This window comes from Pseudophryne corroboree, chromosome 7 (assembly GCF_028390025.1).
Source record: "Pseudophryne corroboree isolate aPseCor3 chromosome 7, aPseCor3.hap2, whole genome shotgun sequence".
Taxonomy (NCBI): domain Eukaryota; kingdom Metazoa; phylum Chordata; class Amphibia; order Anura; family Myobatrachidae; genus Pseudophryne; species Pseudophryne corroboree.
The window spans coordinates 366,837,449-367,125,806 of record NC_086450.1 but is presented as its reverse complement, the minus strand read 5'-3'; the positions used below and the strand labels follow the sequence as shown (position 1 = coordinate 367,125,806).

At 45.0% G+C, this 288,358-nt stretch overlaps 1 protein-coding gene and 1 non-coding gene across 3 annotated transcripts; both read right to left on the bottom strand.

Annotated features, from left to right (window-relative positions):
* Positions 1 to 45,699: 45,699 nt before the first annotated feature.
* Positions 45,700 to 258,448, bottom strand: TRRAP (transformation/transcription domain associated protein). 2 transcript variants are annotated; one of them, XM_063934508.1, is made up of 72 exons: positions 258,228 to 258,448; positions 253,675 to 253,824; positions 253,018 to 253,067; positions 250,628 to 250,738; positions 242,460 to 242,564; positions 242,284 to 242,367; positions 242,052 to 242,108; positions 241,496 to 241,621; positions 240,125 to 240,202; positions 239,947 to 240,035; positions 239,150 to 239,246; positions 238,900 to 239,038; positions 236,944 to 237,022; positions 236,101 to 236,335; positions 235,606 to 235,924; positions 235,427 to 235,524; positions 233,822 to 234,016; positions 225,510 to 225,701; positions 224,006 to 224,171; positions 223,408 to 223,664; positions 222,512 to 222,712; positions 219,993 to 220,144; positions 214,830 to 215,029; positions 211,387 to 211,604; positions 210,815 to 211,012; positions 210,046 to 210,306; positions 209,553 to 209,714; positions 209,002 to 209,098; positions 207,756 to 207,877; positions 205,140 to 205,310; positions 204,933 to 205,001; positions 200,945 to 200,965; positions 199,776 to 199,895; positions 199,426 to 199,545; positions 198,863 to 199,033; positions 198,521 to 198,702; positions 198,229 to 198,427; positions 197,400 to 197,528; positions 197,019 to 197,285; positions 190,580 to 190,786; positions 189,931 to 190,086; positions 189,686 to 189,820; positions 189,438 to 189,548; positions 188,544 to 188,690; positions 182,643 to 182,856; positions 174,567 to 174,692; positions 171,696 to 171,842; positions 171,263 to 171,465; positions 160,658 to 160,779; positions 160,187 to 160,400; positions 159,399 to 159,578; positions 157,260 to 157,406; positions 156,926 to 157,045; positions 155,066 to 155,353; positions 153,260 to 153,397; positions 151,158 to 151,270; positions 150,010 to 150,145; positions 133,122 to 133,313; positions 129,613 to 129,808; positions 117,579 to 117,844; positions 112,074 to 112,174; positions 107,461 to 107,662; positions 106,230 to 106,394; positions 97,991 to 98,081; positions 97,288 to 97,487; positions 95,095 to 95,356; positions 82,560 to 82,785; positions 73,416 to 73,633; positions 66,357 to 66,541; positions 49,749 to 49,952; positions 48,762 to 48,956; positions 45,700 to 47,089 (listed from the first exon to the last, which is right to left on the bottom strand). In XM_063934508.1, exons 2-72 carry the CDS (start codon positions 253,772 to 253,774, stop codon positions 46,805 to 46,807), a joined length of 11,529 nt encoding a protein of 3,842 aa, XP_063790578.1. In that variant the 5' UTR covers positions 253,775 to 253,824; positions 258,228 to 258,448; the 3' UTR covers positions 45,700 to 46,804. The 2 variants fall into 2 exon arrangements, with proteins under 2 accessions (XP_063790578.1, XP_063790579.1); XM_063934509.1 differs by lacking the exon at positions 200,945 to 200,965.
* Positions 147,019 to 147,133, bottom strand: LOC134946865 (U5 spliceosomal RNA). The gene has a single exon (XR_010182443.1). It is a non-coding gene; the product is annotated as a U5 spliceosomal RNA (small nuclear RNA).
* Positions 258,449 to 288,358: the final 29,910 nt, after the last annotated feature.

Below are 288,358 nucleotides of genomic sequence, written 5' to 3'. Positions count from 1 at the left end.
ATGGGGTGTGGTAAGTTAAATGTAAACATGATTAGAATGTAGATAAAAGTGGGTCTAGGTCAGGGCTGGCCAAACCGGTCCTCGAGATCTACCAACAGTTCATGTTTTCCATGCCTCCTGGAGATCTGTAGAATGGTCAGTTAGGAATGAATGCAGCACATCTTAATTAGTAATTACTACAACTGTGCACCAGCTAGGTGGTCTGGAAAATGTGAACTGTTAGTAGATCTCGAGGACTGGTTTGGCCAGCCCTGGTCTAGGTGGTGCAGCACTGACTTGTCTGCGTTACAGGTCCAGCAGTGCAGCAGTTTTCTGTCCTGGTGGTGTCAGCAGATGTGGAGCTCTGGTAGAGAAATGTAATGCAGCGATTCTGGCAATGGTTACCCTAAACCGTAACCCCACAGTCTATCCCTATCCTTCTCCTCGCAACATAACCTTCATTTTTGGCATTCTGCAGAATGTAGGCATTGTGCACATGTCGATATCTTGCAGATGTCAACATCAAAATTTGACATGGTGACCAGAATCCGTTCCTGTGCTGTTTAGTGTATTAATGACACTCACTACATGCCCCATAATAGTCTGAAATTGGAGTGACCAAGAAGGACTAATGCGGGCTATACCTCTACCTGGCAATTCCTCGAAGCAAAACGGCAGACACTGATTATCGGCGATTTGTTAGGGAATCTGCAAAATACAGCATGTTAAAAATTTCTCACTCACTAATTCCAATATTTTTTGGAAATTGGTGACTCAAAATTTTCCAACGTGTTAGATTTTGGGAAATCAGGGAATTGCCCTGATTGATTGTAGATGTATGGTTCCCTTATAGCTTAGCTATTGTGAGTTATCACCCCAGTAAAAATGTGGGCAGTGTTGGTTGGACATACTGTATGAAGATCCTGACCGGATCGGATACGTCTACCAAGAAACAAACGCACTTGGCGCGCACACACACACACACACACACACACACACACACACACGTACAATTGCAGACATGAATGTGCACAAACAATCCTTTAAATAATTTCACATCGGGCAAGGAAGGACAAACCGTTACTTTTAAGGAATATAATGAATTGCTACAGCCTTTTTTGTCATCTTTACAATTTGGTGATACTTGCACATGAAAATGTCAGAGACGTAGAGTACCAGGAATTACTTGATGGACAAGCTGCTTTCAAGCTAGCTCAGTGAAGGCCGGCTGTACCCAGGAGACGTCTTCCTTCTGTGAAAGACAAGGTGTCTCCAAGGCTGAATTAATAATCTTCATGATCTAGCACCTGAAGTCTAAGAGGAAATCTGTCCTCGGAAATTGCTTCACAGCTTTAGAAAACCTCAATGGGGTGATAATCATAAAGTTCCCAAATTACATTTGATGTATATTCACACCAGAGATGCAGCAACAATACAAGTTTTTCTCTTTTTGTTTATTATGATTATTATTATGATTATTATTATTATTATTATTATTATTATTATTATTATTATTATTTGAGATTGTTTATTTCTGTACTGGAAGATCAGGAATTTGCACATTTACACAAAACCCAGAGAGGCTACTATCCAGGCGTAGCTACTGAAAAATAAGGACATGGTTGTACTAGCTCTTGAGCTGAAAACATTTATTGCAATTTTTTTAATAAAAATGGTCAATGCACTGGTTATTAATGGGCCATGCAGTGTCACGGTGATATCAATGCTTAATCCCCACTGACAAATGCATAAGGGGCAGTGCCAGTTTCTAAAACAGTAACAGCTATGTCCAATCAGCACTTGTGTCACTTATATACTTATATACTTATATATATATACTTATATATACTTATATAGTCCTGTATTCGTTTGAATTCTCCTGGGTTGTCAACTCAATCAAGAAACTATTATAGTTCTTTAGATCAGAGAGAACATTGAAATGGCTGCTATGGGCTAGAACTCTGGGTCTATTCTCATTATTTTATTAAAGTCTAACATTCTTAGCTACAAATTATCCAACTTGGTTTCATTAGAGGCATCATGTAAAACTAGTGGAGAAATCATATTACATAAATCTAAAATGAAATTAAAACGTGGACATTTAATTCACAGATATGAGTATTGCCATAAAGTAATTCATACAGCCTTGCCTTAAATGCAATTATCACAAGACTAAAAATGGAATATAAGATCAGTTTCAACATAGAATACATTCACAAATCTATAATAAAATATAATATATTAATGCTGTATAATGCCCTGGCTCCGTCATGTGCTGTGGTAGCTGTAAATGGCACTCGCTGTCAAAGGCATAGCACGTAACCATAGTGCCCGCATGTGAATTCTATGGCACCCCCTCATCCTAAAGTGTGCCAGGGAGTGCATTGTCCAGTATTGGGGTGGGGGTGGGAAGCTAGTTAAAAATAAATTAAATGTTAGGGTCAGTATCGGGTTATGGCACAGTGGGAAACCAATCAATTATGTTGGCGTGGCCTGGCTGCTTTGGGGCATCATATTGTAACACTTAATCTAGCACTTTTTTAGCACCTTAATTGTTTTTAACTACAGTATGTAACACTTTTTAACACTTTAAATATTACCTCTCACCTATGTACAGTAACACTTTCAACCCATAGCTGCTGCTTCTTACTAATGTAACACTTTAACCTCTCCCTAGTGTGATGCCCTGCGGCGGTTGGCTTGTGCTAGCCTTGGACTTGAACCTTAGTGTTAGGGACCCACCAGATGAGGACAACCTGGTTGCGGTTGGTGAGCCCATATTTTTGGCCAAAATGATGCTAAGCACCTCAGATTTACTCTATGTTATATTGCAGTTTATTATAAATACTGTATTCTGAATAGCAGTGTTTAGTAAGCCATATTACATTTTTCGAAGTGCTCCACACGTTTTCGGGTGAAATGTGTTTTTGGTGCGTTCGACCGAAAAATATTACTTTCGGTTTCGACTTTGCGCAGGTATCCAATTAGCAACGACTTAACGCCCACTTCATCCGTTAACTGTCCAATCGGCCGTATATGGGGAGGTGCCAAATATCGCTATTTAAAGCTTGTTTTTTTTCGGCGTGGGTCAGCCTCCATGGTGTATAGCATACTTGTATGTTTAATGTGGAGGTATTGCAAGAGCAAGAAGCAGCATATTTTTCCTGCCTTTTTACCCTTGTTTGGTGGAGAAGATTGGGGAATTGACCAATCTCTATTGTGTTGTCTCCTTCCCCCATGTCACAGGTCTACCCGTGCCCCAGGCTAGCCACAGGTGTATTTTAGGGACTTATAACATTATATCCAGCCACATGGGGTCACTTCCCAGTTTAATCCCTTTGCCATGTGGCCCCCGGGGGCCCCTCCGCCCACTCATCTGAATTTGCAATGTGGCCACATGGGCTTCCCTGCTAGTTAACCCCTTTGCCATGTGGCCCCAGGGGGCCCCTCCGCCCACCCATCTGAACTTGGGCAGAGGGACCCCCGGGGGCCACATGGCAAAGGGGTTAAACTAGCAGGGGAGCCCATGTGGCCACATAGCAAGTTGGATGGGTGGGCGGAGGGGCCCCCGGGGGCCACATGGCAAAGGGGTTAAACTAGCAGGGGAGCCCATGTGGCCACATGGCAAGTTCAGATGGGTAAGGGGAGGGGCATCATGGTGATGTGTGATTTTAAAGACCTCCCTTTCCCCATGTTGGGAGTCATTCACAAAGTTGGATCAGACCTGAGAGGACAGTTTTTTTGTTTTTTTTGGATGGGTTATATTTTTTTAATGTTTTTTTAAAATAAAAAATAAAAAAAAAATCTTTCTGAACCGATTCTTCTGTTTCAACTGCAGTGCTGCACATTCTATTATGTTGAAAATGTTCTGCTGCATGTTATGTTGTGTTCATTATTTTTCACCACAGTTGTTAGAAGAATGGTGGTCATTCCGAGTTGTTCGCTCATTGCCGTTTTTCGCAACGGAGCGATTAGGTAGAAAATGCGCATGCGCATGGTACGCAGCGCGCATGTGCTTAGTAATTTAACACAAAACTTAGTACATTTACACAGGCTCGAGCGACGTTTTTTCGACGCTCGAGTGATCGGAGAATGATTGACAGGAAGTGGGTGTTTCTGGGCGGCAACATGGCGTTTTCAGGGAGTGTGCTAAAAAACGCAGGCGTGCCAGGTAAAAACACAGGAGTGGCTGGGGAAACGGGGGAGTGGCTGGCCGAACGCAGGGCGTGTTTGTGACGTCAAACCAGGAACTAAACGGACCGAGCTGATCGGAATCTAGGAGTAGGTCTGGAGCTAGTCAGAAACTACAAAGAATTATTTAGTAGCAGTTCTGCTAATCTTTCGTTTGCACTTCTGCTAAGCTAAGATACACTCCCAGAGGGCGGCAGCCTAGCGTTTGCAATGCTGCTAAAAGCAGCTAGCGAGCGAACAACTCGGAATGAGGGCCAATGTCTAGTAAGAAGAGACCAAGGCCAATCCCTTCTCCAGTGTCTTCTAATCCTACCCCTGATAGTGATGAGGAGTGGCAGCCAGAGCCAAGACAGAGTTCAAGGGCTATGGATTATCAACAGACACAGGTATTTTTTTAAAAACCACTGTTTAACAATCCCACTACCACCCTCCCCCACCCAGGCTGGCACCTCATGCTCCCTCAACACACAGTCCCCCATCCCACAATCCCTCAACACACATGCACCCACCCCACAATCCCTTCACACACATGCACCCACCCCACAATCCCTCAACACACAGGCACCCACCCCACAATCCCTTCACCCACAGGTACCCACCCCACAATCCCTCAACACACAGGCACCCACCCCACAATCCCTTCACACACAGGCACCCACCCCACAATCCCTCAACACACATGCACCCACCCCACAATCCCTTCACACACCACAATCCCTTCACACACATGCACCCACCCCACAATCCCTTCACCCACAGGCACCCACCCCACAATCCCTCAACACACAGGCACCCACCCCACAATCCCTCAACACACAGGCACCCACCCCACAATCCCTCAACACACAGGCACCCACCCCACAATCCCTCAACACACAGGCACCCACCCCACAATCCCTTCACACACATGCACCCACCCCACAATCCCTTCACACACATGCACCCACCCCACAATCCCTCAACACACAGGCACCCACCCCACAATCCCTCAACACACATGCACCCACCCCACAATCCCTTCACACACACATGCACCCACCCCACAATCCCTTCACACACATGCACCCACCCCACAATCCCTCAACACACAGGCACCCACCCCACAATCCCTCAACACACATGCACCCACCCCACAATCCCTTCACAAGGGGTTCAAGGAGTCATGGGTAACGGTAGCTACAAAAACAGGAGGGAGACACACACACACACACACACACACACACACGCACACACAGGACTGGGCTTAGTACAAATTTACAACATAAAAGCTAGCGTGGACACAGAGGCAGGGAGGGGTTTTGGGGGATACTCACCGGAAAGGAGACTGAAGGGATCCATCATCATCAACCTCCTTCTGGCAGTAATGAAGGTGAGAGGCCATCTCGCCGCTGGGAAGGAAGGATCACGGGACCCAGGGACAGGTAAGTGAAGGGACAAATGATACGCCTTCAAGGAGTCATGGGTAACGGTAGCTGCTAAAACAGAAAGGTTGTATTTGAAAAAAAAAAATGACACAAACTTTATACATTTAAAATAGCAAACTACAGTCACATCATAGAAAATAGACAAATTGCATACCTGATAGGATGTAAAAATATAAAAAAAAAAAACCTCCAACAAGTAAAAGGAAAGATAAACAACAGCGCTTCAAACAGCAACCATTAAAAACTAAAGGCCAAAATTTAAACAACAGGTGCCAAACTCGGAGGAAAAACTCAAGTACATTCTTCTGCAAATCAAAAACAAAACAAAAACAAAAACATTAGTATGATCAGTATCATACACACACTAAAAAATAGAAAGGGAATTAAAAAAAAAAACTCACCAGTGAAGAATCCATCGATTAGTGCTTGACGAGAATCACCTCCTTCATTCATACCCTCGAGTGGTGCTGAGCAAATGTCCGAATCCCGCAAAATACCTGGATCTATATTCTCTGGATATCGGTTTGCAACACAGATGTTATGTAAAATGCAACAAGCGTTTACTATATTGCAAACTTTATCAGGAGAATATAACAGCATACCCCCGGACCTGTCTAAACAGCAAAACCGGGATTTAAGTACACTGAAGGTCCTTTCAATTACACCCCTCGATGCAATGTGCGCTAATTGGTACATATGCTCAGCATCACTTTCGGGATTGGAAAATGGGGTAAGAAGCCAACTCTTGTTAGGATATCCCCCATCACCTTTAAAAAATAACGGGGGGAAATGCATAAATAAGAAACAACAATAAAAATTAAAATTAAAAAATCACCCAACAGCCAGCCGTCCGGCATTTTGTCATCTTCAAAATCACGGAACAAGGATGACTGGCTTAAAATAAAGGAGTCATAGGCCGATCCAGGGAAGCCCACAAAAAGATTGGTGATTTTCATTTTGGCATCACACACCATCTGAACATTCAAGGAATGGAAAAGTTTTCGATTCCGAAAACATTCTTCCATTTGCCTTGGCGGTGCGAGTGCCACATGAGTGCAATCTATCGCACCCAGAACATTGGGAAAGCTTATTTTCTCAAAAAATGCTAATTTGACCACCCTCCATTCACTGACAGTGCTTGGAAAATTAATAAACTGGGTCGTTAATTTACGGAAAGCCGTAGTGACCTGAGTTAAAATACGTGTAATGTGGGCTGGGAAAAACCGTCTGTTTGGGACAAAACTGTCTGGAAAGTGCCAGACGCAAAAAAATGTAACGCAGCCAGTAGTTTAGACATACCACTGACTGCATGATTAGTAGGCACCCGAGGTTCAAGGTCCGGCTCCATCAAGTCACACAGCATATGGATTGTATGAGAGGATAAGCGAAAGTTCTTAATTACATCCACCTCGGAGAGATCTGCCAGCATACGCCTACTACGATAGTGGCGTGGGCGGGGAATTGAAACGCGCTCTACCTCACCACATGGAGCAATTGACTGAACACCATTCTTCATCTGTCCTGTCCTCCTGTATCAGTGAATGGCTCCATGATTGTAGACAGAGCTAAAAAGTTGTCAAGTAATAAAACCGCAAACAAAACGTAAATAACAGCAGACTGCACAATGCTGTGTTTCTCCCTGAAGTCCCAAGAGAGGAGTGACAGATTCCTGTCAAAACAAGAGCAATGCATCCTGGGGACTTTTGCATTGCATCATGGGGATTAATATTACAGTAACAAAATAAATGAATTAAAAATGCTTTAAAAATTATAAAAAGCAGAAAAAAACACATGGGAGACACTTTAACAAAAAACCCAACAAAACTCTAGACTTTTTTTTCTGGAAAAAATTAACATTAAAATATATTTTACCTACTCCTTGTAGGTGAAGTACATACGGCGATAAATACCTGTCAAAACGACCCAAAAATATAGGAAAGGACAAAATGAATACCATTCCGCGATAACCCTATCTTTACCCATTGGAAATCGCTTACGGGTGAAAGCAAAACCGATAGTAAACATATCACCCGAAAAACATGTAAATTAATATACCAATAAAATTTCACCCGGAAAACAGACCACGTGACCGCAAGTTAACGGTTCTTAAGACGTTATCGGTCCAAATTGAATACCCTAGTTAGAGTGTGTACTTGCATTTTCTTTTTTTCTATGTGTGACTACAAGTCTCAGCATGGTAGCACCTCTCATTATGTTTACGGGATACGGTCGTTAGGTTGACACAGCTTAGGTCGACATGCATTAGGTCGACATGCGTTTTTCACTTTTTTTTCCATTTTTTGGATTTTTTCATACTTAACAATCCACGTGGACTACGATTGGAACGGTAACCTATGCCGAGCAAAGTGAGGCACCTTGCCGAAAGCATGGCGAGCAAAGCGAGCCATGCGAGGGGACACGGTGCACTAATTGGGGTTTCCCGTCACTTTACAAAGAAAACAATGCCAAAAAAAACATGTCAACCTTTTGACCTGTCAACCTAGTACATGTTGACCTAATGACCACGTTGACCTATTATCCCTGTCGACCTATTGCATGTCGACCTTCCATTGTCTACTTAATGACTGTCGACCTAAGTTGTGTCTACCCAACGACCCATACCTATGTTTAGAATAAGGGGCTGCAGTCCAAGGCCCCTCTCATAAATGTTTTAATTATTACTTGGGAAGAAAAAGAGCAGCATTCAATTGTCATTGCCCAGATGATGTGAGTGGAGTTGTGTAGGCAGATTGGAGCTTTAAAGGGAGGGGCAGGGAGGAATACTAGAGGAAGGGTGGAGGGGGTGAAGGAAGAATTGGGGCCTGGGGAAGGGATTGATCACTCAGAGCAGAAGGGAGGAGTGACAGAGCCAGGGGAAGGCAGGACAGAGCAGAATGGAGGAGTGACAGAGCCAGGGGAAGTCAGGACAGAGCAGAATGGAGGAGTGACAGTGCCAGGGGAAGGCAGGACAGAGCAGAAGGGAGGAGTGACAGAGCCAGGGGAAGGCAGGACAGAGCAGAAGGGAGGAGTGACAGAGCCAGGGGAAGGCAGGACAGAGCAGATGGGGGGGGGGGGGGGGGGGGCAGGGGAAGGCAGGACAGAGCAGAAGGGAGGAGTGACAGAGCCAGGGGAAAGCAGGACAGAGCAGATGGGGGGGGGGGGGGGGGCAGGGGAAGGCAGGACAGAGCAGAAGGGAGGAGTGACAGAGCCAGGGGAAGGCAGGACAGAGCAGAAGGGAGGAGTGACAGAGCCAGGGGAAGGCAGGACAGAGCAGAAGGGAGGAGTGACAGAGCCAGGGGAAGGCAGGACAGAGCAGATGGGGGGGGGGGGGAGGCAGGACAGAGCAGAAGGGAGGAGTGACAGAGCCAGGGGAAGGCAGGACAGAGCAGAATGGAGGAGTGACAGTGCCAGGGGAAGGCAGAACGGAGGAGTGTTAAAAAATAGTTCAGCGCTCACCAAAGTTTGTATGGGTGAAAGAATTCTGGGGTATATGCAATTGCGGGCGAATCGCGGCAAATTATCGCCGTTTTTTTAATTCGACACAATTCACCATATTCAATGAAAAACGGATTCGACATTGCCGCGGGCGAAAAACGGCCGATTTGCCGGATTTTGCTGCAAATTAAAAAAACGGGAAAAAACGGGAAAACCCCGGGAAAAAATATGGCGTGGTGTCCCCCCTCCAAAGCATACCCAGCCTCGGGCTCATCGAGCTGGTCCTGGTTCTAAAAATGCGGGGAAAAAACTGACAGGGGATCCCCCGTATTTTTAAAACCAGCACCGGGCTCTGCGCCTGGTGCTGGCGCAAAAAATACGGGGGACAAAAAGAGTAGGGGCCCCCGTATTTTTTACACCAGCATCGGGCTCCACTAGCTGGACAGATAATGCCACAGCCGGGGGTCACTTTTATACAGCGCCCTGCGGCCGTGGCATTAAATACCCAACTAGTCACCCCTGGCCGGGGTACCCTGGGGGAGTGGGGACCCCTTCAATCAAGGGGTCCCCCCCCAGCCACCCAAGGGCCAGGGGTGAAGCCGAGGCTGTCCCCCCCATCCAAGGGCTGCGGATGGGAGGCTGATAGCCTTGAGAAAAATGTCAGAATATTGTTTTTTCCAGTAGTACTACAAGTCCCAGCAATCCTCCCCCGCAAACTGGTACTTGGAGAACCACAAGTACCAGCATGCGGGAGAAAAACGGGCCCGCTGGTACCTGTTGTACTACTGGGGAAAAAATACCCAAATAAAAACAGGACACACACACCGTGACAAGTACAACTTTATTACATACTGCCAACACACACATACTTACCTATGTTGACACGCCGACTGCCACAGTCTCCAACGATTCGAGGGTACCTGTGAAAAAATTATACTCACCTTCCAGCGTCCAGAGATAAATCCACGTCCAGAGTATAATCCACGTACTTGTTAAAAAAACAAACCGCATACCCGACCATGCCGGACTGAAAGGGGTCCCATATTGACACATGAGACCCCTTTCCCCGAATGTGCCGGGACCCCACGTGACTCCTGTCACTGAGGTCCCTTCAGCCAATCAGGAAGCGCTACTACGTGGCGCTCACCTGATTGGCTGTGCGCTGTCTGTGCTGTGACAGCGCATCGCACAGCTCTCTCCATTACTTGCAATGGTGGGAACTTTGCCGTCAGCGGGGGGGTTACCCGCGGTTAGCCGCTGACCGGCGGGTGACCCCACCGCTAGCCGCAAAGTTCCCACCATTGAATATAATGGAGAGGCTTTGCGATGCGCTGTCTGAGCTCAGACGCGCAGAGCCAATCAGCAGAGTGCAAGGACGTTGCACTCGCTGATTGGCTGAAGAGACTTTTCAGTGACAGCTGTCACGGAGAGGTCTCTGCATTCGGGGAAAGGGGTCTCATGTGTCAACATGGGACCCCTTTCAGTCCGCTGGCACGGGTTTTTGCGTTTTGCTATTTTGCCAAGTACCTGGATTATACTCTGGACGTGGATTTATCTCTGGACGCTGGAAGGCGAGTTTAATTTTTTCACAGGTACCCTCGGATCGTCGGAGACTGTGGCAGTCGGCGTGTCTACATAGGTAAGTATGTGTGTGTCAGCAGTATGTAATAAAGCTGTACTTGTCACGGTGTGTGTGTCCTGTTTTTATTTGGGTATTTTTTCCCCAGTAGTACTACAGGTACCAGCGGGCCCGTTTTTCTCCCGCATGCTGGTACTTGTGGTTCTCCAAGTACCAGCTTGTGGGGGAGGATTGCTGGGACTTGTAGTACTACTGGAAAAAACAATATTCTGACATTTTCCTCAAGGCTATCAGCCTCCCATTCGCAGCCCTTGGATGGGGGGTACAGCCTTGGGCTTCACCCTTGGCCCTTGGGTGGCTGGAGGGGGGGACCCCTTGATTGAAGGGGTCCCCACTCCCCCAGGGTACCCCGGCCAGGGGTGACTAGTTGGGTATTTAATGCCATGGCCGCAGGGCGCTGTATAAAAGTGACCCCCGGCTGTGGCATTATCTGTCCAGCTAGTGGAGCCCGATGCTGGTGTAAAAAATACGGGGGACCCCTACTCTTTTTGTCCCCCGTATTTTTTGCGCCAGCACCAGGCGCAGAGCCCGGTGCTGGTTTTAAAAATACGGGGGATCCCCTGTCAAATTTTTCCCCGCATTTTTAGAACCAGGACCAGCTCGAAGAGCCCGAGGCTGGTTATGCTTTGGAGGGGGGACCCCACGCCATTTTTTTCCTTGATTTTACCGTTCCAGCTATAAAAAAATAAAATAAAATAAAAATATTTTTAAAAATATATAAATAATACTTGTGCCTCCAAAAAAGACAAACCAAGTACCTAATCCCTTCTAATATAAATAGATATGCTATTACCAAAAAAAAAACCACCCAAAAAAACATGTTTTAATTTTTTTTATTGGTTTCACCCTCCAAAGTGTGGCGGATTGAAAATGACGAATTTACTGTCTAAAAGCACCGTTGTCGAATTTCCAAACTTGAATTGAATACACTTTGGTCGAATTGCAGCACTTGTATCATTGCAGAAAAGTCGAATTTGACAAAAGTCGAATTTCAAAAAGTCGAATTTTGAAAGTCCGTTTTTTTGACGGAAAGCACTGAATTGCATTGACGATTTTTTTTTTTGGCGAAAAATTCCCGAAATTCGACAATTTCGGGAATTCGACCGCAATTGCATATACCCCCTTGTGTACTACAACTCAGATATTCACATTATAAGGGATAAATATAATAACACATCAGTTGTAATTTCAGTAAACTCTGTGATTTATTTTATTTAAAAAGAGTAGATTTGTAAAATATTAAAAGACTTAATTGATTAATACCGGTATTAAATGGACAGACAAAACATACAAGACAAGACAAACATATAAAGCAATCCCTGTGGGTACACTTGCTTGCGGTTTACCCCACCGAGAAACGAATTCCTCTGAATAAGAACAATGTCTCTGTAGGGTGCACTATTTAATGAGTGCTCATTAATGGCAGTCTGGTGAATGCAGGGGTTAACAGTGGTGTGATAAGGCCAGGATCTCTCCTACCGTATTCAAAACACAGTCCTGTAATCTTGATCCCTGTTTTGGAAGTGTAGTAACGTCCTTGCTGAACGATGTAGCGATGGTGCTGTCTGCCGGCAGACACCCGTCTGTTTGGCTCCGTTGTATCTTCCTTCCGGGCGCTGTACAGAGTGGGATCGATTGCTCCGCGATCTACGCGTTTCACCTAGTAAGGCTTCGTCAGGATTGCGGTGTAATCGAGTTCCAGCCCAACGCTGTTTATAACACTCCCACGGTGTCAATTCACTTCCGCCATCAGATATAATGGCGGTAAAGGCTTCCTAACTCTTATTCTTTTGAATCAAATCATAATAAACACAAAAAGACATAATACATAAACAAACATATAACAGTTATTTGTCACAGTACCATATTCATTGATCTTTCATAATTGTACTCCCTAGATATCTAATCACTTCCGCCCTCAGATTACATGGTGATAATGGCTTCCTTGCCCTGATATCTTTACAATTTTATGTAAAGTGTTTAATAGTCACATGGTATGTTACACATATCAGAGCATACATCTAATTTACCTAAAAATAATTTTTATATCAGTCATATATAGAATTTCTCTCTGGAAACAGTAAGGACAAGTGAAGAAAAAACATGATAATAATAATGCATATGGGAGTACCCCATCTTATGCACCTAGTAGTAATCACTAATAATTTTTAAAAAGCTTAAAAACCAAAATCATGACCCAAATATGTCTGACTAACCAATAGTATATAACAGACTATTAGTAAAGTTGATTTAGATAACTAGAAGATAAAGTAGTAGATTTAAAATGACATTCTTAAATAATCCTTAGCATTCTTAAATGCTCTATAGGGGGTGGGCATGTAATACATGTGATGTTCTTAGTGAATGGGTATATTTCTTGATAATATCCTCACTAAAGGATCAGCCATGATTTATCAGGCTATGTAATACTTTGTGCCATGGTGATTCACACCTATCCAGTCATCATTATTTGTTATTACTTCAAAAAGGGTATGATTTCCATGTCAATATTAAGTCCCTTAGGGGTCAGGGTGCCTAGTTCATATATTGCCCTTGTTTCTTCTTTTGATAGGAGATCCTCCACATTTCCACCTCTCCAAGGTCTTAGAATTTGTTTCAGTCCCACAAATTGCACTAGGCTTGGGTCAGAATTATGTACTTCTTTAAAGTGTAAAGGTACACTATGAGTCTCACGTCCATTTCTTATATTGCACAAGTGTTCCTGGATACGTATATGCAGTCTTCTTTTTCTTTTTTTTGTCTTGCCCACATACTGTAGGCCACATGGGCACCACAGCATGTAGAACGGAGGAGTGACAGAGCCAGGGGAAGTCAGGACAGAGCAGAAGGGAGGAGTGACAGAGCCAGGGGAAGGTAGGACAGAGTAGATGAGGGGAGCAGGGGAAGGCTGGACAGATCATAAGGGAGGAGTGACAGAGCAAGGGGAAGGCAGGACAGAGAGCAGAAGGGAGGAGTGACGTAGCCTAGGAAAGGTAGGACAGAGTATATGGGGGGGGGGGACAGTGGAAGGCAGGACAGAGCATAAGGGAGGAGTGACAGAGCAAGGGGAAGGCAGGACAGAGCGGATGGGGAGGGGGGGGCAGAGCCAGGGGAAGTCAGGACAGAGCAGAAGGGAGGAGTGACAGAGCCAGGGGAAGGCAGGACAGAGCAGAAGGGAGGAGTGACAGAGCCAGGGGGAAGTGGGACAGAGCAGGAGGCTGGCGGGCAGTGAATGGAATCCGGAAACCAATGGGGGACGTCTCGGCTATGCACTGCTGAGATTGAGAAACAATCCTATGGTCAGTGGTGGCCAGAAAGCAAAAGAATGTGGCAGGAGTAGGTGTCTGCTGCATGAGCTGCACTGGCTGCTCCCCTTCACACTATTACAATAGGATGGGGAACAGAGAGTGTGAGATACTCACTAAGCAGTTTGTGGCCGGGGGATGAGATGCTGTGGATGTGTGGATGGGTGTTGTACCGCAAGTGATACACAGAGGAGGGAGGGAATGAGAGACCTGACAAGAAACAGCTCCAATGTATTGGGGTATATGCAATAAGATATGAGTTTGCCAGAGGTGTGGGATGTTGGTCGAGAATGCCCTTATTTAAAAAGCATTGGTTTTGCCGCGTAAATGATTGCCACTTTAAAAATACAGGCAGTCTCACACAAACTCCCGTACATCCGGCTTCTCGCACCCTATTACATTTAGCCCCAAGTTTGCACCTGGTTTTAATCAGCCATGTGGGATGCGGTCAAGATGCCGCCGGACGGAATCCCGGCGGTCGAAATACCGACGCCGGAATCCCGACCGCAACAATCCCGACATATTCTCCCTCCGTGGGTGTCCACGACACCCATAGAGGGAGAATATAATAGTGTGCCCGCAGCGTGGCGAGCGAAGCGAGCCCGCAAGGGGCTGCGTTCCGCCCACCACCCCTGTCGGGATTGTGTGGTCGGGATTCCGGCGTCGGTATTTCGACCGCCGGGATTCCGACCGGCGGCATTTACATCCCAGCCATGTAACCTGTGTAATTCATGTGTTTCCCAGATTATAGGAATGTTATAGCAACTGTACCTGCACAGCGAGAGCAGGGCGCATGTCACCCCTCCCTCAACAGCTCAAACTAAGACAGAATCACCATTGGCAACACCAGACATACGAGCAACCCATAGGTAGCTTAGAATGTCCACCACAAGTAAGCTGCTGAAGCCAGTGAATGTTTTATCTGCTCCTCCTCGTTGTCGACCCCAACTTCTCCAGCCTGTCAATCAGGCAGCAGCAGCACAGCAATACATGCGCATCGCAGGACCAGTGCATTACACCAGTGGGTCTCAAACTCAGTCCTTAAGAAGAACTAATGATCCAGGTTTTAAAAATAACCATGGCTCAGCACAGATGGTTAAATCAAATTGACTGAGGTACTAATTAAGTCACCTGTGGCCAAGCATGGATAAACGTAAAACCTAGACTGTAAGTGCTTCTTGAGAAAAGTTGGGAGCCACTCCATTATACAAATCAGTGTCAGAGTATGAATCGGGCCCTTAATTACTTATTTGATGGCTAGAGCTGGACCAAGTATAGGCTGGTGGAATGATAATAGGTATCAATCCAAGCATATGCATAGAGGCTTCCATTCACAAAGATGTGTACATCTCTACATGCTGTAGAATATACTGCCCAATATAATGCTTCAGCAATCCACTATCTCAAAACATCTACCGTAGGTTTTATTGCATGTCCTATGAGATACAGCCAGCAGTAAGGACATTGGGCCATGTAAAAATAAGAATTTACTCACCGGTAATTCTATTTCTCGTAGTCCGTAGTGGATGCTGGGAACTCCGTAAGGACCATGGGGAATAGACGGGCTCCGCAGGAGACTGGGCACTCTTAAAAGAAAGATTAGGTACTATATCTGGTGTGCACTGGCTCCTCCCTCTATGCCCCTCCTCCAGACCTCAGTTAGGGAAACTGTGCCCGGAAGAGCTGACATTACTAGGAAAGGATTTGGAATCCAGGGTAAGACTCATACCAGCCACACCAATCACACCGTACAACTCGTGATAACCATACCCAGTTAACAGTATGAACAACAACTGAGCCTCAGTAACAGATGGCTCATAACAATAACCCTTTAGTTAAGCAATAACTATATACATGTATTGCAGAGAGTCCGCACTTGGGACGGGCGCCCAGCATCCACTACGGACTACGAGAAATAGAATTACCGGTGAGTAAATTCTTATTTTCTCTGACGTCCTAGTGGATGCTGGGAACTCCGTAAGGACCAAGGGGATTATACCAAAGCTCCCAAACCGGCGGGAGAGTGCGGATGACTCTGCAGCACCGAATGAGCAAAGGCAAGGTCCTCCTCAGCCAGGGTATCAAACTTGTAGAACTTAGCAAATGTGTTTGAACCCGACCAAGTAGCAGCTCGGCAAAGCTGTACAGCCGAGACCCCTCGGGCAGCCGCCCAAGAAGAGCCCACCTTCCTTGTGGAATGGGCTTTTACTGATTTAGGATGCGGCAATCCTGCCGCAGAATGAGCTTGCTGAATCGTGTTACAGATCCAGCGCGCAATAGTTTGCTTTGAAGCAGGAGCACCCAGCTTGTTGGGCGCATGCAGGATAAACAGCGAGTCAGTTTTCCCGACTCCAGCCGTCCTGGCTACATAGATTTTCAAAGCCCTGACTACATCTAGTAACTTGGAGTCCTCCAAGTCCCTAGTAGCCGCAGGCACCGCAATAGGTTGGTTCAAATGAAACGCTGATACCACCTTAGGGAGAAATTGGGGACGAGTCCTCAATTCTGCCCTGTCCATATGGAAGATCAGATAAGGGCTTTTACACGACAAAGCCGCCAATTCTGACACACGCCTAGCCGAAGCTAAGGCCAATAGCATGACCACTTTCCACGTGAGATATTTTAGCTCCACGGTCTTAAGTGGCTCAAACCAGTGGGATTTCAGGAAATCCAACACAACGTTAAGATCCCAAGGTGCCACTGGAGGCACAAAAGGGGGCTGAAGATGCAGCACTCCCTTAACAAACGTCTGAACTTCAGGCAGTGAAGCCAGTTCTTTTTGAAAGAAAATAGATAGGGCCGAAATCCGGACCTTTATGGATTCTAATTTTAGGCCCATAGTCAATAACCGCCCTGAGCGATTCCATTTTGAACTTGAACTTCCTTACATAAGTGTTCAAGGATTTTAAATTTAGAATGGGTCTCACCGAACCGTCTGGTTTCGGTACCACAAACATTGTGGAATAGTAACCCCGTCTCTGTTGAAGGAGGAGAAACTTGATTATCACCTGCTGAAGGTACAGCTTGTGAATAGCCGCCAGCACTACCTCCCTTTCCCTGGGAGCCGCTGGCAAGGCTGATTTGAGGTAACGGCGAGGGGGAGTCGCCTCGAACTCCAGCATGTATCCGTGAGATACCACTTGTAGAACCCAGAGATCCACCTGTGAGCGAACCCACTGGTCGCTGAAGTTCCGGAGACGTGCCCCCACCGCACCTGGCTCCACCTGTGGAGCCCCAGCGTCATGCGGTGGACTTAGTGGAAGCAGGGGAGGATTTTTGTTCCTGGGAACTGGCTGTCTGGTGCAGCTTTTTTCCTCTACCCCTGCCTCTGGGCAGAAAGGATGCGCCTCTTCCCCGCTTGCCTTTCTGAGGCTGAAAGGACTGTACTTGATAATACGGTGCTTTCTTAGGCTGTGAGGGAACCTGAGGTAAAAAAGTCGACTTCCCAGCTGTTGCTGTGGATACGAGGTCCGAGAGACCGTCCCCAAACAATTCCTCACCCTTATAAGGCAAAACCTCCATGTGCCTTTTAGAATCAGCATCACCTGTCCACTGCCGAGTCCATAATACTCTCCTGGCAGAAATGGACATTGCATTAATTCTAGATGTCAGCCGGCAAATGTCCCTCTGTGCATCCCTCATATACAAGACGACGTCCTTTATATGCTCTATGGTTAGCAAAATAGCATCCCTGTCGAGGGTATCAATGTTGTCTGACAGGGTATCAGACCATGCTGCTGCAACACTGCACATCCATGCTGAAGCAATAGCAGGTCTCAGTATAGTACCTGAGTGTGTATATACAGACTTCAGGATCGCCTCCTGCTTTCTATCTGCAGGCTCCTTTAGGGCGGCCGTATCCGGAGACGGCAGTGCCACCCTTTTAGATAATCGTGTGAGCGCCTTGTCCACCCTAGGGGATGTCTCCCAGCGTAACCTATCCGTTGGCGGGAAAGGGTACGCCATCAGTAACCTCTTAGAAATCACTAGTTTCTTATCAGGGGAACACCACGCTTCTTCACACAATTAATTTAATTCATCAGATGGGGGAAAAGTCACTGGCTGCTTTTTCTCCCCAAACATAATACCCTTTTTAGTGGTAACTGGGTTAATGTCAGAAATGTGCAACACATTTTTCATTGCCGTAATCATGCATCGGATGGCCCTTGTGGACTGTACATTTGTCTCATCCTCGTCTACACTGGAGTCAGACTCCGTGTCGACATCTGTGTCTGCCATCTGAGCTAGCGGGCGTTTTTGAGCCCCTGATGGCCTCTGAGACGCCTGGGCAGGCGCGGGCTGAGATGCCGGCTGTCACGTCATCGAACCTTTTATGTAAAGAGTTGACACTGTCGGTTAATACCTTCCACATATCCATCCACTCCGGTGTCGGCCCTGTAGGGGGCGACATCACACTTATCGGCTCCTGCTCCGCCTCCACCCTCCTCATCAAATATGTCGACACAGCTGTACCGACACACCGCACACACACAGGGAATGCTCTGACTGAGGACAGGACCCCACAAAGTCCTTTGGGGAGACAGAGAGAGAGTATGCCAGCACACACCACAGCGCTGTATAACACAGGGATTTTCACTATACTGAGTGATTTTTCCCAATAGCTGCTTATTAACACAAATTGCGCCTAAATTTTTACCCTTGTTGTACTGGATACTGCAGGGGAGAGCCTGGGGAGCGTCCTTCCAACCGAGCTGTGAAGAGAAATGGCGCTGGCTGTTCTGAGGAAGATAGCCCCACCCCCTCAGCGGCGGGCTTCTCCCGCTTTTTATAATGTTAATGGCGGGGGTTTTTGCACATATACAGTGTTATACACTGTATTATGTGCTATTTGTGCCAAAAAGGTAAACGAATTGCTGCCCAGGGTGCCCCCCCCCCCCCTGACCGGAGTGTGTGGTGTGCTATGGGAGCAATGGCGCACAGCTGCAGTGCTGTGCGCTACCTTAATGAAGACAGGAGTCTTCAGCCGCCGTTTTTCATCTTTATCTTCCGTCTTCTGGCTCTGCAAGGAGGACGGCAGCGCGGCTCCGGGAACGGACGATCGAGGTCGGGCCCTGTGTTCGATCCCTCTGGAGCTAATGGTGTGCAGTAGCCTTAGAAGCACAAGCTAGCTGCAAGCAGGTAGGTTTGCTTCTCTCCCCTCAGTCCCTCATAGCAGTGAGTCTGTTGCCAGCAAATCTCACTGAAAATAAAAAACCTAACAAATACTTTATTTTCTAGTGAGCTCAGGAGAGCCCACTAGGTGCATCCAGCTCTGGCGGGGCACAGATTCTAACTGAGGTCTGGAGGAGGGACATAGAGGGAGGAGCGAGTGCACACCAGATATAGTACCTAATCTTTCTTTTAAGAGTGCCCAGTCTCCTGCGGAGCCCGTCTATTCCCCATGGTCCTTACGGAGTTCCCAGCATCCCCTAGGACGTCAGAGAAAGGCTATTAGACTAGAATTATGTTAATGAAAACATATAATCATCATAACCACAAACGTGTAAAGTAATTTTGTACTTGGAAGCAAAATGACATGGGTGATCTTAAAGGATTGTCAACTTTTGAATAACTTCCTATTAAGGTATAATTTAACCATATCCTCCAATGTAACACATAACTACTGAAAGTTGGGAGGTGCAGGTTATATCACTGTATCTTATAACCCTACATAATACCTGGGTCTAGCTCACGGGTGGATTAGGAAGGAGGCGGCCCATGCAGTCTCCATACTCCGTCCCCTTCTCTTGCAGACTCTACTGTGCATGTATAGATCTCTGGGAACATGGTGCCTGCAAAACTTTCCCAGAGATCATTCCACTGTACAGGCAGAGATATTTGAGAAAGTGTGGGCCAACCTTGACCGAGGTGCCCATGTCCATTGCACACCCTGCACCCATTATAGACCCACCCATAAGCCAACTGGCATGGCAGATAATTGCTCTGGGTCTTTCAATCCAGCCAGTTTCCTTAATCCAGATCTATAAGTTTATGTTGAAGACTGTAACACAGCATTTCTGCAGGCAAAATGAGCAGATGTAGGGGGTGTGGTATGTGTGACTGGGTCAGCATACCAACGCCGGGATCCCAGCAGTGGAATCCAGACGGGGGGTGGTGAGTGCAGCAAGCCCCTTGTGGGCTCGCTGCACTCGCCACGCTGCGGGCTCGGTGGCGATCTATGGTCGCCACGGGTTCTGTCCCTACTCTATGGTGTCATGGACACCCACGAGTGGGAATAGTTGGCATGATGACCGTCCGGATTGTGAGGGGGCGGGATGTAGGGGGAGGTTATGTGACCTCCGGTCACATAACTACATACTGATGTAGGAAATCTGCCACCTAGTACAGGTAAGGGAGGGGTGCCAAATTATTACGCAATAATACGAGGACGTACACAAAAAGTGATGCACCCACTGCAATGGTGTTGCCTCCAAATCTGTATTCATTTTTTTTTTTTACATTTCAGAAGCTAATGCAGAGCGGAGCACAGTGGGTGCACATGCAACAGCTTTGTGTGCCCAGAAAGGTCTGTATTGTTTTACATGGAGAGCTGTACGCAGCTTTGTGAATGGAGCACCCCCTATCCATATGATTGGTTTGATCACAGCGCGCTAGCAGCAGCCTATACTTGGTCCATCTCTACTTAGCCCACCTTTGGGGTAACATGACCTCACTGAAAAAAAGAGCATGATGCAGCATACAGAAAATAAATGTAAAGTAAATGGGTTATATCAGATTCATCAATTGTTTATGGATTTCACTGTATATGAAATATACTAATGCAGCATACCAATTGCAAGGCAAAATCCAGAGCCATTTCTGTGAATTTGGACCAATACTATATTAACATACCTCCCAACATGACCCTCTGCAGGAGGGACACAATGCTCTGCTCCTGGACTTTTCTCTTAATGTATGATTGTCGGCACCTGTGTTGGACAGGTTTATTGGATAAGAAAGGTGTTTCAGCACAGGTGATGGCAATCATACATTAGGAGGGAAGTCCAGGAGCAGAGCATTCTGTCCCTCCTGGAGAGGGTCATGTTGGGAGGTATGTATTAATGCCCTGTAGTCTAATAAATGGTAAGAGCTGCTAAATTATCATAGGGTCAGTGGAGCATGGACATCTGTGTTATACATTGCTCACAGCTGTGACACCAGAGAAACACCGCACAGGAGTGGCGCAAACTCCCTGGCGTGCATGACCTTCCCTACTAAACCAGCAGCAAGGGGGATTCCTGTGCACTAAGTGCAGCCCGCTAACAAGCCTGACACACACACAAGCAGGGGACGGTTCCCCCGCACGCCACTTTCTACACCTGGTAAGAAAACTTTACCTTCACCTATTTCATAGGTCTGCAAACTTGGTCCTCATTACCCCACACGGTGCATGTTTTGCAGGTCTCCTCACAGAATCACAAGTGAAATAATTAACTCCACCTGTGGACCTTTTAAAATGTGTCTGTGAGTAATTAATACACCTGTGCACCTGCTGGGTTACCTGCAAAACATGCACTGTGCGGGGTAATGAGGACCGAGTATGCACTATTTCCTTGATTTGTTTCTAGCAGAACAGAATTGATAGATGTGTTCATTACAGCAAAGCTCCTGTATATGGAACATACTGTACATCCAGATGGTTATACCCATAGCATTAGTTAAAGTGCTGCATACTACATCTTTAAAAACCTTCTTAAGTACTTTGCAGGTTGTTTTAGGGAAGATGGGTAGGATATTACTCTATAGACAGGTTGTTGTTTTCAATTTTTTTGATTTAGCAGTTTGATTAACTTTTAACAGGTGTTACCCAATTACAGAATCTTATTGCACTGCATTTACAATTTCATTGTTGCAATACTTTATATATGTAAATGAGTAACTCCATCCCAAACTTGACACTTAATGCAATGTTTCCCAGCTCCAGTACTCAGACTCCTGACAGAGCATGCGTTACAGATCCTCCCTCAGTATCACAAGTGAAATATTTACCATCACCGGCGGAGCCTTTAAAATGGATCAGCCAGTAATTAGTATACCTGTGCACCAACAAGGAGACCTGGAAAACATGCATTGTTAAGGATCCCTGAGGAGTGGAGTTAGGCAACACTGACTTAACCAGTACAGTCGTATGGGTTGTGACTGCTGCAAGATGGGCTCTCCCTGACACAAACACTGTTTCCCCATAGTTTAAAATGGAAAATCTGGTGCAGAACTGATTTTTGTGCTTGGTCAGCCCCCAACAGTGATGTACAGTAGCAATGCCACGCTATTTTATTCTCCCTCCAGGGGGGTCGTGGACCCCCACGAGGGAGAATAAGTGTCGGTATGCCGGCTGTCGGGATTCCGGCGCCGGTATACTGTGCGCCGGGATCCCGACAGCCAGCATACTGAAGACCACCCGCAATGTGTGACTGCTGACATTACTGACAATTTTGCACCTCAGAATCCTGTGTGGACAGCATTCTTGAACACTTACCCAGCACTGAAGTTCCAGCTAACTGAGGTGTAGTGGTTCCTGATCCACTGTGTCTCCACAAAGGCTCCAATGGCCTATCACTGCTGTCATGTGACTGGAAGGAGTGGGGGCACATTGATAACATCACTATTAGACTGAGAGAGGCCTGCCTAAATAGTGAAGAGAAAAGCAGCACTGACTGAGTGAACTCTTCTGAATTTATTGTTGTTTACCAATTCCTGTGCTGTTACAGTTTCTTGCCCAGACTCTCCAGTATATATTGGGGGTAATTCCAAGTTGATGGCAGCAGGAAATTTTTTAGCAGTTGGGCAAAACCATGTGCACTGCAGGGGAGGCAGATATAACATGTGCAGAGAGAGTTAGATTTGGGTGGGTTATTTTGTTTCTGTGCAGGGTAAATACTGGCTGCTTTATTTTTACCTTGCAATTTAGATTGCAGATTGAACACACCACACCCAAGTCTAACTCTCTCTGCACATGTTATATCTGCCTCCCCTGCAGTGCACATGGTTTTGCCCAACTGCTAACCAAATTCCTGCTGCGATCAACTTGGAATTACCCCCATTGAGTGGTGTTTTGCTGCATCCATGATGCAAATTACAATTTAAGTAAAAGTCGATACCTGTATTCTATACTCTCTCTGTGCGGCTCAGCTGTGCCGGGTGTTTGTGTAATGTTAATCTAACCTAGTGTTGCCATGTGAGTTATATAGATGTAGCTGCTTGTGATGGGGGTGGGACTTCCTGTCCAACCTGACTTGTTCAACATGACTACTTGGAACTAGCATCATACCTCCCAACTGTCCCGATTTTCGCGGGACAGTCCCGTTTTTTGGGGACTGTCCCGCTGTCCCACCCGCGGGTGCAGTGTCCCGCGGTGGGGGGGTCAGTTGGGAGGCTCTGTCAATCGCTGCTCTGCTTAGCAGAGCAGCGGTGAATAGACGCTGTGCGCATGCGCACAGCGTCTATTCAGTGGAGTCAGAGGGAGAGGGAGCATGCCAGTGGCTCACAGAGCGCTGGGCATGCCCCCTCAGTGATGAAAACGGGGGCGTGGCTCGCGATCGCGGGTCCTCCCGTGAAGCCACGCCCCCTTTTCATGGTTCACACCCCTTTTCTGGAGCGCGCGCGGCTTCGCCGCGCAAGTGTCCCGCTCCACAGTACAGTAAAGTTGGGAGGTATGCTAGCATGCAGTGTTTGTCTTCATTTAATACATCTGAAACAGGGTGTCAGAAGTTCCTGAGCCCACAAATGATGCTGATTATTGGTAGAACAGCAGCTCAAGCTTATGAGAAGACCTGCAGTGACAAGAAAAGGATAAGGATTGCATAGATATCAAGTGGATTGAATCACCATTGTGTTAAACTTGTCTGCCTTCTCTGGAGTGGGAGTACAACAACATGGCAACTAGCAACAATATTCCTCCACCTGATGGGATGCAGATGAGTGGCAATTTGTGCATCAACTGGGAGAACTTTAGAGCTGAGTTTGAAGATTTTTCTTTAGCTACAGGCCTGAATGATAAATCAGCTGAGGTGCAAGCAGCCACACTGAGGAGAGTGATGGGCAGTGAATGTCGTCATGTTTATAAGCACAGCCTGAGTCTTTCTGCGCAGCAACAAACAGATGTAAAAGCAATCCTGGATGCATTGGAGGCATACTTTAAGCCTGCAAAAAAACGTCATTTATGAAAGGTATATTTTTGGCTGCAGTAAACAAGAGGAAGGTGAATCCATTGATAAATTTATTACCCGGCTGAGAAAAAAAGGCAGCAACCTGTGAGTATGGCACATTGAAAGATGAACTTATACGAGTTAAATTAGTATTGGGCATAAATTGTGAAAACACACGCTGCCGTCTCTTAAGAGAGCGGAATTTAAATCTGTCAGCAGCTATTGAAATGTGTCGCACAGCAGAGCTCACTGACCAGAGAATCAGAGCAATAGATAGACAGATTGATAATGTCAATGTTACAGACAGACAACAGCACAGCAGGGGTGATTTGCTGGATAGCCCAAAGTGTACAAAACGGCAGCAGAACTCGCCAGCAGCCACATATACGGCCTGTAAATACTGTGGTAATAGGCACAGGCTAGGGAAAGAGCAGTGCCCAGCATTTGGGAAAACCTGTAGATCATGTGGTATTACCAATCACTTTGCTAAAATGTGCTTATCAAACAAGAGCTGGAATAAAGCAGGGAAAGTACACATAGTAGATGAAACACCTGGAGCTGATACCAGTGGCGTAACTACTGCCCCCGCAGTCCTCGCGGTGGCTTGGGGGCGAGGGGCTGCGGGGGCGCCACTGATTACAGCAGACTGACATGCGGACGAGCGCCCGCATGTCAGTCTGCTTTCTCCTTCCCGCCGCCGCTTGTTGGAGGGACACGGACGGCGCAGCGTGTGCCTCTCCTGTGTCCCTCCTGCATCATCTCCGGCGGCCGCGGGTCTAATAGGGGGAAGTGCCGTCTGTGAGCTCTAATTGGCTCACGGACGGCACTTCCCCCTATTAGACCCGCGGCCGCCGGAGATGATGCAGCAGGAGGGACACAGGAGAGGCGATCTGTGCCCTCCGTGTCCCTCCAATAAGCGGCGGCGACGGCGGCACTGGGGGGGATGTCTGGCACTGGGGCATATATGGCACTGGGGGGGGGATGTCTGGCACTAGGGGGGATATCTGGCACTGGGGCATATATGGCACTGGGGGGGGATGTCTGGCACTGGGGGGGATATCTGGCACTGGGGGGGGGATGTCTGGCACTGGGGCATATATGGCACTGGGGGGGAGATGTCTGGCACTAGGGGGGATATCTGGCACTGGTGCTTATATGGCACTGGGGGGGAATGTCTGGCACTGGGGGGGATGTCTGGCACTGGGGCATATATGGCACTGGGGGGGAGATGTCTGGCACTAGGGGATATCTGGCACTGGGGCATATATGGCACTGGGGGGGGGATGTCTGGCACTGGGGGGGATGTCTGGCACTGGGGCATATATGGCACTGGGGGGGAGATGTCTGGCACTAGGGGGGATATCTGGCACTGGTGCATATATGGCACTGGGGGGGGGATATCTGGCACTGGGGGGGATGTCTGGCACTGGGGGGGATGTCTGGCACTGGGGCATATATGGCACTGGGGGGGATGTCTGGCACTGGGGCATATATGGCACTGGGGGGGGATGTCTGGCACTGGGGGGGATATCTGGCACTGGGGGGGGGGGGGATGTCTGGCACTGGGGCATATATGGCACTGGGGGGGGATGTCTGGCACTGGGGGGGGATGTCTGGCACTAGGGGGGATATCTGGCACTGGGGGAATATCTGGCACTGGGGGCTTATGTGGCACTGGGGGGAAATATATGGCACTGGCGGCATATCTGGCACGGGGGGGAATATCTGGCACTGGGGGCATATGTGGCACTGGGGGGGAATATCTGGCACTGGGGGCATATGTGGCACTGGGGGGGGGTATATGTGTACCTGGCACATGGGGGGGGCTATATTTGGCACCGGGGGCATGTGAGTACCTGGCACCGTGGGGGAATATCTGGCACTGGGGTCATATGTGGCACTGGGAGCACAGCCCTAGCAACAAGGACTACCTCCTAGCAACGAGCATGACACCCAGTGCATGAAACACCTGACAACGAGCATGACACCCAGTGCATGAAACACCTGGCAACGAGCATGACACCCAGTGCATGAAACCCCTGACAACGAGAAGGTAATTGAAAAGTAATTAGAAGCCTTACTGTAGGACTTAATGTGTAATGGGCATTACGGTGTGTGGCATAATGTATCACGGACATTGCGGTGTGTGTCATAATGTGTCACAGGCATTACGGTGTATGGTATACTATATCGCGGGCATTGTGATATGTGGTATAATGTCTCAGGGTCATTGCAGTGTGTGGCATAATGTATCACGGACATTGCGGTGTGTGTCATAATGTGTCAGGCATTACGGTGTGTGGTATACTATATCACGGGCATTGTGGTATGTGGTATAATGTCTCAGGGTCATTGCAGTGTGGCATAATACATAACGGGCATTGCGGTGTGTGGCATAGGGTATAACGGGCAGGGCTTTGCGGTATGTGTCACAGGCATTACGGTGTATGGTATACTATATCACGGGCATTGTGGTATAATGTCTCAAGGTCATTGCGGTGTGTGTCAATGTGTCACAGGCATTGTATGTGCTATAATGTATCAGGGGCATTGCAGTGTGTAGCATAATGTATAACGGGCATTGCGATTCCTGTCAATGTGTCGGGGGCATTACGGTGTGTGGCATAATGTGTCACAGGCATTACGGTGTGTGGCATAATGTGTCACAGGCATTACGGTGTGTGGCATAATGTGTCGGGGGCATTATGGTGTGTGGCATAATGTGTCACAGGCATTACGGTGTGTGGCATAATGTCTAAGGGCCATTGCAGTATGTGGCATAATGTATACTGGGCATTACTATAAGGAGGAAAATGACAAATAATGTAAGGGGCATGAATCAGGATTATTTTTCTTTCCTGTGGTGGCTAACGTCTGGGCGTGCAGGTTGCAAAACTGGGGTATAAGGTAGTCTTTTCCTGCAATACCACGCCCCTTTATGAGAAACCACGCCCATTCCAACAAAACCACGCCCATTTTTTTTGCAGCGCGCGCCTTCGGCGCGCGCATATTTATCCCTTTCTTGCTCCCAATTATGCGGCGGGGGGGGGGGGGGGGGCGCCAAAGAATTTTTTGGCTTGGGGGAGAAAAATTTCTAGTTACGCCACTGGCTGATACCCATAGCGCTGAGGTGATTTATTCTACAGAATGTATTGGTACTATAAGATCAGAAGGCCAAAAGTGGTTTGCACATCTGACTTTGAATAATAAGAGGCAACCATGTCAATTAGACTTAGGGGCAACATGTGATGTTATGAGCCTGGAAGATAAGATTAAATTGGCTCCTAGAGTTCCATTACTGCCAAGTGACACTAAACTGAAGCTGTATTCTGGAGAGCTGATGAAATCATTGGGACGGTTCAGAACAGAATGCGTTGTTAGTGGACATACCCATGTGCTTACTTTTGAAATTGTAGAGGCCCACCAGAAACCATTATTGTCAGGTTCCACATGTGAGCGTTTGGGGTTGAGGCAATTTACTATTCCTTCTGAGCTACATAAGATGGAACATGATTTGTCTGGACCATTGAGGAAAGAGCAAATAATAGAGGCCTATGATGATGTGTTTAAGTGGCCAGTGAAGTCTGTGCCAGGGGAAGTACATTTTGAACTTGATCCAAGTGTTCCGCCATTCCAGTGTGCTCCACGCAATGTGCCTATAGCCCTCAAGCCGAAAGTGAAAGCTTTGCTTGATCAGTATGAAGCAGATGGGCATATTGCATCTGTGACTGAACCAACTGACTGGATTAGCAATATGGTCATTGTGGCAAAGCCTGATAAGTTAAGAATCTGTATTGATCCTACATTTTTAAATCAAGCACTGCGAAGATCTCATTATATTATGCCGACATTGGAGGATGTTTTATATAAGCTGCCCAAAGCAAAAGTCTTTACACTGGTTGATGCACGTGATGCATTTCTGCAATGTAAGCTGGATGAAAAAAGCAGCTGTATGACAACCTTTTGGACCCCTTGGGGTAGGAAAAGATGGCTCAAACTTCCTTTTGGAGTTTCCGTAGCACCTGAGGTTTACCAGCGAAAACAACACGAATTGCTGATTGGACTTAGCGGCATTGAGCCGATAGCAGATGATATTCTTGTGGTTGGCTGTGGCGAGACAGTAAAGGAAGCGGAGGCTGATCATGACCGCAAGTTGCTAGCGCTATTGGATCGTTGCAGACAAGTGAAATTAAGACTTAGTGTGAAGAAACTGCAATTTAAGTTGAAAGAGGTTAATTTTCATGGTCATATCCTGTCCTCTGAAGGTTTGAAAGTTGACCCTGAAAAAGTTAGAGCTGTCTTGGAAATGCCAAAGCCCACTGATGTAAAGTCCGTGCAACGTTTGATTGGGTTTGTGACATATTTGGCCAAATTTATGCCTCGCCTCTCAGAGGTATGTGAACCCCTGCGCAGGCTTCTGGACAGAGATTCGATATGGCACTGGCTTCCAAAGCATGATAAGGCTGTGGAGGAAATAAAGCATTTGGTCACAGTTACACCTGTGCTGAAGTATTATGATGTTACCAAGCCAGTCACTGTACAGAGTGATTCGAGTAAAACCGGACTGGGATGTTGCTTGATGCAAGAAGGACAACCAGTTGCATTTGCTTCAAGAGCATTGACTCCAACTGAGCAGAATTATGCACAAATTGAAAAGGAGTGCTTGAGCATTGTCTTTGCTTGTTCCCGTTTTCATTATTTTCTATACGGCAGGGACGTGATCACAGTGGAGACTGATCATAAACCGCTAATTGCCATCTTTAAAAAGCCTCTTCTGTGTGCACCTAAAAGACTTCAGAGTATGATGTTAACATTACAATCTCTGTGTCACCTACAAGCCAGGCCCTGAGATGTATATCAGTGACACTCTTAGTAGAGCAATAACTATGGATGGGGGTTCTGGAGCAGCTCAGAGTTATCACACAGTGTGCACCATGCATCCGGTAATGACTGACTTTGCAAAGATTAACCAGGCAGATTATCTGATTGTCACTGATCAGCGACTGCAGCAGGTTCAGCAGCACACCATGACTCATGAGAGCCTGCAGATTTTGAAGTCTATTGTACTGGCTGGATGGCCGGACTCAAAAGAGACACCAATCATAGTGAGGGACTATTGGTCATTTAGAGATGAGATCAGCGTACAGAATGGCATTTTGTACAAGGGGCCAAGAGTCATCATACCAAAATCTTTGAGATCCGAGATGCTGGCACGCATACATTCCAGCCATCTTGGAGGTGATGCATGCTACAGACAAGCAAGAGATACATTGTACTGGCCTAACATGCAAAGTGAGATTAAGAACTATGTTGGTAACTGCTCGGCGTGCAATGAATATGCTGATGCACAACAGGAAGAACCTATGATGTCACATGAGATACCAGTGCGTCCATGGCAGATTGTCAGCATGGATTTATTTACTTATGCAGGCAAAGACTTTCTGTTAATAGTGGACCATTATTCTGATTTTTGGGAAATTGAGCTTCTCCCAGACTTATCATCTGAGACTACAATAAAGCACTGCAAGGCACAATTTGCACGTTATGGCCAGCCTGAAAGAGTGATCTCGGACAATGGACCGCAGTTTGCATGTGAACAATTTAGACGATTTGCCTCTGAATGGGAGTTTGAGCATGTTACTTCATCCCCACGTTATCCAAAATCGAATGGTAAAGCTGAGTCTGCAGTTAAGATAGTAAAGATTTTGTGCAAAAAAGCTAGCAGTGATAATACAGACCAATGGAAGGCCATATTACATTGGAGAAATACACCCACCGAGGGCATGGGGACTAGTCCTGCACAGCGTCTGATGTCAAGGAGACTTAAGACATCTTTACCAGTAGCCAGCACTTTACTCTATCCGAGTGTAGTCCAAGGTGTGCCTAAATTGCTACAGCAGAGGAAGCAGATTTCTAAGCTGGGGTATGATAAATCTTCTAAGGAGTTGCCTGAACTTGCTATTGGTGAGCCAATTCGCATGAAGCCCCTTCCTGGAGATCGCACAGGCCGTTGGAGACTTGGTACCTGTGTGCGCAAGGTTGCACCACGCTCATATCTTGTGGATGTGGAAGGTAATTTGTACAGACGCAATCGTGTGGACTGGATTTGCGAGTAGCTGAAGGGACAATACTACATGAGAATGTTGGGCAGTCCGTTCCCGGCTTGATTATGGAGCCCAGTGATCGCGCTGAGCCTAAAAAAAAGTGGATCCCAGGGACCCCTCACTTTTAAAAATTGGGGTCCTACCTGTCCTATTCTGGGTCCCATCGGAATGAAGGTTATTATTAATCTTATTAATGATTCAAATATGAAACCCCACAACTTGATTTGGACACTACAAAAGTGTTGCAAGGGGAAGAAGGGGGCGACAGTGCTGCTGGGCTGTGTAGTATACAGAACACTGCTCCAGAGCTGTACCTAGACATTTTGGTGCCCTTTGGCAGAAAGTGAATTGGTGGTCCCCCTCCCATATTGGAAAGTATGGACAGTGCGCGCCGAAGGCGCGCATAAAAAACGTAAGGGTCTGGCTTTGTGGGGAAGGGGCTTGGCCACATAATAGTACCAATTCACATTACACCACAGAGTAGCGCCGCTTATACACATTACACTATGTAGAACCACCTATACACACTGCGCCAGGTAGAGCACATTAATACACATGGCACCAGTTAGAGCACATTATACACATTGCACGAGGTAGAACCGCCTATACACACTGAGCCAGGCAGAGCACATTATACACATTGCACCAGGTAGAGTACATTATACACTTTGCGCCAGGCAGAGCACATTATATATACACATTGCACCAGGTAGAAGCACCTATATACACACTGAGCCAGGTAGAGCACATTATACTCAATGCATCAGGTAGAACCACCTATATACATTGCGCCAGGCAGAGCACGTTATACACATTGCGCTAGGCAGAGTACATTATACACTTTGCGCCAGGCAGAGCATGTTATACACATTGCGACAGGTAGAGAACGTTACACACATTGCGACAGGTAGAGAACGTTATATACATTACGCCAGGTAGAGCACGTTATACACATTGCGCCAGGTAGAGCAGTATATAATGGCCACTGTGGGTGTGCATGTGATGGTCACTCTGTGGGTATGTGTGGGGGGTGTATGTTGCCCACAGTGGAAGAATTTGGTGTGTTTATAATGGACACTGAGGAGGTATGGGCAGAGTGTATGATGGGCACTGCCCCATCCTCCATATCTGCATCATTAGCTGCCGACACTCTCTTCCCTCCCACACACATACGCTCCCTATGTTAGTTGATTATAAGTATAACTTACTTAATCCCCCAGGGAGTGCAGCCGTATGCAGCCAGAGAGACACAGGCTTCCTCAATGATTGCGCTGCGCTGGCTAGTGAGCAGCCACTGTGTGTCATAACACAGCCCGCCCCGGCACCTGCTCGCAGCTGCTTCTTACTGTAGTTTGGAGCAGAACGGCGAGTACGCTGGCGGACAGGGAGGAGGGACGTCACGTCTCAGCCGCACTTGAATGGGGAGACATTGCCGGCAGCGCGATTGGATGGGGGGAAGCTGCGGGCAGCGCGATTGGACAGGGAGAAGCTGCGGACAGCGCGATTGGACAGGGAGAAACTGCCGGCGGCGATTTAATGGCGAGAGAGGCACTGAAGAACGGTATTGGCAGAGACGCACTGGTCAGTTAGAGACAGCGCGTCCTACAGGACCCGCTCATTTAAAAAAAAACAGTCCCCCTCTGCTTGTAGCACGTAAAAACGCGCCATAGCACGTATTTTGCAATCACTGCATTATACACATTCCACCAGGCAGAGCACAGGGGAAGGGGGGAAGTTATTACACACACAGGGGAAGGGGGGTGGGGGGGAGGCAGTTATACACACAGGGGAAGGGGGGAAGTTATTACACACACAGGGGAAGGGGGAAGTTATTACACACACAGGGGAAGGGGGGTGGGGGGGAGGCAGTTATACTCACACAGGGGAAGGGGGGAAGTTATTACACACACAGGGGAAGGGGGGAAGTTATTACACACACAGGGGAAGGGGGGAAGTTATTACACACACAGGGGAAAGGGGGTGGGGGGGAGGCAGTTATACTCACACAGGGGAAGGGGGGAAGTTATTACACACACAGGGGAAGGGGGTGGGGGGGAGGCAGTTATACACACAGGGGAAGGGAGGAGGGGGCAGTTATTATACACACTGGGGAAAAGGGGAGGGGGGCAGTTCTTATATCCCTCCAGTATTACCCTGCTCCTGTGCCCTGTGGAGCTTCAACAGAGTATCGTGGAAGAGGGGAGCGGGTGACAGGGTTTAGATTACAATACAGAGCGGCAGGTTAGAGGGAATGAATGGGGCGGGTCTGGTCCTGCAGGAGCTTCCCCCTACTCCTCTCCAGCCCATATGACCCTCATGCTGTAGCACCCGCAGCCGCCTCTTGTCCCGCCACTTACCGCTGGCATCTTCCTGCTTCCTCCGCCGTCTGACTCCTGTAGCTCGCTGGAGGGGCACCGTGGATTTCCTCAGCCCGCCCGCGGAGGTCACAGCCCTAGCTACGGCCCACACACACAGCAGGATGATTCCCGTCATGTGCGGCGCGCGCGGAGCAGACAGTGAGGGGAGGCGGGGCGGGAGAACACACACACACACACTCTCCTCCCCTTCCAAGTTCCTCCCTCTGCTGCCGTGGAGACGGAATCTGACTGACAGCGCAGGACAGCGCTGCTGGTCAGAGCGCGTCCTGAGGGACCCTGGGTGTTTTTATTTTTGAGTCCCCACAATCAATTATTGGGTAAAATACGCGCCATAACGCGTTTTTGCGATCACTGGAGCCGGTTGCGCCATTGGTGAATCAGGAATTTGAGAGGACACAGATTGTTATACCTGAATATGGAGAAAATGAGAACATGGAACATGCAGACATTCCGGATGGCAGTCCATCATTATCACCCGCTAGAGTTATAGAGACTCCTGCCCAACGAAATTCATCTCCGACTCAACGTCCTGTTTTTACTCGTAGTGGCCGTCATTCACGGCCACCTGACAGACTTGATTTATAGTTTCAAAATAAACAAAGTAATGGAGGACATTGTTAGCATTGTTAGTTATGTTATACCTGCAGCATACAAAAAAAAAAAAAGGGAAGATGTTTGTATAATGTTAATCTAATCTAGTGTTGCCATGTGAGTTATATAGATGTAGCTGCTTGTGATGGGGGTGGGACTTCCTGTCCAACCTGACTTATTCAACATGACTACTTGGAACTAGCATGCAGTGTTTGTCTTCATGTAATACATCTGAAACACCGGGTGTCTCGCTCCTTATGGTCTATTGAGGCTTGGTGGCACATCTGTAAATTACAGTGTACTAAATGATATATTGGCAAATCTATGAACAAGGAGGAAATCGTGGTGAAATGGAACACTGCTAGGTTGCACAAAGTGAAAATTGGAGGCACTTCATAAGTGTGGCTCCAGCCCCTGCAACAAGGACAAGAGCAAGCTACATCAACTTTTTCACTTCATGTGAAAAGAAAAAACAGGATTTTAAAACCTACCGGTAAATCCTTTTCTCAGAGTCTGTAGAGGATGCTGGGGTCCATTTCATGACCATGGGGTATAGATGGTTCCGCAGGAGCCATGGGCACTTTAAGACTTTTCAAAGGGTGTGAACTGGCTCCTCCCTCTATGCCCCTCCTCTAGACCTCAGTTATAGGAACTGTGCCCAGGGAGACGGACATTTTGAGGAAAGGATTTACATTTATACTAACGGTGAGAATCATACCAGCTCACACCTCAGCCGCACAACATGGCATTCAACATAACACATGCCAACAGGCATGAACCATTTACAGCAACATGCTGAAAACAAATGTAACACAACTTGTGTAACTAACTGAACAAAACTGCAGGTAAAGTACGCACTGGGTCGGACGCACAGCATCCTCTACGGACTAGGAGAAAAGGATTTACCAGTAGATATTAAAATCCTGTTTTCTCATACGTCCTAGAGGATGCTGGGGTCCATTTCATGACCATGGGGTTTATACCAAAGCTCCAGTACGGGCGGGAGAGTGCGGATGACCCTGCAGCACCAATTGACCAAACTTTAGGTCCTCATCGGCCAAAGTGTCAAACTTATAAAATTTAGCAAAAGTGTTTGACCCTGACCAAGTAGCTGCTCGGCAAAGTTGTAATGCCAAGACCCCCCGTGCAGCCGCCCAGGACGAGCCCACCTTCCTAGTAGAATGGGCCTTCACCGACTTCGGCAATGGCAAACCAGCCGAAGAATGAGCATGCCTAATCGTACCTCTGATCCAGCGCGCCATGGTCTGCTTGGAAGCAGGACACCCAATCTTGTTAGGAGCATACAGAACAAACAGAGCCTCTGTTTTCCGTATCCGAGCTGTTCTAGCGACATAAATCTTCAAAGCCCTAACCACATCTAGAGACTTCGACTCAGTGAAGGTGTCAGTAGCCACTGGCACCACAATAGGTTGGTTTATGTGGAAAGCTGAAACCACCTTTGAAAGAAAATGTTGGCGAGTTCTCAACTCCGCCCTATCTTCATGGAAGATCAGGTAAGGGCTCTTGTGAGACAAGGCCCCCAACTCAGACACCCGCCTTGCGGATGCCAAGGCTAAAAGCATCACCACTTTCCAAGTGAGAAACTTCAACTCTATCTCCTGTAGAGGTTCAAACCAACTCGATTGAAGGAACTGCAACATCACATTAAGGTCCCATGGTGCCACTGGAGGCACAAATGGAGGCTGGATGTGCAAAACCCCTTTCACGAAGGTCTGAACTTCTGGAAGAGAAGCCAATTGTTTTTGAAAGAAAACTGATAAGGCCGAAATCTGGACCTTGATTGACCCCAATCTAAGGCCCGCATCCACACCAGCCTGCAGAAAATGGAGAAAACGTCCCAACTCAAATTCTTCCGTAGGAGCCTTCTTGGATTCACACCAAGATATATATATTTTCTCCAAATACGGTGGTAATGTTTAGACGTTACTCCTTTCCTGGCCTGAACAAGAGTGGGAATGACTTCCTTGGGAATACCCTTTCGGGCTAGGATCCGGCGCTCAACAGCCATGCCGTCAAACGTAGCCGCTGTAAGTCTTGATACACGCACGGCCCCTGCTATAGCATGTCCTCGCGAGGAGGAAGAGGCTGAGGATCTTCTGTGAGCAACTCCTGAAGATCTGGGTACCAAGCCCTCTTTGTCCACTCTGGGGCAATGAAGATTGCTCGAACTCTTGTTGTTCTTATTATCTTGAGAACTTTTGGGATCAGCGGAAGCGGAGGGAAGACATACACCGACCGGAATATCCACTGGACCACCAGTGCATCCACTGCTATTGCTTGAGGGTCTCTCGACCTGGAACAATATCTCTGAAGCTTCTTGTTGAAACGAGATGCCATCATGTCTACTTGAGGAACGCCCCCAGAGACTTGTCACCTCTGCGAAGACTTCTTGGTGGAGGCCCCACTCTCCTGGATGGAGATAGTGTTTGCTGAGGAAGTCTGCTTCCCAGTTGTCCACTCCCGGAATGAAAATCGCCAACAGAGCCCTGACATGTCGTTCTGCCCCGAGGAGAATCCTTGACACCTCTGCCATTGCTGCTTTGCTTTTCTTTCCGCCTTGCCGGTTTATGTACGCGACTGCTGTTACATTGTCCGACTGGATCTGCACGGGATGATCTTGAAGAAGATGCACTGCTTGTAGAAGGCCGTTGTAAATAGCTCTCAACTCCAGAACGTTTATCTGAAGGCAAGCTTGCTGACTTGACCATTTTCCTTGGAAGCTTTCCCCTCGAGTGACAGCTCCCCAGCCTCTGAGACTTGCATCCGTGGTTACTAGGACCCAATCCTGAATCCCGAACCTGCGTCCCACTAGTAGGTGAGAACTGTGCAGCCACCACAGGAGCGAAATCCTGGCTTTTGACGACAGGATTATCTTCCTGTGCATGTGTAGGTGGGATCCGGACCACTTGTCCAACAGGTCCCATTGGAATACTCTGGCATGAAATCTGCCAAACTGTATGGCCTCGTAGGCCGCCACCATCTTCCCCAACAACCGAATGCACTGATGGATTGCCACCCTTGATTTCAGTATCTGTTTGACCATACTCTGGATCTCCAGAGCCTTTTCCACAGGAAGAAATACTCTCTGAACTTCTGTGTCCAGTATCATCCCGAGAAAGGACAATCTCGTCGTCGGATGCAACGGAGACTTTGGAAAATTTATTATCCAACCGTGTTGTTGGAGTATGGACAGGGAGAGTGTGATGTTCTGCAGCAACTGCTCCCTGGATCTTGCCTTTATCAGGAGATCATCCAGATAAGGAATTATATTGACTCCTTTTTGACGAAGGAGGACCACCATCTCCACCATCACCTTGGTGAATACCCTCGGCAACGTCTGGAACTGGTAATGGCAGTCCTGAACCGCGAATCTCAGATAAGCCTGGTGAGGAGGATAAATGGGAACATGCAGGTAAGCATCCTTTATGTCTACCGACACCATGAAGTTCCCCTCCTCCAGACTGGAAATCACTGCCCTCAGTGATTCCATTTTGAACTTGAACCTTTTCAAGTAGAGATTCAGATTTTCTAGGTTTAAAATTGGTCTGACTGAGCCGTCCGGCTTCAGAACTACAAAGAGGCTTGAATAAAACCCTTCTCCTTGTTGTGACAAGGGTACCAGGATTATGACCTGATCCTGACATAACTTTTGAATTGCCGTTGTTACTGCCTCTCTTTCTGGCAGAGAAGCTGGCAAGGTTGATTTGAAAAATCGGCATGGGGGGACGTCTTGAAACTCCAGCTTGTACCCCTGGGATACTATTTGTAAAACCCATGGGTCCAGGCCAGCTTGAATCCAACCTTGACTGAAGTTTCAGATGTGCCCCCACCCGAGCGGCCTCCCGCAAGGGAGCCCCAGCGTCATGCTGTAGATTTGGCAGAAGTAGGGGTTGACTTCTGCTCCTGGGATCCTGGAGACGCTGCGGACTTCTTTCCTTTTCCCCTTCCCCTACCTGCAAAGAAAGGGGAAACTTTGGCCTTTTTGTATTTGTTGGGCCAAAAGGACTGCATGCATGTGAGAGGGATGTGTCTTTTTTGCCGGTGCAGGAGCATAAGGCAAAAATGTTGACTTACCTGCGGTAGCCGCCGGGACAAACGCATCCAACCCATCATCAAATAAGGCCTCACCTTTATATGGGAAAGCCTCCATATCCTTTTTGGAATCTACATCTGCGTTCCACTGGCGAATCCATAACGCCCGCCGAGCTGATACTGCCATGGTAGCGGCTGTTGAACCCAAGAGTCCAATATCCTTTATCGCTTCTAGCATGTATGCGGCCGCGTCTTTGATATTACCTAACTTTAGGAGTATCTCATCTTTATCAATCGTGTCAATTTCTGATGACAAGTTGTCTGACCATTTTTCAATCGCACAACTCACCCATGCGCAAGCAATTGTGGGCCTGAACAGTGTACCATTGGCAACATAAATGGATTTTAATGTAGTCTCCATTTTGTGGTCTGCCGGCTCCTTTAGCGAAGCCGTCCCAGGTGCCGGGAGAATCACCTTCTTTGTCAATCTAGACAGGGCACTGTCTAACACCGGGGGTGACTCCCATTTTTTCCTGTCCTCTAAAGGAAAAGGATAAGCCATCTGAATCCTTTTGGGAATGCAAAATTTATTTTCAGGATTCACCCACACCCCTTCAAAGAGAGTATTTAGCCAGTTCACAACCCCAGCGCCTGTGAACACAAAATGGCCACTGACACAAGCGCTTTTTTATAGTGTAAATACACCCTGTAAAGCACCAAATTCACTGTGCCCCCCCTTGTTTTGCACCCTGATACTTATATTCAGTAGTGGAGTCTCTGCAGCTGAGAGAGAGAAAATGGCGCTGAGCAGTGTGTTGGCTGACTGAGGAGGAAGCTCCACCCCCGCAATGGCGCGTTTCCACTCAGACTTTTCACCTAATATTTATACTGGCGGGGGTAGGGCTGTGCCGTGGCATCTTATGCCACCTTTTAGCCAGTTTACAAGGTTATTTGCTGCCCAGGGCGCCCCCCCCCCCCCGCTCCCTGCAGTGCTCTGTGTATGTGTGGGCAGCAATGGCGCGCTGCGCTCCCGCCAGCCGCGCTGTACCTTTAGCCGTCACTATCTTGATTGAAGATTCATCTTCTAACACTCACCTGTCTTCTGACTTCTGGCTCTGTGAGGGGGGTGACGGCGCTCTTTGGGAGTGAGCATCTAGACATGGCTAGCGTTCAGTACCCTTCAGGAGCTAATGGTGTCCTGTCAGCCAGAAGCAGAGCCATGAAACTCTTTAGGAAGTTGGTTCCTACTTCTGCCACCTCAGTCCCACGAAGCAGGGAGACTGTTTGCCAGCAGTTCTCCCTGAAAATAAAAAACCTAACATAAGTCTTTTCAGAGAAACTCAGTAGAGCTCCCCTGGACTGTATCCAGTCTGCCTGGGCACATTTCTAAAACTGAGGTCTGGAGGAGGGGCATAGAGGGAGGAGCCATTTCACACCCTTTAAAAAGTCTTAAAGTGCCCATGGCTCCTGTGGAACCGTCTATACCCCATGGTCATGAAATGGACCCCAGCATCCTTTAGGACGTATGAGAAAATAGGATTTTAATTACTTACCGGTAAATTATTTTCTTGTAGTCTGTAGAGGATGCTGGGGTGCACATTAGTACCATGGGTATAGACGGGTCCCTTGGGAGCCATGGATTGACCAAACTTTAGGTCCTCAGGGGCCAAAGTATCGAACTTGTAGAACTTAGCAAATGTGTTCGGCCCTGACCAAGTTGCTGATCGGCAAAGTTTTAAAGCCAAGACACCCCGGGCAGCCGCCCAGGAAGAACCCACATTACTAGTAGAGTGGGCCTTAACGGATTTCGGACACGGCAATCCTGCAGTAGAATAAGCATGCTGGATAGTAAACCTGATCCAGCGAGAAATCGTCTGCTTAGAAGCAGGCAACCCAACCTTGTTGGGATTATAAAGGACAAACAGAGCGTCCGATTTTCTGTGACGAGAAGTTCTCTTCACATAAATCTTCAAAGCCCTCACAACATCCAAGGACTTTGAAGTAATTGAGGAGTCAGTAGCCACTGGCACCACAATAGGTTGGTTGATATGAAAAGCCGACACAACCTTCGGAAGAAATTGCTGACGCGTTCTGAGCTCAGCACTATCTTCATGAAAAATCAAGTAGGTGCTCTTGTAGGACAATGCCCCCAATTCCGACACACGTCTAGCAGATGCCAATGCCAACAGTGTGACAGTCTTCCAAGTAAGAAACTTGACCTCAACCTCCTGCAAAGGCTCGAACCAATCCAATTGCAGGAACTGCAGTACCACATTAAGGTCCCAAGGTGCGGTAGAAGGCACAATGGGAGGTTGGATGTGCAGAACCCCTTTCAAGAAAGTCTGAACCTCGGGGAGGGAAGCCAGTTGTTTCTGGAAGAAAATAGATTAGGCCGAAATCTGGAATTTCATGGAGCCCAGGCGCAGGCCTACATCCACCCCTGCTTGCAGGAAGAGGAGAAACCGCCCAAGTTGAAACTCCACCGTAGGAAACTTCTTGGATTCGCACCAAGACACATACTTTTTCCAAATCTGATGGTAATGTTTTGACGTTACTCCTTTCCTAGCCTGTATCAGGATAGGAATAACTTTGTTCGGAATGCCCTTCCGAGCTAAGATGTGGCGTTCAACCTCCATGTCGTCAAATGTAGACATGGTAAGACTTGATAAGCGAATGGCCCCTGTTGCAGAAGGTCCTCTCGAAGAGGAAGAGGCCTGATTTTCCAGCAGTAACTCCAGAAGATACGCGTACCAAGCCCTTCTTGGCCAGTACGGAGCAATGTGGATCGCCTGAACTCTTGTTCTTTTGATTATTTTGAGATTCCTTTGGATGAGTGGAAGTGGAGGGAACACATACACTGACTTGAACACCCACGAGGTTACCATGGCGTCCACCGCCACTGCCTGTGGATTCCTCGACCTGGAACAATACCTCCGAAGCTTATTGTTAAGGAGTGAGGCCATCATGTCTATTTGAGGTACGCCCCAAAGAGTCACCTCTGCGAACACCTCTGGGTGGAGGCCCCATTCTCCCAGATGGAGATCGTGTCTGCTGAGGAAGTCCGCTTCCCAATTGTCTACTCCTGGAATGAAGATTGCTGACAGCGCCACCGCATGCTTTTCCGTCCAAAGGATGATTCTTGTTACCTCTGACATTGCAGTTCTGCTCTTTGTTCCGCCTTGTCTGTTTATGTAGGGCACTGTCGTTACATTGTCCGACTGAACTTGAATGGCCTGATCTTTTAGAAGATGTGCCGCTTGTAGAAGACTGTTGTACACGGCTCTAAGTTCCAGAATGTTTATCGGAAGGATGGATTCCAGACTTGACCACCTTCTTTGGAAGTTTTCCCCCTGGGTGACTGCTCCCCAACCTCTGAGACTTGCATCCGTGGTTAGTAGGATCCAATTCTGAATCCCGAACCTGCGGCCCTCTAGTAGGTGATAAGTTTGCAGCCACCAGAGGAGTGATATTCTGGCTTTCTGTGACAGACGTATCCTCTGGTGCATGTGAAGATGAGATCCCGACCATTTGTCCAGGATATCCAGCTGGAAAGACCGTGCATGAAATCTTCCATACTGTAGAGCCTCGTAGGAGGCAACCATCTTCCCCAGAAGGCGAATGCACTGATGAACCGATACCCGGGCTGGCTTCAGGACATCCCGGACCATTGTTTGTATCACCAACGCTTTCTCCTCTGGCAGAAACACCCTCTGTACTTCCATGTCGAGGATCATCCCCAGGAAGGACAGTCTCCTTGTCGGCTTTGGAAGATTCAGGATCTAACCATGATCCTGGAGTAGTTGAGAGAGCAATGCTCTGCAACAACTTCTCCCTGGAAGACGTTTTTATCAGCAGATCGTCCAGGTAAGGAATTATGTTCTCACCCTGCTTGCGAAGGAGTAGCATAATCTCCACCATTACCTTGGTGAACACTCTTGGTGCCACGGAGAGGCCAAACAGCAGCATCTAGAACGGATAGTGACAGTCCAGCAGCGCAAATCTGAGTTAAGGCTGGTGAGGCGGCCAGATTGAAATATGAAGGTACACAATCTTGATATCCATGGATACCAAGAATTCCCTCTCCTCCAGACCTGAGATCACCCCTCTCAGAGACTCCATCTTGAATTTGAATTCCCTCAAGTAGGGGTTCAATGACTTTAGGTTTAATATCGGTCTTACTGAACTGTCCGGTTTCGGTACCACAAACACGTTTGAATAATAACCTTTGTGTTGTAGGTGAGGTGGAACTGGAACAATTACATTTGACCTTAGTAATTTTTTAATGGATTCCTGTAGGATAGCACTTTCTGTCAGCGAAGCTGGCAAGCCTGATTTGAAGAATCTGTGAGGTCAGAGTTCTTGAAACTCCAGCCTGTACCCCTGGGTAACAATATTCTGTACACAGGGATCCAGGCATGAGGACACCCAGACATGACTGAAATTTCTTATGTCTTGCTCCCACCTGTCCGATTTCCAGGCTGGGAAGGTTTCTGTTCCTGGGAACCTGTGGGTGTAGGTTTTCGGGATTTCCCCCGACCACCTCTAAAGAAAGTGGAGGGGGATTTGGACTATTTAACTTTAGCGGTCTAAAAGGACTGCATTGCAGACGTATGATATGATTTCCTTGTCGGTGGTGTAGCAGAGTGAAGAAAAGTTGACTTACCCGCAGTTGCCATGGAGATCCACGCATCTAACGCTTCCCCAAACAGAGCCTGACCTGTGAAGGGTAGGTTCTCCACACTATTCTTGGATTCCGCATCAGCAGACCATTGGCGCAGCCAGAGTCCTCTGCGTGCCGAGACAGCCATGGAAGAAGCTCTCGCATTCAGATGTCCCAGGTCTTTCATGGCTTCCACCATGAAACCTGCAGAAACCTGTATGTGACGTAAAAACAATTCAATGTCACTTCTATCCATATAATCTAACTCCTCTAGTAAAGTGCCTGACCACTTTACTATGGCTTTAGAAATCCATGCACAAGCAATAGTGGGTCTTACAGCTACGCCATTTGCTGTGTATAAAGATTTGAGAGTAGTCTCAATCTTGCGGTCAGCCGGTTCTTTTGAAGCTGTGGACCCAGGGACAGGCAAAACCACTTTTTTAGACAGTCTAGAAAGTGTCTACTACCGGCGGGTTTTCCCACTCTTTCCTATCCTCCTCAGGGAAAGGAAAAGCAATGAGAACCCTTTTAGGAATCTGGATTTTTTTCTCTGGGTTTTCCCAGGATTTTTCAAATAATGCATTTAATTCCTTAGATGCAGGGAATGTAAGGGAGGATTTCTTAGTGTCAGTAAAGTAAGCCTCCTCTACCTGCTCAGGTACCTTATCAGTAATGTGTAAAATGTCCCTAATAGCCTCAATCATGAGTTGCACCTCCTTAGCAAGGGATGCCTCACCCCCCAGGATATCCCCCTCACCGTCTCCTGTATCAGAGTCGGTATCCTTGCCCAAATAATGCAAGTCGACGCGAGCACGTTTCTTAGGATATATATCAGGGGTTTTGGAAGAGGTAGCGGGAGCAGAATACGACAAAACCTCTACAGATCTTTTCAAAACCTGTGTTTCAGCCTTATTACGAGTTATCCTAGATGAAATCTGGGATATCATTCTCTTAAGAGAAGCCACCCATGGGGGTTCAAATCAGAAGGCTGAGACAGTACATTGCATTCCTGAGTACATGGAATAGACTCCTCTGGAGAAGATACACACTCTGCAGCACAAGATACAGAATCCCTAGACATGGTAATGTGAGATATATAACATACACACACACAGGAAAATGTCAGACACAATTTCCCCCAAGTACCTTCAGAGAGACACAGAGTATAAGGAGCCAGCACACACAGCGCCCCAGTAGGCAGTTATATGATAATTGCCTGGCGCTGACTGAGTAACCTTAATAGATTAAACAGTGAATAACACTCTCCTCCCCCCTTCTATAACACCATGGTACCGCAGAGGATAACTGGAGTGAAGTAGAGGGCAGCGCTCCCTGTCAGTGTGTGTGATCTGCAGGGAGAAAATGGCGCTGGCGAGTGCTGGATCCGCTCCGAGTAGAAGCCCCGCCCCCTGTACTGGCGCATCTTCCCACAATTATTATTTTATACTGGCCTGAGGTGTGCTTGTTGCTAACAGTGGGATTAGCTACTGTTAGCTCTGATGACCAGTGTTAGGGTATTGCGCTGGCCCAGGGCGCCCCTCACAGCGCCACAAAACAGTACCTCTGAGCCCTCCGGAGCGCAGAATCAGTGCTGCGCTCCCACCCTTGTGCCGCCATTCCCGCCAGCGCCCGGCTTACCGGGGCGCCAGCCTCATACTCATCACCGCATCTTCTGGCTCTGTTAGGGGGTGGCGGCAGTGCTGCAGGAGCGAGCAGCCGCCTCGGGGGCTTGCAATCGACACCCTCAGGAGGTCAATGTCCTGTCAGCGGAGATCGGGGTCATTAACCTCAAGGGTTGGATCCTACTCCCCCCCCCTAAGTCCCACGAAGCAGGAAAGCTGTTGCCAGCAGCCTCCCTTACCTAACATGCTCTTAAAAAAATAAGAAAACGAGAAAAGCCCCTAGGAGCTCCCCTAGCTGTGACCGGCTCCACCGGGCACATTTTCTAAACTGAGTCTGGTAGGAGGGGCATAGAGGGAGGAGCCAGCCCACACTATTAAACTCTTAAAGTGCCCATAGCTCCCAAGGCACCCGTCTATACCCATGGTACTAATGTGGACCCCAGCATCCTCTAGGACGTAAGAGAAAAAAATATACAGAAATAATGTGCTATGGTTTGTCCAGAGACAAAAGCTGCTACAATATCCCTTCAATCACCGACACATATGAATAACACAGTTGTGACTGGCTGACTTCAAGAGGTAAATGTAATAGGGTGCAAGAATTGCAGTATTTTTAAAGCGGCAATCATTTACAAGGCAAAACCAGGTTGTATTTGCCTTGTAAATGATTGCCACTTTAAAAATACAGACAGTCTTGCACAAAGGGCCTAATTCAGACCTGATCATAGCAGCAAATTTGTTAGCAGATGGGCAAAACCATGTGCACTGCAGGGAGGGGGGCAGATAGAACATGTGCAGAGAGTGTAACTTTGGATGCGTTATATTGTTTCTGTGCAGGGTAAATACTGGCTGCTTTATTTTTACACTGCAATTTCAGTTTTAACACACCCCACCCAAATCTTACTCTCTCTGCACATGTTATATCTGCCCCCCAGCAGTGCACATGGGTGGTCATTCCGAGTTGTTCGCTCGTTGGCGATTTTCGCTATGCTGCGATTTGTTGCTTACTGCGCATGCGCATGGTACGCAGCGCACATGTGCTACATTATTTAACACAAAACTTAGTAGATTTGCTTGTGTTCGTATAACGCTTTTCAGTCGTACTGCTGTTCGGTAAATGATTGACAGGAAAGGGGCGTTTCTGGGCGGCAACTCAGCGTTTTCACGGCGTTGGCTAAAAAACGCAAGCGTGCCAGTAAAAAACGCGGAAGTGTCTGGAGAAACGGGAGAGTGGCCGAACACAGGGCGTTTGTGACGTCAAACCAGGAACTAAACGGACTGAGCTGATCACAATCTGTCAGTAGGTCTGGAGCTACTCAGAAGCTGCAAAGAATTATTTAGTAGCAATTCTGCTATCCTTTCGTTCACACTTCTGCTAAGCTAAGATACACTCCCCCAGAGGGCGGCGGCCTAGCGTGTGCAATGCTGCTAAAAGCAGCTAGCGAGCGAACTCTGAATGAGGGCCAAGGTTTTGCTGCTACGATCAGGTCTGAATTAGGCCCAAACTCCAGAACCTCCGGCTTCTCGCACCCTATTACATTTACCCCCAAGTCTGCACCTGGTTTTAATTAGTAACATAACCTGTGTAATTCATGTGTCTCCCTGATTATAGGGATTTTATAGCAACTCTACCTGCACAACGAGAGCAGGGCACATGTCACCCCTGGCTTCGGTATGTAATACCGCCGGCCGGGATGCCGAATGTTACTATCCTGACATTGGCATCCCAAGCAGTGGAATGCCGGCAGAGTGGCAAGCGCAACACAGCCCCTTGCAGGTTCGCTCTGCTCGCCACGCTGCGGGCTCGGTGGCGAGCGTTGGTTCTACTCTCCCTCTGGGTGTTGTGGACACCCAGAGAGAGGGAATCACCTACCTCGCCTGTATACCGGCGGCGGTATTGTGCCCCCGTCGGGATCCCGGTGTCTGTATTGTGACTGCATAACCGCATACTGTCATTCCTCCCTCAATGGCTTCCACTGCTGCGAAAGAGAGAGGACAGACCATAGCGGCCTGCACAATGTAAGTAACAGCAGTCCGGTGAGAGTCCTGGCATAGTACAGGTCTATATCAGAGTAGTACTGTAATCACCTCATTTGGGCTACATAGTAATAAATGGTCCAGTATAGCATATTACAAACACCAGCATTAAAAGAACAATGGAGTATCACAGGGGGCATTTTCCAAAATATTTATTTTGAAAACTGATGTACAAATACCTTTTAAGAATGAATTCTCTTAATACTGGGCATTTATAAAACAGCTCATTGCGAAGAATGACAGAAGCGCGGCCATTCCTTAAAAATTACAAAGATAACCAAAAATAATTATCAGTTATAATCATTTCTCCAGTAAACAAAGCAACATTGAAAATAAAACAAGTTTCCACATTGTGTAGATCTGAATTCTGCAGTGCTGCTGCATTTGCTCCAGCAATGTACATTCACATAACAAATGGCTTTTGCTTGCTCAGAAAAGACTTGTGGCTCGGACAGTACAACTTTACAGAACTTTATGTAACAGGAAAAAAATCTATACATGATATATTATTTTGTACAGGCCAGTCTTGAGAAGAAGAAGAAGAAGAAAAGAAAAAAAAAAGAAGACATTTGGAAGAAATTAACTTCATCTTAGCAATAACAGTTAATTTTTAAAGCAAAGACGTATGAAAGCTGCATGGTCCGCAACCATTACAGATTTGTAGATGTGCCACTATTAAAAGGTATAAAACATTACAACACATATGATTTTATTGTTTCCCTAGTCCATATAATGTGAGATCGCAATAGCAAGGGAATAAAGAATTATTGTGTGTCTGTACAGGGTCCCTTTGCGGTTTTTCATCCGCTGTAGATGTCTATCCTTTGAAATGTATTTAAACTTGAAGAAAACCAATTTTCTCTGTAAAAAACTTAAAGTCATGCAAAATTTTCTGTAAACATGATTAGCTTCGTTAGAGACCAGTAGACGGTCCCTAAAAAGCCCACCATCTATTTTACAATTGTAGTATAACCCACACAAAACTACTTTTCAGGAACCTTAAGCAGTGGCAGTACCAGAGGATGTGCTTGGTTTAAAGGATGGCTAGTTCAGTAACAAGGCACAACACAGAAGTTGTACAAAGCAACAAATGAACATAAAAAAAAAATATATATATTCTCATACTTCACAGCTTTAAAAAAAAACAAAAAAAAACCCTCACAGCATAGTTCATCATCCTCACGGTACCAAAGAGGGTCTCTGTTTGTAGTAAAGGGTTTAAGAACAATATATACAAGCTATTATAACCAGGGGTGCCATGCAGGATCCATGCGGCACAAATTATCCAGGCTGTTGGCTGCGGCTACTAATGTGTTAACTTTACTCTCCCCGCCATCAAACTGAGCCAGATTGTGCAACCGGGTAACGATGGCCGTAACCGCTTTCTGAACCAGCGAAACCAGCTGCTGGCTGTCCATGTTTTCAGGCTGCCCGGCCGGCGATAACGGAGAAGAGGTATCTTCTTGTGTCTTCTTGTGCCAGGCAATAATTTCATCCCTCAGAACCGTTTTAAGGATGCCGTCAACCTGTGCAAAAAGGGGAAAATTGTATAATTATATTAGGCTGTGTAAAACAGCTCAGTGGCTAACTGCAATAAGGTCAAGTCAGGTCCCATTAATAGATTCCTGCTGGCAAGCCAAGACGCATTTATGTGAGTGCTAGATTCAGTTCATAAAACACAAACCTAAATCAAAACAGATTCTAAACGGTGCTTTTAATAAGCTATGAACGACGACAACTTTACTATATTCATGTTGGATCTACCACTTATAAAATAAAAACAACCTCTCTGTATGTAAAGCCACCATGCAGTAATATAAAGCAATCTGAGGCACGTGGTGATGCTCAGCTACAACCATCAACATGCGCTATCCACTACTTACTACAAGAGCATGCTGGGGATTACTGTACTAAAAACCGGGGAACCTAATAATTTCCAATACTGCCGTTAATTAACTTCTGCAGTCTTTACGCTGTAATAAAACTAATAATAATGAATGCTCCAAAATGGTCTTTGTACATCATTTTTGGAAGTGGCAGCCATGAATTTGGCCAGAAAGATAAGCAGCTGGTATGACTGGATGGCTCTGCTCTTATACAAGCCGACTTCTCCAGGACGACCGTTTCCCTGAGCAGGAAGTCTAGAATATCACTGGTGAAATTAGATAATATACAGCATCATCATTCCAGCTGCCCCTCTTAATAAGTTCCATTCTGCATAGACCTCTCATACTAAAAAGTAGGACCATTATTTTGTACTAACAATTCATTTGCATCATCACCTTTTACATCTATTAATGGATAAAAAAATGGACGCAAAGGAGAGTAAAGTAATATATTAGATAAATCAGCAGTATAACAGTGGAAGTACTTTAGACGTGGACGGAGCTGTGGTTCACGCTGCAAGGTCCTGATGTACAGTACTTTGAGCGTGTGCCGGGCTGTACTGTGCATGTGCAGGTCTGCAATGTTGTCAGCAGATCGGCTGCAGACTCTCAGTGATTTTTGGTGGTGGGGAGGGGGCGGCGAAGGCTATCCTAGCCTCGGGGGAGTGCCGAGGCTAGGATCTACATCAGGAGACAGGTTTCCTGGCCTCTTTGTTGGATCTGCGGTGGCCGGCTTGTGCAACCCAATGGGTCATATAGCCGTCCGATGGGGTCACAGGTGATTGGATGCTGCATCCTAGGACTCACTAATGTAAACAGGAGTCTACTTATATCAGACGCAGCAGCGACAGCACCTCCAACCACAGCTGAATCAGGCCCTAGTGTGCGTTTGCTGCAGTTGTACAATCCCCTATCTCCGCTGAAAAATAAATCCGCCTTGTAAGATTCCTATTTTTGGGAGATTTGTTTATTTACGTTGCTCTTTATTGACCAATTCTGGTCAAAATCCGATTATTTTCTTATATCCAAAGTCAAGCAAAACATAGAAATCTTCCATAACCGTATAATTAACTAAACAGGTTTTCCATTGTTTTTCTTGTGTTAGCAGATTATTTTTATGCAAAGTTACTTTCCTAGGATGGATGAAATTGTTTCCCATCCAGAGGAAGCAACAGTAATTTTTTCCCCCATATAAAAAATGAAAGTGAGCATTTGTTTTATTACTCTCAGCAATCTAAGTACTTTTGGTGGTGGTGGGGGGTGTGTGTGTGTGTGTGTGTGTGTGTGTGTGAATCTGAGCTCATGGTAATACCTTGAAATTTGGCTGCGCAAAGCAACGAGCGACAGCAATCATTGAAGCTGTCAGTGGACCAGACACTCCAATCGTAGTGAGAAACTCGGAAATATTTGGGGTCAGCCGAAACGGGACAGGGCGATTGGCATCTAGGTCTCCAGTGGCGTCATTGATATCGAAGCGGAAGTAGGCAACATTAAGCTTGCCAGTGTCCTGTGAGCAGAAGAAAATCATATCAGGTACACAACATAATGCAGTTTATGAGAAGCTACAAATATAAACATTCCAAAAAAACTCTTTATTCGGATAATGATAAAAAAAAAAAAAAAAAGGGGGAAATAAAAAGTAATGCTGGACTGGTAACCCTCATGCAATAGCATTTGTTAAGTGTTTAAAACCTTACTGATTTTTTTTTCTTTTAAACCTTTGTATGTAACACCTAGCACATTGTCGATGAGATACAATGGCAAATTGGCACAAGATTGCTGGAAGCACAGTCTCAAAAATATCAGGATAATTTGCTTTTAAAAATAAATAAAAAGCGTTGATTTGTACAAAAAAAGAAAAATGAAAATGAATACTTATGTAACAAGTATTTCTATTCAATGTAATTTCACTACTGCGTCTCCATGAATGTTGAACGTCTAATCCAGGCATTCCCAACCACGGTCCTCAAGGCACACCAACAGTGCAGGTTTTAGTGATATCCAGGATGCAGCACAGATGGTTAAATCAAAATAACTGAGCTACTAATTAAGTCACCTGTGCTGAAGCCTGGATATCACTAAAACCTGCACTGTTAGTGTGCCTAGAGGTCCGTGGTTGGGAATGCCTGGTCTAATCCAAAGCACACATCTCATACTTAGGAGGACCCAGAGTCAAGCAGCTGCAGCTGAAAGGGTGAAGTCTGATGTGCAATTACAGGAGGATTTGTACAGCTATGTTCGGCTAGAGAGGTTTGAGCAACAACAACAGAAGATTATTTGCTACTTCAAATACACACACCTGTGCAATCTGTAACATCTCTGGATTCAGCCTATTCAAATGAAAGACAAATTCTGCAAAGCCGATCAAAGCCAGTTGGATGGTAAACATCTTCCTGAAGGTCCAGTAGTCTGTGGCATTGGGGAATGTGTGCAGCGCCCACTCCTTCAGCATACTGCGTGGCACCATGTTACTTTGTACTTCCTTCAGGATGTCACGCAGGACCTGCAGAAATAAGTTATTTTAGACTGCAGCTTTATCAGAGAGCGTTTACCAGCTCTAGGGGTGAACAACCTCATAGAAGAGCATGAGACAGATAAGTGTGACTACCGGCAGCTAATTCCAAACTTAAAACACACAATTAAGGCATTTCCTGTTACTGCTTGTACAACCATTTACAACTTGTATTAAACTAATCAATAGTGTTATATTCTATTCTATATTCCACTCACTCTGTGGAATGCCCCCCACGCACAATAAGACTCTCCTCTAGTCCCCAAACCTTCAATCACTCCCTGAAATATCACCTCTTCGGGCAAGTTTATAAAATTCCGGACCCACCCACATAACCTTTCCTATCTAATGACATCCCCACTGTACAGTCCACACACAGCCTCACATATTTTCTCTTTAATTACTTTCTCTTCCTCCATTACTGGTTCATCAATGCTGTGTGGCCAGATCATGCAGCCCACCAAGAACCTACCTTTGCAATCTGGCAGGACCATTATGCAATAGATAGCGCCTATCCTTGTGTATCAATGCCTATTTCCCTATAGACTGTAAGCTTACGAGCAGGGCCTTTCTACCTCTATGTCTGTTCTTACCAAGATTTGTTCAGTCACTGCTTCCAATCGTAACGCGCAATGAAATATGCTGCATTATATGAGAAACTAATAATAATAATAATAATAATAATAATAATAATAGTGTGGAAACATATTACTTGAAATCAAAACTCCTGTTCTCCCCATCTCATTAGTTACTGTGGTCTCACCTTTAACCCCGCCTCCCCCCAGGAACACCCCATCCTTTAATATGCCCAAACGGTTTATACCATTTAATTAACAAAAAATGATATTTAAAAAAAAAACACAGGTCAGCCTTTATAATCATTATACGGTTACATATACCAACATGCCGTGACGTATAGGCTGTTTAGGGGTTATCCACTTTTAGGAAAGCCCTGTCATATTGTGCCACAGCCTGCTCATTTCTGCTCCAGCACAAATCTGTGTCCTGCAAGCCACTGTACTCTTATATAGATCTCTACTGAGTACGGAGCCCTTTACAGCTGTACACAGTGCCCGGTAAGTAACTGTTTTTTTTTGTTTGTTTTTTAAACACAATCTGTTTATTAGGAAAATAAAAGTCACAATAATATGTTGTCATCAACATAGACAATTATAAACGGGTCAAACAAAGAAAAAACATAGACCTAGTTAGAGAGAACACAAGGAAGCAGTAACTTGTCTTTTAATGCTACCACTGACATTAGCGCAGGTGAAGAAACCCAAGCTTTACAATCTGGCTTGTTAGTCAGTGGAGACCCAAACAGCTGCCTATTGCTTTTCTGATAAAGATAAGTAATATGCAGGAGTGGTATTAGTAGGTAAAGGCACTATGGCTGCCGGTGCTCTTCATACGCATTAGTGTGGGCAGGACAAGCGCACTTAGTGGCTTCGGAGAGATGGATGGGGAATGAAATGTCATGCACTAGAAGCCGTTTTTCCTTTTTTATTATACAAGCCATTTGCTTCAATTAGAGAAATTGCTTTCTTTATTGGGCATTAACACTTATGTCATATTAAGCCACAAGGTCTCATAACTCACTGGAGGCTGTGCATTAATCTGCTATTTATGCAGAGCTCAGCCTGACTGCTGCAGAATGTTAATCCTTAACACAGCAGCCTGACCCTGGGTTGACAGCGCAGAGACAGAACAGCAGAGGGAAGTCTATAATGCTTATTTTCATATTCCCTTACTGGAATGGTCATAATGACCCAATGACCAGGGACACAGACAGTGGTACTTCTGCACAATGGGAAAAATTAAACACAGGTTGAATGAGGCAGTGAATAGAGTGCTCTTATTTATTCAGCAGATACAGACAGCAGAACAAGTGCATCCTGCCTCAGGCAAAGCAAGGACACACAAAAAGGTTTCCTTCCGCACAGTGGAAAATTATGCAGAAATGGGTCATATCGGGTGATTATCACATTCTAACCAAAGCAAAAGAAACACAGCTGACAAAAGTCACCTTTCCCAGACATATTGTTAGCAAATAGCATCCAAATACTTGTTAATTGCCAAGTATTCTGTAAACTGGGAATACTTGGTAGGGCTGCTTATAAGAGCAGTGTGTGACGTGCCATCTAAGCAAACACAGTTATACTCTTTAAAAGGTAGGCCTATAGTATGTGGTCATTGTGTCAACATTCAGAACATCAACAGCACATCTCTTAGGTTTAGAGTTCGACTGCAGTTGGGGTTAGGTATACAGATGTGTCCTCATAAGACAAGCCTCAATACGCCATGTGGCGCCTGGAACAAGCGAGACGTCCGGTCCTGTGCAGCTCTGCTCGCCACAGACATCTTTTACCCAAAGATGCGTTAATGTGATGCGGCTAGGAGGCACCAGAAGGCTACGCTTATTAATCTGATATGCTGCACTTGTATACTGGGTATGAAATCATTAGTTTAAGGCAAAAAATGTCTCACACAGCGCAGTAACCCAGATGATCCCTACTAATGAATTATAACATATTTATAGAGGGTTTTAAATAATAAAATACAGCCAGTAAACACATCATCTTTTATGCTGACATATTCTTTGAAAAGCAGAATTAGGGAGGTCAATCACGGGATCATCGGTATCCCAGAATTTTTGGCCTCGAATTTTTGGGATTGGAGGCTCCAATCACGGGATTTCGAGATTAATTTGTGCATGCGCAGTAATGCCGGGCAGCTCTGAGCACCAACAGCACCCTGCTCAGAATGGCGTAATCTAGGTCACGCTGCACAGCCACCCGGCCGCCCACTTAGGTACTGCGGCACAGCAATGTCCAGTCTGGTGTGACAATCTCAGGTATCCCGGGATTAAGTGTTTTTCAATTCCCGAATCTCAGGATTGAAAAAACGGCACAGGATTGGTCTCCCTAAACAGAATAATGGCATGTTGTAGAGGCGTTGTATGGGAGGGAAATGTGTTTCTCATGGAAAGTGTTTCTAATCTTGCAGATGGGAGTGGTCCACAAAGTTTATTGTTCTGCTCTCTAAATTTGCCACTTTCCTGTGGTTCAGGAAGATTTCCCCACTTTTCATGCACCTCATCCAGGTCTCGCAATGCAGAATTAATGCATGACATTGTAGTTAATGCAATAATGTACATAACCATTAATGTCCGCATTAACATAACACCAAACTAAGGTACTGGCGGCTACTGAAATTTGGCCCTATAAAGTTTGTAACTAAAGCACGCCTGTAATTCAGTTTAGGCAAATGTACCCATGTAAATCATTTTAAACAAAAGTAAGCAAAATTTGAAATGATTTGTTGAAGACAAAAATGTAGATCTGGTGGAACTGGTAAACAGACTATAGGGTATATTCAATTGAAGTCTGACATGGGGTATTCAAGGACATCTCAATTCGACTTTTAAAAAAATCGAATTGGGATGCGGGAGAGAAGAAGGGGGGAGAGCAGCACTACAGCATGTAGCGCGGCTCTCCCCCCCCCCCATCACTCTGCCTCTCCCCGTCCCTGCATCACAGCCGCCGCTCACACCAGCGTCCACCCGGCTCCAGCAGGCGATGTCTCGCTTGCTGGAGCCGGTTGACGCTGCTGTGAGCGCCGGCTGTGACACCCTCCGGCGCTGCTCTCCCCGTCCCCAGTGCGGCTCTCCCCGTCTCACTTCGACTTTTTTTTAAAGTCGAATTGAGATGGTCGGAAAGGGGGCCAAAACCGTTTTTGACACAAGCACGTGGATCGGCAGCTATTCCGCCGATCCACGTGCTTTTCGACAAGTCGAATTCCTCCATCTGTCGAAAAAATAAGATTTTACTTACCGGTAAATCTATTTCTCGTAGTCCGTAGTGCATGCTGGGGACTCCGTAAGGACCATGGGGATAGACAGGCTCCGCAGGAGACATGGGCACTTTAAGAAAGAATTTAGGTTCTGGTGTGCACTGGCTCCTCCCTCTATGCCCCTCCTCCAGACCTCAGTTAGAGAAACTGTGCCCAGAAGAGCTGACAGTACAAGGAAAGGATTTTGGTAATCCAGGGCAAGATTCATACCAGCCACACCAATCACACCGTATAACATGTGATAACAACCAGTTAACAGTACGACAAATAACAGAGCATCAGGTCAAACCCTTATTGAAGCAATAACTATATACAAGTATTGCAGAAGAAGTCCGCACTTGGGACGGGCGCCCAGCATCCACTACGGACTACGAGAAATAGATTTACCGGTAAGTAAAATCTTATTTTCTCTAACGTCCTAGTGGATGCTGGGGACTCCGTAAGGATCATGGGGATTATACCAAAGCTCCCAAACAGGCGGGAGAGTGCGGATGACTCTGCAGCACCGATTGAGCAAACACAAGGTCCTCCTCAGCCAGGGTATCAAACTTGTAGAACTTTGCAAAAGTGTTTGAACCTGACCAAGTAGCCGCTCGGCAAAGCTGTAATGCCGAGACCCCTCGGGCAGCCGCCCAAGAAGAGCCCACCTTCCTAGTGGAATGGGCCTTAACTGATTTTGGCAGCGGCAATCCAGCTGCAGAATGAGCCTGCTGAATCGTGTTAAAGATCCAGCAAGCAATAGTTTGCTTTGAAGCAGGAGCCCCAAGCTTGTTGGAAGCATACAGGATAAACAAAGACTCTGTTTTCCTGACCCTAGCCGTTCTGGCTACATAAACCTTCAAAGCCCTGACCACATCAAGTAACTCGGAATCCTCCAAGTCAGTAGTAGCCACAGGCACCACAATAGGTTGGTTTATATGAAAGGATGAAACCACTTTCGGCAGAAATTGTGGACGGGTCCGCAATTCTGCTCTATCCGCATGGAAAACCAGATAGGGTCTTTTATGTGACAAAGCCGCCAACTCTGACACACGCCTAGCCGAAGCCAAGGCTAATAGCATGACCACCTTCCACGTGAGATATTTCAACTCCACCGTTTTGAGTGGTTCAAACCAGTGGGATTTCAGGAAACTCAACACCACGTTAAGATCCCAAGGTGCCACTGGAGGCACAAAAGGGGGCTGAATATGCAGCACTCCCTTTACAAACGTCTGAACTTCAGGTAGAGAAGCCAACTCCTTTTGAAAGAAAATGGATAGGGCCGAAATCTGGACCTTAATGGAACCCAATTTTAGGCCCAAATTCACTCCGGACTGTAGGAAGTGAAGGAAACGGCCCAGCTGGAATTCCTCCGTAGGAGCATTCCTGGCCTCACACCAAGCAACATATTTTCGCCATATACGGTGATAATGTTGAGCTGTCACGTTCTTTTCTAGCCTTTATCAGCGTAGGAATGACCTCATCCGGAATGCCTTTCTCTGCTAGGATCCGGCGTTCAACCGCCATACCGTCAAACGCAGCCGCGGTAAGTCTTGGAACAGACAGGGCCCCTGTTGCAACAAGTCCGGTCTTAGAGGAAGAGGCCACGGGTCCTCTGTGAGCATTTCTTGCAGATCTGGATACCAAGTCCTTCGTGGCCAATCTGGAACAATGAGTATTGTTCTCACTCCTCTTTTTCTTATTATCATCAGCACCTTGGGTATGAGAGGAAGAGGAGGAAATACATAGACCGACTGGAACACCCACGGTGTCACCAGGGCGTCTACAGCTATCGCCCGAGGGTCTCTTGACCTGGCGCAATACCTCTGTAACTTTTTGTTGAGGCGGGATGCCATCATGTCCACCTGTGGCAGTCCCCACCGACTTGTAATCTGTGCGAAGACTTCCTGATGAAGTCCCCACTCTCCCGGGTGGAGGTCGTGTCTGCTGAGGAAGTCTACTTCCCAGTTGTCCACTCCCGGGATGAACACTGCTGACGGTGCGCTTACGTGATTCTCCGCCCAGCGAAGAATTTTGGTGGCTTCCGCCATCGCCACTCTGCTCCTTGTGCCGCCTTGGCGGTTTACATGAGCCACTGCTGTGATGTTGTCTGACTGAATCAGAACCGGTTGGTCGCGAAGCAGGGTCTCCGCTTGACGTAGGGCGTTGTATATGGCCCTTAGTTCCAGGATGTTGATGTGAAGGCAAGTCTCTTGACTTGACCACAGACCTTGGAAATTTCTTCCCTGTGTGACTGCACCCCAACCTCGGAGGCTTGCGTCCGTGGTCACCAGGACCCAGTCCTGAATGCCGAATCTGCGGCCGTCGAGAAGGCGAGCGATCTGCAGCCACCACAGAAGAGACACCCTGGCCCTGGGGGATAGGGTGATTAACCGATGCATCTAAAGATGTGATCCGGACCACTTGTCCAGTAAGTCCCATTGAAAAGTCCTCGCATGGAACCTGCCGAAGGGAATGGCCTCGTATGATGCCACCATTTTTCCCAGGACACGAGTGCAGTGACACCTGTTTTGGTTTTAATAGGTTCCTGACCAGTGTCATGAGTTCCTGAGCTTTCTCCATCGGGAGATAAACCCTTTTCTGGTCTGTGTCTAGAATCATGCCCAGGAAAGGCAGACGAGTCGTAGGAACCAACTGCGACTTTGGAATATTTAGAATCCAGCCGTGTTGCCGTAACACTTCCAGAGAAAGTGCTACGCTGATCAGCAACTGCTCTCTTGATCTCGCTTTTATGAGGAGATCGTCCAAGTATGGGATAATTGTGACTCCTTGCTTCCGCAGGAGTACCATCATTTCCGCCATTACCTTGGTAAATATTCTCGGTGCCGTGGAGAGACCAAACGGCAACGTCTGAAATTGGTAATGACAATCCTGTACCACAAATCTGAGGTACGACTGATGAGGTGGATAAATGGGGACATGAAGGTATGCATCCTTTATGTCCAGAAACACCATAAAATCCCCCCCCTTCCAGGCTTGCGATGACCGCTCTCAGCGATTCCATCTTGAACTTGAACCTTTTCAGGTATATGTTCAGGGATTTTAAATTCAATATGGGTCTGACCGAACCGTCCAGTTTCGGGACTACAAACATGGTCGAATAATAACCCCTTCCTTGTTGAAGGAGGGGAACCTTGACCACCACCCGTTGAAGATACAATTTGTGAATTGCAGTTAACACTATTTCCCTCTTGTGGGGGGAAGCTGGCAGGGCCGATTTGAGGTATCGGTGAGGGGGCATCTCCTCGAATTCCAGCTTGTATCCCTGAGACACAATATCTATTGCCCAGGGATCCAACTGGGAGTGAACCCACTTGTGGCTGAAATTTCGAAGACGTGCCCCCACCGGGCCTAGCTCCGCCTGTGGAGCCCCAGCGTCATGCGGTGGATTTTGTAGAGGCCGGGGAGGACTTCTGTTCCTGGGAACTAGCTGTGTTGTGCAGCTTCTTTCCTCTGCCCCTGCCTCTGGCAAGAAAGGACGCACCTCGGACTTTCTTGTTTTTCTGTGATCGAAAGGACTGCATTTGATAATACGGTGCTCTCTTAGGCTGTGAGGAAACATATGGCAAAAAATTTGACTTTCCAGCAGTAGCCGTGGAGACCAGGTCCGAGAGACCCTCCCCAAACAATTCCTCACCCTTGTAAGGTAAAACCTCCACATGCCTTTTTGAGTCGGCATCACCTGTCCATTGCCGAGTCCACAGGACCCTTCTGGCAGAAATTGACATAGCATTTATTCTAGAACCCAGTAGACTAATGTCTCTTTGAGCATCTCTCATATATAGGACAGCGTCTTTAATATGCCCCAAGGTCAACAATATAGTATCCTTGTCTAAGGTATCAATTTCCTAAGACACGGTATCCGTCCATGCTGCTACAGCACTACACACCCAGGCCGACGCGATCGCCGGCCTCAGTAAGGTAACTGAATGTGTATAAATAGACTTCAGGGTAACCTCCTGTTTGCGATCCGCAGCATCTTTGAGGGTAGCCGTATCCTGTGACGGCAGGGCTACCTTCTTGGATAAGCGTGTTAAAGCTTTGTCCACCTTAGGGGATTATTCCCAGCGTAACCTGTCCGTTGGCGGGAAAGGATACGCCATAAGAATCCTTTTGGAAATCTGCAGTTTTTTATCTGGAGATTCCCAAGCCTTTTCACATAACTCATTTAGCTCGTGTGAGGGGGGAAAGGTTACCTCCGGCTTCTTTTCCCCATACATATGTACCCTCTTGTCAGGGAATGGGATTTCCTCTGTGATGTGCAACACATCCTTAATTGCTATAATCATATAACGGATGGATTTAGCCAATATTGGCTGTAACTTTGCTTCATCGTAATAGACACTGGAGTCTGAATCCATGTCGGTATCTGTGTCAACAATTTGGGATTGTGGGCGCTTCTGAGACCCTGACGGCCTCTGCGACATAGGATCAGGCACGGGTTGGGACCCTGACTGTCCTGAGGCTTCAGCTTTTTCTAACCTTTTATGCAAGGAATTAACATTATCATTTAAAACCTTCCACATATCCATCCAATCAGGTGTCGGCGCCGTCGGCGGAGACACCACATTAATTTTCTCCCGCTCTGCTTCCACATAGCCTTCCTCATCAGACATGTCGACACAAGCGTACCGACACACCACACACACAGGGAATGCCCTTTTTGAAGACAGTTCCCCCACAAGGCCCTTAGGAGAGACAGAGAGAGAGTATGCCAGCACACACCCCAGCGCTATAAACCCAGGAATAACACAGTAACTTAATGTTAACCCAGTAGCTGCTGTTCATATATTGTTTTTTGCGCCTAATTATGTGCCCCCCCTCTCTTTTTACCCTCTTCTACCGTGTATCTGCAGGGGAGAGCCTGGGGAGCTTCCTCTCAGCGGAGCTGTGGAGAAAAAATGACGCTGGTGAGTGCTGAGGAAGAAGCTCCGCCCCCTCGGCGGCGGGCTTCTGTCCCGCTTAAATATGCAATTTTTGGCGGGGGCTCATACATATATACAGTGCCCAGCTGTATACATGTTTAACTTTTGCCAAAAGAGGTCCCAAATGCTGCCCAGGGCGCCCCCCCCTGCGCCCTGCACCCTTACAGTGACCGGAGTATGTGAGGTGTGTGGGAGCAATGGCGCACAGCTGCAGTGCTGTGCGTTACCTCAGTGAAGAACGGAGTCTTCTGCCGCCTGTGAAGTCTTCTTTGCTTCTCATACTCACCCGGCTTCTGTCTTCCGGCTCTGCGAGGGGGATGGCGGCGTGGCTCTGTGATCGGACGGCGAGGGTGAGATCCTGCGTACGATCCCTCTGGAGCTAATGGTGTCCAGTAGCCTAAGAAGCAGGACCTAGCTTCAGAGAATAGGGCTGCTTCTCTCCCCTCAGTCCCACGATGCAGCGAGTCTGTTGCCAGCAGAGCTCCCTGAAAATAAAAAAACCTAACAAAATACTTTCTCTCAGCAAACTCAGGGGAGCTCACTGAAAAGCACCCAGCTCGTCTGGGCACAGTATCAAACTGAGGTCTGGAGGAGGGGCATAGAGGGAGGAGCCAGTGCACACCAGAACCTAAATTCTTTCTTAAAGTGCACGTCTCCTGCGGAGCCCGTCTATCCCCATGGTCCTTACGGAGTCCCCAGCATCCACTAGGACGTTAGAGAAATTTGGAGTTAGACCTAAAAAAGTCGAAAACTGATGTTTTTTTCGACAGACGGCAGCTTTCGACTACAATTGAATATACCCCTATGACTGTGTTACTGCTGGCACATGACAGACTTTCAATGCGTCATGCAGCGTCAAGACATGGATAAATGAATAAGCAGTCATGTGTCTTTAATGGCCTATATGTATGGGGAAATAATGAGTGGCAACATAAGATGTATTCTTAGGAAAGCCTATGGCGGGTACGCAATTAGCTCAGCTTTTTCACTATTTTTAGTGCAAATGGAGATTCACCCTATGCAATAGCAGGGCCAGATTTTCACCTAGGCGAAAATTGTGGCAGGGGAGGAAAACACGTGGATCGGCGAATTCACTTGTTTTCCGTTGCAAATGCGGGCCATTTTCACCGATTGAGGCATTTTTCACCAATGCCTTTTCACTTAATAAAAAAGAAGAAAATAAGAATTTACTTACCGATAATTCTATTTCTCATAGTCCGTAGTGGATGCTGGGACTTCCGTAAGGACCATGGGGAATAGCGGCTCCGCAGGAGACTGGGCACAAAAGTAAAAGCTTTAGACTAGCTGGTGTGCACTGGCTCCTCCCCCTATGACCCTCCTCCAAGCCTCAGTTAGGATACTGTGCCCGGACGAGCGTACATAATAAGGAAGGATTTTGAATCCCGGGTAAGACTCATACCAGCCACACCAATCACACTGTACAACCTGTGATCTGAACCCAGTTAACAGTATGATAAACGTAGGAGCCTCTGAAAAGATGGCTCACAACAATAAACAACCCGATTTTTTTGTAACAATAACTATATACAAGTATTGCAGACAATCCGCACTTGGGATGGGCGCCCAGCATCCACTACGGACTATGAGAAATAGAATTATCGGTAAGTAAATTCTTATTTTCTCTGACGTCCTAGTGGATGCTGGGACTTCCGTAAGGACCATGGGGATTATACCAAAGCTCCCAAACGGGCGGGAGAGTGCGGATGACTCTGCAGCACCGAATGAGAGAACTCCAGGTCCTTCTCAGCCAGGGTATCGAATTTGTAAAATTTTGCAAACGTGTTTGCCCCTGACCAAGTAGCTGCTCGGCAAAGTTGTAAAGCCGAGACCCCTCGGGCAGCCGCCCAAGATGAGCCCACTTTCCTTGTGGAATGGGCTTTAACAGATTTTGGCTGTGGCAGTCCTGCCACAGAATGTGCAAGCTGAAGTGTACTACAAATCCAACGAGCAATCGTCTGCTTAGAAGCAGGAGCACCCAGCTTGTTGGGTGCATACAGGATAAACAGCGAGTCAGATTTTCTGACTCCAGCCGTCCTGGAAACATATATTTTCAGGGCCCTGACTACGTCCAACAACTTGGAGTCCTCCAAGTCCCTAGTAGCCGCAGGCACCACAATAGGTTGGTTCATGTGAAACGCTGAAACCACCTTAGGGAGAAATTGAGGACGAGTCCTCAATTCTGCCCTGTCTGAATGAAAAATTAGGTAAGGGCTTTTATATGACAAAGCCGCCAATTCTGAGACCCGCCTGGCTGACGCCAGAGCTAACAGCATGACCACCTTCCATGTGAGATATTTTAATTCCACAGTGGTGAGTGGTTCAAACCAATGTGATTTTAGGAACCCTAAAACTACATTGAGATCCCAAGGTGCCACTGGTGGCACAAAAGGAGGCTGTATATGCAGTACCCCCTTGACAAACGTCTGAACTTCGGGCACTGAAGCCAGTTCTTTCTGGAAGAAGATCGACAGGGCCGAAATTTGAACCTTAATGGATCCTAATTTTAGGCCCATAGACAGTCCTGCTTGCAGGAAATGCAGGAAACGACCCAGTTGAAATTCCTCTGTGGGGGCCTTCTTGGCCTCACACCACGCAACATATTTTCGCCAAATGCGGTGATAATGTTTCGCGGTTACATCCTTCCTGGCTTTGATCAGGGTAGGGATGACTTCATCTGGAATGCCTTTTTCCATCAGGATCCGGCGTTCAACCGCCATGTCGTCAAACGCAGCCGCGGTAAGTCTTGGAACAGACAAGGTCCCTGCTGGAGCAGGTCCTTTCTTAGAGGTAGAGGCCACGGGTCCTCCGTGAGCATCTCTTGCAGTTCCGGGTACCAAGTCCTTCTTGGCCAATCCGGAGCCACGAGTATAGTTCTTACTCCTCTCCTTCTTATGATTCTCAGTACTTTGGGTATGAGAGGCAGAGGAGGGAACACATACACCGACTGGTACACCCACGGTGTTACCAGAGCGTCCACCGCTATTGCCTGAGGGTCCCTTGACCTGGCGCAATATCTGTCCAGTTTTTTGTTGAGACGGGACGCCATCATGTCCACCTTTGGTTTTTCCCAACGGTTTACAATCACTTGAAAGACTTCTGGGTGAAGTCCCCACTCCCCCGGGTGGAGGTCGTGTCTGCTGAGGAAGTCTGCTTCCCAGTTGTCCACTCCCGGAATGAACACTGCTGACAGTGCCACCACATGATTTTCCGCCCAGCGAAGAATCCTTGCAGCTTCTGCCATTGCCCTCCTGCTTCTTGTGCCGCCCTGTCTGTTGACGTGGGCGACTGCCGTGATGTTGTCCGATTGGATCAATACCGACTGACCCTGAAGCAGAGGCCTTGCTTGACTTAGGGCATTGTAAATGGCCCTTAGTTCCAGGATATTTATGTGAAGAGACGTTTCCATGCTTGACCACAAGCCCAGGAAATTTCTTCCCTGTGTGACTGCTCCCCAGCCTCTCAGGCTGGCATCGGTGGTCACCAGCATCCAATCCTGAATGCCGAATCTGCGGCCCTCTAGAAGATGAGCACTCTGTAACCACCACAAGAGACACCCTTGTCCTTGGAGATAGGGTTATCCGCTGATGCATCTGAAGATGCGATCCGGACCATTTGTCCAGCAGATCCCACTGAAAAGTTCTTGCACGGAATCTTCCGAATGGAATCGCTTCGTAAGAAGCCACCATTTTTCCCAGGACTCTCGTGCATTGATGCACTGACACTTGGCCTGGTTTTAGGAGTTTCCTGACTAGCTCGGATAACTCCCTGGCCTTCTCCTTCGGGAGAAACACCTTTTTCTGGACTGTGTCCAGAATCATCCCCAGGAACAGTAGACGTGTTGTTGGAATCAGCTGTGATTTTGGGATATTTAGGATCCACCCGTGCTGACGTAGCACTACCTGAGATAGTGCTACTCCGACCTCTAACTGTTCCCTGGACCTTGCCCTTATCAGGAGATCGTCCAAGTAAGGGATAATTAAGACGCCTTTTCTTCGAAGAAGAATCATCATTTCGGCCATTACCTTGGTAAAGACCCGTGGTGCCGTGGACAATCCAAACGGCAGCGTCTGAAACTGATAATGACAGTTTTGTACCACAAACCTGAGGTACCCTTGGTGAGAAGGGTAGATTGGGACATGGAGATAAGCATCTTTGATGTCTAGAGATACCATATAGTCCCCTTCTTCCAGGTTCGCTATCACTGCTCTGAGTGACTCCATCTTGAATTTGAACCTTTTTATGTAAGTGTTCAAGGATTTTAGATTTAAAATTGGTCTCACCGAGCCGTCCGGCTTCGGTACCACAAACAGCGTGGAATAATACCCCTTTTCCTGTTGTAGGAGGGGTACCTTGATTATCACCTGCTGGGAATACAGCTTGTGAATAGCTTCCACTACCGCCTACCTGTCGGAGGGAGACGTTGGTAGAGCAGACTTCAGGAACCGGCGAGGGGGAGACGTCTCGAATTCCAATTTGTACCCCTGTGATACTACCTGCAGGATCCAGGGGTCCACTTGCGAGTGCGCCCACTGCGCGCTGAAATTCTTGAGACGGCCCCCCACCATGCCTGAGTCCGCTTGTAGAGCCCCAGCGTCATGCTGAAGACTTGGCAGAAGCGGGGGAGGGCTTCTGCTCCTGGGAAGAGGCTGCCTGGTGCAGTCTTTTTCCCCTTCCTCTGCCCCGGGGCAGAAATGAGTGGCCTTTTGCCCGCTTGCCCTTATGGGGACGAAAGGACTGAGTTTGAAAAGACGGTGTCTTTTTCTGCTGAGAGGTGACCTGGGGTAAAAAGGTGGATTTTCCAGCCGTTGCCGTGGCCACCAGGTCCGATAGACCGACCCCAAATAACTCCTCCCCTTTATACGGCAATACTTCCATATGTCGTTTGGAATCCGCATCACCTGACCACTGTCGCGTCCATAACGCTCTTCTGGCAGAAATGGACATCGCACTCACTCTAGATGCCAGGGTGCAAATATCCCTCTGTGCATCTCGCATATATAGTAATGCATCCTTTAAATGCTCTATAGTTAATAATATACTGTCCCTATCCAGGGTATCAATATTTTCAGTCAGGGAATCCGACCAAGCCACTCCAGCGCTGCACATCCAGGCTGAGGCGATTGCTGGTCGCAGTATAACACCAGTATGTGTGTATATACCTTTTAGGATATTTTCCAGCCTTCTATCAGCTGGTTCCTTGAGGGCGGCCGTAACGGGAGACGGTAACGCCACTTGTTTTGATAAGCGTGTGAGCGCCTTATCTACCCTAGGAGGGGTTTCCCAACGTGCCCTAACCTCTGGCGGGAAAGGGTATAGTGCCAATAATTTATTAGAAATCAGCAGTTTTTTATCGGGGGAAAACCACGCTTTATCACACACCTCATTTAATTCATCTGATTCAGGAAAAACTACTGGTAGTTTTTTCACACCCCACATAATACCCTTTTTTGTGGTACTTGTAGTGTCAGAAATATTCAATGCCTCCTTCATTGCCGTGATCATGTAACGTGTGGCCCTACTGGACATTACGTTTGTCTCCTCACCGTCGACACTGGATTCAGTATCCGTGTCTGTGTCGACCATCTGAGGTAACGGGCGTTTTAGCGCCCCTGACGGTGTCTGAGACGCCTGAACAGGCACTAATTGATTTGCCGGCTGTCTCGTGTCGTCAACAGTTTTTTGCAAAGTGCTGACATTGTCACGTAATTCTTTAAATACGACCATCCAGTCAGGTGTCGACTCCCTAGGGGGTGACATCACTAACACAGGCAATTGCTCTGCTTCCACATCATTTTCCTCCTCATACATGTCGACACAATCGTACCGACACCCAGCACACACACAGGGAATGCTCTGAAAGAGGACAGGACCCCACGAGCCCTTTGGGGAGACAGAGGGAGAGTTTGCCAGCACACACCAGAGCGCTATATATATACAGGGATAACCTTATGTAAGTGTTTCTCCCTTTATAGCTGCTGTTTTATATTAGCTGCCAATAGTGCCCCCCCTCTCTTGTTTTACCCTGATTCTTGTAACAGGACTGCAGGGGAGAGTCAGGGAGCCGTCCTTCCAGCGGAGCTGTGAAAGAAAATGGCGCTTGTGTGCTGAGGAGAAAGGCTCCGCCCCCTTCACGGCGGCCTTTTCTCCCGCTTTTTTCAGGAAAACTGGCAGGGGTTAAATGCATCCATATAGCCCAGGAGCTATATGTGATGCATTTCTTTAGCCATATAAGGTTTTTATAGTGTTTTATTGCGTCTCAGGGCGCTCCCCCCCAGCGCCCTGCACCCTCAGTGACCGGAGTGTGAAGTGTGCTGAGAGCAATGGCGCACAGCTGCAGTGCTGTGCGCTACCTTATATGAAGACAGGAACGTCTTCTGCCGCCGATTTCTCCGGACCTCTTCGCTCTTCTGGCTCTGTAAGGGGGCCGGCGGCGCGGCTCCGGGACCCATCCAGGCTGAACCTGTGATCGTCCCTCTGGAGCTAATGTCCAGTAGCCAAGAAGCCCAATCCACTCTGCACGCAGGTGAGTTCGCTTCTTCTCCCCTTAGTCCCACGATGCAGTGAGCCTGTTGCCAGCAGGACTCACTGAAAATAAAAAACCTATTTAAACTTTTACTTCTAAGCAGCTCAGGAGAGCCACCTAGCATGCACCCTTCTCGTTCGGGCACAAAAATCTAACTGAGGCTTGGAGGAGGGTCATAGGGGGAGGAGCCAGTGCACACCAGCTAGTCTAAAGCTTTTACTTTTGTGCCCAGTCTCCTGCGGAGCCGCTATTCCCCATGGTCCTTACGGAAGTCCCAGCATCCACTAGGACGTCAGAGAAAAGGTATTGGTGAAAACACTTCAAAAGGGCCCTAATTGAATACTCATGTGGGGCGAATTCATTAGCTCCGAAATGATCGTAACTAATTGCATAGCCCCCTATGACTTATCCAGAGGAGAGCATTAAATGACAGTAACACTGCTGCAATAAAGCATAACAGGGATCATTATGCTGCACAGTGGGTTGCACACAAATGCTAACAGATAAAGTTTACATAAAACTGAATGGCATAAATTGGGTCACAGCACCAGTGTAATAAGTAGGAACTTCCTTTATGTTATGCAAGGTGAGGTTTTTAAGGTAAAGTGTACATATAGAAATTTTACTAACCCCCATAGAGGTTGGTAAAGCAGATGTGCACATTATCAAGTATGCATATGTTATGCTTTACTATACCCAAGTGGCCAAAGTTTATATAGATCTTATTTCCAGGTATAGTGGTGGTGCTGTCACTTTTGCAGTCTATTAAGTGAATGGTTTAGGTGCAGCAAGGTTACATGAACAACCTAAAACGTGACTTCAGAGGCTTCCAGTGAATGGAAGAAGAAGGAGTTAAAGAAATGTAATACATTCAAAACAATAGCAGGAATCTATCTTCATGCAACACACAACCGTGTAAACATCAGAAAGGCGCATCCAGCTGCTCAGGATGACGGAGCTTATAATCTTACGCCGGGCTCATTTTCAGTGAACGCAAATGCATACCACAGGATGACTGGCTGCAGAATGGTTGTACAGCGAGGCTTCCAGATTCATTAATCAAAGATTCCATACCTGATGACTGGCTTGTGTCCCTCGTGCTTGAACTGTGGCCAATCTGTCATAGTAACGTGAAATGGGGTTGTCATGCTCGATGCCTTTCTTGGCACAGCGCTGCTTATAGATCTCCACCAAGGATAGAGAAGAGGGATTGTCTTCAACCAGACGCATCTGCGGCGAGACGGCCACAACACGGGGGACTGGAAATGATTGTTTGGAGAAGGAGAGAGAAGTGGTAAGGAAATTGATGAATGCAACAGGAAAGCAATGCAGACAGGAAGGCCTACACGTCACTTAGTAAATACCTCTGCCAGACCAAGGAATTAGCAGAGGAAAGCACTTGGCCTCCAACACCAACTAAAGGCAGTCATAGAGAAAATCAGTTCATTCTAAGCCAGAAAAAAAAAAAAAAAACACCAACTTTTTGTGGAAAAGTAACTGTAGCCCTGTGACATGAGGTGGCGATGTTATGTGTACCACAGGTTCCTGGCAGCTCACATTACTAATCAGCAACCCAGACTAGTTAGAAGTGCATCTTTCAGATAACGACATCATAAAATATAGAGAATTCCTATACACCTAGGTATCCGAAACCAAAAATATTTCGCCCCATCATAATGTAATTTAGTTTATTATCACATACACATATATATTTTTGTATATCTTATGTGCGTGTGTGTTGTGCATGTGTGTGTATATATATATATATATATATATATATAGAGAGAGAGACGAAAAAGGAGAGGCGGCACTCGGAGACTTTAAAGTTTAAATATTGTATTAAACAAGTAGACCAACGTTACCTTGACAAAGGGGTACACTGACCCCGAAACGTTGGTCTACTTGTTTAATACAATATTTAAACTTTAAAGTCTCCGAGTGCCGCCTCTCCTTTTTCGTCTGTCTGGATTTCCTTGGAAGGCACCGGAGCCATTATCAAGTGGAGGAGGGAGTGTCGGTCCGTGGGAAGTATATATATATATATATATATATATATATACATACATATACACACACACACATACATACATATACACACATACAGTACCAGTCAAAAGTTTGGACACACTTTCTCATTCAATTATATATATTTATCAATTTTTTTCTCTTTTTACGCACATGTCTAATAAATACAGACATGAAAAAAGAGTGACTGACATTCACTATTGAAAGTCACCTACAACACTAGCTGTTACACACTGTGTTATTATTAAAACTATTTTACGTGATCAAATATATGATGTAAAGCTTATATTTTTTGCATGTTGACGTTCCCCACTAAAAGTGTTACCCTTCCCTCCATACATGCCTGTGTGTAGTGTCTGCTGATACTTTGAAATTGTACTTACTTTAAATACATACTAATAAAATGATCATGTTTTAGACACACAAAAAAAAAAATTCTTATATTTTTTTCCTTCAAGCGTGCCCCAACAAAAAGAGTTTTCTTTTCTTTTTTTGTCGTCTATTACAAATTTATAACTCTAGGGTGCACCACCAACAAAATTATGTTAAGCTATTGAGAGATACACTATTTTTATGGTGGTCCTGAACATCTCTCTTGTGATGCCAATTTCAATTATTGGGTAAGTGCGGAACCCCACCCTTCTTGCAAGCTCGCATTACTCCTCAGGAAGACTACAGCATAAATGAAAAGGGCTTTAGATCTCTGGACCAATTTTTTTATTTTTATGCAACACACACAACTATTAAGACTAGTAACAGTCAATGTGCCACTAGGGTTTACATTCAATATAGCAATTCTCTGCCACCTTAAAGCTCCCGTACATTCTGAGGTGTTTCGTAAAAAATAGTTTTTTTGCATCCCACCCCCAATTATTATCTACTGAAATAAATGCGCTCTGCCTGGATGGTGAAGCCCAAATGATGTCTCTAATACATTTACAGGAACGCCAGTGAAATATTGAAGAGCTTTGTTCCCCTGAACCTCTGCTATACCGGTAACATGCATTATCTCCTTTCCAGCGCTATGTAGTTGACTTGGTTAGCCACAAGGTGGGTCAGATTGTGGCAACAACAATTTGCACCCCCTAAATGTTCTCTTGTATGGCGAGTGCAGCAACATTGTTGCAACAAAGTAAAAATACTATCTATACAGGCAGTCTGTTAAATTCTATTAAAGGCAAATTACCCATGTAATATGGATTATAATATGCGCCACTTAATAAAATAAAACCCATAGTATTTAAGGTGCCTCTATGCTGCACACTTTTTGTGCGTTTGTGAACTGATTATTTTATTTTTTTCGCCCACTGCTTGGACAAATTCAGTGCATTTACAACAGGTCACCACACCTGAAATCCATTTATCTCTATGCGAATAAATTGTACATACCCGCCAGGGATTAGCACAGCTATGCTACATTTTGTTCAATTGATTCCTATAGCCCGCATTTTCTTCCTATAACCAGTTATTTGTACAAAACATAACAATGCCACTGAAAATGAATGGGCTATACCTCAGTCTCCAGCTTTCCTGCTCGTTTCCATTCAGCTCTCTACACAATGACACTGCCCGTGTCACATGCAACAACTAAACCAGTTCTGCCCTAGCCTTTTATGACGGAGCCCCAATTGTCTGGGTACAATTAATCTATGAACTCAAACTACAGTTTCCCAGTAGAACGTATTGCTTATCTGGCCAACAGTTGACCACAAAGTCAGATCTGGACCCTCTTGGGGTCCTGATCCACAGGTTGCACACATCTGCACTAAACAATGAACATTGTTCTCCCACACTGACAAATGTCATCAGTGCATTAATGTCTGATTAAATACACAATGCGGCGTTACATTATTGTGCCATTACTGCATTAGTGACTAATACAGAACAAGAAACAGAACTGAGCAGGTACAAACTGTCATCTGGAGATTACCATCCGCATTAAGGGATTAGCAGCAGCAGTTCCATCGTTCAACCTAAGCCATAATAAAATATTTACCTGTGCAGATTTACCCACCATAACAATGTAATGTGCAGCTGACACACAGCTTCCACTTATCTATTTTACTGAATACATTTAAAGGGACAGGAACTCAAGAAAAAATAATTTTGTGTTTTGAACTTTTATAAGGTGAACCGTGCAGACATAACAAGTGGCTAACAAGCAGGGGTCCTGCACAGGAGTACAGCCACAAACCCGGCAGTCCTGGACATTTTAACCTCTTAAATCTACTGTATTTTGGATGTGTTGATTCAGGGCCATACCACTTCCGATGACGGTTGTCCTGTGCATGCGTCGTCACTTGCAGAGCCCTCTAAGTCAAAGATTGTGCCCGTTTGGGAGTCGGAGTGGCAAAACTGTGGTGTGCTTTTACAAATGGTGGTGTATCACCCCCGTTTTGCAGGCATGCCAGAGGCCAGGGTCTGTCTCTTCCAATGCAGAGTTCCTTGCACCAGCAGAGGAGTTCTGAGTAAGCTTAGGCCGATGGCTGGGACCAGTGGCGGCACCAAAGGTGGGGCTGCAGCATGGTCCAAGAGTCACAGCAACTGCCACCCCAAATGCTGCCAAACATCGCCGTCAGAGACTCACTGGCAGTTCCTGTGGCTCCCCTACCTAAATTGTGTACTACGCTGCAGCCCCACCTCTGTAACCAACAGTGGCTGCAACCTACATCGGCGATGGTGATACGATGCTGCGTTTTCGATCTATCACTTAGATGTGCGCTACAGACAGGAGGCGTCATTATTCTTCAGACACCTCATATGGCGTTAGCATATTTTCGCTGAATGAGGCCCTCAGTCTCTTTAGTTGAAGCAATGTTCCTATAGAATGGATAAGACAGCGCTTAGGGCTTATTGACAATTATCAGCTAGTATTGAATGCACAATAGCCGCATTAAGAATACCATGAATAGCTGCAACTGGGCGTTCAAATCACTGCATTCTAAAATATACACAGTGTTCTGTAAGCCAACAGTAAAACAGATTGTATAAGTTAAAGCTTAGCACATCAGAAGCACATAGAACACATGTTAAAAAAACCACCACAAATGCACTTAAAGCACAAGTCAGTTTTACCCTCTGTCCAAGTGTAATGTAACATACTGGCGCAATGAAAATAAAGGTTAATATTTGTGAATGACCTCGACAAAGGGAGCATTTTCTCTGCAACAAAGAACTGAAACTGTGTAGGCAGATTCTGATTGGCTAGTTTTGTCTGTGTACAGGAACTTCTAATACAGGGGGTCAATTCAATTAGGGGTGAGATTCTCTGCCCCGTAAGTGTGGCTATATCATGACTTTTGTACGGCGAGTCTGGTGAGATCGGTCTGCGTGGGAGGCGAGATTGGATGTTGTTGCCCCTTTTGCCCCTGACTGTATTGACTCAATACGGTTATACTGTATGTAAAACACTGCATGCCAGAAAATATTTCTACTCCAGCGAATGTTCTCTCCATTATCGTTTAATCTATCCTACATACCATATTCATGTTTATAAACTAGTATGGTTGTGATATAAACTTTTGGCAATCAATGGATCAGCAGCACCTAGATTACCAAACACTTCAGTTGCTGGATTTACATCCAATATATAGCTTTGGGTAGGGTATTGAGAAAAATGACAAGAGCTCCACTTTGTAACAGACGGAGCAGAAATAGAATGGTGTGCCACACGGGGATTCTGTAGGCAGCACCCCAGACGACACAGCACACAGTGTGTAGCAGAAAGAGTTTGTCTTTACACACTGATCCCCACCCAGCCTAATTCTATTGTGGAGATGTCCTTTAAACAGGCTAGCAGATAGGTCAGAGCTGAGACTGGGTCCAAATGCAGCTTTGTGAGTAGCATCAGGATTCAGGAGTGATAAGAGGCGGGGGAGCAGGTACTAAATACGCAGGTCTGATGTCTGAGGTGACCAGATGAACTGCATACACAACACTTCTTTGTGGCATGTAATAACTGGGTGGCCAGGGACCAAAGTAACACTTTCTTGTCCATATCAAGGGATTTGGAGTATAAACCAGATCCGGTTATGGTGTATAGAACCGCCATATTGAGTGGTGAATATATACATGTGTTCTGCATTAAGGCCAGCTCTGATAACATATGTACAAAGGTCAAAAGAGCAGGGTTTAAACTAGGCTTAAGGTGCATACACAAGGGGGGTGATTCCGAGTTGTTCGCTCGCTAGCTGCTTTTAGCAGCATTGCACACGCTAGGCCGCCGCCCTCTGGGAGTGTATCTTAGCTTAGCAGAATTGCGAATAGAAATTTCTTAGCAGTTTTTGAGTAGCTCCAGACTTACTCAGCCATTGCGACCAGCTCAGTCCTTTTCGTTCCTGGTTTGACGTCACAAACACACCCAGCGTTTGCCCAACCACTCCCCCGTTTCTCCAGCCACTCCAGCGTTTTGCAACTCGAATGCCTGCGTTTTTCCGCACACTCCCATAAAACAGACAGTTTCCGCCCAGAAACACCCACTTCCTGTCAATCACACTACGATCAGCACAGCGATGAAAAAGCTTTGTTATGCCGTGAGTAAAATACCTAACTTTTGTGTAAAATAACTAAGCGCATGCGCTCTGCGAACCTTGCGCATGCGCAGTAAGCGACTAATCGCAGTATAGCGAAAATCGGCAACGAGCGAACAACTTGGAATGACCCCCAAGGTGCGATTATCTGTGCGAGATGGATTATATTTTCCATATCGCACGGAAACCTAGTGCACATCGCACCGTGTGTATAAGCATGCGATGCTGATAAGCGCGGTCTCAGTGGGTGCAGGCAGGGCCGATACTGACTACATGACTCCGGGCGCAATATAGTCAGTATCGGCCGCAACGCCCCGTCGCACCGTTAGAGCAAGGGCTCTAAATCCAAGCAAAACATGAAACGGGTGAGGAGAGGGAGCCTTGATGAAAAGGTTTGAGATGTGCTATCTTTTTGATAACTACAGGCTCATTAGCACAGTATACGTCATGTGCGTTCTCTTCATTAGTCAGATAGATCATGCGTTCTCTCTCCAGTTAACATGAGCAGGAGGTGAGAAAAACCCTCTCTCTAGTCGGGCGCTGGCTTTTCATGGAATAAATAACCCTACAGGATCTTAAGCGCTTTAAATAATTTATTATTAATTTCATTATAAAGAGATGCTTATTTATAGAACAGTCTTTATACAGTATGTGCGGAAGTCTTTGCTACAGATCCCATCAGTGAGGGTTTTGCGTTCTGCTGGAATGTGTGGCACCGTTAGTGGTAAACAACTTACTCTCCACAGGCGTGAGCAGGAGTACCCAAAGAAAGGAACACTTGACCTACTAAAGAAAACGTCCACCTCTACAAAACTTCAAACGGGCTCTCAAGACCCACTTCTTCACCAAACCCAGTCAACTCTCCTCCTAACCCTCTTGTCTATGCTCACTGTCTACCCCGACTGTGTCACTCCGGTCTGTTAGCCCCTCACCTTTTAGACTGTAACCTCGCAAGAGCAGGGCCTTCTTTCCTCATGTGCTTTTCCTTTTCTTACTTACACTATCTTATACTCCATACTCCCTTTGATGGCACCTAACCCCGGGTTTTCTATACCCGTCCTATTTTGTCCTGTACTGTAAGTGCGGTTTTCTTGTTTGCTCATTTTATTATGTACTGTGTAATTGGGCGCTGCAGATCCCTTGTGGCGCCATATAAATAAAGGATAATAATAATAATCATAATAATATTCATTGTCTATAAAATGTAATGTAGTATACAATAATTTCAAGTTATTAATGAATGAAGATTCCACATTGAATGCTCCACCTCAAAATATTTTCAGGTACAGTATAGAAAGAGAGGCACCAACTAAAGGACAAGGTAATAATAAAATACATTTCACAGTATGTATTTGTATCAGTACACCTATCTATGCACTAACAGGAATCCTTATTAATGTATACAGAGACTATCGTGAACATAGCTTCATGGAGAACACCATAACAGTATGTCGTGCCTAACACTCAAACCCTGAATAACTCCATATAAGACTATAGCATTATACAATCTGGCATGGTCACATAATAAAGCTTACATAGAAAGTCATGTCTATTAGAAGATGAAGCACAATCTATTTACCGGTGAAGAAAAGATGGCGTTTTGTGGTTTCTTTTCTCTTCTCTAGACATGGATTGAGAAGACGCAGCAGCTGTAGAACCCGCTCCTCTCTGCGGGACTCCGTCAAACACGCATCGTTCATGACCAGATAGGGATAAATCTTTCCGTTGTGCCCTCGGATGTAGAGTCTTCGGGCTGCGGTGTTGTGCTTTTGTACAATCTCTACTCTGGGCATGAATCTAATTAAAAAGACAGACCAGAAGTGACAGGAAATGAGTCTCCTATATTCACTAATCAGTCAGTCTAGCATGTATTTAAATCTAAAAATGCAGCACATCAATTCACTAGAAAAAAAGCTGCGTCACTAAATCTTGCCACTGGTTCCTTGTGATATCGTTAGTGAATTGATAAGCTGTAATCTGACAAATATTGGTTCAGCAGCATACAAAATGGCCACTTTGACTGCGTGAAGTAGGTTTTAATGTATTTTTAGAAGACGGTGACAAATTGTAGTATCACCGTCTTCTGAGGAAAGTCATCTAGAATCCATATCATTGTCAATACAAGTAATTATTGCTAAATGATAATACAGATGTGTCATCTTGCAACTTTGCTCCATGCGTTACAAGTCGCGTTACAAATAACGCGTGAGTGCCATGTGACCGGTAGAGCAGAGCGTCTCTTATTGCGTGTTTCGCAGCGAAAATGCATCCTAGACGCAATGTAATATAATAGGATGCACAAGCAGCTTCTACTGATTAAAATGCAGCATGCCTATATTCTGTGTGTAATTGCGCCTCTATCTGCATCCGAAATGAAACGTTAGTGTTTTCCTGAAAAACACTGTAGCATTGCATTTTATATAGGTATGTCACATATCACTGTAATCAGCAGAACCTGCTCGTGCGTCCTATTGCATTACATTGCATCTAAGACGCATTTTTGCAGTAAAAGACGCAAAAAAGATGCTCGGCGCTACTATATCCCGCTGCGGCACGGTGTGACTTGAAGAGCTGTTTAGCATGACTGCAGCAAGGATGTGAGAGGAAACATCTGTAGATTTACTTGGCTCTCCACATAAATTTGAATATCTATTGTGGAATCATAAAGCAGATGCGGAACCTACAGATGTCCCTCCTATTAAATGTTTATACAGTTGCCTACTCTCCCCACTCTATAAATACCAATTCTTGCTTTTGAAGGGGATAGAGGTACAACTGTAAAATGGGGATGTTGCGTTTTTGCAATATTGGGCCACGGACAGAAGTTAATATTTACAGTTTAGGATAAAGAACCTAACAAGATGTAGGTGGTTAAGGTTAACACAGAGCGATTGTGCCATGAATCAGTAAGGGTTAAATCGCTATATTGTCAAGAACCAGCTAGGAGGAATGTGCTCTTTCCACAGAGTGCCTCAGCATGGCAGGTTTTGGTCGACTGGGTTTCCAAGTTCAATCAGCGCAAAAGAAGACTTTAACGCTGCGTGGGGGTATGGGAAGGTGCTAGAAAGACAGCCACCCTGCCAAGCTGTAAATGTATTCTCGCTAGTAATCAGCATTGCTAAGTGAATCTCAGTCTTTAGACGAGATGATGATGTAGCAGCTGAAGCATTATGTCCAGGTGTAATGTAAACCTTCCTATAACCGAAGCCCGGCCAATCACAGACATGTACACGCAACACATTTTGTTTAGATGGTTAAGGGGGACATTTTTACTAAGCAGTGATAAGAGCGGAGAAGTGAGCCAGTGGAGAAGTTGCCCATGGCAACCAATCAGCACTGAAGTAACATCTATAATTTGCATATTATAAAATGATACAGAGCTGCTGATTGGTTGATGGAGCCACTTCTCCACTGGCTCACTTCTCTAGTCTTATCACTGCTTAGTAAATGTTCCCCTAAGTCTCTTAGGGCCAACCATACATGCTGCTACAGATGTGTCCTCTTACATCCTTGCTGCAGTCACGCTAAACAGTCCTTGAAGTCGTGCCATGCAGCAGAACTCTGTAGCGCAGTGTCTTTATTTGCGTATTTTCGCAAAAATACATCTTAGATGCAAAGTAATGTAATAGGACACATAAGCAGCTTCTGCTGATTAAAATGATATGCAGTTGCATCTGAAATGCTGTAACAGTGTTTTCTATGACTACACTGTAGCATAGCATTTTGTGTGAAGAGAGGATTTTGGTACTTACCGATAAATCCATTTCTCTGAATCCTCTAGGGGACACTGGAGCATCCTCAGACATTAGGGGTGTGAAGTTTGCAATCGGAGGTGTGGCACAAATCTAAAATTAGCATTGTCTGCACAGCCGGCTCCTCCCCCTTCACATCCCTCCTCCCTCAGTTTTGAAAATTTGACTGAGAGAATAGGACATGATACTAGAGCACATGGCGAGGAACCGAACCGTACAACATTACAAACAGCATCCAAGAAACCTCTTTAACCGAACAACTAACACTATTTTTACGAACTGTTTGAACAAGAACTATGACACAGCAGGCCGACAGCACCGAGGCGGGCGTCCAGTGTCCCCTAGAGGATTCAGAGAAATGGATTGATCGGTAAATACCAAAATCCTCTTTTCTCTTTCATCCACTAGGGGACACTGGAGCATCCTACGTCCCAAAGTTATCCCCCAGGGAGGGAGTGCTGTCGGTAGCCTGCAACACGAAACGTCCGAACTTAGAATCTTCGGACGCAAAGGTATCAAATGTGTAAAATTCGCGAACGAGCGAGCTGAGGCCCACGTCGCCCTCTGCAAAGTGGAGTAGTGGAAGCACCCCTGGCAGCTGACTATGAGGCCCCCACTGAACGGGTGGTATGAACACCCATCTGAACCGGAACCTGTTTGCCACAGGAAATATAAGCTAACCGAATGGTAAGTCTAATCTATTTAGACAAAGACTGCTTAGATGTTGGCCAACCCTTCTTAGGCCCATGATATAGAACAAATAAATGGCCCGACTTTCTGAAGTATGACCTAACCTGCACGTATGCCCGTAAAGCTCGGACAACATCCAAGAGAGATAGTTCAAGTCTGTTCTTGCAAATGGCTCAAAAGTTGGTGATCTCAAATAGTTCAACACCAAATTTAAGTATCCTGATGCAGCAGGAGGACGAGAAAGAGATTGTATCCCCAGAAGGTTTGAATCTCGTCTGTTGAATAGAATGGAGAAAGCTGAAATCTGAACTTTCATGGAGCCCAGCCTCAGGCCTACATCTAGACCTGCCGGAAGAAAGAGCAGAAGCCTATATAAGTGGAAGTTCGTCGAATTCCACCCACGTTATTGCCAGCAGTCCATGTACTTCTTTCAAAACCTGTAGTAGTGCATGGCCGTGACCAGCTTCCTAACGGCAATCATTGTAGGAATGGCCCTCTTGGTATCCTTCTATTCCTTAAGATCCGGGTTTCAATAGCCACGCCGTTAAACGCAGCCCGTTCAGGTCTGGGTGATGGAACGGTCCCTGAGATAGCAGGTCCTCTCTTTGAGGTAACCGCCAAGGATCTTCCGCTAGCAACCCTCGTAGGTCTCAGTACCAACTCCGGCGGGGCCAATCTGGTGAGACTAGAATCGACCACACTCGCTCTCGTTTCAACCCTTTCCGAACCCTGGGTATGAGGGGAAAGGTGGAAAAATGTAAACCCTCCTGTAACACCAAGGAATTGTTAATGTGACCACTCCTTCTGCTGCTGGATCTCTAGTCCTGGACACATATCTGGGCAATCGATGGTTTTGTTGAGACGTCATGAGGTCGACTTGAGGTATACCCCATCTCCTCACCACCTTGTTGAAAAGCCGTGGATTCAGGCACCACTCTCTTGGGTGCATGTCCTGGCGACTGAGATAATCTGCTTCCCAGTTCTCCACACCTGGAATGAACACTGCCGAGAGGATGATGTTACACGTTTCTGCCCTCAACAAAATCCTTGTGGCTTCCTGCCACGCCATCCTTCTCTTTGTTCCTCCTTGACGGCTTATGTAAGCCGTCGTTGTGATATTTTCCTATTGCATCTTTAAGTGTTAACCCATGACTAGGTCTTCATCAAGAGAACCGCATTGTAAATCACTCTCAGCTCGAAAATGTTTTTGGGCAGCCTGCTGTCCTGTAACGTCCATCTCCTCTGAAACTGACGTCACTCTAGGACTTTACCCCTAACCTCTGAAGCTGGCATCCATTGTGAGGATCACCCGAGTCTAAATGCCGAACCTCTCACCTGTCGCGAGATTCATGTTTAACAACCACCAATATTAGCTCGCCTGAGATATAGAAAACCAGTCCAACTCCGCTGGCAATGAGGTTCAACTGGAATGGCTGGGAGTGAAGTTTGCTGCACTGCCGAGCCCCCAAAGACGGCACCCACTTCCTGAGAAGTTGTACCCCAGGTGTAGAGAAAAGTCTGTGCCTATAGCACCTGAGTTACCAGCCTCTGTACGGATCTTGCTGTCTAGTAGGACCACTCTCAATTTTATCCTGTCCTAGAAGAGACCTGGAAAGTTAAACCTCTTAATTGGTATTAGGTTGAATCCCAGAAAATCATAATCCAGCCATGTTGAGTGAGAAAATGATGAGTCGTCCTCGTTGATCAGCGTTCCCTGGAAGATGGATTGTATCAGCAGATCCTCTAGATAAGGCATGATCGTGACTCCTACCAGGCTCAAACTTGTGGCCCTTATCACCTTGATTCTTGTAAGAAAAGGCTCGAAGTTGAAGGATCGAATGGTAAGATCCAAACTGGTAATGATTTTACACCAGCACTAATCCGAAGTATTCTTTGAATAATCCAATTCGGAATATGAAGGAAAGTATCCTCCATGTCCAAGGACACTATGACTCCCCCAGTGCCTGCATGACCGATTGGATTGATTCCATTTCGAGTCTGCAGGCCGGTAGAAAACTGGGCCAAAAAACTTTAAATTGAGCATCAGTGTGACTGTCTGTGGGTGCGACAAACAAGATTCGAAGAGACTCCCTTTTCCCCGTGAGAGTAGGGATGTTCAAAATAAGTGCGCGCCCTGCTGGCTAACGAAGTCGGGGGTTCACTCATCGCCGGTAGACACTGTATTCGGTAGGCCACAGTAAACAGTTGTATATCAATTTTCGAATGTTGGCGGTACTGCCTTCGCCTTTGAACGGAAAGACAGCCCAGTCGTTGTCAATATCTACCTTGAATATATGGAGAGCAACCCTGTTGATACAAAATACTCTACTCAAGTCTCGGGTCCGGTCTCCCTAGACTTTTCTAGCCCTTACCCCCCAAAGGAGGTCCAAGGTGAGTTCGTGTAACAACCTACTATCGGCTATTGGGAATAGTCTCCCTTATTCAAGACTCCCCCAGCACGAATATAATGAACCAGAATAACTGCTACCGCCCATTCGTATAGTTCTCTGGTAGGCAGGAGAACTGATTTTTCTCCACATGTCTGAGGTTCTTTGGCTCAAGGAACGCTTCCCCTCCCAGGTGAATCGCCCTCCAATCCGGTAACTACATTCGCTTTACCGAAACACGTAACTCCTAAGTTCGTGTGAGAAGGTCCTGCAACCAGAAGGTGGAGGTCCGTGTCAATTCCTAACTATAGACGACCCTCTTTTTCAGTGGGAATACAATATTAAAAATGTCCCGTTAACAGACTAGGCAGGGGTAAGCCCACCATCGTTATGGGGTTCGTGCTCTTCTGTGGAATACGAAATTCTGTTAGTTACAGAAACCATTGAGAGATAAAACGAAGATCGGGATGGTAAGCTCCCTAGCAGCCTGATAAGTATATGTGGTATTAAACTCTCGGATATGCTCTGCAAGGCAAAAAATATTACTTGGGAATTAGGAAGCCTTTACTGGCCACCTTAGTTATTTACGCCTAACAGTCTTCCCTCTGTTACGCGAGCCCGCACGCCTTTCCCCACCGCAACAATGGGTAGGAAAGGAGCCTCTTTATCGTGTTCGGCTATCCTGTTAGACCCATGCAGATGAAGTATTTTAACCATGAATTCCTCCCAGTTACGGATAGGCTCGCAGCCCATACTCAACCTCAAAATATCCGTCAGGTTAGTTTTCCAAACCTTGACGGCTTACTGTTGCCTGGTGTGTGCCCATTGTCAACTGTCGCGCACCCCAGGGTTGTTAACCTAAGTGCCCATTTATTTGAGCAATCAAAGTAATCCTTGCGGTCCCATTTACCTTGGATAACCATATACATATCAACCTAGCCGGACATTCACCTATTAGGAGGAGAAAGGCTGTAGACATATTGGGAGCTTTGAAGAGTATTTTCAACCAGCTGGAAATCTTCTTTCTAGCAAAAAATAAATAATTAATTAACATAAATACTCATTAAACTATCACCCACAAGACCGACCTTGTTGGTACAGAAAGATTTGAACTGGGTGACACTATCCGATGCTCCCTTCTCCGCCGGACCTGTCATCAGTGTCCGTTGGAGGCATTATATCTTTTAATGATATAATTAGATGGACCGTTCTTGGTTTGTGCATTTTATGGTAAATTTGCACCCCCACAAAATACATGTCAGTTGCATTTCATCTTTATAATAGGCAATGGAATACCGTAACTATGACGGGAACAAATGTACACTGGATTCAAACAATAGCCTGGTTGCAACCCTTGCACGCCCACTGTGATTCAGTGCCGAGGTTAGGGTTGATATCCAGTCTGTTCCATTATTTTCACAGGATCTGTGTAGTAGAAGTCCTTGAAAATATATATAGATTTAAAAACATATTGAAAATCCTCTGTAACAGAGTCCTACCAGAAACCACCAGCAGAGGGATTATACTTTATTGTAAAAAAAACCCTCCCTCTGTTCTGACTGGACAGGGATATGGCTCCAATAATGGGGGCTTATAGCTTCTTCTAGTCAGCTACTTGGCGCCACTTATCTCTAAAAAGATGGCCGCCACTAAAATTTTGTGTGCACATCATTAAATTTCCAAACTCTTGGAAATGCCTTATGCTGGGTCCCTGCCGTGCACACCTTTCCCCCCTCGTGTCAGTGCTTCAGCTCCCTCCTAACCTTGCTGAGATGCTGAGCTGGAGCCCTAACCATCGGGTTACCGGAGCTCCTCCAGCGTGCCGGGTCCTCTGCCGCGTCTCCCCCCTGTCCTCTCCCCTCGCCTCTGCCGGCGGCGGAAAGGGGAGGGAGATTGCGCGCAAAGCTGCGGCTGTCAGCCGCTGAGTAACACGGAGCCGCGGGAGAGAGGGGGAGCGGGGGACGCCACGCGAGGCTGCGGCTGTCAGCAGCAGACTGACACTGAGCCGGGAGAGGGAGGGGAATGCTGTCAGTGAGTCGGGGGCAGCAGCGGTGGAGGGAGCGCAGCGGGGGACATTATTACAGTGCCGTGAGGGAGGCGGGTAGCGGAGGATGCCTGACTTCGGCTCCCTAAATTAACTGAATGCACAGTGAATTTGCTGGGACTCAGACCCCGGTCTCTGTCTATGGTAGTCCTGAGAAAATAAATATGCTACACTAACCTTCTGTGGGGCCATGTTAAAACAACCAGTTACTGTACTCACAGTTGGCGCCTGTAAGGAGATGCAGACCCCTTTAGACGGAATCCTTGTCTCCACTCCTGAACTTTGTCCCCCTTTTATTAGGGGGACGCAGCCTTTTAATCTGGTAAAGCCTGCACCCCCTTTCATTTAGGTGGGATCGGGCATTTACCATATTTTCATTTGTAACCTGCACCCTCCCTTTAGTTAGGAGGGATTGGGCCAGTATAAAAGAGAAGAGAGAAAGAGAAAAAAAAAAAAATTAAAATAAATAAATCTTCATGGAGCAGGAGCTCCCTTCTGTGCTTGTACCTCCTAGGCACAATTTTCAAAACTGAGGGAGGAGGGATGTGAAGGGGGAGGAGCCAGCTGTGCAGACAATGCTAATTTTAGATTGTGCCACACCTCCGGTTGCAAACTTCACACCCCTAATGTCTAAGGATGCTCCAGTGTCCCCTAGTGGATGAAAGAGAAAATACAGTCACACACAGAATATAGGCATGCCACGTATCATTTTAATCAGCAGAAGCTGCTTGTGTCTTATTACATTACTTTGTATCTAAAATGCATTTTTGTGGAAAAATGCAAATAAAGACGCACTGCGCTACCGAGTCACACGCCACTCATGCGTTGTGTGTAACGTGACTTGTAGCGCATGGAGCAAAGATGTAAGAGGACACATCTGTATATCACAGCAGATATAAGTCGCCTAGTCCAACAGTAAAGTGTGTGCCCTGAAAACTACGGATGCCGGATAATGATCAGATCATTATTGGACATCAGGATAAATATGTTTTGGACTTCAAAGACTGCCTTGGTCATCTTTTGCCTATTACTGTTATGGCATGGGATGTTCTACACATATATTTGTGAGCACTATAAAGTAGACTAAAAACGTACTCCGTCCTCTTCATAGAAGACAAGTGTATGTTTCAATGTCAAAATGTATTTATGTGGGAATAGGTTTGTACATATAACAGCCGCTGAGGACGGTAGGCAATGCATTGATCTTGACAACAGTTTCCCAGTGTATACTAAAGGAAGTGATACAGAGATGCTGGTGTTTTGTGATGTCACTACCTATAACGCATATGGCAGCTTCATGCAAGTTGGCCTAGAAAAGACAAAAGAATACAGCAGAAGCTATGCAACGTATGCGCAACTATCTATTCTCTAATGCCCTTTTCCATGGTGAATAAACATAAAAAGCCTAACCAAGGGTATGATCATTTGTACATTTAAAATACAATTTTCAACATTGTCCCTTTAAAAATATTATTCTGACCCAGCCTGCCGGTATCTGTCAAGGACTTCACTTGGGAAGCCATTAGCTGGCTGCATTCAATTTTTCTTTGTATCCCAGCATTTTACTATCAAGAAAGGACAATGCCCTAGAACTGTCATAGCAACGAGAGAAATGAGAACACATTTCCAGAACAATGAAGAAGGCAACGCTAAAAGTAGTACTCAAAATGGCAATGTTAACAAACAATTCATCAAGCTCTGACAGCGGCAAGGTCATTAAATTACAAACAAAAACTTCAAAAGACATGGTCACCCCCCACCCCCCACCTTTATCTACAGTGTACTGTTAACTGTAAATCATTTTTTTCTCTTTTTGTTCTGCTTTGTTCAGAATGCACTGTCTGTCTTACCTAGCGATCTTAATGTAATAATGTGTTGGTTTTGGCATGAGGAACTCCCCGGGAATCTCAACTTCTGCTGTCTGAGCAGAGAAATTGCTGAGGAAGCGACATTTCTCTTCTATGAGGAAGAACTTGGGCAGCTGTTTGGTTTTGGCCTCCAGGATTTTGATCCACTTCTTCAGCTTAGAGATGAGATTGTGCAGCTTCATGGAGCCTGGGACGCTGAAGTCAAAGTCTAAATAATGGAAATAATGGTCACAAAATTAATAGAGTAAAAGATGTGGGCTGCGGGACAGAGCTATACTTATCTATATCTGCCTCTGACTAGCTGCAAGTGCCGTGCACAGTTACTTTATAATAGTATACATCTTACTGTATATTATAAACATATTGTAAGTGACTGAAGACATCCCTGATATGTTGTACGGATACAGCCAATTAAAGGTCACTGATTCAATTGCTGGCTATACAAAGCACCAGGCCAAAAGCTAGACTGCTTCATACATAGCTAAAACGCTGCAACATAACAACACTTTACAAATGTGTTGATTACTTAGAATGTATCACACAGTATAAATGACAGGTCCTTTGTTCTAATCAACAGGAACAGACCAGAGATTTACAAATAACACACACAACAGTCATACAATCACATTTAAAGGGCATCCTCATTCTCACCTGCCCTTTAAAGGTTTTTGTGCTTTTTTTTCTTCATATATCAGATTTAACAAGCCATCCCTATGTACAGAACAGCAAACGCTTGTCATGTTTACATATAAGATACTGTTCTATTAGTAAGGCTTTAGAAATCAGTCTCACTCTGCTCATTAAACTAGACCAGCAATGGACCGGATGGAGTTGGAATGTGAAAAAACAAACAAAAAAACTCAAAACATCTGCTATATTATTCTCATGAGGAATGGGGAGTTCCTAGCGCCCATCCTTCACAATGCAACGCTTTCCTCATCTCCCAGGAGTAAGAAAAAAAGATCTTATATATAGATATAAATAGATCTTCAGAGGTTAATCAAGCAAGCCTTCTGCTGAGTGTTTTTCTATTGTGATTGTTTCTAAAAGCAACACAGACCCATTAAACTAAAGGGAGACATTAAAACAAACCGTGATTAACCGCAACTGAATTTCTGATTGTGTGCAAACAATCACTGGGACTAGAAGAGAGTTCGCTACTAGCCTGCTGGCCTTCATCCATTATATGTACTGTAAGTATATGATTTCCATTATCTGCTGTTATGCAACTGTTGTGCCACTCAGCCCACCTCATGGGCACACAATAAGTAGGTCATATTTAAAACTGGAAGCTGCTTATAAGGGAATTCCAAATAACAGGGACTGCACTGCTTGTGATACTGGATGTACTGGAAGCTAAAGACAACCACAGGTGTTAACCTTCATTACTTATCGAGACATACTGTACTTATCGGACAAGTTGAAAACATTGGATGAGGTTTACACAGGCCAGTGTGTAAAATAATGCTTTAAATGTGCTGTTACATAAACAAGTCCGGTTTTTGTTGACCAAAGGTCCCAGCATGCTTCTTGTGGTCAAACTTACGGATCCATTGGAAGCAAACAAGTACCAAGTGTGTGTGGCTATTAAATAATGAGACTGATGCTATCATTTACGTTTATTGTATTAAGTACATTTTAACGTTATTCCCCTTTTATGTACTCCTCCTTTCTTCATCCACACACCGCTGCATTCTTATTTTCCATTGGTCAAAGCAGAGCTGTAGCTCATTATCTGTCAGCTGTCTCAATAGCTCCGTCGTTTTCTATCTTTACCGCAGTAACCAATGCAAAATGGGTTCCCCCGAGTACAGATTTGACATTAGGGTAAAGAAAGAAGTCATAGGGTGGTAGGTCTGGTGAGTATGGAGGGTGTTCTAGCACTGCAATCTGATTCTCGGACAAAATTTGCTTCACAGAGAACTGCGTGGGCTGGTGCGTTGTCCTGATGAAGGATGAAACAATCTTTCCACAACTCTGGCCCTCTTTCTTCTGATTCTTTCCCTGCAAAGTTGCTAGAACAATTTTGTAGTAATATTGATTCACTGTTGTTCCTTCTGGTACCCAGTCTGCCAAAATAATACCCTTGATACCAAAGAAAACAATTAATATGGCTTTGAATTTGGAATTGCTTTCACATGCTCTCTTCATTCTTGGTGATGATGATGTTTTCCGGCGCATGGACAGGCATTTTTTCTCAGGATCATACTGAAAGATCCACGTTTCATCACAGGTAATAACTATCTAAAAATGTGAATCTGCCTGCATTTGTTACAAAATGTCTGTACAAATTTGCTTTCGATTTTCTTTCTGTGTGGCAGTGAGAAACCTTGGAACCATCTTAGTACAAACTTTTGTCATGCTAATGCACCAAAAGAAAAATGTGGGGCGATTGAGGCGCCACTTGACACTTCTAGAGACAACAAAATTATGCTTACACCAATAATATTCACGACAGACGGATCAAAAAATGACCTTCCAGAGTTGGATACTAAAAAAAAAAAAATAACAAAAAAGCACAAAACATAGTGTATTCCAAATTTGATTAATTAGGCCTTTATTGCTTCTTGATCTCACTCACATGATGTCGGATTTTAATTTGCATGTAGAAATTTGGTATGTCAGGATCATTCAGCCTCGTAGGTATAGCACCCAGCGTCAGCGTCCAAATTAGCAGCAGTAAATATTTGGGAAATCAGTGCATCAAGAAGAAAGTGCATCCAGTAAAACCTCCAATATGTACTTTAAAAACAAGAGTGATATAATAGTGCAATAACGTCTGTGTAAGGGAAAAGGGTTTTTTAATGATAACACTTACAAACACAGACTTGTTAACAGCATTAAACACATAAAAAGGTTGCTTGGGTATCAGGATAAGGAGAAAACCACCAGCAGCATGGGATTATAGTCACCGCAAGTCCCGGTTTACTCAGGGCGTCCCCACGCTGTCAGAACCAGTCTTCAAGTCTCCAAATGACCCAGCACAGAAAAAGCAGTCCCCAGCTTAAGCGCTTTCGGATATCGTATCCTTCTTCAGAAGCGTAGGGGTCCAGCACGCTGTCCTGCTTTAAATAGTGTCTTAATCTAGGAGATTCATTGCAGCTGTGAGGAAAGACACTCCGATACGGCACGTCCGTGATATAGGGAGTGACGTTTGCGTTCCATCGGGCGGAACTCGCATTGCCGGAAGTGACGTATGCGGAACCCGGCATGCGTTCCATTGCGTATCAGTTCACAGCTCAGTCCCGATATACATCTCCACACAGGATCATCAAGCACCCAAAATATAAAAATAAATACATCAGGGGTAACTTATAACAACATTATATATAAAAACTATAAAAATCATTATTATTTAAAAAGAAGAAATTTAAAAATCATAAAAACCATTTTAGTTCGAAGTCGCTATTCAACCCAGAGGGGACTAAAGTTTTTAGTTTGTATATCCACTTCATTTCTGTTTTCGCCAATAAAGTGTCAGTTTCTTTATTACGAGGAGTGGGGTTAATGGTTTGAATACCCCAAAAGGACTTGAAATGACAGGGTTTACAGGCGTGTTTCAATTTAAAATGTTTTGAGACCGTATGTGTATCCAGTCCCTTCTTTACATTGCGGATGTGTTCGGATAGTCTTGTTTTTAAATTTCTACTTGTCTTTCCGACATATATTAATCCGCAATCACATTCCATCGCATAAATCACATTGCTTGAATTGCATGTAATGAAATTCTTGATGGGATAGGTATTTTCACCAACTGTAAATTCTTTAATCTTACTCGCACCTTTTGTGCATTTGCACATGGCGCAGAGACCACATCTATAAAATCCAGTACTTCTGATACTAGTTCTCTTAGGGACTTCAATAGAACTACGTACTAAGTTATCCCTAATAGATCTAGACCTTCTGTAAATAAACTTGGGCTTAGAGGGTAATATTGGACCTAAAACGGGATCCTTAGTGAGCACCATCCAGTGTTTTTTCATGATGGACTCAATTTCCCTGTACTGTGAATTGAAGTCAGTGATGAAAGACCACTTAAAATCATTCTCTCTAGGTGTCTTCTGATTATTTCCCTGTATTAAATCTTTCCTATCTAGAGTGTTAACTCTCTCCTGAGCTTTTGTTAGACTTTCTTCACTATAACCTTTCTCAATAAATCGTTCACATAAATCACCCATTTGACTCTTACAAGTACTAGTATCAGTACAATTCAGTTTCACCCTTAGTATTTGACTATAAGGGATGCCGTCTAACCAGTGATCATGATGTTGGCTAGTTCTTTCAATAAACCCATTAGAGTCAGTAGGTTTGCAATATAGTTTCGTATTTATTGACCCATTTGTTACATAGATGCAGAGGTCCAGATATATTATTTCCTTCTGACTTGTAGTAGTCGTTAACTTAATATTAAATGGATTATGGTTAAGTCCTTCAATAAAACCATCCAGAGCTTTCAGATCACCATTCCAGACGAATAGTATATCGTCTATGTAGCGACGCCATAGCACCAGGCCCGCCCCGAGCTGCTCTCCATGCCATATCGCCCTCTCCTCCCAATAGGCCATGAAGAGGTTGGCATAACTCGGGGCGAACCTGGTGCCCATTGCTGTCCCCACTCGTTGAAGGTAATAATTACCGTTAAACACGAAATAATTATTTCTTAAAATAAACCTAATACCCTCCAAAATAAAAGTCTTTAGATCAGAAGAGTAATCAGATAATTCCAAAAAATAGGGGACAGCCTCGATGCCCTTTTCTTCCTCTATAATTGTATAGAGGGTGGATACATCGGAACTAGCTAAAACATAGTTCTCCTCCCATCGCAAATCATCCAATATGGTTAGAAGTTGTCCTGTGTCCTTAAGGTAAGATTTTGTACACTTAACCAACGGTTGTAAATAGTGGTCTAACAACATTGAAAGATTGGAAGTGACACTATTCACCCCGGACACTATAGGTCTACCTGGAGGACAGACTGGGTTTTTATGAACCTTAGGCAGACAATAAATAGTAGGAATTGTAGGATGCTCGATGTTAATAAAATCGAACTCATCCTTTGTTATAACACCCTTCGTTAAACTTTCTGTTGTCCATCTACACAATGATTCACTAATCTTAAGGGTGGGGTCTGCCCTGATTTTCGAATAAGTGATCCCATCACCGAGCTGGCGATCCAACTCAGCTATGTAATCCACCTTATCCATCAAGACTAGACCTCCACCGTTATCTGCGGGTTTAATGATGATACTGTCATCATTCCTTAAAGATTTTAGAGCGGACCATTCCTTTTTGGTTAAATTACACTTTCTACGTTTTTTCTTCAAAGTCTGTTCAACATCGTCCAATACCAGTTTGCTAAAGCAGTCTATAAAACTCCCCTTAGCAAACGTAGGGTAAAAAGATGATTTGGGTTTGAATTGGGAACCATGTTGAGCTTCCGAATCACCCACCTCATCATTATTTTTACCCGTAAAGAACCTCCTCAATGTGAGTTTGCGTATGAACTTTTGAAGGTCTATGTAGAAACCAAAGGGCTCTAACTGACTAGTAGGGGCAAATTTCAGCCCTCTAGTGAGTACTTTCGTTTCATCCACTGTAAGTACTTTTTTGCTTAAATTAAATATTTTTACTGTGTTAACCTTAGGAGTTTCAACTTTCTTTTTAATGGGTTTTTTGTTGTTGTTCTTTACACCCCCTCTTTTCCCCCTCTTTCTACTCTTATTAGGGTTCTTCTTTATCCCCTCCCTATAGTTCTTTGGGGGGTCCCGGGGGTTAATTTTGGCTAATTCATCCTCCTTCGTGATCGATCCCAATCTAAAAAATGGGTTTTCTGGGGTCTAACACCCCTTTGGTTCCACCTATCTTGTGAAATATCATCATCCATATGAATTTCGCTCATATCTATCCCTTTAATAGGAACCTTCTTCCCTCCTCTCCATCCTTCTAAAGTTTGTCCTCCTATAGTTTTCTCTAGGATGATTCTGTATATCTCGCCTCCCTGTTTTATTAAAATTAATCCTTTTACCCCCTCTATATTTTACTTCCTGCCATTCATTTTGTCCCTCAGATATAGGTTCTCTAAAACTATTCCTCCTGTAATTGATTACTTTGGGATTGGCTTTAATTGGTGTAGTAATAATATCTTTAGGATTTTTCGTCTGATTCTTATCCCTAAAGAATTTCTTTTTCTTTCTTTCCTTAATTTCCCTTGTTTCTTTATTTAGTTTACGCACTATTTCTGTCTCCGCTTCCTTTACGTCTTCTAATTCTAACAGGGGATCTAAAGTAGTGCGGAGACCTGCAATCTCATTATTTAAAACCTGTAGGTCTTTCTTTCTCTCTCTTAGAATAAGATCGATTAATTTGTGGGAACAGTTATCTAAAATGGAATCCCATTCTTGTCTAAATTCCTCATTGGAAATATTAAAGGTTGGATTTTTTATTATTTTTAAACCTTTGGGGATTAATTTATCCATTTGATATCGTTCCAGTGTATTAATTGTTTGTTGAGGAATGTTCAGACACTAATCTTTGTGATGAAGATTTATCCTCAATTTTACACAACCTAGATACAGCTTTAATTAAAGAAAATAGGTTGTGGTGGGAAATTAATACACTGGAACGATATCAAATGGATAAATTAATCCCCAAAGGTTTAAAAATAATAATAAAAAATCCAACCTTTAATATTTCCAATGAGGAATTTAGACAAGAATGGGATTCCATTTTAGATAACTGTTCCCACAAATTAATCGATCTTATTCTAAGAGAGAGAAAGAAAGACCTACAGGTTTTAAATAATGAGATTGCAGGTCTCCGCACTACTTTAGATCCCCTGTTAGAATTAGAAGACGTAAAGGAAGCGGAGACAGAAATAGTGCGTAAACTAAATAAAGAAACAAGGGAAATTAAGGAAAGAAAGAAAAAGAAATACTTTAGGGATAAGAATCAGACGAAAAATCCTAAAGATATTATTACTACACCAATTAAAGCCAATCCCAAAGTAATCAATTACAGGAGGAATAGTTTTAGAGAACCTATATCTGAGGGACAAAATGAATGGCAGGAAGTAAAATATAGAGGGGGTAAAAGGATTAATTTTAATAAAACAGGGAGGCGAGATATACAGAATCATCCTAGAGAAAACTATAGGAGGACAAACTTTAGAAGGATGGAGAGGAGGGAAGAAGGTTCCTATCAAAGGGATAGATATGATCGGTATCATATGGATGATGATATTTCACAAGATAGGTGGAACCAAAGGGGTGTTAGACCCCAGAAAACCCATTTTTTAGATTGGGATCGATCACGAAGGAGGATGAATTAGCCAAAATTAACCCCCGGGACCCCCCAAAGAACTATAGGGAGGGGATAAAGAAGAACCCTAATAAGAGTAGAAAGAGGGGGAAAAGAGGGGGTGTAAAGAACAACAACAAAAAACCCATTAAAAAGAAAGTTGAAACTCCTAAGGTTAACACAGTAAAAATATTTAATTTAAGCAAAAAAGTACTTACAGTGGATGAAACGAAAGTACTCACTAGAGGGCTGAAATTTGCCCCTACTAGTCAGTTAGAGCCCTTTGGTTTCTACATAGACCTTCAAAAGTTCATACGCAAACTCACATTGAGGAGGTTCTTTACGGGTAAAAATAATGATGAGGTGGGTGATTCGGAAGCTCAACATGGTTCCCAATTCAAACCCAAATCATCTTTTTACCCTACGTTTGCTAAGGGGAGTTTTATAGACTGCTTTAGCAAACTGGTATTGGACGATGTTGAACAGACTTTGAAGAAAAAACGTAGAAAGTGTAATTTAACCAAAAAGGAATGGTCCGCTCTAAAATCTTTAAGGAATGATGACAGTATCATCATTAAACCCGCAGATAAGGGTGGAGGTCTAGTCTTGATGGATAAGGTGGATTACATAGCTGAGTTGGATCGCCAGCTCGGTGATGGGATCACTTATTCGAAAATCAGGGCAGACCCCACCCTTAAGATTAGTGAATCATTGTGTAGATGGACAACAGAAAGTTTAACGAAGGGTGTTATAACAAAGGATGAGTTCGATTTTATTAACATCGAGCATCCTACAATTCCTACTATTTATTGTCTGCCTAAGGTTCATAAAAACCCAGTCTGTCCTCCAGGTAGACCTATAGTGTCCGGGATGAATAGTGTCACTTCCAATCTTTCAATGTTGTTAGACCACTATTTACAACCGTTGGTTAAGTGTACAAAATCTTACCTTAAGGACACAGGACAACTTCTAACCATATTGGATGATTTGCGATGGGAGGAGAACTATGTTTTAGCTAGTTCCGATGTATCCACCCTCTATACAATTATAGAGGAAGAAAAGGGCATCGAGGCTGTGTCCTATTTTTTGGAATTATCTGATTACTCTTCTGATCTAAAGACTTTTATTTTGGAGGGTATTAGATTTATTTTAAGAAATAATTATTTCGTGTTTAACGGTAATTATTACCTTCAACGAGTGGGGACAGCAATGGGCACCAGGTTCGCCCCAAGTTATGCCAACCTCTTCATGGCCTATTGGGAGGAGAGGGCGATATGGCATGGAGAGCAGCTCGGGGCGGGCCTGGTGCTATGGTGTCGCTACATAGACGATATACTATTCGTCTGGAATGGTGATCTGAAAGCTCTGGATGGTTTTATTGAAGGACTTAACCATAATCCATTTAATATTAAGTTAACGACTACTACAAGTCAGAAGGAAATAATATATCTGGACCTCTGCATCTATGTAACAAATGGGTCAATAAATACGAAACTATATCGCAAACCTACTGACTCTAATGGGTTTATTGAAAGAACTAGCCAACATCATGATCACTGGTTAGACGGCATCCCTTATAGTCAACTACTAAGGGTGAAACGGAATTGTACTGATACTAGTACTTGTAAGAGTCAAATGGGTGATTTATGTGAACGATTTATTGAGAAAGGTTATAGTGAAGAAAGTCTAACAAAAGCTCAGGAGAGAGTTAACACTCTAGATAGGAAAGATTTAATACAGGGAAATAATCAGAAGACACCTAGAGAGAATGATTTTAAGTGGTCTTTCATCACTGACTTCAATTCACAGTACAGGGAAATTGAGTCCATCATGAAAAAACACTGGATGGTGCTCACTAAGGATCCCGTTTTAGGTCCAATATTACCCTCTAAGCCCAAGTTTATTTACAGAAGGTCTAGATCTATTAGGGATAACTTAGTACGTAGTTCTATTGAAGTCCCTAAGAGAACTAGTATCAGAAGTACTGGATTTTATAGATGTGGTCTCTGCGCCATGTGCAAATGCACAAAAGGTGCGAGTAAGATTAAAGAATTTACAGTTGGTGAAAATACCTATCCCATCAAGAATTTCATTACATGCAATTCAAGCAATGTGATTTATGCAATGGAATGTGATTGCGGATTAATATATGTCGGAAAGACAAGTAGAAATTTAAAAACAAGACTATCCGAACACATCCGCAATGTAAAGAAGGGACTGGATACACATACGGTCTCAAAACATTTTAAATTGAAACACGCCTGTAAACCCTGTCATTTCAAGTCCTTTTGGGGTATTCAAACCATTAACCCCACTCCTCGTAATAAAGAAACTGACACTTTATTGGCGAAAACAGAAATGAAGTGGATATACAAACTAAAAACTTTAGTCCTCTCTGGGTTGAATAGCGACTTCGAACTAAAATGGTTTTTATGATTTTTAAATTTCTTCTTTTTAAATAATAATGATTTTTATAGTTTTTATATATAATGTTGTTATAAGTTACCCCTGATGTATTTATTTTTATATTTTGGGTGCTTGATGATCCTGTGTGGAGATGTATATCGGGACTGAGCTGTGAACTGATACGCAATGGAACGCATGCCGGGTTCCGCATACGTCACTTCCGGCAATGCGAGTTCCGCCCGATGGAACGCAAACGTCACTCCCTATATCACGGACGTGCCGTATGGGAGTGTCTTTCCTCACAGCTGCAATGAATCTCCTAGATTAAGACACTATTTAAAGCAGGACAGCGTGCTGGACCCCTACGCTTCTGAAGAAGGATACGATATCCGAAAGCGCTTAAGCTGGGGACTGCTTTTTCTGTGCTGGGTCATTTGGAGACTTGAAGACTGGTTCTGACAGCGTGGGGACGCCCTGAGTAAACCGGGACTTGCGGTGACTATAATCCCATGCTGCTGGTGGTTTTCTCCTTATCCTGATACCCAAGCAACCTTTTTATGTGTTTAATGCTGTTAACAAGTCTGTGTTTGTAAGTGTTATCATTAAAAAACCCTTTTCCCTTACACAGACGTTATTGCACTATTATATCACTCTTGTTTTTAAAGTACATATTGGAGGTTTTACTGGATGCACTTTCTTCTTGATGCACTGATTTCCCAAATATTTACTGCTGCTAATTTGGACGCTGACGCTGGGTGCTATACCTACGAGGCTGAATGATCCTGACATACCAAATTTCTACATGCAAATTAAAATCCGACATCATGTGAGTGAGATCAAGAAGCAATAAAGGCCTAATTAATCAAATTTGGAATACACTATGTTTTGTGCTTTTTTGTTATTTTTTTTTTTAGTATCCAACTCTGGAAGGTCATTTTTTGATCCGTCTGTCGTGAATATTATTGGTGTAAGCATAATTTTGTTGTCTCTAGAAGTGTCAAGTGGCGCCTCAATCGCCCCACATTTTTCTTTTGGTGCATTCGTATTAAGTGGGACCACGGCGAAGGTTTCTTTTGAGGGACGAGGGGCTGACATTTGAATTTTAGCGCAAGAAAGGTCTATTGTTTCTTGTTTTGTCATGCTAAGATCTTGATGCAAAACTTGCCAATAGTTTCTTTGTCGATGTTACCATTTTTGCTATCATTTGGATGCTGAACCGATGGGAATTCAAACAATTTTCTCAAAGGATGTTCAGTATTGCTCTAATACTACTTCCACTAACGGACTCTAATAGCAGCCAGGACGTCTATTGCCTGTAAATCCTTCAGTGCATGTGAATAGGAAGAAGGACTGCTACCCCTCCAAAGCATGTCATTGGATGTGGTGGTACAGCAGAACAGCGATAATGAAGGAAGTTGAGATCTTCTAATGAAAGGGAAAATGCCAGACACCAGGTATGGGAAACTACAGTTTTTTAGGGTAATTTTCCTTTGAGTCTCTGAAAGTACAACACTTAGGGGGAATTCAACTGTATCCGAATAGTTTTACCATGATCCTTGGACTAATGGTTTTTTCTTCAAGCAATTCAATTAAAGCCCATTTTTTCACGCGAAAACACATAGGTCTGGGATCTTTTCCCAGATCCTAAGTGTTTTCACTATCGCATCAGTAAAAAAAAAAACAGCGCTTCGGGGGATTTTGTTTCAGGACCTCAGTGGGTCCCAAAAAAAAGATGCCCAATAAGTGCCAGTATTGGGGCTAATTGGATAGCCTCCGCGGGACTAATTAGCTATGGTAAATTACAGTGGCTAATTAAATTCCCCCCTTACTGTAATAGGGAACTGAATGTGTAGCCGTAACAGTCATTTATTCTGTTACATAGAAAGTCACTTACTTAGGTACATTTGGTGCCCCTCCTTGCTTGCAATACCCTAGGACTCCCGTAAAGCTCATAAACCATCAGGTTATAAGGTCCTTTTATCTATAATTGACTGTGGCAATTTCCCATTTTGCCAATGCCTGCGTCGGGTTATCAGCAAAACCCAACATACTGAAAATCCTTGATTTGTCTATTTTGACCAAAAATGATTGGCATAGGCAAGACGGGGATTCGACATTCACCGATCGGGTCGGTATCAGCAGCACAGGGGAATCGGGCTCTAGATGTTTGGCCCACATTACTGTGTCCTGCATTCTCTGGATATGTAAAAGTATTGCCTTTGCAACACTAAATATTTTTGTCTGCTGCATATTTTGTGGACTAAAGAAAACTAATACAATAGTTTTTTTTAAGTTTGATTTACCAAACATTTTGCAAAAGTCTCCAGAAAATCAGTGAATTGCTCTTGCAATGATATGCTGTGTGTTATATTTACGACAATTATAATATATATTATAGTTGTAGTATAACACCGATACCAAAATTTTTTTATCACTTTCTATACTCAACAAAATATGAGTCCAAAAATAGTTTTTCATAAGTAAGGATTTGAAACCGGTAAAATACTTAAATACAAATGAGGGCATATGGAAGAAGTCAGACTGCTTTTAGAGAGGAACAAAAATATCTGATCATTAACAGCTGATTTACTTACATGAATAAATATGTAGAAAACACAAAAACAGTTCTATAACTAGAAGCGTGGCATTTGTGATATCAGCAATACTGGGGTGCCCGGTACAATAATTCATGCTGCTTAAATAGGTTACAAATGTGTGTGAAAATAAAGTAATGAATCCGTGAATTCTATTGGAATTGCATGACTCGCCAGAAATCCATAACAGACTTGAAGAAAGCCAAAAGCGTATACATTACCTGTTGTGAACTGGCTTTTCAGCTTCTGAAAGACAGGGTCTTGTGCCGTAGCCTGAGCTCTCCGAGCCAGTGACTCGGAGGCTGCGCTGGAGAACATGGTAGAAACATTAGAGACGTTTTCCAGTCCCACGCCGAAGGTGCTGACCAGCTTCTTCACAAAGTTCAGCGTGTGGGGGGTGATTTTAGCATCCGAAACAGCTCCACTCTTCTCAAAGGCAACAGAGTAACATTTCGCCAGGCCTTGCTGCAATTGTCGGAGGACCTAGAACGATGACAGGAGGCCTTCACGATAAGGGTAAAATTATCCTATTTATAAGCACTAAAACATACAGGTATAAGTGGGATCCGGTCATGTGACCGGCACTCGGGACTCGTATAAGTAATCCTGATTATTTCATTACATATTTGCATATAAAGATAAATGGTTTACCCAACTATGATGTAATGAAGTATCATCCAGTAATAACAATAGACCAGTGCCACCTAGTGGTCAAGTTATAATAAAAAAACTGCAGAAATATATATTACCAAAATGCAACACTTAAACACTGATTGGCAATGATAGCTCTTAGATTAAGATGAATTTAGTTATTAGATTGCTAGAATATTTCCTTTGATAACATTCTGGAGGATATTTATACAAGCTTGAGCATAGAAAATGGTGCTACAGGTTGAGTCTCCCTTATCCAAAATGCTTGGGACCAGAGGTATTTTGGATATGGGATTTTTCCGTATTTTGGAATAATTGCATACCATAATGAGATATGGTGATGGGACCCAAGTCTAAGCACAGAATGCATTTATGTTTCATATACACCTTATACACACAGCCTGAAAGTCATTTAATACAATATTTTTAATAGCTTTGTGTATTAAACAAGGTTTGAGTACATTGAGCCATCAAAAAACAAAGGTTTCACTATCTCACTCAAAAAAGTCCGTATTTCGGAATATTCCGTATTTCGGAATATTTGGATATGGAATACTCAACCTGTATAACACATAGACAGCAATCACATATGGGCCGTTTACAAAATGTAGTTGCTACGGATTCCAGCGGCAGCTTTCATAAAGCCCACTTTGTGTTTAGTTAATAAACTGTGATCTACTAAGGGGGAGTACACTAAAGAAGACAAGTACAATTATTTCTCAGGTCAACCAATCAGGTTTAAGCTATCATTTTATAACATTTCCAGGATCAGACCTTTTCTCACCCAGGATGCCACTAAGATCATTATTCACTCACTGATTATTTCCAGACTGGACTACTGTAATCTCCTCCTAACTGGCCTCCCTGACAATTACCTCTCTCCACTCCAGTCTATCCTCAATGCTGCTGCTCGGCTCATCTTCCTCACCAAACGCACTACATCCACCTCCCCTCTCCTACTAGCCCTTCACTGGCTTCCCTTCCCCTTCAGAATCCAATTCAAACTTCTCACTCTCACTTACAAAGCTCTCACCCAATCCTCTCCCATTTACATCTCTGACCTTATCTCCCTTTACTCTCCCACCCGTCCTCTTCGCTCTGCTAATGCACGCCGCCTCTCCTGTCTCCTGATTACTTCCTCCCACTCCTATCTCCAAGATTTTTCACGTGCTGCTCCCTTCCTTTGGAATTCTTTACCTCTCCCCCTCAGACTCTCCACCTCTCTACAAAACTTCAAACGGGCTCTCAAGACCCATTTCTTTACCAAACCCAGCCAAATCTCATCCTAACCCCCTGTTCCATGCTCTCTATGTACCCCATCTGTGTCACCCCTGTCTGTCTACCCCTACCCCTAGAATGTAAGCTCTCACGAGTAGGGCCCTCTTCCCTCATGTGCTCACCCTTTTCTTCTTTAATAATTCTCAACTGCCCAAATCAGTTTTTGGGCCACCTGGAACTTCTCTGTCATTTACTGGTGTAGTTATGCTTAGTTACCCTGTACTTGTCCAAAATTGATTTCAACTGTAAGTCACTGTTTTGATTATGTGCATATGTACTCTGTAATTGGGCGCTGCGGAACCCTTGTGGCGCCATATAAATAAATGATAATAATAATAATATAGACTGTACTAGGTAAAAGAATGGTAGAACAAATTGGTTGCTATGGGCACCCCCCCCCCCCCCCCTTATTCTTTTTGGAAGACTTGACAAATCTGCCCTAAATTCCGTAGGTTGTGTCACACAGAATCACCCAGTGTACTTGCCTCTTCATGCCAGTTCTCTCGGAACCACACCATCTGGTCTACGATGCCTTCCAATGATGACAGCAAAGTGGGATGTAGCTCTCTCTGCATGTGCATGATTCGGCTGCACCTCCACATCGGCGCCGTAGCTCTGATGGGCCCTGGATCAGAGGCAGAATGTGACTGAGTGCCTACTGAACTTGGCTGGTGCTGTCCAGAGTCTATATGAAAAGATGATTAAATCATATATATTACTTTTTCATAATATACTTGTTCCAATTATATTAATTCAACAGCAGATTATGAAATCCCATTATCAATATAATAGCCTGATAGTGGGTAACACACTTTGACTAACAGCATTAAAGTCAACACTAGGATGTACTGTACATTATTCAATATAATATTACCACCTAGGGCTCAATGATTTGGTTGTGATCTATACGCAGAAATAGGAGGATCTGTGATCCTGTCTAATAAGGATGTGCGAGACATACAAGGCAACGGACAATGGTTCTGTGATGAGAGCTAGCATCAATGACCCCCTAAAATAAACCCGTTCATAAGCTTCAGTTACTGGCAGGAAACCTCTTCTAAACTTATTTTTCCTTCTCGCTCTTATGCGGAGTCAGCATCCAAAGAAACCAGCATGAAATTACTTCCTTTCCCCATGTAATGGATGTGTAAAATCATGATATTGGATTCCGAGAGGCCAGAGACTCACCACTCTTGTAACGTTCCCTCTGCTCGATCTTCAGTGTTAGATAGAGAGTTCGGATGGGGAAGTACACAGCCTGGGGGTATACTCTGCCAACCTGAGCAAGTAAAACAGCACAGACGTTATGGCATTGCTGTGGAGCATGTACACAGCCGAGTGATAGCTCAGAACAGTCTCATGTATGTAAAAAGAATGCAATCATTTTAACAGTTCTTAACATCACAAAAGTTGATGTGAAATGTAACCTACTCACATGCAGCGGCCACTTACATCTTAAAGAAACTAAGACATGTAGTTCCAAGGATTATACGTGCACCCCACACTATGCTATTACTGCTCAGGCCGATATAAAACAAGCCAGCCAGTTCTTCACACCTTAGATGACACAGGACAAGTGTGAGGAGAAGAGCAGAGGCTGGATCAGACCTGAGTTACACAGCAGGTACAGCAACCACAGCCTGACAGGAAAGCATTCTCTCTTCTACACCCCAAACTATGGAGCATGGGATGCGGTCAATTTATCTACATTAAAAATCCCTATGGTCAAAATACCGTCAACCATTGACCGATAGTCAAACTACCGACATTTAAAATGTTGACAGGTCATAAAGTCGACACGAGTTTTTCATGATTTTTTTTTCATCGAAACCGACTTGTTCATACTTTACCATCCCAGGGGACCTGGAGGGGGAATATAATAGTGCGCAGTGAGGCACTGTGCCCGAAGAATGGCGAGCGCAGCAGTAGGCTTATACGGTGTCCATGTCGACCTATGTCGACATGGACACCGTATAAGCAGAGAAGGGAAAGGGGGGACACCGTTGGAGCAGAGAAGGGAAAGGGGGGACATGATAGAAACTTTCAAATATATCAAGGGTTTTATCAAAGTCCAGGAGGGAAACATTCTCTAAATGAAGAGAAGCAATAGGACACGAGGACATGCACTGAGACTGGAGGGGGGAGGTTCAGGGAAAATTTGCGGAAAAATGACTTCACAGAAAGGGTAGTGGACAAGTGGAATAGCCTCCCATCAGAGGTGGTAGAGGCTAAGACAGTAGAGCAATGTAAACATGCATGGGATAGACATAAGGATATCCTTACAAAGAAATAAGGATCAAGCTAAAAATATGGTAAAAAAAAAGGGCTGACTAGGTGGGCCAAGTGGTTCTTATCTGCCGTCAAATTCAAATTATATATGTCGACATACACACACAAAAAAAAAAACATTTCAAACTTGTGTCGACTTTTTGACCTCTCAACTTTTTAAATGTCGGTATTTTGACGGTGTCGACATTTTACATGTCAGTATTCGGACCGTCTGGTCATTTTTTGATTTTAGGAATTTCATACTGATCCCATGGGGCATATGCATAAAAGTTTGGAGATCGATAAAGTGGATAAAGATAAAGGGGTCTTTATACTAAGCCCTTTATCTCTCTAAAGTACCAACCACTCAGCTCCTGTCATGCTTCAAACACAGCCTGTAACATGACAGTTACAAGCTCATTGTTTGGTCTCTCCCAAAATGTTGATACATATGCCTCTATAATTCATTAGAGTTCTTCAATAGACATAAGTACCTGGTGAGGCCTCCAATGGCAGGCAAAATGCTTTTATGAGGGAGAACAACCAATATGTGGACTCCCACTCTTAAGGTGCATACACACGGAGAGATTTTGACTAAGAGATTTTGACTGAGCGATTTCCCTTGAACTGGCAGTAGGAGATTTTGACTTACTATGCAAGAGATTTTGGCTATGGGCGATTTTGGCTAACTCATTCAAGCAAGGGGATGCTTTTTCTTTTCCAGCAACATAGCCAAAATTGACTTGCCTGCAGAGTCTATTTTTAGCAGCGATAGCGACCTAGCGAGGACGCGCATCGCTATCGCTGGCTGTGTACACACAGAGGGATATGCACTAACTTTCTGAGCGATTTTGACTATATAGTCAAAATCGCTCAGTTATATCGCTCCGTGTTTATGCACTTTAACTGTGATAATACAACCAATAAAAACTTAATTTTTTTTTCTTTAATTAAACTCAAATGTAAAGATTTCAGAACATTTTTGTGTGCTCCATTTATCAAACCATGAGACTGCTGTATTTGTTAAGTACTAGGACATGTACAGCAGTATATATGTACAGAACATGTCCTGTGAAACAAACTGGGTCATGTAAATAATGTGAGGGGAAGATGTATCAAACCTAAAGAGGACAAGGGGGAAGTTGTCTATAGAACCAGTCAATTCCTAGTTATTTTACACAATGTACTTGATAAAGAGGATTTAGAATTTCTAGAAGATGATAGGTTGCTATGGGGAACTTTGCTTATCCTCTTTACAAGGTTTGATACATCTCCCCCTTAGCATGTAAATGATGAATTAGTGTATTTATGTAATTGCGGCTGTAACTACATTTCCAGGAAAACACTGTAGCAGAGCATTTTGCATGCAAATACAGTCGCAGTCACACAGAATACAGGCTGCATATCATTTTAATCAGCAGAAGCTGCTAGTGCATCCTATTGCAATAAAATGCGTCTAAGATGCATTTTCATGGGAAAAACACACTGCACTACAGAGTCACAAGGCACTCATGCGTTGTGTAACGCGACTTAGCGCACAGAGCAAGGATGTAAGAGTACACATCTGTACTCTGCAGTCACACCGGCGCGCCGGCCCTGTACTCTGCAGTCACAGCCTGCCCTGTACTCTGCAGTCACACCGGCGCACCTGCCCTGTACTCTGCAGTTACACCGGCGCGCCTGCCCTGTACTCTGCAGTCACACCAGCGCACCTGCCCTGTACTCTGCAGTCACACTGGCGCGCCTGCCCTGTACTCTGCAGTCACACAGAAGCGCCTGCCCTGTACTCTGCAGTCACACAGAAGCGCCTGCCCTGTACTCTGCAGTCACAAAGAAGCGCCTGCCCTGTACTCTGCAGTTACACCGGCGCGCATGCCCTGCACACTGCAGTCACACCGGCGCGCATGCCCTGCACACTGCAGTCACACCGGCGCGCCTGCCCTGCACACTGCAGTCACACCGACGCACCTGCCCTGTACTCTGCAGTCACACCGGTGCACCTGCCCTGTACTCTGCAGTCACACCGGCGCACCTGCCCTGTACTCTGCAGTCACACCGGCGCACCTGCCCTGTACACTGCAGTCACACCGGCGCGCATGCCCTGCACACTGCAGTCACACCGGCGCGCATGCCCTGCATACTGCAGTCACACCAGCGTACCTGCCCTGTACTCTGCAGTCACACCGGCGCGCATGCCCTATACTCTGCAGTCACACCGGCGCGCATGCTCTGCACACTGCAGTCACACCGGTGCGCCTGCCCTGCACACTTGCAGTCACACCGGTTCGCCTGCCCTGTTCTCTGCAGTCACACCGGCGTACCTGCCCTGTACTCTGCAGTCACACCAGCGTACCTGCCCTGTACTCTGCAGTCACACCAGCGTACCTGCCCTGTACTCTGCAGTCACACCAGCGTACCTGCCCTGTACTCTGCAGTCACACCAGCGTACCTGCCCTGTACTCTGCAGTCACACTGGTGCGCATGCCCTGTACGCTGCAGTCACACCGGCGTACAGATTTTTACTTTGCAGGAACACCCTCATTCGTCTCAACTCCCACCCATTAGCATGCGCAACTTTCTGCTTCACCTCAAACCTATATACTGTGGTGGAAATCTTGGAGCAGTAGAAGGCCCCCACAAAGAGGATTTTGCGCTTTGAGGACCTCCAATGCAGGTTTTATTGGTCTGGACCAATCAGTATTGATGAGACTACAACTTACTGATTATGAACCAACCCCTGATGTACTCACATCACATAGGGGTATATTCAATTGATGTCGGATCCTTTCCGATGGAAAGGATCAGATAGCTGAGTATTCAATGACCTTTCCGACAGGATTTGGACGTTCACGACAATGCTAATCTGTCTATTATTTAAGTCGGATTGGCATTGTCGGAAATGGGGCCAAAACCTGTCAGATTTAGCCGCCGCTTCCGACAAACGCACGCTCCGCATGCTTCCCGACAAGTCGGAATTCCCAACTTGTTGAAAAATCTGAGGGGGCACTGAATAGGTCGGAACCCCTTCTGACCTAAACAAGTCGGAAACTGCTGACTTTCCGACACTGACAAGACGGCAGATTCCGACAAGAATTGAATACACCCCATAGTCCTGTATTATTATAACTAAATGTTTGTGTGTGATTTTAACAAGCAACAGGGGCCGATTGTAGTCACTCCGAGATACCACATGGCCAGTAAAAGCATTACACAGGTTCAGAAAAGAAGTTTCCAAGCAATACATAAATGATAGGAAGAATATCACAGGGCAGTCTGCAACAGGCAGCAAATGTACCAGCTCAGCACTTCTATTTAACACCTTGAGATAAGGTCAATTAGAGAGCATCCTTTCGATCATCTTTCCTTATAAAATAAGGAGACAGCATAATATGATCTGTACTGCAAGATACCAGCGATGCAGGCATAATGACACCAACAAGTCTATAAATGAGGCCACAATTCCCACCGTACCCAGTGGCGCACATTGGCAGTGCCAATTAGAGAGTAACTGAACTCTGTATAATTGAAACACCAAAGACGAAACAAATATATTTAGTGTAAAAGAAACCACTTCAGTGACGTTCCAGGCCTTCTTATGGAAGGAGAAGAAAACCACAATGCAGGGGTTCTGCCTTCGCTAGATGCACATTGCAGTCCATTACATTTGGCGCAGAGTGCACTTAACAAGCTTCCTATTAGCAGTCTGGTAAATATACAGGACTTGGGCTAATGTCCTCCAGCACAAACCAGCTGGGCTGCTGGCAACAAAGGAGTTAATGTTGCGCTGTTCGCATACTGATGAAGTTGAACAATCTTATGATGGAGCGTTTTGTCAAAAGTACTATTCTCCTAACAAGGCTTCATAAAATATGCACAAATCGAGTCACTGGTGAGCCAGGACGCGGAAATGTAATTTATAACAAGGACAGTGTTTCCATGGCAACTGGTCACATAATGAAAAGGGCAGGATTCTCAGTCACCGCAACTCTATATTCACCGAGGGGAAGGGAAACATTACCATTAAAATACCAGGTTGCAGTTATTGTGGACTGATCATAAAAAATTGCCCATGTAACACATGTTTGTTCTACTAAAGTAAAATGACTGCTTAAACACAAAGCAAAGGTCTAACAGGCCAAGAACATGCTGACTGGTTAATTTGAGGTACATGTAAGGGCTTGTGTACAAAACCAGTGCTGTAATGCATGTTATTCATGTTACACATTACAATATATAGATACGAGTAACGGTAAAAAAAACCAAAAAACCTTTGTAACAACTTTACAAATAAGTAATGGGTCCGGCCCTGCCACTGCTGGTTAATAATGAACATTTGCTGGTCTTCCAATGACGTAAAAGTACGGAATGGTCAGGATGGAGTTAAGTAGGCAAAATACTTCATTTTCTACCAGTTCTGATCAACCTGTTATACAGACCGTGGTAAGATAGATGTATCAGCCAAACACACTGCGGTTTGTCGTCAATGTGGTCGATAACCACCTATCAGAGTGGTTTGCAACAAGTGAACGGGCCTATAGTGACAGGTAGTTTAATGTGCGCATAAAGATCTCCCCATAAGCCAAACCGTACTGGAAATATTTTATGAGATTCTGAAACACTTTAAAAATATCTGAAAATGTTATTAAATTAGTAGTCTTAACTTATTAAAATATGACATAAGCAACCAAATATTGCACTAATATAATCTTAAATTTAAAGAGAATTAACAATACTTAAGTATCACATTACATAATAATCAGACATATATATATAATATATATTAATAAACGTTATACAACTGGTTTAATGGAATTTCAGGAATGATTTCCCAGTGTTCAGTATTCTGCACAAAGCACAGAACAATTACTGTAAAACATGAGGCAATTGCTGCTCATTTCCATTCGACTTTATGAAATAATTAGCAAGCACTTATGTTTGATAATAAGATATAAGCCACAATTTAACTAAATCTATTTACGGCAGGCTGTATAGAAAGCACCACTTTAGAGGTGTTAAAACAGAGTCCCCGTGTCTGCGCAAAAGCCACAGACACAAATATACACTGCAAAATTAAAAAAGGTCACAGATTTCATATTACTCAGCTCGTCTTATTGCTCTGCAGGCACCTGTATCAGAAATATTTCATTTACCGTATTTGCCGGCGTATAAGACGACTGGGCGTATAAGACGACCCCCAACATTTCCACTCAAAATATAGTTTGTTATATACTCGCCGTATAAGACTACCCCCTTCCACACACCAAATAAAACGTAAAAGAACATCAGATTTGTGACATACTGTATATTATGACCTGATAAGAGATTTGGATAGGGAGTATTTATCAAGGTATGCATAAGAAGGGGGGAGGGGGCGAGGAGAAAGGTGTAAAATGTATAAAAGTATACCCCTGTGTGCATTTAGTGTTACCGGTTTCACATGAGTGCCATTAGTATTAGTATTAGTGCCATTACAGTACCTGTCATTGTCACCATTGTACGGCCACAACGCGACTGCAGCGCCTCCGGCCAGTCCCTGCATCTCCCTGTAATTGGCACTAGTGACCCGCCGCGGCCGCACTGGATATCGCGCGATACTGGATGGTGAGTAGAATGAGGTGGGCGGGCATCGGGAGGCCACTATGGGCACCGGGCGAGTATCGGAAGGCCACTATGGCAGCTATGTCTATCCCAACTGAAGTGCACCCGGCGTATAAGACGACCCCCCCACTTGGAGGCATGTTTTTCAGGGCAAAAAAGTAGTCTTATACGCCAGCAAATACTGTATATTACTAAAGATAGAGCAGTCACAAGTGAGTTATATGGATGCTCTAGTCTACATAAACACTTGTCTTCTGCCATTGTATATTCCGTTATGCATGTCACTATTAATCTTTAAACAAGTTTATGCAAATTAAATGGATGGAGCCTCAGTATGTACAGTGATATAGACTGATTAGCAATGCTGTTCAGGAGCAAAGGCTATTTGCTGCAAATAAAGTGCTCGTGTCACTTAAACAATGGCGGCAGCCATTTTGATAGCTGCAGCAATACCTGTGAGAAAGCAATTCAAAATCAGAGATATCTGAATCTTAAATGTTACATGCTAGGAATACATGGAGATAAAATGTCTGTTAGGCTGACAGATATTTTGTCTGACAGCTTGGAACCCTGTATATAATCGGTATCTGGATGATAGGTCGACAGTCAATATACACTAGGTTGACACAGCAATGGTCGACATGAGTTTTTTACAATTTCAAACTTTACAATCCACGTGGACTACGATTGGGAATAGTAACCTGCGAGCGAAGCGAGCCATGCATTGCACTAACTGGGGTTCCCGATCATATTATGGAGTAAACGACACACAAAAAATAACTCATGTCACCCTTTTCCTGTGTCAACTTTTTCACATCAACCTAGGGGTCGACCTAGACACTGTTAACCTTTTTCAGGTCAATCCAATGATCCCCACCCGCATATATCATGGGTGTACAGTATGAGATACCTCACAGTGTATTAGATACTTGTTATCTGCTTTTATACCCTGGGAAGGAGACATTTCCCCGTTACTCTGCTGTGAAGGAACAGGGAAAATGTCAAGTGGTTGGCTGCATCTTGCAGTGTGCACTGATCAAATCTAGTGTACATGCTGGATGGTTCCATGCTAGACAGACCAACGCTGATCTGTCGCAGGCACACAGTATGGATTATCAGCCAATAATCGGTGAATCTGGACATTAATTGCATAATGCTCTCGTATGAATACAGAATCATCCAACAAAATGGCTGCCACCACTGTGTGCAGAGTAGGGACATTTTTGTGGGAAATGACAGGACTTGTCATGTCCTGTATTTCTCATTACAAACCCCGATTCACCATGTACAGGATTGATGATGATGATGATGATAAGTCCTGTCTCACACCAATTTGCCAGTGTAATTCTTAGCTTTGTTCTTTAGGTTTATTCCTTTGCTAACTGCTTCAAAACACAAGAGACAGAACTTTCTGTGTACGTGTCAGAGTACAGGTGCCCTCATTAAAAGGGCATTTTTTTCACCAAATGGGACCCAAAACAGAACGAATAATTTTATTACTTGTATTATAAACAACAGATCAACTAGAGAAATAAATTGAACATGTAACAGCAGAACTCACCTGGCTGATGAGATTAAGGAGGAGCTTGCCTTCTGAGCCCACTAAACAGGTGAGAAGCTGCGGAATCCATGCCAACCACTGGATAGGTGGAACCCCAATACAATACTTATCAACTGCATCCGCTAGAGTGTTTTTATCATCATCAAAGCTCAGGAGCCAGAGAACCTACAACAGCGCAAATAGAAAATACTTTAAGGAAAAACAGAAACTTTTCACAGAGAGGCGTAACATGGAATGCAGATTACAAGTGGTAAACGATCCTATTTGCTGCAGGATCAACCGACTGAAAAATGCAGTACATTTCTTATAAATGGCTTCAAAGTTTTAAAAGGTCATCACAGTCGGTTCAGATATCACAATGATGGGAAGGAATGCATAGTCTTGCATGAGGCTTATAGAAAAATAATTGAACTGTTACACGTTTCACGGGGGATCCGATATCAACCTGTTTCACGGGTATGCTTCATCAGACTTGTTTATACCAACATCAATTTGCAGCAAAAAGGAAAAAACTTTGTTTATTTCACCGCACCAGACAGAAGCTTTGGCCTGCGATGTTTCTGACCTCTGTTGTGTCCTTTTTTAAGATTCAAATGTGACAACCATGGTAAAGGGATAAAGTATTGAAATTCGTAACTTGTTTATATGCCCCTTAACTAGATGATGCTAAGCAGCTCTCATTTGGGTTGGGTACGGGATCCCGGCGGTCAGAATACTGACGCCGGGATCCCGTACACCAGAATGCTGGCAGGGGGGCGAGCGCACCGAAGCCCCTTGCGGGCACGCCACACTGCGGGCTTGGTGGCTCGCCACAGGTTCCATTCCCACTCCATGAGTGTTGTGGACACCCAAAAGTGGGAATTGCTGTGGCAGCGCTGCCGGCATTCTGGTGGTCAGGAACCCGGCTTCTGTATTCTGACCGCCGGGATCCCGATTATATCCGTTTATAACCATGAAGCTACATTATATCACTGTACATGTGCGACTAAGCATTCACAGCTCCATGGACAAATATACGTAAAACTTCTTTGCATTGTTATTTAAGTACATTTGCCACCTACATCAGTATAGGCAGCCATTTTCTGAAACAATATTACAAATTTACAAATAACATGAGTGAAGTTTCAGAAGCTGCATACAAATGGACCCCGTCCACAAGATGGCCATATTTAATGGGGCAACTGTGTGTAGGCAACAGATTTAAGAATGCCCCGGTATGACCCAAACTTACTTTTGCCAAATATTTCCTAGACTTGCTCTCATTTTGGTGGCGGCAAGCATGGAGGTAGCAGGTAATGGCCGACACGCCCAGATGCAGCTGGCGCTCCTTAACAAAAATATTCTCTAAGTAGTCACCCCACATGGCCCAGGCCTTGACAAGGACGTCGTGCATCTGGACAGCAGCAGAAAAGGCCTTGTTTGCATCTTCAGATCTTGTGAGGAAAAAATATATTAAAAAGTTATTTTTTTCTGTTATGGTCATAAGCAAACTTGAAAATAATTAGAAAAAATAAATTAAAAAGAACACAAAAGCACTTGTTATTAAAGCTAAAAATAAATAAATAAAATAATTAGAAACCTACACAAGCTAGTTGGAAGCAAACAGGCTCATTTAAAGATCATTACAGTGCTGCATTACTAATTGGCTCCCAGCTATAACATAGGGCCAAAAACACTCAGAAGGTTTTAATGTTCGTCATGGTTTGTCTGCATTTACATCTGATTAATTGGACCATTACTTACTCATTTATGAAACCTGACTAATTATTTCCCCAAATATGTATTTGCATATTTGTTCTTTAAATGAAGAATTATTACAAGCAGAGCTGTGATATAAACAAATAATTTCCTCTAATAAAATGAAAATAATAATATTAGTATTAAGATGTAATGCTGCAACTAGGCTCTTTTATCATTTTTTTTATTTTTTTGCTTTACAAAATTCAAACAGCCTGTACAATGGCAGCTGGAAGCCGTTTGCTTGGTATTTTATATATCGCCACTTTATCTCTCTCCAAGGTTTGATATATCTCCCCTAGATTTGGAACACAGTTCCAAGTCGGGTCAGACGCGGGACTTCCCCCTTTTACACCACAGTGCCAATCCAGGATATTCCGCCATACACCGTGGAGCGGGAGGTCTCCAATGCTGTAAATGGGTGCCTGGTCAGATGACCCGGCTTACTCATTTACTCCGCCTCCTACCCAGAGTCTTACCCGTGTACAACCCTGCTTGCAAGCTGGGTTGGATTCCCGGAAAAATGAACCCGGGGTTTTGGAGAAGGACCGGGATTTTGTGCGCTCCCGTGCAAAATCCCGGGAAATTTCAGGCGGTGTAAAAGGGGTATTACATTGCTCAAACATCATTTCCAATAAAATCTAGAGCTGAATTCATGTGGAAATATTCTGTGTCACAGATTCTAACAACACACCTAAGAATTATCATGGTAAAGTGTAATACCTGTTTACACACAGGAGAGAGACCATTTTGTGGGCTGAACCAGAACGTATACTCATGAGAATACAACCTATCAATTTACCAACTAGTGACAGCACTAATGGCCTCCTACTATTATGTGCAGATGGCTAATAAATTCCTGTCACACCCATACAAAACACACATTGTTCATGTGCACACCAGCTACAATCACAGTTATTCCATCATTGTACAAGAAAAACAGAGGCAGGTGCCATTTGTCTTTTCAAACTACCAGAATACTTACGGATCAGCTTCTTCCCTCTTCATTTATTTATTAACAGTCTATATAGCTCAAACATACTCCAAAGCGCTTTACAAAGAATATTTCTGTCAGTCATTCACATCTGTCCATGCCCCAGTGAAGCTTGTAATCTATATTCAATATTGCCTGCACACACACATTATGGTTAATTAGTCTAAAGTCTAAATGCATATTTTTATATTGTGGGAAGAAACACACAAATATGGGGAGAACATAGACACTCCTCACAGATACCATGGTCAGCTCTGTAAGGCAGTAATGCTAACCACTATGTTAACCATGCTGGTTAGGATCCAGTGACTGGCGGTGGGAATCCCGTCTGTCAGACTGCCGGCAGGGGAAGGTGGGCGAGCGCAATGAAGCCCCTTCGAGTGGGAATAGTCCCTGCTGGGATTTCTAGTGGCTGGGATTCTGCCATCGGTATATTGAGCGGCGGGATCCCAACCGTCAGTCACATGATTACATCCTAACCATGCACCCTCTTTACTTTGCATGTTGCAGCCAAAGGTGCATTATTATTTTTAACATTTTCTTATATATTTCACAGGGTATCACAATTGGGAACGAACACCTGCGTAAAACAGGTAATAACAGACAAAGCTTGCAAGATTACAATTTACAGGAAAACAAAGTGAAATGAATAGAACACAGGATACAGTATGTAGGCAGTATTATATTATTGAAGCAATCAAGGAACAGCAACCATACACAAGTTGCTTATTGGATATGTATAATCCCCCCTGTATTCTATTTTAAAAGATAGAATAAAGTATTGCTAATTTTGTGATGCAACCCAGTGCCAATAACACATCCCTATTCACTTCACACTTTCTCCATTGATCTAATTTGTGTTAATAATAATAGAGCTAAAATGTTTCACTGATGACCATTTAATGTAGCTATAAGGCACAACTTGTGCACAGGCATGAAGTATTAATGAGTAATAAATTAGTGTAAACTTCCAGTGTTCTGGCAGGAGCATACTGCTCACTGCGCTCCTGAGGAGCTTCACATTTCAGGAAGTCTGCCGAGTTAGAGCAATGGATTCTCTCCGATTATTATTGATTATACTAGACTAGTTACCAGCTCATCAAAATGACGGCACAACATATCTGTAATGTCAGCGCCGGCGGCTTTGCGCTCCTGAACGGACCAACACTTGAATTGCTCTGTCGGACACTATCTAGTGGCTGCTGGCATGCAAAACACTTGAATTCCCCCATAGAGGTGAATAGCAGAGTTAGCCCTTTATTATGTAGGATTATACCAACATTAGGCCTAGGACCACTTTAAGTAGCTAGTGATGGACAAAGAGCAGGATAGGTGGCTGCGATGACCGATATAAGCAGAAGCAAACTGTAACTACTGACCTTCCCATTGTACTGAATACAGGCACATTATAGCAAGGAATTTGTGAATCAATAAAACAGTAATTTGAAAGTAAATATGTTGGCCTGTTGCAATACTTCCAGGTTTATACACTCACCAGCAAAGGTCGATTAGCGTTTATACGCACACACAAGCATTGGGAAGCACATTGAAACCATTTAACTGTTTCATTATAAATGACCGATAAAAACTGAAGTCTACTAATCCTTCCACAACTGACAATGAGCTCTGGGATTTAGTCATGTGACCGTCAGTCCTGTACTCTGTGCTATCTGCATATGGTGAAAGTGATGCTCACACTGGTTAAATAAGGGCTAGATTGCTGCCATATATCTCAGCTTTCCTATCAAAGTATTTTAGGCAGCAATTGAATCAATGTATCAGCTTTCCATTATATAAAGCTTTATGGATAACATGCACAATGAAATACTACAATTTCGATTGTTCATTTGACCGAGATAGTTTAAGTAGAGCTTTATGGGACTGAAAAACTATTTTTCTCCACTACTAATACTTAAGATGCATAAGCTAATAACTTCAATTGACAGCAAGTCTATTAAAAAGCTAATTAGCCCTAATACAGCAGAACCAATTTCGTATCTTGCTTTAGAGAGAAAGAGGGGGGAGGAGGGGAAGGGAATTTCCACGCTCATGGACTGAGTAGTTCAAGAGTCCTATTACTGAGGGAGCAAGCTGATAAATGACTCACTTTATCAAGACTTTCACTTTCCAACCAGATTTGTCACAAGCCCTTCCTTTTCTCTCTGCTCACCTGAGCGATCTATCACACTGACACCTCTGATCTGATGACTTTCTTCTTACTTGTGCTATCACCTTGTTCACAAACTAGGAGGTGGAGAAAGACGTGTGCCTGACGCTGACCTTAAAGGGCCTGGCATCTGGACGCTTTCCCGGCAAATGCTCTATAGAGAGAACGGCACACAGACAGCACCCCACCATCAGTCAGACATGAACTGTGAGACATTTTGTCTCACGTGATGGCTGCTTATTGCAGGGATTTCAGTCACTGAAGCAGCATATACAGATAGAAAGTAATAGGGGGGTGTGGTATCATACATCTGAACCTAATTTCATAAGGTAGCGCCTTATATCCAGTGGCATTAATAACACGCATTATACAAGTGTTTTTAACGACCTATGTTATTACTACATATTATAATGCTTAAGCAATACACGCCCACAAAGAAAGTAGATTATGTTTTTAGCCAATTCGAGAACAAATGCTTAGAATTTGTTAGCAATATTTATAATAGCCCAAGATGCTTATTTGGAATGACCCGAATTACAAAAGCATTATCAAGAATATTTTGTATGACTATACCAGGGTATTTATTAAAACGGGTGCAGCGTGTTAAATCAGCTGCCAACTATATCGGTTTAGATAAATGAAGACATCTGTTGCCAAGGGTTACAGCATCATTTCCTATACAGTACAAGAAGACCTAATTTAATGCTACAAACACCATATAATTAAGGCGAACATGAGAGCACTTGATCGCATGGCTAATAGAAACAGGTAGCCAATAAGCTGTACTAATATCCTACTGACAGTACCGAATACCGAATGCTGAAAGTCCCGTTATTTACCATTTCCAGTCTATCATCAATCCACCCTTATCATGACGCTCTACTTTCTTCTATTTTCATCAGCAGCCTTCGCCATACTGATCACTGACAATATGATGTATACGTACTTGTTAATCTGAGCGAGGAACATTCCCTTCAATGCATAGAACTCGGCAGTCATCTCCTTGGTGAAGTATTTCAAGTTGGTTGATTCGATCACCTCCAAACCCTGATGACAGGGAAATATAAATATTACTGTATGCTTTATATCTGGTACGAAAACAAAAAAACCCGTTAGAAAAGAAATGGAATAAAATCTTAGAGATCCTCTGATAACACGGACACACTGCTAAAACCTGTACTTCCCTTTATTTATTACAGAGCTTCCCATTGCTTAGATGCATTACAATTAGTAGGGTGCATTTGAGACATGCTGCTCTCAAGCTGTTGTCTGTCCACAGCTCCCATGATTCTCAGCTCCCATGATTCCAGGTTGCAGATCTCTTGGAGAGAACAGTTTACTCTGCAGCATAATGTTCATATCCATAAATGTTTCCTTATGGTATGCAATTATAACATTACTATTGCTTATCAGTGCCGTAACTAGACATTTTTGCGCTGTGTGCAAGAAACAGCATCGGCGCCCCCCTTCCCCATATTAAAAATACAGGGGCATAAGAGTGAGAGCTTGGGGCTGAGGGCAATAGATAGCAGATGCTCTGCTGCAAACAAAGCGCACAGGGGAGCGGGAGGAGCGGCCACAGCGAGGGTGGGTGTAGGGAGCAGCGAGAGTGGGTGTAGGGAGCAGCGAGGGTGGGAGAGTGAGGGGAGCAGAGAGAATGGGTGTAGATAGCGTGTAGGGAACAGTGAGGGACATCAGCGTGGAGCCGCTGCCAGTTGTAACCTCCCCCCGCCTCTAACTCACCCCACACCGATTCGGTCCGCTCCTGCGCTGTAAATCTTCCTCCGGCTCCTAAAGTCATGTGTACACCGCTGCCCAGCACTCTGAATGGTACAATAGGAAGCGGAGGGGGGGTGAGCTCCGGTGTCTGACAGGAAATCTGACAGAAAAGGACAGGCGAGCTGCGGGCAAGATGGTGGGCAGCGGCAGACGGATTCAAGCGAGCACAGGTGCTGGCCGCCACGGCTGCTTTGCGCTGGATGCGGGCAACTGTGGCGGGGAACAGAGATAGTGTGCCAATTGCACCTACAGTGCCTATGCGCTGTGGGCAGCGCACACTCGGCATATATGTAGTTATGGCCCTGTTGCTTATCATAGAATGGGATGGACAGATCTGCACATGGAAAAAGAGTACACTAGTAATAATGACTAACATGCTATCTTCCCCCTCCTTTGCAACAGGTGATTATGTCTGGAGATAGGTGCTTAAACCAACTAAATTGGATGGTAGATTCATACACAGGAGTGGGCCCAACAATGTCACAGCAAATCAATAATGTCACAGCAAATCAAAAGAGCCTTTTGTCCTGAATCAGACATCATTGGAACACTGTTGGAGGAGCTTCGGCTGTTTGCAGCGGACTATTTGTGTGCGTGGGGGCATAATGTTTTTCCCCTTTGAATGAATTTAAAAAAAAAATAATAATAAAAAGATTTGAATTTAATTTGGAGGTTAGTGACGCTTTTACTCAGAAAGGATCTAACAGTCTAAGGGGTCTATTTACTAAGCCTTGGATGGAGTACCAGCCAGTAAGCTCCTGTCATTTTTCAAACACAGCCTGTGACATGGCAGTTAGGAGCTGATTGGCTGGTACTTTCTCTCCGTCCCAGGCTTAGTAAATTGACCCCTATCTGTAATCCACCAAGGCAGGGGCATTTATATCAGAAAATAACAGTTTACCTTCAACAAAGTCCAAGGGGGGAGTTTAATGTGATGTAAAGTTCTCTAACACTACGCTGATCATCTGGGCAGGAAAACCTAACAAGGATTTTTCTCCAGTAATTACCCGCTATGGGTGCAGCCGCACGTTGTACTAAGACCTGTCAGAGCCTCACGACTAATTCATTATCCCCACCTCCCTAATTAATTTTTTATTTTTATTTTTTTAAGCAAGAGAAAGAAAAAAAAAACATTTAGGAAATGAGGGCCAAATCACTGAGGATTTTTCAGGGGGATTGAAACACTAAAGCGTGGTGATAGGTAATTGCATTTAGTGCTACATTATGGATTTCAGCCGTTTCATGTTTGTATTGTGATTTCTCCAGTCATTAACAAAAACGTCAGGGGCTGCGGCATTTCAGCCAAGCATTACATAAAACTGTACTTGCAAAGCTCCCAGGAAATGCTTCCATGGAATGGGGCAGTGTCCTACAGAGAAAATGTTCCGGCTAATGGGTCCTTGTACAAGGGTAAACTAGGCTTGTTAAATTAACACTTCAGGCTGTTGTAATTGGTTTTTCAGCGATGCTCCCTACTGGCTCCTCTCACTCCATCATCTGACCCAGGCCGAGCTATTGTCTAGCCCTGCAACTGATGGAATAAAATCTCGAGCTGTTTATCCACTTAAACTAATCTCATAATGGCAGGATATCAAAGACACACTGCTGCTTTATTCTCTTTTATCGCTTGGGGATGGATCAGACAAATGTAACTTTTACTGGAGTTCAAGAGCATTTCAACTATTACATACATATACAGTTATAGAACAGATCATTAAGATATAGTTTGTCTATTTTATGTATCAAAATGATGGTTCTTCACAGAATATATACATTTTTTTTTTAAAGGGAGCTAGGAAGTCATGAATAAAAAAAACTAGCATTAGAAATGCTAAAGAAGGACAAATCATATGATTATAGGTAACAGGCATGAATCAGAAGAATAAAATTCCTGGTGATTTATTGTTTGTTTGAGTAATTCTACTACAATACTGTAGATAATTGCAAACCACCCTCAGCCATTCAAAGCCCATCATGGAGTAAGAGTGACTAATGGTTTATCATAACTATTAATGGAAGACGTTTGCCAGCATTGGTGTTGGGCTGCTGAATCACCTCACACACCCACCCGAAGTTAGACTGGGAGAGGCCATCTTGCCTTTACCAGGACCTTTGAAGAATACCAAAATGGAGTTAGGCTGAAAGAAGCGGTACACTGCAACTATACTGAAAGTGCCAGCACTATATCAGGTGAGTGCCTCTAGCATAATGGGATTTTGACAAAATGGCCCGCATGGAAGCTTCGAGAGAAACTGATGGTTGTTACTCAGAACCACTGTCTCCAAGGAAATTAAGAAAGGAGTACCACTGCCAGATGTCACACACACTGAGGGAGGAGCAACGCCGGCATTAGAAAGGCAGCCCAGGAATTTCTTCTAAATGAAACTCTGATTGTGGCTGAGGAGTGATGGGAGCGAAGCAATAGATTTAAGCCACTGAGCACTTTGAGGTGAAGCCGGCAGTGCAGTGACCTGTAGAGAGGGAGCTGAGATCCAGTGCTTTTTATTCTAGCCTGCCCCAGATAGGCAAAAGCGGTTATCAGGAAAAGGGTTGATGCATTACAAAATATAGGATTTCCATACCCTGTGGTAAGTCCTACAAGAGAATTTGTACAACCCTCATTTGGATTGCTGAGTAAAGGAAGAGCCTCCTTCAAAATTGTATGTGAAGTGGGTCATAGTGAAGAAAAAAAAGGCAGCTGTGATTCATCAGAATTTATTGTAGTAGGAAATGCAACTTAAAACTAAAAATGAAGATCAAAGTGATAATTGAACCTGGAGCACTTTGTTTGTTATCACTGTGACCGAGCCCCAATGAAAATACCTTTTAATGTCCATATCCATTTGTTTTTTGAAAGATTATACAGGTTGAGTCTCCCTTATCCAAAATGCTTGGGACCAGAGGTATTTTGGATATCGGATTTTTCCGTATTTTGGAATAATTGCATACCACAATGAGATATCATGGTGATGGGACCTAAAGCTAAGCACAGAATGCGTTTATGTTTCATATACACCTTATACACACAGCCTGAAGGTCATTTAATACAATATTTTTAGTAACTTTGTGTATTAAACAAAGTTTGCGTACATTGAGCCATCAAAAAACAAAGGTTTCACTATCTCACTCTCACTCAAAAAAGTCCGTATTTCGGAATATTCCGTATTTCGGAATATTTGGATATGGGATACTCAACCTGTATACTCCTGGTTTTAAAACTAGTAACTGTATGTAAAGGGTGAAAAGGTTAGAACTGAACCCGGGATTCCTGACATCCGTTTACATTGGCTTAGGGGGGTATGCAATTAGCTCCGATAATTTTGGAGCTAATGAATTCGCCCCACTGAGTATTCAATTAGGGCCGTTTAGTCCGTTTTGAAGGCATTTTCACCAATGCCTTTTCACCTTTTTTTAATTAAGCTTTTTAAGCAAAAAAAAGGCATTGGAGAAAAATGACAGCGTTTTCGATGGAAAACATGGATTCGCCAATCCATGTATTTTTCACCCCTGTCTCATTTTTCGCCTAGGGGAAAAAACGGCCCTTCTGTTGCATAGGACGAATCCCCATTTGCCCTAAAAATAGCAAAAAGCACAGTTTTTTAGCCTAGGCGGAAAAAAAAGAGCTAATTGCATATCCCCCTTAGCCCGCTGGGACACAGGGTCTGTTTGGACTTTAGCCAGCAAGTTTCTGGCTCTTATGGATATTTTGTTTTAATTGTAAACACTTTATCAAATAAAGTGCAAGCTCACTCTACCTCTGATGAAACCATCACACAAAAGAATAGACTGAGAACGTGTCAAGGATGAGGGAATTTCAACCTGTCACTTTGTTAATGGTGGACTGAGTCACCTAAGTCTCCACTATTGCAATTTAACTCCACACCAGTGACATTATATAAAGAGGCTGCAGCTAGCTACTTAGAGTGCAGCGTGTTTGGCTGGCTGCCGGGAGTGTTGCCATTAGGAGTTTACTACAGCGGTGGTTTCCGGACCAGCGTATTGTCTATGTACATCTGTGAACGGAAGTATTCTCCAGTATCTGCTGGCTCCCTTGGTCGGCATTACATCTACCCCTTTTATGGTTATAGGTCAGCGGGATAATTGCAAGGGTTCTCTCCTGCTTAGTTACCCATTTCCGAACATAAGGAGACACATACCAGCAATAAAGATTCCTATGTGAGGATTTGACATGTATATACCTGTACATGGCAAGCATAGTTTACAAAAATCGCGAGGCGAGCTCGCAAATTATACGGGACAAAATGTGGATAGAGACTACCTAAAGTTGCAACACAAATCCTTATGTGAACATATAAGAGCACATCTGTAGGCGACAGATCCAGTTTAACAAGCGATAATACCCCTGCGTTTTACTGACAGTTCTGCACTGAGCTCTGTGTCGGTCAGTAGGTATATTGCTGCCGGGTTCTGCCAAGTCATTGGGCAGTATTCAATTCTTTTCACTCCCTTTCACACCCGTTCTGTTTCTGCTGACGGGCATGGTATCATCATTTCAGCTTGCTATCCCCTGGTTTAGCGAGGCGCCCAACCCTTCACGCAGCTAAACCTGTTTATTATGGGCGCGATAACGGGGATCACTTCAGAAAGGAGATTGGGGCGTGATATATCATTTGAATACCACCCATTGTGTCTATATTGCTCTATGGATTACCTGCATACATTCGTTCTTTCCCATGACTCCAGCCAGCTGAAGGTAGCATTTGACCTGCTGTCGGATCTTCTGGAAACAGTCCACAATAGGCACTGTGGGGATGGTGTGGATGCGGCTCAGAATGTCCAAAGCTACATTAACCAGTCCTTGCTTTCTGGCAATTTTGCCATATTGGATGATAGCAGAGGCAGAAGCATGTACTCCCAGCATTGCATTGTTGGAGCTTGGGTCATGTTGAGTGCTGTTGTCATAGGCATTCACTATAGCTGTCAGATTACAAAAAATAACTTAAGAGTTCACGAATTTGCGTAACAATATTTTGGTTAAATCCATTGGCGATAGAGTTCAATACAAGTCAATAATATCTTACACCTGCTAAGTAAGAAATAACTACTCTAACCACATATAGAATGTGCTGGCCACCAAAGGTCCAGGAGAAAAAATAATAAGAATTTACTCACCGGTAATTCTATTTCTCGTAGTCCGTAGTGGATGCTGGGAACTCCGTAAGGACCATGGGGAATAGCGGGCTCCGAAGGAGGCTGGGCACTCTAGAAAGATTTATGACTACCTGGTGTGCACTGGCTCCTCCCACTATGACCCTCCTCCAAGCCTCAGTTAGGACACCGTGCCCGGACGAGCAGACATAATAAGGAAGGATTTAGAATCCCGGGTAAGATTCTTACCAGCCACACCAATCACACCGTACAACTCGTGATACTATATCCAGTTTGACAGTATGAAAACAACTGAGCCTCTCAACAGATGGCTCAACAATAACCCTTTAGTTAACAGTAACTATGTACAAGTATTGCAGACAATCCGCACTTGGGATGGGCGCCCAGCATCCACTACGGACTACGAGAAATAGAATTACCGGTGAGTAAATTCTTATTTTCTCTAACGTCCTAGTGGATGCTGGGAACTCCGTAAGGACCATGGGGATTATACCAAAGCTCCCAAACGGGCGGGAGAGTGCGGATGACTCTGTAGCACCGAATGAGAGAACTCCAGGTCCTCCTCAGCCAGGGTATCAAATTTGTAGAATTTTGCAAACGTATTTGCCCCTGACCAAGTAGCTGCTCGGCAAAGTTGTAAAGCCGAGACCCCTCGGGCAGCCGCCCAAGATGAGCCCACCTTCCTTGTGGAATGGGCCTTTACAGATTTTGGCTGTGGTATGCCTGCCACAGAATGTGCAAGCTGAATTGTACTACAAATCCAGCGAGCAATAGACTGCTTAGAAGCAGGAGCACCCAGCTTGTTGGGTGCATACAGGATAAACAGCGAGTCAGATTTTCTGACTCCAGCCATCCTGGAAACATATATTTTCAGGGCCCTGACAACGTCTAGCAACTTGGAGTCCTCCAATTCACTAGTAGCCGCCGGCACCACAATAGGTTGGTTCAGGTGAAACGCTGACACCACCTTAGGGAGAAATTGGGGACGAGTCCTCAACTCTGCCCTATCCATATGGAAAATCAGATAAGGGCTTTTACATGATAAAGCCGCCAATTCTGACACTCGCCTGGCTGAAGCCAAGGCTAATAACATGACCACTTTCCACGTGAGATATTTCAGATCCACGGTTTTAAGTGGCTCAAACCAATGTGATTTTAAGAAACTCAACATCACGTTGAGATCCCAAGGTGCCACTGGAGGCACAAACGGGGGCTGAATATGCAGCACTCCTTTTACAAAAGTCTGAACTTCAGGTACTGAAGCTAGTTCTTTTTGAAAGAAAATCGACAGAGCCGAGATCTGTACTTTAATGGAGCCTAGTTTTAGGCCCATATCCACTCCTGCTTGCAGGAAATGCAGAAATCGACCTAGTTGAAATTCCTCTGTTGGGGCCTTATTGGCCTCGCACCATGCAACATATTTTCGCCATATACGGTGATAATGCGTTGCCGTAACATCTTTCCTGGCCTTAATAAGCGTAGGAATGACTTCTTCCGGAATACCCTTTTCCTTCAGGATCCGGTGTTCAACCGCCATGCCGTCAAACGCAGCCGCGGTAAGTCTTGGAACAGACAGGGCCCCTGCTGTAGCAGGTCCTGTCTGAGCGGTAGAGGCCACGGGTCCTCTGATAGCATCTCTTGAAGTTCCGGGTACCACGCTCGCCTTGGCCAATCCGGAACCACGAGAATTGTGTTTACTCCTCGCTTTCTTATTATTCTCAATACCTTTGGTATGAGAGGCAGAGGAGGGAACACATAAACCGACTGGTACACCCACGGTGTCACTAGAGCGTCCACAGCTATCGCCTGAGGGTCCCTTGACCTAGCGCAATATCTTTTTAACTTTTTGTTGAGGCGGGACGCCATCATGTCCACCTGTGGTTTTTCCCAACGGTTTACCAGCATCTGGAAGACTTCTGGATGAAGTCCCCACTCTCCCGGGTGGAGGTCGTGTCTGCTGAGGAAGTCTGCTTCCCAGTTGTCCACTCCCGGAATGAACACTGCTGACAGTGCTAGTACATGATTCTCCGCCCATCGGAGAATTCTTGTGGCTTCTGCCATCGCCATCCTGCTTCTTGTGCCGCCCTGTCGATTTACATGGGCGACTGCCGTGATGTTGTCTGACTGGATCAGCACCGGCTGGTGTAGGAGCAGGGATTTTGCTTGACTTAGGGCATTGTAGATGGCCCTTAGTTCCAGAATATTTATGTGAAGGGAAGTCTCCTGACTCGACCATAGTCCTTGGAAGTTTCTTCCCTGTGTGACTGCTCCCCAGCCTCGAAGGCTGGCATCCGTGGTCACCAGAACCCAGTCCTGTATGCCGAACCTGCGGCCCTCTAGAAGATGGGCACTCTGCAGCCACCACAGTAGAGACACCCTGGTTCTTGGAGACAGGGTTATTAAGCGATGCATCTGAAGATGCGATCCGGACCACTAGTCCAACAGGTCCCACTGAAAGATTCTGGCATGGAACCTGCCGAAGGGAATTGCTTCGTAAGAAGCCACCATCTTTCCCAGGACCCGCGTGCAGCGATGCACTGATACCTGTTTTGGTTTCAGGAGGTCTCTGACTAGAGATGACAACTCCCTGGCTTTCTCCTCCGGGAGAAACACTTTTCTCTGGACTGTATCCAGAATCATACCCAGGAACAGTATCCGTGTCGTCGGAACCAGCTGTGACTTTGGGATATTCAGAATCCAGCCGTGCTGGTGCAGCACTTCCTGAGATAGTGCTACTCCCACCAACAACTGTTCCTTGGACCTCGCTTTTATTAGGAGATCGTCCAAGTACGGGATAATTAAAACTCCCTTTCTTCGAAGGAGTATCATCATTTCCGCCATAACCTTGGTAAATACCCTCGGTGCCGTGGACAGTCCAAACGGCAGCGTCTGGAATTGGTAATGGCAATCCTGTACCACAAATCTGAGGTACTCCTGGTGAGGATGGTAAATGGGGACATGTAGGTAAGCATCCTTGATGTCCAGGGATACCATGTAATCCCCCTCGTCCAGGCTTGCAATAACCGCCCTGAGCGATTCCATCTTGAACTTGAATTTCTTTATGTACGTGTTCAAGGATTTTAAATTTAGAATGGGTCTCACCGAACCGTCCGGTTTCGGTACCACAAATAGTGTGGAATAATAACCCCGGCCTTGTTGAAGTAGGGGTACCTTGATTATCACCTGCTGGGAATACAGCTTGTGAATTGCCGCTAGCACCGCCTCCCTGTCTGAGGGAGCAATCGGCAAGGCAGATTTTAGGAACCGGTGGGGTGGGGACGCCTCGAATTCCAGCTTGTACCCCTGAGATACTATTTGCAGAATCCAGGGATCCACCTGTGAGCGAACCCACTGATCGCTGAAATTTTTGAGGCGACCCCCCACCGTACCTGGCTCCGCCTGTGGAGCCCCACTGTCATGCGGCGGACTTGGAAGAAGAAGCGGGGGAGGACTTTTGCTCCTGGGAACCTGCTGTTTGTTGCAGCCTTTTTCCCCTACCTCTGCCTCTGGACAGAAAAGACCCGCCTTTTCCACGCCTGTTTTTCTGGGTCCGAAAGGACTGAACCTGATAAAACGGCGCCTTCTTAGGCTGTGAGGGGACATGGGGTAAAAATGCTGACTTCCCAGACGTTGCTGTGGAAACTAGGTCCGAGAGACCATCCCCAAATAATTCCTCACCCTTATATGGTAACACTTCCATGTGCTTTTTTGAATCTGCATCTCCTGTCCACTGGCGAGTCCATAAGCCTCTCCTAGCAGAAATGGACAATGCACTTACTTTAGATGCCAGTCGGCAGATTTCCCTCTGTGCATCTCTCATATATAAGACTGAGTCTTTTATATGGTCTATGGTTAACAGGATCGTGTCTCTGTCTAATGTGTCAATATTTTCTGACAGTTTATCTGACCATGCAGCGGCAGCACTGCACATCCAAGCTGACGCAATAGCTGGCCTAAGTATAATGCCTGTGTGTGTATATACAGACTTCAGGATCGCCTCCTGCTTTCTATCAGCAGGTTCCTTGAGGGCGGCCGTATCCGGAGACGGTAGTGCCACCTTTTTAGACAAACGTGTGAGCGCTTTATCCACTCTAGGGGGTGTTTCCCAACATGACCTATCCTCTGGCGGGAAAGGGAACGCCATTAGTACCTTCTTAGGAATTACCAATTTTTTATCAGGGAAAGCCCACGCTTCTTCACACACTTCATTTAATTCATCTGATGGGGGAAAAACTACGGGTAGTTTTTTTGCTCCAAACATAATACCCTTTTTAGTGGTACCTGTAGTTATATCAGAAATGTTTAACACCTCTTTCATTGCCTCAATCATGCAGTGAATGGCCTTAGTGGGCATCAGGTTTGACTCATCGTCGTCGACACTGGTGTCAGTATCAGTGTCGACATCTGGGTCTGCTTGAGGTAGCGGGCGTTTTAGAGCCCCTGACGACCCATGCGACGCCAGGGCAGGCACGAGCTGAGAAGTCGGCTGTCCCACATTTGGCACGTCGTCGATTTTTTTATATAAGGAGTCTATACGTGCACTCATTACTTTCCATAAGCCCATCCACTCAGGTGTCTGCCCCGCAGGGGGTGACATCCCTTCTAAAGGCATCTGCTCTGCCTCCACATCATTATCCTCATCAAACATGTCGACACAGCCGTACCGACACACCGCACACACACAAGGAATGCTCCGAATGAGGACAGGACCCACAAAAGCCCTTTGGGGGGACAGAGTGAGAGTATGCCAGCACACACCAGAGCGCTATATAATGCAGGGACTAACTGAGTTATGTCCCCTATAGCTGCTTTTTATATTATATATATATATATATATATATATATATATATAAAATGCGCCCAAATTTAGTGCCCCCCCTCTCTGTTTTTACCCTGTTCTGTAGTGTAGACTGCAGGGGAGAGCCAGGGAGCTTCCTTCCAGCGGATCTGTGAAGGAGAAATGGCGCCAGTGTGTCTGAGGGAGATAGCTCCGCCCCTTTTCCGCGGCCTATTCTCCCGCTTTTTTCTGGATTCTGGCAGGGGTATTTACCACATATATAGCCTCTGGGGTTATATATTGTGGTATTTTTGCCAGCCAAGGTGTTTTTATTGCTGCTCAGGGCGCCCCCCCCCCAAGCGCCCTGCACCCTCAGTGACCGGAGTGTGAAGTGTGCATGAGGAGCAATGGCGCACAGCTGCAGTGCTGTGCGCTACCTTGGTGAAGACTGATGTCTTCTGCCGCCGTTTTTCCGGACCTCTTCTTGCTTCTGGCTCTGTAAGGGGGACGGCGGCGCGGCTCCGGGACCGAACACCAAGGACTGGGCCTGCGGTCGATCACTCTGGAGCTAATGGTGTCCAGTAGCCTAAGAAGCCCAATCCGGCAGCAAGCAGGCGAGTTCGCTTCTTCTCCCCTTAGTCCCTCGCTGCAGTGAGCCTGTTGCCAGCAGGTCTCACTGAAAATAAAAAACCTAAAACTATACTTTCTTTCTAAGGGCTCAGGAGAGCCCCTAGTGTGCATCCAACCTCGGCCGGGCACGAAATCTAACTGAGGCTTGGAGGAGGGTCATAGTGGGAGGAGCCAGTGACCACCAGGTAGTCATAAATCTTTCTAGAGTGCCCAGCCTCCTTCGGAGCCCGCTATTCCCCATGGTCCTTACGGAGTTCCCAGCATCCACTAGGACGTTAGAGAAAAGAATTAACTTACCGGTAATTCTATTTCTCGTAGTCCGTAGTGGATACTGGGAACTCCGTAAGGACCATGGGGAATAGCGGGCTCCGAAGGAGACTGGGCACTCTAAGAAAGAATTAGGACTACCTGGTGTGCACTGGCTCCTCCCTCTATGCCCCTCCTCCAGACCTCAGTTAAGGAAACTGTGCCCGGAAGAGCTGACACAATAAGGAAGGGATTTGGAATCCCGGGTAAGACTCATACCAGCCACACCAATCACACCGTACAACTCGTGATACTATATCCAGTTAACAGTATGAACAACAACTGAGCCTCACGAACAGATGGCTCATAACAATAACCCTTTAGTTAGGCAATAACTATATACAAGTATTGCAGACAATCCGCACTTGGGATGGGCGCCCAGCATCCACTACGGACTACGAGAAATAGAATTACCGGTGAGTAAATTCTTATTTTCTCTGACGCCCTAGTGGATGCTGGGAACTCCGTAAGGACCATGGGGATTATACCAAAGCTCCCAAACGGGCGGGAGAGTGCGGATGACTCTGCAGCACCGAATGAGCAAACTCAAGGTCCTCCTCAGCCAGGGTATCAAACTTGTAGAATTTTGCAAATGTGCTTGAACCCGACCAAGTAGCAGCTCGGCAAAGTTGTAAAGCCGAGACCCCTCGGGCAGCCGCCCAAGAAGAGCCCACTTTCCTCGTGGAATGGGCTTTTACAGATTTAGGATGCGGCAGTCCAGCCGCAGAATGTGCAAGTTGAATCGTGCTACAGATCCAGCGAGCAATAGTCTGCTTCGAAGCAGGAGCACCCAGCTTGTTGGGTGCATACAGGATAAATAGCGAGTCAGTTTTCCTGACTCCAGCCTTCCTGGAAACATATATTTTCAGGGCCATGACTACGTCCAGTAACTTGGAATCCTCCAAGTCCCGAGTAGCCGCAGGCACCACAATAGGTTGGTTCACATGAAAAGTTGAAACCACCTTAGGAAGGAATTGGGAACGAGTCCTCAATTCCGCCCTATCCATATGAAAAATCAGATAAGGGCTTTTACAAGACAAAGCCGCCAATTCTGATACACGCCTGGCCGACGCCAAGGCCAACAGCATGACCACTTCCCACGTGAGGTATTTTAGCTCCACGGTTTTAAGTGGCTCAAACCAATGCGACTTTAGGAAATCCAACACCACGTTGAGATCCCACGGTGCCACTGGAGGCACAAAAGGGGGCTGAATATGCAGCACTCCTTTAACAAAAGTCTGAACTTCAGGCAGTGAAGCCAGTTCTTTTTGGAAGAAAATCGACAGAGCCGAGATCTGGACCTTAATGGAACCCAGTTTTAGGCCCATAGTCACTCCTGACTGTAGGAAGTGCAGAAATCGACCGAGCTGAAATTCCTCCGTTTGGGGCCTTCCTGGCCTCACACCAAGCAACATATTTTCGCCATATGCGGTGATAATGTCTTACGGTCACATCTTTCCTAGCTTTAATCAGCGTAGGAATGACTTCCTCCGGAATGCCCTTTTCTTTTAGGATCCGGTGTTCAACCGCCATGCCGTCAAACGCAGCCGCGGTAAGTCTTGGAACAGACAGGGCCCCTGCTGCAGCAGGTCCTGTCTGAGCGGCAGAGGCCATGGGTCCTCTGAGATCATTTCTTGAAGTTCTGGGTACCAAGCTCTTCTTGGCCAATCCGGAACCACAAGTATAGTTCTTACTCCTCTCCTTCTTATTATTCTCAGTACCTTGGGTATGAGAGGCAGAGGAGGGAACACATAAACCGACTGGTACACCCACGGTGTCACTAGAGCGTCCACAGCTATCGCCTGAGGGTCCCTTGACCTGGCGCAATATCTTTTTAGCTTTTTGTTGAGGCGGGACGCCATCATGTCCACCTGTGGCCTTTCCCAACGGTGTACAATCATTTGGAAGACTTCTGGATGAAGTCCCCACTCTCCCGGGTGGAGGTCGTGCCTGCTGAGGAAGTCTGCTTCCCAGTTGTCCACTCCCGGAATGAACACTGCTGACAGTGCTAACACATGATTTTCCGCCCATCGGAGAATCCTTGTGGCTTCTGCCATCGCCATCCTGCTTCTTGTGCCGCCCTGACGGTTTACATGGGCGACCGCCGTGATGTTGTCTGACTGGATCAGCACCGGCTGGTGTTGAAGCAGGGGCCTTGCCTGACTTAGGGCATTGTAAATGGCCCTTAGTTCCAGAATATTTATGTGTAGGGAAGTCTCCTGACTCGTCCATAGTCCTTGGAAGTTTCTTCCCTGTGTGACTGCCCCCCAACCTCGAAGGCTGGCATCCGTGGTCACCAGGACCCATTCCTGTATGCCGAATCTGCGGCCCTCTAGAAGATGAGCACTCTGCAGCCACCACAACAGCGACACCCTGGTCCTTGGAGACAGGGTTATCAGCCGATGCATCTGAAGATGCGATCCGGACCACTTGTCCAACAGATCCCACTGAAAGATCCTTGCATGGAACCTTCCGAATGGAATTGCTTCGTAAGAAGCTACCATCTTTCCCAGGACTCGCGTGCAGTGGTGCACCGACACCTGTTTTGGTTTTAGGAGGTCTCTGACTAGAGATGACAATTCCTTGGCCTTCTCCTCCGGGAGAAACACCTTTTTCTGTTCTGTGTCCAGAACCATTCCCAGGAACAGTAGACGCGTTGTAGAAACCAGCTGCGACTTTGGAATATTCAGGATCCAGCCGTGCTGTTGTAGCACTTCCCGAGCTAGTGCTACTCCGATCAACAACTGTTCCCTGGACCTCGCCTTTATAAGGAGATCGTCCAAGTACGGGATAATTATAACTCCCTTTTTTCGAAGGAGCATCATCATTTCGGCCATTACCTTGGTAAATACCCTCGGTGCCGTGGACAGACCAAACGGCAACGTCTGGAATTGGTAATGACAGTCCTGTACCACAAATCTGAGGTACTCCTGGTGAGGAGGGTAAATGGGGACATGCAGGTAAGCATCCTTGATGTCCAGTGATACCATGTAATCCCCTTCGTCCAGGCTTGCAATAACCGCCCTGAGCGATTCCATTTTGAACTTGAACCTTCTTATATAAGTGTTCAAGGATTTCAAATTTAAAATGGGTCTCACCGAACCATCCGGTTTCGGTACCACAAACATTGTGGAAGCGTAACCCCGTCCCTGTTGAAGGAGGGGTACTTTGGTTATCACCTGCTGGGAGTACAGCTTGTGAATCGCCCCCAGCACCGCCTCCCTGTCTGGGGGAGTAGTTGGCAAGGCTGATTTGAGGAAACGGCGAGGGGGAGACGTCTCGAATTTCAGCTTGTACCCCTGAGATACCACTTGTAGAATCCAGGGATCCACCCGTGAGCGAACCCACTGGTCGCTGAAGTTCCGGAGACGGGCCCCCACCGCACCTGGCTCCACCTGTGGAGCACCAGCGTCATGCGGTGGACTTAGAGGAAGCGGGAGAGGACTTTTGTTCCTGGGAACTTGCTGTTTGGTGCAGCTTTTTCCCCCTACCTCTGCCTCTGGGTAGAAAGGACGCGCCTTTAACCCGCTTGCCTTTCTGGGGCCGAAAGGACTGTACCTGATAATACGGTGCTTTCTTTGGCTGTGAGGGAACATGGGGTAAAAATGTCGACTTCCCAGCCGTCGCTGTGGAAACGAGGTCCGAGATACCATCCCCAAACAATTCCTCACCCTTGTAAGGCAAAACCTCCATGTGCCTTTTAGAATCCGCATCACCTGTCCACTGCCGAGTCCATAATACTCTCCTGGCAGAAATGGACATTGCATTTATTCTAGATGCCAGTTGGCAAATATCCCTCTGTGCATCTCTCATGTATAAGACTACGTCTTTAATATGCTCTACAGTTAGCAATATAGTGTCCCTGTCAAGGGTATCAATGTTATCAGACAGGGAATCTGACCACGCAGCTGCAGCACTGCACATCCATGCTGAAGCAATAGCCGGTCTCAGTATAATACCTGAGTGTGTATATACAGACTTCAGGATAGCCTCCTGCTTTCTATCCGCAGGCTCCTTTAGGGCGGCCGTATCCGGAGACGGTAGTGCCACCTTCTTTGACAAGCGTGTGAGCGCTTTATCCACCCTAGGGGATGTCTCCCAACGTATCCTATCCTCTGGCGGGAAAGGGTACGCCCTTAGTAACTTTTTGGAAATTACCAGTTTCTTATCGGGGGAAACCCACGCTTCATCACACACTTCATTTAACTCTTCAGAAGGGGGAAAAACCACAGGTTGCTTTTTCTCCCCAAACATAAATACCCTTTTTTGTGGTACCAGGGTTAATGTCAGAAATGTGCAACACATTTTTCATTGCCGTAATCATGGAACGGATGGCCCTATTGGAATGTACACTAGTCTCATCGTCGTCGACACTGGAGTCAGTATCCGTGTCGACATCTGTGTCTGCCATCTGAGGTAGCGGGCGTTTTTGAGCCCCTGATGGCTTTTGAGACGCCTGGGCAGGCACGGACTGAGAAGCCGGCTGTCCCACATCTGCTGTCATCAAACCTCTTATGTAAGGAGTTGACACTGTCACGTAATTCCTTCCACATATCCATCCACACAGGTGTCGACCCCGCAGGGGGTGACATCACATTTATCGGCACCTGCTCCGCCTCCACATAAGCCTCCTCATCAAACATGTCGACACAGCCGTACCGACACTCCGCACACACACAGGGAATGCTCTGACTGAGGACAGGACCCCACAAAGTCCTTTGGGGAGACAGAGAGAGAGTATGCCAGCACACACCACAGCGCTATAAATCACAGGGATGTACACTATAATGAGTGATTTTACCCTATAGCAGCTATATATATAGTATTTGCGCCTAAATTTAGTGCCCCCCCTCTCTTTTTTACCCTATTGAGCCTGGAAACTGCAGGGGAGAGCCTGGGGAGCGTCCTTCCAGCGGTGCTGTGAGAGGAAATGGCGCCAGTGTGCTGAGGGAGATAGCCCCGCCCCCTTCGCGGCGGACCACTCCCGCTTTTTTTATGGATATATGGCAGGGGATTCTACACATATATAGTCTTAATGACTATATTATGTGTAGTTTTTTGCCAATGTAAGGTAATCTTATTGCTGCCCAGGGCGCCCCCACCCAGCGCCCTGCACCCATCAGTGACCGGAGTGTGAGGTGTGCATGGGGAGCAATGGCGCACAGCTGCAGTGCTGTGCGCTACCTTAATAAAGACTGGAGTCTTCAGCCGCCGATTTCCTGGACGTTCTTCTTGCTTCTGGCTCTGCGAGGGGGACGGCGGCGCGGCTCCGGGACCGGACGACCGAGGCTGGGCCTGTGTTCGATCCCTCTGGAGCTAATGGTGTCCAGTAGCCTAGAAGCCCAAGCTAGCTGCAAGCAGGTAGGTTCGCTTCTCTCCCCTAAGTCCCTCGTAGCAGTGAGTCTGTTGCCAGCAGATCTCACTGAAAATAAAAAACCTAAATATACTTTCTTTTCTAGAAGCTCAGGAGAGCCCCTAGTGTGCATCCAGCTCGAGCCGGGCACAGATTCTAACTGAGGTCTGGAGGAGGGGCATAGAGGGAGGAGCCAGTGCACACCAGGTAGTCCTAATTCTTTCTTAGAGTGCCCAGTCTCCTTCGGAGCCCGCTATTCCCCATGGTCCTTACGGAGTTCCCAGCATCCACTAGGACGTCAGAGAAATAAGGGAAGGAAGGGTTGCTGAAACGCGTCAGTACACCATCCACAACCATTAAAAAAAACAACTTTGTTAACCTTTACAAATACAAATTTATGCAAATCCTCTTGAAAATTATCATTCCAAGTTTGGATGTACACCATAACAGTAAAAAGCGTCTGATCCCAACCAGAAATTACATAGCTGGCATAGAGAGCAAAGAACACACCTTGGTAATGGTGCTGACGCCACATGAAGATGCTGCTCCAGTGAGACAGGTCATCTGATACAATGGGCAGTCGGTTCCTCCAGGTTTTCACCACTGTTTTCATGTCATGGAGGCTGTTGTTCCGACCTAGGTTGGTTGGTTGTAAACCTGCATTAATCTGAGCGGCTTCCTGCAGTTCAATGATTTGCTGCGCTGCCTGAAACAGAGACAATGTTGCAAAGATGGTGTTACGATATGAGAGAGACATGAGCGTCACATAGCTATTTGAATTTCCTCTAATGTGCTGGAAAGCTCTCAATGTCGGTGGCTTCTGTACTTTTAAAAACGGACGCAAGTCGGCAATCCTTATAGATGTAAAAGAAAGTAAAATAAACATGACGCATACAGACTTAAAAACAAAGGCTTGGCATGGAATGCATGAATTACAGAAGCCAGCCAAACAAATCCATAAGCCAAAGACATTTTGAAAGTCGACCGGTCGTCTAAAGCACTGGTTCCCAAACTCATTCCTCAAGGCACCCTAAAGAGTACATTGATCAATTATCATCAATTTATTTGCCAACGATTTTAAAATAGATGGAGATCGATCTATAAAGTGATTGTGTTTCTGGAACTAAAGGGCCCCATACACTAGAACGATTATGCCCGATTTCAGCCCAATTCGGGCATTCAGGCCAATATATTGGTTAAAATCGGGCATTTTGGCTGTTTATCCGATCCGATGCGCGGCCCCGTGAGCGTCGGTTTGACTCCTCTAGGTCGCTAGTGCTGCACTCGTGATATGTTGTAATCGAATGGAATCGTACGGAAAAAGTGTTTTTTGTGCCTGCGATATATCGCATGTGATATGTAGTAGGAAGTTTGATTGGCATTCTCAGGACACTCCCATCAGCGGCAGCAGCAGCACGCGACGCAGCAGGAGAAACCTTTGGGCCAGCCCCCCTAGCACCCTAATCCAGCCCATCAGATATATCTTATGGTACCTGTGAATGCATTGCGATACATCTCATGCGATATGTCGGCGCTTGACATATTGTATGCGATGAATCGCATGCATAAAAAAGTAAAATTGTACCAAATCATTTGGAATCGTATGTAAATACTCCCGGAAGGCTCCCGGGAGAGTTCAAGGGAAATTGCCTCCGACTTCAGCCTCAGACATATCGTTCTAGTGTATGAGGCCCTTAACACACACACACACACACACACACACACACACACACACACACACACACACACACACACACACACACACACACACACACACACACACACACACACACACACACATATTTAAAAATGAATATGAAAAATAATCTGTTAGTTCATGTGTTTTATGGCCTCTGTCAATCAATATCGATATAGATCGATTTCAATCTAATTAAATGAGAAAAAATTTTTATGAAAACCAGCTTTTAGTAAATATATCCCTAATAGTCCAGGTTTTAAAGGTATCCATGATGATTAAATCAAACTGACTGAGGCAATAATTAAGACACCTGTGCTCAACTAAGGACATCCTTAAAACCTGGTGCCTGGAGGTCAGAGTTTGAGAACCTATTGGAGGTATCTAATTGGTAGGCTAAATAGTACTACTGAGAATGGAACATATCAATTCATTAGGAACTAGTGACATAGCTAAGCCTCCATGATCTAACTGGTCCATAAGGGAATGGTATAGTCATTTGCAGGAAAACCAGCTCAGTGTACTCTATACATCTGCCTCACAGGAATATAGCCATTGGGTACACTGAAATGAAGGCCGGAAAAATGTGCACTCATTGCGATCACAAAATCTAGGTAGCTGCATAACTGCTTAGGGAATCTGCGATCCACTCATCCATATAAAAATACAAATGTAGAATTTAAATCTCCACAACATAATTTTAAGCGGTCGTCACTCTTTGTCTGGAAATTAAGGGTGATTGTTTTTGTTTTTTATTTATTTGACCGTGAAAAGAACACCAGCAAAGCACAACAAAAACGGATTCCATATCACCAAGACACGCCGGACACTTGGGGGTGGCACTCACTTGAACATACCATTGACATAACCATTAAATAGACCTCTTCCTCGCTCACAGAACGGACGAGAGAGATAACGGTTCTATTTGCTACTAATCAACTAAATAAGATAAATGCCTGAGGACTCGGCTCACATTTACAAAGTCAAATCTCCTGAAACAAAATAAATTAAGCAAAGTAATATTTTTCACAATTATCGCCGTATCAGCTCACACAATACCTTAACCTCCTTTCTTCCACCATTCATCATGTAAATTTAATTTTCTTGCAGGTATTTAATCACCCACTATCTGATATAAAAAAAAAAAAAGAAAGTAATTACTGCGGCTGCAAACTCGCAGTTGAGTTTGTACTTTTGTCATTCAGTGTCTTTAATCGTTTTGCTGAGATGTGAGAGAAGAGACGGGTGTACGGGTATATACAACAGGAGGAAGATTAGCTGCTATTTATACCATGTATGTTATATGTGCACTCATAAGAAGAAATGTCCCTAACTGTCTAAAGAGGAGATCCTCTTCCATAAATATATTTTGCCTTCACTGACAATCATGCATTCCAATACACGGTTCCAGAATTCCTGATAATGAATGCATATGAAGTGGAGGAGCTTTATCCATTGAGCACACAAAGAAAAACGCACAGTGTATAATGAGTACATAGTACAGGCTGTATCAACACACATTTAGGAAGCTTCTTGAATGTAACTGTTCAAGACAAACCATAAAATTATAACTTATTTAAATTAACTGAATAACAAGTCAATTATAACAAGAGGAATAAACGCAGCCAAACCTTAGCAATGGTATTCCCACTCTATGAGTGTCGTGGAAACCCACGAGCGGGAATAGTCCCTGTGGGTCGGCATCCTGTCTGCCAGCATTTTGATTGTTCGGGATCCCGGAATCGCTACGGTGACCGCTGGGATCCCGAGCGGCGGTCACATGACCGCATTCCCCCTAACCAACTGTCTGGGTAACAAACAGGTTCCATGCAACCAGTTATGTTGCAATTCTGAGGATGAATTACGTTGTTTGAACATGTATGGGCAAACAGATTTATTATCCTGAATAACGTGAAAGGGATTACTAGCAGGTCACTGACCAATCCGATCTCTTTACAGGCCCCGTTACCATTGCTTTACAATTTTAGGTACAAAATCCCCCCAAAACTATTGCTCTCTCTATTTGGTAGCCAATTTCATTAGCAAGACTAACACACAGATCTAATACTACTTTTAGACATGCAAACCTCTCCTAGAAATAAACTGCATACGAGCCTCAGGGGACGTATTCATCTTACTGTTATACCGACTAATATGATGCCGGAGACGTCCCTAAACAAGACGACATGTAATATGTCCAATATAACCATGACATAACCCACGTAACAATAGCAGTCCACTGGCAAAATAGGCGTCATCCCGTAGCTGACAGGTCAGGATACTAGTGTATAAAGCTTGCTTAATCCCCAGTATTCTCAATTACCTGTAATAAAGGCGTATGAACATGAGACACGACATATGGAAGTCTCCGCCATTCACGGATTGCCAAGCTGCTCGCCATCTCAACCAGTCGTTCTATGAAGTTCAATTGCTGCTCCTCAGGGTGACAAATGGCCAAGTAGCCCCGGTACATGTTCACTTTCCATGCCATCTCCTTTGGGCAACTCAGCTCCACCTGGAAATATAGGGTAACAAAGTCTGATATGGTCAAACATTTTTAGCAGATATATATATTTCTTCCTTCCTCTATGGTACTTGGGAGTATGATACCTCCATTAAGGAATACACTGGATGAGATGGGGTGCATATGGTTCATTTCTAAAGGTTTGATATACTCTGCTCAAAGTAAGAGACCACACAAAGGGGGATATCCTATTAGCTGCAGTACTTTACTGCTGCTAATAGGATATCCTGGAGCTGCGAAAACACATGGGATCGGGAACTTAACCCCAACCCCACATGTTATCATGGGTCCAATTTCGGCCTCTATATGGAAAATGCAATAATGACCATTGGTCATAAATCGCGATATCCGTCTGTTTTCAACATCCGAAACTGCAGTGAATAATTGGATACCACCCTGTAATGGTAGAGGAGCAAAAATAGGATTTTGGTACTTACTAGATAAATCCTTTTCTTTGAATCCACAGGGGGTACTGGAGTACTCTTGGGATATGGACAGGGCGTTAGCAGAGATAGGCACATTTAAATATTTAAATTAGTAACCCTCCACCCACTCCATACTCCCAAGATACCTCAGTGTTTTTTTTTTTACTGATCCGAACAGGAGCGAAAGAGAGGATGAACAATGGAGAATTACATATATCATTATAACGGACAACTAGAAAGTTGACACAACAATAGACCTTAACATTTGAACAAGTCGGTGAGAATGTGTTACCATAAGATTTACTTGACGTACCAAAGTTTCCCCCTTGGGCGGGAGAGCTGGTTGGCACCTGTAACACTAGACGGCCAAAGCTAGATGCCGCAAAAATGTATCAAACTTGTAAAATCGCACAGACGTGTGCACTGATGACCATGTAGCTGCATGGCAAAGTTGTGTCGTAGAAGCTCCACGACCTGCTGCCTTTGGCGTTCCCACAGAACGCGTGGAATGTGCTGAAACGGATGCAGGCGGTTGTAGACTAGCATGAAAGTAAGCTTGACGAATAGTCAGAATAATCCATATAGCCAAGGTCTGTTTGGAAGCTGGCCAACCTATCTTGACTGCATCATAGAGAACAAACAATGTTTCTGTTATTACGTACTGTTGATGTTCGGGCTACAAAAAACGCGAAGTGCGCGTACCACATGCAAAGTAGCTGTAGTTCCTGAGCCTTCTGAAAAAACATGAACTACGATTGGTTGATTGATGTGAAAAGAAGATACTACCTTTGGTAGAAAAGCGTGATTCGTCCGAAGTTCCGCTCTGTTTTCATGAAACACTATATACGGTGGTTTGCACCTAATGCTGAAACACGTCTTGCCGAAGCTAAGGCTAAGAGAAACACAGTTTTCCAAGTTAGAAATTTAACATACATGTGTGGTAAGGGTTCAAAAATTGAAGACTGCAAAAATTCTAAAACTAGATTCAAGTCCCATGGAGCTGCAGGTGGTATAAATGGGTGTTGAACTCTAAGGACACCTTGCAGGAAAGTGTGAACTGTTGGCAAAAGAGCCAAACGCCTTTGAAAGAAAATTGACAAGGCAGAGACCTGCACCTTTAGTGTAGCTAAACGTAGTCCTCCATCTAACCCCGCCTGTAAAAATAGCAAGAAACGGGATAACTTGAAAGAAGATGTCGGAAACATGGTTGGTATAACAGACTCCAGCATGTCCTCTCATCTTCAGAGAGCGGTTTCAACAGCTACCCCGTCAAACGCAGCCATGCTAAAATCGGGGTAAAGGAACGGACCCTGTTTTAGTAGGTCTGGACGTAGCAGAAGTGGCCTTGTATCATCTGCAGGTAGACCGCGTAGATCTGGGAACCACGCTCTCCGAGACCAATGAGGCGTTACTAGTATGACGGTCGTGGATTCTCTTTTGATCCGCTTTAGTAACCGAGGAAGCAGCGGAAATGGTGGAAATAGATACACGAGGCTGTATGGCCACACTATTGTGAGAGCATACACTGCCACTGCCTTTGGATCTCTTGTTCTGGACACATACTGGGGTGTTTGATGATTTTGGCGAGATGCCATTAGATCCACCTGTGGGTAACCCCACCACTGGACCAACATCTGGAACACAACTGGATTTAAACGCTGGACTGTTACATCTCTCCCCCCTGCTGCTGTGAGCTGCAGTGCTGCCTCATTAGCCCAACAAGCAGTAACATCGATCTCCCCCCTCCTCAGCTGCTTCCCAGTTTGTAATGCAGGGAAACAGAGCTGGCCGACAATGCCAGTATGCATGGAAGCTTCTGGCGGCTGAATGTCCCTGTCACGGCGGGCAGTGGCAGGGAGCCGTTTCACAGGGGAGTGTCTGGCGCCCAGCGGCGGCAGCGTGGCTGACCGCGGCTGGGCAGGGGAGCAGCAGAGGAGTAGCACAACGTTAACAGCGATCTTCCCCTCATGTCACTACTGTAACGTGCAGTCCCACACATGGCAGGGCGGCAGCATGAGCTGACCGCCCCGCTCCCCAACACCAAATCACTAATTAGCCCAGCATCCCAGGGTATCACAATGTAGAACGGAGCAGGGGCAGTGTTAGATGCCTGCCCGCTCCTAATCTGCATAACGTGGAGGCTCTGACAGGGCTTCCTGACTAAGTGCTGTCCAGTTTCAGCTACTGCCGATTAGGTCTATGGCGGGGCTCCTCTCCTGAGCACCGACAAGCCAATGCTGCAATCTGCAGCATACCCCAACCCGGACCCATGCCTCTTAGTAAGCTGGGAAAGGGATTGGGAAGTGAAAAAAGAAAAATCCTTTTCAAAAGAAAAATTTAAGTCTAGAGATTCCTCCAAACGTGTGCTTTCTCGGCGAGGCAGAAAAAAAACACTGAGGCATTTTGGGAGTATGGAGGGGATGGGGGGTTAATAATTTAAATGTGCCTATACCTGCTAACGCCCCATCCATATTCCCAAGAGTACTCCAATGACCCCTAGTGGATGAAAAATAAATGGGGTCTATATTACCATTTTGGATTGCATTGTACTTTTTAATGTGTTTCTTTATCTGACACATACACAGACAGGGTTGGAAAGTAATGTGACGTGAATGTCTGTGGTTAACATGAACTTCATCTTGTTGTTACACCTTGTTTTGCACCTGCTTTAGATAGTAACTGAAACTGCTTATGTTGCTAACCTTTGCTTAGCCAATGATCATGTTTTTACCTAACTTGGAGTGATGTTTCGGCCTTTGCCTTCTGTGATATAAAAACTGAAAAACTGCTAAGCAATAGGTTATTGACGTTGATGTGTCCTGGACCCATGCACGGCCAGGATCTACCAAAGGTGCCCAGCACTGTTAGGGCAAGCAGGATGTGGAATTCCCTGCCAGGGAAGGTGGTAATGGCGGACTCTAATTGGATTTAATAAAGGAATGGATAAATTTCTGAATGAAAATGATATCCAAGGTTATAATACTTAAAATATCAACGTGGTTAATCCGGGGGTAACATGAGTGAGTAGCTAACTAGTCAGAAAACATTATTCAGCGAGTATGTAGAATCATCACACCTTAATACAGGTTGAACACGATGGGCAATTTGCCTCTATTCAACCTCAATTACTATGTCACTATGTAGCCTAGACGTGGAACGAAGCCCTGGACACAACGACCACTAGAACCAGAAAGTATAAATGAGCCCTGCCTGGATGACCACTGACTGCAGCAGTGTCATGGCGAACGACTTATCCGGCTTCTAAGTGATAGAAGAAAGGCTCCCGGATTGTATGTAGTGTTCACTCTAGCCTTCTTTCGCGGGGCGCTGCGCCCTGCCCCTTTTCCGAGTGTCAGAATGCGCCCTGCCCGTTTGTGCCCGCCCTGCCGCCCTGCTGATTACTAAAGGACTGCCGCGCCGGGCCGCACTGAAACTCCTCTCTCCGCACTGCCACTCCTCTCGCATCGCTGTCAGCGCCGTCACTCCTCCCGCTACGCTGCCACTGCTCCCGCTGTGCTGCCACGCCTCCCTGCCGCTGCCTCAGGCTTGTCGCGCTAATGCGCTCACAGCACTCGGGTCTCGGCAATACTGTAGGCTGCTGGTGAGATGAGGAGGGCTGGGTTTGCCTCTCCTGCCGAGGCAAACCCAGCCCTCCTCTGTGCACATGACCCAATAAAAGAGGATGCCGGGTAGGATCAGTGTGGCGGGCATTTTCTTCCAGCTCCGCGGTGTGTGACGGGGGACCAGCGCGATCACTCCTGCAGCATCAGCCCCCAGTAAGTTGAATTGACACACAAACATCATCTAAGACTAGTGCTGCCACACTAAGCTATTTATCCTACTGTATATGGGTCGCCTGGTGCCCCTTTAGTTTTAATCTGGCAGCATTCAACTAATATTATAGTTTAATGAACTATATAAACCCTATTGTGACACTTCAGAAATAAACTGGCAGCACATGAATGTTATATAAACCAACCTGGGGCACCTTCGCTTCAATCTGACAGCACATTTAAAATACGATGTGCGCTAGTTTATTTCTGAAGTGTCTCAATCAGGTTTATATAGCAACACGTGCTGGCAGTTTTTTTTCTGAAGTGTCTCAATAGGGTTTATATAGAAGCATGTGCTGCCAGTTTAACTCTGAAGTGTCTCAATAGGATTTATATAGTTTAATATACTATATAAACCCTATTGAGACACTTCAGAAATAAACTGGCAGCACATTAATGATATATAAACCATTCTGGGACACCTTCACTTCAATCTGACGGCACATTTAAACTTAAAATGTGCTGTCAGATTGAAGCGAAGGTGTCCCAGGATGGTTTATAAGCTACAATGTGCTGCAAGTTTAAGACACCTGCATACATATTACAGTATGTACACCATTTTGCCCTTCTAAATTAAAATGTGCCCTCCCGAATCAAAAATGTGCCCTCCCCGAATCAAAAATGTGCCCTCCCCGAATCAAAAATGTGCCCTCCCCAAGGTCAGCACCCTGCCCTAAAAAAATCCTAGAGTGAACACTAGTATGTGCTGATGTGATTGCGGTTTTTGAACATATCTACCCGATTGATCATCATCTCTTTTGTTAAGTATAACTCCATGCTATTGCTTATTCTATAAAGCGTATTTAAATACATGTAATGTCGTGTCCGCTTTCTTTAATTCAGAGTATCCAAAGAATCCAGTTCCACCGTGAACACACATAAAGAGTTAACTTGATTTATGATTGAAAGATTCAGTATAACAATTCACATTGGTGAAAGATTGCATTGCCCTATTGGAAGGGGACTCACTTTTTCCTTATTTGTACACCATTAGTGTGTGTATTATTTGAAGTATTACGCTGTTAGCTATTTCTGAAATTCGAGATTGGTCCTGGATCAGGAAGAAACCATCAATCACAGTGCTGCAACAGAGGAAAATGGGAAGTGACGCTGAGCATGAACTGGAGCAGTGTTAATGCCCGCCCAGTTCAGGACAGCAGTCCCGACAGATTGGGCAGTGTGTAAGCTCAACACACTGCCCGGTCCGTCCATAGATATATCGTATATATATATATATATATATATATATATAGGTGTGTACACAGCATTAGTGCCTTTTTTTGTTTTATTTAAGTTGAGATTTGATCAGTGGATCTCCGTTTTAATTTGTGTCCTGAAATAAACTGTAGTCGAATACTTTCAGTCAAAGTTTTCCGCTACAAACTAACAGTGGATTGGAGTGGGGCAAGAGAGCTGTAGGTTAAAGTAATTAAGGGGAGATGCTATGGGTGTGGAATGTAACTTTAGTGGTTTCCAGATGAGAAAGGGAAGGATCCGGCAAATGTCATGCAGGGGAAGTTGCAAGATTGAGAAAGAGACGAATGAGACGACTGTTATAGATGACACCCGAACAGTGGACTTGGGTAGACAGAGGTGAGGGAAGTGTTGTGATTGGGAGAGGGGTGGAGGAGGGAGAAACTTGGGCGTGGAGGAAGACGAGTTCAGTTTTAGACATGTTACAATTCAGGAAGCTTTGGGCCATCCAAGAGACAACGGCCAACAGACCATTCGTACAGGCAAAGACTGAGTGTACAAGGTCAGGGCAGGAGATGTCAAATTAACATTTATGTGCAGGAGAAATCCTATTAGCCATGAATAAATAAATAAGAATGGAACAATGCCTCTCCTGTGCCATAGGAGGCAACACGCACATACAGAGAAGACTGGCTCCTTGCTTCAGGTAATGTTGTCTGTCCCTATAAGTCACAATGTAAATACAGTTTCAAATGACATGTCGCTGAATATATGCTTAATGTTACGGCCTATGCATGCAACCTTATATACCTGGTATATATATCTCTACATTGATATTCAGTGTTAGGAAGAATGGTTACCTGAGCTGCAACTACAAACCAGACGCATAAGATATTATCAAATTAAATGGTCTCTGGGATAACCACTAAACTTCACATCCTTTTGTATAAGTTCCTGACATTATTTAACCTCTCCCAACAAATCCGTGCCTTGGAGGAGGAAAGAATAGGTCTAATAAAATATTTATATCCACTTCCATCTCAAGGTTTACTCGGAATCAGGTAAACACAATCTATTTCAAGATGCCATGACATTGCTTAAGAACAAATGGAAGGGAAGTAGTGACAGTGCGGAGCACCAGGTTACAGGGAATGAATGTTTCTAAACCTCTATGCTGCTTACTTCAACAGGAGAGGCTAGCGGAAGGAAAAAAAAAATCCCGCTTGCCACTGTTCTCCCTGTGGGGATGAGAATGACGTCCTCTGGCAACTGAAGAACGATGCACAAAACAACCAAAGTCAAACAGCGGCAGCGGAACATTTAATCAGAGAAAACAAAAGGGATTGATGTCTTTACAACGCGACTTATGGCTGGGAGATAGGCTACTGAGAACTTTGGGACCTGAAATTTGGACAGGATAAAGTAGCTATTTGGACAGAAAGAAAAAAACAAGGCAAGGAGAAAATCCATTTAGTTTGTGCCAATAATGTAGTCCCTACACTAAGCTACAGCATCAGAATATCCTGTATAGCAGTGGTTCCCAGCTGGTCCTAAAAGCATCCTAACAGTCCAGGTTTAAGGATAGCCACCCTTAAAGCACAGGTGACTTAATTAGCACCCGAGTCAGTTTAAAAAAAAATGTTTTTATATACCACCTGTGCACAAGCATGGATAGCCTTAAAACCTGTACTGTTCGGATTGAGTTTGGGAAACCCTGCTGTACGGAATGTATTTAACATGGAAACAGAAATATAGAAATCCGTTGAGGACTCTTAATGGCAGTTTCCCTGGGGTAAGAGAGAATCACAGCCTTTATTACAGCTCCAATTAATGCCATATATCAAAATACTCTTATGACAATTATTACAGCCAGCTACTGTGACTGCTAGTAGTCACCTATTCAGTGGAGGAGGGGGAGGGGGGTGGGGGGTGGGGAGGGCAGGTGGAACAGAATGAATATCTTCAGATAAGTAGAGAACAGAATGAGCTGTAAACAAATCCTGTATTTACAGTAAACCACAGTGCAGCAGTCATTCAAGGGTTACAGTTTTAAAGGATTGTATTTTAAGTTAAAAAATAAAAAATCCTCATTGGCTATAGCTCTCATTGCCCATCCACATCGGCTCTGCAGTTCTCTGTGGAGTTTGGACAGAGTGAAGAAACTTTGTAAACTAATCACATAATGGCTGGGTGGGAAATTGATACATAAGCAGCCAGGGGGAGAGAACAATACTGTGTATGAAAAACACCAAGACACGGGCTCCTATTATATTAAGCTGCAGATTACTGCTGTTGAGAACGTCGCCTGCCAAAACAAAATGCTCCCTGACATTTTTACATAGGAAAAATTCAGCTGCAGCAACAGAATCCTAACGTATAGCTTCAGCATTTATTTCCCCTGTAGTCTATTAGTGCACGCCTCATTACAGGGAAACGCAGGGCTGTGCCTGCAGTCACTGGTGGCTGTCGTCTCTGCTTAGCTTGTGAGCCGTCACTGCTAGGACCTGTCAGATGTCATCAATTCTCTTCCTTTCATTTTGGGGATTAAATAGTGACTGTAAAATGGATCAACTCTTGTCTAAGCGGGAAATAATGCAGTCAATAGAAAGGTGTGTGTACTGTATCAATCCCCGAGTCATTTACAGCTAGACATTCATTTACCTAGATCTTAATCAAGCTGATGAATGGAAACAATTGTAACGTTACAAAATACGGGTGTGGTATGGAAGGTAGATAGTAACTAGGTCGACAGTGCCTAGGTCGACCACTACTGGTCGACAGTTTAGGTCGACAGGTCAAAAGGTCGACATGCGTTTATGTTTTTTTGGTGTCGTTTTCTTTGTAGAGTGATTGGGAACCCCAATTAGTGCACCGTGTCTGCTCGCCATGCTTCGGCAGATTACCGTTCCAATCGTAGTCCACGTGGATCGTTAAGTATGAAAAAGATCAAGAAAGGAAAAAAAATCGTGAAAAACTCATGTCGACCTTTTGACCTGTCGACCTAGAGACCCTGTCGACATAGTTACTGTCGATCTAGAGACCAGATCCCACAAAATACAACTACCCCCAAATCAAAACACTTCTTACACCACTCATTATTAATGACAGCGGCGTAACAAGACATTTGAGGGGTGCCACAGCAAAAATGGTAATGATTGTCTACATGTTGCTGAAAGTTTAATTAAAAAAATAATAATTTAAAGAAAAGTGATTTGACAGGAATTCCCCCCCTTTCTCCAATCATCCCCAAACTCCAGCTGCTGTTCCAGTATCAGCTCTCCCATTGGAATGGTGGTTATCCTTCCCCAGCATTGGCAGTTACTGTCTGGTCCGCAACGGAAAACTGTAAACCAGAATGTGTTAAAGGATAACGTGGGCTGTCTGTGATCATTTTCATGTAAAGGCTTCTAGAACATAGGAATCCAAAAACTGTACCAATTATTTGAGTTTTCTGCATTTCACTCCAAATAGATATAAATTTGTTCACCAAGAAGATTTGGTATTTACTATTCCACCTGCCCGATCTGCACTTTTATTTCTGGATTGGAGATGTTGAACTGTTAAGAGCCGTATTCACGGCCCGATTTGGGGAGAGGTGTGCGCTGAGCGAACCGCTCAGCAAACATCTCTCCCGCCGCTCAGCATAGCGCGATGTGTGCTGTGCGTGTGGGGAGAGATGGGGGGGCTCACTTCACCCAGGGCAATTTAAATCTAGCACCAGCGATAGCGATGCACAGGGCCGCACATCGCTATCGCTGTGGGGGTACACATGGAGAGATCACTGCTTAAAATCTAAGCAATCTAGTCAGAATGCTTAGATTTTAAGCAGCGATCGCTACGTGAGTACCCCCCTTTACTCATGTTATCAGAACCTGATCTGGTAAAGCAGACAAGCAGACCTTTCATCCCTATCTAATGCAGCAGCACATCAAACATACAAGTTGTCTTGGCCACTTTAATGCATCAAGGATTTCCAGCAAGGTAAAAGGGAATGCCTTACAAATTGACTTTTCTAATGCACTGTTTAATAAAATGTATTCACATTTTTGCAGTGTAATAGGGAAAAATTCATATTAACACTGTTTCCCCAACATACTTGCGAACTTGAAATTTTATCTGCCCATATATCAATTCAGCTTGCTCCGATAACTATCGGAGCTCTTACATCCCATCTTCTCTTCACTATTACAGTGCTTCACCCCCTCCCCTTCCCTTTAATTTAACAGAGCTTGGCAGGCAGGAAGGACTTATTGGGGGGGAATTCAAATGTTTGAAAAGTCGGTTGGGTGTCTGATTGTTCCTGTCTATTAGATAGGAAAAAAGACACCCAACTGACTTTTCAAACAATTGAATATCCCCCTTAGTTTTTAAAAGCATCACAGCAACAAATGCATCTGTTGTACTTCAGCTCTAGGGTGTCCAGAACATCCCTATTCTTTTGTACTGTTTACTCGCAATGTTACTGAATAACTTGCGCTATTTCCTGGGAGGCGTACTGCGCTACTTTATGAACAGCAAGCTTGTTTACTGTGTGCAACAATATTTCAGCTCTCTGCAATAAAGGTATCCGTTACCGCTGTAGACACCTCGATTTGCGCTAAATAACAGCTTCTTTTTTAAAATGAATATGAACTGTCTCTTAAGGTCTAATACCCCTGGTATCTAATTCATGCATTGTCCTAGACTCAAAACACCACACAGTGCGAGACGCCTGGTATGAGTGAGCTGCCAGGTCCCTCGACACACTGCTAGTGCTTTGCAGAAAATCTCTAGGACTAGGACGTACCAGAAGATTGTGCAGATTAATTTGGTTTGTAACACTTGTATATCTGTGTGTGACTGAGTCTTTATATCAGGCCAGGCCAACCTGTGGCTCTCCAGATGTTGTAAAACTACACATCCCAGCATGCCCTGCCACAGTTTTAGAATTCCCTAATAGCAAATCTGTGGCAAAGCATGATGGGACTTGTAGTTTTACAACAGCTGGAGAGCCACAGGTTGGCCAGGCCTGCTTTATATGAACCACAATGGAACTTGGCGTGGAGAAAAGCCACGGCCGCTGCAACGTAGCATTGCGTTTACAACTTCAGAGACTCAGTCGCACACAGATACTCAAGTTTCTCATATCAAATAATTCAGCACAGTCTCCTGGTGCCGGGATACTGGTGCCGGAATTCTAGTGTCTGCATACTATCTGTTGACATCCTAACTAAATCCCAACCCAGGACACCTGCATCCGACATTAGTGGAAGCTGTTTTAACCCTCAATGCCACTGAAATCAACAAAAGAGGAAAAGTAATGGCAACAACAATGACAGTTGGGTTCAGCGGCTGAACTAGAATGAAATTACAGAAACTAGTCCAAACCAAAACCCTGTTCTTATGGAGGGTGTAAGCTCCTTAGTACCACCCTTCATGTCCCATATCCTTTACACATTTTTATAGATTTTAGGTTTGTGAAAAGATGGATATATCAGGTGTAGGGCACATAGCTGATCCAACAATTCATTTTATAGTGGTGAAAGTATATTTGCACAACATCAGTGGATAATCCTGCCAGTACTTTATTGTATTTTCCTGCAGCCACTTGCCGGGACTTTATCGTGGCTAGTCAGCTTTCTGTCCCCTAGTCTTCTCTCTGTAACACAAGTGCACACACACCTTACTGGACAGGTGCAGCAGGTATTTATATGGTCACGTTCTCGGTTTATATTCACAAGTCTACTAGATGGCACAGATCAACAGATCACTTAAATCCCAATTCCTTTGTATTCCAGGCAGGAAAATGTAGCCTTAAACTAGGGGTTCATACTTTTTGTAAAAAAAACAGAAGTTCAGTAGAAACTACTTTAAAAAACGTTGCTAAAGCTTATTAAATTATATACATTTCACCTTGGCAGTAAGGGCAGTAGGAAAGAGACCAAAGGATTGCATAAGTGAAAAATTACTTCCACTACCTCTCATGAACAGGGACACTGTTAATCACTTTACCCCATGGTGGCCTGCAAACACTCGATGCAACGACATAATTACTCTTACAAACGAGAACAAAAAGAGGCTTGTTCTATGAGAGGGACATTTCCCGAACACACACAAAATAGGATTTTGGTACTTACCAGGTAAATCCTTTTCTTTGAATCCATAGGGGGCACTGGAGTACTCTTGGGATATGGACGGGCGGAGCCGAACAAAGGCACTGAATATTCAAATTTAGGACCCTCCCACCCCTCCATATCCCCGAGTACCTCAGTGTACTGTCTCAGTGTTTTTTACTGAGCGAACAGGAACGATATAGAGAGGTTGACAATGGAGAATACCTATAACATAACGGACAACAACAATGTTGACCCATAACCTTACTGTCAACTAAACAGTTGACACCATAACCGATAGAACTTTATAATTTGAACCAATCGGTGAAAATGTGTTACCATAAGCTCCTCTGAGCTTAATATCAATCAAGTAAAACTTGTTACCCTAAGCTCCCTTGAGCTTAAAACAACCCAGGTAAAACTGCTCTGGGTGGGCGTCCAGTGCCCCCTATGGATTCAAAGAAAAGGATTTACCTGGTAAGTACCAAAATCCTATTTTCTTTATCATCCACTAGGGGTCACTGGAGTACTCTTGGGACGTACCAAAGCTTCCCTCGTGGGCGGGAGAGCTGTTTGATACTTGTAACAGTAGGCAGCCCAAAGCTAGATGCTGATGGCGCCACCATTTATAACGTGTAAACGTGCACAAACATGGTGCACATGAAGGCTATATAGCCGCGTTTTAGACACTCCACGACCCACTGGGTCTGACATTCCCACAGACCTGTGGGATGAGCTATTACTGACGCAGGCGATTGTAACTTAGCCTTAAAGTAAACCTGACTTGTAGTCATTATTATTACCCAACTGGATAATGTCTGCTAAGAAACTGGCTAACCCCAGTTGGCAGTATCATAGAGAACAAACAACGTATTCATATCACGTACTGTTGACGTTCGGGACATATATAAACGCGTAATGCGTGTACCACATTCAGAATTCTAGAATGTGCTGTCCACACAGGAAACCCCTATTGGTATATTGATGTGAAGAATACGAAAGCGTGATTCGTCCGAAGATCTGCTTTGTCATGAGAAAACTCAAATACGGTGGCTTGGAATACAAGGCACCCAAATATGAAAACAAAACCCTTGCCGAAGCCAAGGCTATAAGAAAATTGTTTTCCAAAGTGAGAAACTTAATTCCCATTTGTTGAAAGGGTTCAAAATATGAAAACTGTAAGAAATCTGAACCCAACTTCAAGTCGCCTGGCGCTGTAGGTGGGATAAATAGAGTGTGAACTTTGATGACACCTTGTAGAAAGATGTGTACAGACGCCAATAGAGGCAAACGTCTTTGACAATAAGTTTATCACACAGATACCTGCACTCTTCGTGCAGATCAACGCAGTTTTCCATCCCACCCCGTTTAACAGAATACGGGTTACTTGAAGGATGATGTTGGAAACTTCCGAGGTTTACAACCTATGTAAGCACACGAAATTTTGTAAAAATGAGCTGCCTTAAACGGCTTACTATTTCGTAACATGGTTAGTATAACCGATACTGTAATGCTCAATTTCTTAAGAGGGCGTTTGCACCCTCACCCCGTCAACCGCAGCTGCGGTACATAGATAATAGGTACATAGGTAACTATGGGTAAACTAACGTTCCCTGATGTAACAGGTTGTACGTATTATGAGCGGGCCAAGATCGTGTGCAAGTATTCCTTGAAAATTCGAGAAGCAAACTTCTCCGAAACCCATGAGCTACCACCAGTATGACTGTGACAAACTGTCTTATGAGCCGTTTTGACAACGGAGAGAGCAGCGGAAACTGGTGGAGCCAGATACACGATGCTGAATGACCACATGAATGTGAGCGACTCCACCGCCACTGCCTTTGTGATCTGTTTTGTACACATACTGAGCTTTTGTAATTGTGGCGAGATGCCATCATGTATACTTGAGGGTAACCCCCTTCTGTGGACTCACATATGAAACACCTCTGGATTTAATGTCCAGTTTTCAGGATCCAAATCCTGACGGGTGAGATCCTCTGTCTAACAGATGTCCACTCACGTAATGTGACATTTTCACATAATGGTGTTCTAAGCCATTGAGGATTTGAGTCACATGCCGCATTACCATGCGGCTTCTTGGTTCTCACTGGTTGTTGTGTATGCAACTGCCGTTGCCTTGTTTGACTGCTTAAGGCCAGCGTGAGACAGGCATCAAACATTTACCTGAAACTCATGGTTATTCCTCTCCACAGAAATCTTTAGTAAAAGGCAAAAGATTTATTCGTTCTGAAGAGAAACCAGAGTATATACCTGGTCAGACTGAAAGCGAATCATGTATTGCATTGTAAAATGCACAGAGTTCTAGGACCTTTATCGACAGCAATCTGTCGTGTTTTAGAACCTTTGTTGCTGATTTTAACTACAAATCCTGACCCTCTGCGACTGTCGTCCAGAGTATATGCACCCTTTTCCCTCTGTGGGAAACGCGAGTGAAGGGTGGCGAACTAAATTGAAAACACATCTTTATTCTTAATAGGTGAATACACCAATGTACCGCTAGTGTGCGTGTTTTGCACTAATTACTAGACGTACATTTGTTATTGCTGGTGTAGTAGGTAAAAGTCTTTGATTTATAATCTTACCTAGGAATTGACATCGTTTAGACGGAATTAGATGCGATTGTTTTCGAACTTGATCTGCTACCGCAGTATACCTTAGTAGCGCAAGTTAGAGGAACTTTGTTGAGACAGAGTTCTTATGAGCAGATCATCTAAGGTAGAGAAACTCTGTTGAGACAGAGTTCTTATGTGAGATGAGCTATCATCCCCAACATAACTTTGGTAAATACCCGAGGCGATAAGCAACGGTAGACCCGAAATGGATAATGGTTGTGGCGATTTGCAAACGCTAGAACCCGTGAAGATCAAACCGGAATGGGTAAATACGCATTGTGAAGATCAAGTGCCATTATGCCACTTTGTGCTCCAATAAACAAATACTAACCGCAGAAAATTCATTTTCCCACTGCAGTAAGTGACCTGCTGATTGAGATTGCGACAGAGCCGTCTGGTTTTGCTCAAACAGAGGGAATATGTAACCCTGACTCTGTTGGTATACTACTGCTTGGATTATAAAGACAGCTGAAACCCAGCAGAGACTAAATGGCAACCTGCCAAACCGGTCGACAGAGCCAGTATTGTCCTTTAATCTGTAAATAGCTGAGACATCCATGAATTGAAGTCTGGAAACCCCTCAAAGTAACATGTAAAGACGCGCTTCCACAATTGGAAAAGAGGTCATCAAACCACTGGCTTGCTGACTGTAGCGTCCTGACGTTACAAGGCGTGACTGTTTTGTACACCCGCCTTTGAAAAACGGAAGTCTAAAGGGATTAAACGCCGGTACCAGTATTCCGTTTTGATACTGGATGCGGTAATGGCTGAATATCAAATTTAGGACCAAACAAGCTCTGTCCTAGTCGTGCTGAACTAGCTACGATGAAAAACAGGCGTTAGTAGAGGCTTTACAGATATACTCTGCAGCTTCTTTTAACAGTGATCTCATAGTTTCCATACCTAGAGACTAATGACCCAAATGTATCCTGGGTCTTTAAAATGTTTAACACAGACGCATTTGCCAATGGCGGATCGCGTTATTTTGAAACGATTAAATAGTGGTCAAAGTCCACTAATATTTTCTAAAAAAACAAATGGAGGCCTTGACTCACTGGTTTTTAGCAATGTATGTTGCCCAAAACCCCCGCACTATATAAGTGCTGGTGTAATGCACCCTTCTCACTCGAAGTTTCTGCATTAACCCTGGTACCCAAAGGAACTTGGCCCTTTGAAAAGACTATCTTTAGTTATAGCAGGCGGAGTACTTCCGAGACTCCGATGTTACCGCTGTTTTAAAAATAAAAATCCAAGTGTGGCTATACCACAAGCCGATGTTCGTGCTGTGAGCACCGAAAAAACACTGAGACAGTACACTGAGGTACTCGGGGATATGGAGGGGTGGGAGGGTCCTAAATTTGAATATTCAGTGCCTTTGTTCGGCTCCGCCCGTCCATATCCCAAGAGTACTCCAGTGACCCCTAGTGGATGATAAAGAAACACAGGGAGGTGATTCTGGGCAAGTACGGATGGTGGAATGGTTAGCATTACTGCCTCACAGCATGGGTTCGATTCCCACCACGGCCCGAACTATGTGGAGTTTGTATATTCTACCAGTACTTGCGTGGGTTTTCTCCGGGTACTCCGGTTTCCTTCCACAATCCAAACATATACTGGTAGGTTAATTGGCTTCTTACAGAAATTAACCCTAGTATGAATGTGTTTGTGTATAAATGTGCTAGGGAATATAGATTGTAAGCTCCACTGAGGCAGGGACTGATGTGAATGGCCAAAATATGCTCTGTAAAGCGCTGCAGAATATGTGTGCGCTATATAAATAACTGGTAATAATAATAATTGTGGATGAATAAAAAAAAAAAAAAAAAAAAAAAGAAGAAGATCCAGCAGAAAAAAAAGGGTCCTGACAAATTATTGCTCTTACTTTAAAATAATGTATTCACTTTTAGACAATGCCCTCTTTCTAAATGGGCGGCGCCCCCACAGCTGGTGCTTCATTGGGAGCCGCCCAATGTCCATGTACAAGCTGTTCTAATAACACACCTCTAGCCTGGGTTGAGGACGCCCCATTAAATCTATGGTGTCTACCAATATCTGTCCATTCTTAAAACTATGGTTTAAAAGTCATTATAAATATTTTACTAACATTATGTGCAAATGCTGAAGTTTCTGTTCACCAGTTTTATAGAATGAAAACCATATGCTGCATTTGCAGACAAACAGGCAAGTAATTACTAAAGCAATAGATTTATTCAAAGCCGAACCACTGATGGCAAACCTGCCTGCCAGATCTAATCTGGGTTCCAGGCCGGAAAATGTTAATAATCCCTGCTCTGAAGCAAAACATGACAGTATTAAAACAAAAACATTTATTTGCAATATGCCTTACTTGCCAGAAACCGCAGCTGTGTTCTAAATCAAACAGATTCCCTAAAGAGGCATTTATTGCCTCAGTGAAATGAGCTGTAATGCTGACTTTGTGCAAACATAGTAAGTAAGAGCGAGGGAACATATCAAAATAAGCCGCCGATGTGAACCCAGTGCATTCTGACCTGTACGAGGGCTTCTTTCATAGCTGTCCAATTAGACACACGCCAAGAGCATTCAAGGACGAGGTATGGATTGATGTGGCCTTTTGATTGGCCGTATTCTGTCAGTGCCTCCCATTGGTTCAGCTCTTTAGAGCATCTACAAAAGTGACAGAGCAGAATCGAAAATGAGGCATCAATGAAAAACACAAGAAACAGTCATTAAGAATAATTTAGTCAACCAACTGGCAGCAAAAAGCTTTACAAGTGGAAGGACCAGTCACAAGCAGCAATGTCTTGACTAAGACTTGTGATTGACCATTCTGCTCTTCCCCTTTTCCCGCTCTATTCTCAGAAGTAGCACAGAGGAGCCACAGGAAAAACAGACTACCCTGGGCTCTGGTCAAGTGGGTATCATAGTAAGAAATAAAGATCATAAGGTGGTAAATAATGTTCTGCAACGGGTCATTAAAATGTGCCGCTGGCTGTCAAACGGAATAGCTATCAGCATGTCATCCGTTAACATACAGAGGAATTAACATCTATGTATTAGATTTATAAAACTACTAACAAGTAAAGTTGGAGGTGTTGGGCACAACAATCCATTAGGCCAGTGTTTTTCAACCACTGTGCCAGTGTGCCCTGAGCAGTCTCCAGGTGTGCCGCCATAGAAGCAGAGCCAGGCCCGTCAGTGTTTTGCCGCAACTGAGGCCATGGAACGATCAATACTGGTGGGTTTAATGGCTGCAGAGCCAGTTCTAATTTTGGGCCCAGGCAGTGTTGGGCTCTTCTGGCTTACTCAGATGTGGCTCAGGCGTTACCTATGGAGAAGCTGCGACATGACATCCTAGGACACGCAACTGCACCATGCATCACCATTATATTTGAATGTGCCTTGGCAATATTGAAATCTTCTGCAGTGTGCCGCAAGTTGTAAAAGGTTGAAAATCTCTGCATTAGGCTATCTATTAGGGCAGATAGAATTATATAGGTTGCTACAGGCAACAGCTACACTTTTCCTTTTTAGAAGTTTTAATAAATGTAGCCCCATGCAGAATACCTTTTTTCTGTGTATTTTACTGAACAGTCACAAAAAATGAAACTTTTAATAGATTTACATTTATTTATTTTTATTCAGAAATGGGGAAAGTATTGCCACAATTCACACTTACCGAATCCAGTGATCTTCCCATAACTGATATTCGGGGAAAACAGCTGGAGATGCATTGTTCCTTTCATGTTCTTTTTTGGCCTTTTCCATTGCTTTTTCGTGTGTTTCTTGGGCCTAAAAGAACAAAAGCTGAGAAGAATCAATAACTACGTCTATGGGATCAGTACGTGCACATTCTGCAACTACAGACGGATCAATATGTTCACACATCTACAGACACGTGGAAGACAGATTGGATGATACCAGCGTCTTTCAAAACTATTTCAGAGCTGTCCTTCTGAGCTTTTAAAGGAACTTAATGCCTGAAAACAGATCAGCATATGTCCCCAGTTCATTAAATGTCCTACTTTCCAAAGCTCTAGTTCCATCACCCACTGAATAATAAACCGTACATAACTTATTGTGGAAATACACAGAATGGAGGCTATCCCTCTAGCATAAAAGCAAAATAAGGGCAACAACCTTGTGAGAATTCCCTATGCAGGGCACTGGATAGAGAATGGAAGATGAAGCATGGAAGTTATAGGAAAATTAATTTCAACGGGCAAATCCTAAGCCACCATCTGCCACCCACTACTGCTGGAGAGAGCTCATTTACTGGATTGGTTTTAGTTGCTGCTGCAGAAATCTCTCTAGGTTCAATTGCTCAGAGCCGAGGCTTCTGCAGTTGGTTGTGGGTGTGGTACAGAAGATCTACACTGTCTACAGAGACAGTCATTAGGTCGACCCCATATGGCTGACATGCATTAGTTTGACAGGTAAAAGGTAGACAGTGATTAAGGTCGACAGAATCAAAAGGTTGACATGGCAATGATCAACACAAAAATGGATGACACACCTTTTTTATGTTATTTTGGGGATCATTTTGTATAGTTAACCATATCTAAGCACAATCAGTGGAAATGTGTACCCTAGCGGCCTTGCTACACTTCAGGCAAAGCGTCTCGCTCCACTACTGTTGGAAAAACATGGAAAAAACCCCCACAAAAACATGTGTCGACCACTTGTGTGTCGACAATTGCCATGTCAACATTTTCTACCTGTCAACATTAAGCACTTTCACCTGTAGACAATATGGGGTCGACCTGTTGATTGTCGACCTATACAATGGAACCAGTTAGTAGTGTGGCTGCCGATGCAGAAATCGATCTGTGATGTAGTACTAAAAGGGTTTGTTTCCACTGGGATTTTCCACACTACACAGCACAGAACACTGGAAGACATGTTATTGTGACATCCAGTAGACTGTGGACTAAATAAGCACTGCCAATATACCTAACTTTGCTACATTTCCAGGCGGTCTAGGGAAGGAACGCATAATCACCGATCATGCTCTTCGTGTCTCCCGAAGGGGATGTGAGCGGATAACAGACACTGGATACTGTGCAGCATGGTGAATGATGCTGCAGGAATAGACAAGGAGGGGAAAGAAGCAGGACATGCAGTTTGGCACCTGGCAGAATTCTTCCTTTAGCAGAAATCAGGTGCAGAAGTCTAGTGCTCAGATTCGTTATTTTCCAATACAAGGTCTGTAGAGAGGAAGGAGAAGAAACAGCCCCTGCAGTCTTCAAGCCTCCTGGGTTCCTGACCACAGTAGGGGTAACCAAAGGCGGTACCTCCCAGTGCCGACCTATGGAAGGATACTTCCACTGGCAAGTGTCTCTAGTCTAGAGCTAGAAGGAGTCAGATACAGCAATGTCTTGCTTCCAGTGATGAAAGAACAGACCACTCTGTTGTCTTCGTCAATTTATTAGTATGGCGTTTTGAATGTTAATTACATGTGAAAGTACTTCTCCTCATTTCAACTACTGGTTGTTGCACTCTAGAGTTGGGGGTCTATGTACTAAGCCTTGGCGAGAGATAAAGTGGACTGAGATAAAGTACTAGCCAATCAGCTTTTAACCATCATTTTACAGGCAGCATTTGAAAAATGCCAGTCGCTTGATACTTTATCTGTCTCCAAGGCTTAATGCATAGAACTCTAGGTGCGCAATACATGTTCTCTACCATGAACTTGACTTTGGCTTTGCCATTTATCTCTACGCATTTATGCATGGACACATCTAATGAAATCATCCAATCCAAGTGACCTGGTTACGGTACCTGCTCAAAGAAGCCATGCTGCTCATATGCAATAGCGGTTGCGGTTTCTGGAAACTTGCAGCGCTTCTGCCACAAACCAGCCCACATGTCTTCCTCTTGGAGGAGAGAATATAATTCTGCCAAAGAATCAAGGATCTCCTGCACAAGATATAAACAGACATTTGTAGACATAGCAGTTCAGAATCTTAGGAGGACAACTAATCTCCAAAATTACAATGTTCATATTTGAAATATAAAAAGAAACAAGATTACTAATCAAGCACTTAACAAAAGCAAAGTCTTCTAACGCTTCACACACGGACACTGCCTAAAGAGGGATTGACACAAAGCTCAAACATTGCTGTTTTAAACCTAATCCACTCATTTCCCCTGTACAAATGTGTCCTCATACATCATTGCTGCAGTCACACCAAACAGCCCCTCTCGGAGCACCAGGTCCTGTGAGACTCTGCTGGTATCGGTCGTCTGTTTTTTTGTGAAAGTGCATCTTAGTCGCAATGTGATGTAACTAGGACGCACCATGGCGCTGTGCGGATTAATCTGATATGTGACACGTATATATCTGTGTGCGACCGAGTCTCTGAATCTGTATACGAAGTGCTACAATGTGCTACAATGTAGTAGCTGCTGCTTTTTTCCAATACAAGTACTCTGTATACAGACTCACACACAATACAGAAGTGTCATATCAAATAAACCATCAGAGTCTCCTGCTGCATCCTAGTCATATCAAATTTGCCACTAAGACGCAGTTTTGGCAAAAAAAAAAAAAAAAAGAAGATGCACGGGACCTGGCGTGGCTATCTCACGCTGCGTGGCATATTGAGGTTATATGTATGAGGACACATCTGTATGGATCCACAGTCACCACAAGTCTGTGTTACCTAGGAGACCACAAAGCCAGTATCACAAGTTCTGCTTCCTTCTGTCTCAGAGAACAGGGACATCCTAACAACATTTTGACTTAAGAATGGAACATGCAGTAGAATTAGTCAACAACCAAAATAACTCTATTTTCTCTTTAAGTCGGACCACACTACCGCGCTATTGATGGCAATGTTGGAAAACTGATGACATAATCTGATAGTTACCAAAATATCTGGTTATTATACAGTGATTTTCTGTTAATGATCACCAAACTGCAATAAAAAAGAGCAAATGTAATCCAGAAATCACCCAGCACCTCAGCACAAAGGCTGTATAGCTGGATCTCGTCCAGTCCGTCCACGTACAGGTGATCATGGCACGCGCCAGGTTGTTGCCAGCTTGTCACAAATACAAATGATGTAGGACAATACAGGTAAAGGACAGTATAGACTGAAGATGAAACCCCAGGGTCTTCTGCAGACAAGTGTCTCATCACTTCTCCACCTCCTGCTGCCTGGCAGCTGCCCACCACACCGCATACCAAGGTATCTAGTACACGTTATATTAGGCCCATGTTTTGTGGACATCAATTCCTGCATGAAAGGTCGTTAAGAGTTAACATTATTCTTATGCTAAGATTCTGTGTCAACTGTGGGCTGTTCATTATTAATTATATTTAAACAGCAGTTTTTGTCTGGCTTTTATTATTTGAAAATCTCTGTCCACAAGAAAGGAGCTGAAAAATAACCGAGCAGAGGGAAAAATCGAATCAAGTTATAATGGCTGGGGATACACTTTCATAGAGCATTTGGCACTAAAAACAAAGAACATGGAACATTATCAGCGCTGTAAAAAATTATTTCTTTCCTCCTGACTGCGAGCCAAAATCTACAGAAATACCTTCTCCAAAAGTGCTGACGCAGAATGACTGACACTTACTTGCTGGGGTGGGGTGATACTCTCTTGTTCATAAAATTCGCTTGTCTGCTTCGGTTTGATCTGAAGACTGAGGCCTTTCTCGAACGCTTGATGCTCCAGCATAAGCGTGGAGCGGAACCACAAATTGTGCGTCTTCCCCAAGTACTTCAGCACACAAGGTCTGATGGGGATTGGTGGCACGCACTGAGACATGGCCTCTACAAAACAGTTCAAGGCGCTCGGCTGACAATCTCTCTGCACCTGGTGGCTTCCGCTGCAAAGGAACGGACTGATTTCCCCAGCCAATGCCTGGGAACAACACAAAATAGCAATGATTGTAAGCTCCAACGAACTGGGACCCGCCTGAGCACCTGTATCAGTACATAACTCGCGAGTGTTAGAGGATGCCTTGTGAATGATAAGCAGCCATACCTACTGTAATACATCAATTTATTAACTCTCATGGTCAGTTCTGCTTACTTTTATCACCATCCTTCCCAACCAATTCATTTCACTTCAGGGAGGATACATATTATTGTAACAGGTTCTTCCCAATAACCTGGGCAGTGGAGGGAAGGGACAGAGATAGGGAGAAAGGGTGCAGAGGGAAAGAGGCCAACACCAAGAATATATAATAGGAACGGATAAAGTCCGTATGTGAATGTTAACAGATTTCAAACCTCTAAATCACTTCGGTTTATTGACTTGTAAGCACTCTCCTGCAACCTTTCCAGGTCCTGTACCTTACAGCCATGTATTCACTGTATATCAGACTTATTGTCGTTGCTCTGGGACATGATACAGAATCTTCGGGCTCTGTATTTTGGACTCAGGACCATAACTAGGGTTGTGTGGTCTGTGCCGATGCACAGGGCTCTGTGGGCATCACCAGTGCTGCTCACTATAGTCCCTGCATCTGGCTAGCAGGGGTCCTGGAACAGCAGCCTGATTCCAGAATTGCTGCTGCAATGCCTTTGGACACTCCAGACATGAACACCAAAGCCTGTACAGCCCTCCTCTTACCAGCGGCCCTGTCCCCTCCAATGGATGACATGCGCTGCAGGGGCGTGGCCGGCACAGGGCACAGTAAAGCGCTGTTATGGCGCTGTTTGTAATGTTTTGGGATAAATTTCAGGGCAGCAAAAATAAACAAAGAGCAGCCTTATAATACAGCTGTATATCTACAAAACAGGTGTGTTATGAAATGCCGACATTCAGAATGCTGATATAATGTCCACATTGACATCTTTCACAGCCATCATTACAGCCATGTCAACATTCTGATTTTAGTAGAGGCTTGTGTATATATGTAACATTTAATAGGTTTTCTTTGTAGTTTTTTATTGTGTTTTCTATATTATGTAGTTTTAGTGACAGGATGAACAATATAGCGCTTCTGACCAATATAGCGCTTCTGCGGGGCAAGTGGATCCCACCAAGGTTTTGTGTAGCCCAGAATTGCTCAATAAAATGTATTATTCTATCCCTCAGCAAGGAGTTAAAGAGCAAGAAGGTAGAACTAGACGTTAATGTCAGATAGCAAAATCCATATAAGAAAGGAAAAAGGAGAGGGGAAACGCACACAAATAAGAATTGCATACCTCATTACATTAGCACTGAAGCTGAAATGGGTGCAATGTATGAGCAGTAAAGTAGGGGAAAGTGCCTTCAGTTTGTTGCACTATACTGCCTCCTAGTGGAAGCAGATATTCCCCTCATGCTGTTTCTCAACACGATGCATAAAGAGATGACGGGAGAGCACCATCAAGTACAAATAAATTTATGTGCAGCAATAACATATTCATTCTCCGAGTCCCCCAAACAAGCCAGATAAGGAACAAACAAAATTAATGCCTTGCATACACAGACATTATTACTTACATGCTGCTGGCGGTCAGAAAGTATTTTCCACAATCTGGGGAAAAGTTGGATCCAAATCTTCTCTGCCAAGGGAGTTGAAATATGGCACAACTGGACAAAGGCACTTAACAGGGCTCCCGTCTGCAGTGGGCATATGGGGAGGGGGAGAGAACCACAATGCAAAAGAGATTTAGCAGTGAGGGTGGCAACAACTACAGGAACGAAACAGTTATCAGTGGTGTACGCTACTAAAGTATTACTAAAGCATCATATACAGCATCAACCACCACCGAGCAGAAATGGTGATACTTCCCCTGTTCACTACATAAAGCAGCAAATGTCGAGCGATACGGACCTTAACCTCACGTAGCGAGTCCAGGAATTTGTCGTGTCTGTTGGTCAACATGTGTAGCTGATTGCCAATGTCTTTTTCAGATTGCTCTTTAGTTTTGGGGTTGGTGCTTTGATCACCTGGAGCAAGCTCAATATCAATTTCAACGTCCTAAAGACAAGAAAGAGTATATATAAAAAGCCATTTGATACCTGCAATTATCCCTGAAAGACTGGCCAGCGTTTCGCATAGTTCTAGCAAACCCTGTGAATGATGCATTATTTATTGGCACAGAGATTAAAAGGGCAGATTACATAATCATAATAATGTGAACATTAGGTTCTCTGTATAAGACAAATTAGATGTATTACTGAACATCTACAGAAAAATAAATCTTCAACTAGTACCAAGCAGGGCTTACTTACACCTCTGTGTTACAAGCACATGCTCTCTGAACATCAGCACAAATCACTGTCACTACTTCATCTCTCTGACTATGGAAGAGAATCCTAGTCCTGTAAGTAGCCCAGCGCATGTACCCAGTTATACCAATACTGTACACAGCGCACATACAGGTCTTCACACTTTATATAGAATATATATACACAGGTTGAGTATCCCTTATCCAAAATGCTTGGGACCAGAGGTATTTTGGATATGGGATTTTTCCGTATTTTGGAATAATTGCATACCATAATGAGATATCAAGGTGATGGGACCTAAGTCTAAGCACAGAATGCATTTATGTTACATATACACCTTATACACACAGCCTGAAGGTCATTTTAGCCAATATTTTTTATAACTTTGTGCATTAAACAAAGTGTTTGTACATTCACACAATTCATTTATGTTTCATATACACCTTATACACACAGCCTGAAGGTCATTTAATACAATATTTTTAATAACTTTGTGTATTAAACAAAGTTTGTGTTCATTGAGCCATCAAAAAACAAAGGTTTTACTATCTCACTCCAAAAAGTCTGTATTTCGGAATATTCCGTATTTCGGAATATTTGGATATGGGATACTCAACCTGTATATATATATATATATATATATATATATATATATATATATATTTATTTCTATAAAGTGCTGTGCCCTCCATATTGTAATACCTGACATGTAACACAATGTATTGCTATACGCCCACTTTGATTGAAACTGTATCATGCACACCAACAAGAACTGCAGTTAACAAGGAGATTCAAAGTGGTTTGGCAAAAATAAAGATATGACAGGACTATAAATAGGTATCATTAAGACATTAATGAAATATGTTTTTTGGACCACAGACAAGAAATCAGTGTAAAGCAAAGATTTTCCACTCTGAGCACATCAACAGCAGCTAATTACACTTGGCTCTAGTTTCATATTTTAAACAAATAAGGATCGAGGTTAAAAAAAAAAAAAAACAACTCCAAAACAATTTGTCTATAGTTCTTCCAACAGATTTTTCTTGTACCACGTTGTCTTTATTCCATCCTGAAACCTGTTCATTAAAAATACTGATAATGAACATCGATAAAATAAAACTTTGGTCCAGAAGTCAGGGAGACGATTCATTAGTGACCTTACGCGCCATAAAGAAATCCGCTCCGGCCACTGAGCGATTAAAACAGAGCTTTTCTGTCTTTAACCCAAAGATCTCTAGATAATATCTCAGGTGATGTTTTAGGTTAAAAGTTAGATGAAGGCTGACTAGTCTATATTAACGTGAAATAGACTCGAGCTCTTTGGTAGATGTGAGGCTTAAAGGTTCACTCCAGAGTACCTTTTATTTACTGTATCCTAAGAGACTGGAAATTTGATAGAATATCTCTCTCACACTTGAACAATGGAAGAACTGTCAGGAAAAATTCTGATGAGATGCCTGAGGAAAATGCTTGTAAAGGCCGGATCACCAGCATTACTCCATGTTTGAATAGTCTTTGCATTTAAAAGTATACATTAAAAAACAATACTGAAAGTACAACCTAAACACATAAAAAATCCAAATAAAGTGTGTGTGTGTGTGTGTGTGTGTGTGTGTGTGTGTGTGTGTGTGTGTATATGTATATATATATATATATATATATATATATATATATATAGTTTCACTGCTTTGCTTAAGTTGAGATGGGGTAGGATATGTGACCTCCTTGAAAAACATATTACCTCTTCCTTGGATTCGCTGTTTTCTCTCTCCCTTGGTTCCTGCTTGACGTGCGTTACCATAGCAAACGCTGCCCGTTCGTGACTGTCTGCTAGATTGATGACATTAGTGATAGATGGGAGCATGGAGCCCTGGCAGCTTGTGCCAATTGTAGTGTTCTTCTCACAGACGGCTAGTAGGAGCTGCACAAATACAAGTCACAGAGTTCAAAGTGTTAATAGGACGACATCTTTGTGAAACATGGCATATACCACAGCATAAGAAAAGGTCGAATGAACCAGTGTTAAATAGGCAGGGCTGAAATTAAACAAACACTAGGATAAGTAAAATATGGTTACCAGCCCGTCTAACTGACAGAACATCATAACAGTAATGTCAGCACCGGCGGCTGTGTGTGCCCAAACAGCGCAACACCTGGTTGCTCTGTCGGGCACCATCTAGTGGCTACCGATGTGCAAAACACTTGAATTCCCCCATAGAAGTGATCATTAGCCTTTTACTATATAGTATAAGGTATTTTTGGTGTTCTCATAGGAACATATTTACAAATAACAGAACCAAGAGGGAAGCTGCGCAACCTACACCAAAAAAATGAATGAAAACTAAACCTATAACTTTAAAAAGAACATATAAAAATAAGCATATCTACTTATGTCTGAGGACTGTCTTAAAACTCATCTTTGCAAACAGCGCACAAAGGGTGGAAACAATGAAAGCACCAGTTCAATAAGATGGCTGATGTTCAAGTAATTCACATACAGCCGCTGGGAACAGGCGTAACATAGCGTACCTCAATACACTGCTTAATCCAGAAATGGTTGCCCATCGCTTCCCAGTTCTGCGAACATGTGACGTAGAGCAGTCGATCATACACGCGACGCTTCATGGAGGTGTCAAAGGCCTCAAAGAATTTTGCTCGGATGTTGGGCTGCGCACAGCGCAGTCCCGACAGGAAAGCCGGCTCCAGCTTGGCGGTAAGTTCACTCCCAGAAAGGTTCTCATCTCTGTAACGGGCAAAGCACAAGTCATCCAGCCAAAGAACTCTAGTTAATGCATAGCACACATATCCTTTACAGGGTGTTCACTAATCAAAACTACCGAAATTAAGCATTGTATGAGGGAGACTTAACAGAAGTATACAAAACCTAGATTTTTCTCATAAAAAATATACTTATTTTATTATGACAGATAAGAGTGCAAACTATGTATTATGTTGACTGATCAAAACATTAGTTTTACATATTTCTATTACTCTCTGTACCTGTAAACGTAATTAACAAGCTCCAAAAACTGTGCATTTAACTCAAGGTCCTCCGGAAAGCGCTTCTCTATGTAGGTCATCATTTTCACCAGCAAAATGGATTTCTCCCGAAGTGTAGGAGTCTGCATAAAAATGGAGGCCAGAAAGTATGGTTACAGCACTAAAAGTAACATTAATAAAAGATGCTGCTCCACATTTCAGATGAAACGTGGGTAAGCAATGCTGGCAGCATTTTACAGGCTGTCTGCTGGACCAAATCACTGCTCGCAGCCCAAATGTAAAGTATATGTGTGTGAGAACAGCTAAGGCATTAAGGGCTCATTTTAAATCGGACGTGTGCTCTTACTCATCAACCGATGTACCTGTTCTCACAGATAACCCAATAAAGGCTACTCAACTGTTTTTCCACCCATGTCAAACAGTCTCCTTTTGGCTACTGTATTGGGCTTAAGAAACCAGCCCTGCTGGAGTAACAGTGGTACCGGAACGCATATACAGCATGGGTAGAGGAGTGATGGAGTATTAAGGCTGAACACATTGAACCCCCCCCCCCCCCCGCCCCCCATCTCTAACCCACCCTAAAGAAATTGGGAGACCAACATTGAAATTATCATAGCCGCATGCCTTTTCAGTATTTTGTTGTCATTGTACCAACACAGGTCAAGTCCTGTTTCTCACAGACCATTTTGGGTTAAATATGGGAATGGCATTTCAGCCAGGTCAGCAGGGGGCGCAATTGCAGGCAAAAATTTTATCTCCCTTTGTACCGTGTAAAAGTAACATAGAATTTGACGGCAGATAAGAACCACTTGGCCCATCTAGTCTGTCCATTTTTTTATCCTTTAGTTAATCTCAACCCTTTATGAACCTTAATTCTTCGTAAGGATATTCATATGATTATCCCAAGCATGTTTAAATTGCTCTACAGTCTTAGCCTCTATCCACTACCCTTTCTGTGAAGTAATTTTTCCTTAAATTTGCCCTGAACCTGCCAGATTGCGGTGGTAGGGGATTCTATTATTAGGAGAACAGACGGGGCACTCTGCAACCGGGACCGTGATCGCCGTACAGTCTGTTGTCTCCCGGGTATGTCACATTGCAGAGTGGGTAGACAGATTGTTGGGAGGGGCTGGGAAAGACCCAGCGGTCTTGGTGCACGTTGGCACCAACGACAAAGTTAGTGGTAGGTGGGATATCCTTAAGAAAGATTATAGGGACCTAGGCCAAAAATTAAAAGCAATGACACGTAAGGTAATATTTTCTGAAATATTACCTGTGCCACGCGCTAGTCCAGGGAGGCAGAGGGAGATAAGGGAGGTAAATGTGTGGCTCAGGGACTGGTGTAGGAAAGAGGGGTTTGTGTTCTCAAACACTGGGCGGACTTCTCAGTCAGGCGCCATCTTTTTTGTTGCGATGGATTGCACCTGAATGAGGAGGGGGCAGTGGTGCCGGAGGGAAGGATCGTTAGAAGGTTGGAGGAGATATTAAACTAGGTGCCCGGGGGGAGGGATTAGAAAGAATTAGTGGGACAACTACAGAGCGAAGAAAAATGGGATGTATAAAGTATAATGAGGGTGGAGAGGGGAGGGAAGGAGAAAAATAGTCAGTGATGGTAATTTAATGGAAACTCAGGTTCCTAAGGAAAGGTTATCCACAACAAAACTTACGGATCAGGGAATTACCAAACTTAAGTGTATGATTACAAATGCAAGACCAAAATGATATAATAGGCATTACAGAGACATTGTGGGACGATTCTCACGACTGGGCGGCAAACATGGAGGGGTACACCCTCTTCAGGAGAGATAAGACTAATAAAAAGGGAGGGGGTGTTTGTCTATATGTTAAACCTTTCTTAAAACCGTATTTAAAAGGAGTCATCGTGGGTTGAAATTTCGAGTGGGAGTAAAGATACAAATAGGGACATGCTATAAACCACCAGATATTAGTGTGTCTGACGAATTACTACTCTTGCAGCAAATCAAAAAAGCTGCAGGTATGGGTGATGTCATTATTGTTGGGGACTTTAATTACCCAGACATAAACTGGAACACCGAAACAGTAAATACAGCTAGGGGTAATAGGTTCTAAAACATGCTAAAAGATCACTACGTGTCCCAGGTAATCGGGGGGAACCAACTAGGCATAGGGCTATACTGGATCTAATACTAACTAATAATGAGGAAATAATATCAAATACTAAAGTAGGCGAGACCCTAGGAAATAGCAACCACAATATGATCAGATTCGATATCAGCTTCCAAAAACAACAATATAAGGGTCTAACTAAAACTTTTAACTTTAAGAAAGCTAATTTCATATTGCTGAAACAAGCAATGAGGGACATCAATTGGGAAATTGTATTGCATGGTAAGAATACTGCTGAAATGTGAGATGTTTTTACAACTACGCTCAATAAGTATACTCATTTGTATATTCCCAAAGTCAACAAAAACAGGAGTAGGAAATTCAAACCAATGTGGCTTAATAAGAGGGTCAAGGAACAAGTGGATTAAAAAAAAAAAGGCGTGCTTTCAAAGCATTTAAGTCTGACCGAACGGTGGAATCATTCCAGTTCTACAAGGAATGTAACAAAAAATGCAAAAAATAAATCAGAGCAGCTAAAATAAAAAACGAAAAACAAATAGCAAAGGAGAGTATAACAAACCCCAAAAAGTTCTTTAAGTACATAAACGGTAAAAGGTTAAAAAGGGAGACTATTGGGCAAGTTGGATGTTTTGATTAATGATGATAGGGAAAAAGCGTATTTAGTAAATAAATTCTTTTAATCAGTATTCACGAATGAGGACAGGTTGACGAGAGTAGAGCATAACATAAGCTATGATAACGACCCGATGCTCGGTACTTGGTTAAACGAGGAAGTAGTCCGGGAGAGACTATGTAAAATTAAGATAAATAAATCTCCTGGGCCGGATGGACTCAACCCCAGGGTTCTTATGGAACTTATTGTAAAGATATCGAGACCCCTATATTTGATTTTCAGAGAGTCAATTAGATCAGAAACGATACGAAAGGACTGGCGTATAGCAGAGGTAGTCCCAATATTTAAAAATAAGAATTTACTTACCGATAATTCTATTTCTCGTAGTCCGTAGTGGATGCTGGGAACTCCGTAAGGACCATGGGGAATAGCGGCTCCGCAGGAGACTGGGCACAAAAAGTAAAAGCTTTAGACTAGCTGGTGTGCACTGGCTCCTCCCCCTATGACCCTCCTCCAAGCCTCAGTTAAGATACTGTGCCCGGACGAGCGTACATAATAAGGAAGGATCTTGAATCCCGGGTAAGACTCATACCAGCCACACCAATCACACCGTACAACTCGTGATCTGAACCCAGTTAACAGTATGATAACCGTAGGAGCCTCTGAAAAGATGGCTTCCAACAATAAACAACCCGATTTGTTTGTAACAATAACTATATACAAGTATTGCAGACAATCCGCACTTGGGATGGGCGCCCAGCATCCACTACGGACTACGAGAAATAGAATTATCGGTAAGTAAATTCTTCTTTTCTCTGACGTCCTAGTGGATGCTGGGAACTCCGTAAGGACCATGGGGATTATACCAAAGCTCCCAAACGGGCGGGAGAGTGCGGATGACTCTGCAGCACCGAATGAGAGAACTCCAGGTCCTCCTCAGCCAGGGTATCAAATTTGTAGAATTTAGCAAACGTGTTTGCCCCTGACCAAGTAGCTGCTCGGCAAAGTTGTAAAGCCGAGACCCCTCGGGCAGCCGCCCAAGATGAGCCCACCTTCCTTGTGGAATGGGCTTTAACAGATTTTGGCTGTGGCAGGCCTGCCACAGAATGTGCAAGTTGAATTGTACTACAAATCCAACGAGCAATCGTCTGCTTAGAAGCAGGAGCACCCAGCTTGTTGGGTGCATACAGTATAAACAGCGAGTCAGATTTTCTGACTCCAGCCGTCCTGGAAACATATATTTTCAGGGCCCTGACTACGTCCAGCAACTTGGAGTCCTCCAAGTCCCTAGTAGCCACAGGTACCACAATAGGTTGATTCATGTGAAACGCTGAAACCACCTTAGGGAGAAATTGAGGACGAGTCCTCAATTCCGCCCTATCCGAATGAAATATCAGGTAAGGGCTTTTATAGGATAAAGCCGCCAATTCTGATACGCGCCTGGCTGAAGCCAGGGCCAACAGCATTACCACTTTCCATGTGAGATATTTCAAATCCACTGTGGCAAGTGGTTCAAACCAATGTGATTTTAGGAACCCTAAAACTACATTGAGATCCCAAGGTGCCACTGGAGGCACAAAAGGAGGCTGTATATGCAGTACCCCTTTGACAAACGTCTGAACTTCAGGCACTGAAGCCAGTTCTTTCTGGAAGAAGATCGACAGGGCCGAAATTTGAACCTTAATGGATCCTAATTTTAGGCCCATAGACAATCCTGCTTGCAGGAAATGTAGGAAACGACCCAGTTGAAATTCCTCCGTAGGGGCCTTCTTGGCCTCACACCACGCAACATATTTTCGCCAAATGCGATGATAATGTTTTGCAGTGACATCCTTCCTGGCCTTGATCAGGGTAGGGATGACTTCATCTGGAATGCCTTTTTCCTTCAGGATCCGGCGTTCAACCGCCATGCCGTCAAACGCAGCCGCGGTAAGTCTTGGAACAGACAAGGTCCCTGCTGGAGCAGGTCCTTCCTTAGAGGTACAGGCCACGGGTCCTCCGTGAGCATCTCTTGCAGCTCCGGGTACCAAGTTCTTCTTGGCCAATCCGGAGTCACGAGTATCGTTCTTACTCCTCTCCTTCTTATGATTCTCAGTACTTTTGGTATGAGAGGAAGAGGAGGGAACACATATACCGACTGGAAAACCCACGGAGTTACCAGAGCGTCCACCGCTATTGCCTGAGGGTCCCTTGACCTGGCGCAATATCTGTCCAGTTTCTTTGAGACGGGACGCCATCATGTCCACCTTTGGTTTTTCCCAACGGTTTACAATCACTTGGAAGACTTCTGGATGAAGTCCCCACTCCTCCGGGTGGAGGTCGTGTCTGCTGAGGAAGTCTGCTTCCCAGTTGTCCACTCCCGGAATGAACACTGCTGACAGTGCTATCACATGATTTTCCGCCCAGCGGAGAATCCTTGCAGCTTCTGCCATTGCCCTCCTGCTTCTTGTGCCGCCCTGTCTGTTTACGTGGGCGACAGCCGTGATGTTGTCCGACTGGATCAATACCGGTTGACCCTGAAGCAGAGGCCTTGCTTGACTTAGGGCATTGTAAATGGCCCTTAGCTCTAGGATATTTATGTGAAGAGACGTTTCCATGCTTGACCACAAGCCCTGGAAATTTCTTCCCTGTGTGACTGCTCCCCAGCCTCTCAGGCTGGCATCCGTGGTTACCAGCATCCAATCCTGAATGCCGAATCTGCGGCCCTCTAGAAGATGAGCCTTCTGTAACCACCACAGGAGAGATACCCTTGTCCTTGGAGATAGGGTTATCCGCTGATGCATCTGAAGATGCGATCCGGACCATTTGTCCAGCAGATCCCACTGAAAAGTTCTTGCATGGAATCTTCCGAATGGAATCGCTTCGTAAGAAGCCACCATTTTCCCCAGGACTCTCGTGCACTGATGCACTGACACTTGTCCTGGTTTTAGGAGGTTCCTGACTAGCTCGGATAACTCCCTGGCCTTCTCCTCCGGGAGAAACACCTTTTTCTGGACTGTGTCCAGAATCATCCCTAGGAACAGTAGACGTGTTGTTGGAATCAGCTGTGATTTTGGGATATTTAGAATCCACCCGTGCTGACGTAGCACTACCTGAGATAGTGCTACTCCGACCTCTAACTGTTCCCTGGACCTTGCCCTTATCAGGAGATCGTCCAAGTAAGGGATAATTAATACGCCTTTTCTTCGAAGAAGAATCATCATTTCGGCCATTACCTTGGTAAAGACCCGTGGTGCCGTGGACAATCCAAACGGCAGCGTCTGAAACTGATAATGACAGTTTTGTATCACAAACCTGAGGTACCCTTGGTGAGAAGGGTAGATTGGGACATGGAGATAAGCATCCTTGATGTCTAGAGATACCATATAGTCCCCTTCTTCCAGGTTCGCTATCACTGCTCTGAGTGACTCCATCTTGAATTTGAACCTTTTTATGTAAGTGTTCAAAGATTTTAGATTTAAAATTGGTCTCACCGAGCCGTCCGGCTTCGGTACCACAAACAGCGTGGAATAATACCCCTTTCCCTGTTGTAGGAGGGGTACCTTGATTATCACCTGCTGGGAATACAGCTTGTGAATAGCTTCCAATACTGCCTCCCTGTCGGAGGGAGACGTTGGCAGAGCAGACTTCAGGAACCGGCGAGGGGGAGACGTCTCGAATTCCAATTTGTACCCCTGTGATACTACCTGCAGGATCCAGGGGTCCACTTGCGAGTGAGCCCACTGCGCGCTGAAATTCTTGAGACGGCCCCCCACCGTGCCCGAGTCTGCTTGCAGAGCCCCAGCGTCATGCTGAGGACTTGGCAGAAGCGGGGGAGGGCTTCTGGTCCTGAGAAGAGGCTGCATGGTGCAGTCTTTTTCCCCTTCCTCTGCCCCGGGGCAGGAATGTCCCCTTTATACGGCAATACTTCCATATGTCGTTTGGAATCCGCATCACCTGACCACTGTCGCGTCCATAACGTTCTTCTGGCAGAAATGGACATCGCACTTACTCTAGATGCCAGGGTGCAAATATCCCTCTGTGCATCTCGCATATATAGTAATGCATCCTTTAAATGCTCTATAGTTAATAATATACTGTCCCTATCCAGGGTATCAATATTTTCAGTCAGGGAATCCGACCAAGCCACTCCAGCGCTGCACATCCAGGCTGAGGCGATCGCTGGTCGCAGTATAACACCGGTATGTGTGTATATACCTTTTAAGATATTTTCCAGCCTTCTATCAGCTGGTTCCTTGAGAGCGGCCGTATCAGGAGACGGTAACGCCACTTGTTTTGATAAGCGTGTGAGCGCCTTATCTACCCTAGGGGGTGTTTCCCAACGCGCCCTAACCTCTGGCGGGAAAGGGTATAGTGCCAATAATTTACTAGAAATCAGCAGTTTTTTATAGGGGGAAACCCACGCTTTATCACACACCTCATTTAATTCATCTGACTCAGGAAAAACTACTGGTAGTTTTTTCACACCCCACATAATACCCTTTTTTGTGGTACTTGTAGTGTCAGAAATGTTCAATGCCTCCTTCATTGCCGTGATCATGTAACGTGTGGCCCTACTGGACATTACGTTTGTCTCGTCACCGTCGACACTGGATTCAGTATCCGTGTCAGGGTCTGTGTCGACCATCTGAGGTAACGGGCGTTTTAGCGCCCCTGACGGTGTCTGAGACGCCTGAACAGGCACTAATTGATTTGTCGGCTGTCTCATGTCGTCAACAGTTTTTTGCAAAGTGCTGACATTGTCACGTAATTCTTTAATTACTACCATCCAGTCAGGTGTCGACTCCCTAGGGGGTGACATCACTAACACAGGCAATTGCTCTGCTTCCACATCATTTTCCTCCTCATACATGTCGACACAATCGTACCGACACCCAGCACACACACAGGGAATGCTCTGATAGAGGACAGGACCCCACTAGCCCTTTGGGGAGACAGAGGGAGAGTTTGCCAGCACACACCAGAGCGCTATATATATACAGGGATAACCTTATATAAGTGTTACTCCCTTTATAGCTGCTGTATTATATATTAGCTGCCAATAGTGCCCCCCCTCTCTTGTTTTACCCTGTTTCTGTAGTGTAGTCTGCAGGGGAGAGTCAGGGAGCCGTCCTTCCAGCGGAGCTGTGAAAGAAAATGGCGCTCGTGTGCTGAGGAGAAAGGCTCCGCCCCCTTCACGGCGGCCTTTTCTCCCGCTTTTTTCAGGAAACTGGCAGGGGATAAATGCATCCATATAGCCCAGGAGCTATATGTGATGCATTTTTTTTAGCCATATAAGGTTTTTATATCGTTTTTATTGCGTCTCAGGGCGCTCCCCCCCAACGCCCTGCACCCTCAGTGACCGGAGTGTGAAGTGTGCTGAGAGCAATGGCGCACAGCTGCAGTGCTGTGCGCTACCTTATTTGAAGACAGGAACGTCTTCTGCCGCCGCTTTCTCCGGACCTCTTCGCTCTTCTGGCTCTGTAAGGGGGCCGGCGGCGCGGCTCCGGGACCCATCCAGGCTGAACCTGTGATCGTCCCTCTGGAGCTAATGTCCAGTAGCCAAGAAGCCCAATCCACTCTGCAGTCAGGTGAGTTCGCTTCTTCTCCCCAAGGTCCCACGATGCAGTGAGCCTGTTGCCAGCAGGACTCACTGAAAATAAAAAACCTATTTAAACTTTTACTTCTAAGCAGCTCAGGAGAGCCACCTAGCTTGCACCCTTCTCGTTCGGGCACAAAAATCTAACTGAGGCTTGGAGGAGGGTCATAGGGGGAGGAGCCAGTGCACACCAGCTAGTCTAAAGCTTTTACTTTTTGTGCCCAGTCTCCTGCGGAGCCGCTATTCCCCATGGTCCTTACGGAGTTCCCAGCATCCACTAGGACGTCAGAGAAAAGGGTATTAAAACTCACCCCGATAACTATAGACCGGTAAATTTGACATCTATAGTGGGGAAATTACTAGAAGGTATATTAAGTGACAGCATACTTGAGTACTTGGGTACCTCCAAGGTGATTACTAGAAATCAGCATGGTTTTATGAAGGACAGATCCTGTCAACCTAACTTAATAAGCTTCTACGAGAAAGTGAGCGATAATATTGATTAGGGTCAAGCAGTGGATGTGTTCTTTTTGGGCGTCGCTAAAACTTTTGACAAAGTTCCACATAAGAGATTAATTCTCAGATTAAGGGAGTTTGGGGTAGGAGACACTATTTGTACTTGGGTGAATAGTTGGCTGTTCAATAGGGAACAGCAAGTGGGGATTAATGGGATGTACTCTGAATGGGCTTCAGTGCTCATTGGAATATCGCAGGGTTCAGTACTTGGACCATTGTTGTTTAACATATTCATTAACGACCTAGGGGAGGGACTGGAAGCACAGTGTCAATTTTCACAGATGATACTAAGCTATGTAGAGTAATTAATTCAGACAAGGATGTTGAGTCTCTACAGAATGACTTATCTAGACTTGAGGTCTGGGCAGATAAATGGAGAATGAGGTTCAATAAATACAAATGTAAAGTTATGCACTTTGGGACTAAGAACATTCAGGCAGCCTATAAACTAAATGGGGAAAACGTAGGGATAACAGTAGTTGAAAAAAATTTGGTAGTGCTCATCGACAATAAACTTAGTAGCAGTACGTAATGTCAAAATGCAGCAACAAAAGCAAGTAAGGTGTTAGCATGCATAAAACGGGGAATGGAGACAAGGGATGACAGTGTAATCCTGCCACTGAATAAATCATTGGTGCGGCCACATCTGGAATATTGTGTACAGTTCTGGGCACCTCACTATAAAAAAAAAAAAAGATATCTTGGAACTCGAAAAGGTTCAGAGGCGAGCCACTAAACTGGTTAAGGAGTTAGAGGCACTGGATTAAGAGGAAAGACTTAAAAGTTTAGATTTGTTTACACTGGAAAAGAGGCGACTGAGAGGAGACATTATTAGTATTTTTAAATTCATTAAGGGACTTATCAAACGATTTGTTTATCAAAAAAACACTAAATAGAACACGAGGCTATCCCCTGAGGTTAGAAGATAAAAAATACCATACACAACGGAGAAAAGGATTCTTCACAGTAAGAACAGTAAGGATTTGGAATTCTCTGCCAGAGAATGTAGTAATAATGGAGCGGGAAAAAATATCCCAGGATACAGCATTTAATTAATACAAAAAAAAAAAAAAAAAAAAAAAGGAAAAAAAATTATAATACAGGTTGAATTCAATGGACATTTGTCTTTTTTCAACCTCAACAACTATGTAACTATATGATCCCAGGAACGGTGCATATAGTGTTCAGCATAGGATAAGTCGCTCTGATTAAAATTAAATGTTCTCTATGAATAAAAGATAAAACGTCTGAATACACTGTGGAAGATGGATAACTAAACTTAAGGCATCAATATTGGGAGTCTTAATTCAACAAATGGGTTGCAAAACAATCAGCAGATTAAATGGAACATCCATTTATAGCATTAGCAGTATGACAGCTGAATATCTTTATTCACTGAAAACAATGTCCCCTTCACACAATCGTTCCTCTAAATGTTAATGTTCCCTTATGTCAGAAGCAGGAGCAGTGTGGGGGGAAAAAATATTTATTTATTTTTTAAAGAGGTTGAATGGAACCCAGTGCACTCCCAGGTTACCTCGGTAACCGCTCACCAGCGATCATGAATCCAAAGATACTTACCACAAAATCACCTCTTCAATGCTAAATTGTAGAAAAGTACCACAGTATGGAAGGTAAATGGATGAAAGCAGGTAGAGAGTAATTTAAGGAGTACGTTTATTATTCGGAATAATCTGTAAACCTGCACATTTCGTTCATTAGGACAATGTAATCCCTCCACCAAAAACACAGTTTTAAAAGAATAAAACAGAACTGCTTTGCAGCTCACCTGATTGGCTGCCATAGGGGTGTTGTTTTTCAGCCACTCCTCCACTATTTTTACCACAGCTCGGAGAATTTTTGCATCGGGGGATTTTTCGATGAGGGAAGTCAGTATGTTCTGAATAAAGTTTTTCCTCATTTCCATGCTCATCACTGCCAAGCGCGTTTTCACCAGGTCCAGACTCAGCATCACCAGCTCACTGGTGCCCGCTGGGGAAAAAGAGGTATAGAAATCAGTGAAAGGATGCCTCAGTGGCGAGGAAGGGGGTTAGACAGCTGCTGGCAAAGCCATACATCATCCGTCAAGTATGTAACTGAAATCATTAAACCAAGCTGGAGGGAATTATAGTCTCACAGAGTATGGAAACATATCAGGAGTTATTTGGAAGGGACTTCTATGATATTTCCAGTAGCTTAAACAGTAATATAAATCTATGTACCTGGATTGGCTTCAGCTGTCCCGGGAGTAGCCTGTGGGTTCAAATGCTCCCTCACCATCTTCTGTAGGGAGCGCATGAAAACGGATATAAGTCTGTCAATATAGCTGGGGTTGTTGCTGCAGGCCGACTTCAAGATCATTAGTGTACCTGCCCAATTCAAACACAGAACATCAGCTAATATGTCCTATTATGGACATATGGAACTTTCAGCAGGAAACACTGGTTCTACACAAAAATCTAATCTCTTAAATAATAAAAAAGGCACCTGGCTCCAAATGAAAGAACAGTGGTGTGTGCGCTTAAAGCCAACTACCTGGCTCCAAACGTCCTGCCTTACTTTTAATGTATATTGCTACAAAAGTATATTCAATTACGTTTTAGGTTTCATTAACCCTTGCAAGCAAACTACTGTAGATCTTCTTCGTGTTAAGGTCACTGTTCTGCTACAGGACCACAATAAATGCCAAAGATCACTTCATTGACTGAGTACAGTAGCTAGAAATGGTTTTAATATACAGGTATGGGGTCCATAATTGTGAATACTTTGTTTTTTTTATATTGGCAGTACCAAGATAAATCCCAGAAATGAATGTGTATAAAACAGCTGCACTAAATGAACATGTTTTGAGGCATTGTATAATTATATATAGGATAGATAGACAGACAGACAGACAGACCGACCTTTTTCTCATTAACGTCAACAAGGTTGACAGGGAAAAAGTAATTCCATAACCCACAGCAATATAATTGGCCTGATCACTAAAATTACGTAAAAAGGAGAGTATCTGTTTATTGTACACTGTAATAGGAAACCCTTCTAGCTGTCAGTGGGCAGAGTCCGGGCAGCTGTGTCGGTAGGGTGTTCTAATTCACACGTCTATGCAGGGTATGACATTAGCTGCTGATCTGCCACATGTTAGTGCATCCACATACGGGATGCGGTCAAGATCCCGCTGGACGGAATCCCGGCGGTCAAAATACCGACACCGGAATTCCGACCGGCACAATCCCGACATATTCTCCCTCCGTGGGTGTCCACGACACCCATAGAGGGAGAATAAAATAGTGTGTCGAGCGTAGCAAGGCAGCGTGGCGAGCACAGCGAGCCCGCAAGGGGCTGCGTTCCGCTCGCCACCCCTGTTGGGATTCTGCTGGTCGGGATTCCGGTGTCGGTATTTCGACCGCCGGGATCCCGTCCAGCGGGATTTCGTACTGATCCCCCATATACAGGTAACCAGTAGCTGTATGTTAACATTTCACAAAATCATGAGGAAGGATTTCACTCCTATGCACACAGGTACTGCTTTTAAAGGACACCAATCAGCATGAAAATGCCTGATAAAAGCTAAGGAGTCTATGGGGGGCATTCAATTAAGTGCGTTTTTTTCGACTGGTTGAAAAAACTGCAGTAATTCGACACAGGGTATTCAATTGTGGGCATTTTTGAATCCATTTTCACATATACCGTTTCACTTTTTTTATTGTGTCGAATCGGCATGGGCAAAAATTGCGCCAAAAACGGGCAAAAATGCCCGCAAATTTGCAAACACGTGTATCAGTGGCATATACGCCGATACACTTGGGTTTCGTCAGTTACCAGTCGTATGTAAATTCAACCTAAAAATGTCCGAAAATGTGCAGTTTTTTTGACTGGTCGAAAAAACGGCACTAATTGAATACCCCCCTATGTACTAAGCCTTGTAGAGAGATAAAGTGGACAGAGATAAAGTGGACAGAGATAAAGTAACAACCAATCAGCTCCTGGTTTTTTTTTTTTTTTCAAACACAGTCTGTGACATGGCAGTTAGGAGCTGATTGGCTGGTACTTTATCTCTGTCCACTTTCTCTCTCCCCAGGGTTTAGTACATAGAAGCGCTTAGGCGTCATGTTTTAGTGAACTCAAATTCTAAGCACCAAGCAGATTACAAAGGATTAAATAAAACAAACACATGGAAGGGATCCCCACTGTCTGGGAAAGGGTCAGCCACACTCACACCTAGCCTGCGATGACCAGACTCACACCTAGCCTGCGATGAACCTCCGAGGTCACACATGCGTGCACTACAATCCCTAATAACACTCTACCAATTAGTCAACAAGCTTAAGAATTAACTATTATAAAGAAAAAAATGCATTGCCACGTTGTATGGTTATACATAAATACGCTTTCTCTTCAGTGTTGGCGCATTGCATATTTCTTAGCATCTGACCTTGAAGCACTTTGCAAGGAGCTGATTAAATTAAACTACAGTCTTCCTAAGTGTTTTCCACAATACACATTGACACCTGGCAAGCAAGCAATTCTTTAAGTAAAATTACACCTGTCTGCAGAGATCACAGGGGATGGCAGTGAGGGACGGCTAGCATTTACATTTTGCGCAGCTTCGGTTCCTTTGCGGTATTATTCCTGTTTTACTGACAGAACCAATTCATAGCAGCAGCAAGGATAAAAAAAAATTCACTGTAAATTACTGCTAAAAGTAACCTCTTGGGGACAAGAAAGTGAATTTTCCCAAAAGACAAGACTATATTAGGTTACACTTTGCTAGAACATAAAAGTACACACATTAAACTTCTCAAATAAATGTGTATGCCTCGGATATTCTATACAATCTATTCCTTAAAAGCAAAAATAAAGCTGTAACCTTTATTTAAAATGAAAAAAGTCAATCTGAGCTTATCATTACTTCTAATACCACACTCTTGGGCATCTCTGCAGCATGCTTGACTACACATATTTACATCAGTGCATTCTGGGAAAGAATACAGGTCATACCAGCACATAACTGACTAAAAGTCACTGAGTGCACTTCAGTGTAGACAGCCTCACAAAGTTTCAAAAGTCTCTCATAGTATGTCCGGAACACTTACCAAATAGCTGTGATGGGTTTGCGTTTGTAGCTTTTTCATAATTAGTAAGACCTTCATAAATGACTTTGCCCACAGCCGCGTATAAGCACTCCAGTTCTTCATATTTGGAAGCAACACTTGAGCTACCTAAGATACAATTCATAGTGAATTAGTGTCAAAGCACTCATTGTAATATTTTTTTTGCCCGTATTCCCCCCAGAATGCAGTGACACATACAGCAATTTGTGCCCTGGGCTCTGTGAAATTAGACAGATACAAAATAGTTCCAGTTTAATATATATACTTGTGAATTTGGAACAGTAATGCTTTCAGTGCTATAGCTCAGATACACTACATCCTCAGACAACAGGAAAGAAAATGGGCAACTTTATTTTTTTTTTAAACTGGTGCAGTAACCCACAGCAATAATTACTTGGCATAGGTCAGAAAACTAAAATAAACATCCAATTGGTTTAATGAGCTACGGTAAGTTCTATAGGGAATATAACTGATCACACATTCGATTAAGCAAAACAGCTGGTAGGAAACAGGTGACCCCCCCCCCCCCCCCCCCCCTTCGCCAGAACAATACTGACCAATGATCTCACTCTGCCCCCCTGGGACACATCAGCTGTCCAAGACCAAGCAAAGAAGACGACACCATTCTCAGCAGCAGTCTACAAGCCAGGACTACACAGCAACCTATGTACTGTAGCCTGAACTTTAACTAGATCAGTGCAATTAGTGAACGTGTACAGTATATAAGGCCATCTTTGTGGCTTCCTGCATTAATTTAATTTCAATAATGCTGGCTTTACTCTTACAAATCTATTGAACCTCTAATGTTCTACAGCCCCAACGGTATGCATGATTTGTAAATATCCTGGAGCCAAAATAGAAAAATAGTGGTGTTTTCGCTTAGACAAGTAATTAAGGATAATTTATATTTATAATGATAGGGGACTTACAATAACCCACAGCTAAAACCACTTCTGAGCAGGGAAAGTTCTGCTTGCCTTTACACTTAATTTCCTTTTCGTTTTAGGGGGTTAGTAATGTTTAACAAGTGAAAAATTGCATTTTCCCATTAAAAAATGATGTGAAATTATTGAACTCATTCCACAAGCCGTTTGGGGAATCTGCAGTCAATGAAATCACTTTCTGTAAGAGGATTTAAAAAAATACAATCACCAAAAGTGAGCTTTAAACAAAGGAAGACCGAGAAGAGAAGGAATTATTTCTGCAGAATGCGCATGTTCCTTGTCCCTGAACATCATAGCAAATTTGAAAGTAGACGACTAGGGACTGTCTCAATATTAAGCCGTTACTGGGAAGTGACGAGGCTGCTAGAACACGGCTAACTGCACGATGGAAAAGGTTCAGATCCAGCCTGCTACAATGTAACGGCCCCTTTATATTAAGAGAAGGTCATTTGTTTTATATGCTTAGAACCCACTTTATGTCTGGGTCTACACAAATGCATCCACAAAAACCTAATATCTATCATATCCTGTTCCTTCTGACCACATCACTCATCAATGCTACTAAATATCTATATATACAGCCAGAAATCAACATCCCTACTATTATTTTCCTACTACCTACCCCCACCTCGATTGACTGCTACCTAATAGTCCTATACACCAAGCATCACCTTTCCTTTCCGTATCACCACAAAACAATTGTTGTGTGCAGTGTGACCTGGATCAGGCATGTCAAACGCAAAATCCCAACTGGGCCAAATGACCAAGGTCTAAGTCTTGTGTGGGCCGCAGGTTTGACACGACTGATCTAGATGGTTTACTGGATGTTGGCAGACAACTTGCAAATAACGGGGACAGTGATACTGGTACAAGAAAATAAGATTTTACTTACCGATAAATCTATTTCTCGGAGTCCGTAGTGGATGCTGGGGTTCCTGAAAGGACCATGGGGAATAGCGGCTCCGCAGGAGACAGGGCACAAAAAGTAAAGCTTTTCCGATCAGGTGGTGTGCACTGGCTCCTCCCCCTATGACCCTCCTCCAGACTCCAGTTAGGTACTGTGCCCGGACGAGCGTACACAATAAGGGAGGATTTTGAATCCCGGGTAAGACTCATACCAGCCACACCAATCACACCGTACAACTTGTGATCTAAACCCAGTTAACAGTATGATAACAGCGGAGCCTCTGAAAGATGGCTTCCTTTAACAATAACCCGAATTAGTTAACAATAACTATGTACAACTTATGCAGATAATCCGCACTTGGGATGGGCGCCCAGCATCCACTACGGACTCCGAGAAATAGATTTATCGGTAAGTAAAATCTTATTTTCTCTATCGTCCTAGTGGATGCTGGGGTTCCTGAAAGGACCATGGGGATTATACCAAAGCTCCCAAACGGGCGGGAGAGTGCGGATGACTCTGCAGCACCGAATGAGAGAACTCCAGGTCCTCCTTAGCCAGAGTATCAAATTTGTAAAATTTTACAAACGTGTTCTCCCCTGACCACGTAGCTGCTCGGCAAAGTTGTAATGCCGAGACCCCTCGGGCAGCCGCCCAAGATGAGCCCACCTTCCTTGTGGAGTGGGCCTTTACAGATTTAGGCTGTGGCAAGCCTGCCACAGAATGTGCAAGTTGGATTGTGCTACAGATCCAACGAGCAATCGTCTGCTTAGACGCAGGAGCACCCATCTTGTTGGGTGCATACAATATAAACAACGAGTCAGATTTTCTGACTCCAGCTGTCCTTGCAATATATATTTTTAATGCTCTGACAACGTCCAGTAACTTGGAGTCCTCCAAGTCACTTGTAGCCGCAGGCACTACAATAGGCTGGTTCAGATGAAATGCTGACACCACCTTAGGGAGAAAATGCGGACGAGTTCGCAGTTCTGCCCTGTCCGAATGGAAAATCAGATATGGGCTTTTGTAAGATAAAGCTGCCAATTCTGACACTCTCCTGGCAGAAGCCAGGGCTAGAAGCATGGTCACTTTCCATGTGAGATATTTCAAATCCACCTTTTTTAGTGGTTCAAACCAATGAGATTTTAGGAAGTCCAAAACCACATTTAGATCCCACGGTGCCACTGGAGGCACCACAGGAGGCTGTATATGCAGCACTCCCTTAACAAAGGTCTGGACTTCAGGGACTGAAGCCAATTCTTTTTGAAAGAAAATCGACAGGGCCGAAATTTGAACCTTAATAGATCCCAATTTGAGACCCATTGACAATCCTGATTGCAGGAAATGTAGGAATCGACCCAGTTGAAATTCCTCCGTCGGAGCACTCCGATCTTCGCACCACGCAACATATTTTCGCCAAATTCGGTGATAATGTTGCACGGTTACTTCCTTCCTTGCTTTAATCAAAGTAGGAATGACTTCTTCCGGCATGCCTCTTTCCTTTAGGATCCGGCGTTCAACCGCCATGCCGTCAAACGCAGCCGCGGTAAGTCTTGAAACAGACAGGGACCCTGCTGAAGCAAGTCCCTCCTTAGAGGTAGAGGCCACGGATCTTCCGTGATCATCTCTTGAAGTTCCGGGTACCAAGTCCTCCTTGGCCAATCCGGAACCACTAGTATCGTTCTTACGCCTCTTTGCCGTATAATTCTCAATACTTTTGGTATGAGAGGCAGAGGAGGAAACACATACACCGACTGGTACACCCAAGGCGTTACCAGCGCGTCCACAGCTATTGCCTGCGGATCTCTTGACCTGGCGCAATACCTGTCCAGTTTTTTGTTGAGGCGAGACGCCATCATGTCCACCATTGGTCTTTCCCAACGGGTTACCAGCATGTGGAAGACTTCTGGATGAAGTCCCCACTCTCCCGGGTGAAGATCGTGTCTGCTGAGGAAGTCTGCTTCCCAGTTGTCCACTCCCGGGATGAACACTGCTGACAGTGCTATCACATGATTCTCTGCCCAGCGAAGAATCCTTGCAGCTTCTGCCATTGCCCTCCTGCTTCTTGTGCCGCCCTGTCTGTTCACATGGGCGACTGCCGTGATGTTGTCCGACTGGATCAATACCGGTTTTCCCTGAAGCAGAGGTTCTGCCTGGTTTAGAGCATTGTATATTGCTCTTAGTTCCAGAATGTTTATGTGAAGAGACGTTTCCAGGCTCGTCCATACTCCCTGGAAGTTTCTTCCTTGTGTGACTGCTCCCCAGCCTCTCAGGCTGGCGTCCGTGGTCACCAGGATCCAATCCTGTATGCCGAATCTGCGGCCCTCCAATAGATGAGCACTCTGCAACCACCACAGAAGAGACACCCTTGTCCTTGGAGACAGGGTTATCCGTAGGTGCATCTGAAGATGCGACCCTGACCATTTGTCCAACAGATCCCTTTGGAAAATTCTTGCGTGGAATCTGCCGAATGGAATCGCTTCGTAAGAAGCCACCATTTTTCCCAGGACTCTTGTGCATTGATGTACAGACACCTTTCCTGGTTTTAGGAGGTTCCTGACAAGCTCGGATAACTCCTTGGCTTTTTCCTCCGGGAGAAAAACCTTTTTCTGAACCGTGTCCAGAATCATCCCTAGGAACAGCAGACGAGTTGTCGGCATTAACTGGGATTTTGGAATATTCAGAATCCACCCGTGCTGTTTTAGCACTTCTTGAGACAGTGCTAATCCCATCTCTAGCTGTTCTCTGGACCTCGCCCTTATTAGGAGATCGTCCAAGTATGGGATAATTAATACGCCTTTTCTTCGAAGAAGAATCATCATCTCGGCCATTACCTTTGTAAAGATCCGAGGTGCCGTGGACAATCCGAACGGCAGCGTCTGAAACTGATAGTGACAGTTTTGTACAACGAACCTGAGGTACCCCTGGTGTGAGGGGTAAATTGGAACGTGGAGATACGCATCCTTGATGTCCAAGGATACCATAAAGTTCCCCTCTTCCAGGTTCGCTATCACTGCTCTGAGTGACTCCATTTTGAACTTGAACTTCTTTATGTACAGGTTCAAGGACTTCAGATTTAGAATAGGCCTTACCGAGCCATCCGGCTTCGGTACCACAAAAAGAGTGGAATAATACCCCTTCCCTTGTTGCAGAAGAGGTACCTTGACTATCACCTGCTGAGAGTACAGCTTGTGAATGGCTTCCAACACCGTCTCCCTTTCGGAGGGGGACGTTGGTAAAGCAGACCTCAGGAAACGGCGAGGTGGATCTGTCTCTAATTCCAACCTGTATACCTGAGATATTATCTGCAGGATACAGGGATCTACTTGCGAGTGAGCCCACTGCGCGCTGTAATTTTTGAGACGACCGCCCACCGTCCCCGAGTCCGCTTGAGAAGCCCCAGCGTCATGCTGAGGCTTTTGTAGAAGCCGGGGAGGGCTTCTGATCCTGGGAAGGAGCTGCGTGTTGCTGTCTCTTCCCTCGACCTTTGCCTCGTGGCAAATATGAATAGCCCTTTGCTCTCTTATTTTTAAAGGAACGAAAGGGCTGCGGTTGAAAAGTCGGTGCCTTTTTCTGTTGGGGAGTGACTTGAGGTAGAAAGGTGGATTTCCCGGCTGTAGCCGTGGCCACCAAATCTGATAGACCGACTCCAAATAACTCCTCCCCCTTATACGGCAAAACTTCCATATGCCGTTTTGAATCCGCATCGCCTGTCCACTGTCGCGTCCATAAAGCTCTTCTGGCCGAAATGGACATAGCACTTACCCGTGATGCCAGTGTGCATATATCCCTCTGTGCATCACGCATATAAAGAAATGCATCCTTTATTTGTTCTAACGACAGTAGAATATTGTCCCTGTCCAGGGTATCAATATTTTCAATCAGGGATTCTGACCAAACTACCCCCGCACTGCCCATCCAGGCAGTTGCTACAGCTGGTCGTAGTATAACACCTGCATGTGTGTATATACTTTTTTGGATATTTTCCATCCTCCTATCTGATGGATCTTTAAGTGCGGCCGTCTCAGGAGAGGGTAACGCCACTTGTTTAGATAAGCGTGTTAGCGCCTTGTCCACCCTAGGAGGTGTTTCCCAGCGCTCCCTAACCTCTGGCGGGAAAGGGTATAATGCCAATAATTTCTTTGAAATTATCAGCTTTTTATCAGGGGCAACCCACGCTTCATTACACACGTCATTTAGTTCTTCTGATTCAGGAAAAACTATAGGTAGTTTTTTCATACCCCACATAATACCCTGTTTAGTGGTACCTGTAGTATCAGCTAAATGTAACGCCTCCTTCATTGCCAAAATCATATAACGTGTGGCCCTACTGGAAAATACGGTTGATTCGTCACCGTCACCACTGGAGTCATCGCCTGTGTCTGGGTCTGTGTCGACCGACTGAGGCAAAGGGCGTTTCACAGCCCCTGACGGTGTTTGAGTCGCCTGGACAGGCACTAATTGATTGTCCGGCCGTCTCATGTCGTCAAACGACTGCTTTAGCGTGTTGACACTATCCCGTAGTTCCATAAATAAAGGCATCCATTCTGGTGTCGACCCCCTAGGAGGTGACATCCCCATATTTGGCAATTGCTCCGCCTCCACACCAATATCGTCCTCATACATGTCGACACACACGTACCGACACACAGCAGACACACAGGGAATGCTCCTAATGAAGACAGGACCCACTAGCCCTTTGGGGAGACAGAGGGAGAGTTTGCCAGCACACACCAAAAGCGCTATATATATATCAGGGATAGCCTTATAATAAGTGCTCCCCTATAGCTGCTTTGTTATATAAAAATATCGCCATAAATTTGCCCCCCCTCTCTGTTTTACCCTGTTTCTGTAGTGCAGTGCAGGGGAGAGACCTGGGAGCCGTCCTGACCAGCGGAGCTGTGAGAGGAAATGGCGCCGTGTGCTGAGGAGATAGGCCCCGCCCCTTTTCCGGCGGGCTCGTCTCCCGCTATTTTGAGAAATCAGGCAGGGGTTAAATATCTCCATATAGCCTCTAGGGCTATATGTGAGGTATTTTTAGCCTTTATAGGTACTCATTTTGCCTCCCAGGGCGCCCCCCTCCCAGCGCCCTGCACCCTCAGTGACTGCCGTGTGAAGTGTGCTGAGAGGAAAATGGCGCACAGCTGCAGTGCTGTGCGCTACCTTTAGAAGACTGCAGGAGTCTTCAGCCGCCGATTCTGGACCTCTTCTGTCTTCAGCATCTGCAAGGGGGCCGGCGGCGCGGCTCCGGTGACCATCCAGGCTGTACCTGTGATCGTCCCTCTGGAGCTTGATGTCCAGTAGCCAAGAAGCCAATCCATCCTGCACGCAGGTGAGTTGACTCCTTCTCCCCTCAGTCCCTCGCTGCAGTGATCCTGTTGCCAGCAGGAATCACTGTAACATAAAAAACCTAGCTAAACTTTCTCTAAGCAGCTCTTTAGGAGAGCCACCTAGATTGCACCCTTCTCGGCCGGGCACAAAAATCTAACTGGAGTCTGGAGGAGGGTCATAGGGGGAGGAGCCAGTGCACACCACCTGATCGGAAAAGCTTTACTTTTTGTGCCCTGTCTCCTGCGGAGCCGCTATTCCCCATGGTCCTTTCAGGAACCCCAGCATCCACTAGGACGATAGAGAAAAGGAGGTAGGCAGGAGAGTTCCTACTAAACATAATTATTTAATGAGGGGGAAAGAGTAACATTATGAGAAAATGAGAGCACTGCTTGTTGGAGGGTATAATGGAAAGGTGGCATTTAACTACCCTTCTTCTGGAACACTGAACATCACGCTACGTTCTCGGAGTCTTGCAGTCCTGTCTTACACACAGATCAGGAGCTCCAAAAAAAAATATATACCCAGTCTCTCCTTTATACTCTAACCATGCCAGGTTATAGGGCTGCTAGACAGTGACCCAAGGAGGATGCACATCTTCACAGGGGGCACATTAAGATAACGTTTCCCTACTGTTTATACATAAAACTGGAGGTAGGTTTAGAGCACCATCTATAGAGGGAGATTCAAATGTTTGAAAAGTCAGTTGGGTGTCTGTTTTTTCCTATCTAATAGACAGGAAAAAACAGACAACCAACCGACTTTTCAAACATTTGAATTCCACCCTATAAGTGGTATTTAATTGACAGATCTCAATCCTATCATTGTTCATTGAATAGCAGAGTAGGTAAAGAAGAGAAGACAATATGAAATCCAACGTACTGGGCTCAGTAGGAAAGATACTCATCAGCCGGGACAGTAGAGTATGGACGGCTCGTAGGACCTTCGTGTTCCCACAGGTCATGCATGCTGAGATTCCCCTCTGCAGAGGTTTGAAGCTGCTGAGAATGCCAGGATTCTGCAGCACAGTGAGCAGGAAACTCAGCACCTCCAGCCCTGTACAAATGTTGGCAAAATTGGCTTGGGTGGGCTGTTCCTGGAATCGACATGTAAAACAAGATGAGAGAGATAAAAAAACAACTTTACTAATGTATTACTCCAAAGCATTAAACAATGTTCACCTGCAGACTCATTGCTTTCAGGTGGGAATAAAGCATATATTGAAGCAATGTACATGTAATATTCTTTGCAGGCAGTCGGGGGTATTTGTCAATCTCTTATTTTGTTCAATCAGCGTTGCACTTTTTGGGAAAATAGCGGTTAACACTTAGCAGTATTATTTTATTAATTTTTTTAAAAGGTACAAACTAAATAAAATAAAAAACCCTGCAAAAGCAAACACTCGTCAGTGACATGTTGGTAGATTGTGTCCCTGTGATTTCATACTGTAATGTAATTTTTAAGAATTATAGCGACATACCCCATGCAATTTCTGTTCCTTAGTAACATGAAGCTAATGCCTATGTTACATTGATGCCCTCCAATAACTCAATCCTGACTCTGCAAAATGACTATGTGGGATAACAATGGCTAACACTGCTAAATACTGTCTATTGGAATATATGTATTTCAGCTGTCAAACAGGTTAAGGAAACAATCAGTAAACGCTAGCCAGTCAGGGAGCTCCTAAATGGTCACATGATAGCGGGAGGGGGAAAGAAGGGGTGGGTGTCTAGCTGTGAATGTGTGTGCTTAGAAGAGGGGCGTTTCAAAATCTCTCTGCTTTCTACATCATACAAACATAGAAATATAGAATTTGACGGCAGATAAGAACCACTTGGCCCATCTAGTCTGCCCCTTTTTACCATATTTTTATCTCAGACCTTATTTGATCCTTTTTCTTTGTAAGGATATTCTTATGTCTATCCAATGCATGTTTAAATTGCTCTACTGTCTTAGCCTCTACCACCTCTGATGGGAGGCTATTCCACTTGTCCACTACCCTTTCTGTGAAGTAATTTTTCCTCAAATTTCCCCTGAACCTACCTATCCCCCCCCCCTCCCCGCCCCCCTTCAATCTCAGTGCTTGTCCTTGTGTTCTAATACTTCTCTTCAGTTGAAGAATGTTTCCCTACTGGACTTTGTTAACGCCCTTGATATATTTGAAAGTTTCTATCATGTCCCCCCTTTCCCTTTTCTGCTCCAAACTATACATATTTAGATTTTTATGCCTTTCTGGGTATGTTTTGTGATGTAGGCCATGCACCATTTTAGTCGCCCTTCTTTGTACCATCTCTAATGTATTATAATCCTTCTGAAGATACTGTATGGCGTCCAGAATTGTACACAGTATTCTAGATGAGGCCGTACCAATGACCTATACAGTGGCATTATTACTTCTTTCTTTCTGCTGCCGATTCCTCTCCCAATGCAGCCAAGTATCTGACTAGCCTTCCTCATTGCCTTGTTACATTGCTTACCTGCCTTTAAGTCACCTGAAATAGTGACTCCTAGATCCCTTTCCTCCTCAGTTTCCATTATAGTGCCATTAATACTATATTTAGCCTTTGGATTTTTGGGACCCAAGTGCATGATTTTGCATTTTTTGGCATTAAACTGTAATTAATATGCTTTTGACAATTCCTCTAGTCTACCTAGATCCTCAATCCATTGTTTTACCCCTACTGGTGTCTACCCCGTTGCATGTTTTTGTGTCATCTGCAAAAAGGCATACTTTCCCTTTAATGCCATTTACAATGTCATCAATAAAGATATTAAAAATCACTGGTCCAAGTACAGGTCCCCGGGGTACTCCACTGGTAACACTGCCCTCCTGTGAATGCACTCAATTAACTACAACTAAGATCTTATCCATTCAACCATCTTAGTATCTAAACCCAAGCTTTCAAGTTTATTTAGCAGCCTGCGATGCGGTACAGTGTCAAAAGCATTACTAAAATCTAGATACGCTATATCTACGGCCACCTTTATCTATTGCTTTATAGTCACACACAGTGAATCCATGCTGTTTGGGATCCTGTAAATTACTGGATTTGAGTAATCTACCATATGCAACAATGCAGGGTTAACTCTATAATAACTGAATTCTAGCAAGAATGGGTAGAATGAAATAACGTTCATGTCCTAAACTATATAAATAATTTTAATGTTTAATTTGTGAGGAGTTACAGATGGTAACCCATTCAGGCCCAAGTGAGCTATGAATAAACACAAGGTTAAGTCTATTAATTTAAATGTAAAAATTAAACCTTTGTTGAGCGTAAAGGGCTAAAAAAAAAACCTCCATGCCAAATGCCACATTCTCAGGTGTAAACAAAGCCAGTGCCAGTACGGGCACCTTTGCATAAACTGAAATGTCAAAACAATCCTTAGAAGGGAAGAAGCGGAGTTCCTGATGAATCTCAGGGATGGTGTACTGAGATAAAAGACCATCGTTCTTAATACAAACAAAATTTCAAGACTTCCGGAACCGATAGTGGCTATTAAAGTATCAGAGTTAATTAATCAGCATCAGATGAACAGCTTAGCATTCAGCAACATAGATAAATGGCATTTGCAAGAAGGTTTGTTGAGCACTGCAATTATGGCATGCAATATTTTCCCTTATAAAAAGAAATACACAGAATTATCATCAAACAAACCCTTGTTCCTTGAGCAAAGAACATTTCCCCATTGTTAAATTGCATTTGCTGGAGAAATCAGAGCATCGAACTGTGAGGCTAATTATGGTGAGCTTGTTATATATGTAAATCAGTGGAGGAGCACACAAAATAATGGTAATAATTTAAGTATGAGGATCCATCTGACATGTGCTATGTTAATGGCTGGTGCTTCAGTAATATGGCAAAAATATACAGCCTATGTTACCGTGAGAAAAACAAATGTCTACAGCAGAACGTAAACCACGTCAGGGTGACACCTGTCAACACCCCAGTGTACTAAGAATATCCCAAGCGTCCCTTGGTGGCCCTATGAGAAAATATATTTTTTACTTAACACCAGTCGGATTAAGGCAGGGGCGAGACGGGCGGCCGTACTGGGGCCCCCACACCCTACGTTTTCACTGAAAAGCTGTTACTGAACAGCTGAGCCGCCGAAGAAAAACACCTACAAAACAGTTTTATAGGAGTCTTCCTTCGGCGGCTCAGCTGTTCAGTAACAGCGGCCGCCGAGGAGCTCCTGCACAGTCAGTCTCGTGGGACAGGGAAATCCTGCGAGACAGTGACTGCAAGTCGCCAGACAGCCTGCGCTTCCTACTGAGATGTAAGTGAAGGGGTGTGTGTGTGTGTGTATATATGTGTGTGTATCATGTATGTGTGTGTGCGTGCGCGTGTGTGTGTGTGTGTGTGTATGTATGTGCGTGCAGCCCCGGGAGGAGAGGGGGGCAGACTTCGCCAGAGATCATAGGTGGGGGCCCCCACAATCTACGTTGCCCTGAGCCCCACCACCTTTAATCCGGCCCTGCTTAACACCATAAGGCAGAGTCAAACGCGGTCCTCAGGGCACCCCAACTGTCCAGGTTTTAGGTTTAGCCATGCTCGTCCATGCAGGTGACTTTAATTAGTGCCGCAGTCAATTTGATTTAACCATCTGTGCTGAGCCATGGAAATACCTTAAATTGGACCGCTGGGGTTCCTTATATTAGACAATATTTTGGACGATTTTTCATTTGAGACAACTCTTAACGATAAATTGCCCACATCGTCCAGTGTGTATGCGCCATCGCGCATTCCCGTGTGTCGTTCATCGCATCTTCAGATCTGCCGTACATGCAGACAAATCTGAAGCTATCGTCCACGATTTTCAGCAAATCTTACAGTGTACACACAATACCCGATAAACATATATATCATTAATGACCAAACAACCTAATGATGCACAATATATTGTTCGGTCGTTTGTAAGACTGCACACCGTGCATGCGCTAAACAGTTTGTCCGAGAGTTTAAGGGAAATCGGGACAACCATTGCGCCGTTTGCACACGTCTAATGTGTACCCAGCTTAACCCAGCAGCAGTAGCAGCTTTGCCCAAACGGCAACTGTAATAGAAACAGACAGTGTTTTCTAAGACTGGAACCGCAGTCAGTTGTTAGGGAAGAGACCAGAAACACTGACAGGAAACAGTTCTCCCAAACTCCAGTTCCTGGCATGGAACTCTCATGCTTCTGCTTGGGGAAGAATGAATTGGATGAAAAGTACATTTTAGCTGAAGCTACTTTTACATTTTGGAGCGTTACCAGACTTAAGGGAAAACAGGTCATTGGACCTAAACCAGAGTTGGTCGCAGCAGCAAACTTGTTAGCAGTTGAGCAAAACCATGTGCACTGCAGGGAGGGCAGATGTAACATGTGCAGAGAGAGTTAGATTTGGGTGGGGTGTGTTCAAACTGAAATCTAAATTGCAGCATAAAAATAAAGCAGCCAGAAACAAAATAACCCACCAAGATCTAACTGTCTCTGCAAATGTTATATCTGCCCCCCCTGCAGTGCACATGGTTTTGCCCAACTGCTAACAAATATGCTGCTGCGATCAACTCTGAATTACCCCCATTGTGCGGGCAAAATACACACTATTGTACCTTCAGCTGGTGGACACAGGAACAGCCACTATGATAAAAGATACTTACAAGTAACTGCTCCACCCCAAGATACCATTTCTCAGCTCCCTTGATCAGACGTTAAAGCAGCCACATAAAAGAGATGCATGACTGACTGGCTCTTTGGGGAACATTTACACAACACATCACAGAAACAATACAACCCACCCAAATCGAAATATCACTGCACATGTTATATCTGCCCCACCTGCAGTGCAGCATGGTTTTGCCCAATTGCTACCTTTTTTGGTTTGCGAACAACTCTGAATAACCCCCATAGAGTACTACATACACATTCCAATTATGCTTTTGTAGACCAAATAAACACCCTAAATTAACAACGCCCTCTAGTATTGCCCTACCAGTTCCTGCTATTTAATAATAATATATTCTAAACTGTATCTGTGGTTAAAGCAACATGATATTGCGCGCTGACACATAAAAAAATAAAAAAAAGATTATCCCACCTCATAAAGGAGTCTATTCATGAAGCAGTGAAAAGTGTGGAGAAGCGAGCCAGTGGAGAAGTTGCCAATGGCAACCAATCACCTGCTCCATACAACTGTACAGTATGCAAACTATAAATGTTACTTCAATGCTGATTGGTTTCCATAGGCAACTTCTCCACACTTTTCTCTGCTTCATGAATATACCCCTAAATACTAATACAGGTTGAGTATCCCATATCCAAATATTCCGAAATACGGACTTTTTTGAGTGAGAGTGAGACAATGAAACCTTTGTTTTTTGATGGCTCAATGTACACAAACTTTGTTTAACAAACAAAGTTATTAAAAATATTGTATTAAATGACATTCAGGCTGTGTGTATAAGGTGTATATGTAACATAAATGCATTCTGTGCTTAGATTTAGGTCCCATCACCATGATATGTCATTATGCTATGCAATTATTCCAAAATACGAAAAAATCCCATATCCAAAATACCTCTGGTCCCAAGCATTTTGGATAAGGGATACTCAACCTGTAATAGAACAAATAGGAAAACAATATACAAAAAACTGATTATGTTCTCGAACACAGATGTGGTGTAACCCAATCGAATGCCTTCGAGCCATCTATTGTAGGTGCCAATTCCAACATCACTGAGTCCCTGGCCTCCGATATTTTTATGTATGAGCAACATGTCATGTGAACCAACTTACCACAGTCATTAGAAGTTTATCAAACCACTGCAGTTTCAGCTCAGACTTAGGCCACATGTCAGCGCGCAGGGCAGTCTTCAGGAGATTGACACAGCGTCGAGATAGAAGCTCTCCAGGTGAGCCGGCTGTATTTGAGTTGTCATTCACCTGCACAAAACAGCATCAAGGGTATAACAGACTGCTGACAAGTTACCTCTAAGAAACACTTTTATGAAGGCAAATATTGCACTTTCCCTCGACAAAAGGTTTACTCACATCTCTAAGCCCAGACTTTGCCAATAAATAGGTACGGTCAAAGTAATCAGGCTCCCCCTACCATTCTCACCCCAGAGACTGCATAACTCAGGGTCTGGCATATATCACTCAGATTAGACGAGGTGCTAGATCTCACAGCAGTAAAATAAATAGTTAATCTGATAAGATTGAAGGCAATAGTTGGATACTTGGACATAAATACGGTGTACCAGTCTCTGGATATCTGGGGAACTACATATCAGATTAGTATAAAGGCAAGGGGGTTTCTAACACATAATAAATATTGACAGGTGGGTGTTTCCTAATGAAGACTAACCACCAATATTATGTTGGTGTACCTGGACTTTTAAATCTATACATTTATCATTATTAATGTAACTGCAGGCTTCAGTGTGATGAAAGATGGAATATACTATGAAGGACAGCGACACCTGATCTTTCATCTTTCATCATAGACATATGTAAGACTCTAAGTACTAATTCCAAGATCCATCAGGGTGCACTTGCAATGATTGTGAATAGAACTGCATGTTAAATAAGATGCTATAGGGCTAAGATTTCTTAGAGTCAGGCAGTACTCATTGATAATTAGTCAATAAATAAATGCAAACATTTCTAAAGAAGCTGTAATATTTGTACCTGGCAAGCTATCCTAATGAGGAAGTTCACTACAGTATCAGTGTGCTGCTTCTCTATGGCCTTGGTAATAACAGCATCTGCCCCTGGGAGCGACTGGCTGCGGCCGAAAACCTGCAATGACAATGAGCAAAAAGAATCTGACCTTCAGGGTTCCAGAATGAAAAACAAAGAAAACATTAATTCTGGAGACTTCAACTAGATCTAGAACACCATAAAGAACTAGTAATCTCAAGTTAAAACAAGCTTACGGCACTTATTGTCCCTGCGGCTGTTCGGAACCGCTTCACATCTTGGCTGGTATCGACGGTCAGCCCCCTCTTCACACCACCTGTACTAGAGCTCCCAGAATCACTGCTGCCATTCACATCCATGTCAGAATCAGGCTGGAGAAAGTACGGATGAAAGAAATATTAATTATGTTGGTCACAAGAAAAAAATCCAACCCACTCCACCCAAACGAAACCCCACTAAAAATAACTAGCACGATATTTACCTGGTCCTTTATCCGCTGCAATTCCCATTTGATGATCACCTCTGCCAGGTCAACAGCCAATTTCCTCTGCTCAATTGTAACACTGGGAGTGAACCCCAGACGCTGCATCGCACTGACCATGTGTTGAACCAGATTATGCCGCACAGGATAGTAAACCTGAAGATGTGATAATAATTCAATAGTGAACAACATTTAGAGATTACGTTATTCTGGTATGGCACAAATGTGCCTAAGTAAAAGCACGGTGGCACAGTGGTTAATACTGCTGCCTCACAACACTGCTATCATTAGTTTGATTCTGACCAGGGCCCTATTTGTATGGAGTTTGTATTTCCTCCCCATATTTGTGTGGGCTCTGCTGGGTGCTCCGGTATCCCCTGGATGGTCCAGTCTCCTCCCACAGTTCCAAAACACATTGGTAGGTTATTTGGCGTCTGACATACCGTCCCCTACTGTGTGTGTGTTGGTATGGCTTTCAGACTGACCCAGCAGGGTGAATGTGAATATGTACACAATCTGCATGCCTTATCAAACATATGGAGTAATAACAGCGGAACTATCATAAGAAAGAACACAACAAAAAATGTCTGACAAGTCAGTGGTAAATGCTGCAAACCAAACTGCATGTAAAACTTGTAGCGTAACAAACCTTAAAATGCTGCACTATTAAATGCAGAATGTGAACCAGTTGGGGTACGGTGTGTCCCTCCTCTACAATTATCTTCCGGGTCCAGTGAGTCAACATCTGATGTCCATCTTCCATACGTGCAGGCACTGCAGGAGTTAGGATAGCCATTGCTTGGCGGACAATGGCCCTTGCTTCCATTGCATGTGCTTTTAACAGGCTGTGGAAAACCTAGCAAGCAAAGAGATATATACATCTATCACACGGATATCAGTACACAGCATTAAAAAGAGCCAGTAGCTAAAGTAGATGCTACTGGCACCTTTAAAGCAATTTTCTCTAACGTCTTAGTGGATGCTGGGGACTCCGTAAGGACCATGGGGAATAGACGGGCTCCACAGGAGACTGGGCACTCTAAGAAAGAATTAGTACTACTGGTGTGCACTGGCTCCTCCCTCTATGCCCCTCCTCCAGACCTCAGTTAGAATCTGTGCCCTGGAAGGAGCTGGGTGCATTTTAGTGAGCTCTCCTGAGCTTGCTATTAAGAAAGTATTTTAGTTAGGTTTTTTTATTTTCAGAGAGCTTCTGCTGGCAACAGACTCTCTGCTACGTGGGACTGAGGGGAGAGAAGCAAACCTACTAACTGCGGCTAGGTTGCGCTTCTTAGGCTACTGGACACCATTAGCTCCAGAGGGATCGAACACAGGAACTTAACCTTGGTCGTCCGTTCCCGGACCCACGCCGCTGTCCCCCTCGCGGAGCCAGAAGACAGAAGCCGGCGAGTGAAGCAAGAAGACGTCAAAATCGGCGGCAGAAGACTCCTGTCTTCATATGAGGTAGCGCACAGCACTGCAGCTGTGCGCCATTGCTCCCACACTAACCCACACACTCTGGTCACTGTAGGGCGCACGGGGGGGGGGGGGGGGGGACGCCCTGGGCAGCAATTGAGTACCTCCTGGCAAAATGCAGCATATATACAGCTGGGCACTGTATATATGCATGAGCCCCCGCCATTTTTTACACCAAATCGCGGGACAGAAGCCCGCCGCTGAGGGGGCGGGGCTTCTTCCTCAGCACTCACCAGCGCCATTTTCTCTCCACAGCGCCGCTGAGAGAAAGCTCCCCAGGCTCTCCCCTGCAGACTCACGGTAGAAAGAGGGTAAAAAGAGAGGGGGGGGCACATAAATTTAGCACATTAATCATATATACAGCAGCTACTGGGTAAACACTAAGTTACTGTGTAATTCCTGGGTTATATAGCGCTGGGGTGTTTGCTGGCATACTCTCTCTCTGTCTCTCCAAAAGGCCTTGTGGGGGTCCTGTCCTCATATAGAGCATCCCCTGTGTGTGTGGTGTGTCGGTACGCTTGTGTCACATGTTTGACGAGGAGGGCTACGTGGAGGCAGAGCAGGTGCAGATGAATGAGGTGTCTCCGCCGACGGCGCCGACACCTGATTGGATGGATATGTGGAAGGTGTTAAATGATAATGTAAACTCCTTGCATAAAAGGTTGGATAAAGCTGAAGCCTTGGGACAGTCGGGGTCTCAGCCCATGCCTGATCCTACAGCGCAGAGGCCGTCAGGGTCTCAGAAGCGCCAAATTGTTGACACAGATATCGACACGGATTCTGACTCCAGTGTCGATGGCGATGATGCAAAATTGCAGCCTAAAATGGCTAAAGCCATCCGCTACATGATTATAGCAATGAAGGATGTATTGCACATATCAGAGGTAAACCCTGTCCCTGACAAGAGGGTTTATATGTTTGGGGAGAAAAAGCAAGAGGTGACTTTTCCCCCTTCACATGAGTTAAATGAATTATGTGAAAAAGCGTGGAATTCTCCTGATAGGAAAGTGCTGATTTCCAAAAGGTTACTTATGGCGTACCCTTTCCCGCCAACGGACAGGATGCGCTGGGAATCCTCCCCTAGGGTAGACAAAGCTTTGACACGCTTATCTAAGAAGGTGGCCCTGCCGTCACAGGATACGGCCTCCCTAAAGGATCCTGCGGATAGGAAGCAGGAAGGTATCATGAAGTCTGTTTATACACATTCAGGTACTCTAGTGCTGTAGCAGCATGGACAGATACTCTGTCTGAGGAACTGGATACCTTGGACAAGGATACTATTTTGCTAACCCTGGGGCATATAAAAGACGCTGTCCTATATATGAGGGATGCCCAGAGGGACATTTGCCTACTGGGCTCTAGAATAAATGCAATGTCGATTTCTGCCAGAAGGGTCCTGTGGACTCGGCAATGGACAGGTGATGCCGACTCTAAAAAGCACATGGAGGTTTTACCTTATAAGGGTGAGGAATTGTTTGGGAGGGGGTCTCGGACCTAGTTTCCACAGCTACGGCTGGGAAGTCAAATTTTTTGCCATATGTTCCCTCACAACCTAAGAAAGCACCGTATTACCAAATGCAGTCCTTTCGATCACAAAAAAGCAAGAAAGTCAGAGGTGCATCCTTTCTTGCCAGAGGCAGGGGTAGAGGAAAAAAGCTGCACCATACAGCTAGTTCCCAGGAACAGAAGTCCTCCCCGGCTTCCACTAAATCCACCGCATGACGCTGGGGCTCCACAGGTGGAGCCGGGAGCGGTGGGTGTGCGTCTCCAAAATTTCAGCCACCAGTGGGTTCGCTCACAGGTGGATCCCTGGGCTATACAGATTGTGTCTCAGGGATACAAGCTGGAATTCGAAGTGATGCCCACTCACCGTTACCTCAAATCGGCCCTGCCAGCTTCCCCCATGGAAAGGGAGGTAGTGTTAGCGGCAATTCACAAGTTATATCTCCAGCAGGTGGTGGTAAAGGTTCCCCTCCTTCAACAGGGAAGGGGTTACTATTCCACAATGTTTGTGGTACCGAAACCGGACGGTTCGGTCAGACCCATATTGAATTTAAAGTCCCTGAACATTTGTCTGAAAAGATTCAAGTTCAAAATGGAATCGCTCAGAGTGGTCATTGCAAGCCTGGAAGAGTGGGATTTTATGGTGTCTCTGGACATCAAGGATGCTTACTTGCATGTCCCCATTTATCCACCTCATCAGGAGTACCTCAGATTTGTGGTACAGGACTGTCATTACCAATTCCAGACGTTGCCGTTTGGTCTGTCCACGGCACCGAGAATATTTACCAAGGTAATGGCGGAAATGATGGTGCTCCTTCGAAAGCAAGGAGTCACAATTATCCCATACTTGGACGTTCTCATAAAGGCGAGGTCCAGAGAGCAGTTGCTGATCAGCGTAGCACACTCTCAGGAGGTGTTGCAACAGCACGGCTGGATTCTGAATATCCCAAAATCGCAGCTGATTCCTACGACGCGTCTGCCCTTTCTGGGCATGATTCTGGACACAGACCAGAAGAAGGTGTTTCTCCCGGCGGAGAAGACTCAGGAGCTCGTGACTCTAGTCAGAGACCTCTTAAAACCAAAACAGGTGTCGGTGCATCACTGCACGCGAGTCCTGGGAAAGATGGTGGCGTCATACGAAGCCATTCCCTTCGGCAGGTTCCATGCGAGGATCTTTCAGTGGGATCTGTTGGACAAGTGGTCCGGATCGCATCTTCAGATGCATCGGCTGATCACCCTATCCCCCAGGGCCAGGGTGTCTCTTCTGTGGTGGCTGCAGAGTGCTCACCTTCTCGAGGGCCGCAGGTTCGGCATACAGGCCTGGGTCCTGGTGACCACGGATGCAAGCCTCCGAGGGTGGGGGGCAGTCACTCAGGGAAGAAACTTCCAAGGGTTGTGGTCAAGTCAGGAGGCTTGTCTGCACATCAATATCCTGGAACTAAGGGCCATATACAACGCCCTGAGTCAAGCGGAGCCTCTGCTTCGCAACCAACCGGTGCCGATTCAGTCAGACAACATCACCGCAGTGGCTCATGTAAACTGCCAGGGCGGTACAAGAAGCAGGGTGGCGATGGCGGAATTCTTCGCTGGGCGGAGAAGAACGTGCAAGCACTGTCAGCAGTGTTCATTCCGGTAGTGGACAACTGGGAAGCAGACTTCCTCAGCAGGCACAACCTCCACCCGGGAGAGTGGGGACTTCATCAAGAAGTCTTCACACAGATTACAAATCGATGGGAACTGCCACAGGTGGACATGATGGCATCCCGCCTCAACAAAAAGCTACAAAGGTATTGCGCCAGGTCAAGAGACCCTCAGGCGATAGCTGTGGACGCACTAGTGACACCGTGGGTGTTCCAGTCGGTTTATGTGTTTCCTCCTCTTTCTCTCATACCCAAGGTGCTGAGAATCGTAAGAAAAAGAGGAGTGAGAACAATACTCATTGTTCCGGATTGGCCAAGAAGGACTTGGTACCCGGAACTGCAAGAAATGCTCATAGAGGACCCATGGCCTCTGCCTCTCAGACAGTACCTGTTGCAACAGGGGCCCTGTCTGTTCCAAGACTTACCGCGGCTGTGTTTGACGGCATGGCGGTTGAACGCCGGATCCTAGCGGAAAAAGGCATTCCGGATGAAGTTAGTCCTATGCTAATAAAGGCTAGGAAGGACGTGACAGCAAAACACTATCACCGTATATGGCGAAAATATGTTGCTTGGTGTGAGGCCAGGAAGGCCCCCTACAGAGGAATTCCAGCTGGGCCGGTTCCTGCACTTCCTACAGTCAGGAGTGACTTTGGGCTTGAAATTGGGGTCCATAAAGGTCCAGATTTCGGCCCTATCCATTTTCTTTCAAAAAGAACTGGCTTCTCTTCCTGAGGTTCAGACGTTTGTTAAAAGAGTGCTGCATATTCAGCCCCCTTTTGTGCCACCAGTGGCACCTTGGGATCTCAACGTGGTGTTGGGTTTCCTGAAATCCCACTGGTTTGAGCCACTTAAGACCGTGGAGCTAAAGTATCTCACGTGGAAAGTGGTCATGCTATTGGCCTTAGCTTCGGCTAGGCGTGTGTCAGAATTGGCGGCTTTGTCATGTAAAAGCCCCTATCTGGTTTTCCATATGGACAGGGCAGAATTACGGACTCGTCCACAATTTCTGCCGAAGGTGGTGTCATCTTTTCATTTGAACCAACCTATTGTAGTGCCTGCGGCTACTCGTGACTTGGAGGATTCCAAGTTGCTTGATGTAGTCAGGGCTTTGAAGATTTATGTGGCCAGAACGGCTGGAGTCAGGAAAACTGACTCGCTGTTTATCCTGTATGCATCCAACAAGCTGGGTGCTCCTGCTTCAAAGCAAACTATTGCTCGCTGGATCTGTAACATGATTCAGCAGGCTCATTCTGCGGCTGGATTGCCGCATCCAAAATCAGTAAAAGCCCATTCCACAAGGAAAGTGGGCTCTTCTTGGGCGGCTGCCCGAGGGGTCTCGGCATTACAGCTTTGCCGAGCAGCTACTTGGTCGGGTTCAAACACCTTTGCAAAATTCTACAAGTTTGATACCCTGGCTGAGGAGGACCTTGTGTTTGCCCATTCGGTGCTGCAGAGTCATCCGCACTCTCCCGCCCGTTTGGGAGCTTTGGTATAATCCCCATGGTCCTTACGGAGTCCCCAGCATCCACTAGGACGTTAGAGAAAATAAGATTTTACTCACCGGTAAATCTATTTCTCGTAGTTCGTAGTGGATGCTGGGTGCCCGTCCCAAGTGCGGACTTTCTGCAATACGTGTATATAGTTATTGCTTAATAAAGGGTTATGTTATGTTGGCATCCGTGGTTTGATGCTCTGTTGTTGTTCATACTGTTAACTGGGTATGTTATCACAAGTTATACGGTGTGATTGGTGTGGCTGGTATGAGTCTTACCCTGGATTCCAAAATCCTTTCCTTGTAATGTCAGCTCTTCCGGGCACAGTTTCCTTAACTGAGGTCTGGAGGAGGGGCATAGAGGGAGGAGCCAGTGCACACCAGTAGTACTAATTCTTTCTTAGAGTGCCCAGTCTCCTGCGGAGCCCGTCTATTCCCCATGGTCCTTATGGAGTCCCCAGCATCCACTACGGACTAAGAGAAATAGATTTACCGGTGAGTAAAATCTTATTATAACAACACAGGTTCTCAAACTCTGTCCTCAGGACCCCAAACAGTTCATATTTTCAAGGTCTTACAGAATAACAAGTGAAATACTCAGCTCCACCTGTGGATCTTTTAAAATGTGTCAGTGAGTCATGAATACACCTGTGCCCCTGCTAGGGCACCTGAAAAATGTGACCTGTTTGGGGTCCCGAGGACCAAGACTGAGAATAATGTATTACTATATACCTGTAAACTGTTAAATAATGTGTTTGTGGTCTTTTCACATTTGTAAAAAGCTGCAGAATCTTTTTATCATATTATATTAGATCATGTAAAAAATAATTATTCAGACAGTAAAAACGTGGTAAACGTCAGACTTTAAATGGAGATAACAGGTGAATAGGGAGAAATTCGGGAGACAAAGTGATAGGGTGTCACGAAAGCCCTGAAAATGATAAACAATGAAAGCAGTCCCAATAGAAGGAGCTCGTCACCTGCAAAACAATCTTCTTATGTATGGCAAACTTTGAGATGATGTGGGCCAGGAGCAGATGTCCACTGTACTTGCAAGCTGGGTCTACGCAAGCTTTTGATAGCAGACACGGCCAGGCGAATGTCATGAGACGCCTTAGTTTGCTGTTCCGGTTTTTGTTATTGTCATGGATGTGATGTGGAGCATGTTCCACCAGAAGCGTGGCAAACTGCAAGAGGTAAATCCTGAGCGAGTCTAGCATATCTGTCTGTTTCTCAGGGTCTAACACCTGCCAGAAGACAAAGAGGACATTACTAAAACATGGGTAACGTTTGACAAAGATCTCCCACATCGTCATGACAGCAAAGGGAAGCCACCACAGTCACTGAAGGTCAATTGGTACCTTGGTAATAAACACACTGGTGATGCTATCCTGATTGTCACCTTCAGGGTTGGGTGGTCCTAAAAGCTGCTCCCCTTCATTTTTCTCAAAGCTGTATAGAAAAGCCGGGTTCAGGATATGCTGAAGAACCTGCACAGCAAAACAAGAAAAAAAAGAAGTAGATAACACCAGACACAAACTGGTTGCAGATCAGACATTGTAATACAACAAGTCAACACGATATACTCTAGATCTCAGTGTAGTCACTAGTCCTGTTGAATGGACATCCTACATCATTATGTATGTTATAGTTATATGTCACCACAAAGGTTCTGCAGGGTCATATATAGGCAGAACATACATTATATTCACTCAATCCACAAACTGTATGCCTCCACTGAGGATATCATCAGGTATCCCCCCTTAAGACCCCTATGTGAAGAAACACTTAGGGGGGAATTCAATTGTTTGAAAAGTCGATGGGTGTCTGTTGTCTCCTGTCTATTAGATAGGGAAAAACAGACACCCAACTGAATTTTCAATCAATTGAATACCGCCCTTAATGTATTATCCATTAAATCATTTTCATTCTTACAATGCTGAAAGCATCTCTTATGTCTTAATGACAACGACAGCTAACACTGTGTTAATAGACGTGATTGGTATATCCAAAATAGGTAACAGAATTAAAGGCGTGTTGTAAGCCCAATATGCATTGTAGCACTTCAGTAGAGTTAGGAATGACTGAGAAAACAAAGCTAAAACTATTTTAAATTCCTGGTGTCCACCTCTTATAATGAGCTATAACCATCATTCTGTGCCAACCACTGCAATGGGAGAGAAAAGTCACCTTGGCTTTCAGTTCATCTCCAAAGTTGGAATCACTGAATTCAACAAAGCGGAAGAAGAGCGCCCTCTTCTGGGCAATACTGTAGTTCTTTGGAATCTCTTCCTCCATGTACTCTTTTAGGAAAGTCATGTTGCACAGAAAACGGCCTGTGAAAGCTCGAAGGAGCTGGAATAGTAATTCAATGTCTCCAAAATTTCGCCTACGCAAATCAAAGAAAAGCAGAACACATCACTGCCATGGAAACAGCTTGTACAATCCTCGGCTGTCAAATCACAAACTACAAAACTCTTACTTGCAGTAGTTGAGGAGGCAGAAGGCAAGCAGTTTGGGCTCCTTCCAATTGGTTGCCACCATGTTGTCTTTCCGATGGCGCTCTTGGAAAGCATCACTCACCCACACGCGACGTAAGTGGCTTACCAGAGAATGCTGATTAGCCAGCCAGCTCTCATCGTTCTTCACTATAATGCTGATTATCTACAGAAGACAAATTGAAATTAAACTTAATTAATCAGAATGAAAACTATTAAACTAAGCAGTGCACAATGATATCTGAAAGTGATGTAAAGTACAGAAGGATGAGCCAAGTGAGCTAAGAACTTGTGTAAGAATTTACAGTCCTCTTCATGAAGCTTACCTTGATTGCTTGGAACTGGAGGTCAAGTCGCATTGTGCTAGTGCTGGTGCTAGGGGAGCCAGGCCTGACAGAGGTTTGAGTCACGCCAGGCAACAGAAGAGTAATGAAGCGGTTGGGGTTAGCTGCCAGCACATCTCGCAGTGGTTTGGCATCCTTGTGTTTTAAAAAACTCTAGGAAATAATAATAGTAACACAAAGAAAGAATATATTCATGTTAGACTACTCACGCTTTGCAAAATGGATACACCACAATGAATTACTATAATATATATATATATATATATATATATATATATATATATATATATATACAAAACCTTTACTAGTTATGCAAACATGTGATAGGTAATTCCCTTCATTGAAAGTGCAGACAATGAGGTTTGCTCTTAACATATGCCACAACTAAAGTGACAGAAACTGGTGGCTGACCAATGTCATAGGATAAAAAGGGTCCTTATTTAAAACAGCTCAATAGCCGCATTTATGCATTATTGTTTAAAATCCAAGAAGCTGGATTTTGCTGCATTAAAATTCCTTTTTATTAAAGTGCACCAAAATATTACCATGAACATTCGACTCCACTGTGGGTCATTCAGTGTAGCTTCCATCATGAAGAGCTCCACCGTCTGAGATGGATGACGGGTAAGAAACTTTATCAAAGGTTCTCTGAAGGGACTTCCAGCCTGTGAGTACCAAAATATATTAAAAGAAGAAGAGAAAGTGTTACCTTACAATGTACCAACAGCCTACACACACACACACACACACACTACCTGAGGAGACGCAAACTTAAAGCATTCTAATGAAACATCTGGCTAAATATAACGGCTGACTCCATTCTATGTAAATTATAAAAAATAAAAATAAAAATAAAAGGAAAGGAAAAAAAAAGAACAAATCACAAAACACACACCTCAATCAGCATAGCTCGTTCAGTCTTCATTACTACTTCCAACAACGGCTTAACCAAGGTCTGAGGGGCAGCCGGAATAAGGTGAAAGAGATTAATAATTGCAGAACAAATCTTCATTTCCTGTAAGAGAGAAAAGGATAATAACTCACTAAATAAGCATATAAACAGAAATTAAGAAAAAAACAATACTAAATAATAAAAAAAAAAACATAAAAGAATAACATTTAAAAAAAAAAAATTAAAAAACACACACACAACAAGACACCTAATATTTTAGGACTTGTTTTAGGACCTGTAGAGCATAATGTCCTCATGTTGAAACCACAACGCTCATAGTAAGAAAAAATAAGAAAATACAAAAAGAAAAGTCACAGGGTAATTGTCAGAGTAAGGAAAGTCTGGCTCTTCGCTCATGCAAACCCCTCGGCTGTAGATGTTCTATTCCACTCGAATTAAGTTTGCAGAAATGTTGTTGCTGATGATGGGATAAGGGAATATAGATTTTCTACTGAACGAAATTGGATTTTGCTAAACAGTTTCAGCACTAAGGGAGCTTGGACATTACCTGAACATGATGAAAATGCATAAAAATTCACAGGCAATGGAAAAAAAATTTATAAATAAATTTGATCTAAATAGTACAAGATGAAATATTTCCACGTAATAAAAGAAAATATTTAATTTACACAGACGACTCGCAGCTAAAACAGTATTAATAATCAGAATAGTACAAATGCTGCCAGAGTCATTTGAAACTAAAAAAACAAAAAAAAAAACAATTAAGAGACCTAATTGTACAAATAAGCCATGCAGGTTTATAACGGCTAGTATCTATTACAACTGGTGCCACAAACAAACATTACAATGACTGCACACAACACTTGAAGATACATAAGCACAATATACTGTACGTTCCAGTGGTTCGCATATCTGTCTCTAAGGTAGCCACAATAGAACATGTTTTTTCAGATCTCCTCCCAGGATAAAAACAGATTGCACATCTGAATATTTGAAAATGGTCTGCATGCGTCATAGGGGATCTGGAAAACCTGTACTGTTTGTGGTATCCAAAGGCCAGTTTGAGAACTGCTATTTAAGGCCACTTCAAAAACAGAAAGAAAATATAAGAGACCAGGACGAGACAACTTCTTGACAACTTCAATTCTCACCTCTACCCCTTCCACGGCAGGCTGGACCAAAAGAAGACGACAGTGAGAATTTGCGGAGCGGAAGAAAAAAGGAAAGTGTAGGGAGCGGACGGGTGTTATTTTGTACATATCACTTCCAGCTTTCCTCTATATTGTTTTTCATCTAACACACGCCAGGATAATAGCACTTAGGCTAGACAGTATATCAACATGTGCACCAACAGGATACATAAATGCAATACTACTAACATGGAGTATGGAACAGGAGAACCCAAATTTTAATAAATTTCATACATAAAACAATGACAACATATGATCTTCTACAGCAACCGTTTATGGAAGCTTTACTCTCAACTGTTATTCTCCAAAGACACAGCATAGGATCAACTGCATGACCATCAGATATCTGAGTAACCCTCGTGTTATTGAGGATGTCCGGTGAAATCACTCTGCTGAAGCCAATATAGCTGCATCCAAGGACGCAGTAAATGGGCTTCAGCATACCCTGAAAATGAAGCCGACACACCCACATTTTGTGCAGCGCTGCCCTAAATTGCCACCATCATGTTAATGTTGCGGCGGTTGGTGCACTGTGAGTGACACTGCAGCACCACACTTGCACATGCACAGATTAAAATCATCGGAGATTTATGTAAATATTGGGATTACGTACATCTCTGAATCAGGCCCAGAATGACCAATAGTATTTAACATGTATAACTACATTGGACAAAACAAAAAGGAGACACCATATTTTTTTTCCCCGTGAAGATGTATTTCACTAACAGAGCAATTTAACACTGGAGTGTAACTGCAGAAAGTAACTTGATTCAAGCATGATCACAATTTCTATAACAAGATCGCCCCCTACTGACAGTTTGGGTAACTGCAAAGGCGATGTATAGTAACGATGTATGTCACATGGGTTCACTATGATCTGCCGGCGGCCGGCCTCCCGGCGACCAGCGTACCAGCGCCTGGAGGCCAGCCGCCGGCTTACCGACAGTGTGGAGAGCGCAAATAAGCCCCTTGCGGGCTCGCTGCGCTCGCCGCGCTACGCGGGCCACACTATTTTATTCTCCCTCCAGGGGGGTCGTGGACCCCCACGAGGGAGAATAAGTGTCGGTATGCCGGCTGTCGGGCTCCCGGCGCCGGTATGCTGGTCGCCGGGAGCCCGACCGCCGGCATACTGAAGACCACCCTGTCACATGATAGTGGTGAGAGGAATGGGGATCAATACATGAATCTACTAGTACTAGTAGAACTGCTCCTATTTAGGCTTAGGCAGCCTTTAGCTTCAGATGGATGTGGAATTATTAGATCAAGTATTTTCTGAATGCTTGCACAATCTTTCTAACTATAATGGAAAGCAATCTCCAGGTTGGCATGTGTTATCTAGAACAGTAAAACTAAAGCAGGAATGGGTGAGTCTATTAGAATAGGTGGGTATTTGGTAGGGAAAAATGATTGATAAGCATTTACAATATAAAAGACATCAGAAATTTAGAAGTCCAGGAAATGACAAAGCGTTAAGATTAAAATGTAAGATAAACTAGCACCAGGACAAACGTTCCTAAGTTCCTCTTACTGCAGAGTACTGCAAAATATGCAGATGTTAAAACAATTCAAAAAGTTTATAATCACCGCAGATTTCCCTGTAAAAGGTAACTTTATCATCAAAAAGCTCTTTCAAACCAAGGCTGCACACAAATAGTTAATATATATCATAGTTTTACATCGGAGATCGTTACAACAATGGGGGTAATTCAGAGTTGATCGCAGCAGCAAATTTGTTAGCAGTTGGGCAAAACCATGTGCAGAGAGAGAGTTAGATTTGGGTGCGGTGTGTTCAAACTGAAATCTAAATTGCAGGTGTGAAAAAACAAAAACAAAAGCAGCTAGTATTTACACTGCACAGAAACAAAATAACCCACCCAAAACTGACTCTCTCTGCACATGTTGTATTTGCCACACCTGCAGTGCACATGGTTTTGCCCAACTGCTAACAAATTTGCTGCTGCGATCAACTCTGAATTACCTCCAATATCCATTCATGAAAATATACAAACAAGAAAAGAAAACTACTGATTGTGCAATAACCCACAGTAAGTAGATGAAAAAGATCAGTTTGGTTGCTACGGGTTACAACATATTTTTGCAAATCAAACACACCATGGTATTAATAGATGCATCAATTTTATTTGCCTCCATAGCACTTTGATCATAGTAACTTTGGTAGATGAAGGCAACTTCGCTACTAAAGCCGGGTCACAGTATCCCTACATGTTCAATAGTAAAGCTGCACTTCAACATACGACAAAAAGAAATTACATTTTATGCTAAATTACACACAGAACAGGCAAAAACATGCTCAATCCACTCTCCCAACATGTATACATCTTCAGGCTAGTATTCTAAATCACTTATCTCCAACTTCACCAACTACATTCTTAGAAAGATTCTAACAAGATTAAATGATTTTTGTAGGTCAGTGCTTTAAACCCATGGAACTAAAAAATGACTTCTAGGGGGATGTGGTCAGGATCCCGGTAGTCGAGATCCCAACAGAATGCCGATAGCGGAACCCCGACAGTAAGTACTGGGGTTAGGCTGCAGGAGGGGACGGTTAGGGTTAGGCTGTGGGAGGAGAGGGTTAGGGGTAGGATTAAAACACTAACCGGGATCAGTCAGGATTTTGACCGTCGGGATGCGGGTCAATTGCATGACCATCAGATATCAGAATAACCCTTGGGTTATTGAGGATGTCCGGTGAAATCACGCTGCTAAACCTATAACTCTGCATCCAAGGACGCAGCCAGGGGCTTCAGCACGCCCTGAAACGGAGCTGAAATGCCCACGTTCTCTGCAGCGCTGCCTGTTGCCGGACATGCAACCCCCACCTCTTCCACTTAACTAGCTAAAAGGATCTCTCAGGGTTATAACTGAAGAGCAACATACTGTACGGTAACCCAATACCTGGCTGCCTCTACAGCTGAAGGACAACATCACTTACTGATGATACCTGACAATACATGAAAGTCCTGAAAGTGAAAAAATGTATTCAGTCTTCTTGTTAAAAAAAAAAGTGCATAAAATAAAACCTAGAGCAATAGAGACTTTATAAAAAGAGGGAATATTTATGGTGGCAAATAAAAATGCAGCTTAATTGGAATTATTAACCTGCACAGGCAGAAAGAACAGTGTTCTGTATATTTGGTTTTTATTGACATTTATTCCTGTCAGGTACAAATTACTTTCATTATAATTGTCACTACTGCTGAATTTCTACAGATAAACTGCAATACAGCCCCAGTGTGTGGGACTTCAATAACTCCCAATACCGCCTTACTTCATGCTTGGGAAACTTGCAGCTTGCCAATTATTGCACTGCAGAGAATTCTGTGGCAGTGTAAAGAGTGGAGAAGTTGCCCAAGGCGGGCCCCCTCTCTGTCCATGCATAGGACAAAAGTCCTGGCAGTCTCATCCCCCCCCCGATGTGGGCCCTGACAACCCCATGAAAGACCGCAGAGAGTAAATTCACTTATGCAATTACATCCACATGACAATCAAGGGATAATGCAATAAATAGAATCAAAATATCTGTAGCACTTATTTCCACCCAGATTTCACTTCGTTATCTCTTTATCGTGTTTGTATAGAATGGCTGAAAGTACTTTTACATGCTACAATACATTAGGTGAGGACAAAGCTGTATTAGTGTAACAGATCAGGGCTGCAGAGAGCACTCAGCAGTGTCACTCATTCATCAAGCTCCCCAATCTAGACCTCGGAGCCTACAATCCATCTTTAACAACCATTATGTTCATTTTCAAAAGTCACACAAATCCATTATAATATTGCTTTTCTACAGTTGTGTTGTAAGAGGGGAAAAAATATACCCCCTTAACTGGACTGCCAATAAGAAATATAGCATCGATACGGACAATGATAAGGAACAAAAACATAGATAAAGATGCACTACACAAAAGTCAGCATGATATATACTCACATTTCCCTCACTCCTTTGTCCTCCTTTGTGGGTAATCACCACAACTTCCATCCATTTACGCAGGTGTTGCTATGGCGACAATGAGCAATTCCATAGGTTAGAACTTGCATTGTTACATTAAACCCCCATAAAAATAAAGTTGTGTGGTGAAAGTAATCATTAGGAGTGTTCGCTGCTCGGCTAACTAGGATTATAACCAACTCTTACCATCATCTGATCACAGAATTTATCGTTGAAGGAGTTCGGGAAAAGTCGCGTGACAGAGGTCAACCGGTTAACAACATTAAGGGTCAGGCTGCGGTAATCTCCCAGCATCATCAGAAGCGGTCTCATGTGTGTATGAATCTGGTCCACTTCAATGGTGGCACCCTCCAAGAACTGCAATGGGAAAGGCACACTTTGTTATTGAGGGCCTAGAGAGTGCTGGTAGTATTTTGAAAGCATATTCATCCAATCAAGAATACTGCTGCTCTTAAACCTTCAACAATCTCCGATAACTTAAAACACAAAAAAATTAAAAATTATTTCACTTATATATAAAATTCTCAAGAAGAGCTATTGATCTAGAACAAAACCTGATACTGACCCATCTGTATACCTATAGCCAGCCCCCATGGGCCGCAGCGGCTTTCCACCACTTTATAGCGCTCTCACGTAGTCATAGGTCACAGAGAGGACGTGTAGATGGCGGGCTATGCAGCGTTAGAGGTCTGTTTCCAGGCGTATGTGTGTGATGATTACGATAGCTACCAAACTAAGGCCAGATTCAGAGACATACAGCATTGCACAAACGCAGGGAAGCGGACGAACAATACCGTACAGCTAATATTCTAATGCTGCAGGAGCTATCTGTAGGATATAGAGTCGTGACGTTTGCAGCCTTTGGCCATCTGAGTAAGCCGAAGAACTCCTCCGCCAGGACCAAGAAGTCAACCCTGGGCTCAGCATGACTGCAACGGTCCCCGTTGCTGACCCAGCTTCGCCCCTAAATGCCGCAGCTGAGGCGGGGACTGTGAGCGATCACACAGAAGGATTTGTCTTGCATCTCTGAATCAGGCCCTAAGTGCACAAATAGGGACAGCCCACTGGCAAACTTAAGTAAAACTCTGAATGGGGTGAATAAATGCATTTAAGTTCAAAGCATAAGGATAAGGACTGAGGGGTAAATGTGTTTTTCTCATTCAACCTAATGCTTTGTCGAAACAAAGGAACATTTATTAAAGTTACAGATACTGCACTATGGGCCTGATTTTGAGACGGATGCAGACGCAACTAGTCTTTTGCCACAGACCAGTCAGTGTACTATGCTAATGCCGCTGTCGATTCCTCTAAATTGAGACGCCCACTTACAGCATCTTGAGAAGGTGCTTTTCCATCTTGGACCATCTTTAGATGCACAATCGGCCACACCACTGAACCTTGCATCAGCCATATGGCAGGTGCAGTTTCTCCGTCTGAGTATGGCGCCCTGTGTGAGCGGCTGTACGTCTCTGAACGCAACTGCTTTCAGAGACACGCCTGCTTCGACCACCCACCATTTCCTCCCAGGAATGCCCACTGACTCAGCGTGCAACGTGCGACTCAGGCGCAAGCACACACTTACAACTTTGGTCAGCTGCGTATGGTAATGATACTGCGTCTGCCTCTGAATCAAGACCTGTGTGTGCACTACTATACATAAATGCTCGTTATATCTAAAGAGCATATGCACCCTTCATGTGTGTTTTGATAAATTAAGAGCCAGTCTTTGCTTGTCCGTATGAAATGGATGAAGGCAAATCACTGACAGTGCATGGGGAACCCTCCTCCTACCAGCACCAGAAATGCATGGGGAACCCTCCCTACCAGCACCAGAAATGCATGGGGAACCACCTGTACCAACGCCAGAAATGTATATCTTATAGGCCTATATGCCATAGTTAACAACTCTGGGTGTATGTTGCTCCTAACCGTTCCAGAAGATACATTAGCTCTTACACTGGGTAGTCATGACCAATCATTATTCCACATCTTCCTATCAATAGACCTTAATGAGGTTTCTGACGACTGAAGTGAAGAACTGCTGCTTTAAGAACATTGAGGTTGATGTACAAAGCAGTGAAAAGAGTGGAGTTGACCAGTGAAGATGTTGTCCATAGCAGCCAATCAAAAATCTACCTATCATTTATAGAGTGTACTTGATAAACGTTTCCTTAAAGCGGATTGGCTGCTTAGGGCAACTTCTCAATGACGACTAGAGGCAGCTATGGTACTACCAGAGAGTATGAACAGAGCGAATTAACATTACAAAGGGCATAAAATTGCTTATATGATCTAAGGTAAAGGCATTAACAAGGTGAAGCTAACATCAAATAAATAAAACCAGTTTGAAAACACACAATAACTGAGAACCAAACTGTTCAGAAATCAATCTCCTGGAAAAACCCAGTTAAGATCATGGTGGACTATAGGTAATTATTAGCTGACGCCAACTAATTCTCAATAGCTTCTGCATCTGATAGATTTTCTCACACCAGCCTAGCTGCATTACTCGCTTAATACCTAGAATCAGAGATCACCATGACAACCCGAGAGCGCTATTGTTGCAGACTCACTGCTAGTCTTCTGTATGTGTCATATATCCACTCTAAATACCATACCTACTATTTTCTGTAGTGTTTCATATACCCTGTACGTGTAGCCACCACTTCACAGTATAATTAGATACAACATAATTAGGCTTCTACAGCTCTCGAACATGTGTACAATCAAAGTACCTATTAAACAACAGGTTGGTGTCTCAATGGAATATGCAAAATAAAAACACATTCCTGAGCAGCTCACCTTTCTCATACAGGCTTCTCCAGCCTCTTGAAGCTCATTGTTTGTAGAGTTAAGGGCTTTGAAGAGTGCCGCAATGATTTTCTCTCTGGACTGTGGCAAATAATTGCACGCTGCTAAGGCATCTGTACAGGAGAGATCCAAAGTCACCTCAGAGCCAAGAAATCCATTCAAGTAGTGATCACAGCAAACTCGGAAACATACGGCTGCTACATAAAGTATTCGCCCTCTGACACTTTATTCACAATTTAATTTCCTTACATCGACTTAAATTCTTACCATTAATCAACATTTAACCTAAAATAAAAGTATGTGATTGAAAACGATATAAAAAAATAATTCAATTTTAATGACAAAAAAAAAAAAACACGCAGTAAAATACATAGCAATTCACCCTAATGAAACCCAGGCGTTATCTTTAGGGGGTCAAATAACAGGAATTTTATACTTTTATTAAACCTTCTCTCTGAGTTGGGGACCCTGGTATCATGAAGCTATGAAGCCTCCATGAGGACATTCAGGTCCTCCCTCTTCTAAACCCCCATTGTGAAGTCAATTATCTAACCGAGCCACAAAAGAAAAAACTCGCCAACACAGGTAAAAATAACAGCGCAAGATATAAACGAGTCTTGGAGGAAAACATTCCTACAGGCCTCATTCAGCGGTGGACGTAGATAAGATTCCGCTGCAACTAGCCAATGGTTTAAGTTCTGTGTATGCGTCTTTGCCGCATTGCACATGTGCTACGATGCTGATGCGACAGCGCTCACAGTGTGGCTTTAGTTTTGACTGACAGATAGCCCTTGTAAAAGCAGAGCCGTTCTCCATGAGGCACCAAACTGAAACTGGATGCCTGTGGCAGGGTATAGAGGAGAGGGAGCATGTGCTGCTGGGAAAGAACTCTTAACTATTAGGTGCCCAGACTCCAGCTCACAAGCCTACACCCAGTGTTATCCCTGTGGCTGAAGGAGGAATGTAAATTCAAGCAGGACAATGACCTGTAGCAAAAGCCACATAAGAGTGGATTAAACCCCCAAAAAACTATATTAAAAAAAGTATTCATGTAATCAATTTTTTTAGAACACAACGTTAAACATAGCGAATAACTTTAATAGCCACAGCACTTGCCAAATATGTTCCTCTACAAAACCATGCAAGTGACAACGGGTTGATATGAATCTACCACTTATTAAACCCTCCTACTGTCAGTACAATGCACAATGTAGGAATAAGAAAGCAAACGACTTACTTAAAGCAGCAATTCGCAGTGGTACAAGGGAAGAGAGGCTCTTATAGCATGGCAGCTTCATAAGTGTTGCATCTTCAGCCTCACAGAGGTTTAGGAGCTGTGAAATGAAGAGAACGTGGTCTGTGTAGTGGCAAAGGTGGCTGCAGTTTATAAACTCACAAAAGCAATAATGCTGTAGTCACTTCGCAAACCATGGACAGAACTATAATCTCCTGTAACCGAGGATCAGACACTGCATAATTTATAACTGGATCACGGCTTTACAACTTTCAGGCAACGCATACACAAAATAACTTACAAATTGTCACAGATCTGTGCATTATCTAATAGATCACTAACGATTTGTGAGCAGAACGTCAAGTTTCATTATTCAAAATGAGCCTATTGAAAGGGTCTCAAAAAACTGGCAAAATAAGTTGCCTTCTGCACAATAAGATCAAAATGGTCTTTAAGAACAGCCAAGATTTAAGCATAGGTCCCACTGAATGAAACAGCCTGGAAAGGACATATTACAGGCCTTCTGACAAAAGCGAAGCAATAGAGAGAGATACCTCGGAGTAAAAGACTTTGTGCTCCACAACATTCAGGTCCATAGTGAACAGCCTGGGCTGCAGTGTGGTGCAGAAGGTGTTGCCTTCCATCAGCCCGATCTGGGCGTTAGCTGGCTGGTGTCGCAGGAGATGTTTCTTTGGAGGGACCATGTCTTGCAAAACCTAGAAAGTCAATAAGCACCGGTAATACGGTTATGGTGGCTAAAAGGCAACGGAATTACATTTTATACTGACTTAATAGTTATTTTTGATCTCCGAAAAACATTTTAGGATCAGAAAGTATTCTTAAGACAAAAACAGTCTGCCGCATGGCAAGCTCAGCTATGCTGCAACAATACAATCAGTTAAGCATGTGAAAAGAGAGTGTCCCAGCTGAAGGCACCAGGTAAAGTTAGCTAAACTCAATGAAGTGTGGCTCTTAGTTACTGCTAGCCAGACGCTGCCCTACAATGGTCCTAAACCATCAAGAAGCATGATGGCAACACCTCCTCACCTCTTTATGGGGTTCCATTATCATGGTGACACCTTTGCCAGTCACTTGTGCCAGGACCTGCAGAGAATGCATTGCTTGCTTCCTGACAGTAGGGTTGGGTGAGGTGACTTCACGCACAAGATCATGTGTCACCAGGTGGAAGGATTTCTCCTGTGCATTTGTGATGTCTTCCGTTTTCTCCTCGTCTTTCAGCGGAGTTGCACAACGGATCAAAAGTTGCTCCAGAGTTGTCTTTGCCATGGCAACAGCTCCGTTTGAAACCTAGCAAGTGATTGGGGCATATTATTTCATAACAAAGGGACCATCATTAGGACTCACACAACGTTACTTGGACCAACTTCTTTTTTAGAAAGAGACTGTGTTTGAGCAGAAAAGTGCAGATACACAAAGGCTGCACAGCAAAATAATCATGGACCAATTAAAGTCCGTTGTGAGAGCAAATATGTGCATACAGCATAAAGCCAATGATTCCTACACTTGCGTTAAGATTACACACCAGTAACAATCTGTCACCTTGGAAGCCAAATCAACGCAAAGTAGAAACTCCAGAACAATAAAAGAGAAAGTAATAAGGAAACTTAACACAATGTGTAATATACTAACATCTTAACATTGCCCACATGTAACATTATTCAAACTGAGACTCTGAAGACATGATTCACACAAAATGTTCCGCAATAACGGTTGCCTCTGCATGCAGTCCCTGAGCAGAAAGATCACAATGCCTTGAGAGCGCAGCAGGTGTGTACAACTGGCACACATTTAATACCTCTCCAGTCAAGTCCATCATGACGAAGAGAAGGGCTTTTAGAAACGTTTGTTGATTCTGAAGCACCCAAATCAGAGGAAGGCGTTCCATCAGAAACTTAATTGAGACCACTCCGCCGAGCTTTGCATACCAAGCTTGCTCGTAGCAGCAGGCACAGAGACGCTCCACAATGTAAGAGAACAACGGAAGCTGGCAAGCCTGGGGAAAAAAAGGTCACTTTAATATTCCGTTATGTCGGCCAATTTAATAAATTCACACATTATTTTTGTACTTAACACACAGCTCCATCTATTGGGAGTTTTTGACGCACGTTTAAATGTACCATGCGACAACAGAGGGTTAGACAGACTAAGGGGTCTATTCATGAAGCAGTGAAAAGAGTGTAGAAGTGAGCCAGTGGAGAAGTTGCCCATGGCAACCAATCAGCTGCTCTGTATAGTTTTATAGTATGCAAATTATAAATGTTACATCAATGCTAATTGTTTGCCATGGGCAACTTCTGCACTGACTCACTTCTCCACATTTTTCACTGCTTGATTAATAGACCCCAAAACATGCAGAGACGACAGTACCCTTTCTTTTGATCCAAGGATGATGCTGGCAACATCAAATATCACAGCTAAAGCAACTTCTCCTATCTTGCACAGCTCCTTCTCTTCGTAGGCCATGCAAATCGCTATGGCATCAATCAGTACAAGCGGATCCATTCCCTTTGAGCCATTCTCCTCACTGTGAAACATGGCCGTACTGGGCTGGCTGCCAACCTGGTAACACTGCAAAAGGAACGGTCCTAGGTAACGGGAAAGACAATTGTATTTACAAAGGCAAAATAACAAGTAATATAAATACAATTCAATGCAAGGTATAGAATTGGTTATGCTAGTTATTTTACAGACTTTCCAAAAGGCATAAACATCTTTGTTCCGCTAAACAAGTAAGGGCATGGGTTGTGACTTAAGCTTTTTCTGATGCTACAGTATTCTACGAGGGGTGGGAAATAAGTTTCTGGATGCACAAAAAGCATTATAATTTACAAAGTGAATATAAATTTTTTTCAAAGAGTTCATCAGAGGATTAAAGAGGTAGGAGAATCTGGGCGCTTCAAGAAGTATTCACCAGAACAGTCTATGCACAGTTGCATGCGCTTGAACCACTTGGTGAAGCAGCAGGTCCAGTACAAAGCAGGTATGTCTTCTACATGCTGGTTGAAGGTCTCTACTGCAGCTTCCGGTGACTCAAAACGAATTCCACGCATCTTGCACTTGACTTGCGGGAACACAAAGAAGACATCTTTACAGAGGATGACCAAGCTCCTGGATGCGTTTATGGGTCAGAAAATCCACCACTTTCCTGGACTTGTGGACAGGTGCATTGTCAAGATACAGAAGTGCACCACTAGCGCAGGTTCTTGGACAGCGCATGGAAATGGCTTCTGCAACTTGCGGCAGGCATTGGTCGGTGTACCAGTCCCCAGTCATGGTGCAATAGTGCACTGCTGCACAAGTGGTACGGTAGCTACAGGATCAGTCTTGGCCACAAAAACAGCCACCATCTGCTTGGCAACGCTGCACTCAAGTCAGAATGTCTGTTGCAGTGCACCTTTAACTGGGGTCCACTGGGTCTAGTGTTTAGTCTTGGAGGCGAAACTGTAGATTCAAGATTCATCACAACTGATTATCTCCCAGACAGAGTTTAAGTCACAATTTAAACTTGGACATCATAGTTGCAGCACCAAGTCACCCGAGCCTCCTTCTACTCTCGAGTCAGCTGATGGGGCACCCAGCGTGCAGAAGCCTTGCTCAGGCCTAGATTTTAAAGGAGTATTAAGCAGATGGATCCTGATGAGATACCCATCTCTTTCTCTAACTGGGTAGCAGTCACCCTGGCATCCACCTCAACTATGGCCCACACGGCAGCAATGTAATCCTCTGTGATGGCGGACACAGGTGGGCCGCAGCACTTATCTTCCAGGAACCATCTTCCACACCAAAATTCTGCAAGCCACTCAAACACAGCGGTTCGGGACAGTGCTTATTCCACAAAAGCAGCATACAGTGGGTCAAAGCACTTCTGCTGTTGCATGACACTCTTGCAGTCATAGTAGATCATGGCTCTCCAGTGGCCTCTGTTGAGCTTCATAATGAGTTTGTGAAGGAAGTGAACATGCTGACTTCTTCGGTGTGCAGTGCTGCGTGTATATGGTTCTGTGCCTTGACATTTCACAAGAACTTTAGTCAGGGATTAGACAGTCAGATGTTGTCAACTTTACCTATGCACTTTACATCTGGAAACTTATTGCACACCTCTCGTAATATTGCAACATATTACTGGACCCATCAAACAAGTGGTTACCTTTACATATATATTCAGTCAAAATATAAATGGCCCCTCTGTGTGATCTACTTTAGATGTTGAAGTTTTGCCTCATAGCCTATTTAAAAACACTGTTGAACGTGCGTGTTCTGGGTAGCAGTTATAGCTAAGTAGCCTTGGGATTGTCCCAAGACAGCCCCCTCCCCACTTCAAACAGCCTTCTGCGTCAACTTCTATGAAATAATTAAGTTTATGCTAGCAGTATTTCCAACAGTAACTAATGAAACCCAGTTACAGGTAGATTGGCGATGAGGACATATCAGGGACACCATTTACTGTGTTTATATGCAATCAGTGATGAGAAAATGATAACAAGCGCTACTAACATTCACCAATGCATAGATGTGCATGTTTCCAAGCCTAGAATGGATACAAGAAAATATAACTAACTTGTAGAAAGAAGACAGTAAGATAACTTATACTCCTTTTACACCAAAGTACTGGGTTTGACTCAGTATTTGGAACACCGTTCCAAACCGGTTCAGACCCCTTTCACACCACGGCACTGATCTGGATTATTCCAGGGTGGGCACCACTCAGCACTTTGAGATGACATCTCTTTACAATGGGTATGCGGATCTGCCTATACGGTGAGTGGAACCTGGATCTGTTAACTTGGGTTACCTGTTCACAGTACCACCTAACCCAGGACCTTCTCGGGACCAACCCTGAAATATACCTGGATTAACCCCTTTACATTGAGCAACGACACGCGTTAACCCAGCAATAACCTACATCAAGACACTCTGTGTAAAAGTGGCTTTAGTTGTTATTGTTCCTGGTAGGGTGCCGGCAGTGCAGATGAGCACGTTACAAAAAGGTGGCGCGGACGGCCAGGGAGTGGGGCACGGCCGCGCCAGCATCACTATTAAGGGTGGTGCAGCCCCCTCAATGTCTGTAATGGGGGCTTAAGTGCTGGGCTTCCTCAATGCTCTCCCTTTAATGTGAATAGATGCCATGCACAGTTTAGTATGGCACAGCTAAAGGGGCATGCCACATTATGCCCTTTAAAAATTGGGCAGGGTGTGCTAAAACAGCCTAGCGTTAAGACTAGTCGATTTGTTTTAATATGTACTTTTACATATATTTGTGAAAGATAGGAAAAAAGAAAAGAGGCGTACAGATTAATTTGTACTTTGGTCCAGGAGCTGATTCGCGTGACACAATACAACACATGCAACATAAACAAGAACATTAACAAAAATGAATACAGGTATCAATATACTGGAAAAAAATGTTATGGACAGCAGTACAGTTAAAAGAAAGTGAATCCATCTAATAATCTGCTACGGTCTGTCCCGGCTCCAACAGGTTTACACAGTATGAGCCTGGGAGCCAGGGAGCAAGGCCGGCCTGTCAACAGCTCCCACTGCATCCAGCAACTGGACAGAACTGGATGGGGGCTCTGCACCGGGAAGGGTAAAGTATATACACAGCAGGGATAGAGAGGTGGCGAGAAGTGACTGGCCGAGGTGACCTAGTATATGCCAGGGCTAATATACTATAGTAGTTTATAGAGATCAATGTATCTCAAGTATGTTAAAAGAGTTATTAAAAACACCACTGTGGTAATCAATAGAAAGAAAAGAGTTCGGATAACTAAATAAGAGCAATTGCTGAAGTATATCACATGTGGACTCACCACATTGCTGAGCTACAGCGACCATAGTGTAATGGCGGATTAGGCTGGCAACAAATGGAAGAGCACTAGGTCTCAGGTCCTTGATGACAGCAGACATGAAGGCTCCAGTTAAGGCCTGCTCAAAGGTCTTGCGGGCTGGCGTGTCCTGTGCTTTGTAACGATGTGAAATGATGACACTGGGGATAGACTTTTCTGTGAAACTGGAAAACAGAGGGGGGGGGGGGGGGGGAGAAAAAATAAAATAAAACACAACCACTAGCAATAGAGCATGAGTACCATAAATTCTGCTATTGAATGAGCTTCTCATCCTATACATCCTCCACCTGGGACAGGGCTAATTCAGCTCATCTATTTCATTTTGTCACCTATTAAGCTGAAACGTGATAGATGGCTCAATTGACAGTGAGCGCTGAAAGCCAGTAGTTCTGCCAGACAAACAGGCTCCATAGAATTTGAGAATAGGCAACAAAGGGAACCAGCAATTACACAGCCTGCCTTTCATGGATGTTAAAGGGGAAGATTTTTTTTATATTTAAATGTGCTAAAGATCGTCACAATAGCACCTTTCACTAACCTCCAAGTATACAGTAATAATCAATGTACTGAGCTACAATAAAGAGAAATAGTATAAACAGGGATCTAGCATTGTATACACCCACGTCCTTCACTCTTATTACAAGGTTATCTCCAAGCTCACACAACCACTACAATAAATAACTAAGTTGACTATATATGAAATTAAAAATATATATTTCTCCAATGGGGGGCACTGGATTACCATAGGGTAGAGAGTGCAGCTCACTAGGAGCTTGGGCATTGTAAATTTCCTTGTAAATGGCTCAAGCGTCTCCCAGTCTATACCCCCCATTGGCAACATGAGAACTTTAATATTGAAACATGCCCACTGGTGTTAAGCGTTTGTTTCGTGGATCTGTTATTTTTACAGTGCCTGTTTTACTATGCATCAGTATCCTTCAGCCGTGGACTCAACTTTTGGGGCAAGGGGGGGTGGAGGAGAACATGGGACATGGCCACTTTCAACTAAGATTGGTGTGGCAGCAAGGTAAGTGGCTACATGGTTTATGAAAGTAGGGTTCTAGCTGCAGTTCAGCCATTGCACGAGGAAGGTAGGTCCAAGGTGCCCAGTATTGAGGAAGAAGTATCAATGAGGAGCTCCCAGATATGGCAACCAACACTGGCTTTATTATAACAATAAGGGCTGTCGTGGAGATGCGGTCAGGATGCAGATGCCGGTATCTCGATCGCGGCCAATGCAGATGTTCAGCATGCCAACCCACAGGCAGTGTGAGTGGAAATAGAACCTGTGGAGAGCGCAGTGAGCCACCGAGCTCGCAAGGGGCTGCGTTGCGCTTGCACTCCCCACCCACGTTCTGACGGTCGGGATCCCAGGGTCGGTATGCTGACCTCCGGGATCCAGACCGCTGGCAAAACAAACCCAACCCCTGTCATGTTGGCCTTGGGACGATGTAGCATCCCATGATCCATTGGTGTGGCTTCCCACTGCTAAGTATACCAGAAAAAAAAATAGAAACTTCTCTTCCTCCCCATTTGCCCTCTAATCTACAGGGAAAGCAGTGGGGAGGTCTATTAGGGCGTAGTCAGCATGAAGGGCAGATGGCCCACAAGGGGAACTACTGTGATGGAGCCCCTTATGCTTCACTTTTGTGACCGGTAGTCTGATTCCTCTACAAATACCTGGGTGTGAGGCATCTCTTTAAAATCCATGCACAGGCCTTTTTTTTTTTTTAAATACAGTCCTAGCAGGAAGGAGACTTACACAGGATTTTGCCGTGAAAGTCTAAGATTCCTGTACATGGTAGACAGGTTCAAGATGGAGTCGTTTCATACAGTCATCAACTGCATGGAATGAAGAGAGTTCATGGGGTCCGACAACATCAAGGACACGTCCTTGATAATCCAATCAGGAAGGTACAGCAGTGCCTCCTCCTGTTTAGCATTCATTCCAGTCATTTTCAGTTTTGGGCCATACAGGCCTGACTACAGTGCCAAGGGTGTTCACAAAGATCATGACAGTTGTAGCTGCCTTCAAACTCGGGTGACAGCCCTCCATAACAGAAAACAATGCTCTGACCAAGGCAAATTCTCCAACCTTGCTGCAAAATGTTTCTAGCTACAGCCCAGACTCGCATTTGGATTCTCAATAATTGGAGTAGACTCCTTAAAGCAGATGATCTTCTTGAGCCTTCTGTTTGACACTGGTCAGCAGTGTCTTCTTACCATATGAGAACATACTCTTACTAGTCCCTGTTGACTCACAGACAGGTGTCGGACTACTTTTTTTTTTTTTTTTTATCCAAGTGTGTTCCAAATCAAACTCTGTGAGCCGGTTCTGGTTCAAGAAAAACGCTGATTGGCTGTAACTGCCCTGACTGTCAATCAACAGCAGCCTGGCTACTGATTGACAGTCAGGACAGTTGCAGCCTATCAGTAGTCTGTTCCCACGGTAATGGGCGCTGATTGGCAGGCGGCTCTGCATATGACGGAAACCAAGTGGATTCCATCATTTGTGGAGAGGAGCTATATGTGTGTACACATATACTGTGGCTCCTGTAGGTCCGGCCTAGTTCGAGTAGTTCTTTATTTTATTTTTAATGCCCTGGGTGCTACTGGAGAATAGGACCAATCGTCGCAAGTATAGAGGAGTATAGGTTTCTTCTCAACCCTCCATGTAGTGAATTCCTGCTTGGATAAGTGGACCAAGCGGCATCAGTGACAAGGGGAGTCTATGAGATTGTGTTTATTAAAGTTATACTGTCAACAGTGTGAGTGTGTACACTCTTTATTTTAATATTTAATTACAGGTGGCCTATAGGCACCAGCGGGCCCTTAATGCCCTGCATGCTGAGACTTGTGGTTCTCCAAGTGGCAGTATGCAGGGGGGCCTGCTTGCTGGGACCTGTAGTCCTCCTGTAAAAGACATTATTATTCTAAATTTAACTGAAATGCTATCAACATGCCTAGGGGCGCTTGGGAAAGCTCCGGGATTCACCCTCAGGAGTAGAGATTCCTTTATTGGGATGTCCCCACTTTAAGAGGAATCCCAAGGCTGGGGTGACTAGTTGTGGGACAGAATGCTTTGGCCGGAGGACCCTGTCAAGTGTGTGCCCTGGCTGTGGCATTACCCCCCCACCGGTAAGAGTCCGGCGATGGTTGTTGGAAATACAGAGATCCCTACACATCTTTCTGCGCAATTCTTGATCCAGTGCCGGTTTTTTCTTTGCTAAATTCACATCTCACAAGACAAGATACACCATCGAAAAGACAAAACTGAACCCAACATGACTGTTAGTAAATTAGCGATTTCCATTCCAGCGAACAGAGGCGATTAGAGATCTTGGCCAAAAATGATTTTTAGTATTTCCCTCATCTGTTCTTAAAAACAAAAATGTGTGATCCTGGGTTAGACTGGGATAAGGCTCCAGACCAAGAGGGCTCTGTTTTATCCCTGGATATTATCAGGGCATTGAAGATTTCTGTCTACAGGATTGAGGACTTGCATAAGACAACTGATCTATTGGTTCTTTTCAATGTCCTTAATAGAGACTTGCTCTTTCTCATTCTTTACTCCTGGCCTGTCCTTTGGGACTTTGGGCCTAATTCAGACCTGAACGCTGAGCTGCGTTTTCTCACAGCCTGCTATCAGGTCCGAACTGCGCATGCGTATGCACCGGAATGTGCAGGCGCGCCGTGTGACTGCACCGGGCATTGGTGCATAGCGACGGGATGGTGCGAAAAAAACAGTCACACGGGCGATCGCAAGGAGATTCACAGGAAGAGGGTGTTTGTGGGTGGCAAATGACCGTTTTCTGGGAGTGTTTGGAAAAACGCAGGCATGTCCAAGCGTTTGCAAGGAGGGATCCTGACGTCAATTCCGGTCCCGGACAAGCTGATGTGATAGCAGCGGCTGAGTAAGTCCTGGGCTGCGCAGATACTGCACAAAATCAGTTTGTGCAGCTCTGCTACACATGCGTTCGCACACTTCCACAGCGAAAACACACTCTCTCCTGTAGGCGGCAACTATCTGATCGCAGTAGTGCAAAAATCGCTGCCTAGCGATCAGGTCTAAATTACCCACCTTATTTAGACAAAACTGTAGTGCCCAGGCAGCCAATGGTTTATAAAAGGGAGAGGAGCTTGAGTTTTTTTTTGCAAATTCAAGGTGCCCAAGCTCCCTGCAACCATACTCTATACCCCATAGTAATCCAGTGTCCGACAATGGATACTGAGAAAATAACACCCCAGTGTCTTCTGAGCATCCCAGTGTCCCCTAGTGGCTGTTAGAGAAAATAATTTAAAAGAAGAGCAACATCTCCATATGTTTAATTCTCTAGAAACAGACGATGCATCAGCAGCCAGCTATGTGTCAGGCGAACATACATCAAAATACATTTGCACCCAACCAGGCCATAAGTGCATCAAACCTTTGTTTTGATAGTGAATTAGGACCGATTTGATTAAATAAAACCTGCTATGGTGTGGAATATATACGTTTACACAATCATATAGTATATGCACATCAATTAATAATGCACATATATGCTTCAGAAGTGAATTTGAAATTCAGCCTATCAAAAGCGCCTAGCTGTGGCGATAGCGTATTTTCAGGTCTATGTACTAAGCCTTGGAGGGAGATAAAGTACCAGCTAGTCAGCTCCTAACTGCCATGTTATAGGCTGTGTTTGGCAAATGACAGGAGCTGGTTGGCTGGTACTTTATCTCTCTCCACTTTATCGCTCCCTAAGGCTTAGTAAACAGACCCCTTTATCACCAGCTCTCAGACACCTGCAAATTAGCCAAATCCTAGTTGGTGTAAGTGTGTTTCCGTGCATTTCAGTCTCTGTGAAGACTGGACCAAACCTGAACAAAAGATCAAGTGGAGAGAGATAAAGTACCAACCAACCAGCTATTAACAGTCAATTTTCAAAAACAGCCTGTAACAAGGCAGTTAGGATCTGATTGGCTGGTACTTTATCTTTGTCCACTTTGTCACTCTCCAAGGCTTAGTATATAGCCCCCTGTGTTCGCAATTACATACAGACACACACCTTTGCCTTTTATTGCGCTCAGAAATCGGGTGTTCTCAGAATGAGAGCAATGTGTGCCAGACAAAACAATTCTTACTTTGGATGTGCCAGGAGCTGGTACAAGGCATGCTTATTATCATCCAAACTCATCATCGCCACTAGGAAACACTTGATCACTTCCCAAGCCTGCCTCCGATAGTACGGCTCAGTGTTTGCGCTTTTCAAACAATCCAAGGCTGTCTCGATGGCCTAGAGAGAGCAAACAGTAATTAAACGCCTTACAGAAACACACAGGGCCTGTGTCGCCTAGGAAACTTGTTTAAAGGAACAGAATGTTTTAATAGTGAATTCTCCTAACTTGCTACAACTAAACTTTCTGTATATTTACACAGCCAAACAAGTTAGACTATAAACATCTGCCTACCTACATCTAAATAATTAGTCAACATTAAACATATTAAAGCATCACTCAATCCAAAAGTTACCATTTAAAGATAAATGAATGAGGCATTTGATTGGACAGTTGCAGCTCCCTATTCACAATCACACCCCTAAGAGGCAGACAAATCCCCCTATAATGGGTGAAATCTGAATTGCCTGTACGGATCCGCTATGTTTTACTGACTGACGGGATGCCGGCTGTCAGTATAACGAAAAGCGGCATCCTGTCTGCCGGAATCCCGGCAGTGAGGCAGCTTAGCACACCACAGGTTATATTCCCACTCAGTTGGTGGCGTTGATCCACCAATCGAGTGGGAATAACCTGTAATGTTCAGGATTCCGGCTGTCAGTAATTCACAGGGTGTCGGGATTCCGACGTTGGTTTCCTGAATGCTGGATCCCGACAGCCAGTATTTTAACTGCATCCCGTCTGTAGGCCTGTCCAGTCTATCCCAACATCAGCTCCTCCTCTGATACAGCACTAACTGAGGACTCTGCCCAGGAAGCAGAGGAAAAATTACTTTACTCTTGTGAATAAAGAGAAAACATAATCCAGTAGTACTCAAAGGGCCTAATAAATAAGGTTGATTGCAAAACAACATTTTCCTCTAATGGGCAAAAAACCATGTGCACTGATATAACATGTGCAGAGAGAGTTAGATTTGGGTGGGTTATATTGTTTCTGTGCAGGGTAAATAATGGATGCTTTATTTTTACACTGCAATTTAGATTTCAGTTTCAACACACTCCACCCAAATCTAACTCTCTCTGCACGTTATATCTGCCCCACCTGCAGTGCACATGGTTTTGCCCATTAGAGGAAAATGTTGTTCTGCAATCAGCCTTGAATTAGGCCCATATAACAAGTTACAAAACACTTTCCTTAAATGCAGGGGTTGCCAAATTAATGGCAAAAATTATAAGATAAAACACATTTTCAGTTTATTTGGTTACATTTAAACACTATTTTAGTGCTCTTAAGAACATTGAAAGTGTTTGAAACAATAGTTGTGATTATTAATAAACAATATACTTTATTATGGGAATTTTAGCAGTGGAAGCAGAGGGCTACAGCACCTCCCACCAGAGAGGTTCAGGGGTCTAACTACCCTAATAAGAATAGGATGCACAAATATGCTATTACAATAACCTCACACAACCATATAATGCAGCTGGAAAAAAAATCAAATTTAAAGGAGTGTTGAATAAGACATTTAAATGCTCACCTGATTTTAACATGCATTTCATACCTGATTAAACCATAATTAATGTGAATCTGAAACTGACCTTTAAAGATCACAACAAAACCAAATATCACCATATGCCTCTGGGATAGATTTATACACAGAAGTAAACAACCTTTTAAATGATTTAACATAAAAAAAAAAAGAAAGAAACTTCCATTTTCAACATCAATTAACATTTTAGATTTAATTTTTAAGCCATGTCCAAAATAAAAACAGTGAAGATAAAAAAAAAGAAAAGCTGACAGAGTATTGTTTCAACGAATAAAAAAAAAAAAAAAGGGGGGGGGGGGGGGGGGCAGGATTTTTGATCCTCTTCATTGGTCAAGGAATTTCTCCTTGGGAAAATCTACACCTAATTAAACTTAAAATTGTAATTGTATCTTCTGTGTTTCTTCATAATACTGAATTCCAAATATCTGTAACATACTTTTTAACTCTGATTGTCAGATGTACACAGATGATTCCATTTTTCTTTAATCACTATTTCGTTACTGTTCCACTTCACTACCTTTTTGCTTTCTGTACTCTGTCCTAACCAATGCCGGAGTAAGGGCCATATGGGCCTAGGGCTGAACTGTTCAAGGGCCTGTTGTGTGAAGCGGAGGAGGCGTGACTAGTACTGTGTGGGCGTGGCCAAAGCCGTGTGGCTGTGTACTCCTACAGTATTAGCCCCATGTTATCCCTAAGTACATAACAATGTTAAATCATTTTGTGATAAAACTAGATAAACTACTTTAATACTTATGATTTATAGCTGACTTTCCTCCATGATGATGGGACTATTTTTACATGGAGGCCTGGAGCTTTACTAGAGCCAATTTAAACATTAAAAAAAAAAAAAATTTGGTTCCAATTTAGACTTTCCAGCACATGGTAAATAATCTGCGATGCATACTGAGACGTCTTGTCGTGAAGAATCGAACGTTACCTTTTCCATTGGAAGCTGAAGAGAAGCCTTGCAGTCGGCAAACTCCACAGTAATGCTGGGCCCTTGTATTTCAGTTACAATATACTGTAGCTTCTGCGATTCCTTCAGCATTTTCCTATTGCTCCCTCCAAATTTTCCTAGCACTCTGTACGCCACATGGGAAATGCTGTCTGATGGATTGCGTAGGGTCCGCCACAGTGCCTGGAACAACAGGGATTTCTTTGATTTGTTTGCATGATATACTTATATGCCAAGGATAACACTGATTGGCTTATTACTGAGTCAAAGCACTATGACACTCATGCACGGTAGGAATCCCCATATTCTGAAGCCTCTCAGCGTCATATCACAAAGCCAATATCATTCTTAAATGTGCCAGTGTTCGTATATTCTTTGCAATTGGTAGATTCAATTCTTAGAAGCAGGAGAACTAGTGGGCCTAGAGCCTTACATGGCCCTTCAATCTATGCTATAGCCTCCATGGAAAACCCAACCAGGCTACAAAAGAACCACAGACTTCACACTGTCCGAGAATATGGAAGCTACGTCTAGCCGCTTAAAAGAGAATAGGTATACATTGGTATCCTAGGAAAAGAATTACCAGAAAATAAAATCCACAACAACTGACAGTAATAGGCCTGTGGGCACTCTGCCATCTCACACTATTTAAAATGAACAGAAGAAAGCCTGAAGTTTACTTTCACAGGTTTAGTCTTGGATAATATTTTACACTGATTATCCAGACTGAGGAACAGATGCACAGAAAATACCACTGAAATCACCGGAGAGACAAAACTAAATGGTCATCATTCGTGCGGATATGAAGACAATTCCTGCTACTACTCCCCGGGTTTTCTGCACTTATGCTGCCCCCTAGTGACGAAAATGCACATTACCTGCATAAGCTCAGCACGGACAGGCTGAATGTGGTCATAGAGGAAATCAGGCTGCAGGTTGTCCACACAGAGCTCCAAGGTCCTCAAACCCTGACTTACTAAAGTCTGGGAGCCATTTAGAGCCGACACTAAAGGATCCATCAGCATGGGGAGGTATGGTAGAAGAGAACTCAGCCGGACAGGCACAGTGAGACATAGCTCCACAAATAGATCCTTCATGTGCTGCTTGTGCAGGCCGCTTTGTAACATGTTCAACCCTGAAATAAAAAAAAGAAGAGATCAATTTCAGGTCTAGCAATGCAATATTACAGGACAGCAATTGTGCGTGTCATTCCTGCTTAGGGACCAAGGCAGTTGGTACATCTGCCATGATGCTCAACCAAATCACAGGATGGTCGAAAGGTTTCAATGCATTGGATCAACCACACACCAATCAATCATTTAGACATTCATTCAATATGCAGAAGTAAATTGCATATTGACATGAATGTCTACTTAATTTATAGGCACAGGCCCCAAACTCCCACTTACTCTTGTCAGTAAGATACCACTTGAAATGTCACAATACAAGGGGCTGCTCATGCAGCGTTTGACTCACCTTGCAAGAGATTGGGCAGCAACGGTAAAAACTCCTGATACAGAAGATCATGACTGCCTCCGCCAATAGACCTGAAGAGTGCCCGGAGCAGCAGGAAATAATTGTACGGTTCCTTGGCAGTCTGGGCAAGCTCCATTGAGCTGTTCACAATTTTGTGCAAATGTGGCTGTAGAAGAGGAAGAGGAAAAAACAGAAACAATTAGTTCTCTTCGTCGTCAGTGCTGTTGGACTACACCCTGCATGATTCCATTGCCTACACCTGTTATAGATCGTAAGAACAACACAATGTGTACTATGCCACGACTGATAATTCCAATGTCAGAAACCACAGTGGCTAAAAAAGAAAGATGCGTTTAGCTCAAAGAAAGCACTAAAACACGAAGGGTGTAGCCAATTACCTGCGATAATGCCGCAAACATGAAAAACTGGTGCTTTTTGTGTTTGTTTTTTTAAATCACCCTATCCAATTAGGTCCCACGAAAAACACCAATTTTTTAGTGGGAAAATACATAGGTCCCGTGAAAAGCCGCACGTGCCTGAGAAATGCAAAACATAATCCCCATAAGTGCCGGCATCAGAGAGACGTGCATGACGCATCGAGGCTAATTGGCTAGCCCACAGAGAACCAATTAGCCGCTGCAAATTACAGCAGCTAATTGGATACCCCACTAAACATTCACCAATTAATAAATACAAAGACAAAAAAAAAAACCAAGACTTATGTGCCTTTAAGAACTGTAAACAAGTCACTTATTGTTATGTTCTATTTGCATTTGTCTAATGGAAGAATTAGCACTAAATACATAATAATACGCAAATTCTCCACGAAGGTTTCATGCAGTCTACCTGCGACGGCAGCTGTGTGCAATCTGTCAATCTTACTCTGACCATATAGGCTGCTGTGTTTCCATTAAGACCACCATCTGAGAAACAGCAGGGTGGTCAAATTGGGCAATATCCAGCTGTTAGGTAATCACATACAGAACAGCTCACTGGAGCATACTATTGCAGGTGGAAGATATTGCACATATCCAGTCCGACACCATGTACCAACAAGCCCAAAAAGCATCCTATTGATTTACAAGCATGTACAATTCTTTGTACTAGACACACAAGGCAACAAAACATTATCTGTGGTTAGAACGTTTTTCCCCCAAACAAAAGTGCGCCGAAATTGTCGGGTTTCTTTCTTATTACTTATTATACATATATAGATAGAGATAGATAGATAGATAGATAGATAGATAGATAGATAGATAGATAGATAGATAGATAGATAGATAGATAGATCTCTTTATATACACACACATTTATTTCTTTTTTGGTTCTGAGATGGACCGGCACTCAGGTTCAATGAGCTTAGGTGGTATAAATATAATCATGGCACAATTGTCAGTCAGCATTGACAGTACATTCAACAGACCATATCCATATTTAGAACCGGCATGACACAAACAGGATTCTTAATTAAAAGACTACACTGCATTGAGAATTCTCCTTTCACCTTAAGCATTTGCTCATTATCTGCAGCAAACAGGGAAACCGAGCCAAACACCAGCTTGAACAGCTTGAGGTACAAGTTGGACAGCTCCACATTGGAACCCATCTCCGGAAGCCTCTCCAGCAAATACTCCACCAGGATTGTAGCAAAGAGAGCGGACGTGGTGGGGTTCGCCAAGAAGGAATTGGCAACAATCTGAGAAAACAAGATGCTCATTCAAATTAAACATTTCTGAACAAAGAGAAGATCCCTGGCGCTCGATGTCTGCTACATTTACAGCAGTTGTAAAATAGAGGCAGGAGCAGATAGAATGATGTGCATGGTACACATTTGCCTGAAACTGTAATCTGATTAGTGTCACATTTGGCTCTCATCAAGGTTTTTTTTAACTCTATGAAAGCATTGGAAAAAAAAGAGTAAAGTATCTTATAATTGGCAAGACTGTATGTTCTACTGGTAAATATCTTCAGTGTATCAAAAGCACTACATTTTTATTAAATAAAAAATGTAGTTTCCCAGCATCTTAGCAAAGCAAAGGTACTGTATTGAGCGTAGAGATCCTTATATCACACCCAGATGTTACCCAGTTGCCAACTGCAAGCACTGCACATTTCATTCACCAGAGGAACTACAGATACAATAAGTTGTCAGCTTGTATACAAGTTACTAAAAGTATTCTGTGGCCATAGAGGGAGACATCCAATCAGTAATCCTAATGAGGGACACTGCTGCCAGCCTCTACTCGGCGTGACAGTTTGCATGCAGCTACACAGCAAATGGAATTACAATGTGAAACATCTCAGGTTCTGTGAAGGGGTGGGAACATTACTGATGAATCTGTGAATGCAATTTAAAAAAAAAAAAAGAAGTCTTTATGTAATGCAAACGGTATTTAAATTGGTATCGGTTCAGATGGTGGACAATGTTAAGGTCGACACTCATTAGGTCAACATTGACATGGTCGACATGGACAAATGGTCGACACGTGAAAGGTCAACATGGCTTTTTTTTTTTTTAAATATAGATTTTTTTACTTTTTCATACTTTACCATCTACGTGGACTATAATTGGGAATAGCAACCTGTGCCGCACGCAGCGGTAGAGGAGCGAGGCACCTTGCCCGCAGCTTGCTCGCCATGCAAGGGGACGCGGTACACTAATTGGGGTTCCTGGTCATGTTACAGAAAATATGACACCAAAAACAGTTTAAAAATCCATGTCGACCTTTTATGTATCGACCATTTTCACGTGTCGACCATTTGTCCATGTCAATGTCGACCAAAAGTGGTCGACCTTAACATTGTCGACCATTCATACCGAAACCATTTAAATTGGCGTTTAAACGTATCCAATAAATCTGAAAAGTGGAAGTTTTGTACTCAAGGTTATAAACCATTCACTCCAGTAGACAGAACCTAGGAAGAGAAGGGATCTTCTCACTATAAAACCCTGCTAAACCATAGCTGAGCAAAGAGACATAAAAGAAGTGAGGCAGAACAGTGACCATTCAATCCTATGTAGGTTGGTGCAAAGCCATCCTCAATGGGAGAGACGGTGGTCTGAGGGAATCTGTACCTCTGCCTCAGTACCTTCTGATCCAGCACAGAAAGTCCTGTGGAACCACCGCAATGATTTTGATCACTCTCGGACATGGTCAAATAGACCATCTAAGCAACTGAATCTTTAAGTTGTAAAGGGCAAAGGCCGAAAGCACTTCTGTAATGATAAAGCAAATGAGTCCCAGGGAGGGACTTGTCAGATTCCGGAGTGGCTGACCAATTGTCATAGGACCCATCCCTGTTTCCTGCACTAGTTTAGCCAGGATTTTATGTGCTGGAAGGAGGATGTGGAGAAAAGTCTTTGATGGAAAGGTCAAAAACCACTGTGCCAACCTCCTATTCAGGGCATCGGAATAGCACTTAACCAAACTAAACTATCCCATGCAGCCACTAGGGACGAGGAGGAGACAAAGAGTCCGATTGTCTTAAAGTGCACAGGCTGCCTATTCCACTTCTATTACCCAATGTTCTGACTCCAGTGTTCCACGATGGATGCCTAGAGAAAATTGGATTTTGGTACTTGCCAGATAAATACATTTCGTTGAATCCATAGGGGGCACTGGAGTACTCTTGGGATATGGTTGGGGCGTTAGCAGGGATAGGCACATTTAAATATTTAAATTAGTAACCCTCCTCCCCCTCCATACTCCCGAGATGCCTCAGTGTATTTTGCCGAGCTGAACAGGAGCGAAAGTGAGGCTGAACAATGGAGAATTACATATAACATAACGAACAACTAGAACGTTGAAACGACATCAGATAGCAATCACCTTGACATCCAAACAAGCAGGTGATGTGTTTCAATAAGATAAATTGAACTTACCACAAGACAGGTGAAACTGCTCTGGATGGGCGTCTAGTGCCCCCTATGGATTCAAAGACAAGAATTTATCTGGTAAGTACCAATATCCAATTTTCTTTTTCATCCACTAGGGGTCATTGTAGTACTCTTGGGACATACCACAGTTTTCCAAGTAGTCGGCAGAGCTTGTTGGCACCTGTAACACTAGACGGCCAAAGCTAGATGCTGGTGCTGAACGGTATCAAACTTGTAAAAGCGCACAAACGTGTGCACTTACGACCATGTAGCTGCACGGTAAAGTTGCGTCTTGTAAGCCCCATGACCTGCTGCTCATAACGTTCCCATGGAATGTGCTGAAATAGATGCAGGCGGTTGTAGACTAGCATGAAAGTAAGCCTGACGAATGGTCATCTTAATCCATCTAGCCAAGGTCTGTTTGGAAGCTGGCCAACCTACCTTGACTGTATCATAGAGAACAAACAGTTTTACGTACTGTTGATGTTCGGGCTACATAAATCCGAAGCGCACGAACCACATCCAAAGTAACTGTAGTTCCTGAACCTTCTGAAAAAAACAGGAAGTACGATTGGTTGATTTATGTGAAAAGAATATACTACCTTTGGTAGAAAAGGGGAATTTGTCTGAAGTTCCGCTCTGTCATCATGAAACACTAAATATGGTGCTTTGCATGACAACGCACCCAATGCAGGAACACGCCTTACCGAAGCTAAGGATAGGAGAAAAACGGTTTTCCAAGTACGAAACCTAAAATCCACTCGTTATAAAGGGTTCAAAAAATTGAAGACTGCAAAAAATCTAAAACTAGATTCAAGTCCCATGGAGCTGTAGGTTGTATAAACAGAGGTTGAACTCTTTGGACACCTTCCAGGAAAGTTTGAACTGTTGGCAAAAGAGCCAAACGCCGCTGAAAGAAAAGTGACAAAGCAGATACCTGCACCTTTAGTGTCGCTAAACGAAGTCCTCCACCTAACTCAGTCTGTAAAAAAAGCAAAAGACAGGATAACTTGAAAGATGATGGCAGAAACTTCCGAGATTTACACCAACCAATATAAGCTTGCCAAATCTTGTGATAATGAGCTACTGTTACTGGCAGCCTAGCATGTAACTTGGTTAGTATAACCGACTCTGGAATGCCCTCTCATCTTAAGAGAGCTGTTTCAACAGCCACCCCGTCAAACGCAGTCACGCTAAATCGGGGTAAAGAAACTGACCCTGTTGCAGAAGGTCTGAACGTAGCTGATGCGGCAACGGATCGTCTGCAAGTAGACCGCGGAGATCCGAGAACCAAGCTCTCCAAGGCCAATAAGGCTCCACTTGTAGGACTGTCGTAGACTCTCTTTTGATCTGTTTAGCAACCAAGGAAGCAGCAGAAATGGTGGAAATAGATACACGAGGCTATCATGAGAGCATCCACTGCCCTTGGATCTCTTGTTCTAGACACATACTTGGGTGTCTGATGATTTTGGTGAGATGTAATTAGATCCACCTGTGGGTAACCCCACTGCCGGACTAACATCTGGAACACATCTGGATGTAAAGCCTATTCTCCTGGATGAAAATCCTGACGACTGAGATAATCTGCTTCCCAGTTGTCCACTCCTGGAATGAACACTGATGATAATATCACTTGGAGATGCTCGGCCCAATTCAGGATTCGAGCAACTTCCCGCATGGCCATGCAACTTCAAATCCCTCCTTGTTTGTTGATGTATGCGACTGCCGTTGAATTGTCTGACTGAACCTGAACAGTCTGACTGACACTGGAGTATGTGAACTGCCTGTTGCAGAGCGTTGAAAATTGCCCTGAGTTCCAGGACATTTATTGACAGTAATCTTTCTCGGTCTGACCATAGATCCTGAAACTGACAATGCAGGACCACTGCTCCCCAACCTTTGAGACTTGCATCCGTCAACAGAATGATCCAATTCCAGACTCCGAACCTTTTTCCCGCTGTGAGATTTCTTATTTGGAGCCGGAAGAGCAGCAAAACGCTAGCCCTTGAAGACAAACGCACCATTTGATGAATCTGTAGATGAGACCCTGACCACTGTGCGAGAAGATCTAGCTGAAAAGGACGCAAGTGAAATCTTCCGAACTGGAGTGCTTCGAAAAACGCCACCATCTTTAACAGTCGAATGCAAAAGTGCACCGAGACTGTCCGTGGTTTGAGCACTATCTGTACCAGATGACGAATACTTTGTGCTATCACCTCTGGAAGGTAAATCGTTAATCTACCGTATCCAGAATCATTCCCAGAACTAAATTCATTGAAACGGGACAAGGCTAGATTTTTTGAAGTTGACAATCCAACCGTGTTGAACAAGGACCCTGTACGTTAGTAAGGCATTTTGAAGGAGTATTTGTAGAGACAAAGCCTTTATGAGTAGGTTGTCCAAGTACGGAACTATTATCACTCCCAGGTATCTGAGATGAGCAATCACCACAACTATCACTTCTGTGAATACCCGAGGTGCTGATGAGAGGCCAAACGGTAGTGCCTGAAATGGATAATGGTTTTGTTGTACTGCAAACCTTAAGTACGCCTGATGCGGCGGCCAAATTTGAATGTGTAAGTACGCATCCTTGAGATCCAGCGAAATCATGAATTCCTGTGGTTCTAAACCTGCAATCACTGACCGCAGCGATTCCATCTTGAATCTGAAGTAAGTGACGTACTGATTGAACACCTTTAGGTTCAATATCGGTATGACCAAGCCGTCCGGCTTTGGTACTACAAAAAGATTGGAATAAAAACCTTAACCTTGTTGGTGTACTGGATCCTGAATCAAAACTGCTAAATCTTCGAGAGACTGAATAGCAGTTTGCAGAAGTGCCTTTTTGTCTCCTGACACAGGTAGACCTGTCGTTAAAAACTGCATTGGTGGTAGACAATCAAACTCAATTTTGTAACCCTTGCACACTAAATTGCGGATCCACCCATCTGTGGATGTCTGACACCATGCCAAGTGAAATGTTTGAAGGCATGCTCCCACAACTGAAGATCTGAGATGGGCTGGTTTTGTGTCTTGACGATGGTTAGTGGCTTGTTGAAGACCACATCCTCTAACACGTCTACTCTGTATGGTTGTTCCTCGAGCACCTCCTTGAAATTTGTCCAATTCAGAACCAAATAACATATCGCCAGTATAAGGGAACGCCTCTATTCCTCGTTTCGACTCAGCCATGGCCTGCCAAGACCACAACCAAAGCAACCGACGGGCCATAATAACAGAGGCTGAAATCCGAGAACCGACTGGTCCAACATCCATACATGCCGTAGCCAAATATTCAGCCAATTCACAAATGTGATTGGTTAGAAGTATAAGCTCGTCTGAGGAAAGACCTTGTTGTAGGCCTAACCTGAGTCTTGTTAATCCAAACTACAACTAAAGCAGGTCTAAGCAACACCCCTGCTGCTGTATATAAAAACTTTAACATGGCCTCTAGCTTACGCTCTGATGAGTCTTTAAGCGTCGTTGCAGCTGGGACTAGAATGGTTAACTTCTTTGAAAGTTTTGAAACTGAAGAATCCACTGGTGGCGAATTTTCCCATTTAGTTGTCATAGACTGTGGGAAAGGGTAGTTAGACAGAAATCGCTTTGGCACAGAAAAGCGTTTATCTGGATTTTGCCATGCTTCCGTCAACTGCTTATTAAGAGACTCTAAAAAAAGGACAACACAGAGTCGCCCTTTGTTTCTTAGCAAATAAAACCTCATCTTTTGACAGAGGCTCCTCTGTCTCATTGAAATCTAGCAACTGGCGTACCGCCCTGATGAGATCATCAATGCCCGGGCTATCAGTGACCTCACTCTCTGACTCTTGACCTAATTCACCTTTCTCCTCTTCTTTCTGAGATACAAGGTCTGGCATTGAATAGTCAGCTTGTAAAATTGAGGAAACCGGTAAATTATGAGACAAACGAGGACTACTCTTAGAATTTGAACTATTCATGGACTTTTGTAAACCCTGCAAAGTTCTAGAAATATCCTGAGCTCACTCTGGCTGCTCAGACTGCATTGACCTTGGATCAGACCTTGCGGACTCATGGTCCTTCCGTGCAGCGGACAATTCTGATGCTAAATCAACCATCACACATGGCTGTGAGGAGCTACATGTCGCTGTGAGGAGCTACATGTCGCTGTTCATGGACTTTTGTAAACCCTGCAAAGTTCTAGAAATATCCTGAGCTCACTCTGGCTGCTCAGACGGCATTGACCTTGGATCAGACCTTGCGGACTCATGGTCGTTCCGTGCAGCGGACAATTCTGATGCTAAATCAACCATCACACATCGCTGTGAGGAGCTACATGTCGCTGTGAGGAGCGCAGTGGCTGCGTGACGTTACAAACCGCCGCGGCCGCCCCCCGCGTGGTACGGGTATTCCTGCGTTGCTCGGAACGCGCCCCCTAAACAGCGGCCAAACGCTGCAGTCCCGCCCAATGACCGCAGGGCTGAGACGGCCGTCGGCTGTCTGGCATGCGCAGTTCAGACCTGATCAGCTGCTGTGCGAAAACACACAGCACCGATCAGGTCTGAATTAGGCCCTAAGTTCAGTTAAGTTTGTGCTTCACTGAGAATCCTACTAACACCTCTGCCCCCTCCAGTGGCCGTGTGTTGTAGGGCCGACACCAAATTCCTGCAGGATGAAGCAGGAAATCATTATAAAATGGCGTCCACACCATGAGCTGTTTTTTTTGTTTTGTTTTTTAAATATATACCCAGATATGTATAATAAACGTATATATTTCATAGGCTTAATAGCCTGTCTTAGACTATGCAAACAGGTCTAAAACATAAGTAACAACAGAAAGCACGCTGACAATGGCCGCCTCCCCGTTATGCTGAGGGGAATCGCTGGACTGGGGCCACCATTATAAATCCCCCCCCACCGCTTATTGCTACACGGTGCAGTGAGCCGCGGCTTTCCTGCTGAGCCCCGGCTAGCTGTGAGAGCTGGGTAGAAAAGGATGACTGTGCAGCCCGGCGGCTATATCCCCACTAAGCGGCGGCAGCGCAAGCTGACCGTCCGCTTACATAGTACAGCAGCGGGGATCTGGGGAGAGTGGGGACAGGTGCAGCCCAGCATTACATCTGTAAACTCACACACACACGGAGCGGCGGCAGCAGGACCCGACTGACCGCTACAGGCTGCCCATAGTAAAAACGGCTACACGAAGCGGCTGCAGCATGAGCTGACCGCCCGCTCCTTACCTTCTGCTGGGATCTGGAGGCTCTGACAGGGCCTCTCAGTAAGCACTGACCTGCTCCTGCAGCTAATGCTGATTAGGGTCTATGGCGGTGATTCTCATCTAAGCGCCGACAAGCCTTCTGCTGCTTTCAACAGAACACACAGTCCCAGACCCAAGCTTCTCAGTAAGCTGGGAAGGGCTGTGCCTTGAAAAAATAAAGTTTTAAAAGAAAAGTCTGACTGTGCCTTCCCCGGTAGGCACAAAAAACACTGAGGCATCTTGGGAGTATGGAAGGGGAGGAGGGTTACTAATTTAAATATTTATATGTGCCTCCTGCTAACGTCCCGTCCATTTCCCAAGAGTACTCCAGTGACCCCTAGTGGATGAAAAAGAAAAAACTGATAAGTGAGGCTAAAGGCAGGAGCAGTAATCCATTATTTTTCCAGTGCCCTAACTCCTCCTGGTAGGAGACATAACCCACCATCACTGTCCCACTACTGCTGAATAAGAAAAAGTGATTACCACAGTGTATCTGGAGCTGCTAAGGATCAATACTGATCTGAAGTGTTCAGAAAAAAGAAAAAACTTAGCCGAGTGTTCAGAAATGTTAAATATAACAAATCCTATCCATTAATACTGAACAATTAAGCACTCTCATGTAAGCCCTTACTGATCCGTTCTATCACGTAACTGCGGGTAGGGAGTTGGAACAGGAGTGCAATTGGTGATGCATGTTTCCCACCTGGAGTGCATAGTTTTTGGAGATCCTCTCCACCATGTATGGAACAGTTGTCTGAAAGATTTCCTTGAAGGTCAAAGGGTTCATCATCGTAAAAACCCCAGCAAAGTGTTCCAGGACCTCCTTCTCCTCTTTCATCCGCACAGTCTGGCAGTTGGCGACTCGGATGTAGGTTTGTCCATTCCCAGCTATCTGGACCTAGGATAAGAATAATTATATTCAGAGAGCACCACATCTTCCCTGAATACAGCATGAGTGTTGAAAGTATCTGGTATTTAAAGTGCAAATTGCTGTCTCTTCTCCGATTGCCTGATTGCTGCTTGAGTGGAAAATTACTAGTGAGATGTGCAGCAATTAAACAAGATGTAAAAATAATTTGTATCAGGGCTCTCTGCCACTGAACCTTAAAATGGTTTCCCAGCGACACGGACCTATTTAAGAAGCCTAGATATGGATTTGTTTGCAGATACTGAAGCACTATGATACAAGATATGAGGAACTTGTCCTTTCTTTGGTAGTGACAATAATACAATTCCTTTACCCAGTGTATTCTATGCCCACACTTCTCTGTGTATTCAGTGTGGAATGTGAAACATTTTGCAGCAATATCAAAATTACAGGATGTTATCAGTAAGCCCAGGATTCTTAGGTTCTAACCTATTCTAATCCTTTCCCATTACTCTAAAAATGTCAGTTTTCTTTTGTTTTATGAACCAGGGATTAACATACTTAGGGTCCGATTCAGCACGAGAAATCGCAAAACCACAACTCATTTCTCTAGCATGCGTGGGGCCGCCCAGCAAAGGGCAAGGCATGCAGGATCCTCTCTGTACAGCGATGCACTCGCATCGTAAGGGTTGCCCCCTGCCTATGCAGTCTAGCAGCAAAGGCAGTCGCCAGGCAGCCATGTTTCGGGTCGCAGCGGCTGCGTAATTAAGCTATTTAAGACTGCCATTCCACTTATGGACTACAATATCCCCCTCAATCCCACACGGTATCCAGATGGTAGGTCGACAGTAATTAGGTTGACAACTATTGGGCAACATGTGAAAAAGGTCGACACATGAACAGATCGACATTACTTTTTTACAATTTAATTATTTTATTTTTTTTACCTTTTAATATTTTACCATCCACGTGGAGTGCGTTTGTTAACAGTAGCCTGAGCAAAGTGAGTCATGCAAGGGTACACGGTGCACTAATTGGCTTCCTAGTCATGCTACGCAAACACTAAAAATATTGTAAAAATCTCATGGCAAACTTATCACTGTGTCGACATGTTTCTCATGTCGACCTACTGACACTCGACCTTATCCAGGTCGACCCATTGAACCATAACCACCCCACACACACTTAACGGAGCAAGATCTGATGAATACATCTTGTTGGAGTAAAATGGACAAGCCACTATATCTACTACCAAGGTCTACTTTTAAACTTCTCCCATCAGGTGTTAGTTTGAGAGAAGTGACTACAATAAGGTAGAGAACCTCACAATCTGTAACAGTCCTAGGAATGGGGGGATTTTTATTCTACTAATGCAGGATAGGAAGTGTGATTTGATAGGTAGAACCATTTTTAGTCAAGTTCTAGATACACAAAACTTACCTGGTATATGTCTAGCGCTTGCATGGCATATTTCACAAGCTTGATATAAATCTGGGTCTCTTTGGGTTGCAGTTGCTTGTTCGGAACAAACTGGGCTTCTGCAAAATAAAAGTATGTTACTAGAAAGCAGAATCAGGCAGTGAACAAATGTTACATTACCGCTTAAGAGAAGACATTACCGCCAGGTGCTTTGCAAGATGTAATGCCCCACGTGATGGTCTTCACTCCGCACACTAATGTCTTAACCAAGCTCCGGCAGTCTGTCACTTGGAAGGTTTGCTTGTCCTCTTTGTCTTTCTCGCCTTGTTTGTCAAACACCATGAGAGGCACCTGGGTCAGAGGGGTGGAGGGGGCGGCTGGCAATGCATTGGCGGGAGTGGTCGGAGGGACGCTGGCTAAAATGGCATCGGCTGTACAGAGCTCAGATTGGGGCTTACACTTTTTGAAAATGGCAGATAACTGATAGCGGGCGATGGTGTGGAATTTTAGAACAAATACCTGAAAGAAAATAAGCCATGAAAATAAAACAAAAAGCAGCACTCAAGAGATCTGCAAATAAGCAATAGGTAAACTCATCTGTAAAAGAGTAAATAAAATAAAGAGAAAACTAACAACGGCTTTTCAGCATTTCAGCTTTATATGCTACAACTGCATTAAGATTAAACATCCTTTACCTCCAACATTCTCATTAGAATGTCACGCCCGTTCCCGTTCTCCTGTTCACTCTTTGAGCGTATACAATCCACCAGGTTGAGCAGAAGCTTGCAGGACATAGTCTGGATGCTGCTAGGTATCGATTCATCATCAATATTTTTAGCAAAGAGCTGAACGGCGAGTGACAAGTCAGTCAGTGGAAGGTGCTGTCGGACGTGATGTACAAGGTCTGCTAGTGTGCTGTATGCCAGAGGTCTGAGAGCAAAGGAATAGCACAGTAAGTGACTCAATCTCTGAAACAACTGATCCATAGAGAAATGTGAAAATCAATGAACCGTGAATTTATCTAATCTACCTGCAACACTGATTAATTAAGTTTTGTTTATTTAATACATAATCAAACATTTCTTATTTTTACTTTGCTGTAGTTGTAAGTTGCTTTGTGTTTATTCATATATAAAAAGGGTCACTATTACAAATCTTGGACAGTAGTCGGTTCTTAATGGGTGCCAACGTCTGCTCTACTTACAGCTGCCAATGCTGCATATTCCGAGCTACAGACAATACTAGTAACTAATAAATCTAGGCGTACAATAGGTTTAGGCACCACCAGGGGTAGGTTAAGGACAGGCACTAAGCGGGGAGGTTAGGGATTGGCTGCGGAAAGGGAGGGTTACAGCGTAGGGGAGAGGAGGGGGGGGGGGCAGTCTGACCTCCTCCCTGTCGGAATTTACAGTATCGGGATGTCGTTGTCTGTATTCTGACCGCTAGAATCCCGCCAGCCTGGATATCATACTGGGCATGTTTTACACATACGATAGGCCTAAAAACATACTGCCCATTGTTAAGCTCAGAATACTCACCGGAGGGTCTCCCGGGCTGTATATCCAGAGCCAATGAGAATCGATTCATCAAACAGCTTGTCCATGCAGGGGATAAATTCTGAAATGACAACACAGAGCCACTTAAAAAACTAGTTAAAAAACATCAAGGTGTCTTACGTAATATCAAAGGCTGATGCAGAGCTGGTAGAAACCTTACCACAAAATGCAGTCGCAATTGGGTGTATAAACAAAGATACAATAAGCAAGACAAGATGGCACTAGCAGTAAGTGTGCTCGGTTTACGACAGGCACACGTCACATAAACTTACATCCATGGTAAAAAGCCATTCATTTTGTTTTCCAAATATGTTAGGTATAAGGCATCAATAATACATCAAACACTTCTCTTATAAATCAGAAAGAAAGATCTATGTCTTGCGCATGAAGGAACAACAACATATACTTAAACAAGTTCACAAAAAAATAAATTTATGTCCAAGCAACCATTAAAAATCGTCAAGTAACATCCTCAGTGCCTTCACAAACAGCCAGCTGCAATCGGTGTCGTTAGTGATATCTACAGTTATCACCCTCATCTGCTGATCTCTGATCGCGCACTCCAGTGTCCCCCAGTGGGAAAAGGAGAAATAATATTTGTTGGTGTCCCAGCCTGCTGATATAATCAGTTGCTCAAACATGCCCTTACTGTCCAAGGCTTACAGTAGAATGCCCCTGAACTCTCCAATTCTGCCTCTACGGGCACTGGCTGTCATAAGTGAAAGAACCATATAAATCTGCATAGGCCAAGAGGTGTGCATTCAAGATTCACTACACTGGCTGGTGTAGTACTCCTCTGCATTAGGCACAAAGGGCCTGAATCAGACACTGCTATAGAAGCAGCTGTTATGTCTTTGCCTACAGATACTGTTCAAAAATATGTCAATATCAGCTACCAAGATTTAAACTGAGACGCCCACCAGTGACGTTGCAGATTCACCGCTTGTGCACACAAAGACGTAAGCATTGGTCGCACCACTGAACTAAGTAACCCAACTAAGACGCCAGTGCCTGTGGAATTGCATACAAGGAGCAGTTTCTTGCACGCCACTAAAAGAGTTGCGACCTGCGTTTCTGTTGAGCCCCCCATTACCTCCCACAAATGTTCCCCAACTTTTAATCACTTTGCAACTAAACCCCCTCTCCGAGCAACTTCAGTAATCCATCGCGGCACATGCATGGTGCTACTCAAACACCTTCACAGTACAAAAAACATTGTCCGTTTGTGTAACCATTGGCACTGTAACCATCTCTAAATCAGGTCCAAAGAGACGTATTAATCAGTGATGTTACTGGACAAAGGGAACTCAGATGCTGTATTCTTATGGAAAGGTATTTGATACAAAATGCAGGCATCACCCATTGCGTGTGACAGGTGCACTTCAACAGTTATCACATCAGTGTATTGTGACACACATAATCTATATACAGAGGTGTCCTCACACATCTAGCCTCAATACGCCATGCAGCGCGAGACGACTGGCGTGCATAAGCCACCAGGTCCCGTCCAACTCTGCTAACTTTGGGCGTCTTTTTGCAGAAAATGCATCTTATTCGCAACACAATGCAACTAGGACACTAGTATATTGTGTGTGACCGAGTCTGTATACGGAGCAGAACTTGTATGGGAAAAAGAGGCAGCTGCTACATTGTAGTATTTCATGTACGGATTCAGAGACTCAGTCACACACAGATATACAAGTGTCATATATGAATCAGCATAGTCTCCTTGTGAGTCTTAGTCACATTCTGTTGCAACGAAGACACATTTTTTGGCAAAAAAGACGTCCAATGCTAAAAGATTATCACGCGACCTGGCGAGACAGGATAGGCTGTTTAGCGTGACTGCACCAAAGATGTATGAAGACATATCTGTAGATAAGTTATCCTAAGGAACATGGCATTTCCTGAAAGAGCAGTAATTAATCAGGTACATACGGCTTCTCAAATCCGTACTGAGAATGTGCTTGGCGGCAATCAGCAGCTCTTTCCGGAGGTGGGCCGTTTCAGGGGGGCAGTTGGTCAACAGTTGCAGCATGCCTTTAACCATTTGCTGGGAATGTTTCGCTACGGTGTCCTGTACAATAAGCAACAACGGAGAATAGAATGTACACATGACCCTGTATAAAGCCACGAAGATTATAAAAGCAAATTCCAAGAGGAAGTGGTTTATAATTATATTACAAACCTGATAGATTCTAATGATGTACGCCAAAAATGACAACGTTTTGATCTGGGCTGCGATGAAGTCAGCGTAGAGTTCTTTATTGTACAGCTTATGTTGCCTAAGATTATTAAAAAAAAAAAAAAAAAATGGAGACATCAGCCAAACTTTGCACCAAAACAACATTTATTCAAGTGATTGTAAAGAAATTATACATGTAAACACTATGCAGCTAAACGAGTAACTTGAGCTGGGCATATACTGAAACGTTGCACAATAATTCAGGCTTCCTATCTAGCCCAGATAATGCTTAACATGTTTTTTTTTGTATTTGTTTTTTTGAACAGAAGAAACTTTAAAAACTCGGAGATGCCATTGCTAGCAATACAGAACCACCCAATTTAATAAGATGTTGCTCTCAAAAATACTTTTAACCTAGCAGAGGTGATGGTCAATTTGCACTTCCCATTACTGCAAAGAACTTAACCATGATTCTGACTACCTGTTAAATGTTAAGGGCCCTACACACTGAGTGATGTTTCCGATTTGGACGATGTTAGTTTTCAACTATTAATGACATTGTCCAAATTGGCTTGCTATGTTTAACGAGGGAAAACCAGTGATGAACGACTGTGGGGACGCGTAATCTTTCACTGTTGGTGCCTCCACACTTAACGATATGAACAATATATCGTTCACTTATGAGCAATATCGTTCATATCGCCCATGTATGTTGCCAAGTGTGTAGGGCCCATTACTGTATGTAGTAAAGTGCAATCTAGGCTATTTATCTGCATTACCCTAAACAAAAGCAGGCATACCTGGCATTGCTGGAGACCTGGGTAACTATGGTATTCATTATCAACGGCACAAACTCTGACACCACATTGTGAATGTTTAATTTGTACAACTGTAGAAAAATAAAAACACAAAGTATAATTAAATTAATTTTGTTTACACTGCTACAAGCATTGGAAGTTTACGGAGAATCTGCCTTACCTGGTACATGAGGACAACTATTATTGGCAGCTCCGCCAGCACCTTAAGGGAGAGGGAACCCTTTGGGATGATTGTATGCTGTAGGAGGAAGATACGAGACAGCCATGAACACAACACCCAAGTGACCAATATATAATATAAAGGCCTTTTACTGCACTCAAAAAACAAAACAAAAAACACATTTCTGCATGCACACGGATGGTAGCTCTGACCAGTAACAAAAACTCAATTTAAAATATTTATTTTTACAATGTTACTTTTATAATTTTTCCTTTGCTGCCTAAAATCGATATTTTGACTTCTGTCCCACCTGCCGGTACCCTCCAACAAACTCACAAGTGGGTAATAAGAACCTGTCTCGTACTCCCTTTCGCATTAGTTTCACCGTCATCTCGCTACTGCTTTACTTTCCTGCATAAAATCTTTTCTTATGTGCTTTTTTATAAACCGGAAACCCATCCAGGGCTGCAGACAGCAGGTCTGGGGCACTGGCACTGTAGGGGGCATGGACTAATTGTGGCTGTGTGCAAGGGCATAGCTACCATATGTGCAGGCAGTGCAGCTGCTATGGGGCCCAGAGCTGAGAGTGCCCACCTTCCCTGTCAAAGTTACGTGTTATATACATTTTCGTGATTGGGTGGTACATAGGGGTCCTTTCAATCTTCTTCCTTGGGGCCTGCAATATATCTAGGTATGCCCCTGGACTTGGTCATTGTAGTGTGGTATAATATGAACTGGAGGGCATTTTTGTAATTTTATAATATATTAACCGGGGCACTGTACGGGGAGCACTATATATCATAATGTGAGTTGGGGGTACTGTGTGGCATAATGTGTACTGGCAGCTCTGAAATATGACATAGGGTGAACTTAAGCACTACTACGATTCATAAAAGAAACTAGGGCACTACTATGGGGCATAACATTAAATAAGGCTGTACTATGGTTCAGAATATTAACTAGAGCACTATTATAGGGCATAAAATTAACAACTGCTGCAGAGAAGTGTCTCTCTAGAAGCATTGGGACGGGGCCCCTTCAAAATGTTGCTATGGGGCCCACAAAGTTCTGGCTACGCCCCTGGCTGTGTGGTTATACCATTGGACGCCGTGCACCCCTCAGCCAGAGGCAGATCCGGGAAGAGGGATCACTGATTGCTCCACCTTGCACATCTTGTAAGCAGTAGAGATTGAGGCTACCACTGACTGGTAACAAGTGTGTGCCCGGGGACAAGGGTGGGGAGAGCAGTGGCGGACCCTGGCCCCCCCGTCAGGATGTCCAATAAGCTCGAGCCTGGTAATAAGTAGCCCTTCTCAGTGTCCCTGTAGCCATCAGGAGGGAGAATTTGGTGCTTGCATCTGCATTACTTACCGTTCTAGTTTCACTGTCATCTCGCTCCGGGTTAACTTTGACTACAATGGTGGAAATCATGCCGACCATTTCAGGAGCAGGAACAGTGTTTTCCGGAATCACTGGAGGGTTCTCAAAGTAGCGGTTCTTGGATTAGAGAAATAAAAAAAGTTTCTTTTACTATAAATTTCCCAAAACACCAAATGATACAGAACACACAATAGTGATAATATAGAATAAAACCTAATATTTCTACATGAACAGATCCAATGAAGCTAATTTATAGACGCTGAAGAGCACTGCTGGCCTATCCAGAACACAGCCTCAGAAACGATGGTTGGACTAACCCACCAGAATTTCCTAAAGTTGTAAAATCCTTGTTGAAGTCTAAAACCAAATAAAATTGCAAAAATTCTGTAATCCCAGCATGCCCTGCCACGCTACCCTAACAGCAAAACTGTGGCAGTGAATGCTGGGACTTGTAGTTTCACACCAGCTGGAGTGCCACAGCTTGGCCAGGTGTTTTAGAGAAAATGTGAAACGGTTTAATAGCAGACATTTATAGCCAAACACTTACCACAACCTTTGGAAGCTCTTTATAAATCTGTCTCACGAAGTCTAAAAAATGATGAATCTAAAACACATTAAAAGAATCACATAAATCAGCTGTTAATTCATCTGAAGTCATACTATGAATAAAGCAGAGAGTAATATGACTAGAGAATGTTCATGAGGAGATGGAAAATGTTGCATATAGAAATGCAGGGACCGTCACATTAAAGCAACACACAGCGGGCAATGTAAGTTACCTCCTGAGTGATAGGCGGCCTGAACTGCTTGTGTAGCTCAATGATGATTCTCAGACAGATCAGCACGTTCTCCTCATTCTCAGTCTTAAAGGAAAAAAATAAGATTTGTGGTTATGTTACAGCACATGGTAACACGTTACAGGAAATGTCTATATACAATATGCTTTGCTCAATACCTCCAGGAATCGGAACATGACGGACAGAATGTTTTTGGTGTGGGTCCGCAGATGTTCATTGGTAGGGATCCGGTGGATTATTTCTAAGACTAGTTTCCTTAATTGCTGCAAGTATTAAAAAGGACAAAAAGTGCATTGTAAATACGAGAATACACTGACAGTTTTTTCCATTTTCTACACAACCAGAAGTTTTCTGTCATTTTATAATCCAACATGGAGCTATTTTACCATTATCTGGGTGATCCACCTGATATCCGTAGACAGTCCTTATAACGCTACTATGTATGTGCAAGACCAACCCGAAAATATTGATCGGATCAACATGCTAAATCAATCAGCATATCCGTCCGATGCACAGTATTTTTTAAAGTGCAATTTGGCCACATCGGGCAGTGAATGCACTGCTGTGGCCGACTAATGGTCATTTCCCCCGTTCCTTCACAGCGGGGGAAGGTGGAAATGTCTTCTCCACAGGGGAGAAATACAAATATTGAATGGCCATACATTGTGGGGTATCTCATAGAGGGGCACATGTATTAAGCCTGGAGAAGTGATAAAGCATTGATAATTGGAAGGTGATGATGCACCAGCCAATCAGCTCCTGTCAATTTACATATTGGAGCTGATTGGCTGGTGCGTTATCACCTTGCACTTATCAGTGCTTTATCAGTTTTCCAGGATTAATACATCTGCCCCAGAGTATGTCCAGGATATCTGATGGGTGTCAAGTTGTCAGATAAAATGTCTGTCTGAGGCATTTTATCTGACTGTGCATGCTCAGCATTATATAAAACAGTGATCATAGAACACAACCCTGGATTCCAGAAGCTGCAGTAATGCATCCAATAGCAAATATCTAAAATCAAAATGTACAAACAAGTTTGCAAGAAGAAAAAAAAAGAAAGAAAAAAAAAAGAGAATAATAAGCCACAAAGTTGCAGAAAATCAGCTTTCATCAGTTTTACAGCAATTTTCTATTAATAGTTTTGGTTTTAAATCAACTGTGCGGTGTAATAAGGTATTTTAGTTTGATTGAAAGCTCAATAGGGGGTATGTTGTGCTGACAAAAGTCTTTATCAACCAAGAAGACAGATATTAAAAAGCCATGATAAGTTTTAATCTTAAAAATAATGATCACAATAATCATAATATACTCAAATATTCACATGAAAAGAAAAAAAGAATAAACCTGGCAATATGAGAGTGTACTGCTATAGTAATGTTATAATAAATCACCAATCACATATTCCTTAAGGCCCGTACACACTTGTCGATATATCGGCAATTCTCTTGAACGGCCGATATATCGCGGGACCGTCGGCCAGTGTGTATGGCCGATACGTTTGTGAACTCCGTCGTTCCCAGACGTATCACGTCGGCCGTGCAGCACAGCCGATGGACAATATATCTACCGATATATTGGCGCGTCGCTGTGTGTGTAAGGGGCGGTCGGCCGACTGACCGTACACATGCTGCGGCGGCCGGCGGTGATTGACAGCTGAACTGGGCAGGCGTGTGTACACGCCCGCCCATTTCATGACGTCAGTCCCCGACAGATCGGGCAGTGTGTATGCACAGCACACTGCCCGATCCGTCCATAGTTATATCTGCAGATATATCTATTAGTGTGTACCCACCTTTAGATGCATATAACAGTAACAATATAAAAGTGTTACAATGTAGCAATATTGAACTTGTTGTTCCAGTAGCTACAGCAATCGCAAAGGAAATTGATCAACATTAAGAGCAGCCATATCCATTTTAAGGGGGGTACACACTAGGTGATTTCCGGCTAAAAAATAACCAATATTTATGTCGTTCAGCGTTCACCAATATTGAGCTGACACGCAGCTCAACCCGTCAATGTTGGGCTGTGCCGCATGTTTGGGAATGCCGGCGGTGACGTCACTGAACGTTATCGTTGAACACACTATACTGTTTAACCATATAGTCGTTCACCGCAGGCATTTAAACATCGGGTGGTGTGTACCCGCCTTTAGGAAAGCCTGCACATGTCACCAAAAGTTCCTAAATAGATTTTAGAAGGATTGCCATAAGGAAACTTCGCAAATTGAATAAAATACCCTGGTATTACCCCCAGAGTGTGAGGGTAGTGATTGAAAGATCAAGAGTAATAAAAAATAAATAAATATTCTTGACCTGCAGGTTTCTGCTCACACTGACATAAGCAACAATTAATACAACATACATATAAACACCTCAAAAATTAAGGCTTAGTAAATAGGATTTTAATACCTACCGGTAAATCCTTTTCTCTTAATCCGTAGAGGATGCTGGGGACACTTCAAGAACCATGGGGCATAGACGGGATCCGCAGGAGACATGGGCACTTTAAGACTTTGAAAGGGGGTGTGAACTGGCTCCTCCCTCTATGCCCCTCCTCCAGGCTCCAGTTATAGGAACTGTGCCCAGGGAGACGGACATTTCGAGGAAAAGGATTTATTGATAACTAAGGTGGGACACATACCAGCTCACACAGCAAACACGCCGTACAACATGGCATTTAACAAAACTCCAGTCAACGGCATGAACAACGTCAGCAACAGGCTGAGTATTACATAACACAACCCGTGTGTAAACATAACTAATAACTGCAGAGTCCGCACTGGGACGGGCGCCCAGCATCCTCTACGGACTAAGAGAAAAGGATTTACCGGAAGGTATTAAAATCCTATTTTCTCATACGTCCTAGAGGATGCTGGGGACACTTCAAGAACCATGGGGTTTATACCAAAGATCTAGAACGGGCGGGAGAGTGCGGATGACTCTGCAGCACCGATTGACCAAACATGAGGTCCTCATCAGCCAGGGTATCAAACTTGTAAAATTTTGCAAAAGTGTTTGAACCCGACCAAGTAGCTGCTCGGCAGAGTTGTAATGCCGAGACCCCCCCGGGCAGCCGCCCAGGATGAGCCCACCTTTCTGGTAGAGTGGGCCTTCACTGATTTCGGTAACGGCAATCCAGCCATAGAATGGGCCTGCTGAATCGTATAATCGCAATAGTCTGCTTGGAAGCAGGATTTCCAATCTTGTTGGAAGCATACATGACAAACAGAGCTTCTGTTTTCCTAAGTGGAGCCGTTCTGGTGACATAAATCTTTAAAGCCCTGACAACATTGAGAAATTTTGACTCGGCAAAGGCATCAGTAGCCACCGGCACCACAATAGGCTGGTTCATGTGGAACGATGAAACCACCTTCGGCAGAAATTGTTGACGAGTCCTCAACTCTGCTTTATCTTCATGGAAGATTAAATAAGGACTCTTGTGAGACAACGCCGAACAACTCAGACACCCGCCTTGCGGATGCTAAGGCCAATAACATGACCACTTTCCAAGTGAGAAATTTCAACTCCACCTTCTGTAAAAGGTTCAAACCAATGTGATTGAAGGAACTGCAACACCACATTAAGATCCCATGGTGCCACTGGGGGCACAAATGGGGGTTGGATGTGCAAAACGCCTTTCACGAAAGTCTGAACTTCTGGAAGGGAGGCCAATTGTTTTTGAAAGAAAACCGATAAGGCCGAAATTTGTACTTTAATCGAGCCTAACTTTAGGCCCGCATCCACACCTGCTTGCAGAAAATGGAGAAAACGCCCTAGCCGAAATTCTTCTGTAGGAGCCTTCTTGGATTCACACCAAGACACATATTTTCTCCAAATACGGTGATAATGTTTTGACGTTACTCCTTTCCTAGCTTGAAGAAGTGTGGGAATGACTTCACTGGGAATACCCTTTTGGGCTAGGATCCGGCGTTCAACCGCCAAACGTAGCCGCGGTAAGTCGTGATATACGCACGGCCCCTGCTGTAACAGATCCTCTCGTAGAAGAAGAGGCCAGGGATCTCCTATGAGTAATTCCTGAAGATCTGGACACCAAGCCCTCCTTGGCCAGTCCGGAACAATGAGGATCGCCTGAACCTTTGTTCTTCTTATGATCTTTAGCACCTTTGGAATGAGTGGAAGTGGAGGGAACACATACACCGACTGAAACACCCATGGTGTCACTAGCGCGTCCACTGCTATTGCTTGAGGGTCCCTCGACCTGGTAGGTACAATATCTCTGAAGTTTCTTGTTGAGGCGAGACGCCATCATGTCTATTTGAGGAATTCCCCAAAGACTTGTCACTTCTGCAAATACCTCTTGATGAAGACTCCACTCTCCCGGATGGAGATCGTGTCTGCTGAGGAAGTCTGCTTCCCAGTTGTCTACTCCTGGAATGAGGATTGCTGACAGAGCACTTGTATGTCTTTCCGCCCAGCTGAGAACTTTTGTGGCCTCTGCCATTGCCGCTCTGCTCTTTGTTCCGCCCTGGCGGTTTATGTGCGCTACTGCTGTTATATTGTCCGACTGGATTAGGACGGGCAGGTTGTGAAGGAGACGTTCCGCGTGAAGAAGGCCGTTGTAAATGGCCCTTAACTCTAGAACGTTTATGTGTAGACACATTTCCTGGCTTGACCATCTTCCCTGGAAGGTTTCCCCCTGTGTGACTGCTCCCCAGCCTCGGAGACTCGCATCTGTGGTCACTAGGATCCAGTCCTGGATCCCGAACCTGCGTCCCTCTAGGACAGAGGTTCTCAAACTCGGTCCTCAGGGGCCCACACAGTGCATGTTTTGCAGGTCTCCTCACAGAATCGCAAGTGAAATAATTAGCTCCACCTGTGGACCTTCTAAAATGTGTCAGTGAGTAATTAATACACCTGTGCACCTGCTGGGTTACCTGCAAAACATGCACTGTGTGGGCTCCCGAGGACCGAGTTTGAGAACCTCTGCTCTAGGAGGTGAGAGCTGTGCAGCCACCACAGGAGTGAGATTCTGGTCTTGGCGGACAGGATTATTTTCCGGTGCATGTGCAGATGGGATCCGGACCACTTGTCCAACAGGTCCCACTGAAACACTCTGGCATGGAATCTGCCAAATTGAATGGCCTCGTAGGACGCCACCATCTTCCCCAGTAATCGAGTACATTGATGGATTGACACTCTCGCTGGTTTCAGAATTTGTTTGACCAACCTCTGAATTTCCAGAGCCTTCTCTTCTGGAAGAAAAACTCTGTAATTCTGTGTCCAGAATCATTCCCAAAAACGACAGCCGTTTCGTCGGATTCAACTGTGACTTCGGCAAGTTTAGGATCCAATCATGTTGTTGTAGAACTGTCAGGGAGAGCGTAATGTCCAGCTTGTCTTTGGATCTCGCCTTTATCAGGAGATCGTCCAAGTATTGGATAATTGTGACTCCTTGCTTGCGAAGGAGAACCATCATTTCTGCCATTATCTTGGTGAAAATCCTTGGAGCCGTGGACAGACCAAACGGCTTGGATTTGGCAGAAGCCGGGGAGGACTTCTGCTCCTGGGAACCTGCCACGGCCGGTCTTTTACCTTTGCCTCTTCCTCTATTAGCAAGGAAGGAATAACCTCGGCCTTTTTTGTATTTATTTGGCCGAAAGGACTGCATCTGCAAGTGGTGAGCTTTCTTTTGTTGTGGAGCATCAGAAGGCAAAAATGACGACTTACCCGCGGTAGCCGTAGATACCAAATCAGCGAGACCTTCACCAAACAATACACCACCTTTATACGGTAAAGACTCCATAGCTTTCTTAGAGTCGGCATCAGCATTCCATTGATGAATCCACAATGCTCTCCTAGCTGAGACTGCCATGGCATTGGCCCTTGATCCCAAGAGGCCAATATCTCTCGCCGCTTCCTTTAGGTAGGCTGCAGTGTCCCTGATATAACCCAGCATCCCTATCTAGGGTATCTATATCAGATGACAAGTTATCTGTCCATTTTTCGATAGCTCTGCTTACCCACGCAGATGCAATAGCTGGTCTGAGTAGTGCACCTGTGGTGACGTAAATGGATTTTAGCATATTCTGTCTACGATTCGCAGGATCCTTAAGGGCTGCTGTGTCAGGAGACGGTAAAGCCACCTTTTTAGACAACCGTGATAGCGCCTTGTCCACAATGGGAGGTGACTCCCCCTTTTCTCTATCCCCAGAGGGGAACGGATACGCCATTTGAATCCTTTTGGGAATCAGAAACTTTTTGTCAGGATTTTCCCACATTTTTTCAGTTCATGAGAGGGAGTAAACGTTACCTCAGGTTTCTTTCCCTTATACATACAGACCCTAGTATCAGGAACAGCAGGGTCCTCGGTGATATGCGACACTTCTTTTATTGCCACAATCATGTACTGAAAGCTCTTTGCCAATTTTGGGTCTAATCTATTATCACTATAGTCGACACTGGTGTCAGTGTCGGTACCTGTGTCTGCTAACTGAGCAAACGAACGTTTATGTGACTCCGAGGGGGTCTGGACCTGTGATAACACATCCTCCACAGATCTTTTCCATACCTGGTTCTGAGACTCAGATTTATCTAATCTCTTATTACTAAGAGCCACATTAGCATTCAAAGCATTCAACACATTTACCCAGTCAGGAGTCGGCGGTGCCGACAGGGTCACTCCCACAGCCGTTTCTGCCCCTAACAGTCTCCTCCTGGGAGGAGCACTCCACCTCAGACATGCCGACACACCTGTACCGACACCCACAGACACACTGGGCCAATAGGGGACAGACCCACAGTAAAGCCTGTCAGAGAAACACAGAGGGAGTTTGCCAGCTCACAACCCTGCGCTTATCCCGGCTCTGAAACCTTAATACAATGCCTCAGACCCTGCAGCGCTTTTATAATCACTTACGTTAGCACCAAATTTTCTGTGCCCCCCCCCCGTTTTGCACCCTGTTATTTGTTATAGCAGTGGTGAGGAAGGACCAGCGTCTCTGCAGCTCTGGAGAGAAAATGGCGCTGATTAGAGCTGAGAGGGCTAAGCCCCGCCCCCTTCATGGCGCGCTTCAGCCCGCTATTTTTTAAACTAATTATACTGGCGGGGGTAAGAATTTAGTGCCTAGGCACTCGAATTGCACATTTGCCAGTCTCAAAAGAGGTTGTTAATGCTGCCCAGGGCGCGCAGCGCGATCACTGTGCGGTATCTCAGAAGCCGTCACTGAAGTCTTCTATCCTCTTCAACTCACCTGTCTTCTGACTTCTGGCTCTGCAAGGGGGGTGACGGCGGGCTCTGGGAATTAACCCCTAGGCGTACGTAGTGTTCCAAACCCTCAGGAGCTAGTGGTGTCCTGTAGCCAAAGAAGTAGAGCCTTTAAACTCACTAGAAGTAGGTCTGACTTCTCTCCCCTAAGTCCCACGATGCAGGGAGACTGTTGCCAGCAGTGCTCCCTGAACATAAAAAACCTAACAAAGTATTTTCCGAGAAACTCAGTAGAGCTCCTCAGTGTGCATCCAGTCTGCCTGGGCACTGATTCTTAACTGGAGTCTGGAGGAGGGGCATAGAGGGAGGAGCCAGTTCACACCCCCTTTCAAAGTCTTAAAGTGCCCATGTCTCCTGCGGATCCAGTCTATACCCCATGGTTCTTGAAGTGTCCCCAGCATCCTCTAGGACGTATGAGAAATATAATCTAAACAAACCCAATTATAAAGCAAAAGGTCTTCAACGCTGTCATAAAGGATTAACAGAGAAACAAAGACCGGGAGCTTTCAAACAGTAAGTGTCATCTAATAATTCTGCAGCATTGCAAGGTTCCTTTAATGCTGTGTCACATACCAACACCGCATGACGGGCCTTATTCAGGTGCGGTTGCACCAGTGCTCATCGTTGCAAAGTACCGATTTTCGGTTCTTTGCACAGGAACCGTTCTGCGTGTGTGTGAACGGTTCCTGCGGCATAGGAAGCAGGATGCTGCAGATTGTTAGTGATTGACACTTTGCTGCCATCTGGGGGGCAGGGAGGGGGCGGCGACAGCTTCCATTATGTCATGTCGCCGCCTTTTAGGGGGTGGGAAGAAGCGAGGGATTTCCGTCATAGGATGGAGATTTCCTGGCCTCTGCGATGGGCGGCTTGCGTTGCACAATGGGTGCGGCAAGCCGCCCGATGGTGGGAGAGAGATCCAATACTGCATCCTAGGAAGCAGCTCGGATCACTACTGCAGCAGGAGGCGACTGCATGTAATAGACACCTCCTGCTGCATTCACATACAGTGCTACCACTGTGATAGCAAATCCAACCACACCTGAATGACCCACGACAAGTCAGCATGGGTACAGCCCAGACTACAATAATGTGATACCTGAGCAGGTTTCTCCTGAAGGAACTGAACTTCTCCATCTTGCAGGAAAGTGAGAAACCGCGGGATGATGTGCTCCAGGAAGGTGGAGTATTGGGCTGAGGTGGTGACATTCTAGAAAGAAAAACACTTATTAAAAGCCCCTTTTACTTAGCATAACATCTATTCAAAAAGTATTCACACATTTTGATTCCAGCAACCCCAATAAAACCTTACGATGCTTCTTCAGTTTGGTGATAATAAGCATTACAATGTATCTAAAATCATACACTGCAAGAACCTTAAATGCAAATATAATCAGATTTATATAGTCTCAGCAATTGGCAGATTGGTACAGACATAGCATCTTCAGTCACATCATTGTGCCTAGGGTGATTGGCAGGGGTACAGATGTGTCCTCTTAAATCCTTGCTGCATTCACACTAAACAGCCCCTGAAGTCGCGACATACTGTTGCTGAAAATTGGTAGTGCCAAACGTCTTTTTTTGCCTTTTTTGTCTGTGAAAATGTGTCTTAGACACAAAGTAATGCAATAGGGTGCACAAGCAGATCCAGCTGACTAAAAGGATATGTGGCATGCCTATAGTGTGTAATTGCGGATCTATCTGTATCCGAAATACCACATTACAGTGTTTTCCAGGAAAACACTGTAGCATAGCATTTTGTATGCAAATAGTCACGTGTCACACACAGAATATAGACATGTTGCATATCATTTTAATCAGCAAAAGCTGCTTGTGTGTATTATTACATTACTTTGCATCTAAAATGCATTTTTGCAGGAAACGCAAAAAAAACCCCACTTGGCGCTTCAGAGTTACACGGCACATACGCGTAACTTGTAGCGCACAGAGCAAAGATACAAGAGGACAGATCTGTAGTTGGAAACAGCAAGACACACCCTGCAGAAGAGACCTTACCACCACGATCAGTTAATGTCAACAGATTAGCTTACATGCTACACTGGTATACAATACAATGCTGCCGAGGTACCCAGCCAATAACATTTGTGTTGAGAATATGGTTTCCAACCCTTTTCATTATGATATAGTTCTAGATTTTCCTAGACAGTACCTGGGCAAAAACCTGGGTTGTGTGTTTATGTAATGGGTCGACACTGGTTACCTAACCCAGCTACACAGCCGGTTATGACCTAGGATTTCCATGGGATGGCTGCGGTATGAATGGGGTGACCCAGATTATGCTCATAGTCAATCATAGATGCCAGCTGTAGTTACAATGACATAGCACTACAGCAAGCCTGTTCCACAGAGCAGACATCAAAGTGCGGTGCAAGAAGGTACAAATATGGGTTTAACCTGTGTTCATTAATCTGGCTGCTCCGTGTCAGTCTCTGGGTTTTAGTAATGCAATGCTGAGTGAACATTTCTCTAGATGAGGAAAAACTTATATGGCAACTATATAGAAAAAATGAAAGTAAAAAAAAAGTTCTGTATATAGTAGAATATCTTCCCAAGCTTCTTTGTCATAACCCCTACAGTAGGTGCAACATCTGCAAAACAAAGCAATTACAGCACTTGCACGTTACAGCAATCAGATCTTATCAGTTTTGCTCTCAGCGCCCAATGTGACTTATTACCACACGCAGCACAAGCACACACACATACACACGAGTCTGTCTCTCACAATACACACGTCACATTATTGTGGGCTCAAGGCTGATGGTCTCATCATTTTGCTGTTAAACCTCTCAACTGGCAACACAAAAGGGTAAATCACGGTTAATTTAATGAACAAGATGCACATATACATGGCAAAACCTCAGGTGATATCCAATTAATCTGATATCGCTGCAATTTTGGTTTCACACTGAAGCATAATGACTTATAAGAATCCTGTTATCCTCTGATTGAATCAGGCATGTCCATTATATGCCACTGAAGAAGTACTGCTATTAGTCAGTCTTTGTAGTCACCTATCGGCCGTATCAGCAGAAATGGCCCAGGGGGGTAATTCAGATCTGATCGCAGCAGCAAATTTGTTAGCAGTTTGGCAAAACCATGTGCACTGCAGGTGGGGCAGATATAACACGTGCAGAGAAAGTTAGATCTGGGCGGGTTATTTTGTTTCTGTGCAGGGTAAATACTGCCTGATTTATTTTTACAATGCAATTTAGATTTCAGATTGACCACACCCCACCTAAATCTCTCTCTGCACATGGATCTGCCCAACCTGCAGTGTAACATGGTTTTGCCCAACTGCTAACAAATTTGCAGCTGCGATCAGATCTGAAGTAGGCCCCATGTGCAGTCAGCAAAAACAATAGCTGCTGGGAACCAAAACATCATCCCTCAAAAGCAAACAGGTTAAACAAATGACTGAAAAATGCTGCAATTAAAAGCACGCTAGCCCAGAGGTCCCCAAACACATACCTCAAAGTTTTCGCTAACCTCCTGCATCATTTTCAACTTGGTTTCATCCGCTGTAATATTTAAACAAATGATAAGTTATTTTGAATACAGAAGATAAGTATCAGTGGATTGGCAAACAGTAACCACAATCATATATTACCCATTTTAGGCTTGCATACACAGGCGTTAAGTTTAGCCGTTTAACGTATTCATGTAAACTTATTAAATGTACTTTAATGTTCCCAGTTCACAAAAATACACGTATGGGTACTGGACCTACACACTTTCTGATACTTTGGGAAAGATTTACTAAAGCTTCTACAAATGAAAGTGGTGGTGTTTCCCACAGCAACCAATCAGGTGCTGTCTATCATTTTGTAAGATGCTACAGAGAAATGATAGCTAGAATCAAGGTTGCTACAGCAACACCAACACTTTTCATTTAGAAAAACTTTAGTAAATATACCCCCTTGCATTAATTCAGATGTTGCCTGCGTTAGCGCTCAGTGAAAGAAATAGGAATACTTATCAAGCACACAGAACACGATGCTGCAGGGAACCTATGACACATGGTAACACCAGCACAAACTGCAAAGGTTGTCTATGATTCTATCTGTTTTTCACTACCCTGGGCCCTGATTGCATTAGCCTGTACACAGCTTTTATTTGGATACATACGTGTGTTGACATCTGTTAATGCAGCCACAAACTGGAGGTATTTTTTCATTAGGGTGGTCTGGTCGACCACGGTGGGCCCTGATGGTGGTACGAATGCCATTTTCTTTTGTTCCGTTTACGAATTCAATGAGAACAGATCAGTCATCCCACCTGTTATAGCAAGACATAACCATACAATGAGAAATCACAAGTACGTGTTCAAGTGGGATGTAGTTGGTATCCCGAAAATCAGGATGTCGGTGGTCAGAAGACCAGCATCGGAATCCCGACAGTCATGGAGGAGGAGGTTTAGTCTGCGGGAGGGGAGGTTATGGTTTGACTGTAGGAGGGAAGGGTTAGGGCAGGCTGCAGGAGGGAAAGGTTAGGGTCAGGCACTAGGCAAAGGGCTAGGGTTAGGCTGCAGGTAGGAAAGGTTAGGGTTAGGCTGCGGGTAGGGAGGGTTAGGGTGCAGGTAGGAAAGGTTAGGGTGCGGGTAGGAAAGGTTAGGGTGCGGGTAGGAAAGGTTAAAGTTAGGCTGCGGGTAGGAAAGGTTAGGGTTAGGCTGCGGGTAGGAAAGGTTAGGGTTAGGCTGCGGGTAGGAAAGGTTAGGGTTAGGCTGCGGGTAGGAAAGGTTAGGGTTAGGCTGCGGGTAGGGAGGGTTAGGGTGCGGGTAGGAAAGGTTAGGGTTAGGCTGCGGGTAGGGAGGATTAGGGTTAGGCTGCAGGTTGGAAAGGTTAGGGTGAGGCTGCAGGTAGGAAAGGTTAGGGTTAGGCTGCGGGTAGGGAGGGTTAGGCTACTTACTAAAACGTGTCGGTATTCTGACCCATTCAAGTTATTCCTTTGCATAAATAACTGTCTCTACATCATTGGCAAAAAGTGTGATATGAAACAAAGCTTCTAAAGACTGGAGAAGTTCACAAGTGGGGACGTTGACCTTCAGCTTCCACATATCATATATCAAGTAAAGGCTATAAAGTGATAGGTTGCTATGGGCAACTTCTCCACTCTATAGAATGCATATGGGTAACAAGTCTGTGTTGGATCTCTATGAAATCTATGAACAATGGGGTTGGTTCTGAGTTGATCGCAGCAGGAACTTTGTTAGCAGTTGGGCAAAACCATGTGCACTGCAGGGGAGGCAGATATAACATGTGCAGAGAGAGTTAGATTTGGGTGGGTTATTTTGTTTATGTGCAGGGTAAATACTGGCTGCTTTATCTTTACAATGCAATTTAGATTGCAGATTGAACACACCCCACCCAAATCTAACTCTCTCTGCACATGAAATATCTGCCTCCCCTGCAGTGGACATGGTTTTGCCCAACTGCTAACCAAATTCCTGCTGCGATCACCTCAGAATTACCCCCAATATTCACTGCATTTTTAGGATCAACCAGTATGTTTCACCAGGGAACCAACCAATATGTGTAAACATGGCCATGCATGCATCTCTGAAATTGCTTTACACATAGCATACTGCTAACCTGACCTAGCAGATATACACTTGCAGTGGATGTGCAATAAGTTATGTTTACACGAACAGTCAGTCTGTAAGGTTTCCCATCTACAATCGACTGTATTCCATCAATTATTGCTCACTGACATTTACATTTCTACATAAAGCAATTGAGTGATTGGATTAATATATCTGAAAAGTGTAAGAGAGTCTGAGACAATCCTATGTCATATTTTAACAATCAACGTAGATTATGCGTTAATTCTATTACCCTGCACTATATCACTAGAAATTATTATTTTAACAGTTACTTTATAGAGCGCACACACCATTCCACAGCCCTTTACAGAGAATATTTCAGTCTCACATCAGTAACTGGCCCAGTGGAGCTTACAATCTATGGGGCGGGAGGGGGGCGGCAACACTCCGTTTTCTGGGTGGAAACGGAGCGCTGCGGGGGCGTGCCAGCCCAAATGGTGGGCTGGTACGCGCGTGACGGGGGTGCGGTTGCGTGACATCACACACAGCCGCTGCGACAACAAAAATGGCTCCGGGACTCCTGCGGCCGCAGCTAAGCTGTGCCGGCAGGAGTCATCCTTAATTTCTGCTAACAAGCAGAAATTGCGTGCTGTTCGCAATTTCTGCTTGAAGCAGGGGGAAGGCGCCGGTCAGCATGCGTGCTAATGGTTAGCAAATTCTGCTGATTAGCAGAATTTGCTAACCTGACTGAATTGGCCACTATATCAATATAATGCTGAGTCAATATCAGTCAATGTGAAAGCAATTCGTGTAACTCAACTTCAATAACCAAGCCCTAGGTACTAGTGTATCCCAAAGCATATTATTTGTAACTTTGCTCTTAATGCTTCGGGAAGAAAAGATACTCTATTGATATGTATCACTTGTTTCCACGAATAAACATGCGTCTCACAGCCGCCTATGCTGTGGGGGTGAAATGGTTAATAAAAATGCATTTACTCCAGTGGGTACTTTAAAACAACCGATTTCCTTCTGGAAAAGGGGTGTAGAGGAGCTGTCAGGATCCCGGCGTTCAGGATACAGACGCCAAAATCCCAACAGCAAGAATCCCGGCGCACCAGTACTATTCCCACTCGTAGGCGGCGAGCACATCAAGCCTGCAAGTGGACTCTTAGTGCTTGCCCCGCTGCCAACACTGTGGCGGGCAAGATGCCGCTGTCTGGATATTGACAGCCGGCATCCCGCCCGCTGGGATAACGTATGTAACCAGAGTGTAGAGACGTACAAGAGTTTGAAGTGTGTAGAAAGTGCCCATGCTCTTTAGATGAACCTATATAACCCATCCAAATGTAATATGCATCTTTATAATGCTTCAAAGTACATTAAAATCAATTTTTAATTGTGAATTATTTTCAAGAAGTGACTAATATAACGAAAGTGTTCCCACCAATATTTTGGGAGGTAAGCCAAGCGGACTGGGGGTATATTTACTAAAGTGTGGGTTTATAGAAATGGAGCTGGATGTTGCCCATAGCAATCAGATTCCAGCGACTATCTTCTAGAAGGTGCTAGATAAATGGAGTAGAATCGGATTGGTTGCTACAGGCAAAATCTCCACTTCTATAAACATGCACTTTAATAAATATACCCCTAACAGTCAGGGCAGCACACAATACATAGGATCCTATACAACTGCAACACAAAGAAGGCAAAACTGTACTCTGACATGTGATAAGAGCTCCAATAGTAGTGTTTATTAAGAAACACATAATTATGGCTTATTTACATTATAAATGTTATTCTCAAAGTGCTGTGTAATATGTCATAATTCACATCCAACTCTATACACTAGTATCCATTTTGTGGCATTCCAATTAACTTAATGGACTTTGGTATGAAACCAACGTAAACAGGGTGAGAACAAACTTGCACATCTAGTGCCCTGAACAGGAACAAAATCCATGGCCATAGCGCTGGGAGGCAACAGTACCGACTACTGCCTCCCAGCCCCTAATAAAGGAGTCAATGCCTCAAATCTTCCTGAATATACTCCCTTTGAGGCTTTCATCATGTTCCTATGTGCCATTTGGGAACATCAATATCACTGCCACCAAATCCATTGTGCTAAACAACCTTGCAGATATGACATTTATGAACGCACCAGACATAGTGGATGACAGGTCCATAATACTTGTAACACATACATGGATAGTCATGAGTAAGCAAATACAATACAGACACGAACAAGCAGCAGAAGACATGATTATACAGTAAGGGTCATAAGAGATAGACATAATAAAGGACCGTGAGTATGACATCTTACAAATTACTGATAATTCACAATGCTCACTGGACATTTATGGCACAGACCCTGCCACGGCCCACAGCATGTTTATGCCACAGATCCTGCCACATCCCACAGTGTGCCCTTGGCACAGATCCCACCATTGCCCATTGAAGGCCTAGGGCACAGACCCCGACAGAGCGCGATTAGGGCACACACCCCGACAGAGCGCGATTAGGGCACACACCCCGACAGAGCGCGATTAGGGCACACACCCCGACAGAGCGCGATTAGGGCACACACCCCGACAGAGCGCGATTAGGGCACACACCCCGACAGAGCGCGATTAGGGCACACACCCCGACAGAGCGCGATTAGGGCACACACCCCGACAGAGCGCGATTAGGGCACACACCCCGCCATGGCCCACAGCGTGCCTAGGTCAAAGACCACGGTACGGCACAGTGCGCCTAGGCCACAGACCGCCTAGGCATATAGCACATTAATCTGCCTTTTGACAATATCTTTACAGTAAGGTATCAAGCCTAGCACGCCCACAAGACAGTGGTGCAGCATCCAGCTAACCTGAGACACAGCTGGTGCACAATACATGGCCACAGAACGTTTTCCGTGTGATTTATGATACATATACCCATGTTTCCATTGGGGATGAACGGCCGCAGCACCACCCCCACCATCAATGCATTAAACGTGAAAGAGCTGAGGCCGCACAGCCTAAAGCCAGCGGCCATCACACAGTGCGGGAGATCTTACACCCGAGCCCCGGAACCACGGTCCAGGACAGGACACCCGCACTCACAGATCATTCTCACCCTGCGGCCTCCAACGTCTTACCGGTTTGGCTCTCCCCTCCGGTGGTAGCAGCAGCTGCAGCACATCCGCCGCCGCCTCCCGCTCAGCAGCAGCACCAGCAGTAGCACAGCTCCCCAATCCCGTCCCAGCAGCCCCTGCGCGAGGGACTAGAATCTGGGCACATTGCTGTCGCCATACCGTGTTGGCATCTAGCAGCCTCCTTGCAAATCTTCACTCAGAACCTGCATTATGATTATCATAGTGTCTGTAACTACATTTAAGAACAGCTGTATAATAACCACATGCATGTAACAGGGACTATATATCCGTGCGGAGTGATATTTTAAATAAGACAATAATTTTGGATGGTCTTTTACGTCATCGGCTACCGACGGCAGCATGAGAATTGCGCAACGAATGCTTATTGGCTATTGCGATAATACCGGTTATCAATCATACCTTACCTTACGATGGGGCTGCTGGGCACTGGCAGTGTGTGCAGTGCACTGTAGGTGTAGAGTAGACTGTGTGTGCAAGTGATCTGTTTTGCGGGTCACTAATGTTAAAGTTAATTTCGCGTTAAAATTACTATTTAAGACACATGTTCATATAGATAGATATATTCCAAATCAGTTGGCACTTAGTTCCTCAGGAACATCCAGCTCCGGTGTCTGAATCTTTAGATGTAACCTGGGGTGTCTCGCTCAATGCACAGAATTGGACCAGTCTATCTATCTATCTATCTATCTATACAGACACTGCTCAAAAAAATAAAGGGAACACTAAAATAACATCCTAGATCTGAATGAATGAAATATTCTTATTAAATACTTTGTTCTTTACATAGTTGAATGTGCTGACAACAAAATCACACAAAATTATCAATGGAAATCAAATTTATTAACCCATGGAGGTCTGGATTTGGAGTCACACTCAAAATTAAAGTGGATAAACACACTACAGGCTGATCCAACTTTGATGTAATGTTCTTAAAACAAGTCAAAATGAGGCTCAGTAGTGTGTGTGGCCTCCACGTGCCTGTATGACCTCCCTACAACGCCTGGGCATGCTCCTTATTAGGTGGCGGATGGTCTCCTGAGGGATCTCCTCCCAGACCTGGACTAAAGCATCCGCCAACTCCTGGGCAGTCTGTGGTGCAACGTGGCGTTGGTGGATGGAGCGAGATATGATGTCCCAGATGTGCTCAATTGGATTCAGGTCTGGGGAACGGGTGGGCCAGTCCATAGCATCAATGCCTTCATCTTGCAGGAACTGCTGACACACTCCAGCCACATGAGGTCTAGCATTGCCTGCCATTAGGAGGAACCCAGGGGCCAATCGCACCAGCATATGGTCTCACAAGGGGTCTGAGGATCTCATCTCAGTACCTAATGGCAGTCAGGCTACCTCTGGCGAGCACATGGAGGGCTGTGCGGCCCCCAAAGAAATGCCACCCCACACCATTACTGACCCACTGCCAAACCGGTCATGCTGGAGGATGTTGCAGGCAGCAGAACGTTCTCCTTGGCGTCTCCAGACTCTGTCACGTCTGTCACATGTGCTCAGTGAGAACCTGCTTTCATCTGTGAAGAGCACAGGGCGCCAGTGGCGAATTTGCCAATCTTGGTGTTCTCTGGCAAATGCCAAACGTCCTGCACGGTGTTGGGCTGTAAGCACAACCCCCACCTGTGGATGTCGGGCCCTCATACCACCCTCATGGAGTCTGTTTCTGATCGTTTGAGTAGACACATGCACATTTGTGGCTTGCTGGAGGTCATTTTGCAGGGCTCTGGCAATGCTCCTCCTGTTCCTCCTTCCACAAAGACGGAGGTAGCGGTCCTGCTGCTGGGTTGTTGCCCTCCTACGGCCTCCTCCACGTCTCCTGATGTACTGGCCTGTCTCCTGGTAGCGCCTCCATACTCAGGACACTACGCTGACAGACACAGCAAACCTTCTTGCCACAGCTCGCATTGATGTGCCATCCTGGATGAGCTGCACTACCTGAGCCACTTGTGTCTCATGCTACCACTAGAGTGAAAGCACCGCCAGCTTTCAAAAGTGACCAAAACATAAGCCAGAAAGCATAGGAGCTGAGAAGTGGTCTGCAGAACAACTCCTTTATTGGGGGTGTCTTGCTAATTGCCTATAATTTCCACCTGTTGCCTATTCCATTTGCACAACAGCATGTGAAATTGATTGTCAATCAGTGTTGCTTCCTAAGTGGACAGTTTGATTTCACAGAAGTGTGATTGACTTGGAGTTACATTGTGTTTAAGTGTTCCCTTTATTTTTTTGAGCAGTGTATATATATATATATATATATATCAACCCAATGGCGGCACTCGGGCTAATTAAAGTAGAAAAGACAGAAGTCGGCTGCTTATAGACGTTTCAGCGCCGTATCGCACTTTTATCAAGCCGTTTTTATATATATATATATATATATATATATATACACACACACATACACAACATACTGGCGGCACTCAACACAATAATGACACAGCTCAGCAGAAATATCGATCATGATGAGACAGTAAATGTTCTTGAAACGTTGATCGATACTTCTGCTGAGTTGTGTCATTATTGTGTCGAATGTGTATATTGCATTCCCGGCATGGGGATACCTTGGAAGTCAACGCGTTGAGACGGAGTTGTGATATTGGAGTGCTGCCCTGTGGACTGTATGTATATATATATATATATATATATATAGCAATAGTAAGAGATGGTACGGCACTCCAAGCGTCTTAAATAAATCAATCTTATAGCAGCATGATGAAAGACAACGTTTCAGTGCTTTTATTGTAGCACTTTCGTCAGGTCAGCATATGAACAAATGAACAAAAACATACCTTTATAGCAGCCAGAAATCACCCAGTGACTGGCGTCTTCCGGGAGGCGGATCACCCGCCCGCTCCGGCCGGCGCTCTAACGATGACGTGCACCTAGGCTCCGTCATCATTGTGCTCCCCATCACCAAGGTAACAGAATACAAACTGTTGAGACATGACAGAATGCTAAGCAAAAGCTACAGCGTATAAGCTATTATGCAAACTAGTGTACCACAGGCTAACACCCATACAGTATAATAGAGCTTTTAAACACGTCATAAGAACACATATCGATTGACCTATGCAAGATAAATACCTATTTGATTTTACCCTGCCAATGCTAGCAGATACTCATCCAAAAATGCTAGTCCAAAAATGCTAGTAATGCCAAGATTGTATGCCAGTATTAACTAATGATAGAACAGCTAGAACACTAAAGGAGTAATAACCCTAAAAAAAAGGGCACAAAAAAAAGGCACTTAAAAAAAGCAACCGAGGCCAATGTGATCATTCAGGCCTCTCGGATGCACTGTATTCAATCTATGAATCCATTGGGATTCCAATTGCAACAATCGTCTGCCACGATCCCCTCCTCTGGGCAAAGGTTGAACCTGATCGATCATTCTATAACGCAATGACACCAGTGGGTGGCGAGCCTGACTAAAATGTCTGGCCACCGGTTGTTCACTATCCCCCTTGGCAATTGTGGTCTTAATTGCTGACCTGTGGGCTGCCATACGTTCCTTGAACATACGTTCGGTCTTACCGACGTATGACAGCCCACAGGGGCATATTAGTTGGTACACCACAAATTTCGATGAACACGTAAAATTACAACAATTACCAAAATTAGATGATGATGTATTACTATGTAGCATTGATGTGCAAAGTTTATACACGATTATTCCACACCAAATGGGGTTAGCCTCGGTAGAACGGTATCTACAAGGACATGCTGAGTTTAAGGGTCCGAATGTTCAGTTTTGTATACAGCTTCTTAATATGATTTTGACAAAATGATTTTTTAAGTGCCTTTTTTTAGTGCCCTTATTTTAGGGTTATTACTCCTTTAGTGTTCTAGCTGTTCTATCATTAGTTAATACTGGCATACAATCTTGGCATTACTAGCATTTTTGGACTAGCATTTTTGGATGAGTATCTGCTAGCATTGGCAGGGTAAAATCAAATAGGTATTTATCTTGCATAGGTCAATCGATATGTGTTCTTATGACGTGTTTAAAAGCTCTATTATACTGTATGGGTGTTAGCCTGTGGTACACTAGTTTGCATAATAGCTTATACGCTGTAGCTTTTGCTTAGCATTCTGTCATGTCTCAACAGTTTGTATTCTGTTACCTTGGTGATGGGGAGCACAATGATGACGGAGCCTAGGTGCACGTCATCGTTAGAGCGCCGGCCGGAGCGGGCGGGTGATCCGCCTCCCGGAAGACGCCAGTCACTGGGTGATTTCTGGCTGCTATAAAGGTATGTTTTTGTTCATTTGTTCATATGCTGACCTGACGAAAGTGCTACTATAAAAGCACTGAAACGTTGTCTTTCATCATGCTGCTATAAGACTGATTTATTTAAGACGCTTGGAGTGCCGTACCATCTCTTACTATTGCTGTCACTTCCTCGTTCAGGGCACCCGGCGCACAATTACCATCGACGGGAGAGCCGGACCATCCACTGTATGTATATGTATATATATATATATATATATATATATATATATATGAGACATGCGGTGACCTAAAAGGCTAAGGAGGCACTAGCTAGCACCAGAGCCAGATTTACAAACAAAATATGAGCGAAAGGGTGCATCTGGGCATTATACACAGGTCCAGCAGTATAAACTCCTGGACATTTGGTGAGTTTTGATCAGAGATGTGTGGAAAAGTTAGCCAGGTGAGGCACTGCCTCACCTGCTATAGACTTTTTTCTCCCGAGTTTTGGCCATAAAAATGATTAGAAAAATGCAAAGAAGATATTTCAAACATATTCTTTGTATTTTTCATATACTTTATACTTGGTACGAGCGTAAATATGACAGGAAGGGCTCTGCCGTACCTGCCTCACCCCACCGCACGTCACTGATATATATATATATATATATATATTTCTCTTACGTCCTAGAGGATGCTGGGGTCCACTTTAGTACCATGGGGGTATAGACAGACGGGTCCACTAGGAGCCATGGGCACTTGAAGAGTACAATAGTGTTGTCTGGCTCCTCCCTCTATGCCCCTCCTACCAGACCAAGTTTAGAAAATGTGCCCGGAGGAGCCGGTCACAGCTAAGGGAGCTCCTAGAGCTTCTTTAGTTTTATTTTTTTTCTCTGACGTCCTAGTGGATGCTGGGGACTCCGTAAGGACCATGGGGATTAGCGGCTCCGCAGGAGACTGGGCACAAAAGTAAAAGCTTTTAGGTCACCTGATGTGCACTGGCTCCTCCCCCTATGACCCTCCTCCAAGCCTCAGTTAGATTTTTGTGCCCGAACGAGAAGGGTGCACACTAGGTGGCTCTCCTGAGCTGCTTAGTGAAAAGTTTAAGTTTAGGTTTTTTATTTTCAGTGAGTCCTGCTGGCAACAGGCTCACTGCATCGAGGGACTAAGGGGAGAAGAAGCGAACTCACCTGCGTGCAGAGTGGATTGGGCTTCTTAGGCTACTGGACATTAGCTCCAGAGGGACCGATCACAGGCCCAGCCATGGATAGGTCCCAGAGCCGCGCCGCCGGCCCCCTTACAGAGCCAGAAGACAGAAGAGGTCCGGAAAATCGGCGGCAGAAGACGTCCTGTCTTCAACAAGGTAGCGCACAGCACTGCAGCTGTGCGCCATTGCTCTCAGCACACTTCACACTCCGGTCACTGAGGGTGCAGGGCGCTGGGGGGGGGCGCCCTGAGACGCAATAAAACACCTTGGATGGCAAAAAAAATGCATCACATATAGCTCCTGGGCTATATGGATGAATTTAACCCCTGCCAGAATACACAGAAAAACGGGAGATAAGGCCGCCGAGAAGGAGGCGGAGCCTATCTCCTCAGCACACTGGCGCCATTTTCCCTCACAGCTCCGTTGGAGGGAAGCTCCCTGGCTCTCCCCTACAGTCACTACACTACAGAAAGGGTTAAAAAAGAGAGGGGGGCACTAATTACGCGCAGTATTAAATAATACAGCAGCTATAAGGGGAAAAACACTTTTATAAGGTTATCCCTGTTTATATATAGCGCTCTGGTGTGTGCTGGCAAACTCTCCCTCTGTCTCCCCAAAGGGCTAGTGGGGTCCTGTCCTCTATCAGAGCATTCCCTGTGTGTGTGCTGTGTGTCGGTACGTTTGTGTCGACATGTATGAGGAGAAAAATGATGTGGAGACGGAGCAGATTGCCTGTAATAGTGATGTCACCCCCTAGGGGTCGACACCTGAGTGGATGAACTGTTGGAAGGAATTACGTGACAGTGTCAGCTCTGTATAAAAGACAGTGGTTGACATGAGACAGCCGGCTACTCAGCTTGTGCCTGTCCAGACGTCTCATAGGCCGTCAGGGGCTCTAAAGCGCCCGTTACCTCAGATGGCAGATATAGACGCCGACACGGATACTGACTCCAGTGTCGACGGTGAAGAGACAAATGTGACTTCCAGTAGGGCCACACGTTACATGATTGAGGCAATGAAAAATGTTTTACACATTTCTGATAATACGAGTACCACCAAAAAGGGGTATTATGTTCGGTGAGGAAAAACTACCTGTAGTTTTCCTGATCTGAGAAATTAAATGAGGTGTGTGATGATGCGTGGGTTTCCCCCGATAACAACTGATAATTTCTAAAATGTTATTGGCATTATATCCTTTCCCGCCAGAGGTTAGGGTGCGTTGGGAAACACCCCCTAGGGTGGATAAAGCGCTCACACGCTTGTAAGAACAAGGGCTCTACCCTCTCCTGAGATGGCCGCCCTTAAGGATCCTGCTGATAGAAAGCAGGAGGGTATCCTAAAATGTATTTACACACATACTGGTGTTATACTGCGACCAGCAATCGCCTCAGCCTGGATGTGCAGTGCTGGGTTGGCGTGGTCGGATTCCCTGACTGAAAATATTGATACCCTAGATAGGGACAGTATATTATTGCCTATAGAGCATTTAAAAGATGCATTTCTATATATGCGTGATGCACAGCGGAATATTTGCCGACTGGCATCAAGTCTAAGTGCGTTGTCCATTTCTGCCAGTAGAGGGTTATGGACACGACAGTGGTCAGGTGATGCGGATTCCAAACGGCATTTGGAAGTATTACCTTATTAAGGGGAGGAGTTATTTGGGGTCGGTCTTTCAGACCTGGTGGCCACGGCAACAGCTGGGAAATCCACGTTTGTACCCCAGGTCGCCTCTCAACATAAGAAGACGCCGTATTATCAGGCGCAGTCCTTTCGGGGGCAAGCGGACAAAAGGTTCCTCATTTCTGCCCCGTGACAGAGGGAGAGGAAAAAGGCTGCAGAAATCAGCCAGTTCCCAGGAACAGAAGCCCTCTCCCGCCTCTGCCAAGCCCTCAGTATGACGCTGGGGCTTTACAAGCAGAATCAGGCACGGTGGGGGCCCGTCTCAATGAATTTCAGCGCGCAGTGGGCTCACTCGCAAGTAGACCCCTGGATCCTTCAGGTGATATCTCAGGGGTACAAATTGGAATTCGAGACGTCTCCCCCTCGCCGTTTCCTAAAGTCGGCTTTACCGATGTCTCCCTCTGACAGGGAGGCAGTTTTGGAAGCCATTCACAAGCTGTATTCCCAGCAGGTGATAATCAAGGTACCCCTCCTGCAACAGGGAACGGGGTATTATTCCACACTGTTGTGGTACCGAAGCCGGACGGCTCGGTGAGATCGATTCTAAATCTAAAATCTTGAACACTTACATACGGAGGTTCAAATTCAAGATTGAGTCACTCAGAGCAGTGATTGCGAACCTGGAAGAAGGGGACTACATGATGTCTCGGGACATCAAGGATGCTTACCTTCATGTCCCAATTTACCCTTCTCACCAAGGGTACCTCAGGTTTGTGGTACAGAACTGTCACTATCAGTTTCAGACGCTGCCGTATGGATGGTCCACGGCACCCCGGGTCTTTACCAAGGTAATGGCCGAAATGATGATACTCCTTCGAAGGAAGGGAATTTTAGTTATCCCTTACTTGGACAATTCCCTGATAAGGGTAAGATCCAGGGAACAGTTGGAGGTTGGTGTAGCACTATCTCAGGTAGTGTTGCGGCAGCACGATTGGATTCTCAATATTCCAAAATCGCAGCTGATTCCGACGACTCGTCTTCTGTTCCTAGGGATGATCCTGGACACAGTCCAGAAAAAGGTGTTTCTCCCGGAGGAGAAAGTCAGGGAGTTATCCGAGCTAGTCGGGAACCTCCTATAACCGAGCCAAGTCTCAGTACATCAATGAAAGGGTTCTGGGAAAAATGGTGGCTTCCTACGAAGCAATCCCATTCGGCAGATTCCACGCAAGAACTTTCCAGTGGGACCTGCTGGACAAATGGTCCGGGTCGCATCTTCAGATGCATCAGCGGATAACCCTGTCACCAAGCACAAGGGTGTCTCTCCTGTGGTGGTTGCAGAGTGCTCATCTTCTAGAGGGCCGCAGATTCGACATTCAGGACTGGGTCCTGGTGACCACGGATGCCAGCCTGCGAGGTTGGGGAGCAGTCACACAGGGAAGGGATTTCCAGAGCTTATGGTCAAGCCTGGAGACATCACTTCACATAAATATCCTGAAGCTAAGGGCCATTTACAATGCTCTAAGCTCAGCAAGACCTCTGCTTCAAGGTCACCCGGAGTTGATCCATTCGGACAACATCACGGCAGTCACCCACGTAAACAGACAGGGTGACACAAGAAGCAGGAGGGCAATGGCAGAAGCTGCAAGGATTCTTCGCTGGGCGGTAAATCATGTGATAGCACTGTCAGCAGTATTCATTCCGGGAGTGGACAACTGGGAAGCAGACATCCTCAGCAGACACGACCTCCACCCGGGAGAGTGGGGACTTCACCCAGAAGTCTTCCACATGTTTATAAAACTCGACAAGTATTGCGCCAGGTCAAGGGACCCTCAGGCAATAGCTGTAGACGCTCTGGTAACACAGTGGGTGTACCAGTCAGTGTATGTGTTCCCTCCTCTGCCTCTCATACCCAAGGTACTGAGAATCATAAGATGGAGAGGAGTAAGCACTATATTCGTGGCTCCGGATTGGCCCAGAAGGACTTGGTAACCGGAACTTCAAGAGATGCTCACGGAGGATCCGTGGCCTCTACCTCTAAGAAGGGACCTGCTCCAGCAAGGACCCTGTCTGTTCCAAGACTTACCGCGGCTGCGTTTGACGGCATGGCGGTTGAACGCCGGATCCTGAAGGAGAAAGGCATTCCGGATGAAGTCATTCCTATCCTGATCAAAGCCAGGAAGGATATAACCGCAAAACATTATCACCGCATTTGGCGAAAATATGTTGCGTGGTGCGAGGCCAGTAAGGCCCCGACGGAGGAATTTTCAACTAGGTCGATTCCTACATTTCCTGCAAACAGGAGTGTCTATGGGCCTGAAATTGGGGTCCATTAAGGTTCAAATTTCGGCCCTGTCAATTTTCTTCCAAAAAGAACTAGCTTCAGTCCCTGAAGTTCAGACGTTTGTAAAAGGGGTACTGTATATACAGCCTCCTTTTGTGCCTTCAGTGGCACCTTGGGATCTCAATGTAGTTTTTGGGTTCCAAAAGTCACATTGGTTTGAACCACTTAAATATGTGGAGTTAAAATATCTCACATGGAAAGTGGTCATGCTGTTGGCCCTGGCCTGGGCCAGGTGCGTGTCAGAATTGGCGGCTTTATCCTGTAAAAGCCCTCATCTGATTTTCCATTCGGACAGGGCGGAATTGAGGACTCGTCCTCAGTTTCTCCCTAAGGTGGTTTTCAGCGTTTCACCTGAATCAACCTATTGTGGTGCCTGCGACTACTAGGGACTTGGAGGACTCCAAGTTGCTAGACGTTGTCAGGGCCCTGGAAATATAGGTTTCCAGGACGGCTGGAGTCAGAAAATCTGACTCGTTGTTTATTCTGTATGCACCCAACAACCTGGGTGCTCCTGCTTCTAAGCAGACTATTGCTCGTTGGATTTGTAGTACAATTCAGCTTGCACATTCTGTGGCAGGCCTGCCACAGCCAAAATCTGTAAAAGCCCATTCCACAAGGAAGGTGGGCTCATCTTGGGCGGCTGCCCGAGGGGTCTCGGCTTTACAACTTTGCCGAGCAGCTACTTGGTCAGGAGCAAATACGTTTGTAAAATTCTACAAATTTGATACCCTGGCTGAGGAGGACCTGGAGTTCTCTCATTTGGTGCTGCAGAGTCATCCGCACTCTCCCGCCCGTTTGGGAGCTTTGGCATAATCCCCATGGTCCTTACGGAGTCCCCAGCATCCACTAGGACGTCAGAGAAAATAAGAATTTACTTACCGATAATTCTATTTCTCGTAGTCCGTAGTGGATGCTGGGCGCCCATCCCAAGTGCGGATTGTCTGCAATACTGGTACATAGTTATTGTTACCAAAAAATCGGGTTATTGCTGTAGTGAGCCATCTTTTCTAGAGGCTCCTCTGTTATCATGCTGTTAACTGGGTTTAGATCACAAGTTGTATGGTGTGATTGGTGTGGCTGGTATAAGTCTTACCCGGGATTCAAAATCCTTCCTTATTGTGTACGCTCGTCCGGGCACAGTATCCTAACTGAGGCTTGGAGGAGGGTCATAGGGGGAGGAGCCAGTGCACACCAGGTGACCTAAAAGCTTTTACTTTTGTGCCCAGTCTCCTGTGGAGCCGCTAATCCCCATGGTCCTTACGGAGTCCCCAGCATCCACTACGGACTACGAGAAATAGAATTATCGGTAAGTAAATTCTTATTTTCTAACAGTAATTTAGGCACAGGGAGGCTGCTGGCAACAGCCTCCCTGCTTCGTGGGACTTAGGGGGGTAATAGTGTCCAACTCTGAGAGATTAATGGCCACTATCTTCGCTGACAGGACACTGAGTTCCTGATGGTGATGATCGTTAGCTGCCCAAAGCGACCGCTCATTCCCGCAGCATGCCGCAAACCCCTAACAGAGCCAGAAGATTCCGGTGGTGAGTGTGTCACCGGCGACCCGACAGGTGGGGAGTCGGTGTGAATGGCGGCCACAGAGTGGGACCGCAGTACTGATACTGCACTCCGGTAGCTCAGCGGTACAGCAGGTGCGGTGCTATGAGGGACGCCCTGGGCCAGCGCAAATACCCTTACACTGGTCACTCAGGCTATCAGGGACTCTGGTAAACACTGCTAGCATAATACCTCAGGCCAGTATGACATTTCAAATAGTGCGGGAAGATGCGCTATGTTTGGGGGCGGAGCTTCTCCTCAGAGCGGACACAGCAGCTCACCAGCGCCATTTTCTCCCTGCAGATCCACTTCCAGCGATGCTGACAGGGAGCGCTATCCCTCCACATGACTCCAGCTATCCTGTGCGGTACCAGGGGGTTGCAGAATGGGGGATGGACGCTGTAATTTCGCTGTGTAGTCTATTAAGGGTACACAGTCAGCGCCAGGCAGTTTCTTATATAACTGTCTCTGGGGCGCTGTGTGTGCCGGCTCCAAACTCTGTCTCTCTCTGAAGGTACTTGGGGGAAACTGTGTCTGACATTTTCGTGTGTGTGTGTGTGTGTGTGTGTGTGTGTGTGTGTGTGTGTGTCCAGGGACTCTGTGTCTTATGCTGCAGAGGAGGTATCTTCTCCAGCGGAATCCATTCAATGTACCCAGGAATGTAATATCATGTCTCAGGCTTCTGAATCTGAGCCACATTGGCTGGCTCCCATTAAGGGAATGTTATCTCAGATTTCCACTAGGGTAGCCCATACTGAGACTGAAACTCAGGTTTTAAGGAAGTCTATGGAAGTTTGGTCGGGTTCTGTTCCCTTTAATTCAAAATCCCCTAGCATATACCCAAAGAAACGTGCACTTGCCCAGATTATGCAAGCCAACACGGAGACCGACTCTGACATGGCAGTCGGTGATGGGGATGTGCTGAGGGGGGCGGCATCCCTTGCAAAGGGGGTGCAGCTCATGATTGAGGACATTAGAGATGTGTTACACATTACTGACACACCACCTGAGCAGGTTGAGGAGGCTTTCTTCACAGACAATAAGAAACCCTCGCTAACCTTCCCTGCGTCTAAAGAATTAAACGCATTATTTGAAAAGTCCTGGGAAACCCCAGAGAAAAAAAATCCAGATCCTAAAAAGGGTTCTGGTTGCTTTTCCCTTCCCTAAAGAGGATAGGAAAAAATGGGAAAACCCACCCATAGTTGACGCATCTGTCTCCAGACTGTCTAAAAAGGTGGTTTTACCTGTCCCTGGATCTACTGTGTTAAAAGAACCGGCTGATCGTAAGATTGACACTACGCTCAAATCCATATACACTGCTTCAGGAGTGGCGTTAAGGCCCACTATTGCCTGTGCATGGATTTCTAAAGCCATAGTAAAGTGGTCAGGCACATTACTAGAGGACTTAGATACGATGGATAGAAGTGACATTGAACTGTTTTTACGTAACATACAGGATTCTGCGGGTTTCATGGTGGAGTCCATGGAGGACCTGGGTACTCTGAATGCAAGGATATCTTCCATGGCTGTCTCAGCACGCAGGTGACTCTGGCTACGCCAATGGTCGGCAGACGTGGAATCCAGGAGAAGTGTGGAGAACCTACCCTTCACAGGTCAGGATCTATTTGGGGAAGCGTTGGATGTGTGGATTTCCACAGCAACCGCGGGTAAGTCAACTTTTCTTCCCTCAGCTGCTCCTCATGACACTGAGGAAGCCGCCGATGCTTGCGAGTAGGCGTGGAAACGCGTCTGTCAGCACCTCCGTTTACATGCTACAGCGGACAATCTCTATCAGCCGGCCAGCTGAGCCCTATTCCCTTAGCAGGGGGACGCCTCTTTAATCACCTGCCCACGGACTCCAGATAAGGCTGAGGGTGCTTGCACCGGCCGGGAGGAAAAAAGTCACCACACCGTGGAAAAAGCAGATACTTGTTCTACTCCGTTAAAAGGCTACCCGTGAAAGATTAGCCAGGAGGACCGTCGCTTGCATTGTGACTGAACAGAGGCTTTTGTACGGTACACAAATCTATTATCACTGCGGGACAGTGACTATCTTTTACAATCAGCTTTTGCATGAACTGCTTTAATTATCACTAACAAGCTGATAGTAAGACTGCTCAACTCATTGCTACTAACATGTGTTTTATTAACCATATTAATGGACATATGGACATAAGTACTATATAACATTGCTACAAAGGTACATGGTCCACTGTGAACTTGGGTAAATTATTTACAATGTATCTGAATATAAGAGTTCGTTACATGTTTTGCACATAATATCTGTCTCACTAGAGCGACATTACAAGCCAGAGTTGCTGTGGTTATAACCCAAATGTGCATATGAAACTAATCATTTAGAGCATAAATATTGATTTTATTGTGATATTTTATTGATTTTGTGTATTGCCGGCCGGCACTATAAATATATAATGTGCGCTTAGGAAATATTAATATTTAAGGAAAAATAAAATCCACATTAGATGTGAATAGCGCTCTCTCGTTTGGTTTTTCCTTTTCTTTGTCTAAAAATGTGGTTTTACCTGTCCCTGGATCTACTGTGTTAAAAGAACCGGCTGATCGTAAGATTGACACAACGCTCAAATCCATATACACTGCCTCAGGAGTGGCGTTAAGGCCCACTATTGCCTGTGCATGGATTTCTAAAGCCATAGTAAAGTGGTCAGGCACATTACTAGAGGACTTAGATACGATGGATAGAAGTGACATTGAACTGTTTTTACGTAACATACAGGATTCTGCGGGTTTCATGGTGGAGTCCATGGAGGACCTGGGTACTCTGAATGCAAGGATATCTTCCATGGCTGTCTCAGCACGCAGGGGACTCTGGCTACGCCAATGGTCGGCAGATGTGGAATCCAGGAGAAGTGTGGAGAACCTACCCTTCACAGGTCAGGATCTATTTGGGGAAGCGTTGGATTTCCACAGCAACCGCGGGTAAGTCGACTTTTCTTCCCTCAGCTGCTCCTTCTACGAAGAAACCCTTTTCTTCATCAACATCGCAGTCCTTTCGGACCGCAAAGACAAAAAAGTCCAAGCCTCCTACCACCTTCTTTGGAGCTGGTCGGGCAAAATCCAAAAAGCCTGCACCTGCAGGTTCCCAGGACCAGAAGCCTGCTTCTGGTTCCTTAAAATCCTCAGCATGACGGTGGACCACACAGCCTGGAGAACGGGCTGGTGGGTGCGAGACTCAGACGTTTCAGCCACGTCTGGGTGTCGTCCGGCCTGGATCCCTGGATACAGGATATTGTGTCCCAGGGGTACAAACTGGAGTTTCAAGAACTCCCGCCTCACCGATTCTTCAAATCAGGCTTGCCAGCTTTACTGACAGAAAGGGCTGTCCTACAGGAAGCCATCCAAAAATTGGAAAAGTCAGAGGTCATTGTTCCAGTTCCACCTCATATGCAACACATGGGTTACTATTCATACCTTTTTGTGGTACCGAAACCAGATGGTTCGGTCAGACCGATTTTGAACTTGAAATCATTAAACCCTTATCTGAGGGAGTTCAAATTAAAAATGGAGTCTCTGAGAGCGGTGATCTCAGGTCTGGAGGAGGGAGAGTTTCTGGTATCCCTAAATATCAATGATGCGTACCTCCACATTCCGACTTGGCCGCCGCATCAGGCTTATCTCATATTTGCACTGTTAGACGGTCACTATCTGTTCCAGGCACTGCCATTCGGTCTCTCCACGGCACCGAGAGTGTTCACCAAGGTGATGGCAGAGATAATGGTTCTCCGCAGACAGGGAGTAAACATAATTCCATATCTGGACGATCTGATAAAGGCATCATCCAGGGAGAAGTTGTTGCAGTCCATTGCTCTCACGACTCATCTGCTCAGGGAACATGGTTGGCTCCTGAACCTTCCAAGTCACATTTGGAGCCGACAAAGAGATTGTCTTTTCTGGGAATGATCCTCAACACGAAAGTGCAGAGGGTGTTTCTACCAGTGGCGAAAGCGTTGGTGATACAATCAATGGTCCGGGATGTCTTGAAACCTACCCGGGTATCGGTTCACCAATGCATTCGCCTTCTGGGGAAGATTGTTGCCTCCTACGAGGCTCTACAGTACAGTCAGTGGACAACTGGGAAGCAGACTTCCTCAGCAGGCACAATCTCCATCCAGGAGAATGGGGCCTCCATCCGGAGGTGTTCACAGAGGTGACCAGTCTTTGGGGCGTGCCTCAAATAGACATGATGGCCTCACGTCTCAACAAGAAACTTTGGAGGTACTGTTCCAGGTCGAGAGGCCCACAAGCAGTGGCGGTGGATACCCTGGTAACACCATGGGTGTTCAAGTCAGTGTATGTGTTCCCTCCACTTCCTCTCATTCCAAGATTTCTAAAACTCATAAAGAGAACAAGGGTTCAGGCAATTCTCATTGCTCCGGACTGGCCAAGGAGAGCTTGGTACGCGGATCTTCTGGACTTACTGCTGGAAGATCCGAGGCCTCTTCTTCTTCGCGAGGATCTTCTGCAGGGGCCGTTCGCTTATCAAGACTTACCGTGGCTACATCTGACGGCATGGAGGTTGAACGCCAGATCTTAGCCTGGAAGGGTATTCCAAGCAAGGTTATTCCTACCCTGATACAGGCTAGGAAAGGAGTAACGTCTAAACATTATCATCACATTTGGAAAAAATATGTGTCTTGGTGTGAGTCCAAGAAGTTTCCTACGGTGGAGTTTCAACTTGGGCGGTTTCTCCTCTTCCTACTAGCAGGTGTGGATATAGGCCTGCGTTTGGGATCCATAAAGGTCCCGATTTCGGATATATCGATTTTCATCTAGAAACAATTGGCTGCCCTCCCTGAGGTTCAGACTTTTTTGAAAGGGGTTATGCACATCCAGCCTCCTTTTGTGGCGCCAACGGCACCCTGGGATTTTAACGTGGTGTTGTATTTCCTGCAATTAGATTGGTTTGAGCCTTTACAGGAGGCTGAGGTCAAGTTTCTCACGTGGAAGGCTGCCACATTGTTGGCCGTAGCTTCTGCCCGACGTGTGTCGGAATTGGGGGCTTTGTCCGTAAAAGCCCTTATTTAATCTTCCATGAAGATAGAGCTGAGCTCAGGATGCGTCAGCGGTGCTTTCCAAAGGTTGTGTAGGCTTTTCATATCAACCAACCTATTGTGGTGCCAGTAGCTTCAGACTCTTCGATTACATCAAAGTCCTTGGATGTTGTGAGGGCTTTGAAGTTCTATGTGAAGAGGACTGCTCGCCACAGGAAATCGGACTCTGTTTGTCCACTATAATCCCAAGAAAATTGGGTGTCCTGCTTCTAAGCAGACGATTTCTCGCTGGATCAGGTTCACTATTCAGCATGCATATTCTACGGCAGGATTGCCGTGTCCAAAATCTGTTAAGGCCCACTCTACTCGTAAGGTGGGTTCTTCCTGGGCGGCTGCCTGGGGGTTCTCGGCTTTACAGCTTTGCCGATCAGCTACTTGGTCAGGGTCGAACACGTTTGCTAAGTTCTACAAGTTCAATACTTTGGCCTCTGAGGACCTAACGTTTGGTCAATCAGTTCTGCAAGAGCCTCCGCGCTCTCCCTCCCATTGTGGGAGCTTTGGTACATCCCCATGGTACTAATGTGGACCCCAACATCCTCTAGGAGGTAAGAGAAAATAGGATTTTGGTTACCTACCGGTAAATCCTTTTCTCGTAGTCCGTAGAGGATGTTGGGTGCCCACCCAGCACTTAGTTTTCCTGCTATAGTTATTTGGTTTAGTTCACCTTCGTTTTAGTTGAGTATTGCATTTTTACTTGGTAAGTAATGTTTCAGCGGTTGCTGCGTTTCAAGCTGGTTAGCTTGATGTGCCTTGTATGTGTGAGCTGGTGTGAATCTCGCCACTATCTGTGTAAAATCCTCCTCTCAAAGATGTTCGTCTCCTCGGGCACAGTTTCTAGACTGAGTCTGGTAGGAGGGGCATAGAGGGGGGAGCCAGCTCACACTCTCCTGGTGGACCCGTCTATACCCCATGTTACTAATGTGGACCTCAGCATCCTCTATGGACTACGAGAAAAGGATTTACCAGTAGGTAACAAAAATCCTATTTTCCACTCATTTCCAGTCTATTCGGAACACCTCACATCTCACAATATTGTTTTTAGGCCAAAAGGTTGCACAGAGGTTGCTGGATTACTAAACTAAGCTACACAAGTGGACAACACAAACACCTGGCTCATCTAGGAGTGGCACTGCAGTGGCAGACAGGAGGGCAGATATACAAAAGGCCCCAAACAACACCTCGTGCAAAGATGTAGAAGAGGTGCAATGAGGTAGCTGTATGACCAAGCCAAGCGACACAAACAATTGGCCCATCTAGGAGTGGCACTGCAGTGGCAGACAGGAGGGCAGATATTAAAAAAAGGCCCCAAACAGCACCTCATGCAGAGATGTAGAAGAGGTGCAATGAGGAAGCTGTATGACTAAGCCAAGCGACACAAACAATTGGCCCATCTAGGAGTGCCACTGCAGTGGTAGACAGGAGGGCAGATATCCAAAATAAAGGCCCCAAACAGCACATGATGCAAAGAAGAAAAAGAGGTGCACCGAGGTTGCTGTGTGACTAAGCTAAGCGACACAACCACCTGGCCCATCTAGTAGTGTCACACAGTGGCTGAATGTCAAAAGTGGGCCACAATTGTTTGGTCCACTGACAGCATCACCTGCACGCCCCAGTCATTTTTCAAAAATTCTGCAAATGGTGGACTTATACGGCATTACCCCAGGACTAATACAGCAGTACCCCTGGACTCATATGGCAGTGTCAGACAGGATGGCACTTTTCAAAAACTAGGCCCCAAACAGCACCTCATGCAAAGATGTCGAAGAGGTGCAATGGGGAGCTGTATGACTAAGCCAAGCGACACAAACAATTCCCACTAGAATTATACGTCCAAATCACTGGATTTATACATCCAAATCACTGGAATTATATGCCCAAATCACTGGAATTATACGTCCAAATCACTGGAATTACACGTCCAAATCACTGGAATTATATGCCCAAATCACTGGAATTATACGTCCAAATCACTGGAATTATATGGCGAAATCACTGGAATTATACATCCAAATCATTGGAATTATATGACCAAATAACTGGAATTAAATGGGAAAATCACTGGAATTATACAAAGATGTCGAAGAGGTGCAATGGGGAGCTGTATGACTAAGCCAAGCGACACAAACAATTCCCACTGGAATTTTACGTCCAAATCACTGGATTTATACGTCCAAATCACTGGAATTATATGCCCAAATCACTGGAATTATACGTCCAAATCACTGGAATTACACGTCCAAATCACTGGAATTATATGCCCAAATCACTGGAATTATACGTCCAAATCACTGGAATTATATGGCGAAATCACTGGAATTATACATCCAAATCATTGGAATTATATGACCAAATCACTGGAATTAAATGGCAAAATCACTGGAATTATACATCCAAATCACTGGAATTACATGTCCAAATCACTGGAATTATACATCCAAATCACTGGAATTATGCGTCCAAATCACTGGAATTATGCGTCCAAATCACTGGAATTATACATCCAAAACACTGGAATTAAATGGCAAAATCACTGGAATTATATGTCCAAATCACTGGAATTAAATTGAAAAATCACTGGAATTATACGTCCAAATCACTGGAATTATAATGCAAAATCACTGGAATTATACGTCCAAATCACTGGAATTAAATGGCAAAATCACTGAAATTATACGTCAAAATCACTGGAATTACACGTCCAAATCACTGGAATTATATGCCCAAATCACTGGAATTATACGTCCAAATCACTGGAATTATATGGCGAAATCACTGGAATTATACATCCAAATCATTGGAATTATATGACCAAATCACTGGAATTAAATGGCAAAATCACTGGAATTATACATCCAAATCACTGGAATTACATGTCCAAATCACTGGAATTATACATCCAAATCACTGGAATTATGCGTCCAAATCACTGGAATTATGCGTCCAAATCACTGGAATTATACATCCAAAACACTGGAATTAAATGGCAAAATCACTGGAATTATATGTCCAAATCACTGGAATTAAATTGAAAAATCACTGGAATTATACGTCCAAATCACTGGAATTATAATGCAAAATCACTGGAATTATACGTCCAAATCACTGGAATTAAATGGCAAAATCACTGAAATTATACGTCAAAATCACTGGAATTATGCGGCAAAACCACTGGAATTAAATGGGAATATCACTGGAATTAAACGGCAAAATCACTGGAATTATACGTCCAAATCACTGGAATTATGTGGCAAAATCGCTGGAATTAAATTGCAGTACCACTGGACATATACGGAAGTGTCAGACAGGATGGCACTTTAAAACAAATAGCCCCCAAACAGCACATGATGATAAGAAGAAAAAGAGGTGCAAAATGGAATTGTCCTTGGGCCCTCCCAACCACCCTTATATTGTATAAACAGGACATACACACTTTAACAAACCAATCATTTCAGCTACAGGGTCTGCCACACGACTGTGGCTGAAATGACTGGTTTGTTTGGGCCCCCACCAAAAGAGAAGCAATCAATCTCTCCTTGCACAAACTGGCTCTACAGAGGCAAGATGTCGACCTCATCATCATCCTCTGATTCCTCACCCCTTTCACTGTGTACATTCTCCTCCTCACAGAGTATCAATTCGTCCCCACTGGAATCCACCATCACAGGTCCCTGTGTACTTTCTGGAGGCAACTGCTGGTAGAAGTCTTCCCGGAGGAATTTATAATTAATTTTGATGAACATCATCTTCTCCACATTTTGTGGAAGTAACCTCCTACACCGATCGTTGACAAGGTTACCGGCTGCACTAAACACTCTTTCAGAGTACACTCTGGAGGGGGGGGGGCAACTTAGGTAAAATAAAGCCAGTTTGTGCAAGGGTAGCTATCCAAATGGCTTCTTTTTCCTGCCAGTATACATACGGACTGTCTGACATGCCTACTTGGATGCTGTCACTCATATAATCCTCCATCATTCTTTCAATGGTGACAGATTCATATGCAGTGACAATAGACATGTCAGTAATCATTGGCAGGTTCTTTAGTCCGGACCAGATGTCAGCTTTCACTCCTGACTGCCCTGCATCACCGCCAGCTGGTGGGCTAGGAAATCTTATCCTTTTCCTTGCAGCCACAGTGGCGGGAGAAATTGAAGGAGGAGCTGTTGACGGGTCATGTTCCGCTTGAGTTGACAATTTACTCACCAGCAGGTCTTTGCACCTCTGCAGACTTGTGTCTGCCAGAAAGAAAGATAGACTGTAGGCTTTAAACCTAGGATCGAGCACGGTGGCCAAAATGTAGTGCTCTGATTTCAATAGATTGACCACCCTTGAATCCTGGCAAAGCGAATGAAGGGCTCCATCCACAAGTACCACATACTTTGTGGAATCGCTTCATCTTAGCTCCTCCTTCAATTTCTCCAGCTGCTTCTGCAAAAACCTGTTGAGGGGAAAGACCTGACTCAAGCTGTCAGTGTCTGAACTGACTTCACGTGTGGCAAGTTCGAAATGTTGGAGAACCTTGCGCAAGACGGAAATCATTCTCCACTGCGCTTAAGTCAGGTGCATTCCCCCTCCTTTGCCTATATCGTAGGTGGATGTATAGGCTTGAATGGCCTTTTGCTGCTCCTCCATCCTCTGAAGCATATAGAGTGTTGAATTCCACCTCGTTACCACCTCTTGCTTCAGGTGATGGCAGGGCAGGTTCAGGCATGTTTTATGGCACTCCAGTCTTCAGCACGCGGTGGCTGAATGCCGAAAGTGGCCCGCAATTTTTTGGGCCACTGACAACATCTCCTACACGCCCCTGTCATTTTTCAAAAAATTCTGCACCACCAAATTAATTGTATGTGCAAAACATGGGACATACAGGAATTTGCCCAGATGTAATGCATGCACAATATTGGTGGTGTTGTCTAATATCACAAATCCCCAGTAGAGTCTAATTGGGGTAAGCCATTCTGCGATGATGTTCCTCAGTTTCCGTAAGAGGTTGTCAGCTGTGTGCCTCTTACGGAAAGTGGTGACACGTAGCGTAGCCTGCCTAGGAACGAGTTGGCATTTGCGAGGTGCTGCTGCTGGTGGCGCTGCTGTTGTTGCTGCGGGAGGCCATACATCTACCCAGTGGGCTGTCACAGTCATATAGTCCTTAGTCTGCCCTGTTCCACTTGTACACATGTCCATGGTCAAGTGGACAGTGGGTACAACTGCATTTTGTAGGATACTAAGGACACTTTTTCTGACGTCTGTACATTCTCGGTATCGCCTGCCTAGAGAAGTGGAACCTATATGAGATTTGATACCGGGGACACAGTACCTCAAACAATTCTCTAAGTCCCACTGAACTAATGGTGGATACCGGACGCACGTCTAACACCAACATAGCTGTCAAGGCCTCAGTTATCCGCTTTGCAAAAGGATGACTGCTGTCATATTTCATCTTCCTCACAAAGGACTGTTGGACAGTCAATTGCTTAGTGGATGTAGTACAAGTGGTCTTCCGACTTCCCCTCTGGAATGACGATCGACTCCCAGCAGCAACAACAGCAGCGGCAGCAACAGCAGGCGTACCACTCAAGGATCCCCCGGAGGAATCACGGTTAAGGGAGGACTCCTCAGTCTTGACAGTGACATGGCCTGCAGGACTACTGACGTTCCTGACTGAGAAGGAAGTTGACGTTGAGGGAGTTGGTGGTGGGGATTGCAGGAGCTTGGGTACAAGAGGAAGAAGGGATTTAGGTGTCAGTGGACTGCTTAAGCTCTTACCCAAAGTTTCACAACTTGACACTGACTCATGATGAATGCGGTGCAGGTGACGTATAAGGGAGGATGTTCCTAGGTGGTTAACATCCTTACCCCTACTTATTACAGATTGATAGAGGCAACAGATGGCTTGACACCTGTTGTCTGGATTTGTGGAGAAATAATTCCACACACCGAAGAGGTGGCTGTTTTGGTATTTTGCCAAGGCATCACAATGGGCTTCTTCATCCCACAGACAACAGGTGTCTCCCCCGGTGCCTGACTTAAACAAATCACATCACCATCAGAATCCTCATCATGAACTTCCTCCTCAGCTCCAGCAACACCCATATGCTCATCCTGGTGTACTTCAACAGTGACATCTTCAATTTTAATATCAGGAACTGAACTGTGGGTGCTCCTTCCAGCACTTGCAGGGGGCGTGCAAATGGTGGAAGGAGCCACCTCTTCCCATCCAGTGTTGGGAAGGTCAGGCATCGCAACCACCGACACACTTGGACTCTCCTTGGGGATTTGTGATACCATCTTAGAACACACAGTTCTTGTCTGTGCTTTTTCCAGCTTAACTCTTTTAATTTTTTTAGCGGGAGGATGAGGGCATCCATCGTCATGTGAAGCTGAACCACTAGTCATGAACATAGGCCAGGGCCTTAGCCATTCCTTGCCACTCTGTATCATAAATGGCAAGTTTACGTTTCTCCTCAGACCATTTAAATTTCTTTTTTTTGGGTCTTTTTACTGAACTTTGGCTTTTTGGATTGTACATGCCCTCTACTATCACATTGGGCATCTGCCACATTGCAGACAACGTTGATGGGATTTCATCATCTATGTCATGACTAGTGGCAACAGCTTCAGCACTAGGAGGAAGTGGTTCTTGATCTTTCCCAATTTTATCCTCCAAATTTTTGTTCTCCATTATTTTTCTGGAGTTATGTAACACAATATGTGGCACAGGAATGACTGATGGCTGATGCACAAGACACTACCACTGGTCTGATGCAGGACAACACAGCAACACTGTAAGGGTCTTGTTGTTATTATTATTATTATTATTATACGGCAGCAGTTGACATATGGCTGCAGAGTATATCACTGTGACTGCCTGGTCACTGGAATGACTGATGGCTGATGCACAGGACACTACCACTGGTCGGATGCAGGACAACACAGCAACACTGTAAGGGATTTGTTGTTATTATAATTTATTATTATACGGTAGCAGTGGACATATGGCTGCAGAGTATAAAACTGTGACTGCCTGGTCACTGGAATGACTGATGGCTGATGCACAGGACACTACCACTGGTCTGATACATGACAACACAGCAACACTGTAATGGACTTGTTATTATAATTTATTATTATACGGCAGCAGTGGATATATTGCTGCAGAGTATACCACTGTGACTGCCTGATCACAGGAATGACTGATGGCTGATGCACAGGACACTACCACTAGTCTGATGCAGGACAACGCAGCAACACTGTAAGGGACTTGTTAACATTATTATACGGCCCAGTGGACATATGGCAGCAGAGTATACCACTGTGACTGCCTGGTCACTGGAATGACTGATGGGTGATGCACAGGGCACTACCACTGGTCTGATGTAGGACAACACAGCAACACTGAAAGGGACTTGTTGTTGTTGTTGTTGTTGTTGTTGTTGTTATTATTATTGTTGTATGGCAGCAGTGGACATATGGCTGCAGAGTATATCACTGTGACTGCCTGGTCACTGGAATGACTGATGGCTGATGCACAGGACACTACCACTGGTCGGATGCAGGACAACACAGCAACACTGTAAGGGATTTGTTGTTATTATAATTTATTATTATACGGTAGCAGTGGACATATGGCTGCAGAGTATAAAACTGTGACTGCCTCGTCACTGGAATGACTGATGGCTGATGCACAGGACACTACCACTGGTCTGATACATGACAACACAGCAACACTGTAATGGACTTGTTATTATAATTTATTATTATACGGCAGCAGTGGATATATTGCTGCAGAGTATACCACTGTGACTGCCTGATCACAGGAATGACTGATGGCTGATGCACAGGACACTACCACTAGTCTGATGCAGGACAACGCAGCAACACTGTAAGGGACTTGTTAACATTATTATACGGCCCAGTGGACATATGGCAGCAGAGTATACCACTGTGACTGCCTGGTCACTGGAATGACTGATGGGTGATGCACAGGGCACTACCACTGGTCTGATGTAGGACAACACAGCAACACTGAAAGGGACTTGTTGTTGTTGTTGTTGTTGTTGTTATTATTATTGTTGTATGGCAGCAGTGGACATATGGCTGCAGAGTATACCACTGTGACTGCCCTGTCACTGGAATGACTGATGGCTGATGCACAGGACACTGCTGTGTTGTCCTGGCCTGATGCAGGACAACACAGCAACACTGTAAGGGTCTTGTTGTTATTATTATTATTATTATTATTATTATTATTATTATTATACGGCAGCAGTTGACATATGGCTGCAGAGTATATCACTGTGACTGCCTGGTCACTGGAATGACTGATGGCTGATGCACAGGACACTACCACTGGTCTGATGCAGGACAACACAGCAACACTGTAAGGGTCTTGTTGTTATTATTATTATTATTATACGGCAGCAGTTGACATATGGCTGCAGAGTATATCACTGTGACTGCCTGGTCACTGGAATGACTGATGGCTGATGCACAGGACACTACCACTGGTCTGATGCAGGACAACACAGCAACACTGTAAGGGTCTTGTTGTTATTATTATTATTATTATTATACGGCAGCAGTTGACATATGGCTGCAGAGTATATCACTGTGACTGCCTGGTCACTGGAATGACTGATGGCTGATGCACAGGACACTACCACTGGTCTGATGCAGGACAACACAGCAACACTTTAAGGGACTTGTTATCAGGGGTGTATCTACTCATTGGCCAGGATGGCACTCGCCAGGGGCGCCAGGCAAGGAGGGGGCGCCACCTGGAGGTGCCACCCGCGGCCAAAGGGTAGAAGAGTAGTACTGTCAGATTGTACCTGGTGAAAGTCTGTTACTGCCGGCACGCAGCCGGTGTCCGTCAGCACCGCACTGCACTAGTGATCAGACTAGTGTCTGGCAGCACCGCACTTGTAATCAGACTCAAAATAAACTACAGCTCTCAGCAGCCCTTGTTGCTGGGAGCTCCCGGCAGCAAGGGCTGCTAGTCTGATCACTAGTGCAGTGCCGTGCTGACAGACACCGGCAGTAACACACTCTCACCCAGAGCTGGCCCTAGCCAATAGGCATTATAGGCAAATGTCGAGGGCATCTGGAATGCCAAGGGGCATTCGTTCCCAAGGCTAGGGCCAGCTCTGTTATCACAGCCAGCCAGGAGGAGAGAGGAGAGTTATACACTTATACGACATGATGGTCCGTAATTTCGCCTAGGATTTCCCTTCAACCTCCCGCCAGCCTCCCGGGCAGCAGGATAGTAAAAGATACATCGTATGACGTCCTTTTGCATACAATGTATCTTTTACTATCCCAGCCATTCCTGCGGGATCCGACATATCACGAGTGCAGCACTCGTGATATGTCGGATCTAGGGTGATTCGATCCGATGCTCACGGGAACGCGCATCTGATCAGATCAGGTGTAAAGCACAACGAAAATTCCTGATTTCCCCCAATATATCGTCCTGAATGCCCGAATTGGGATGAAATAGGGCATTATCGTTCTACTGTATATGGCCCTTTAGGACGGAGGCTGCAGCAGCAGCACACAGAGCCGGATCTCTGCTCACACAGGTAGGAAGCGACTTTACTTTCACTTTCTGCCTGCCCTGTGCACAGACGGCAGCTGCAGAGGAAGCCAGGCACTGAGCCTGCAGAGCCAGAACCCTGCTCCAGCACTGCAGCATCACAGCACAAAGGTGAGATATGGATGTAACGGGGGACTTATGGGGAGAGGAAGGTGGCTAATAACACTGCTATGGGGGGGACCTATGAGGATTGGGGGAAGGGGAGTCATGACACTGCTATGTGGGAGTGGGAGACGTATGTGGGGTGGGGGAAGGTGGCTTATAACACTGCTATCGGGGGGGACCTATTAGGAGTGGGGGGAAGGAGGTAATGACACTGCTATGAGGTGGAGAACTATGGAAAGTGCTGGCACAGGGGAATATGACACTGTTATTGGGGGGAGACATGGGGGTGTAGGAGCAGCTGATAGCACTGCTATTAGAGGGTAGGGCATGAGGAAGAGACACATGGAGAGGGGGTGCTCGGGGGGCTAATTGCTCTGCTATGGGGGAGGGGGCATAGGCATGCACACGGTGGGTGGCATGTGTGCACAGGCACACCCTGATGTTGGGCACCCCCCACATGCCTAGTCAGACACTGCACAAATATTTAATATAGATCCAGCCCTGGCCAGCACTTGCTGACTAATGACACATAATACACACTATGCAGTCACAATGTGCGGGTACCATCTCTTCCCGGCTCCCATTGTGACACTGTCCACCGTGATTCCCAACCTGCCAATAGACCGGACACCGCATACCAGGAGAAGGTTCTGTGTGTGAGCTCTACTGGTTGATGGGGGGAGATCTGTCTCAGGGGGATGGGGTATTCTTCTATATTGTGAGGAGGGGGCTGTTCTGTGCTAAGGGAGATAATGTGTCTGAGAGGAAGGGGGATCCCTGTACTAAGGGGAAATAATCTGTCTGAGGGAGCAAGGTGCAGGTGTCAGAGATGGAAAGTGGGAGTGAAGAAGAGGTGTGGGGGATAGAAGGTGGGACCAAGGTACAGGTGTGGGAGATGGAAGGTGGGACCAAGGTACAGGTGTGAAAGATGGAAGGTGGGAGCGAGGTGCACGGGAGATGGAAGGTGGGAGCGGGGTGCACGGGAGATGGAAGGTGGGAGCGAGGTGCACGGGAGATGGAAGGTGGGAGCGAGGTGCACGGGAGATGGAAGGTGGGAGCGAGGTGCACGGGAGATGGAAGGTGGGAGCGAGGTGCACGGGAGATGGAAGGTGGGAGCGAGGTGCACGGGAAATGGAAGGTGGGAGCGAGGTGCACCGGAGATGGAAGGTGGGAGCGAGGTGCACGGGAGATGGAAGGTGGGAGCGAGGTGCACGGGAGATGGAAGGTGGGAGCGAGGTGCACGGGAGATGGAAGGTGGGAGCGAGGTGCAGGGGAGATGGAAGGTGGGAGCGAGGTGCAGGGGAGATGGAAGGTGGGAGCGAGGTGCACGGGAGATGGAAGGTGGGAGCGAGGTGCACGGGAGATGGAAGGTGGGAGCGAGGTGCACGGGAGATGGAAGGTGGGAGCGAGGTGCAGGGGAGATGGAAGGTGGGAGCGAGGTGCACGGGAGATGGAAGGTGGGAGCGAGGTGCAGGGGAGATGGAAGGTGGGAGCGAGGTGCACGGGAGATGGAAGGTGGGAGCGAGGTGCACGGGAGATGGAAGGTGGGAGCGAGGTGCAGGGGAGATGGAAGGTGGGAGCGAGGTGCACGGGAGATGGAAGGTGGGAGCGAGGTGCACGGGAGATGGAAGGTGGGAGCGAGGTGCACGGGAGATGGAAGATGGGAGCGAGGTGCACGGGAGATGGAAGGTGGGAGCGAGGTGCACGGGAGATGGAAGGTGGGAGCGAGGTGCAGGGGAGATGGAAGGTTGGAGGGAGATGCACGGGAGATGGAAGGTGGGAGGGAGGTGCAGGGAAGATGGAAGGTGGGAGCGAGGTGCACGGGAGATGGAAGATGGGAGCGAGGTGCACGGGAGATGGAAGGTGGGAGCGAGGTGCACGGGAGATGGAAGGTGGGAGCGAGGTGCACGGGAGATGGAAGGTGGGAGCGAGGTGCACGGGAGATGGAAGGTGGGAGCGAGGTGCACCGGAGATGGAAGGTGGGAGCGAGGTGCACGGGAGATGGAAGGTGGGAGCGAGGTGCACGGGAGATGGAAGGTGGGAGCGAGGTGCATCGGAGATGGAAGGTGGGAGCGAGGTGCACCGGAGATGGAAGGTGGGAGCGAGGTGCACGGGAGATGGAAGGTGGGAGCGAGGTGCACGGGAGATGGAAGGTGGGAGCGAGGTGCACGGGAGATGGAAGGCGGGAGCGAGGTGCACGGGAGATGGAAGGCGGGGGCGAGGTGCACGGGAGATGGAAGGTGGGAGCGAGGTGCACGGGAGCGAGGTGCACGGGAGATGGAAGGCGGGAGCGAGGTGCACGGGAGATGGAAGGTGGGAGCGAGGTGCACGGGAGATGGAAGGTGGGAGCGAGGTGCACGGGAGATGGAAGGTGGGAGCGAGGTGCACGGGAGATGGAAGGTGGGAGCGAGGTGCACGGGAGATGGAAGGTGGGAGCGAGGTGCACGGGAGATGGAAGGTGGGAGCGAGGTGCACCGGAGATGGAAGGTGGGAGCGAGGTGCACGGGAGATGGAAGGTGGGAGCGAGGTGCACGGGAGATGGAAGGTGGGAGCGAGGTGCACGGGAGATGGGAGGTGGGAGCGAGGTGCACGGGAGATGGGAGCGAGGTGCACGGGAGATGGAAGGTGGGAGCGAGGTGCACGGGAGATGGAAGGTGGGAGCGAGGTGCACGGGAGATGGAAGGTGGGAGCGAGGTGCACGGGAGATGGAAGGTGGGAGCGAGGTGCACGGGAGATGGAAGGTGGGAGCGAGGTGCACCGGAGATGGAAGGTGGGAGCGAGGTGCACCGGAGATGGAAGGTGGGAGCGAGGTGCACGGGAGATGGAAGGAGGGAGCGAGGTGCACGGGAAATGGAAAGTGGGAGCGAGGTGCACGGGAGATGGAAGGCGGGAGCGAGGTGCACGGGAGATGGAAGGTGGGAGCGAGGTGCACGGGAGATGGAAGGTGGGAGCGAGGTGCACGGGAGATGGAAGGTGGGAGCGTGGTGCATGGGAGATGGGAGGTGGGAGCGAGGTGCACGGGAGATGGAAAGTGGGAGCGAGGTGCACGGGAGATGGAAGGTGGGAGCGAGGTGCACGGGAGATGGAAGGTGGGAGCGAGGTGCACGGGAGATGGAAGGTGGGAGCGAGGTGCACGGGAGATGGAAGGTGGGAGCGAGGTGCACGGGAGATGGAAGGTGGGAGCGAGGTGCACCGGAGATGGAAGGTGGGAGCGAGGTGCACCGGAGATGGAAGGTGGGAGCGAGGTGCACCGGAGATGGAAAGTGGGAGCGAGGTGCACGGGAGATGGAAGGTGGGAGCGAGGTGCACGGGAGATGGAAGGTGGGAGCGAGGTGTACGGGAGATGGAAGGCGGGAGCGAGGTGCACGGGAGATGGAAGGCGGGAGCGAGGTGCACGGGAGATGGAAGGTGGGAGCGAGGTGCACGGGAGATGGAAGGTGGGAGCGAGGTGCACGGGAGATGGAAGGTGGGAGCGAGGTGCACGGGAGATGGAAGATGGGAGCGAGGTGCACGGGAGGTGGAAGATGGGGGCGAGGTGCACGGGAGATGGAAGGTGGGAGCGAGGTGCACGGGAGATGGAAGGTGGGAGCGAGGTGCACGGGAGATAGAAGGTGGGAGCGAGGTGCACGGGAGATGGAAGGTGGGAGTGAAGAAGAGGTGTGAGAGATGGAAAGTGGGAGCGAGGTGCAGGGGAGATGGAAGGTGGGAGTGAGGTACAGGTTTGATGTGAGAGATGGAAGGAGGGAGTGAGGTACATGGGTGATAGAGGGAGGGAGTGAGAGGTGCAGGGGGGGTGAGACTGAGATATGGAATGAGGGACTTAAAACTACAGGGCTAAAGAGGAACAGGGGGCATGAGAGGTGCAAGGGGGTAAGTAAGGGAACGAGGAAGTTAAGGCAAGGGTGACATTTGAGACATTAATGTGTTTGGCATCCTGGAGGTCAGAAAGCTGACGCCAGCATCCCGAAACTGCTCGGAATGCTATGCTGGCATCCCAACATAGATACCGATGCAGAAAGCCAAAATCCAGATAGAGTTGGTGCCAAAGTCTCCACTGGCAAGCCGTGTGGGAGGGTTAGGGTTAGCACTTCCCCCACAAGACCATGCCGCATTTCCAGTACTCACACCTTATTTCAAATGTGTGTAGGGGGTGGGGTGGGGGCACCTGCCCCTTACTTTGCCAGGGGCGCTCGGACCCCTAGATACACCCCTGCTTGTTATTATTATTATACGGCAGCAGTGGACATATGGCTGCAGAGTATACCACTGTGACTGCCTGGTCACTGGAATGACTGATAGCTGATGCACAGGACACTACCACTGGACTGATGCAGCACAATACACCACCACTGAACTGATGCAGCACAACACAGCAGCAATGGACA

Excerpts from the sequence above, each read along its gene's own strand:
- TRRAP (XM_063934508.1), bottom strand. The coding sequence starts at position 253,774 with ATGGCATTCGTACCACCATCAGGGCCCACCGTGGTCGACCAGACCACC. Across the intron at positions 199,546-199,775 it reads AACGAGCTATGCTGATTGAG|GCTGGAAGTCCCTTCAGAGA; the intron begins GTGTGTGTTTTG and ends TGGTACTCACAG. Across the intron at positions 129,809-133,121 it reads TTCATACGCCTTTATTACAG|GCAGCGCAGCAAATCATTGA; the intron begins GTAATTGAGAAT and ends TCTCTGTTTCAG.